Below are 283947 nucleotides of genomic sequence, written 5' to 3' on the forward strand. Positions count from 1 at the left end.
TCCACTGCCTTCCCGGGCCATAGCAGAGAGCTGGCCTGGAAGAGGGGCAACCGGGATAGAATCCAATGCCCTGACCGGGACTAGAACCCGGTGTGCCGGCGCCGCAAGGCGGAGGATTGGCCTAGTGAGCCGCAGCGCCGGCTAACATTCTTTCTTAAACCCCACTTTTCTCATCTGTAAAACAGACACAAGAATAGTTTCTAACCCATTGGGGTTTTGTGAGGATCAAATGAGGTGAAGTGTGTTTGGCACAATGCCTGGCAGATAGTTTAGTAAATAGTAACCCACAGTAACTCTAGGGCATAGGCTATTACTACTGAGGAAACAGAATCAGAGAGAGGATGAGTCACCTGTCCAATGCCACCTCACTAATAAGCAGTGAGCTGGGACTCAAACCAGGAACTCTGGCTTCAGAACCCACACCACTAAAATCTTGGCTGTTACTGATACCAGGACTACTACTGCTGCTGCTGAATGACATAGGGTAGCACTTATGGTAAAACAGTAAGTTAAAAAAGTAGAACACAGCATTATGTGTGTAGGGGCTGGCACTGTGGAGCAACAGGTGAAGCTGCAGCTTGTGATGCCAGCATCTCATATAGGAGCAATGGTTTGAGTCCTTGCTGCTCTGCTTCTGAACCAGTGGCTCACTGCTAACGCAGTTGGGAAGGTAGCAGAAGATGGTCCAAGTGCTTGTGTCCCTGCCATTCATGTGGGAGACCCGAATGGAGTTTTTGGCTCTTGGTCTTGGCCTGACCCTGCCCTGCCCCAGCTGTTGTGGCCATTTGGGGAATGAACCAGCAGATGGAAGATTCATATTCTCTCTCTTTCAAACAAATATTTTAAACTATATATATATATATATATATATATATATATATATATATAGTATTATTCGGATTTCAAATGTTTGTAACACATATAAACATGCATGGATAAAAGATTGAAAAAATAGGGGCCAGTGTTGTGGCATAGTCGGCAAGGCTGCTGCCTGTGATCCCATCATCCCATAGGAGTGCCAGTCTGAGCTTTAGCTGATCCAGCTCCCTGCTAATGTGTCTGGGAAAAGCAGCAGAAGATGGCCCAAGTACTTGGGCCCTTGCCACCCATGTGAAATACACAAAGGAAGCTCCTGGCTCCTGGCTTCCACCTGGCCCAGCCCCAGCTATTGTGCCCATTTGGGGAGTAAACTAGCAGGTGGAAGATCTTTGTCTCTTCTTCTCTCCTTCTCTCTCTCTCTGGGACACCACCTTTCAAATAAATAAATAAATCTTGAGAGAGAGAGAGAGAGAGAGAGAGAGAGAGAGATGGATTTTACATCCAGTGGTTTACTCCCCAAATGACTACAACAGCCAGGTCTGGGCCAGGCTGAAGCCAGGAACCAGAAACTGTATTTGGGTCTTCTACATGAATGGAAGGGGCCCAAGCACTTGGGCCATCTTCCACTGCCTTTCCAAGCACATTAGCAGGAAGCTGGATTGGAAGTGGAGTAGTTGGCTCTCCAACAGTGCTCTACCCAATATGGGATGTGGATGTCTCAGTGGTAGCTTAACCCACTGCACCACAATGGTTGCCCCAGTTTTGTAACTTTTTATTGTAAGTTCTGCTCAGTGAGATTTTACCTGTGGGGATCTTGTGAAGCATACATTTTCCTGGAGATGTTTTATGCCGCTTCTGCCAGGCAGTCCAAGAGACAGCCGAGGCTAGGCATCACTGTATGCTCCTTTTTGGCCCGGTCGGCTTCCGGACCCCGCAGCAGTATCCCAAACCCACGCAAAAGCACGCCTGAGGTTACAGGTCCTCACAGGGGAACATTTTTTCCTATCTTCCTGGAGCCCAGACTGTCTCTCTTAGGCTAGTGAATGCATTTTTGTGCAGTCCACTCTTCTTGAAGGCAGAGTCCTTTGAAAGCCCTAACTTTCTACAGATGTCTCAGGTCCAGCCCTCTGCTTCCCTTCAGCCCAAGGCTCTGTCTCCTGCCTCTGCCAGGCCATCAGAACCTAAGCAGCTTACACCTCAGCAGTGGAGCAACTGAGGTCTCCACTCCCACCCAATGCTCAAGTTTTCCATTGTCCACTGGGAGTTTTGATTCCTGAGATCTCCTTTACTCACTTGGAAGCTTAGCTGTCTGCTGATGAAAGAATTTTCGTTTTGACCTGGGATTTCTAAGTGTTTTGCAGTGTGGGAATACTTTCAGGTTATTTTGGCTACTATCTTAGCAGGAATGAACATCAACGACTATTTTAAAATAATTTTAGGATGACAGGGAGCATTGGCTTAGACGTTCATTCTTTTATTTAGAAGGACATCCACCTTTCTCTCATAGAAGAATGTAAATGCACCTTTTCTGCCTTATTTCATCACTGAAGACTTTCACTTGCCTGAAAAAGAAAACAAAATTGTCAGCTTCCATCAGTAACCTGAGGTCACTTGCCTCTTTTTTTTCTTTTTAATAGAAGCTTGTCGCACTTGGCAGAATACCAGATTTCTTTGTAGCTTACTGAAAAAAAAAAAAAGACTGTCTTGAACTGGAGGAGAGTGAGGTTGAGGAGAAAGAGGCACTTCACACATGCGCATGCGTACGTTATAGATGCCTGTGAGAAAATTCAGCCGATTAATGGTTCTCAACTTGTTTGGGTGAGCTCTGCTCCAAAAATAAAAGCTGATTGGCATGCTTCTTAGAAAGGCGAGAGTAATGAGTTTCCTGTCACACATTTCCGAAACGAACATGCCATCAAGTATGGGTAAAGAACACGCTGGACCTGGTGAGTCTGGGGTGGTTAGTCACCCTCATTTCCCTCTTACTGCTCACACAGTCATCAGAACCCAACCTGGCTATCTCAAATGGGCAAGGTCTCTATTTTCAGTCTTGTCCTTTTTCAGTCCTCAGCACTCAGGCAATTGTAACCTTCCTAAAACACGTGCTAAAAACACTTTAGAGGGGACGGTGCTGTGGCGTAGCGGGTAAAGCCGCTGCCTGCAACACTGGCAATCTCAAATGGGCGTCGGTTCAAGTCCCGGCTGCTCCACTTCCCATCTAGCACTCTGCTATGGCCTGGAAAGCAGTGGAAGATGGGCCAAGTCCTTGCACCCACGTGGGAGACCCAGAGGAAGACCTTGGCTCCTGGCTTCAGATGGGCCCATTTCCCTGTCTGTAACTCTGCCTTTCAAGCAAATAAATAAATCTTTTTAAAAAATTTCAAAGGCACAGAAAAAAAGATACATAGTTAAATGTCTCCCTCCCACACCTACCTCCAACCACTCAATTCCTTTCTCTAGACAAATGGTTTTAACAGTAACCTTCAAGAGATAAATATACAAAAAGAGATAAATATGCATATTTATGCAAATATGGGTACATATATCTTAATTCCCTCTTTTTTAAAAAAATATTTGTTTATTTGAAAGTCACAGTTACACGAGGGGAGGAGAGTGGGGGAGTAGGAAGAGAATCTTCCATCTGCTGGTTCACTCCCTAAGTGACTACAACAGACAGGGCTGGGCCAGGCCAAAGCCAGGAGCCAGGAACTTCTTTTGGATCTCCCATGTGAGTGCAGAGGCCCAAGGACTTGGACCATCTTCTGCTGCTCTCCCAGGGAGCTGAATTAGCAGGGAGCTGGATTGGAAGTGGAGCAGCCAGGACTTGAACCGAGCCCATATGGGATGCCGGCACTGCAGGCAGGGGCTTTACCTGCTACATCGCAGTACTTAACCTCTTTTTTGTACAAGAAAAGCATACTTATTTTTTTTAAAAGGGAAGTGTTCTTTTTATTATTTATTTTATTTGAGAGTCAGAGAGAGAAAGAGCTCCCATCTGCTGGCTCATGCCCCAATGCCCACAAAATGGCCAGGGCTGAAGCTGGAGGCCAGGAGAGCAATCCAGGTCTCCCATGTGGATGGCAGGAACCCAATTATCTGGGCCATCGCTGCTGTCTCCATCAGCAGGAAGTTGGAATCAGGAGATGGAGCTGAAGATAAAATCCAGGTATTCCGATGTGGGACATGGGTGTCTTAACTGCAAGGCTAAACACCTGCTCCTGCATACTATCGTGAATCCTTTTTTAAACGATTTTATTTATCTGAAGAGCAGAATGACAGAAAGAGAGGGAGAGACAGAGAGAAAATGAGATCTTCAATCTGCTCCTTCGCTCCCCAAATGGCTGCAATGGTGAGGGCTGGACCAGGTAGCAGCCAGGAGCAAGGAGCTTCCTCCAGGTTTCCCACATGAATGGCAGGGGTCCAAATGGTTGGGCCATCATTTGCTGCTTTCCCAAACACATTAGCAGGGAGCTGGATCAGAAGCAGAGCAGCTGGGACTTGAACTGACACTCTGATATGGGATGCCAGCATTGCAAGCAGTGGCTTAACCCTTTGTGCCACAATGCCAGCACCTTGAATGTGTACTGGAGCTCAGTCTATAATCATACATAAATAGATTGCTCATTCTATTTTATTTCTGTGTAGTTTTGTTTAACAAGTATCTTATTGAGTGACACTTGGATTATTTCCAGATCCTTTCTACTACAAATATTTAAAAAAAATTTTTTTAAATGTTTATTTATTTGACAGTCAGAGATACACAGAGAGAGAAGGAAAGGCAGAGAGAGAGAAAGAGAGAGAGCGAGGTCTTCCATCCATTGGTTCACTCTGCGATTGGCCTCAATAGCTGGAGCTGCGCCGATCCAAAGCCAGGAGCCAGGAGCTTCTCCCAGGTCCCCCACGCAGGTGCAGGGGCCCCAAGGACCTGGGCCATCCTCTACTGCTTTCCCAGGCCATAGCAGAGAGCTGGATTGAGAGTGGAGCAGCTGGGACTTGAACTGGCACCCACACGGGATGCCGGCACTGCAGGTGGCAGCTTTACCTGCTACGCCACAGCACCGGCCCCATGACGATTGTTTATATGTCATTTTGCACCTGTGTGATATTTTCACAGTATGAATTCTTAGAAGTCAGATATCTGGAATGGAAGGTTTGCACATTTATAAAGGTTAATTATATTGCTAAACTACTGTCTATGCAGGTGATACCGATTTACATTGCCACCAGTTTCTTTGCACCACATGCAACAGTATGTTTTTTTAAAAATATTTTATTTATTTATTTGAGGGGTAAAGTTACAGATAATGAGTGGGCAAGACAGAAAGTTCTTCCATCCACTGGTTCACTCCCCAAATGCTTGCAATGGCTGGAGCTGCACCGATCTGCAGCCAGGAGCCAGGAGCTTCTTCCAGGTCTCCCACGTTGAGTGCAGGGGCCCAAGTACTTGGGCCATCATCCACTGCTTTCCCAGGCCATAGCAGAGAGCTGGATGAGAAGTGGAGCACCCAGGACTCGAACCAGTGCCTATATGGGATGCTGGCACCGCAGAGGACTAACCTACTGAGTCACAGCACCGACCCTGTAACAGTATGTTACCAGACTTTCACCTTGCCAAATCAGTGAGAAACATCTCAGTAGAGGATTTTTTTATTCCTCTTAGATACACAGATGTCTTCACGTGTTCAAGAGCCATTTCTATTTCCAGTTCTTCAAATTGTCTCTTTATATCTATGATGGTCAATTTGCGTCAGCTTGACTGGGTAAAGGGATACCTAGATGGCTGGTAAAACATGATGTCTGGGTGTACCTATGACAGCGTTTCCAGAAGAGATGAGCCTGTGAACCAGTAGTCTGAGCAAAGCAGTTGTGCCCTCACCCATACGAACAGCAGCAGCCACTCCACTGAGGGCCCTGATAGAACGAAAGAGGCAGAGGACAGGCTGATTCCCTCTTCTCGCCCTGGACATGACAGTTTCTGGTTCTCAGGCTTTCCCACTCCGGGACTTATTCTTATGGCTTCTCTGCCTCTTAAGCCTTCACACTTGGACCACATGACACCAGGGGCTTCACAGGTTCTCTAGCTTACAGGGAAGAGATCGTGGGACTTGTTGGCCTCCCTAACTGTGTGCACCAAGTCCCATAATAAATGCCCTTATCTTATTGGCTCTGTTTCTCCAGAGAACTTTGACTAATATCCTTTGCTCATATTTCTATTGCGTTATTGATCTCTTATTATTGATTTCTAGGAGTCCTTTATATAATAAGGGAATTATTCCTTTATGACATACTTGTTCCCCATTTGTTGTATTTCTTTTAAATTTGCCTATAAATGTTTTTCATTTATTAATATTTTTTAAAAAGGTATGCATTTTTTGAAAGGCAGGGTGGCAGAGAGAGAGAAAGACAGGGAGAGAAAGATCTTCTATCTACTGGTTCACTCCCCACAAATGGCCACGCCCCAAAAGCTGGGAGCCAGGAACTCCATCTAGGTCTCCCATACGGGTGGCAGAGACACAAGTACTTGGGTCATCATCATTAACGGGGGTGGGGGTAGGGGGCTGGATTGGAAGCAGAGTAGCCAGGATCTGAGCCTGTGTTGCCAGTGATAGCTTAACCCACTGTGCCACAGCAGCCAGCCCCTTTAATTTATTATTTATTGTGATTTATTTGAAAAGGAGGGAGGGAGGGAGGGGGAGGGAGACAGAGACAGAGACAGACAGAGAAACAGAGAGAGAGAGAGAGAGAGAGAGAAAGGTCTTCCATCTGCTGGTTCACTCCCCAAATGGCCACAACAAGCAGGGCCAGGCCAAGCTGGTACCAGGAGCCTGGAATTCAATCTGGTCTCCCACATGGGTGGCAGGGATGTGAATATTTGGGCCCCCATCTGCTGCCTTCCAGGATGTTTATTAGTAGGAAGCTGGACTCAGGGGCTGAAGGGACTTAGAGGATGCGAGCATCCCAGGCAGTACCCTAACTGCTACACCAAATGCCCACTCCTGCTTATGGAAGTTTCTGCTCATGATCGTTTATGTGGATAAGATTCACTGCTTATTCTTTGGCTTCTGAGTTTTGAGTCAAGGAGGGGATGCTTGATGAAATCTCGCTCTAAAATGAAGACCAAGGGATGGGTGTTTGGTACAAACATGATGTTGCTGCTTGGGATGATCACTTCTCAAACCTGTGTGCCTGGTCTGTTTCCAACCCAGCTTCCTGCTGATGTGCACCCTGGGAGGCAGCAGGTGATGGTTCAAGTACTTGGGTCCCTGCCACCCACGTGGGAGACGCCGATTGAGTTTCTAGCTCCTGGCTTTGGCTTGGCCCAGCCCCAGCCATTACAGGCATTTAGGGAGTGGACCAGCGGAGAGATCTCTGTCCCTCTGTTCCTGTCTCTGTCTGCCTTTCAAGTAAATAAAAATAAATTTAAAAATTGAAGACCAAGAGGGATCTTGATAATCACCTTATCACTAAGGAACAGAATATGAATCAGAGTTGACTTGTTAGGAACCTATAAAATTTCATAAATTTGCACTTCCCTCGTATTTATTATTTGTGTTGTCCCATGGCTATTTCCCTATCATGAGTCAAAGGAAAACCTTTAAAACGCTAAAGGCCTCTGTGCTTGTCCAGGGTTGGGAGAACCAGGGATATTTGAGATCATAGTTAATCGTTTCGGAAACAAAAAATCCTAAAGTGCTGGCAGCTCTGAGGAAGAAAGTGCGCCTGGGGCTTGCCTGAGGGAAGGAAAAAGAAAGGGCTGGAAAAACGGGCATACACGCCTCAAACCTGCTACTGTAGCCTGCATCGATGAGGACGGATCGCTGTGCAGGAGAGAGGGAGGCGGTGTCGACAATGTTGGCTTTGCGGTGACAAGGTGCATCTAGCAGTAGCTCGATCACATTAGACTTTTAATTTAGCACATCAGATAAGTTACATTACGCAGTAAATGGTGGCAGCCTTCAGGAAATAACTCCAGGGCCGAAGTACAGCTGAACAAATACTGCTGACTCCCGTGCTCCCTACTGTTTCCTTCTTTCTCTTTTTTTGTGTTGCTACCCCTTCTTCCTTTCCTTATGTAAGTCCAGTGTTAAAAGTCAAATGGTGCGGCAGGTACTTGGTGCAGTGGCTCCAGCCCTGGCTACTTCCCTTCTCATCCAGCTTCCTGTTAACACACACCCCGGGAGGCAGCCCGTGGTGCTGCCACCCACGTGGGAGACCTGGACGGGGTTCCTGGCTCCTGGCTTTGGCCTGTCCTGGCTGTTGCAGCCATTTGGGGAGTGAGCCAGCTGATGGAAGATCTTTGTCTCTCTTTCTGTCTGCCTTTCGAATAAATACATACATTTTTTTTAAAAGATACTTTATCATTTTTTATTTGGCTTGTTTCTAAATTTTCCAGTTACATTGTGAGTAATCTTTTAACTATTTCTGCATGCTTATGTTCCTTAAATTGGAGAGAAGGCGCAATAATTCCAGACACTGGAGCTATGGAACGAAGGACAGCAATCCGTGTGGCTTCCTCTGCGCAGCCCAATTCCGTACCAGTCCTGTGACCATCCTCTCTTCCTAAGCATTTGTGCTGCCCTTTGAACTCCAAGACATCTTCACACTGGCACGTTATTCTCTACCCTACCTCCTTCCCTAGCATCATGCTTTCCTCCCTCTCTACCTCACTCCAGACTCCCTCCCCACAGCAGCTCCTCCTGTCTCCTCCTCCCCACCTCCACTTCCACTATTTCAATTCAATCCTCCAAAGTCTCTTCCCGGACTACTGATCTCCCTGCCATGCTCCAACCTCCACATAGCTGCTCAAGTGATCTATCTAGGGGCCAGAGGTTGTGCCTCAGTGAGTTAAGTCCCCACTTGGGACACCAGCATCCCTTATCAGAGTGCCTGGTTTTGAGTCCCAGTGACTCCATGCTTTGATCCAGCTCCCTGCAAAAGTGCCTTGGAGGCAGCGGAAGATGGCCCAAGTACTTGGGTCCCTGCCACTCACATGGGAGACAAGGATTGAGGTCCTGGTTCCTGGCTTCAGTCCGGCCCAGCCCTAGCTGTTGGCAGCCATTTGAGGAAGTGAACCAGTGGATGGAAGATTTCTCTCTTGTTCTGCCTTTCAAATAATCTTTAAAAAAAAAATCATCCAATAACTTCCTACTTATAGTGGTATATGTCCCATTGGCAGGGCCCATGCTGTGACGCAGTAAGCTAAGCCTCCACCTGCGGCACCGGCATCCCATATGGGCACCAGTTTGAGACCTGGCTGCTCCACTTCCAATCCAACTATCTGTTATGGCCTGGGAAAGTAGAAGATGGCCCAAGTGCTTGGGCCCCCGCACCCATGTGGGAGATCCAGAAGAAGCTCCTGGCTCCTGGTTTCCAATTGGTCATTTGGGGATGAACCAGTGGATGGAAGACTTTTCTCTCTGTCTCTGTCTGTAAGGCTACCGCTCAGATAAATAAATAAATAATTTTTAAAAAATCAATATATGTTCCATTGGATCAGCTACTTCATCAATTAATCAGCTTAATGAAGTGACTTCTTGTTTTTCTTTTGTTTGCCCAGACAATGACTCTAGCAGGGTTATAAAAAATGCTCAGTTCTGAATAAGAGTAGTAGTAATAGCTACCATTAAAGTCCAGCATGCCAAGTGCTTTACCTGATCTTGTTTTACAACCCTGTCAGGTAGGTATTATTGTTTCAGCTTTACAAAGAAACCGAGAAGCAGAGGGATTCAGCAATTTCCCGAGGTCACACAGGCACTGGCCAAGTCAGGATTTGAACCTAGCTCTGTCTCACCCTACAACTTGTGCTCTGGAGCAGATGTTGTGGCACAGCAGGTTAGGGTAGCACTTGGGACACTGCATTCCATCTCAGAGGGCCTGGTTCATGTGTTAGCTACTCCATGCTTCTGCTCCAGCTCCCTGCTAAATGCACCTGAAAAGGCAGTGGATGATGGCCCAAGTTTTTGGGCCCCTTGTTAGCCTCGTTGGAGATGTGGATAGAGTTCTGGGCTCCTGGCTTCGGCCTGGCCCACATGTGGCTGTTGCAGCCATTTGGGGAGTGAACCAACGGATGGAAGATCTCTCTTGTTTTGTCTTTCAAGTACACGATCTTTAAAAAAGTAAATAAAACTTGTGTTCTTTCCTTTGTACCATGTTATCTCTAGAACAGGTTTCAGTTACTTTGGGCCAGCCTTTAAAGAAACATTCCTTCCTATCTTTCAGTACATTAGGAAACAGTTCAGTGTAGTAGATCAGACCATGAGCTTTGGAATCCAAGTGCCTGGGTTCAAATTCCAGTCCTATAAATTATTAGCTGCGTAACCTTGAATAAGTTAATTTCTCCAGTCCTCAGCATCTCTGTCTGTCCAACAGGTATGGTAATAGTTGCCCTCTCATAAAGTTGTTGTAATTTTATTTTTTAAATCTTTTTTTAGAAGGGGTATGGGAGGGAGGGAGAATGTGAGAAGAGAGGGAGGGAAGGAAGGAGGGAGGGAGGATGAATATCTTTCATCTGCTGGTTCATTCTCCAAATGGTCCCAATGATTGGGCTTGGCTAGGCCAAAGCAGGAGCCAGGAGCCTTCTACATGGGTGCAGGAGCCCAAGCACTTGGGTTATCTTCCACTGCTTTCCCAGTCCATTAGCAGAGAGCTGGATCAGAAGTGGAGCAGCCGGGGGCCAGCACTGTGGTGCACTAGATTAATCCTTTGCCTGCAGCGCCAGCATCCCATATGGGCACTGGTTCTAGTCCTGGCTGCTCCTTTTCTGATCCAGTTCTCTGCTATGGCCTGGGAAAGCAGTAGAAGATGGCTCAAGCAGTTGGGGCCCAGAACCTGCTTGGGAGACCTGGAGGAAGCTCCTGGCTCCTGCCTTCAGATCAGCCCATCCCCAGCCGTTGTGGCCATTTGGGGAGTGAACCAGCGGATGGAAGACCTTTCTCTGTCTCTACTTCTTACTGTCTGTAACTCTACTTTTCAAATAAACAAATAAAATCTTATAAAAAAAAAAGGAATTTGTTAGAAAAGGAGCAGCCAGGACTTGAACCAGCTCCCATATGAGATGCCAGCACTGTATGCCAGGGTTTAACCTGCTGCACCACTGTGCCAGCCCCAGTCGTAATTTTAAGATAATCCATGTAAAACACACGGTACAAAGCATGGTGCTATATAACACATAGTATGCATACCCTCAATAAAGAATAGCTATTCTTATTATTACATTGCAGAAACCTCTCAAAATTCTGTTGATTCTTTTGTCATCTGGAGAGATTCTGATCAGATCCTATGTATTTGTGTGGCAGAAACTACCTTAATTATATTGCATAGGTTTTGTCTTTTGAAAAAGACATATTTATTTATTTATTTGAAAGGAAGAGTAGGGCCTGTGCCGTGGCGCAGCAGGTGAATCCTCCGCCTGGGTGCCAGCATTCCATATGGGTGCCGGTTCTAGTCCCGGTGCTTCACTTCCAATCCTGCTCTCTGCTGTGGCCTGGGAAAGCAGTAGATGGCCCAAGTCCTTGTGGCCCTGCACCTGCGTGGGAGATTGAGAAGAAGCGCCTGGCTCTAGGCTTCGGCCGTTGCAGCCATTTGGGGAATGAACCAGCAGATGGAAGACCTCTCTCTATGTCTCTCCCTCTCACTGTCTGTAACTCTACCTCTCAAACAAAATAAATAAAATCTTTAAAAAAAAAAAAAGGAAGAGTAACAGAGAGAAAGAGAGAGAGACATCCTCCATCTGCTGGTTCACTCTCCAAGTGCATTCAATAGCCAGTGCTGGACTTGCTAGGCCCTCTGGCACAGAAATCGTTAATGTCACACCTAGCAAATAGAGTTCCAGATAGGAGTGAGCCTGGGGCTGTCATGGTCTAAGATTCTGCGTCAGCCTCTCCCAGCTGATATTACATGTATACACGACCCCTGCCCAGGCCAGGGGTATAAAAAGACAACTGCCTTGTCACCCGTCATCAGCATCTGAGAGGGGATGAGCTGTCTCAGTCCCTGGCTGGCGCTCCTCTCCACCTCTGCTCTCTTCTGATATTGTTTGCCATCGAACTCTCCAGCCTCATCCAGTTGCCTCTTCACCTTACTGGGGCATAAAGTCCTGAGCACCTAACAGCCACGTCTGCCGCATGGGTGGCAGGAACCCAAGCACTTGGGCCATCCTCTGCTGCCTCCCAGGCTCGTTAGCAGGCAGCTGGATGGGAAGTACGGAGTAGCTGGGACATGAAACAGGCCCTCAGATAGGGCGCGTGGGCCTCTCAAGCAGCAGCTTAACACGCCGCACCACAGCCCAGGTCTTGCGTTGGGAGTGATTTTTTAACTCTTCTGTTGGCTCACTTTCTGTTAGGTGTCAAAGGTTTGGGCAGTGCCTTGAGGCAGCAGTTCTAGAGAGGCCAAACACAAACCCATCCCTGGTCTAGATCCTCTGGATTTTTTTAAAAAGATTTATTTATTTATTTGAAAGTCAGAGTTACATAGAGAAAGGAAAGTAGAGAGAGAGAGAGAGAGAGAGAGAGAGAGAGAGGTCTTCCATCTGATGGTTCACTTCCCAATTGGCCGCAACGGCTGGAACTGCCAATCCGAAGCCAGGAGTCAGGAGCTTCTTCTGGGTCTCCCACGTGGGTGCAGGGGCCCATGGACTTGGGCCATTTTCCACTGCTTTCCCAGGCCACAGCAGAGAGCTGGATCGGAAGCGGAGCAGCCAGGACTAGAACCGGCGCCCATATGGGATGCCAGTGCTTCAGGCCAGGGCGTTAACCCGCTGAGCCACAGCGCCAGCCCCAAGATCCCCTGGATTTGTTCTGTGATTCCTGTTAAGCATTCAACTTAAGTACCTGAACAGGGCCTTGGATCTTTTCAGCTCCTTGGTAGTCATTTCAATCACTGTAGCGGCACCAACTGTGCTCTCCTCACCAGAGTTCTTGGCCTTTTTTCGGCCCCTCCATACCTTTCGACATGTCCCCTTTGGTCCTTACCTGTGGCCCTTTGACTTGAGATCAGTAAATCTGAGCAACATCCTTACTCCTGCATAGAATGGAAATAAAGGATATCAGAACTTTTCCCTCAACTTCTTTGAGTTCAAAAGATGCCAATATGCGGTCAGTGTTGTGGCATAGTGGGTTAAGCTGCTGCCTGTGATGCCAGAATCCCATATGGGCACCAGTACGTGTTCCAACTGCTCCACTTCCGATCCAGCTCCCTGCTAATGGGCCTGGGAAGGCAGTGGAAGATGGCTCAGGTGGTTGGGTCCCTGCACACACATGGGAGATCCGAATGGAGTTCCTGGCTCTTATTTTTGGCCTGGCCCAGCCCTGGCTGTTGTGGCTATCTGGGGAGTGAACAGCAGATGGAATATCTCCATCTCTCTCTGTCTCTCCTTCTTACTCTGCCTTTCAAATAAACAAATCTTTAAAAACTTTCAATAGGGGCCGGCGCCATGGCTCACTTGGCTAATCCTCCGCCTGCAGCGCCGGCATCCCATATGGGCGCTGAGTTCTAGTCCCAGTTGCTCCTCTTCCAGTCCAGCTCTCTGCTGTGGCCCCAGAGGGCAGTGGAGGATGGCTCAAGTGCTTGGGCCCTGCACCTGCATGGGAGACCAGGAAGAAGCACCTGGCTCTTGGCTTCGGATCGGCGTAGCTCTGCCCATAGCGGCCATTTGAGGGGTGAACCAACGGAAGGAAGACCTTTCTCTGTCTCTCTTTCTCACTAACTCTGTCAAATAAAATAAAATAAAAAACAAAACTGTCAATAAAAATAAGGCTGACAGAGAATAATATAGTTTTATGAGAAGTGTTACTGAGCGGTCTTTGAAATAAAACCTCCCTAGGTTAGCAGTTTTAAAGACACTGATGTAGAGGGAAATTGATCTTTAAAAAAAAAGGCTATCAATTGCTTTTCATTATTCCAGATAAAGACTATTTTACATGGGGTTTACTGACTTGTTACATTTCAGAATTCAAGCCATTTATGGAGATCTGTTTGCTAGAAAAGAGGTCTTTAAAAAGTTCATGGAAAACATTTTATGAAAAAAGCTATGCGTAGATCTCAAAATTTTTGGTACCTAAATTGTGCTTTTTAATCCCATTTCCCAGTGAACTTTCCAAAGTACCGTCATATGAAGTTCTTGCCTAATTTCCTTGTATCTATGATCCCTAATGTCAGTTCCTGGACTCATGGTTCATTTTCACGCTATGCTTGCAAAAACCCCTAGAGGCTCTAAGACGACATCTTAGGCACCAGCAGGGATACACCAGCTAGCAAGCCTCCAGACACCCCTGTCCCCAGAGTGATTTGGCTTTTCTCGCTTACATGTTAGGCTCCTAAGTGAGACTGCACATCAGGAAAAGGGTATTAGAGCAGTTCTTTTATTTTACAGTTGAGCCTTGAATTTCCTGTCTTGAATATTTAGAGTAAGGGTTCTGAATGTCATCAGGGCTACCAAGGTTCCGAAAAGAAATGTCTGAGATTAATAAAACAAACAAGAATCCAAGTTGCTCTGCTACTACTAATCGGCTTGAGGGCAGGCGCACACGTTATACTTTTCTTTCTCACTATCTTGTGCCTAGTACTGTCAAACACCTACTTGGTGCTGAAATACATGAGGGTACTTCAAAAAGTTCATGGAACAGTGGATTTAATAGACAAGTGTACTTTGGTGCCAAAAGAAAAAAACTGAAATCCCTGAATATGAGGGAATTTCAAATAGTACATATAAAATGTGTATTATGAAAAAACTATGCATGGATCACAAGAGTTTAGTTTACCAAAATACACGTATCTTTTAATTCCATTTTCCATGGGTTTTGAAGTACCCTCATATTGTGGGAATCTGACAGACCTTCCTTTTCGTTAAATATTTTTTAAAGGATTTATTTATTTATTTGAAAAGCAGAGTTAGAGAGAGGCAGAAAGAGAGAGAGAGGTCTTGCATCTGCTGGTTCACTCCCCACATGGCCACAATGGCAGGAGCTGTGTTGATCCAAAGCCAGGCACTAGGAGCTTCTTCCTGGTCTCCCATACAGGTGCAGGGGCCCAAGGACTTGGGCCATCTTCTACTGCTTTCCCAGGCCATATCAGAGAGCTGGATCATAAGTGCAGCAGCCGGGACTAGAACCAGCGTCCATATGGGATGCTGGCACTTCAGGCAGCAGCTTTACCTGCTACACCACAGCGCCGGCCCCCCTTTTCGTTAAATAGTAACTGAACACACAGCAACACTGTATAACAAAGACACTTAAGTTTGTGTGTACATGTAGTCGAATATTAAATGAAAAAGGAAAAATGAGATAGTAATAACAATAAATCTAAAAATGTAAGCCAGAAGACTATAGACTCCTTCTCTGTGACTTCAGGCTTTATGTGAACACAGGGAAAACACCCAGGGGCAATAGATCCATGGTGTATGCCTGACTCGCCCTAGTCTTTAAAGTGCCATGATTGTAGTACTACTGCCACTGTGGCTACTTCTTCCGCATGTGCACGTTTCTAAAGAGCAGCCAGAGGCTCCTGAAATGTTGGCTCCTACCTTGCTTACTAAAAGCCCAAAGTCCTTAGAATAGCCTCCAAGTCCCTTTGACCAGTGCACAGCCTGCCCCCAGCCCCAATCCATCTCGTGCATTTTTCTCTGAGCTTATTTCTTATCCTTCTCCTTACTCTGCTCTAGCTGTCGTGACCTTCTGCCTGTTCTCCATGACCTCATGGCACGAAGTGACCGCTGCCTGTAATGTTCTCCCGGAGGGTCACAAGGCTTGGTCACTTAGTACTTCCAGGTCTGTGCTGGAATGCCACCTTCCCAAGAATGCCCTAACCATCGTTTTGAAAAACAACAGTGCCCTGCCAACACTCCCTAACGGCCCTCCTCTGCTTTTTCTTCATGCCACTTATGACAATGACATAGCTAGGTGTGTGCTTTCTCTAGCTAGAACATAAGCTCTTCAAGGGCAGGGATTTTGTTTTTCTGCACTGCTGAGTTCCTGTCACTAAAGACAGTCTCTGCCACAGAGTATGCACTTCACCTTTTGTTGAATTGTGGGTTTTTTTTAAGATTTATTTATTTATTTGAAAGGCAGAGTTACAGAGAGAGAGGGGGAGAGATAGAGATCTTCTATTCACTGGTTCACTCCCTAAATGACCATGGGAGCCTGCAATTCCAATTGGGTCTCTCAACTGCTGCCTTCCCAGGTGCATTAGCAGGGAGCTGGATCAGAAGTGAAGCAGCTGGGTTCAAATGGGTGCTCATATGAGGCAGCAGCTTAATCGGCTGTGCTCAGAACTGTTTTAATCGTGAGATTTGAAAACTTCTTGTAGAGCCTATAGAAGAGAAAACTAAACAGGAACTTGAGGCTTCTGGAAATGCATATTTACCCAAGTCTCTGTCAGTGCAGAATCCCTTCCTTTCCCACCTCATCTCATCTCATCTCAAGGTTCTCCTCGCCACCTCTGGAACCTCGTTTTGGACCACACAGAACAGGCACGCTGGCTATATTCCAGCCTTTGAACCAGCCTACACTAACGCTTTCCAGGATGCAAATGATAACCAGAATAGAAATCCTTCTCAGAGTTGAATCTTGTAGAAGCTTTTATTTCAGTGATTAAAAGAATAAACCAAATGGAATCTACACTGATTAACTCGTTAGGCATGCACCTCTACCTGAAACTGCTGTTGAGTTTTTGACACATCTTGGGTTTTTGGTACCCTAAAATACAGGGTAAGTCAACTTCTTCCTTGTGGCAATCACTAATGAGAATTCTGTTCTCTGGTTAGAGTCCTATACTGCCTTGAGACCATATTTTAATATAGATAGTTAAGTAAATCACTGTATAGGGGAGGGAGGGAGTCTCCAAATCTGTAGCTGTTTTTCCGGCATAAACAGTCAGATACCAGACAAGGAGGCCCACAGTGAAGTACCAGTGACTCCTCTCCCATTGCTGCCCTTCTGAGAGGCACAAAGATCTCCCCAGAAATCTGAAATGAATCCACACAAATGAGTGATTTTTACCTATGTGGTCCCACTATCAAAGGAAGCAGTGAAGGAGACCTTGAGAAATGTGTACTCCCATATACAGGAACACACATCTAATAGAGTTTCCCACTCATCTGTCAATTATTTTCACACGGTTAGATTAAAAAAACACAACCAAATACACATAAGACCTTCAAACCCCGCACACAAAAATGATTGGTCTTTGTTCATTTTCAGATGGCAGGATGTCCCAAGAGTGACTAAAGGTGGGAACCAATCCCCCCACAGCTGTTTTGTCAATCATCCCATCAACTGCTCTTCGTGTCTTGAACTACCTTCCTTTTCCAAAGAGGTACGCTGAGGTCAGTCAGAAAGGCTTTCGGAGAAGACTGGCTTGGATTTCTGGGTCTGTTCCAGTCGATTCAAGATGAACTGGCTTGTATCAATGAAGCGCTCAACGCAGTTCACAAAACAGGCCTCAGCCCTACTGTCCAACTTTGGCCCAGGCTTGTCCATGCACTTCTCCTGCTCAGGACAAGATACAGAATCACAAAGGGAACTCGGAGGAAAAAAGGGTATGGGGGGGGGTAACTTCTGGTTGCTTACAGGAAAAACTTCACCTAAAAATAGTATCTGATATGTTAACAGTTCATATTTGGCAAATCACCAAGTATGGAGCAATGGTCAACCCCCCTATGGAATAGGAACTATTTTAGGATTTTATAAAGAGGGAAACTGTGGCACAAGACATACTTTACCCAAAGTTTTAAGGCCAGAAAATGGAGGAACTGACATTACTACAGAAGAAAAATAGCAATACAACTGAAGTCACATTTTTGCTGACTTTGGTTATAGCTCCACAATGCTGTAGCTATTTAATGTCTTTCATTGCAGAATGAAGATAAAGCATTATAGCAAGACACCACAAAGCCTACCAAAGAAGAAAATCTATGACCTCTGATTCTGGAACTCTGTCTACTTAAGCCTAAGATTCCTGAATCCTCTCGCGATGAATGGAAACATACATGAATTATTGGAAAGGGCACAGAGCTTATGGATTCTTAAGGGAGTCTTTAACCACACCTGCTTCTGCCCAATGTAACGAATCAGATGTTTAAGAAAGAATCCGAGCACTCTGGTCCAAGGCAGTCCACAGGTAAGTAAGCATTTGGTAAGGGCCACAGTCCGGCAATAACACGAGTTTATGGGAAATGCACTATGGAAACGGATGACTGTATATAGTTCAAGTTAAGTGGTTCGGATGCATTTTGCTCCTTCTACTCTGCCTTCGACCCTTCAACTCCAAGGAAACTTATCCTTGGCTTCTGAATTCTGTGAATTTCATTCGTCAAGGGGGCCAGTATGCTGTCCTTGGCAACCAGAAAACCTTGATCTCAAGCTGCAAATGCCTTCCATGCTTTTACCAAAGTGTCCTCACAGGGCAGACTCAATTCCTCAACCTTCAGACCCAAAACAGCTTGGGATTACACAACAACCCAACAAGAGGGCACATGCGTGTGTATGTTGGAAGAGATTACGCCACTTTCCTAGTTAGTGGACTGAAGCCACTCATTTCTCACTGGGGAGGGTTTAGGAGAACTGAGCAATCAAGGTAAATTCCGCAGAGTCCAGGAATAGCAGATTCACTGACTCTGGGACTCAGGTTCCCAAAGACAAAGTCCCAGGAGCGGGGATTCTCCTTAGCTCTGGGGACCGACACTAGGCAGCTTCAACATCAGGTGCCTGCGAGTGCTGGGTGAGCCAGTGGCTTAAGACTTCTTTGAGCCCCAATTTTCTGGACCAACCAGAGTGACACTCCCTACAGAAGTGGGGTCACCTTCTCCCTTCTGGCTCGCTCCGAGAAACCCGAGAAAGCCCAAGGGTGCAGCTGGGTCCACCTTCCTCCCTAAATTCCATCGCAGCGAGCGCCGCGGGGCAAGGACAGAAGCAAAGTGGGTATTGCCCAGCTCCCAGCCCCAGGATCCTCACCCAACAAAGTTCAGTCATCTGGTGCACCAGCTGCTGGAAGCGCTGCTTCTGGGTCTCCACCTCGATGAAATGCTGCAGCTGCGGGTCCACCGCGCCCAAGCCCGCCGACGACGACGAAGACGAGGAGGAATCCATCCCAGCGCGACCACGCGTGCCGAGACGGACTCCGCACCAACTCTCCGACCTTCACGTGTCTCGGCGACGGAACCGGAACCACAACCCGCCGCCCTAGGCCCGCCCCCGTGAGCGCACTGCGTCGGCGCGAGGCGGGCGCCGCTCGGCGCTGCCGCCGCCCTCGCCTCCCGCGGCCTGGTCTGGGCGCTCGGTTCCCTGGGCCCGCTGGCTCCTCTCCCGCCCGCAGCTGCGCGGCGGCGCCCGGCGTGCGCCTTGAGGACTCAGGGCTTGCAGCCCAGCGCCGGGGCGCGATGGAGACGTTATTCCGAGAAGAAAAAGTAGCAAGGGGGAAAGGAAGGTCCTTCAGCGCCACGTGACCCGTTCCTGTGCAGCCCAGCAGCTCCGCCCCTGTCCGCTTCCAAATTGGCCCGCGCTTTCCCAGCGGCTGGGGTTGTGCTGGGTGCATTAAGTTGGCCTTCCTGGGCCCCGCTCTCTACTTCTTTGAACGGATTTTTCCTCTCCTGACGCGGGGAAATGAGGCTCTGGCACAGTTTGTCCCCAACTCTCAGATGCATTCAGATACTATGGTGCACCTGCTATGTGCCAGACACCGCTCCGGCTTCTGAATTCCTCTCTGATTCAGAGGCAGGGTTTAACTAGATCCAGTAGAATGAGAGAGGTTAAAAGCTGAGGATCCCGCTGCGTTCTCAGTGTAGCAGTATGTCCCGTCAATGCCACACAGCAGTTTTCTGGACTACCGAGACGGTTCTTTGAGGCAGGCTGCATGATTCATCGAGATACCAAAAACCTTCACACACCTTTCCAGTAACTTTATTGTATCAAAACGACCCCCTCCCATTTGATGACACAGCTTCATTCTCCGTAAATTCTGTGTGCCCCCCCCCAAGATCCAGTGTCTCTCCAAAGAGCTGTTGGACTCTTTGTGAGGCTGCGTTACCTCCCTCCCTCCCCTCAAATGTTTCCGTCCCAAATTCAGTCTGTCTTAAAACTCTTGGGGTGGGGGTGGGGGCAATATGGGCACAAAACTTCCTTGGCCTTTGCTCAGAAGGCCCTATCCCAGGGGGTCAAAGAAGAGCGGCATTCCTAGATGCAGAGAGGGGGCCTTTGTGTCGCGAGTGGGAGCACAAAGGCTCCCGAGCCTGTAAACCCGGGCTTTCCTCAGAGAAGGTGAAATGGGGGCTTGTAGAAGCGAGGAGTAGAACCAGGAAGCTTATTTGCGAGCTCAGGATTCTTCATCCATGACGTCTAGAATGTTGCTCAGGAGAATTTTGAAAGTGGGACGTTCATCTGCTTTCTAAAAGCAAAGAAAAGAGGGAGTGTTACAGTGGCTGGAATCCCGAACCCGAGGGAATGCAATGAGCGAGCAGCCGCTACCGACTCTGTGCCCGGTAGCATACCCCGGCGATGGATCACAAAAGAAAAGGAAAAAGCAGCTCTCCGGATAATCTGGGCACTTTCCATCTTTACTATCTCCGGTTATTTGTGTGATAAGAACAATTTGCAAAGTAAACTGGCAAACTTATCAACGAAAACTGAGGACAAGTTCGTTACATAATGACAAGGCATTGTCGTTTTAGAGCCTCCGAGGAAAAAGAGCTACCCAGTAAGTTTCAGTGGTTGGCAGAACAGGACTCCTGCAAGCTGTGATCATTTTTAGTTTGGTTTCAAATGCCGTTTCTTTCCTCCCGAAGCCAAAGTTAGCAAAACCACAGGGTGCACTGCTGGGCAGGGATCCTGAGCACTAGGGACCTTTTGCTAGCACAGTCTGGCCTCCAGACTAAGGCTCTTTCTGATAGCCATGATCCATAAGCCCCTGAGGAATTTCATGATTCAGGGAACATTCATGCCACAATGGCCTAAACGTGTCAGACCAAAAGGTCATCAATTTCTTAGTCCTTCGGATCTCAAACCTAGTTGAGTATCAGAATTTCCCGGGAAGTTAAAAAATAAACTTCTGGATGCCACTTTATATATACCTAATCATAATTTCAGGGAAAGAGACATAGTTTTTAAAAATGTCTATTTATTGAGGCCTACACTGTGGCGTAGTGGGTAAAGCTGCCACCAATATTGCCAGTATCCCAGATGGGCGCCAGTTCAACTCCCAGCTGCTCCACTTCCAATCCAGCTCTCTGCTATGGTCTGGGAAAGCAGTACAAGATGGCCCAAGTCCTTGGGCCCCTGCACCAGCGTGGGAGACCCAGAAGAAGCTCCTGGCTCCTGGCTTCACATCAGCTCAGCTCCAGCTATTGTGGCCATTTGGGGAGTGAACCAGCGGATAGAAAAACTTTCTCTCTGCCTCTGCCTCTCTGTAACTCTGCCTTTCAAATAAATAAATAAATCTTTTAAAAAAGTCTATTTATTTATGGGAGGGAGGGAGGTGGGGGGAGAGAGGGGAAGAAAGAGAGAGGGAAGGAGAGGAAAAAAGGGAAGGGAGGGAGAGAGGAAGAGGAGGGAGAGAGAAAAGAAGGGGGAGCGAGAGCCAGGCACCAAAAACTGGGAATGCAATCCACGTCTCCCAGATGCGTGGCATAAACCCATTTAATTGAGTCAGATCTCGCAGAGTCAGCACTGATGGGAAACCCATGTCAGGAGCCAGAACCAGGATATGGGACATGGAATCTTAACTGCTAGACTGAACACCTGTTTCCAAGTAATCTGTATTTTTAAAGAGTTCTTCAGGTATCCTGATGTCCATTCGAGAGAGAAAGGAAATGGCTCCAAGGGGCTCTCCCTTTCCCCATGCTTTTCTTTCTTTCCCACATTTGCTCAAGGGAAAGGAGCCAAGCTCTGGCCCAGATGCTCACTGTCACCTCACTAGGAGGGCTCCAGATTCATGAGTGTCTTTGTTAGGCACTCCCTTTCCCCATTTCTGGCGGGACAGAACAAAGAGCTGAGCATTTATCACCACTAGAGATTTAGGCTGCCAAGTTAAGGTTGCCAGGGAGCTACTGAGAAGTGGAGATGGCACCTTGGGTAATAGTAGTGGCACTGGCTCCTTATTTCTAAAATATCATATACACCTGCATAGGCACCATAGCGAGAAACAAAAACAAAATAAAGCTACCCATTTCAATTGCCTCTGAAGCCTTATAGGGCATATTAAAAAGAAATCTCATAGGCAAATATCATATGTTTTCCCTGATCCGATGCAACTAATAGAACACCTGAAATGTAATGTACTTGAGCAAAACAGACATTTGGAGACTGGATCATTGTCTCTTACAGTGAGGAACAATCTTTTGTTTAGCTTTGCTTTATATTGTTTTGTTTTCTTTCTCTTCATACGATTTGCTGAACTCCTCTACTTAGAGTAGGGCTAACTACATGATCACTAAGTAAACTGATAATAGATCACTGTAAAAATTAAGAATGGGAATCCGAAAGGGAGGGGGGAAGGTTGGAATATGGATGGGAGTGAGGGGAAGCCCCACTGTGTCCCTAAATCTGTACATGTGAAATATATGAAACTTGTAAAACTTAAATAAAAAAATAAAAATTACAGAAGAAGCAAGTTCATTTAGGACCTCAGCTGGAAAAGTTTGGCATCTAGTAAAGTGGAAGAAAGGGCCAGTGATTTCCAAAGAAGTGAATGCAAACTTCAATGAGTTTTCTTTCCTTTTGAAATGTGCAGGCACTTGTCTGTGGGCCTCTGGCTGCCTGCTTATGCACACACCCCTTTCCCTAAAGCTGAGTTGGTATTGGGGTCTGCTGGTGACACCCTGGTGACAACTGGGCTGTACCTGGGAGAGCCGCCTGCCTTCAGATGAGTGGAGTACAGGCCACGGTCAGAGAATGTGTTCAGGTATCTGTCTGGGCCCAGCGAGCAGGCAGCCATGGAAAGCGGCAATCAGATGGGAAAGTCAGTTCAAGGAAAATGTAGGAGGTCATGATAAGAAACCTACCTCGTGCCAGCAGCTGTACATAATGGTATACACCCTCTCTGAAGCCAGGTGAGGCCTGTAGAGACGCAGGCCTTGGGCGATGTGTTCAGCGGTCTCACTGTTGGTAAATCTTTCATAGGGCATCTTCCCCAGGGAGTAGATTTCCCACATCAAAACCCCTAGAAAATGGGGGGAAAAAGAAATTAAAACACTTTACAGTCTTTTGAGGGTAGTACAGGTCCTTGAATTCCTAGATCAACCACAGAAATTAGAATCCACTGATTCCCTGCTCTGTGCTTTTTACATTTGTCCAGACTTCTGCTATGCTCCCAAGTACACTGGATGGTAATCAGAGCTCTACTAGACTATTAACTCTTGTGGAAGAGAGAACGAATCTTATTTGTCTTCGTAGCTAAAGGATGTGGTACATAATCAGGATTCAGAAGCTGTTGGAAACTGAATGAATTGTCTGTTTCCCTCAGTATATCGTTAAGTTCCAAGAAAGTGGGGATCATGTCCCGTTGACTGTTTTTATCCTCAGAAACCCTTGGGCTGCCTGACACACAGCAAGAACGCCCTATAGGTTAGGTGAATGAAAGCAAGAACAACCTCTCTGTGCAGGTTGCAAAATGAGAAATTCCCCCCTTGAATTCCTCCTCCTTTGGCCTGTGTGATCTACAAAATCTTACCCACTTACCAAAAGCCCAAATGTCAGATTTGCTGCTGAACTTGCTATACATGAGGACTTCTGGTGGAGACCACCGGACTGGAAACTTAGAGCCTACTGAGCTTGTGTATTCATCATCCAGGACGTACCTGCAAAGAATGCAGGACTTCTTACCAGTAGGTTTTGGAGAGCTTGAGATTTGCTTATATTTTCTTGACACAGTTACAAGAGCTGCACACATATACACTTACAGGCTTTCTCAAAAGGCTCTGCTGGCCAAGCTGTGTCTTTTACAACATGTTACTTTTAACAAACTTCCTGCTTTTGTTTCTTTTTAAAGTTTGTATTGATTTTCATTTATTTGAAAGGCAGAGAAACAGACAGCAGAGATCTGGTTCACTCCCCAAATGCCTACGACAGCTAGGTCTGAGCCTGAACGAAACCAGGAGCCCAGAACCTGGGATCGGTAATGGAGCTGGGACTCAAACCCAGACACTCCAGTATGGGGTGCGGGCACCCCAAGTGGTGTCTTAACTGCACCCAACACCCCCTTGTTTTTTACTTCTGATTTAGTTTCCCTAACCCACAATACGGTTACGGAAAGGATGGAGTGAAATAAGGTCTAATGTGTCTTCCCTTCCTCTTGGGGATTAGACTAAGCAAGCAGCTTCAAAGAGGGCTGGAGTAAAGTCAGCAAGATTAACAGATGAAGATAATAGGATTGGAGAAATCGGTTCAAAGGGGGGTGGGGAAGGTAAGGAGAGGGAAATAATAAGCAGATGAGAGAAGTAGCTTAATTCAGTGGAAGAAAAGGAATGGGAAAATGGTGGACAACACTAGAATGAGAAAAGAAGAAAAGAAGTAGATGAAAAAGTATAGCAATGACAAAACTGTACCATGCCTCATGTTTGTAGTAGGCCGATTTTTACTTTTAAAGGGAAAGATGCCAAAAGGCAGTCGCACCTGGACAGGCCGAAGTCAGACACTTTCACCACTCCTTGATCGTTTACTAAACAGTTTCGAGCTGCCTGTTGGTGCAATAGATACTGGTGAGACTCTGTTCCTGACGCACATACACACACACACAGGTTAAATTAAGGCACAAAGCTCTGTCCACTGGCAGAATAAAGCCAGGGATTCCTCATGGCTTCAACTAGAGACAGACACCTTCCCACCTAACAGGGGTGGTGGACTGAGAAACTTTGTTGCATTTCCGCCCTGTGGAAAACAGCCTGCTCTGTAAATCCAAGTAAAGCACTGAGCAAAACGATTTGATTCACATGGGCAGTTCTTTCACTGTTCACTGAAAGGCTGGGAGAGTTAAGGGGCCGGGGTGAGTTTGTTTGGTTTTTTTTACTTTTCTGCCAGTGAGTTTTAGGCAATCTGAGCGTTGGCTTGGCTAAAAACAAAACCAAAAACCCAGGGGCACAAACTCCTGTGCCTGCAAGAGCCAGACAGGTAAAGTGAAAGTTAAGAGGGACAGGCGGAGATTGTCAGAAATGAGGGCCCACGCCTGCTCCTCAGCTCCTGCTGACCGTGAACGTGGCTTGGGATAATATGGAGCCTGGGTTCCAAGATGGTCTAGATTTTCACAAGGAGCTAGAAATGCCAGGGGATTTTTAAAATGTGAAATGTTTCATTTAAGTGTTTGCTTATTAGAAAGCATTAAAAAATAAGTGTGCCAGATATACCCACAGGCCCCCAGTTTGTGATGCCAGTGTAACTAAATGATGCTCTATGCCAGAGGCATTCCCATTGGGAAGCACAGGGTTGCCCTTCTGCTCCAAGTCCAGAATGGTCACAGAAGGACCCTGCCATTTCCTCAGGGGTGGCAGGGGCAGAGGTGAGTGACTGCTGTCACTCACACCCTGGAAGGCCTCACAGAGTTTAGGCTGTGGATACCTGACTGGCTCACTCCTGGGGCAAAGGCATGCTTAACTTGGTGTTTTCTAGAAAACCCAACAGGTTGGCACCAGCCACCTTCCTTGGTAGCATATGGCATATCCTCCACTGCCGCCTCCACCCCTCAGCCCCTGGGCCCCAGGCTAGTCCTCCTGAGATCCCACCAGGTCTCGGTGAAGGAACTGCTTTGACTCCAGGTATTCCATGGCTTCGCAGACATCCTTGCACATCTCCAACAGCTGCTGAGTCTGGAAGCGATGGCGCATCTCTCTCAGGTAGTTCAGGAGGCAGCCGTTGGCCATGTACTCAGTGATGATGAAGATGGGGCGCTGCTTGGTGCACACACCATACAACTGCACCAGCTTCTCATGGGAAAGGTTCCTACAGGAGAGGCAAGGAACTAGTCTTCCCTTTTAGTTCTGAACAGTAGCCATAAAGGAGTGGGGGAGGAAAGGGGTTGGCCTTGGCCTAGAGCACCAGAAAAGGGACCGTAACAGTGAGTTTACTTTCCTCCTTCCCACCCCAAGCCCCAAAATTGCCTAAGATGTGGGGTGATCCGGGATTTGGAGCCCATCAATGAAACAGGAAACAAGTCTGGGGGGTGAAAGAACACCAATGCTAAATTAGAATTAGTCTTTTTTTCTAACGTCTCATTGGCTACATTTGCCCCCAAATGCTATTGTGATCATACATTACCACGACCAACACTATTCTCAACCAATATCTAGGACAAATAAATGATTATTTCAGCAGTTAGGACACCCACCAATCAGAGGTTGACCCCAGTCCCTGCTCCCAAATCTCACTGTAAGTCACCATAAACCACCCTGGCTTGTCCTGGGCATTTTTAGAGTCCAACATCTGGATTGAGAGTTGAATTTGGCTGTAACTCACATCATAACTTTGGCTTCTTCAATGAACTCATCCTCAGACATAGAGCCTTCTCTGATCATCTTGATGGCCACGTCATATCGGCCTCTCCACTTTCCATACTTCACTACCCCAAATTGTCCAGTCCCCAGCTCCTTCAAGAAGGTCAGGTCCTTTGGATCGATTTCCCATGATCCTAACAACAAAGTCATAGTGTGATTCTTTGGGGTTCATATATATGCAGTTCTTATCATATGTGAGAATCCTTACTGAAGTAGAAATAGGAAAAGTAGTAAAAAGGAAATTCTCAGGAATATTAATTTATTTTTGCTGAAGTAAATCTCAGGGACAGGGTTACTGGTTGGAGGAATCTAGAAATTTTAGGTACAAGTTGGCCAGAAAGTAAGAAAATAGACAACTTCCACAAATCCATTTATGATTATTTTAATGCTGCTAGTTAATAAACTCAGGAATGGTCTTGAAACTTTCTACTAGAATTAAAAATAAAAGAGAAAAAGACCCTCACCATCAACAAACCCCTTTATGAAGCTACATTTTTTGCAGTGCCAGTAGGAGCCACTAGAGGGAGAAAATCATTAAATAACTCTTGCTTGGTTCTGTCTTAACCTTCCTTGAGGCAGCTGAGGTAGGACAGTGACCCTCAAGGTCACTTGCTAAGGCAAGGTCTGTAAAGGTAGGCCTTGCAACTGGCCAGTTTACTCTACTGCAGAGAGATAAGCGGTTACCGTAGCCCAGGCCTGCAGTGGAAGGTGCGTTCTTGTTTTGTTGAGACACCGGATATTTGAGCCTGGATATGAGTCCTGTAACATACAGAGAGATCATGCTGTTGGTGCAGCACAGAGGATGGGATGCTTCCCACATCCTCACTTAAAGCCTCTCACTTTCAGTATGCATCTCTCTAGCATATTTTAAATCCCAGGAGATCTTTACAAACCCACATTTTTCTGGAAGTTTCTTCTCTCACAAAAGAGCTTTCAGAGACAAGATAAGAAAATACTATTGAAATACACCCCATCCCAACTGAATATATTCATACCTCCCAGCCCAGGCTTAACTCACATCCTGTCTTCTCAATGAAGCCTATCCCATATATGCATGCCAGGCTTTAGAATTTCTACACTACTCAGAAATGATGCTAACATGTATGTTCTTTGTGGACAGGGATCTTGACTCAGAATTTTCCTGCATTCTCCTTTAGAACAGAGGAAATTGCTTAGTACATAGCAGGAACTCAAAAAAACACTGTCTGACTGGTTCATCACCAGTCTCCTCTGTGTCTTTCCTTGGCACTGAGTTTCAGTAAGAAGTCAGCACCAATTTGGGTGTAAGGTTGGCCTTTGACCATCTCTTGACAGGACCCCTACCTGACTTTACAAGGATTTTACTTTCACAGCTCGTTCAACTGCCCTGTGAGGTATACGCTCCCCCTGGCCATCTTGTCCAGAATTGCTTCTCCTGGTGTTGTAGCATCCTTCTTCTTGGCTGCCCCCGGTACTCACCCGCAGAGTTATGCTGATGATAGTTAATGAGCTCGGGGATGGTGCTGAAAAGGTGCTTCTCAGCCAGGTAATACTGGCTCTGAGGCGTGGAGCACACAACATAATGGCGTATCACTCCTTGTGGGTCCCTAAAGAAGTGACTGCTTAGTCAGTGCCTTGGGAACAAGGGGCAGCAGGACCCAAGAGGTGAAGGGGGGTGAGTTTTGGGTTCAGGGGCTAGAGGAAGTAGGAGGGGCACACCATTAAGGAGCTGTTGGGAGAGCACCCTGTCCACGAACAGTAGTAGCACTCACCCTGTAGATTTAGCAAACACAGACACGGTGTATTTTCCAGCTTTGCTGGAGTCTCTGACAATAAAACCTCCTTCTTTCCCCTGAAACGACAAAAAAGAAGCTGAACATAGGAGGAAGTAGCATCCACATGGGCGTCCCGCTTGCCCGATCCTGAGGCAGAATAGAAACGATTCATGATTTTACTGCCAAGTTCCACGCTTGAGCTGTAGCTGCACTGATTGGGATACCGCAAAGTGGAATTGGTACCGCAGATGATGGCGCCCTTGACACTGCCTCGCCTGAAGGTGGAGTACAGAGCAAGCCCTCCATCCAGGATCCTCACTCACCGTGCAAAGGGAATGCCCTTTGCTCGTGGTCATGCACTCACCTCTTGCTTGAGCAGTTGCTCGGCTTGACTCCGAGTCATGTGTTTGGAATACCACCTGTGGGAGGAGAGTTCTTGAGCGGCTCTGGGGCCCCACTGAAGGCAGCTCAGAGGTCCGAGTGCTCTCCAGGGTTGGTCCCTGCCAGGGGTTCAATCACTGCACTCAAACTCTTTCTTGAGTGCCTGACAAATGCACATCACATGTTGTCCCTTTCCCAAACCCAGGTTGGCACTGCAGACTCACGGGAATGGTGCATAGAGGGCAAAGGTAGATAGCAGGGGTTTCAGGGGAGAGTTCAGGGACTGGGGCACTCAAAGTGAGTGCCATCAGGTTATCAACCCTTTTCTTTGAGTGTTATTCTTCTGGATTTGAGGGCATGGTGCCCTCCCAGCTCTCATAAGCAGAGGATGTTCAGGGTGAAGGCAAGACAAAGGCACTAACTTGGGGTGGTGGCATCACTGGACCAGTCGGCACTAATTTGAACATGTATCTTGAAATGAAAACAATTTTGTCAAATGGGTAGAAAAGTATATATTTTGTTCCTCGTGGAAGATTGTGTGCTGGGAGCACAAGCATACTCACTCATACATTTCTATGGAGTCTTCTGCTTCGGTGACATAGTTACTAGGAATGTAGCCTTCCTGCCTGTAAAGGAGACAACGTAGCAGATCGTCCAACACTTCCCCATCCTGGAGGAAACAGATTCATATGCCCACACTTCTGAGCTCAGAACCAATTCCAAACGGAAGCCTGTAAGTCACTCTTCTCTCTCAGAGGACCCCTTTTACCATGCATGGTTAGGCCCGTGAAGTGTGCAGCTTCTGCACACGTGGTGTTGGTTATCTGTGCACTACAACGGAGACTCAGAAAGGGGACAGAGGCCATGTGTAGAACTGCATACTGGGAAGTGCTTGGAAGGAGAGCATATTCTCTCTGGTGTCAGAAAAACCCTCTCTGATCAGGAGAGCGAGCAGGACAATTATGCTGCAGCATTTGGCATGTGTGTGGAGTGGGCGGGTACAAGGCTCAGGAAGGGCTGGCATGAACTCACCCGTTTTTATCCCGTGCTCGCCACCACGGTAAGTTGCTCTCCTCCAAGATAAAATACTCATCACCCTTGCGCAGTTGTAGGTCATTGGCATTCATCGGCATGTAATCATAAAGGGCTACCACCTTTTTCAGCTCACTTGTGGTGACTGGTGCTGCTGTTGGCTCAGGGGGCAGTGGCTTTTTCAAGATCTGTGTAGTAGTTAGGAGAAAAAGTAAGGAAGGTGGCTACATGGTAAGCACTCTCCTAACTCTTCCACTTACTAGTGACACCATTCTAACCCAAATCAAACGTAATGCAAGATTTATTCTACATTCCTTTAACACCATCTTTGGGCACTAAAGCGGGTGTTCTTAACCTGGGATGCACATGAAGATCACCTGGAGAGAGTTTAACACTCCTGAAGCTCAGGAAATTTCCCACGTGCCAGCTGTGTTGAGATCTCTGGGAGTGGGACCAGGCATCAGTCTGTTCAAAGCTCTCTGGGCAAAACCCACATACAGCCATACTCAGGAAATCTGCTTAGCTCTCAACTGGTAGGTGGAGCTAATAACTGACTTAACCTTGGCTTACTTGTTTGTAAAATAAATAGAATAATACCTGCCCTACCTCCTTATGATATATGAGAAAGGTCAAGGAAAAAAAAAACTCAAGTATGAAAGTAAAATGTTAGCAGTAGAATCTAAGTTTCGGGTATATGAGTGTTCAGGGTTAAATTCTTTCAACTTTATGTTTGAAAATACTTTTCACTTAAAAAGTAGGCTTTGTTTGAAACAGGTGGTTGAATTAAATGGTCACCAAAAACTATCTAACAGCCCTCTATCTTTCCGTTGAAGAGAAAGTTCTAATTAGAAGGAGAAATCTGTCTTGGCAAGAATACTGATGAACACTGCCTAGTTGCAGTGGAATTCCAGGACTCTGGTGTGTTTCGTTTTCATGGTTTGGTTGTAAGTTTCCACTTAAATACTAGCAGCACCCTATATCCCGGCATACCTGGTCCTCCTCAGGCGTTGGAGGAAGAGGCTTTTTTGTCTTTCTGTGAGAACTCCCTGGTTTTAAGCCTGCAAAACAAGAAGCCAGTGATGACAAGGAATGAATTTTAGGAAAGGGCCCAGAGATAGACTTGCTCAAGGACTGTGCTGAAGTGCACAGTGCCTTTAGGCAAGATAGAAAAAAAAAAAGTCCAAGTAGATAGAGTCCCCCAGGTCACATGTCTTAGAGAACAGATTACCATCTAAGATTTCCATTCCCAGTAATCGCCTCTGCCAGGTCTATCTGTGCAGTGGCCAAAATGTACAACCTTATGCTTTGTCCCCGGGTTTGGCACAGCCCCTTATTGAGAGTGAGTCAAAGGAGGAAGAAGTTGTATTGATCAGAGCTCTTACTTCCATTCCTGTTCTCCAAAATTTGGCAGCCCATAGCATTTTTGGCTGTCTGAGAGCAGCAGAGATACTGCCCATCGATCCAGAAGCAAGGGTGGTATTTCTGAACCAGATCACTGTTGTACCGGATTACTGTAGCAGAAGAGAAGACGGAGACATCATGACTGACACAGGGAATCCACCGTTTGCATGTTTTCCTCTCTGATGTGCTGAGCTCCAAACAACTGCCCCTCCCCAGCCACCCTGAAGAAAAACAGACCACAGGGCCAGTTGGCTCACATGATGAGCCCGCCTGCCTGTGCCCTGGCACTGGACACTTCCTGTCTGGTTCTTGCTAGCGGTCTGTCATCTCTGACCAACATGATAAGACTATCTGATGGCTCCAGGGCCCAACAGAAATATTATCTATATTTTCCCAGTAGCCATTATCTTTTTTTCTGTAAGGCAGGTGTTGATGATGGTGCTCATTTTCTAGATAAGGGAAACAATGTGCCCAAGACAAACTCTCACTCCAACTTGTATTTTATTTTCATTTTACTTTATTTATCTTATTTGAAAGGCAGAGAAACAAACATAACCAGAGACACACAGAGAGACCTCCTATCTGCTGGTTCACTCCCCAAATGCTTGCATCAGCTGTGGCTGGGCCAAGTTGAAGCCAGGAGCCTGGAACTCAATCTAGGTGATCTAGGTGTCCCACATGAGTGGCAAAGATCAGCTACTTGAATCATCAGTTGCTGCCTCTCAGAGTGCACATAAGCAGAAGCCTAAATGGAGAGTGGAACCCGAACCCAAACTTGGGCACTTCATTACGGGATGCTGTGTCCTAAGCTGAGACTTAACCAGTGTTCTGAATGCCTGCCCCTTACTCCAGCTTTAAAAAAATATTATTTATTTTAATCTACTTGAAAGGCAGATACACACAGAGACAGAGAGAAGGGAGATATCTTACATCCATTGAATCACTTTCCGAATGCCTGCAAACAGCCAGGGCTGGGCCAGGCCAATGCCAGAAGCTCAGAACTTCATCTGTGTCTCCCATGTGGATGGCAGGGGCCCAAGCACTCGGGACCATCATATTCTGCCTCCCAGAATGCATTAGCTGGAAGCTGGACCGGAAAAGCACACAGTAGCCAGAACACAAACTGGGCTTCCAATATGTGATGCAGGTGCTCCAAGTGGCAGCTTAACTTGATGCACCACTATGCCTGCTCCTACCTCCAACTTTTTTTTTTTGACAGGCAGAGTGGATAGTGAGAGAGAGAGAGAGACAGAGAGAAGGGTCTTCCTTTTTGCCGTTGGTTCACCCTCCAATGGCCGCTGTGGCCAGCGCATCTCGCTGATCCGAAGCCAGGAGCCAGGTGCTTCTCCTGGTCTCCCATGCGGGTGCAGGGTCCAAGGACTTGGGCCATCCTCCACTGCCTTCCCAGGCCATAGCAGAGAGCTGGCCTGGAAGAGGGGCAACCAGGATAGAATCCGGCGCCCCAACTGGGACTAGAACCCAGTGTGCCGGCACCACAAGACGGAGGATTAGCCTGTTAAGCCACGGCGCCAGCCTCTACCTCCAACTTTTAACATAGCAATTTCCCAGTTCCCTGAGCGATCTTTTAGGAACATTTGCCTTAGTGAGAACTTCTGTATTGGGCTGTCTATATTCATAGAACAGTCAATAGAGCTGAGCCCAGGGGGAGAAATGAAAATAATTCTGTCCAGTCTTTCTAAGACTCCTGAGCTGGGCTGAGCCCATTGCCAGAGATAAAGGCAGCAGCTCCATTTCCCTCACAGAGTCATGACACTCAAAAGAGCTCCCAGAAGCCAAAGTATTTTTGCAAAGAGTAGATTGCAGCTAGGATGAATTAGTACCACTGTTACTAATACTATGGCATCTTGGGGCTGGCACTGTGGCACTTGGGCCCTGCCTGTGGTGCTGGCATCCCATACAGGCACTGGTTCAAGTCCTGGTTGTTCCTCTTCTGATCCAGCTCTCTGCTTGTAGCCTGGGAAAGCAGTGGAAGATGGCCCAAGTGTATGGGTCCCTGCACCTGCATGGAAGACCTGGAAGAATCTCCTGGCTCCTGGTTTTGGAAGCTCTGGCTGTTGCGTCATTTGGGGAGTGAACCAGTGGATGGAAGACTTTTCTCTCTGTGTCTCCCTCTCTCTGTAACTCTACCTCTCAAGAAAATAAATAAAATCTTTAAAAAAAAAACACTGTGGCATCTTGAGAATTTTATTAGGAAGTGAATGAGAAAAGTCATCCAGAGCTCATGGTGTCAGATACTAGGAGAAGGGGCCAGCATTGTGGCATAGCGGGTAATGCTACTGCCTGTGACACCAGCATCCCAAATGGGCAGAAGTTCGAGTTCTGGCTACTTCTGATCCAGCTCCCTGCTAATGTGCCTGGGAAAGCAGCAGATGGCCCATGTGATTGGGCCCCTGCACTCACGTGGGAGACTTTGATGAAGCTCCTGGCTCGTGGCTTCTGCCTGGCCCAGCCCCAGTCATTGTGGCCATCTGGGGAGTGAACCAGCGGATGGAAGATTTCTCTCTCTCTCTCTCTCTCTCTCTCTCTCTTTAGGTAACACTGGATTTCAAAATAAATTTTACAATCCTAGAAAGATACTGGGAGAAGCCAAGACAATGGAAACAACTGACTGTAGTGAGCACCAGGGCAAGAACAGGCACATTTGAGTACATACGTATGTCAGCAGTTATTGCAAAGAATCACGCATAACTTAAAAAAAAGAGAGACGAAAACAAAACCCCAAAAATTTCCACTGTAGAAACAGCTCAAGTCCTTCTCTCCAGTAGATAATTAGACGTGAGCAACAGGGGAGGGGCCCACAAGCCCAGCTCCAGGGGTCGATCCAGGGACCCTGTTCTCTGCTGGGCTCCACTCAAGACAGCTCATGCTGCGGTTTCACCTGTTAAAGTGTGCGAGCTGAGCCGAGGTGCAGCTATGATGGCCACCAGGACCTCAGACCCGGAGCTCTGGGCCAAACCCCCTGGCGCTCTCACCTACCAACCAGTGTTACAGGCCCTAGAATGCCACCCAGCCTGCTCTGCTGGGCAGACTCTCTCTTGGTGTATCTGTGTCTGTGTCTGTGTCTGTGTCTGTGTCTGTGTCTGTGTGGCTTTTACCCTCCACATGTGCAGACAGCCCAGAGGTATGCCACTCCCAGCTGTCAATCAAATGTCAGTCATGAGCCACAGGGCCCTGTTATCAGCAGTTAAAACCCCTCACACTGTAGGGACAAGGCCCCAACGCAGAGAAGAGTGCCACGTGCTCTCTCCACTGGCTTGCTGGTCATACTCCACTCACGTAAGATTGTTGGGGAAGGACTAGAAACTTCTGGTGGCCAGGTGCAGTTTGTACTAAGTGAATGAAATTGCTGTCTTTAAAAACTATTTGGGGGCCAGCACTGTGGTGCAGTAGGTTAAGCCTCCGCCTGCAGTGCCAGCATCCCATATGGGTGCCAGTTCTAGTCCAGGCTACTCCTCTTCCGATCCAGCTCTCTGTTATGTCCTGGAAAGGCAACAGAAGATGGCCCAGGCACTTGGGCCCCTGAACCCGCGTGGGAGACCCGGAAGAAGCTCCTGGCACATGGCTTCAGATTCGTGCAGTTCTGGCTGCTATGGCCAATTGGGGAGTGAACCAGCATATAGAAGACCTCTCTCTCTCTCTCTCTCTCTCTCTCTCTCTCTCTCTCCTCTCTGCTTCTTAATTCTGCCTTTCAAATAAATAAATAAATAAATCTTTAAAGAAAACCTACTACTTGATGCTTTTCTTAATGTGGATTTGGAGACTTGTAACCACTCTCCCCTGTTCCCCTCAGCCCTCTTCCCATTTCTCCAGTACTCTTCTTCACTATTACCAAGGGCAGGGTGGTGGGAGCTGTTCAGACCTAGTGAAGACTATAAGAGGCTGCATGGTCTATAGAGAAGTTCAGGTTTTCAGAATAAATTTATCTGAGAGGAAGAGAGATGGGGGTTGGTGGCGTGGTCACTCGCATGCGCAGGTTCACTCCCAAAGACTGGGTGAGGCCAAAGCTTGTACTGCAAACTCAATCTGGTCTCCCACATGGGTGGCAGGGACCCAACTACTTGAGACATCCCAACTGCCTCCCGGGGTGCAGATCAGCAGGAAGCTGGAGTCAAGAGCTAGGACTTGAACCCACATCTCTGATATGGAGTGTGGATGTTCCATCTATGGCTTAGCCTCTAGGCCAAGTGCCTGCCCCTGGAGAACTTTAAGGCAATAATAAAGTCCATCACAAGTGTGTCTGTCTCTTTTTATACCAGGCACTGATGATTCTAAACAATGTCACTACTACGCTTTCCTGCCAGGACTGCTTGCTCCCACTACTTCCACCTCTGCCACCTATCCCCCATGCCACGCCCCTTCACTCAGGGATTTAAAGACCCTTGGACGTCCTCTGGACACCAGTTGACAACTAGTGGCTCTGATAAACTGAGCTAATATACTAATGAAGGGGAAAAAACATTCCTGCCCTTCCCACCCCCAGCACACTCAGTAAGAACCCTCCCTGCATTCCAAAATATTGCCTGCCTTTAAGAGGTGCCTCCTTTTGTTGTCTCATCCAGAGCTGGTATTTCCAGCTAATTTAGAGAGGATTGCAAAAGCAGGGTATCCAAGTGGGAGGGCTAGGGGAGACCGCTTGCTTCACGAATGCACAGGGCCAGCCCTGTCTGGGAAGCGCGAATGGTTGGCTCACATTCTGCAAGCACTTTAGGGGTTGGTCTCTTCTGTCCAAGTTTATCAGGATAATGTCTCAAATTGTTTCAGACAGCCATGAGTCATTCCTTCCCACGTTGGTCGGTCATTGTTTTGTCAATGCCTTTCTTTCATTAATTCTGGTGGTGTGAGGCAATTTATTTGCTGATTTTTAAAGTGCAATTAGGATAGCTTCTTTTAGCTCGACCAAATTAAGAGTCAAGGATGCATATGGACAAAGATCCATGGTGCTGCAACACAGAAGTGCTCACTTCCATGTTCAAAGTAATGGAAGGGGAGAGCCTGTGGCTAAGTATATACTTCCTTTGCATGGAGAATGCCATTAAGAAAACTTGGCACCTAGATAAGAGGTACTTGAGACTCTATTTTAAAAATTGAGGTATAATTTACACCTAGTAAAGTGCACAGATCCAAGGTATACAGCGAATCCCATTTGTCTGTACTATTTAACCTACATTCAGATCCAGGACCTCAGAAGGCTCCCTCATGCCTCTTCATGGTCAATACCACCGGAGGTAGCCAGTATACTGATGAGTTCTCCTTTCCTTGTTAGTGATTTACAATTGATACATTTTACCCCAAAGCAGGATAACATCACTAAAATGGGATTTTATGGCTCCAGAATAGCTCACTACTGGCATTGCTAGCACCTGGGGCTGTCCTGGGCTTGTTAGGACTTGAATCTAAATCTCCCAGAAATCATGGAATTTTTTGGAAGGTGCCAACTTTTTGGCTCTTGTCATCTGCCCTGGGCAGGTTCAACAAGATATATACCCAGGTGGAATAAAGGGGCAAAAATGCCTTCCGTGAAACATAAGGGAAGAGAAGGCAAAATCGGACACAGCCACAGTCCTAACTCACGCTACTGACCCAGCAGAAGGGTGGTGTTTCTGTTTGTTTTTGCTTTACTTTTAGCTTGCTGTAATTTTACTCAGCTAATAAACTTCAATAGCGGCACATAAGCAACATGATAAGCTTAACGTCTGAGTTGACAAGTCAGGCTTAGAAGCTGGCTATCCCTATCCTCGGTCATGACTCACACCTTGAATCTAGTGGTGGGTCGAGCCAAATCTTTGTTGGACTACACCACAACTGGTTTTAAAGTTCATATTTGAAGCGTGAAGGAGCTACTAACAAACATCCCATACTCTTTTTCCCTCAGCCAGTTGGCCTCATTTTCCCCTATGTACAAATTCAACCCCAGCCATCCATCAGTGTGGAGCCCAAGTTGTCAGTGGTTGCTTACTCCCACAGAAAGATCACATCACAAAATGATGTACTGCTCCATTTCAACATGCAAAGCGTTGTATGAGACACCGTGGCAGGGCCGGTGCTGTGGCGCAGCGGGTTAACACCTTGGCCTGAAGTGTCGACACCCCATATGGGCGCAAGTTCAAGGCCTGGCTGCTCCAGCTTCTGATCCAGCTCTCTGCTATGGCCTGGGAAAGCAGTGGAAGATGGTCCAAGTTCTTGGGCCTCTGCACCCGCGTGGGAAACTCGGAAGAAGCTCCTGGCTCCTGGCTTCGGATCAGAACAGTGCTGGCTGTTGTGGCCATCCAGGGAGTGAACCAGCAGATGGAAGACCTCTCTCTCTCTCTCTCTCTCTCTCTGCCTCTCCTTCTCTCTCTCTTTAACTCTGCCTTTAAAATAAATAAGTCTTTAAAAAAAAAGAAAGGAAGGAGTATAAATATTTGAAGATATTTCAAAAAGTTTATGGAGATGGGCCAGCATTGTGATGCAGCAGGTTAAGCTGCCACTTGCAACAGGGGCACCCCACGTCAGAGTGCAGGTTTGCATCTCCGCTGCTCTGCTTCTGACCTAGCTCCCTGTTAATGTGCCTGGGAAGGTGATAGATAATGGCCCAAGTGCCTGGACCCCTGCCACCCATGTGGGAGACCATGATGGAGTTCCTGGCTCCTGGTTTTAGACTGGCCCAGCCCTGGGCTGTTGTGGTCATCTGGGGGAATGAACCAGTGGATGGAAGATCTCTCTCTTTCTCTCTCTCTGTAATTCTGCCTTGCAAATAAATAAATAAATAATTTTTTAAAAGTTGTTTGTTTTGGTACTAAGCATTTTTTTTTAAATCCATGCACAGGTTTGGTTTTTTTTTTTTTTTGCCAGGCAGAGTGGATAGTGAGAGAGAGAGAGACAGAGAAAGGTCTTCCTTTTTGGCGTTGGTTCACCCTCCAATGGCCGCTGCAGCCGGCGCATCTCGCTGATCCGAAGCCAGGAGCCAGGTGCTTCTCCTGGTCTCCCATGCGGGTGCAGGGCCCAAGCACTTGGACCATCCTCCACTGCCTTCCTGGGCCATAGCAGAGAGCTGGCCTGGAAGAGGGGCAACCGGGATAGAATCCGGTGCCCCAACCGGGACTAGAACCCTGTGTGCCGGCGCTGCAAGGTGGAGGATTAGCCTGTTAAGCCACGGCGCCAGCCACACAGGTTTTCATAATATCCATTCTCATGAAGTTTTTTATTATGCTCCACACAAAAGCATTTCAAAATGTTTTACATCAAAATAAACTTATTTTTAATTAAATTTTCCACAAACTTTTTAATGTATTCATGTATACACCCACCAGAGCTCAATCTCAGTCTCTGCAAATATTTACATGGCTTAAAAATGGCATATCATTTCAGGGCACGAGTCTTGAGTCTATGTTCAGAGCCTGACCCTGTCACTAACTGAGTGCCCTCAGACAAGGTACTTAACCTGTTTGTACCTCAGTGTTCTTATCTGTGATGTGGGAATGTTGAAAATAACTGCCATATATGGTTAATGTGAAGAATAAACATTCTATATATAGAATGTAGAGAAGGGCCTGGACCATAATAAGCACTATTGAACAGTTTGCTCACTTTGTACCCTCAGAGCTAAAGTAGACCCCTTACCTCAAAATATGTACCCTCAAAAGAACTGAACTGTGTGGTGCAGGATACCACCTATTTGTAATAGTCAACATGGCCTTACTCTAGAATGTTTTGCAATCAACATAATGTGAAATTTCTAGGCTTGGAAACCAAGTGCCATAAAACTGTGCAATGAGCTTGGGCTTTGGGGTCATACAGACTCAGGGATATGGTAAGAATCCAGGCTGTGAGGGCTGGCACTGTGGCATAGAGGGTAAAGCTGCAGCCTACAGCACCAGCATCCCATATGGACGCTGGATGGGTCTCACTTCTGGTCCAGCTCCATGCTAATGCATCTGGGAAAGCAGCAGAAGATGGCCCAAGGGGGAGACCCAGAGGAAGCTTCTGGCTCCTGGCCTTGGATCGGCCCAGCTCCAGCTGTTGCAGCCATTTGGGGAATGAACCAGCAGATGGAAGATCTCTCTCTCACTCTCTCTCTCACTCTCTCTCTCACTCTCTCTCTGTAATGCTGCCTTTCAAATACATAAATAAATCTTTTTAAAAAAATCTAGGCTGTGTTATGCAATTAGCAATGTGACTATGAGCAAACTATGTAATCTCTCTGATCCTCCATTGCCTCATGTATTAATAGGGGAATAATATACATTTCATAAGATTATTGTGAGGGCTAACTGAGGTAATACATTGCAGCACTTGGCATACAGCCTGGGGCATAGTAAGTGCTCATTAAGCATTTGCTATTATTATTGTTTTTAGCACAATGTTGTGAGAATTAAATGAAATAATGTACAGTATCTGTTCTGAGTCTGGCACTCACCATGAATTCAATAAATGACCTTCTCGTCCTTTCTCCCCTCCTGTTTCAGTTTGAAGGACTTGGTGATTATAATTTAGACCAATTATACTTGCATTAAAGGCTGTGACCAAGGCTGTTTTAACCTACCACTGACTATGAGAATCTAAATGTTTATTAAGACAAAGGGCTATTATGCAATAACCCAACCATACTGTTATCAGTCTGCCCTTCTTCCTGTTTCTCTAGGCAGCCTTTCCTGATGTCAACTCAACCAATTAATCTCTCAGTCACTTGACATGTGGCTATATATACACACAAATATGTGTGCATTCATCCAGTACTGCAAGCATTTACGGTCAGGTTTATCAGAACATACTATATGGTCTATGCGAGATGCTAAAAATATGTCCAAGTTTATATCCTCCGGAAGAAGGGAACACAAAATAGCTCCCTGGTAAATATTTATCCACGACGAAGGGATGTACAGTCTTTCCTGTACAGTACTTCACGGTTTGCTACATCCTTCACATGCATCATTACTTCATTTGATCCTTAGGACAGCTCCGGAGATAGATACAGCAGTCACCATTTCAGAGGAAGAAACTGAGCTTCGAAAGAGCTTGGTCGGCCTACTTGCCAGAAGTCACCCCGCTTGTAAATGAATGGTAGAAAAGGACTCAAAGGCTTCAAGCATGCTCGTATATCATCCATTTAATTTTTTTGTCATACTCAGGATTCTAAGTATTGCATAGCCATTGATGGGACTTTTTTTTAAGATTGATTTATTCATTTGAAAGTCAGAATTACACAAAGAGAAAGAGATGTAGAGAGAGAGAGAGGGCTTCCATCTGCTGGTTCACTCCCCAGATGGCTGCAACGGCTGGAGCTGCGCTGATCCGAAGCCTTGAGCTAGGAGCTTCTTCCAGGTGTCTCACTCGGGTGCAGGGGCCCAAGGACATGGGCCATCTTCTACTGCTTTCCCAGGCCATAGCAGAGAGCTGGATTGGAAGTGGAGCATCTAGGACTTGAACTGGTGCCCATATGGAATGCCGGCTCTGCAGGCGTCGGCCTCATCCACTAGGCCACAGTGCCAGCTCCAGGGGACTTTTTTTTATAAACATGGAAATGAGGGCACAAAATTGTAGCAGAGAGTGGTGGAAGTGAGTGGAAATTCTTAGTTTTGTGTGTTATCTGTTATTCACATAATGTATTATTAAGGGCCAGCGCTGTGGCATAGTGAGTAAAGCTGCAGTCTGCAGTGCCAGCATCCCATATGGGCATTGGTTTGAGTCCTGGCTGCTCCACTTCCAAAACAGCTCTCTGCTATGGCCTGGGAGAGCAGTAAAAGATGGCCCAAGTCCTTGGGCCCCTGCACCCGCATGGGAGACCAAGAAGAAGCTCCTGGCTCCTGGCTTTGGATCGGCACAGCTCCAGCCATTGCAGCCATTTGGGGAGTGAACCAACGGACGGAAGACCTTTTTCTCCATCTCTCCCTCTCTCCATCTGTAACTCTGCTTCTCAAATAAATAAATACAATCTTTAAAAATGTATTATTAAACTCAGTTGTATCATTGATGCTGAAGCAAAATACAATATTTTTGCCTCCCTTTCTCTGCCCTTCCTCTCCTCTTTTTTCTCCCCTGTTATCCATTCTTCCTCCTCTCTCTACCTTTCTGCTTCCTTGCTCCCCTCTCTCCTCCGTCTCTGACTCTGCTTCTTTCTCTGTCTCTCCCTCCCTCCCTTTCCCCTTGCTTCTTTCCTTGGAAGCTGCCTTATTTCCCCATAACTCTTACCATTTTTGAGCTGGTGAATCCAACGCTTCCTCAGTTCTTCAGTTGGGGAGAAGACGTAAAGAGGCCCTTCATCATACACAACCTAGGGCAATGGACATATAGACTTCAGCAGTTAGGACTCAGAAAGAAGGAATGAACTTGAAGGATCTACTCCTGAGGTACAACTTTGAATATTCGTGTGGACAACAAAAGCAAGGGCCTCAGTCAGCAGTCGTGCTGGGGCCATGTAAGTTGCCTGAAGAACTACTCATATCCAGCGATACAGGGCTTAGAGTCTCTTAGCTTTTGGAATACTCCTAGGTCCCCTTGACTTGCATTTTAGTTTGTGTATAAATTCACTTCATAACATTTCCCTCTGTACTGGGCAGAGGCAGGATTGTTTTTAGCTAGTGAAGGATACTTTATTACCTTTTTTTTTTTTTTGACAGGTAGAGTGGATAGTGAGAGAGAGAGACAGAGAGAAAGGTCTTCCTTTTTGCCGTTGGTTCACCTTCCAATGGCCGCCGCAGCCGGCGCATCGCGCTGATCCGAAGCCAGGAGCCAGGTGCTTCTCCTGGTCTCCCATGCGGGTGCAGGGCCCAAGCACTTGGGCCATCCTCCACTGCAATCCTGGGCCATAGCAGAGAGCTGGCCTGGAAGAGGGGCAACCGGGATAGAATCCGGTGCCCCAACCGGGACTAGAACCTGGTGTGCCGGCGCCGCAAGGCGGAGGATTAGCCTGTTAAGCCATGGCGCCGGCCCTTTATGACCTTATTATAAAACTTTGGCAGAGAAGAGAATTGAAGTGGTGATGATTCATACTCATATACCTTAAGTCTCGGTTATTCACTTGCATAAGATAGAGCAAAAATTTCATTCATGGCTAATTCACCCCTCCACTGCCTAGTGAGCTCCTCTCACTAATATTAGCCAAAATAATTCAAATTTGAAACATAAACCCACTGCAAAAAGAGCCTATGTGAAACACTATCATTGGAGCCGGCGCTGTGGCATCGTGGGTGAAGCTGCCGCCTGTGGTGCCAGCATCCCATATGGGCGCCGGTTCGAGTCCCGTCTGCTCAGCTTCTGGTCCAGCTCTCTGCTATGGCTTGGGAAAGCAGTAGAGGATGGCCCAAGTCATTGGGCCCCTGCGCCCGTGTGGGAAACCCGGAAGAAGCTCCTGGCTCCTGGCTTTGGATGGGCGCAGCTCCGGCCATTGTGGCCGTCTGGGGAGTGAACCATCGAATAGAAGACCTCTCTTTCTTTCTTTCTCTCTCTCTCTCTCTCTCTCTCTCTCTCTTGCCTCTCCTTTCTCTGTGTAACTCTGTCAAATAAATAAATAAATCTTAAAAAAAAAAGGAACACTATGATCAAGTCAGACAGCATTTTTAAAGACCTAGGATGTACAGGATATGCTAGATATTATGGAGATGTATGAAATATGTAAGATGTGACTTCAACCCTTGCAAGTTAATGGCCATCACATAATGAAATCGAAAGTCAAATATAAATTAATTTTAAATTCCCTGTTGTTTAGCATTATCCACTAGTAGGGCCAAGCCACATGATCTTGTTGAAAAACGACGACTGTAAAAACTGTGTTCCAAATGCCCCTCCTTCAGAGGTTTTGTAACTTTGATGCACACAGGGACATGAACAAGATCCTTCTACAATTTTCTTTTTGTTTGTTAGTCTTGCTGTGCTCATTAATCCATGACAGCAAGCCCCCTCCCCTGAGACTTTCCACTTCCTTTTCTGGCTTTCGCTGTGGCAGAGGTTGCTATGTTCACAGCATGGGGCCTACAGAGTTCTTGGGACATAAGTAGGCCCAACTGAAGACTGAATCTACAGATCTTGCTCTCCTTTGTGGCTTACACTGCGTCTACCAAACAGATGCTTATGTGGTTCCTCAGCAGTTCCAGGGATTTAGGTATATGAATGGGTCTAATAAGCCTTCCCCAATGCTGAACTTCCTAATACTACTCCTGCCCTCCCCTTTTCTGTCCCCCTTTCAACCCACATGACCACCATTAGACAGATAGGGAGAACCAGAAGGAAGTGAAATGCTCACTCAACAAACACCATCTTTCTCAATGTGTTTATCATAGTAGAGACACACGGTAATAGAGTATGGGCTGCTATGCATTCTCTTTGAGGTGGAGAGACTGGAAGACACTGCGTTAGATTGGAAAAATAGAAAAGCAAGCTCTCAGTCTTTGTCAGTCTCATTTCTTGGTCCAGCTTCCTTGTCCCCCTCAACTTCCGTTCACTGGGACCTATCCTTATTCTTCCCTGCACCCCATCCCTAACGATTGCATTACAGGGTCCTTTCAAGAGCTGATGAGACAAAACAACTTACCTGGAAGGGATAAGGGAACCTTTCAATGATGGAAATCTGTTCCATTTCACTGGACTCTTCACCCCTTCTCTATAATGAAAGGAGAAAGCATGGTTATTGGTTGATGCATTGCTCTTTTCTGGATTTCCTTAGGTATAAGGAGTTTTTTGTGCAGTAGTTTCAGAGGTCTCTCCTACATAGACAATACTGATTCTTGGTGATTACTTCCTGTAATCTGGTAGGAACACATTTCCATATGGCCATGCACATACTCACACAACAAAGCCTCAGGCATTTCACTTCACTGGGAAAAGGGGATCAGTCAATAATCGGCGCTGGGACAAACACTTAACCACTAATATTGGGGGAAAGTAGGGGTGAGGTAGCTATTTCGCACCATACACCCAAGTAAATTCCAGATAGATTCAACAGCTGGTGGACCAGCATTGTGGTGTAGCAGTTAAAGCCACCGCCTATGCCACCGGCATCCCATATGAGCCCTGGTTGCCCTATTTCTGATCCAGCTCCCTGCTGTGGCCTAGGAAAGCAGTAGAGGATGACCCAAGCATCTGGGCCCCTGCTACCCATGTGGGAGACCCAGAAGAAGCTCCTGGCTCCTGGCTTCAGCTGTTGTGACCATCTGGGGAACCGGTAGATGGAAGATCTCTCTTTCTCTCTCTCTCTCTAATTATGACTGTCAAATACATAAATAAATAAATCCTTAAAAAAAAAGACGGTTGGAGAGTTATGTCACAGTGGGTTGGGCTGACACTTGAGATGCCTGCATCCCATATTATAGTGCTTGTTTGAACCCCAGTTCCTCTGCTTCTGATCATGCTTCCGGCTAATGTCTCTGAGAAGGCAGCAGATGATAGCCAAAGTAGTTATGTCCCTGCCACCCACGTGGGTGATCCGGATGGAGTTCCTGACTCCTGGTTTTGAATGGGCCCAGTTTTGGCTGTTGTGATTATTTGGGAAGTAAACCAGGAGATGGAAGATCAATCTCTCTCTCTCCTCTCTCTCTCTTTCACTCTGTCTTGCAAATAAATAAATAAATAAATAAATCTTATATACATATATTTATATAATGGAAGCATGAATAAGAACAAATTGAAGTGATTTATTTATATAATCTGGTGAGAGACAAAGCCTTTCTAATACAATAATAAAGGTTAAAACCCTTAAAGAAAAGGTGGACTAATTTGATAACAGACTTAAGGACTCTATATGGAAAAAACACTATAAATAAAATTCATAAATAAGCAATAAACTGAAAAATATTTTCAATATATTTTACGATATTCATAATACTTTGCACTATTTCAACATATATTACTGTTAAATGATTAATATTCCTATACCAACATCTCTTTAAAAGCACTAGGAGTAAGGTAAATATCTCAAAGAAAATTGCACCAAAAATTAACAGGCAATTCACAAATGAAAAACTACAAATGAGCAGCAGATGTATAAACCATCAAACCTTGTAAGTAACAAATTCTTAAAATAAGTTAGCAATGAAAACTATTTTGCTTGGCTGTCAAATTAACTTAAGCTTAAAATATCAACTGTTGGAAAGAAAATAAGAAATAGCCTCATGCATAGCTTGTAGGAGTGTCTGAAATTCAAATTTCACTTTTACAAAATAAAGTAGAATAAAAAATTAAAATAACTAAAGTGCACAGATTTCATAAAGAGAAGAATGAAATTTTTTAAAGATTTATTTATGTATTTGAAAGTCAGAATTACAGAGAGAGGGAGAGAGACAGAGAGAGAGGGAGAATACAATTGAATATTTTTTTAAAGATTTATTTATTTGAAAGTCAGAGTTACACAGAGAGAGGAGAGGCAGAGAGAGAGAGAGAGAATGAGAGAGAGCGAGATCTTCCATCTGCTGGTTCACTCCCCAGGTGGATGCAATGGCCTGAACTGAGCTAGGCCAAAGCCAGGAGCTTCTTCCAGGTCTCCCACATGGGTGCAGGGGCCCAAGCTCTAGGGCCATCCTCCACTGCTTTTCCTAGGCCATGAGCAGGGATCTGGATGGAAAGTGGAGCAGCAGAGACATGAATTGGTGCCCATATGGGATGCTGGCATCACCGGCAGCAGCTTTACCTGCTTCGCCACAATACTGGTCCCAAAGAACAAAACTTTATTTCTAGTTTATTATAAGGAAAATAATAAGAGATAACGTGCAGGGATGTTCCTCTTAAAATGGTTTATGTATCAAGTAATTAGAATCAAACTAACTCTGTAATAATAGATTAACCAAATTACAGCATAGACATGATAGGGAATACCAACAGTCATCAAAGTCAAGTGATGAAAGCATATTGTCATGGGGAAAATTTTCTCATATGTTGTTAAATTGAAAAGGTAAATTATAAGGCAAGATGTACAGGATGATTCTGTCTTAAACATATAGCATTATATGATAGTTCATATGTATACATTGCTAGTGGAGAAAAACATCTATCAGTCTGTAAATAGCAACATATTAATTGTTGTTTTAGTTTGATAATGGGATTATGCATCATTTTATCTTATGTTTGTGCTTCTTAATATTTTCTTTTTTTGTTCTACTTTTTAAACTTTTATTTAATAAATATAAATTTCAAAAGTACAGCTTATGGATTACAATGGCTCCCCCCCCCATAACTTCCCTCCCACCTGCAACCCTCCCCTCTCCCGCTCCCTCTCCCATTCCATTCACATCAAGATTCATTTTCTTTCTTATTTTATTTTATTTTTAATTTTTTTTGACAGGCAGAGTGGACAGAGAGAGAGAGAGAGAAAGGTCTTCCTTCTCCGTTGGTTCACCCTCCAATGGCCACCGCGGCCGGTACACCGCGCTGATCCAAAGCCAGGAGCCAGGTGCTTCTCCTGGTCTCCCATGCGGGTGCAGAGCCCAAGGACTTGGGCCATCCTCCACTGCACTCCCGGGCCATAGCAGAGAGCTGGCCTGGAAGAGGGGCAACCGGGACAGAATCTGGCGCCCCGACGGGGACTAGAACCTGGTGTGCCGGCGCCGCAGGTGGAGGATTAGCCTATTGAGCCGCGGCACCAGCCGAGATTCATTTTCAATTATCTTTATATACAGAAGATCAATTTAGTATATATTAAGTAAAGATTTCAACAGTTTGCACCCACACAGAAACACAACGTGTAAAATACTGTTTGAGTACTAGTTACAGCATTAATTCACAATGTACGACTCATTAAGGACAGAGATCCCACATGAGGAGTAAGTTGTGCTTTTTAATATTTTCAAGTATCTATAACAAATACACATTACTTGTGTGATCAGGAAGAGATCAGAAATTATATTTAAGTGTTTTTATTTGACAGGCAGAGAGAGAGAGAGAGAGAGAGCGAGCGAGCGAGCCCATCTGCTGGTTCACTCCCCAAATGCCCATCACAGCCTTGGCTGAGCCAGGCTGAAGCTTGGAGCTGGGAAGTCAATACAACACTCCCACATGGGTGACAAGAACTCAATTACTTGGGGCATCATCACTCTCTGCACCTTCAGGAGGTTGGAGTCAGGAATGAGGGATAGCTATCATCAACCCCAGGCACCATGAAGTGTGACATGGGCATCTTAACCGCGAGGCTAAATGCCATCCTCAGAAATGATATATTTTAAAAAGTCAACTCAAAAGTCAGTAGAAAGGATGTCCTGGAGAGGCTCTGAGAAGTGAGAAGAAAACTGCGATATTAAATAATCTTGTGTGACTCACAGCCCTAGGATTCTGGCATTCAGATTTATTTAATCATCTAAATCTGATCCTGGTAACTGAGGGAATATAAAACCACTCATCACTGGTCAGTTTGGAAATTTGGCTTGGCATTATTTTAAAATTGCTGTTATAAGTTTTCCAGGTGAAGCTTTTCCCCATATGGGGGAAAGATGCTGACACTTAGTGTAACTAAGGCATGGTAGAGTGTGGAATTATATACGGGAGCTTGACTGTGTTCACATAGCACAGCATCACCAGTCTATTCACTGGGAATTTAAGTGTCTCAGGTTTCTTAAAAATCCACTGCTCCACTTTTTTAAAAAAATTGAGAGGTAGAGTTACAGACAGACAGAGGGAGAGACAGAGGGAATGGTCTTCCATACACTGGTTCACTCCCCAAATAGCCTCAACGGCTGGAGCTGTGCCGATCCTAAGCCAGGAGCCAGGAGCCTCTTCGGGTCTCCCATCTGGGTGCAGGGGCCCAAGGACTTGGGCCATCTTCCACTGCTTTCCCAGGCCATAGCAGAGAGCTGGATTGGAAGTGGAGCAGCCAGGACCCGAACCAGCACCTGTATGGGATGCCGGCACCGCAGGTGGAGGCTTAGCCTACTGTGCCACAGTGCCGGCCCCCCCCACTGCTCCACTTTTTTGACACTGGTTTCTACTTACCGGAATCTGTCTTTCAGGGGGAGGGTTTTTTTCAGGCACCACTGTTTCAACACAGGTGATCTTCTCAACATCTATTGAACCCTTCTTACTGCCTCTTCTCTGAGAAAGAGAAAGAAAATTTAGAAAGATTAAGAGCAATTTAAGCAAGCAGATAATTAGATTTTATTATCTAATCTTATTCAACATAATGACGTGGCTCCCACTCTATCAGGACATGTCATTTGGGGGGGAAACGATCCAGATCCATTAATCTATCCTTCTTTGGTTACCAAATAGAAGGCAAATAAATACTATGGAAGACTGAATGACTATGTGCTTTTGTCATAAGAAATAAGGAAGCAAGTTCCTACTCTTGGATTTCATTCTTACCAATTGCAAGACTCCACAGAAAGATTTTTCCCCGTGGTTTCTTAGCACTTTTGAACTTTTTCCCAGCACGACTGTAGCTAGTTCTAAGCTAGGAAGTATTTTTGCTGAGTTTACATGTACTTAGATCCACTCCAGCTCCCTCTTCCAACTAAGGAAAGTGTACCTTTTTTCCCAAGAAAAATTTAAAGTCAAGTCCTTGAAATCTTGAAACTTGGGTTTCATAGCTTGGAAACTTACCCCACGTTCAAAGTCATACTCATAGTAGGAAAGTTTCTGCACAGTCAAGAGAAAGAGGCGCTTCTTGAAGTTTAAGGGTGATGTTTTCTTTTTCTGCTGGGAACGCTTCAGAAAGATGCTCTCCAGTATCACTGCAGCCATAGCTTCTCCTTCCGGAGCTCACTTGCGTGCTGTTGATAATGAAAGGTCTTGAGGTCCTAGCACATTAATCCTCATCCCTGCATGCCTAGCTACCTAGTTTCAAATGAAACAAAATGTGCAATGCTAGCGAATAGCCTTCTTCCTACCTTGACATCTTCATCCCATGATCCCCAGCCCCATCAGTTTTTGAGTATAATGGATGCACACTGGATTGGGGAAATGGGATGGGTCTATGTTGTGAGTTTCCATAAACGGGGTTCTTGGGTAAGGCAATGGAATGCTTTAGAGGTCACGTGACAGATGTCTATGTGTTTCGTCATGTCTAGAGGCAGCTTTATCCATCTACCCTTTCAGGATAAGGTCTAGAATCTGTGAACAGCAGAAGTCTCTGCACAGCTGTTGACCTTGATCCCCCCCCAGAAGGGATAATGCAGGTGCCAGAACTCCACTGAGGCAGTTATGGTATTTTAAGTTCCCAGCGAATCAGACAGTGAATGTAGTTTTTCAAACATTGTCCCACTGGGCTCTGTAACCAAGGAGTCTAATTAAGGGTATGGAGGTTGCACCTGCAGTTAATGACACACATGAACTGTCGCCCAACTGCTTTTGCCCATCACCCACTGACCGAGCTACAAAGAATAGAGACTTTGTTCAGAAATTGAAGACACAATTTTTTTGAGGGGGTGGCTAGGTTTTGTTCTGTGGCCTTTTTGCCCTCTTTGCCTCAGATTAGTTCCTTTAGATGGCATCAGGCAAAAGTGACACAACTGTCCTACTATTATGGATGCCAGCTTTTTTAAAAAAAAAAGATTATCTATTTATTATTTATTTATTTATTTGAGAGGTAGAGTTACAGACAGCAAGAGGGAGAAACAGAGAGAAAGGTCTTCCACCACATCCATCACATCCCAAATGGCTGCAATGGCCGGAGCTGAGCCTATCCGAAACCAGGAGCCAGGAACTTCTTCTGGGTCTCCCACGTGGGTGCAAGTGCCCAAGGACTTGGACGATCTTTCACTGGTTTCCCAGGCCATAGCAGAGAGCTGGATCGGAAGAGGAGCAGCCAGGACTTGAACCGGCGCCCATATGGGATTCTGATGCCAAGGGCGGAGGATTAACCTACTGCGTCACAGTGCCGGCTCGCCAGCTCTTTTTATTTAAAAAGAGTTACCTACTTTTAGCCTCCCTGAACTTATCACACTCCAGAAGGATTCCATTTAGAGAACTAAATACAGAAAGGCCATTCACTAGTTCATTCCCCAAATGCCCACAACAGCTCCCAGCTTTGGTTCTGGCCTAGACCCAGCTGTCAGTAATACTCAGCACCTATTCTCACCCTTACAACTTACTGAGCTGTCTCCATGCTCTTCAAATGTCCCTCGTCCTTATGTCAATATGCAAGTGATCACACTCCCTTTTATGGGGTGGGGAATAATGGGTGGAGAGGAACGTAATTACTTGAACCATCACCACTGCTTCAGAGGGTCTGCACTGGCAGGAAGGTAGAATCAGGAGCCAGAGCCAGGAATCAAACTCAGATACTCCCATATGGGCTAAATGCTAGGCTAAATGCCCCCTCTTACCATCGCCTACTGCCTCCTAGTGTGCACATTAGTAAGAAGCTGGAATTGGGAGTGGAGCCAGGATTTGAACCCAGGCACTCTGATATGGGATACACATGTGTCAGACACTGTCTTAACTGCTTTGCCAAATTCCACCTCTGCCACTGGCTTTTTAAACAAGATTTTATTTTATTTATTCGAAATTCAGAGTAATGGGGGTAGGGGAGAGGGAGAGAATGATTCCATCCACTGGTTCACTTCCCAAATGCCTGCAATAGCCAAGGCTGGGTCATCCTGAAACCAGGAGCCTGGAACTCCATCTGGGTCTCCCATGTGGATGGCAAGGGCCCAAGTACTTGGGATATCTTCCACTGCCTTCTCAGGTGTATTAGCAGGAAACTGTATCAGAAGCGGAGCAACTAGGACTCGAAACTGGCACTCTGACACAGGATGTCGGTGTTGCAAGCAGCAGCTTAAGCCATTGCACCACAGCACCAACCCCTGCCATTTTTTTTTTCTTTAATTCAATACTTTATAGCAGCTATTCCCCTAAAGTTAATGCAAGATCTTATATTTCTACTAATTCCAAACTTTCATTAGAAGTGTGAAGTAACAAATACTGTTATAAAAATGGAGCAGTAAGTAACTACCCCCCAAAAAAATCACCAGCCCTCTTTTCAAATTTTGTTAGAGGTAGGTTTTTTCCCCTGAGGTGGGGGTGGGAGTGGCAGTGGTGGGATTTTTTAAACTAAACTTCTCATGTTTTTAGTGGCACCAAGGAAGCAGAAGCAATAAAGTTAGCAGGTTATTTTCTACTTGTCAATGCAGATTCTTGCTCAGAAGAGGAAAGCAAGGGGTGGTTTTCTATTGGTGCCTGGGCTATCCACATCGTTATTTTGCTCTTTCCTGTGGTGTAGAAGGTTCTATTATCATACGAGGGAGGCAAAAATAGATGAAAGGAACACCAGGGATGTTCAAAATTTCCACTTTGCTGCTGGTCTACGATGTGGATGCCATTGTCTTCTGGTGGTGAATTAGTTCAATCATTCATAAATGCTATTTTGAGAAAAAATGGGAAAAGGGGCAAACCATTTCCCACACCCTGACTCCCTGGCTCAGAACAGCACTCACAAGAGTGATGAAGTAATAAGAGCGGACAACCAATCGGTTCTTTCTAATAGTTGTAGCTCAAAGCCCAAAGAGGTTGCTTTTAACATAACCATTAGTCATTTACCCAGAAGCGATGATAAGAGCAATAATACTCTGTTCTCAGAAACTGCCAACTCAGTGAAATCCCTGGAATAATATCATGTGTGTCTCCGTGGTGAGTTACAATGCCCTCTTCACAATGAAAACTCAAATTACAGAAGGCAAAACCTTAAAAACCTTGAGCAGCATGCTCAGTAAATGGGGTCAGAAGCATCCCAACAAACCATGTCCTGTTGTGCTTTGTTTAGCTCAATAACCACCCCCACCCCCATCCAGCCTTTTACCTTTAGTTTCACTGTGAGCTCTTGTTGGATACGCTCCCTGCTCAGACTCAGCATCTGCTTCGGTCTTGGCCTCTGCTCTTATTTCCTATGAGACAGATCCTTTCTCTAAAGTGTCTGTCTTAGGGTAGGGTTTAGTGCCGGTCTAAGTATGAGGAAGTAGGTCTCCCACTGGCCATCACCTCTTCTGAGCAAGGAGTGAAATGGCCTCCACCTTTAGATCACTGAGCTGAAAGATCACCGGGATTCCCATGGCTTGGCATCCCCTTCTTTGACCTGTTCCATAGGATTCTTCTGATGCTGTAATGTTCCCATTTTTTTCAGATTCACACAGCCAGGAAATGTCAGAGTTCTTCCTTAGGTATCAACAGTCCATCAGCCAGCAATGAGAAAGGGGAGGCACCTGTCTTTATGCCTTCCAGGAGGTTGGTGTGTACTGGACAGCTCTGTGGCAGAGGGTGCTGTGGATGCTCATTGTGGACGCTCTCTCTTCTTTTCTAATGATTTTAGCAGCTAACAGAGTCAATTTGACCACAAAAGATGCACAACGAGAACTGAACCTGCACCCCACTTGGGGTCTGAGGGAAACGGAAGTGACATGAATGCCACACACACAAACACGCACACAGAGTTGTTTATGTAGACGAAAAAAGGAAAAAGAGAGGAGAAGTAATAGAAAGACACAGAGCTCTTCATTTAGAATGAAGAAATAGCGTTTCAGTGTCGCAATGTTCTCTTTATTAAACCACAAATGCAAGGATTTTTCCCATGGCCACATGTTGCAGCCTTCCAACTCCCTGTAGAGCAGCAGAATTCAGAAAGAGGAAGCTTATTAATAAGGGTTCGGCTATCGTACCAACTGCACTATGCCAAGGAATTAATAATAAGTAGTACTTGCAGAATCAGTAAACTAAATTGCCTTTGGCTCCTATCTTTTTTCATGGTAAGATAACACGGCGTTAAGGACAACAGCAGAGCAGGATTCAGAAAGATACAGAGCCTGCCTATGACTGGGAAGAGTCCATGAGATGCTAGAAAAAAATCAGTCATTTATACTTCAAATAACTGCTTAGCCAGAGATATCCAAGAAGCAGTGTTTTCTCTTTATTTCTTCTTTCAACCACTACTTAAGTGGCCAGCCAGATGCTAGCCATTCCCTTTCTCTATCTAGGGAGACGGAAGGGTGCTCTTGTTTCTCTCAGTCTTTAAACTGTTGGACATTTTACATGTATCAGTTCATTTATTCTGCACAGCAAATAGACGAGAAAGATGAGATTCACAGATGTTATGTGACTTGTTCAAGCTCATCCATGCCCGCTTGCTCTTTTGTCTGTAGCCCTTGCTGTTTCCATGGTACCTCGTTGCATCCTGGGAAGTATTTTATTTTGGCCTTTAATGAAGTGTGATATGAAACCATCTTCCTCAGCATCCTGTCATTCCCCATGGCTTCTGCAAAGAGCAGTTGGGGCAGGGAGGAAGAGAGAATTCAGGCTTTTGGGCTCTTCAGGCTGCTAAGGATGATCTGTCTTTGGTGACTGTCAACTTTTACTGGTTCCTAGAGGAGGACTCTTCTTAGTCTTGTCAGGTTCATTTACATTTGCTGTCTTTAAATTCCCCCACAGAGACCTGGAAGGAGCTCCAGGCTCCTGGCTTCAGATTGGCCCAGCTTCAGCCTTGTGGCCATGTAGGGAGTGAACCAGTGGATGGAAGATCTCTCTCACTCTCTCTGCCTCTGTAACTCTGCCTTTCGAATAAATAAATAAATCTTTTAAAAAATAAACTCCCCACAAGGAGATTTTGTCTAATTTGTGGATTCCTAAAGTCACTTGCTATTTCCTCTTTCATGATGTTTCATTCCTGAGGAATGCAAGTATAGTGTTTGGGTGGAACACCCACTCTTCCTTATCCCTAGGGTTATTATCGATTACCGTGAAAATAAAACTTTGAATATACTTTCTTTGTGTTATGAAATACTTCAAATGTGAACAGAAAGTATAGAGGGTAACATTACACTCATGGACTCACCACTTAGCTTTGTAGAATCCTAACATTGTGCCATAACTGCATCAGGTGTTCTTTTAGAAATAAAATACCATTGGGGGCTGGCGTTGTGGCATAGCTGGTAAAGCCACTGCCTATAATGCTGGCATCCCATATGGGCACTGGTTTGAATCTCGGCTGCTCCATTTCTGACCCAGCTCCCCAAAAATGTGCCTGGGAAAGCAGTAGAAGGTGACCCAAGTACTAGGGCCCCTGCACCCACATGAAAGACTCAGAAGAAGCTCCTGGCTCCTGGCTTCGACCTGGCCCAGTCCTGGCCATTGCGGCTATCTGGAGAGTGAAGCAGCGGATGGAAGATCTCTCTCTGTGTCTCTCCCTCTGACTTTCAAATAAATAAATCTCAAAACCCCCTTGTGTACTTCACAACCTTAGTCCTCTCCCTGCTAGGAGGTTAGCAATACCTTGAATGTGGCATTTATCATCCTTAGGCACATCTTAATATATTACTACATATGTCAGTACCCATAAAACGATACATACTACTGGTTTGTATATTTTCAGTTTTTATATCTAAGTGATATGAGTTCTTTAACCACTTGCCTTTTCTTTCTCAATGTAATATTTTATGATTTATTTATCTTGGCAGCTCTAGTTATAAGTTTTAATTCATTTCCTATTCATAAATTATTCTATATGATGAATACATCCCAACTTATTTATCCATTCTCCTGTCAGTGCACATTTAGGTTGTTTGTTTTCAGTGGTAAATAATGGTGCCAAGAATATTCTTGTTCATGTCGTCACAGTTTTTGCAATCAAATGAATTCTCAGTTACTCAAACCCAGGTCTAGCTTACACGTTAGACTATGTACTTTCCATTATTCCTTGTTTCCTTTTCAGCCTTATCTTCCTTTCTATCTTTCACCATGAAAGTTGGTAGAGGGGCCGGCGCTGTGGCACAGCGGGTTAATGCCCTGGCCCGAAGCGCTGGCTTCCCATATGGGTGCCAGTTCCAGACCCGGCTGCTCCACTTCTGATCCTGCTTTCTGCTATGGTCTGGGAAAGCAGTAGAAGATGGCCCAAGTCCTTGGGCCCCTGCACACAAGTGGGGGACCCAGAGGTAGCTCCTGGCTCCTGGCTTCAGATGAGTGCAACTCTGGCCGTTGTGGCCATTTGGGGAGTGAACCAGCAGATGGAAGACCTCTCTTTCTCTCTCTGCCTCTCCTCTCTCCATGTAAATCTGACTTTCAAATAAATAAATAAATCATTAAAAAGAGTTATTGTTATCTATTTTATTGTGTATGATGACTGATGAAGTATTCTGTCATGGTCTTGTATGTTTCTTAAATAAAACTCCCTTTTAACATATTAAAAAAAAAAAAAGAAAAAAGTTGGTAGAATTATCAACCGGCTCTAGAGGGAGAATGTAACTGTTGGGCTAGATTTGGTCTATCAGAAATCTCTTCTCAGTCACAAGAAGCAGCTTTCATTTTCTGAAAGAGATTTTGCAAAAGATTTTCTTTGTTTTTGATGAACAGTTGGTAGTCGTACATATTAGGGGGTACAGTGCGTTCAACACACAGTGTATACTGATACAATCAGCGGAATTAGCATTTCCATTTCCTTCTCATTTCTGAATGTTTGGATCCTTCAAGTTTCCCTGTTCGAGTTCTTTGTATATAAAATGTATAATATGTTATTGTGGGTTATAGTCACTTCTCTGAGAATTCCTTGGTCTCAGAATCAGAAGAGACATCTTCTTTAAAATACCATAACCATAGTAACAAAGCAACTTCATTTAATCTTGTTAAGTTCCTAATCAGTTCTGTTCCAGTTCTAGGGAAGCCTAATTATTTTTTGTTAATAAGCTCCACGGTCAGCACTACAGACGACAAATTTGTGGTGAAGACCTGCAGCCGAAATCAGTTTCCTGGCTAATTCTTGCTGTAGTCATTTCCAAGAGGTCTTGTGGCTTTGGTTTTTCCCTGAGATTTCGTGTTAACATTTTGAATTTTACATCAGAGATTTCAAAAACTTCTAGATCTCTGTGATTTGACATATCTGCCCTGCACTAGAGATAATAGATTGTGGCCAAGTGATGATGGAAGGAGAGTCAGGTAGCCAATCTGCAAGTTCACAGGCCAAAGCAGGTTGGTGATAATACTATCATTCCTCCACTGGGGTGGGGAGGGTGACTGCTGAGATGTTCACATTTCACTCTAGACTTGTGTGCCTCTTTGACTGCCTTTCTCAATTTAGGTTTGTTTTCCTTGGTTTAAACATTTTCTTTATTTTCTCCCAACATCAAGTTAACACATGCTCATTTTAGAAAGTGTTTCAAGCACAGGAAAATTTCAAAGGAAAAGTCACAAATCAATCACCCGGAAGCATCACTATTTTGGCATATTTCCTTCCACTCCCTCTGTATGTTTCTTCTCATGTTTGAGAAGAAATTGTACATACTACATACATACTATTTGTACGTACTGTTTGTAGCCCATTTGGGTTTCTGAACATCTATCCAAAATCCTTTTCCAAAAAAGATCTAAGTTTCTTTTTTTTAAACACTATTTCTTAGTATTTACTATTATTGAAATCTCTATATAAGCATCATTTACCAAGTCAAAAAGGATGTGCCTTTTGCATATTGAAACATATTGCCAAAACAGTCTCTAGAAACATCCTACCAATTTCTATTCCGACTAGCCCTCTTTCCCCACATCCTTATGCTCTATTTCCAAACATTTTTCTTAAACTCTGGTTTGATTGCATGTGAATCTGGTTTTTCTCAGAATCAGAAATCCTGAACTCCAGTATACCCCAACCTCCAACTTGTCTGCAATTTTTCTCTTGTCTCTCCACAATTTCCTCCCGCGAAGAGTGAGCTAATATAGTTTACTTTCATTTCTGAGAGGCAGGCCAGTGAGGTGAGCTGCACTTTGAGGTTCAAATAGCTATTATACCCTTAAGGGCATCTGGTGAGGGCTTTCAGAGTGGCCAAAAAAGCCTGGGAGTAATTAAGGCCTCTAGGTTTCCAATGCCTTCAGATCATTCGCAGTCACTGCGCATGAATCGCCACAGAAACTGAAAGTCACACGTGGCCCAATTGTTTCAAGGTCCTCAGAGGCGTTCTCCCTCCCCCCTTCCTTCCCCTGATGGCTTCATGCATAACCAAGCAGCCTTGGAGTGAAAGAGGTCAGGGTCTTTTTTTCTAGTCTCTTGTTGAGCGCTGCCTCACTGAAATGTCTACGTCCCCCTTATTCTCCGGACTTCATAATCACATTCTGCGTCAGTGAGGGAAAAGCAGCAGGTAACTGATGGGTGTTTTGTTTGGTTTTCAAAAGCCGTATCTTCCCCTTATACCTAAGTCACTTCCTGGTATGGGTCTAGTCCACTGAAAGGAAACTCTGTAGGAAATTTGCTCAAATGGAAATAACAGATCATCGTGATACTATAAAACTGTACCAATACCCTAGAACTGGATGGAAAATTATACTAGTTCTTGCCATAAGGAGTTTACAAAAGGATTCAAAACAAAAACATCAATCCCCGTAAGCAGCAGAAATTTGGATTTCAACACAAGCAAGCAGCATACACAGTCTATATAGGGGTGAGTGTTGTGGGACAGTACGTTAAGCTAGCGCTTAGAACTCCCACATCTCACTTGGAGCATCAATTCGAGTCTCAGTGACTCTGCTTCTGATCCAGCTTCCTGTTACTGTATCCTGGGAGAGGAGGCAGTAAGTGCTTGGGCCCCTGCCATCCACCTCAGAGACCCTGATGGAGTGCCTGGCTTCTGGTTTCAGCCTGACCCCGGGCCTGGCTGTTGTAGGCATTTGGGGAGTGAATCAGTGGATGACTCTGTGTCTCCCCGCCCTCCCCTCTCCTCCCCCTCCGCCGCCACCACCGTGTGTGTGTGTGTGTGTGTGTGTGTTGCTCTGCCTTTCAAGTAGATGAAAATGACTAAATATTTAAAAAAAAACACAGTCTAAATATAAGAGGTCAGAATGGAGCAGATAGGGCAACACCTAAGGGATACGGTTAGAGCATGATGCTTTAGGTTCCCGTGAGTATTTGCATTTTGTGGCCTATTTGGAGAGTAACACTGTTTTATCAAATAACTGAGGTTCCAGAGAGGCTGAAGCACTCTGTCTTCAGGGGCTTGATATGCAAAATGAGGGAAGGAGCAGAACCAACACACAACTAACAGTAAAGAGGACACCCCTTGAGCTGTGTGGCTCCCCACCCCGCCAGGCTCTGAGCTTTGCTACTGCGCCGCTGCCTCTGGAAATGACTGGCATGGGTGGCCAAGGAACTGGGATGCTATTTGGAGGTCCAGCAAGTCATCCAAGGGTGTCTTGATCAGAGTCGCCCATCCCCTGTATTCTAAATGCCACACCATTTTCTTTAGGTAGTTCCTCTAGAGACACTGGCATCGCTTCTCGGCCTTTTGGCTAAGAACAAGCATAGAGACACTGGCAGGTCTCGGGCAGAATAAACATAATAGCAAACACTGAGCTATAGCACTTGCTATTCCCACCAGGCCCTGTTGTTAACTGGTTTCTGTTTAGTTATACATTCACAGCTCACAACAACCCGATGGGGAAGGTGCTAGGCAAGCAAGGAGGGGGCAAGGGAAAAGGGCAGAGAAAGTTCAGGGGAATAAAGGTGCAAGAGAAATTCGGGCAATTCAATAGTCATCTATTAAGCGCTGACTGTCACGGGCTACGGGGATGAACAAAATAAAGGGCGGCATAATGAAGAGGGAAGACAGGTAGAGAAAGGCAGAGAAGGCAGAGATGGAGGGCGGAGAGGAGAAATAAGCAAGACGAGAGAAAAGTAGGCTGTGCACATGGCAGGCAATGGTAAGCAGAGAAACCTTCACCATGACCTCAGAGGTTGGCCGCACTGTCTGGGCTGAGGCACAGGCTGCTTTTTTCTGGCCCAGTCTTACCCACGCTTACCACGAGGTTGGCGCAGCCTCCATATAATCCTCTCAACAAGCCAGCTCTGATCACAGCCACATTTGGCCGGACGCAGCCCAAGGCAGCTGGCTTATACCCTAGGCTCCCCAGGGCCATTGCCCACCTCACAGAGGCCAACTGCCTATTTGGCGTGTGAGCTTTTATCCTTATCTCAGAGAAACCTATAGTTGAGAATTTCTTCTTCTAAGTGTCCCATTGACACAGGTACACATTTTGGGTCTTCCAACAATCTATTACTTTTCCACCAAATTTCCAACATTTGCTACCTGTTCGGAGGATCACCTCGTGTCCCTTTTTTCTCTTCCTAGCCCCTCCCCAAGCAGCCCTCCTCAGCAAGGACCCTTACAGCCCCTCAAATCACCGGAAGGGACCGCCAGGGCCTCGTGCTGAGGACACTCCCACTCTCCATCAGCCTCCTGTGCCAGCAGGTGTACGGCACCAGCCATGCTTTCTCTCCGGCCGCCTTCGGTGGTCCCAGGAAAAGGCCCCTGCTGCTGCTGCTGCCCAGCCCCTACCAGGCCCCAGACCCACCTCAGTCCTGTCTTAATGCAGGTAGCTTCCCAGATGCATTGAGGTGCCAGGACTTGGAAGGTGGTACTTGATCGCAGAAGACACTGGCCCTGGAGACATATTCTTACAGTCCAGAGAGGAAGGACAGTCTGAGCAAACCCCACCCTTTCACAGCCACTCAGTTCCCTTTTTTTGTTTCCTGACTTAAACCAATGTCTTTTTTTTTTCTCCTCTCAGCAGCGTGCTATCTGGCTCCCTGCTGCTGTCCTTATTCCCCCCAGCCCCCAACTGTCCCCGCCCTTCATTTGCTTGGGACCTCTGACACTACTATCTTGAGACCAGCTCTGAAAGAACCTTCCTCAACATTACAGGGGCCCCTGAGACCCGAGATGGGGCTGCACTGAGTGCTCCTCAGGCCGCCCGCTCTGGGTTAAAGGGTCAAGGTACCCAAAGTGCCACGGGGATGGCCAGCGCAGGGAGAGGAGGCTTACAAGAGAGACGAGAGGCCCAGGCTGGTGGAGATGGCTGCCCAGAGGACTGCCCAGGAAGAGTGTCCGCTGAGGCAGAGGAGACTCGGGGCCACTCAGTTAAACTTGATAGTGGGAGATGCAGAGTGCTCACGCAGGGACCCCCAAAGTGCAGAGCCTGCCAGAGGTAGGGGCAAGAACTCTCCCCCGCTGAGTCATTTTCTCAGAAAGCACTTTTGTCTACAGATGAAAGTGCCAGGATGTACATCCACACCAAGACTTGTGCCCTTCCCCATTTTCCGTGGATGTTGATTTTCTCCATTTAACAGTCAGACTCAAGGATTAACTCTTAATTTACACATTTTGGGCCGGCGCTGTGGTATAGCGGGTAAAGCCGCCGCCTGCGATGCCAGCATCCCATATGGATGCCAGTTCGAGTCCTGGCTGCTCCACTTCCGATCCAGCTCCCTGATAATGTGTCTGGGCCCCTGCACCCACATGGGAGACCCAGATGAAGCTCCTGGCTCCTGGCTTCGGATCGGTGCAGCCTTCTCTGTGGCGGCCATTTGGGAAGTGAACTACCAGATGGAAGACCTCTCTCTCTCTCTCTCTCTCTCTCTCTCTCTCTCTTTCTTTCTGTAACTCTACCTTTCAAATAAATATTTTTTAAATTACATATTTCATTTTAATCCTGTAAAACAATAAACCAAAGTAGGTGTGCTCCTTGAAGTCTGGATGTTTTCCCAGAAGCCTCCTAACTAACCTATGTTCTGGCTACAATCTTCACCCGGAAGCTCTTTGATGAGATACAGCTGGTATTGGCTGCAGGCTGTAATGGTTGACAGAGTTCCTGGCGACTTCTCTGTGTACCTTGACTCCTGGGGAACTCCTGTATCTGTTTTTTTTTTTTAATAAAAACATTATTTATTTGAAAGGAAGAGTACGGGGGGGGGGGGGGAGAGAAAGAGAATCTTTCATCTGTTGGTTCACTCCTCAAATGGCTGCAACCGCCAGGACTGAAGCAGGCCAAAGCCTGGAGCCAGGGGTCTGGAGCTTCTTCTGTGTCTCACACGTAGGTGGCAGGGGCCTAGATACTTGGGCCATCTTCTGCTGCTTTTCCCAGGTCATTAGCAGGGAGCTGGATTCGAAGTGAAGCAGCCAGAACTCTAACTGATGCCTATATAGGATGCTGACATTACAAATGGCGGCTTTACCTGCTACACCACAGCGCAGGCCCTAAGGCTCTGTATCCTAGTGTAGAAACGGATCCCCGATCTCGCTACAAATAATCCATCAGAATTTTTAAGGCAACAAGACTTAGTTGCTTTCTGTAAGTATCTGTAGGATGGTAAAGTGATTAATCCTCACGTCTTCACAAGATAGCTGGATAGCAAGTGCGGTATAAGTTCCCTACTTTATTCACAACTTAATACCCTCACTGGTCTTCCACAGCAGCTGCGGCAGTCACCTGCCTGAGAGCTGGCCACAGGCATTCGCCTTCCCTTCCCTTTGCTTCAGTCAGATGCTGCTTGTCAGGTGCCCTGTTCCTTCTCAAGGTCATCTTGGGATGAGGATGGGGGTTGACAGCCATACAACAGAGGAGCAAGGCACGAGGGAGGAGGTCAAACGAAAGGGAAAGCAAGCCTATACTCTTCACCACGGCCACTTCCCTAGCACACTTGTCTACATCGACAGAACTACACCCAAATAACGCGAACGAGTGGCTGCACTCAAAAGATTCTCCATGTCATAGAAGCCCCTGCTCTTGCTGTTAGCCCATTCCACATTTTTTAAGAAATGACCTTTGAGGAAGATATAGAAAGTAGTCTGGAAAAAAAATCTGTGACTGGGGCTGGTGCTGTGGTGCAGCAGGTTGAAGCAGTGGCCCGAAGCACAGGCATCCCATTTGGGCGCCGGTTCGAGACCCAGCTGCTCCTCTTCCGATCCATCTCTCTGCTATGGCCTTGGAAAGCAGCAGAAGATGGACCAAGTCCTTGGGTCCCTGCACCCACATGAGAGACCCGGAGGAAGCTCTTGGCTCCTGGCTTCGGATAGGTACAGCTCCAGCCGTTGCGACCATCTGGGGAGTGAACCAGCGGATGGAAGACCTCTCTCTCTCTCTGTCTCTGCCTCTCTCTGTAACTCTTTCAAATAAAATAAAAATGAATTAAAAAAAAACCTGTGACTGGCTCAAGGTTGTGTCAGCTAGATTTGATAACAGAAGCAGGTATGAGAAGCCAAACTCAACCAGGGCTCAAGGTGATGTCCCACAACTTAGAACTTCCAATGACTCCAGGGTAAAGTAGCGTAGCGGCAGCATTTATGAAAATGGTTCAGGAAGTTCTGCTGATAGTAATCAGGAGAAATGGCATGTCAGTAACATGGCTGCCAGAAAAGCCAAGGTGGCGTTAGGCTTCTGTGCAGAAGTAAAATATCTAGACAGAGGAAAGTGACTATTCCACCTGCTTTACAAGGCCAGGCCCCATCTAGAGTCTTGCATTCAGTTCTGAGCGCCTTGTTTTAGGAGAAATTAATGAGTAGGAGCGTGTCCAAAACAAAGACCAGGATTAGTGTACAAACTTATGAATACATTCTGAAGATGTAATGGCATGGTAACTATACTTGATAATACTATATTGTTTATTTGAAATTTGGCAAGAGGGCAGATTTTCAGTGTCCTCACCCCTTCCGGATTTACACACACAGTGGTAACTATAGGAGGCTAATTTGTGATAATCATTACACAATGTATATGCCTATCAAATGCTCATGTTATTCACCAAGTTTCGTCATTGAAATATTTTGAAATAAAAAACAAAGAACTCCAAAGCTGTGTCACGTGAGGAACAATAAGGGAAATGAAGGTTAATTAAATAGCGTTTACTGTCTTTAGATTGCCATGCTACTAACATGAAAAACCTGTAGAGGGGTCGGTGTTGTGGTGTAGTGGTTAAAGCCGCTGCCTACAGTGCTGGCATCCCATATGCACACCAGTTTAAGTCCCGGCTGCTCCACTTCTGATCCAGCTCCCTGCTAATGGCCTGGGAAAAGGGGCAGAACATTGCCCAAGTGTTTGGGCCCCTGCCACCCTTGAGGGGACCCAGATGAAGCTCCTGGCTTTGGCCTGGCCCAGTGCTGGCCGTTGCAGCAATCTGGGGTGTGAACCAGCAGATGGAAGATCTCTCTCTCTCTCTCTCTCTTCTCCTCTTTTCTTTGTAACTCTTTCAAATAAAGAAATCCTTTTAAAAAAATCTGTAGAAACTTCCCAAAGGTTAATGAGATTATTGAAAGGTCTGCACAGAAGAAAATGCTGTGAGACTATGGGCTGCCAGTTTGGTAAATAAACTTTTTTTTAAAAAAAAATATTTATTTATTTACTTGAAAGGCAGAGTTACAGAGAGGCAGAGGGAGAGAAAGAGGTCTTCCAATGGCTGGTTCACTTCCCAGATGGCTGCAACAGCCAGAGCTAAGCCAATCTGAAGCCAGGAGCTTGGAGCTTCTTCCAGGTCCCCCACACAGGTGCAGGGGCCCAAGCACTTGGGCCATCTACTACTGTTTTCCCAGGTTATAGCAGAGAGCTGGATTAGAAGTGGAGCAGCCAAGACTTGAACCAGAGCCCATATGGGATGCTGGCACTGCAGGCAGCGGCTTTACCCGCTCTGCCATAGCGCTGGCCCCTAAACTTTTAAAAAATATAACAAGCATGTTTATATTATCCTATTCTGAGAGACCACAAAAGGAGGGTGATCAAGGAGTTATCTCGGAACACATGGCTGTTCGTAGAGGGCATGTAAGCTGGGTACCCCAGGATTGCATCGCTTTTTAGCCCCTCACCCACTGCCACCTCTTCCCATGTCCCAGCCCAACTCTCTCTCCTCGCTATGCTCTTCTTTGCAGATCACCCTACTTTCCCCACAAGATGTAGTAGTTAAGTTCAAGGCTGAGCGTCAGACCATCTGTGTGACTCTGAGTAAGTGAATTGAATGCCTTTGTGCCTCAGGTGCCTCACCTGTTCAATGTTAATAAAGGTACATACCTCCTGGGGCTGTTGTCAGGATTAAGAGAGAGAGTATGTAGGGTCGTTAGGACAAAGCTTGGCCTATAGTCAGTGTTCAACAATTGTTAGCTATTATCATTAGCAGGTCACAACAGCAGTATCCAGTAATGGTTAAGGAAACCAGGTTCTGGAGTTAAGACCACCTAGATTCATAAATACCGTAGACATTGTGAAAATCACTTACCAGCCCATGGCCTCAATTTCCTCATCTGTAAAATGGGAATAATAGTACCACCTACCTTCTACAATTAGTCATAACAGTATCGTATACTGTATGAGGCAGTCTATTTGAAAGCCTAGCACCTGGATGTCTTTCACTGGAGCACTCTTGAAACTTACAGTAGTACATGCCTTCCGCCTGGTATGGGGCGGGGCAAAGCAGTGGAGACAAGAGATAGCAAAGCATTAAGTAAACATTTGTTGAGGGGTGGGCTTTTGTGGGCACTAAAGGCATCTGGGGACACCCACAGCCCATGAGCAACCTGGGTTTCCTTTCTTCAAAGCACTCAGCACCCTTTTACTGAGGGAGTAAATTGGCTGCTCACTTCCAGCTTGTTAATAGGCACCCTGGGAAGGGTAGACCAGATGGCTTCCCAGCTCCTGGCCCATGCCCCACTTTTGTGGGCATTTGGGAAGTGAACCAGCCGATAGAAGATCTGTGTGTATCTCTGTCGCTCTGCCTTTTTCAAATATACAACAACAATAAAAAACAAATTTGTGGAATGCATCAAGCCTTCCCCGAACTAGCAGTTCTCTGTAAAGGATGTTTCCAGCCTCTGTGAGGTGGACCTGGAATGGACCACGGGTGTGCAGGGCGCCTCGCTTCGACCCTAGCCCCGGCTTCCCTCGGGGACAGGGAGGCCAGAAGGCCTGGAAACAGCCCTACTCCCTTCACGTAACGCTACTACATAGCGGTGTCCAAAAGTGGTGAAGTAATACACAGTTGCAAACGTTGCAGGGAGGGAGGAAGTGTAAGAGAGCCAATCAGCTTTTAGGTCGCGCGAGCGTTTCCTTAAAACTCCCGCCCACCGCTGCCAATCGAGTCCTCTCAGCCGCTGGAGGGCGCTACGCATCCCAATCGTACACTCTATGGTCGCTCCCAGAGCCTCCCATGAGGAAGTGCGACCGGGAACCGCCTATATACTTCCGCTTCAGGCCGGTTCTCTTTCTTTCCGAGCCGATAGCGCTCCGGCAACATGGTAGGACTTTGGTGTGGGGCCTGAGACTATCCAGTTTAATCTTCCCACCCAGCGTCATCCATGCTGTCCCGGGATGGGTCCAAGCTCCTGTAGGGACTTAATGTACCAAATAAACCCAGTATTGCTGGGATCAACCTCGGAGGGAATGGGCTCCGGGGCTAGGAGTGGAAGGGATGGGCTCTAAGAAGACTGAGCCGGGCGTGGAGTAAGATCTCCGCGCTCTGGGGGGCTGGCGGAGGGCACTCTCCCGGAAGCCCGTGGGAGCTGGACCACCGCACTCAGCCGCAGGAGCGCCGTGTGCTGGAGCGCAGTTTAGAGTCGAGTGCTTGTGGGACTTCGGCTGCGTCTGCTGGGTCGGGTGCGGTGTTAACGCCTTGTGGTCTGATCTAACGCTGCACGTCCTGAACGGTTTGTTTACCAGGTGAACGTTCCGAAAACCCGCCGGACCTTCTGTAAGAAGTGTGGCAAGCACCAGCCCCACAAGGTGACACAGTACAAGAAGGGCAAAGACTCTCTGTATGCCCAGGGTAAGAGGCCTGCGTGTCATTGGTTTTAATACCGCATTGGTGAAGTGTGATATACGACTCTAGACTTTGTGTTTCTCGGGTTGGGCATTGGTATTTCTGCTGGCCAACCCAGATAAACCCGTGAAAAGACTTAAGTGAGACGACTGTGACTTAAGGTCTTCGAGATACCATAACCAGTAACTTCATTTTTCCAGGAAAGCGGCGTTATGATAGGAAGCAGAGTGGCTATGGGGGACAGACCAAGCCGATTTTCCGGAAAAAGGTTAGTGGAAATGACGTGTTTCCTACTTACTGTGGTCAGCACCTTGCATTCGTCCACTCTTCGCCCACATGCTTCACAGTATCCTAGGTGTAGTCCCAGGGAAATTGCTGTGCCTTTTTTTTTTTTTTTTAAACTGCAACTAATTACAGTGACAAGTAGTAGGCACTGGAGCTGGGAGTGCAACCCAGATTTGCTTCTGGTCTACAATCCTGTACAATGCTGGCATTTAACTTACTGGGAGGCAGGGCTCCTTTTTTGAGGAGGCAAAAAATCAAAGTCTGTTAAAGTAGCCAGTTAGGCCATACACTGGCCTCTTCAATTCTACAGGCTGATTAAGTTTTCTTACCCTAAGCGATTTGGCTGCCATTGAAAGTAACTAGCATGGCTCCTGGAGCATAACAGTCCAAATCGCCAGCATTGCATTGTTTTTGGCACTTAGCTCTGGTTCCAGAAAATACTAAGGAATGATTTTCGTGTTCGTTTGAGTGCAATGAATGGTTTGATCTCAGGTGGTGAAGGGATGCTCAGGGGCCTTTTTACATTTGGGTAACCTGTTAAGACAGTTCCAGTTGACTACTAGTTTGGAGTACAGCTTGAGATTAGTACAGTTGAATATATGTAATTCTAGACAATGATTGTAGATATTCATAGAATTAATTGATGATAAGTCTTAAGTAACAACCCTATTCAGTGAATTACACAATTTGACTATTTCACAGTTGTATGACTTATTAAACCTTTTATTTGAAAGGCACAGTACAGAGAGAGTCAGAGACTTAGAGATCATCCATCTGCTGACTCACTCCCCAATTGGCTGCAACGGCCAGACCTGGGTCTCTCACAAGGGTACAGGGGCCCAAGTACATGGGCCATCTCCTGCTTTCGCCTGGCTCATTAGCAGGGAGCTGGATCGGAAGTGGAGCAGCCAGACTCGAACCAGGGCCCATATAAGATGGTGGCTTAACCTGCTGTGCCACAATGCTGGCTCCAACAGGTTTTTGATTGTGTGAAATGCTGTGCTGAAAGGCCACAAGTTCAAGATTGCATAGTGAGTGCGTATTTGGGAGGAAGTGCTTTAGGATATTTGTTCTGAATGTAGATGAGTAGGATGTGATGGTAACTGGATAACCCCACCACCTTTGCTGTTGCTACAGATGATTATTTTCTAATAGCTAAAGGAAAATTGGTGGTGACTCATTAGCAAAACATTGCTCTAAGTAGTACACAGACGTTTTTGAAGAAACTGATTATCTGCAGTTATTTGTGAAGAGTTTGGTTTTGATTTTTTTTTCCAGGCTAAAACTACAAAGAAGATTGTGCTGAGGCTTGAGTGTGTGGAGCCCAACTGCAGATCCAAGAGAATGTTGGCTATTAAGAGATGTAAACACTTTGAATTGGGAGGAGATAAGAAGAGAAAGGTATGTATTATGTGTGGAAGGTGCAACCTTGTCTATATGGCTTTGTTGTCTTTGAAAAGGAAAACATTCTGCTCACTCATCATGGCTTAGAGATCAGGGGCAATTCATTGGGAAAAGAAACAGATCCGTAGCTGAAGGTTCAAGCCTTTTAGGTTTTGGTTTTACTAAGGACAGGAAGGAGATTTGCCTTAATATAGAATGAGTTCTTTAGGATATATGTTATGGATGGAGCAGGGGTTCTTTGCAAGAATTACAAAACTCAGGGCTTCTTTTGTTTTATTACAGGGGCAAGTGATCCAGTTCTAATCTTCATCTTCTGTTTTGTTACGAAGACAATAAAATCTAAAGGTTACCACTGTTCATTTGGTCTTTTGGAAGGGAATGAACCAGAGCCATCAATAAAACTCCTCTTGGAAATTTTTAAGCTTCATGGTTCTGCCGGGTAATACTTATTTCTGATAGAATTTGGTAGAACTCACATCAAATGTTGGGATTATGTAATGTGGCACTTGAATCGCTTGGGGCTTCATTGGTTCCCATTTGCTGTTGAGCAAAGGATACTGGTTACACATGCTGCATACATAGAGACTTAGGTTTCAGACTAATGGGGGAGGTCAGTAACATCCATAATCTCACATACCTTAGGTACTAACGTCAGTTGGTAAGGAATTTTTATTCCATTCTAAACAGTATATTATCTTTTTTTTTGAATTTTATGCATTAAGTTTTCAGTATTTTTTGCCTTATGGGTGCTTGCACATTCAAACACAAGAATATTCCTGCACTGCATGTTACTGCCATATACCAACGTTTGCTAAGAAATCAAGTTTGTTTGTTAGGTTGACCTTACAGAGTATCTTTTTTTTTCTTTTTTTAAATTTTTTTTTTTAATTTCATAAATGTGAATTTACTAAGTGCAACTTTTGTATTGTTGTGGCTTCCCCCCCCCCAACCTCCCTCCCTCCCGTGGCCCTCCCCTCTCCCATCCCGCCCTTTATTGAGTTTCATTTTCAATTACCTTCATATACTGAAGATCAACTTAGTATATACTAAGCAAGGATTTCAACAGGCTGCATTCACACAACCGCACAAGGTATAGGGTATTGTTCGGCTAGTAGTGTTTTTAAGTTTCATAGTAAAACACATTAAGGACAGAGATCCTACGTGGGGAGCATGTACCCAGTGACTCCCGTTGTTAACAATTGGCACTCTTATTTATGACGTCAGCAATCACCCAAGACTCTTGCTCTGAGCTGTCTAGGCTATGGAAGCCCCTTGAGTTCACAGACTCTGAACTTGTTTAGTCAAGGCTGTGTCACAGTGGAGGTTCCTTCCTCCCTTCAGAGAAAGGTGCCTCTCCTTGATGGCCTGTTCCTTCTGCTGGGGTCTTGTTCACCAGGATCTTTCATTTAGATTGTTTTTTTGCCACCGTAAACACAGTATATTAAGATTTCCATAGCCCTTTTAAATATATAGTAATTTGTATAAAATACAAATTATTTCTATCATGTTGAAATAACTGCAAGGAATATAATTTCTGATATAGTAAGCTTCCCAGTGGAATCAAGGCTATTGTGTCCATTTTTAATAGTGCTTATTTAGGGGCCTGGCACTGTAGGGTAGTAGGCTAAGCCTCTGCCTGTGGTATCCCATATGGGTGCCTGTTCGTGTCCCATTCAGCTGCTCCTCTTCCAATCCAGCTCTCTGCTATGGCCTGGGAAAGCAGTGGAAGATGGCCCAACTGCTTGGGCCCCTCCACCCACTTGAGAGACCCAGATGAAGCTCCTGGCTTTTATTGGCCATTTAGGGAGTGAACCAGTGAATGGAAAACCTCTCCCTCTGCCTATAACTCTCAAATAAATCTTTTTTTTTTAAAAGTGCCTATGTGACAGTTGCCGATTATATATTGTTTTCCTCTTTCTCTTCAGTCTTACTTAGCTCTTTGGAGATCTGCAGCAAAACTGTAGTTTGGTTATTGGGAGAGCATCTCAAGTGGAACAGTTTACTTTCAAATTAGTTTATGTATCCACAGATGAGCAAACCTAGGCTTCATAGTTCTATTCCAACTTCTATTAATTGGTGATACTAGCCTTCAAATTTTAGAAATAATTGGTAGTCACCCAACAGGCAAGGGTTATTAAAGATGATAGAATGATAATTTGCCATCTGCTGGTTAACTGCTCCATGTGCTGTCCCCCCAAGTACATGTAAGGATCTGGATTGCAAATGCAGAGTAGTGGGATTACCACTAGGCACTCTAATAAGGGATGTAGGCATCCCAAGAGGTCCCTTAACCCACTATGCCACAACACCTTCCCCTCAGCATGCACTTTGTATTCTAAGAATTTCTGTATGTCTGCATTGGCTAGGGCTGGGCCAGGTCAGATCTCCCATGCAAGTTCCAGGGACCTAATCTGCTTGAGCCTGCTGACCTTGCATGGTGTACATCAGCTGGGTTATAAACCCAGGAGCTGTAAGGGGATGGAAGACTTTTCCAGGGGTATCATATTACTGTGCCACTGTGTTTTGAATGGAATTCTTTAGCACTATTATGTACTTTTTTAAAGTTTATTTTCCTTTTGATTTTGTCTAAGGAATACAACTTCATGTGTATTGTGCATTTTTAAAAATATATTTGAAAGGCAGAGTTAGGGAGAGGCATCTTCATCCACTGGTTCACTCCGCAAGTGGCTGCAACAGTTGGGGCTGGGCCAGGCTGAAGCCAGGAGCATGGCATTCCATCCTGGTCTCCCTTGTGGGTGGCAGGGGCCCAAGAATTTGGGTCATGCACTGCTTTCACAGGCCCGTTGAGTACTGGAGGTGGAGCAGCCACTACAGTTAGGGGTGCTAGCTAGCGTAGCTGGCCACTTAGCTTGCTGCACTATGTGACAATGTGGCCCCAAGGTGGTTAATACCTCCTGTCTGCTGGTTGTATCCCCAAATACTTAAAATGCCCTGCCTGTCTCCTTCCACCCTTCTCCCCTCCACCTATGAGCTGAAGCCTGGTAGCAGGGAAGTCAACCCAGGTCTCCCATGTAGGTGGCAAGAACCTAGCTATCACCTCCTCTTGTCAGTATCTGCTTTAGCACAAAGTCAGGAGCCAGGACTTGAACACAGGCACTCTGATAGGGGATGCAAGCAAGCATCTTAAAACTGGTGTAACCACTATAGGCCAAACACTCTACCCCATGTTTGTGGACTTTTCATCATTCAATTGAGGCAGGTTTCCTTTTCTGTTTGCACTAAGATTATAAACAGCCATCCCAAGCACTTCAGTAGGCAGCAGTATAGTGCTTGGTGTTAAATCCTGGCTCTGAAATTACAGTGGGCACATAGCTGCCTTAGAGTTGGTAGTCAAGTAGATCAATACACCTTAAGCATCTCAGTGTCTAGCACCAAGTACACAGCAAATGACAGCTATTGTTTTCCAACTGGTTCAAGAACTTTTGCCCAACTTCCTCTAGAAAGTTCCAACTTAGGAAAATTTTACTCAAGGACATAGATTTATTTGAAAGAGTGACAGAGATGTTCTGCCCACTGGTTCTTTCAGAATCAGGCAGGGCTGGGCCAGGTGAAAGCCAGGAGCCAGAACTTCATCTGAGTCTTTTGCATTGATGGCAGGAACACAGTACTTAGGGCGTCACCGACTACCTCTCATTTGGAAAGAAGCTGGATCAGAAGTGTGGAATAGCTAGGACTCAGGTCAGGCACTCAAATAAGGGACGCAGGCCAAAATGTATCTTACCATAATGGCTGCCCCTGAGATGTGCAATGTTAAGGAGCTGGCCCTCTGAAGAATGAAAGGTCAAGGCAAAAAACAAAAGCTAGTGTCAAAGCCCTGAGGTAGCAGTATGCTCGTGATGTGTGAGGAACAGAAGGAAAACTGGTACAGTGAGGGAATAAGCCATCACTCTTGGAGCTTGGATGAAATAGTGGGCATGCAGGAAGTGATGGATGTAAACATCAGTGTGATGTAGTCTTACTTGTTCCACCTAGCTGGAGCAAAACGGTGCCTGTGGGATTTACTCGGGTTTTTATGGTTGAAGTCCATGTATAGAACCCAAGTTTCCTTTTCTCGGGGAGGAGCTGTGTGATGAGGCAGGCAGGATTACATGCTATTCCTCTTCCAAGGGAAGCAACTTGGATGGTATAATAACAGGGTCCACCAATTTCCTCCAGGTTCATAACGGCTACAGCCCAGGATAAGTTTGAGAGGGGTCGTTCCCACACCTCAATGCTGCTTTCCTGAAAAACAAGGGAATAGGTGTGACTGGTAACCAGTAATAAGTTGCCCTTTTAGTTTGTCATTTGGTCTTATTGTCAGAACTATCAAGCACTTACAGGAAAGGTTACAGTTAGCCTGTAGCAAGCATATTTTGGAAATAATGGTTCAAGCAAAAAGCCTGACTACCGATTATAGGATTGAAGTCAAAGGAAAAATCGTTCCCAAAAGATCAGTTCAGGGGCTGGCGTACACTGGTGCCCCATGTGAGAGGGCTGGTTTGAGTCCTGGCTGCTCCACTTACAAACCAGCTCCCTGCTAATGCGCCTGGGAAAGCAGTGGAGGATGGCCGAAGTGCTTGGGCCCCTGCCAGCCACCTGGGAGACCCAGATGAAGTTTTGGGCTCCTGACTTCTGCTTGGCTCAGCCCTAGTCACTGACCATTTGGGTAGTGAATCAGCAGATGGATGAGCTCTCTTTGTCAGTGCACTTCAAATAAATAAACCTTTAAAACCAGTTCATATCCTCATATGTAACAGAGTTAGACCCAGGACAAATGTGGTAGTTGGGACTAGAGCCATCTTAATAAAGTACACACCCAAACATTTGACTGAACTTTAGATAAAGCAAGAGAACATGTTCCTGGCCTGGGTTCTCCCCCAGAGCATTATTTACCTTTCTAAGCAGGTACCCCTGCTTGCCCAAGGGGTCCTGGTTGATGGCAATCACATCTTTATCCTGAAGTAAACTTTTGGCTTGAGGGCTGATGTGTCTGAGGTCATTAGACATGATTAAAGGAGCTGCCATGATAGCCCAGAGAGCCATCTGAGTTACTTGTTGATTCCAGCTGAGGCCAAAGTTGCCAATCACTAACTGAGACAAAGAAAGAAATAGTTCAAATGAAGAAAAGATGAACCAATCTGAAAGGTACCAGATGCCCCATAGAGGGGAATCACGTTAATAAGCATTCTGCTCCAAGCACTCTCCTGGAAAGCCTCCCAAGAATTTAATGTCTACTTACCTTGAATGGCAAACAGGAAACAGGCCGAGTTCAAGGTGATGGGCAAGGAGGGCTCAGGTTCTTACCATATCTGGGTCATTCCAGCCCCCTGGTCCAGCGACATCAACAATTTTCTCCTGGTTTGAAGATGTCCAGGCCAAGATACTCTTTATACTTTCCCAGGAATCATAAATGTCAGCAGAATTTCTCCAGTGATTGCAGTATGTCCGGATTTTTGTGTAATTGGGCTGTGAAAACAGAGGACGGATGCTTTACTTAGTTATCATCCTTGTGATATGAAGAGAGTCCAACTTATAGGCAGGCAATTGTAGCCTTTTCTTTAGTTTACAGAGAATATCTTAAGAAGTTTGCCTCTGAAGTAGGCCATGTAACTTAAAATCCTTAGTCGAAGGGATTTTAATACTGTTTACGCTGGGAATATGAGTTTGTGGGAAAATGGAATTTTTAAAAAAGATTATTTGAAAGGCAGAGTCACAGAGAGATCAATCGATCTTCCATCTGCTGGTTCACTCCCGAAATGGCCACAAATCCGGGGCTGGGCCAGGCTGAAGCTAGGATAGGAGCTTCTTCCAGGTCTCCCACGTGGATGCAGGGGCCCAAGCATTTGGGCCATCTTCCGCTGTTTCCCCCAGGCACATTAACAGGGAGCTGGATTGGAAGTGGAGCAGTCGGGATTCAAATTAGCGCCCAAATGGGATGCCAGCGCTGCAGGTGGAGGCTTTGCTTTCTACACCACAGCACTGGCCCTGGAAAATTGGAAGCATAAGTTTATTTTGGTACAAAAATAATTTTCAGGGGTGGGTATTTGGCTTAGCAATTAAGCTACCAGTTGGGATGCCTGTGTCCAACACAGGAGTGCCTCAGTTCAGTGCATGGTGTCAGATCCTAATTCCAGCTTCCTGCTAATTCAGACCCTTGAAAGAAGCAGTGATGGTGAGTGGTTGGGTTCCTGCCACCCATGTGGGAGACCTGGACTTTCTGGCTCCTGGCTTCAACTCCTACCCTACCCCAACCACACCACACCTATCCCCCCCCCCCCCCACACCATTGAAGGCATTTGGGTAGTGAACCAGCAGGTGAGAGTGTGTGCTCTGTTAAAAAAAAAAAGTATGGGCTGGTACTATGGTGTAGCCGGTAAAGCTGATGCCTGCTGACATCCCATATGGGCCCTGGCTGCTCCATTTCAGATCTAGCTCCCTGCTAATGCACCTGGGAAAGCAGCAAGAGGATGGCTCAAGTGCTTGGGCCCCTGCACCCACGTGGGAGACCTGGATGAAGCTCCTGGCTCCTGCCTTTGGATTGGCCCTGTTCTGGCTGTTGTGGCCATTTGGGGAGTGAACCAGCTGATGGAAGATTCTCTCTCTCTCTCTCTGCTTATCTCTCTGTGTAACTCTACCTTTCAAATAAAACAAAAATTTTCTGAATCCATGTATAGTTTTTTTATAATACATATTTTTCATGTGTCATGGAAAAAGTTCAAAATTTTATACCCAAATTCTTCTGTACCTTTGTATACCAAATGGCAAGTACATGCTGAGATTATAGAGATTATTTTCTTAACACTTCATTATGTTTTCCAACTTTTTTAAAAAAACATTTATTTACTTGAAAGGCAGTTACAAAGAGAGAGGGAGAGAGATCTATTTGTTCACTCCCCAAATGGCTGCAACAGCTGTGCTGGGCCAGAACAAACTGAAGCCAGGAGGCAGGAACTCCATCAGGGTTTCCCATATGGATGGCAGGGGCCCAACACTTGGGCCATCTTCTGGTGCCTTCCTAGGCACATCAGCAGGGAGCAGGATAGGAAGCGAAGCAGCTGGGATTCAAACTGGAACACTTGCTATGGGCTGCCAGTGTCACAGGTGGTGGCTTGACCTGCTGCACCACAATACTGGCCCCTCCAACTTTTCCAAAATAGATGTACATTAATTTTATAATTAGAAATAAGTAAAATGATTTTAATGAGTAAAAACAAAAGCTGCAAAAATTATACAGGGCTCCATTAAACATATATTAGAAAATCTGAATCTCAGTCACAAAATTGCTTAATGAAATGGATAAAAGTTTGTTGATAGACAGATGGGATATCTGAGGTTTAAGATGCCAAGAAAAAAATGAGATTACTTTGCAGAGAAAATAATAGGGATTTATCCCATAGTTGTTACTTATTGTGTTAGGGTTACAGTAATAAAGTCAGACAAGGTCCCTGCCCTCATGGAGTTTACATCCTAATAAGGAGATAGACAATAAACAAGTCAACAAATACTTGTATGAGGTGCTAAGATCTTAGAGGACAGATTACTGTGTTAATGGATAAAGTGTTGTTTTTTGAAGTAGTTAGAAAAGACCCATCTGAGTATGTGGCATTTAGTCTGACATTTCTTCCCTTTCTTTGAAAGATATATTTTCATCTACTTGAAAGGCAGAGGGAGGAAGGGAGGGGAGAGAGAGAGGGAGAGAAAGAGAATATGAATGATATGAATCATTGTTGGTTCACTCCTCAAATGCATGCAACAGCTAGGGCTAGACCAGGATGAAGCCAGGAGCCCAGAACTCCATCCAGGTCTCCATGGTGGCAGGAATCCAGGTACTTGGGCTAACGTCTGCTGCTTTGTAGGCACATTAGCAGGAAGTGGGACTGGGACTCGAACCAGGCACTCCAATATGAAGTGTGGGCATCCCAAGAGATGGTTTAGCCTGCTGTGCTACAGCCCCTGCCCCTGAGATTTCAGTGCTATGGAGCTGGTCCTTTAAAAAATCCTGGGGATGAATGGTTCAGGCAGACAATTAAAAGCAAGTATCAAAGTGCTGAGGCAGCAATATGCTTACGGTGTCGAGGGGCCCAAAGGAAACCAGTATAGTGAGGGAAGGACTCATCACTGTTTTGGAGGTTGGAGAGGCAGGCAAGGGCTAGGTGAGTGGAGTCTGACTCTACTCCAAGTGCAATGGGAAGCCAGTTAAGAGTTTTAAGCAAGGGAATCATATTTATATGCCAACAAGATAATTCTGGTGCAGCTTAGAAAATAGATGGGGGTTGGGAAAGAATGGAAGTCAAGATATCGGGCTGTCAGAGCAGTGTCAGGGAGAGATGCTAGTGTCTTGGAAGGCCAGGGTGGATGCAGTAGAGATGGGAAGATGTGGGCTGACTCAGGATAGATTTCAGAGATAGCACTGTCATGACTGCTGACGGATAGGACATGAATGATGAGATAAAGGGAAGACTCGCCTAGGATAACTTCCTAGGTTTTGGTAGCTTGGACTACCATCTGACAGTGGTGATAGTAAGAGGTGGTCAGATCCTGGGAGAGATGGTAGGATGATACTATTAAAGAAGGTTGGACTCTGAAGGAGACCCCCATTCCTTTGCTCTCAAGTTCTGAAAAATCTATCAGCCTGGCTCTATTGGATTCTGGGCTCACTAGCTCACCTTATGAAAGGGCCACATATAAAGAGGCCACTCACAGGAGTATACAATGCTTCTGCCAGTCCTGTTCAGAGCCAAGGACATGTACTGATAACCTGTGTGAGAAAACAATGGGTAGAATAAGGGCAAGAAGAGAATTTCCAGCTGGGGAGCTTTCTAGATATTTTACGAACCTGCTTGGAAGGTCCATGATGTATGTGTATGTGTGTGTACATATATATATATTTATGTAATATAAATTTATATATATATTAAAAATTATAATATACATAATTTTTTGAGAAACAATATTATCCCAGGCTTTGTGGTAAAGAGTCTGGTTTATTTATTTATAAGAGACACACACAACTCCCATCTGCTGGTTCACTCCCCAAATGCCTGCAACAGCTGAGGCTGGGCTGGACAAACGCCAGGAACCAGGAACTCAATCTAGGTCTCCCTGAGGGGTGGCAAGGACCCACCTACTTAAGCCATCATGGCTGCCTCCCAGCATTTGCATTAGCCAAGCTGGAGTCAGGAACTGGAGCTGGGTGTTAAAACCAGGTACTGTGTAGAAAACGGGTATGTTAACTGGCATCTCATGAGGCCAAATGCCCACCACCTATGTTTTTAACCAGCAGCAGGGACACATAGTGCTCTGTACTTAAATTATGTATAGTATCTTCCAGACTGCTGGGATTATTCTGAAAGGTAGTGTAGAGATGGTATATATATTTAGGAGAGGCAGGACTGCAGATGCTTCCTTCTTTGGGACAGTTTGACATCCTGAAATCTTCTCTAAATGATATTACAAAGAGACAAAAATATAAATTCTAATTAACACTTAGAGCCTTCTTGATTTAAAAGTGTATAAATAAGGGGCTAGTGCTGTGGCATAGCAGGTAAAGCTGCCGCCTGCAGTGCCGGCATCCCATATGGGCACCAGTTCAAGTGCCGGGTGCTCCACTTCCAATCCAGCTCGCTGCTGTGGCCTGGGAAAACAGTGGAAAATGGCCCAAGTCCTTGGGTCCCTGCACCCACGTGGGAGACCCAGGAGAAGCTCCTGGCTCCTGGCTTCAGATCGGCGCAGCTCCAGACATTGCGGCCAACTGGGGAGTGAACCAGCAGATGGAAGACCTTTCTCTCTGTCTCTCCTTCTCTCTTTGTGTAACACCGACTTTCAAATAAATAAATAAATCTTTTTTAAAAAGTGTATAATACTAGCCATGCGTAGCCATGCATGGATTTTACATATATGAATAAATGAATGGATGAGCAAACTGAAAGAAGAGGCAGGGACTATGGTGCATTGAGAATTAATATTTCCAGTAATGTGTCTGGGCATTTAAAATCTGAAGATTAGTCTTGTGCCTCAGCGTTTTTGCTTTTTGTCCATGACTCAATTTCTTGAATTAAACATACCTTCAATCAAATGCTTCACACTGTCACAATGACAACCGTCAAATTTTAGCAGATCTACTCCCCACTCAGCAAAGGTCTGGGCATCAATGTCATAGTGTCCGAAACTCCCAGGGTACCCTGCACAGGTTTTATTTCCAACATCTGCATAAATCCCTAGCTTTAGTCCTTTGCTGTGGACCTGAAATGAAAGGAAAAGAAGAGTCACCACAATAGGAGGGTAATCATGAAGCAGCAGAGAGAACCACTCCGGGCTAGGGGCAAAGACAAGTGCAGTTCAGCAGGTACTGAGGATGCTTTCCCCCACAACATCCTCAAAATTATCCAGATGACTTTGTTGGGAGACAAAGAACAGCTACCCCAATTCTGCTGAGGCAATTCAAACTATAGACATGGCCTACAGCACAGAACTGAGGAGAAAGCCATCAGCCACTCTCATTTTCCTGATGGGATCCCAAGTTACCTTATCGAGCAATCAATGATAGGCTTATCTTGACAAAGACTCTGTCCTTTTTTTTTTTTTTTTAAGAGGAAAGGTTTATTGTCGGTCGAGGGAAGCCCCGAAAGGAAGCCTCTGTCCTTGACCAAATTTTAGTTCAATTTCTCAGCCTTGTCCTTGGCTTTCCTTTTTCGTCCTAGAGGGTCTGTTTTTAGCAAGAATCCTGCTAAGTTACTCCTCCCCTTCATATTTGATCAAGTTCTTTCATCTTCTCCTCCTTGATGCCCAAGTCCATGCCATCCCTTTAGCAAAAATCCTCCTATCCTTGGTGTCTTTTAGTAATTTTCTATCTGCTAATCCCCTCAATCTGCTGCCTGCAAATCCCCACTTGTCTTTGTTGTATTGATTTGAGCTTGGCTCTTTCCCCTATTGTATTAGCCCTGAATAAATCCTGTCTTCATTGTGAACCTTAACTAGAGTTGAGCTCTATTTCTCTTCAACAATCTCAGAATAGTTTCCTTTTATTTTCTAAAATTTTAGTTCATGGAACAGTTACAATAGCTTCCCAAAGCTTATATGGAAATACATGCATACATATGTCAATGATCCAATTCCTTTTTTTAAAAGATTTATTTATTTATTTGAAAGAGTTACACAAAGAGAGGAGAGGTGCGGGTGGGGGGGGACTTCCATCTGCTGGTTCACTCCCCAATTTGCCACAATGGCTGGAGCTGCGCTGATCTGAAGCCAGGAGCCAGGAGCTTCTTCCGGGTCTCCCACGCAGGTGCAGGGGCCCAAGGACTTGGGCCATCTTCCACTGCTTTCACAGGTCATAGCAGAGATTGAAAGTGGAGCAGCCGAGACTAGAACCGGTGCCCATATGGGATGCCGGCGCTACAGGCCAAGGCGTTAACCCGCTGCGCCACAGCGCTGGCCCCCCAATTCCTTTTATTTCTTAGAAATTCAGTGCTTTCAGCAAAAGGAGAACTTCTTCAAGATAAGCTTCAAGAGCTACTGCAAGGGGCCAGCATTGTGATGCAGCAGGTAATCTGTTGCCCAAGATGCCGGCATTCCATATAGATGCTGGTTTGAGTCCCAGCTGCTCCACTTCTGATCCAGCTCCCTGCTAATGCACCTGAGAAAGCAGCAGAAGATGGCCCAAGTGCTTGGGCCCCTGCCACCCACATGGGAGACCTGAAAGAAGCTCCTGGCTTCAGCCTGGCCCAGCCTTGGCCATTGTGGCCACCTTGGGAGTGAACCCATAGATGGACAATCTCTCTCTCTCTCTCTCTCTCTCTCTCTCTCTCTGTCTCCCTCTCTCTCTGTAACTTTGACTTTCAAATCAATCAATAACTAAATCTTTTAAAAATGAAGCTTTAAAAAAAAGAGCTATTGCAAAACATACAGTAAATCTGCTGATGGGATGAAAATGACCTGATAAGCCTTACAATTCAAAGTTCGGATAACAGCAGTGACTCTATTTTCTGAGTGTCACAAAGGCTGTTTCTGAACAAGCTTCTGTACAGAAGTGCTGTTAATCCTGTGAATGAAAAAGGAAATTATCTACAAACTCACATAATCAGCAAGGCGGCGGATCCCCCCAGGAAAGCGCTGAGGGTCCGCCTGAAGCCTGCCTTCTGGATCTCTTTCGGGAGCCATCCAACAGTCGTCAATGCAGAGGTATTCATAACCGGCATCCTTCCAGCCATCTGAGACCATGAGCTCTGCCATCTGCATGAAGAGATGCTCACTGAAAGAAATTGCAGTACTTATTACAAGTCAGGAAATGAATGCTCAGGTATCTCCTATTTGTTAGGCACCTTGGAATTGCACATTTTTTTTTCAACCCAGTAATAGTGTATTAGTAATCACAACCAATACAGGGTAAAATGAACTGTCCTTCTTCCAATTTTCTCTCTGCACTACCCGTTTAATACTTCTACCCTTAAACCCCCAATTAAAATAGCAAAGAGAAATACATGATGGAATCAAAGTCATTAAAACTAAGTTCAGCAGAGCACAAAACTGCAGAGTGAAACACAGAGTTGCAATGAGGCAGAGGCAGAGCGAGGTCTTCCATCCGCTGGTTCACTCCCCAAATGGCCACAACAGCCAGAGCTGGGCCAATCTGAAGCCAGGAGCCAGGAGCTTCTTCCGGGTCTCCCATATGGGTGCTGGGGCCCAAGCACTTGGGCCATCTTCTGCTTTCCCAAGCCATAGCAGGGAGCTGGGTCAGAAGAGGAGCAGCTGTGACTTGAACTGACACTCTGATATGGGATGCCGGCACTGCAGGCAGTGGGATTTACCCACTACGCCACAGCGCCGGCTCCAGGAATGTGCATTTGTAAAATCTTTGGACAAGTATGTATCAAAATGAATTCACCTTTGGACCCAGTAATTAGTCTTGTGAGGAATGACTCAGTTAAGAATCAGGTGACATAAAAATTGAAGAGCCTGAATAGCTACCAACTGAGGATTGCTTAAGTGAATTATGGCATACACATATAATTTGCATTTATGAAACTCTTACTCTGTGCCAAACACTCTAGCCTGCTTATATTTAGATAGGATAACTACTCTGCTTGATGTCACAGGGATAAATAACAATGAGGTAGAATTGAACCCATGCAGGGCACCAGAGTCTTGCCATTAACTGTGCCTGACATAAACATGATCCATTTTCATAGGAACTAATGGGGAAAAAAATCCATTTCCATTTACACAGAAAAGAATCCAAGGTTATATATGAGGGTGCTTCAAAAAGTTCATAGATGTCGGGTGGGCACTGCAGTGCAGTGATTTGAGCCCCTGCATCCCTCATCAGAGTGCCTGGTTCCAGTCTCAGCTGTTCCATTTCTGATCCTCCTCCCTGCTACTGCGCCTGGGAAAGCAGTGGAGGAAGGCCCAGGTAAATGGGCCCCTGCACCCATGTGAAAGACCTGGATGGAGTTCCTGGCTCCTGGCTTCAGTCTGGCCCAGCCCCAACCATTGTGGCCGTTTGAGGAGTGAACCAGAGGTTGGAAGACCATTCTTGCTCTCTCTCCCTTTCTCTCAGTCACTCTTCCTTTCAAATAAGTGAAATAAATCTTAAAATAAACTTATCTTTTAATTTTGCACTTTTTAAAGTGCCCTTGTGTTTTTTTTAAAAGATTAATTTTATTTATGTGAAAGGCAGAGTTACAGAGAGAGGGAGGGGCAGAGAGAAAGAAATCTTCCATCTCCTGGTTCACTTCCCAGATGGCTACAACAGTCAGGGCTGTGCCAGGCTGAAACCAGGCGCCAGGAGCTTCTTTTGGGTCTCCCACATGGGTGCAGGGGTCTAAGCACTTGGGCCATCTTCAGGTACTTTCTCAGGCCATTATCAGGGAGCTAGATTGGAAGTGGAGCCATATCCACTAACATGGGATGCCAGTGTTGCAGGTGGTAGCTTAACCTGCCACACCACAACACAATGCCGGCCCTGGTATTAACTTTTTTTTTAATTTGAAAGGCAGAGTAATAGAAATAGAGAGGGAGAGAGCGAGCGAGCGCACTTCCATCTGCTGCTTCGCTCCCCAACTGGCCACGACAGCCAGGGGCCAGGAATTCCATCCAGATCTCCTATTTGGGTGGCAGGGGCCCAAGTACTTGGGACATCATCTGCTTCCTTCCATTAGCAGGGAGCTGGATGGGAAGCAGAGCAGCTTGGAGTCAAAGTGGCCAGCATCCCAGGCAGTGGCTTAACCTGTTGTACTTTGATATCGCCCCTCCTGACATTTTTTTTTAAAGATTTATTTGAAAGACAGAGTTACAGAGAGAGGTAGAGTGAGAGTGAGAGAGCGAGCGAGAGAGAGACAGAGACAGAGACAGAGAGGTCTTCCATCTGCTGGTTCACTTCCCAAATGGCTGCAATAGCCAGAGCTGCACCGATCTGGAGCCAGGAGCTTCTTCTGAGTCTCCCACGCTGGTGCAGGGGCCCAAGGACTTGGGTGATCTTCTACTGCTTTCCTAGGCCAGAGCAAAGAGCTGGATTGGAAGTAGAGCAGCCAGGACTTGAATGGGCACCCATATGGAATGCCGGCACCACAGGCTGGGGCTTTAACCTGCTGTGCCACAACGCTGGCTCCCCATTAACATTTTAACCATGACCATTTCTGGATGGTAGAGTTCCAGAAATTTTAATTTTCATTATACTCTTCTTTACCATGTACAGTTTCTGAAATGACCAAGCACTAGTGTTATAATCAGATACAAAAATAACACAGCCATTGTTTATAAAAAGAAGACAGGAAAAGAAAAAAAATACATTGGGGGCTCAATTGGCACACTTTGTACTCCTGGGTCACAATAGAATGAGTCTGACAATTAGAAGGCCAAGTTCTTCTATCATATGGAACCGACATCGTGACTTAATCTGTAAAGATAGTCGCAGGAAGAAGTTATGGACAGAGAAGTATTGCTACTACTGGCCTTTAGAGACCTCTGCACCATGGAGTGCTGTATTATGTTTTTAGCAGTACCTATTAGTGATTCTTTTAAAAAAGATTTATTTATTTGAAAGGCAGAGTAGCAGAGAGAGAGGCACAGACACAGAAAGAGATATCTGTACTTTGGAAATTTATATCCATTAAATAAAAGTTAAAAAAATAAAAGAAAAGAAAGAGATATCGTCCATTGGGCTGGTTCACTACCCAAATGGCTGCAATGGCCCAGGCTGAGCCAGGCCAAAGCCAGGAGCCTGGAACTCCATCTGGGTCTCCCACGTGGCTGGTAGGGACCAAAAACTTGGGCCATCTTCTGCTTTCCCAGGAGCATTAGCAGGGAACTGGATGGAAAGTGGAGCAGCCGGGACTTGAACCAGAGCTCATAGAGGATGCTGGCAACGCAGGTGGCAGCTTAGCCCACCGGGCCACAACCTTGGCTCCCAGCAGTAATTCTTAACTTTTTCTGGATCATAGATCCCTTTGAGAATCTGAAGAAAGCTAAACACCTTTTCTCTAGAGAAATATACACATGTTTACAGGTTACATTCCTTTCGGCATAGATTCTGACTAAGAACATTTGTTCTATATGCTTGAGGGATCAAACACTTCCAATAACTTATCTGATCGAAAGCTCACCTGTGTGAGATAAAAACTATTGTTAGCTTTCTGAGTGCGCTTCATGAAGTAAAAAAGTTGTTATCCCAATTTACAGACACGAATTGCAAGGGTCAGATAGGTTCAATATGTATCTAATCCAGCCTCAGCTCTCCTTTTACATGTGTAAAATGCCCCCAGGTCAACGTTCCGGCTTGAGGACACACTCAAAAGCAAGGGGGCAGAGGAGATCTCAGAAACCTCCATGTCTCTCTAACTTCCTTGATTTACAGCTAAGGAACCCGTGACCTCCAAAAAGAAAGGGCACGAGTCTTAGTTCCCCGTCGCTCCTTACCCACCCTAGGTGTCTTCAGGGCTAGTTCACGGCCAGCACCTGGCCGAGGCAGTGCCAAAGTTCACAAGAAGAATCGGAATGGAATCAGACGGCCAGTGGAGACAGTCTCTAGCTGCATTACTAGAAAGAAAGGAGGGGTGGGGAAATGGCAGGTAGTGGCCGCTGGGTGGACTCCCACGGCAGGAGCAAGTTTAGGGCTAGTCCTGATCCGGGAGCGATTGCTGGGGATAAAAAAGCAAAACAGCTGCAGTAGTATGAGAGCTCTCCCTTGGGCTCACGTGTTTTCGTTGAGACCCCTCCATTCCCCCAAACACACTGAGACAAACACACATGGCAAAGAGAAGGGAAGGAGACACCTAGTAGCTGATACCTGATGCAGGATTCCGGCTCTGCCTGGCAGTCAAGGTTACATAGGAAGCGCTCCCAGTGTAGCCAGCCCATGGTAGGCGTCCTCGCCAAGCCATTGTCCAATGCCCTGGCCCCAGGGACGCCCCAGAAAAATAGGAAGAGGAAGCGAAGTGCAAGCAAGCAGCCCCGCCACTGACGTCCGTGTCCCGACTTCATTGTCACGGTGATGGCACAGTGCAGATTTCTGTAGGTAAACTGGCTTTTAAGTTGAACCTTACGGGCGGACCAATCATCGAGAAGTTATTAAGGAGTGACGTTATTGTTTCTCAGGCAACTGGGACGGTTATCCCCGGAGGCGGGCCAATGAGCGGTCACGTAAAACGTACCTGTAACCAATCACACTCTTCCTTTCTTGATACTGGCCCGCCCTATTTCCATACCAGAAGGCAGTGCGCCACTTTAGTGATCCCGGGTTTGAGCCGAGAGTTGCTCACGTGACCGAGATCTCACATGACGTAGGTGCTCACGTGATCACTCGCTTACGTGAGCAGAAGTAGTTCTGGTCGTCGTCTATCGTCTCGCTATAGCCGTTTGAGGGAAGAAGAAGGAAAATTACCCGGTATCGTTTGAGGTTGGTGTGTAGGTGGGAACTGGGGACCCGGGGAGGTGGTGGTGATGATGAAGACCAGAGCGGGGTCCGCGGGCCGCCTCCGCCTTTTTCGTTCTCTTTCCCCTCCCCCTTCCCCCTCCCCCCTCCCCCTCATCTCAGTGCCGGGAAGCCGCCTTTGCTGCGCCTGTTGGGGAAATGGTGGACGATCATGACTGTGTCTGTGTTTTTGTATCTCTCTCTGGCTGGGCCGCTTTCAGGGAGCCCCTAAGAGGGACCGTAAGGGGAAAACCTTTGAAAACCACGGGCCCGAGTTAGGAGAAAGCTATTGAGAGCGGTGGTCTGAGGACGGGTCCATCCATCCCCGCGCTCCGGCGCCACTGCCTAATTGTCTGTGCCGGGGGGAGGCCCCAAGTGAATTCTGTCTGTAGAGTCACATCTAGGCAATGCTGCGTGCCTGGCAGAGGCGCCCGAGAAGTGCTTATCCCGAATTAAGTATTTGAACAGCGTTTATTTTTCTGCTTATACCAACAACCCACATGTTCAATTTCGAACGTTCTAAAAATAACAATATATTTTATACATTTTTTTTAAAAGACACGTAACTCACCACTCGGAGGTAACGACTCAACCTTGTGTCGTTATAGTTTTTTTTAAAAAGTATGTGTATAGCACACATATTAAATACACAGATTGTTAACTCACAAACGGAAGCCCGGTTCCTACTTTGGGCAAGAGAGTCCCGGTGGCCTTACCCACGAGATGTAGAAATGAAGCAGAATCTCCGTGCCGCTACCCAGGGGGCTGGCTCTGGAGCCGTGGGGCGCTGCAGGAACGTTAAATGGGACAGAGCGTCTCGGGGCTAAGGCAGGCGAAAAGCCAGTCCGTAAATCAGTCACCGAGACCTAAGGATGGTTTAGAGGAAGACTGTTAGCGCTAAAGATGCAGCCACATAATAAACGACTCGCGTCGGTGAGTCGCATCCCCATTGTAGTTTTATGGCAGTTACTACACTTTGCACTTTCTTTCCAAGAGGCCCACTGCGCCCAGGCGATTTCACATCAGGCAGCCTAGCTACAAAACGATAACGTTTTATGAAATGTGTTAGACCAAATCCCAGAAAAGCAAACATTTTAATTTGTTTTTGTTACTTTTTTTGGCTGAACGAAATGGTTATTTTCTGCAGAAAATTAGGAATGCACACGAAATTTAAAAATTAAAATGGGAAAAGCCATAAACTCAGAGTAACCTCTAGTAACATCTGACATAGTCCCCATGCATCTACGTTTCCTAAAAAATTTTTTAATTCCAATACAGTGAGTTTAAATGACTATAACTGTATAGAAGTATGTAACATAAAAGGTGAAAATCCTCTTTCATTTCCTCAACCCTCCAGTTCTCAAAAGCAAGTTTGTATTATGTGCTTTGGCATTTCTGCTATGTACTTACATACCTATATACATGCATACTTATATTTTAATGTAACTAGGATCGTGGTATGTAAATTCTTTTAAGTTTTGGGATCTTTTCTGGATCGGGGCAGATTTTTTTTTTTTAAAGGGCTGCATAGCATCCTGTCTTAAAGATAAAATATAATTAATTCAGCAATCCCCCTATTGATAACTGTTTAGATTTCTAATTTTCTGCCGTTACTAACAGTGCTTCAGTGATCATTTGTAAGTATTTCTGTTGACCAGATTCCTGGAAGGAATTCTAGCAGGGTCAAGGGGTATGTGAATGTTTGTTTATTTTTTACATAGTTGAGATTATCAAGTAGCTGTGATCTTGCATCATTTAAAGATAGTAGCATTAGTCATTTCTTTGGTTCTTATTTTCTAAGTTTTCAATTAAATGGGTGCTCCGCTTTTCTTACTAAAATACGTTTCAGTGAATATAGTTCTGTAAATCTTCGTCTGAATTTCAGGTCATTTGTTCGGGGCACATAACTTGAAGTGGATTTCCTGTCGCATTTGCTTTCCAGAGATAGTGTATCAGTTTTCACTCCTAGTAGAGTATTAGTTTGTGAACCCCGAATAGCACTGACTTACTATTACTATGTAATTTCTACTATCTTGATGGGTGAAAAATGTTGATCATTCTGGTTTTAGCTTGTGTTTCTGATGATTAATGACGTTTGAACATCACCCAGACTCCTTTCCTCTATCTTTTCCTATACTTTGATTCCCTCTATATTTAGTGTGTTATCCAGTCCCACAGATGCTACTTTTTTGATATGTGCAGAACATATCTTTCTTCCCTCTTTTACTGCTGCTGTGTTAGTGAATGCTTTAACATCGCTCCAAGAGATTGTTGGAACTAATCTTGCCTGTTTCACCTCAGTCCCCTTCTGATTGAGTGCCACACTGTTGCCAGGGTGATCTGTCTGGAAGGGTTATGATGACGTCACTCCCTCACTCCCCCGTTTAAGACCTGTAAAAAGCCCTTAACATTTGTATATCAGATAAGGCCTTCAGCATCTGATCTCTGCCTTGCCAGCCTCATCCCGTGCTTTGCCCTCTCCTATTTTATGTTCTGTCCGAATTTTTAAAATTTGTTTATGGATCCTTCAAGGGATTCATCTGTTTAGTTTAACTGTTCTGCCTCCAGCTGATAGAAATTGATCAACTAGTCCCTGCTATATACTTTCCTTATACCCTGCATCAAGTTCTGTTGTAACAGATACAATGTATATTTGCACTTTTATCTTTAGTGAAGACATACAGTGCCCCATAGGACCCAAAAGCCCTTTCTGGGTTTATTGATTCGTGTATGCCAGACCCAAGTACCGGACCTGGCAACAACAACAACAACAGAAATGTTGGTAAAATGAAAGCTTGGATTCCCGATAATGACTTCTGTCCATTTACCTCTTAGACCTTAACATTGCCCTGATTGACGCTGCATGAGTTCTTTATGTAGTAAGGATAGTAGTGTATTTGCTGCAGGTGTCTTCCCAGGTGTGTGTTGTTTGTGAAACAAAAATCTCCCATAATCCTGCCATCCGAAGTAACCACCATCAATAGTCCCCAGTATATAACAGGTATTAAATACATCATTTATGAGTGAGTGAATGGGATCAAAATCTGTTGTAGTCTTTTTACTTATACAGATGTCTTTTACGACGCTTGTCAGCGTCATTGAATTTTGTTTTAGTAGTTTGTTCTTTTGTCTTACTATGTTGTGAACATTTTTCCATGACAGTAGTCTTCCGGTTTATTTTGCAGTTACACTGAAATTGCATTGAGCCAAGCTTGCCACCAAGAGCCCAACAGTCACCATGATGCTGAGCACGGAAGGCAGGGAAGGGTTCGTGGTGAAGGTCAGGGGCCTACCCTGGTCCTGCTCAGCTGATGAAGTTATGCGCTTCTTCTCTGATTGCAAAATCCAGAATGGCACATCAGGTATTCGTTTCATCTACACCAGAGAAGGCAGACCAAGTGGAGAAGCATTTGTCGAACTTGAATCCGAAGATGAAGTGAAATTGGCTTTGAAGAAGGACAGAGAAACCATGGGACACAGATATGTTGAAGTATTCAAGTCCAACAGTGTTGAAATGGATTGGGTGTTGAAGCATACAGGTCCGAATAGTCCTGATACTGCCAACGATGGCTTCGTCCGGCTTAGAGGACTCCCATTTGGCTGTAGCAAGGAAGAGATTGTGCAGTTCTTTTCAGGGTTGGAAATTGTGCCAAATGGGATGACACTGCCGGTGGACTTTCAGGGGCGGAGCACAGGGGAGGCATTTGTGCAGTTTGCCTCGCAGGAGATAGCTGAAAAGGCCTTAAAGAAACACAAGGAAAGAATAGGACACAGGTACATTGAAATCTTCAAGAGTAGCCGAGCTGAAGTCCGAACCCACTATGATCCCCCTCGGAAGCTCATGGCTATGCAGCGGCCAGGTCCTTATGACAGGCCAGGGGCTGGCAGGGGGTATAATAGCATTGGCAGAGGAGCTGGCTTTGAAAGGATGAGGCGGGGTGCCTATGGTGGAGGCTATGGAGGCTATGATGACTATGGCGGTTATAATGATGGGTATGGCTTTGGATCTGATAGATTTGGAAGAGACCTCAATTATTGTTTCTCAGGAATGTCTGATCATAGATACGGAGACGGTGGGTCCAGTTTCCAGAGCACTACAGGGCACTGTGTACACATGAGGGGGTTACCTTACAGAGCCACTGAGAATGATATTTATAATTTTTTCTCGCCTCTTAATCCCATGAGAGTCCATATTGAAATTGGACCGGATGGCAGGGTTACTGGTGAGGCCGATGTTGAATTTGCTACTCATGAAGATGCAGTAGCAGCTATGGCAAAAGATAAAGCTAACATGCAACACAGATACGTGGAGCTCTTCTTGAATTCTACTGCAGGAACAAGTGGAGGAGCTTATGATCACAGCTATGTAGAACTCTTTCTGAATTCTACAGCAGGGGCAAGTGGTGGTGCTTACGGCAGCCAAATGATGGGAGGAATGGGCTTATCCAATCAGTCCAGTTACGGGGGCCCTGCTAGCCAGCAGCTGAGTGGCGGGTATGGGGGCGGTTATGGTGGTCAGAGCAGTATGAGTGGATATGACCAAGTTCTGCAGGAAAACTCCAGTGACTACCAGTCAAACCTCGCTTAGGTAGAGAAGAGGCATTTAGCAGCTACTGCTACGGAAATAAAAGCTGTGCATTTATGGGAGTGGAATAGAGTGGGAGGGATGTTTAGTATATCCAGTATGATTGGCAAGTGGGAACTACAATTGATTCTGACCGCTTTTGGTCAGCTTCCTCTCTTTCCTTTCTTTCTTTTTATCTTTCTCCTTTTTTTAAGAAAACAAAAGATTAAGTTTAACAGTTTTGCATTACAGGCTTGTGATTCCTGCTTACTGTAAAGTGGAAGTCAAGATTGTTTTAAAACTTTATGCTCAGTCATTTTAAACACTGAAACATTCAGCTGGGATGTAATAACAAAGTTCAGTATTGACCATAACTGTTAAAACAATTTTCAGCTTTCCTCAAGTTAGTTATGTTGTAGGAGTGTACCTAAAGCAGGAAGCATATTTAGGTTAAAGCAGTTTCGCTTATGTTAAATGTTGCTCTTATACCACAATACATTGAAAACTTCAGATGCATGTTGAGAAACATGCTTTTCTGTAAAACTCAAATATAGGAGCTATGTCTACGATTCAAAGTGAAAACATTTGGCATGTTTGTTAATTCTAGCTTTTTGGTTCAATATCCTGTAAGGCACGTGAGTGTACACTTTTTTTTTAAGATCTGGGACAATTTTGAGATGTAATACCAATACTTTAGGAGTTTGGTCGTGTTGTTTGTATGAAATTCTGAGGCTTTGATTTAAATCTTTCCTTGTATTGTGATTTCCATTTAGATGTATTGTACTAAGTGAAACTTGTTAAATAAATCTTCCTTTTAAAAACTGGAAAAATAATCTTGTACAGCTTGACCTTTATTCTCTTCGGGCACACTCTAATTGACTTTATGATCCCCTGCTGTTGAAATTGAAATTTTTAAATTATAAATGATACATTAGCATCTTCGTATATATACCATTGTGTGTATCATTAATTATTTCTAAGATATATTCATAGAAGTAGATTTGCTGACTCAAAGATACACACATTTTTAAGGCTGTTGAGTTGTCTTACCAGGAAGATTCTGGTACTTTGTCTTTCCACCAGGAGTGTGTGTTTTTATGTTTTCTCCCAAACCCTCCTTAAGGATACACAGAATTTTTTCCTAACTCAGTTTGTTGAAAAATGATGTCCCATTGCTATTTTAACTTGCATTTCTTTGATTGATTCAGAGGCTGACCATTTTCCTCTTTCCTTCTGCTCTTACTACCATGTCCACAGGACTCCTGAGCTGCACCGGAGACTTTGTATTTTATCCAGCCAGTATTCTCCAAAACCTGGAGAAGTACAAGCAAGTAATTTTAACCACAAATTAGACCTAAGGAGTATTTGTATGTTTAAAAAAATATACAGTAGGCCGGTGTTTTAGAAGGAATTTAGTCTTTTGAGTGCATTGACACAGCCTGTAAACACTGTTTCCTTTTCAGTTTTCCGGGGCATCCAAGGCGTGTTTGAAGTTAGTGGTGCTCTCACTTGCGTGTGTCTGCATCATTTGCAGCACCTGCTGAGTTTCTGATTCCGTAGTCCAGAGTGCTGCTGCAGAATGTGCTACTGCTGCTTGTCTCAGGACCCCATTTGGAGGCTCATTACGGGTCTCCGATGGCCAGAGGCCCATTTAACCCTGGAGCAGCAACTTATAGGAGCAGCAGCTTCCTTGATGATTGATTCTTGATCGCCTCCCCTTTGTTCCTATAACGAGCAATTTAAATTTTCTATAAAGTACAAATGATATGTAATTATTTAGTTACGAGCTCTTGCACCTCCATGAGGATTCTGAGTGCCTGTGGCATCTCTCTCTGGTAATGTCTTACATTTCTGTCTGCATCCCAGTGATCATTAACAGTTGTACCTCTTGATGACCATCAGGACTCCAGGCCCTCAGCTCGGGTAGCAGCCTCACCTGAACACCTACACGTCTCTTGGCCGCTCTGAACTGGATTGTTACCCTTGGGCTGTTGAGAAATCCCTTGAGATAGGAGGCAAATACCTAATTGATATTATCTGATTCCATTTTATTCAGGGAAACTTCATGGAGCACAATTTCTAGAAAAGCAGTTAAACCGAAGATGCAGTGGGAGTTGTGAGAGTCTTTGCTCATTTCTATTACAGCACCAGGAGAACAGGAAATCGTTGACTCTTAAGTAGATTGAGCCAGTCATTCTGTTGCCCTTCTGAGGTTTGAAGCCTTTCTCAAAGTAAGCAAGTAGATTTGTCTGCTTTCTACTGCTGCTCAGTTCATTTTCCAGAAGTTTCTTGAAGTAGGGATGAAGATTCTTCAGTTAGCCACTAGATGTCACCAAATCTCAGGACAGGGTAAGCTGAGTCCCGCGCTCATAGGCGTTGGCTGCTGCTGCTTTGCTGGTGTTAAGAATACTCAGAAGGGCTCTGTGTAGTTACAGGAGGGAGAACCTGGAGATCGGTGGTGAGCACAGAGGTGTGCACAGGGACAGCAGGACCTGCCGGGGCAGCAGCACAGGTGCACACGTGCACACACATGTCCCCCTCACCACCTGGGATCCACACCCTCAACTCTAACAACTGCCCAGGAGAGTTTGCTGGGAGGTGAAGTGGGCAGCCCAGACACACCCTCCAACCACCAGGTCAGGGGACTCCGTGTAGACTTCGTGCGAGAGCTATTTGGCAGGCTCAGGAAGATTACAGCCCCCAAATTGTGGCCTAAGGGGGTCTCCGCTGATGTCTCGTGCCGGCCGTTCTCAGAGTGTGGTTCCGTAGAAGTCCAGGTGCAGCTGGTATTGATCTGAGGGTGTGGCGATCTCATTGAGAGGAGGACTAGCAAATGAGCACTGTGGCCTGGACAGCAATGCAAGATACCGCTAGATGGGGATGCCGTGGGCACTGAGAATCCTCATGGGAGCTGAAATGGATTGCAAAGAGACCATTGCATGTGGCTTGCATTGTACTAGAACATTTGAAAGGCTGATTAAGGCCAGCCGCCTTAGCCTTAGCGGGAGCTGGGAATTGGTTAGCAATGCAGGTGCTCAGGGTGCACCCAGATCAGAAACTCTGGGGGTGGGGCCCAGCGGTGTGATCAGTGCTCAGGGGGCTCTGTGGCAGGGGACCCCTGGCTCTTGCATCCAGCCCCTTGCTGCACCCATGTGTTCATCCCACCCCAAAGGAGGCAAGCACAGCAGCCCCTCCCATGTGTAAGCGTGGAGCATCCTCTCTACCCCAGCATGTAGAGACAAAGCTGCATGGCAAGTCAATTTACCAATCAAGCTCCCTTTCCTTCAAGGAGAATTCCTAGCGCTGTCAGCCAAAATGAAGATTTTGCCAGGATGGGCCTTGGGGACTATTGTAAAACAGATGGCTGCCGAAGGCCAGGTGCCGGCCTGATACCATCTGGGAGAGTCACAAGAGCTGTTTTACAACACGCCCCACACTGACTGCAATTCAAGTCTTGAGAATGCAAAGCAGGCACGGCCATGGGGGTCACCTGGTTGGCGCCTGCGTAGGACCTCGCTGCCTTGGAGAAGGGTTAGAGTGTGCATGTGCCTGGAGCCTATGGATGGGTCACGCCCATGCCCGGTGCAGTGGTGAGCACAGACAGGTGCACACAGGGCTGTGACCCTCCGAGAGGGAAGGTTAGGCTTCCGGAGGAACAGATGGGTACTGAGCGACAGCCTCTAAGAAGCAATGGGATTTATTTAATCCTTTGATTCTAGTGCTCTGTCTGACCAATACACCTGTTAGGACATTGCCAACAGCCTTTTTCATTGTTTCCCCCATTCCCTCCTTTCCCGTCTGTTCCCGCTCCCCCTCCTTTGCACAGGGCCTGTTTCTTTTTACGTAAGATGTCACTGGACATCACTGCCGTTCTCACTTCAGAGATAAGGAAGCTGAGGCTCGGGCTGTGCCCTAGCCAACTTTGTGTTGAGGAAAAGAAGCATGCTGGAGGGCAGGAGCCCGGTTTGGTAAGCAGCCATGCCATCTCCTCCTCTCCCGCCTCCGGAGACCTTCAAATAGGGCCCCTCCCTACAGTCTTTTAAGGTTCCGGGAAGGGGACGCGAGCGGCTGCAGGGAAATGGCGGCGGCGGCGGCGGGCGCCGAGGGGGCGTGGTCAGCGTGGCGAATGGCGGCGGCTCGGGGGGACCCGCGCGAGTCCTGCAGCAGTCCGGGCCCGCGGGGCTCCCAGAGGGGAGACAGTCCCTTGGCCAGCTCTGGCCGGGGATCTGGGAAGCCCTCCGCTGCCCCTTTGCTCCTTTCGGACCCCTTGGGCGCCGGGAGGGGGGACGCCGGCTGAACGTGTGACAAGAGAACCGGGGCAAGGGTCGTGGGTCTCCCCTGCGCCCGGCCTGTGCCTGGCGCTCCGCTCCGTGGGTTGTCCCGGGCCAGTCCCCCAGAGCCCGGCGTTGCCAGGGACGCTCCCAGCTCCCGAGGGCTGCCCGGGAAGCTGGCGGGACGGGGCAGGGGAAGCCACGCCACGAGCCGCCACTTTTCCTTACTCAGAGCCCCTTGCCTGGCACACAGTAGGCGCTCAATACGTGTTTATTTTCTGTTGAGTGTTGACTCACTTTTATATCTTGTGATTAATCCACTTCCTTCTGTTCTGAAAACTCCTATTGCCGACTGGATTATGGACAGACAGCTCAGCAACTGTCACACCATATTGGAACTTTGAAAAGTTTTGAAAACATGTCGGTTCTTTTGTTTATTTCTCCACTCATATTCCTTTCCCTTTTCTTACTTTTAAATTTTACATTTTTATTTCTCTGCAACAGTGTCTTAAAATGTTCTACCTCTTCCTTGAACTTGCTCCTACTTCTTAGTTCACGTTGATTTGGCACCCCCAAATGTTTTAGAGTAACCAGAAATGCACAATTAATACTTGGTGGTCCTCAGATTATTTCCTGTGTGCTAGTTTTCAATTTCGCGTGTCCCATTAGGCTCTCCCTCTCATTCTTAGGCAAATATGACAGCCCTCAAAACTGCTTATGGGGTGGGAGCAAGGAATGACTGTAAATGAGCATGAAGCATCTTTCATTTATTTTCTTTCTTTAATTTATTTTTATTTATTTGAAAGAGTTACAGAGAGAGGTAGAGCCAGAGAGAGAGGTCTTCCATCCACTGGTTCACTTCCAAAATGGCCACAACGGCCAGAGCTGCACTGATCTGGAGCCAGGAGCCAGGAGCTTCTTCCAGGTCTTCCCACGTGGGTGCAGGGACCCAAGGACTTGGGCCATCTTCTGCTTTCCCAGGCCATAGCAGAGAGCGGGATCGGAAGTGGAGCAGCTGGGACTTGAACTGGCACCCATATGGGATGCCAGCGCTGCAGGCCAAGGCTTTAACCTGCTGCGCCACAGCGCTGGCCCCTCATTTATTTCCAAGATTTATGTATTTGTTTGAGAGGCAGAGTGACAGAGAATCTTCCATCCATTATTTCACTCCCCCGAATGGCCACAAGGGCTGGGACTAGGCCAGGCCAAAGCCAGAAGTCAGGAATTCTATCCAGGTCTCCCACATGGGTGGCAGAGGTCAAGCACTTGGACCATCTTCTGCTGCCTTCCAAAGCACACTAGCAGGAAGCTGGATCAGAAGCAGAGTAGCCGGAACTTGAACTGATACTCCGATATGAAATGCTACTAGAAATGTCCAAATAGGTAGTGATAATGGCTTCCACAACTCTGTAAATTTACTAAACACCACTGAACTTATTGTTCCCGGGGCAAAATTTATGAAATGTGAATTGTACCTCGAAGAAGCTGTTAAAAATGCCTGTTTAGTAACAAGTGAAGAATAGTAGGGCTATGATTTATTTTTATGGGGCACTTAGCAGGAAAGGTGGAAAATAAAGAAATATACACTCTGGGCAGGGGTTTGGTATAGCTGTTAAAATGCTGGTTGGGATGCCTGTGTCCCACCCGGCTCCACTCCCAATCCCAGCTTTGTGCTAATGCACACCCTGGGAGGCAGCAGGTGATGGGCCAAGTGCTTGGGTCCCTGCTATCCACGTGGGAGAGCTGGATGGAGTTCTGGGCTCCTGTCCTTCTCTTACCTAGCCCAGTTTTAGCAAGGATCCTGCTTAGGTCAGCCCCTTACCTTTGACATCTTATAATTTTGGCCTGCCTTTAGCAAGAATCCTGTTAGGTCAGCTTGATGTGTTCCCGTAGTCACTTTCCTTCTACTGACCCCCTCATTCTACTCCTTGTCTATAAAACCACACTTATCCCTGTATTTGGAATTGAGTTCAGTTCTTTTTTATGGTAAAAAAAAAAAGCCTATATATTTAGAATTAGCCAGCTGGACTCAGTTTAGGTGATCCCAATTTTGTTGGCAACATCCCAAGTACTATAATCAGGAATTAGTTGGACACATGCCACCTTCTCTCCGTCAGGTCTGATCAGGGTGTTGACTTTGGCCACATCAATGTCGTAGAGTTTCTTCACAGCTTGTTGGAGCTGGTGCTTGTTGGCCTTGACGTCCACAATGAACACCAGTGTGTTGTTGCCTTCTGTCTTCTTCATAGCAGACTCAGTGGTCAGGGGGAACTTGATAATGGCGAGTGGTCAAGCTTGTTTCTCCTAGGGGCGCGCTCTTCGGAGGATATTAGGGCTGCCACCGGAGGCATAGTGTCTTGGGCTGCCAGACTGTGGGTGAAGTGCAGATTTTTTTTTTTTTGTGACTGTGGATGCCTTTCAGCACTGCCTTCTTGGCCTTCAAAGCCTTTGGCTTTGGCTTTAGGGAGGGACAGGAGGTTCCTTCTTTGCTTTCGGCGGCATCTTGGTGAAAAGGCTTCAGTTCTCTGCTGAAGTCTCTTTTCCCTTATTACAACAGCACTCAGTAAAATACATCTTTACTGCTTCTAGCTGGTGTCTGGCTCTGTTTCTCTTTGGCAGAAGGCACTCTCTGGTGGTATGTGTTATTCTGGACTGCTGGGGACCGATTCTTTCTTTAGAAGCTCCATAACGTATTGCTGGGCTTTGTGCTAGGGGCTGAGGAAACATGAACAAAAGCAACCACAAAGTCCCTCCTGCAAGGAGCTCATAGTCTAATGGGGGAGCCAAATAGCACGCAATGGTCACACAAGTGTGTTAGTACTAGGGAGAAGAGTGTGCATTATGCTTGGAGGGCCTAGAAAATGGGAGGATTTGACTGGTCAGAGTGGTCAGATATGGTGTCCTAAGGAAATGATTATGAGCTAGCAGTCAGAGGAAGAGTAGAGGTTAATTAGGTTGCAGGTGGATGTTGAGGGACCAGGTTTCTTTCTTTTTTTTTCCTTTAAGATTTCTTTATTTGAAACGCAGCTTTACAGAAAGAGAGGGAGAGATAGCGAGAGGGAGAGAGAAGAAAAATCTTCCATCCACTGGTTCACTCTCCAAATGGTTGCAGTGACCAAGTGGTTGCAGGGCTGGGCCAGGCCAAAGCCAGGAACCCAAAACTCCATCTGGGTCTCCCACATGGGTGGCAGTAGCCCAAGCACTTGGGCCATCACCTGCTTCTTTTCCAGGTGTGTTATCAGGGAACTGGATCAGAAGCAGAGCAGCGAACCGGTGCTTCAATATGGGATGCTGGTGTTGCAGGCAGTGGTTTAACCTGCTACACTACAATGCTGGCCCCAGGGAGCAGCTTTAAGGCTATTTGTTCAGAGACAGCATGGCCAGTAAAAGGAAACGAAAGAAGGCCAGTATGGTTGGAGTTCAAGAGGTGGTTGGAAGAGCAATGTGGTGGGGGTTGAGGCTGTGCCAGTATATAGGGTCAGAACATCTAAGGACCTTAGAAACCAGCTTAAGCCATTTCATCCGTGTGTCCTAAGAGTCACTGGAAACCCAGTGGGGTGGGGATAATGTATCAGATTTGGCTTTTGAAAATGTCTCCCTGACTACTATTGTGTAGTAGAGGTGAGTAGAGGTGAGGGTAGCCTGAATAAGAGTTACCATGACTGGAGCTGGCGCTGTGGTGTAGCAGGTAAAGCCGCTGCCTGCAGAGCCAACATCCCATATGGGTGCTGGTTCAAGTCCCGGTTGCTTCACTTCTGGTCCCGCTCTCTGCTATGGCCTGGAAAAGCAGTAGAAGATGGCCCAAGTCCTTGGGACCCTACACCTACGTGGGAGACCTGGAAGAAGCTCCTGGCTTTGGATTGGCACAGCTCCGGCCATTATGGCCAATTGGGGAGTGAACCAGCGGATGGAAGACCTCTCTCTGCCTCTCCTCTCTCTGTGTAATTCTGACTTTCAAATAAATAAATAAATCTTAAAAAAAAAGAGTAACCATTACTTAGATGGAGGGGATTGGTACATTTTAGGTTACTTACGAGGTAAACCCCACAGGTGGTGGCAATGAATTAGAGGGAGTGAAGTGTCATGAAATACATATTTGGTCTTTATCTTGGTCTATTTTGTGTTGTAACAGAATACCTGAGACTGGGTAATGTATAAACAGAAATTTATTGGCTCACTGGAGGTTAAGGTATTGGTAGGTTTGGTAACTGGTGAGGCCTATCTTTTACTGCAATATGGTGCCTTGCATACTGAATTCTCTGGAGGGGAAGATAGCTGGATCCTCACGTCGTAGAAGATAGAACAGTTGCCATGGTGTAGAAGGTAAAGCCAAAGGCATCCATATGGGTGCCAGTTCGATTCTTGGCTGCTCCACTTCCTATCCAGCTCCCTGCTAATGCACCCGAGCAAACAGCAGAAGATAGTCCAAGTCCAAGTGCTTGGGCTTCTGCACCCACGTGGCAAACCTGGAAAAAGCTCCTGGCTTCAGCCTGGCCCAGCTCCAGCCATTGCAACCGTTTGGAGAGTGAGCCAGTAGATGGAAGACTCTCTCTCTCTCTCTCTCTCTCTCTCTGCCTTTCTTTTTTTGACAGAGTGGACAGTAGAGGGAGACAGAGAGAAAGGTCTTCCTTTTTGCCATTGGTTCACCCTCCAATGGCCGCCGCGGTAGGCGCGCTGCGGCCGGCGCACCGATGGCAGGAGCCAGGTGCTTCTCCTGGTCTCCCATGGGGTGCAGGGCCCAAGCACTTGGGCCATCCTCTACTGCACTCCCGGGCCACAGCAGAGAGCTGGCCTGGAAGAGGGGCAACCGGGACAGGATCGGTGCCCCGACTGGGACTAGAACCCGGTGTGCCGGCGCCGCAAGGTGGAGGATTAGCCTGTTAAGCCATGGCGCCGGCTGGTAACTCTGCCTTTCAAATAAATCTTTTAAAAAAAGAAGATGGAAGAGTCAGGAGAGATGGCAAGAGGGGGCCAAACTTGCCCTTTTATGTAGTATTAGTCTCGCTTCATACCGTTATAGTGGCAATTCAACTTCAACATGAGTTTGGGAGGGGACAAGCTTTGAAATCATAGCAGTCTTCATCCCCATTTCCTGAAATACAGTTGCTAAAGTCCTTGGAATCTCTGGAGTGATGAGAGTGTACTTAGCTCATGAGATGACTGGATACTCATGGTCCACTGGATACTTTCAAGATGAGGGCTGGTCACTGGGAAGCCTAAGGCATGATTAGGGGGTTGGGACATTCAGCCTCACTTCTCAACCTCTGGGGAAGGGAGAAGGGCCACAAGTTAATTTGATGACCAAAGTACAGTGATGTACCCAATCATGCCTATGGAATGGAGCCTCCATAAAAATGCAAAAGGATGGGGTTTAGGAGAGTTTCAAATAGCTGACAGGAACCAGAGAGGTCATGGACTCAAGCCTTTCCCCAGTGCCCCAAGCCTTTCCCCAGTGCCTCACCCATTTCCATCTATTCACCTGTATCCTTTTTTTCTTTTGAAGATTTGTCTAATTATTTGAGGGGCGGCGCTGTGGTGGAAGGTTAAAGCCTTGACCTGCATCCCACATGGGTGCTGGTTCAAATCCTGGCTGCTCCACTTCCTATCCAGTTTTCTGCTATGGCCTGGGAAAGCAGCAGAGGATGGCCCAAGTCCTTGGGCTCCTACACCCACGAGGGAGACCTGGAAGAAGCTCCTGGCTTTGGCCTGGTCTAGTCTCAGCTGTTACAGCCATTTAGGGAGTAAACCAGTGGATGGAAGACCTCTCTCTCTGTGTGTGTGTGTCTCTACTTCTCCCTGTAACTCTTTCAAATAAATAAAATAAGTCTTTTTTAAAAAGATTTATTTATTTGAAAGGTAGAGTTAGAGAGGGAGAGAGACAAAGAACTCTTCCACCTGCTGGTTCACTCCCCAAAGGGCTGCTGTGGCTGGGACTGGACCAGGCTGACGCCAGGAGCTAGGAGCTCCATCTGGGTCTCCCTCGTGGGTGGCAGGGGCCCAAGCACTTGGGCCATCTTCAGCTGCTTTTCTAGGCACATTAGCAGGGAGCTGGATCAGAAGTGGAGCAGCCGGGTCTTGTACCAGTGCTCATGTTCAATGCTTGTGTTGTAGGCAACAGCTTAAACTGCTATACCAAAACACTGTCCCTCATCAGTACCCTTTTAAAATATTCCTTATAATAAATCAGTAAATATATTTCACTGACTTCTGTGGACTGCTCTAGCAAGTTAATCAAACCCGAGGAGGGGGTTGTGGGAACCTTGCTTTTAGGAGCACAAATCACAACCTGGCATAGAAAGTGAGAGGCCGACTTGTGGGTAGGTAATATCAGAATTGAATGGAATTAGAGGATACCCTTCTGGTGTCCACTGAGTTACACAGAGAGAGGAGAGGCAGAGAGAGGTCTTCCATCCACTGGTTCACTCCCCAATTGGCTGCAACGGTAGGAGCTGCGCTGATCCTGATCCGAAGTCTAGAGTCAGGAGCTTCTTCCCAGTCTCCCACGTGGGTGCAGGGGCCCAAGCACTTGGGCCATCTTCTACTGCTTTCCCAGGCCATAGCAGAGAGCTGTATCGGAAGTGGGCCAGCCGGGACTTGAACCTGCACGGATATGGGATGCTGGCAGTGCAAGCTGTGGCTTTACCCGTCCCGCCACAGTGCCAGCCCTGCCCTGCTCATCTTGTGTCACAGATGTTTTGTGTTGAGTGGAGAGTAAGAGAGTAGGGAAAGCAGCACGTTGCATTTTCACCTCTATCTTACAGGGAGAGCCATACATCAAGGATGGCTTCCCAGTTTCCAGCTTGTACAACTAGGGATTTGGAGTGGTGTTCGGTCACCGTAAATACCACGTTCAGGGACAAAGATTGTGAGTTTGGTCTGAAGGCGTTCAGGATGTGCCATCTCAAATGTGCCGGATTAGTATATTGATTATTTCCAGCTGAAATCACTTGAGAAAATGTAACTTCAGATTGTGCTGTTTGGCTTGTCTTCTACATGCAACGAGTTATAAAGATTCTTTAGAGAGCACCATCCTTCACATAGCTAGGCTGGGAAATAGCCTTGATTATCAAAGACTGGTAATTGGGGCTACAGTGAACCTGAATAAACAAACTCTTTAAAAGATTTATTTATTTGAAAGTCAGAGTTACATAGAGACAGACAGAGATCTTCTGCCTGCTGGTTCACTCCCCAAATACCACAAAGGCCAGGGCCGGGCCAGGCTGAAGCCAAGAGCCATGAGCTTCTTCTGGGTCTCGCATGTGGGTGCAGGGGCTCAAGCACTTGGGCCATCCTCTGCTGCTTTCCCAGGTGCCTATAGGGGATGCCGGTGCTGCAGGTGGAAGCTTTATCCTCTATACCACAACGCTAGTCCCACAAACTCTTAAACAATCCTTATCTTCCACTATCTTCCAAACTACCCACACATCTCTCTTAGGAACATCGCTAGAATTTACTACCCTGGGGCCAGTGTTGTGGTGTGGTGGGTAAAGCTGTGGCTTGCCATGCTGGCATCCCATATGAGAGCCGGTTGAGTCCCAGCTGCTCCCCTTCTGATCCAGCAGCCTGCTAATAGTCTGAGAAAGCAGCAGAGGATGATGTAAGTGCTTGGGCCCCTGCACCCACGTAGAACACCCGGAAGAGGCTCCCAGATCCTGACTTTGTCCTGCCCCAGCCGTCGCCATTGCAGCCATTTGGAGAATGAACCAGTGGATGGAAGATTCTCTCTCTCTCTCTCTCTCTCTCTCTCTCTCATTCTGCCTCTCAAATAAATAAATAAATCTTAAAAGAAAAAAGAATTTACTACTCTAGTCCAGACAGCTTGTCATTTCTTTACAAATGTATTGTTCTGTGAGGGAAGTTATGGGGGGGAAGCCATTGTAATCCATAAGCTGTACTTTGGAAATTTATATTCATTAAATTAAAAAAATGTATTGTTCTTTGTCAAAAAGGTAGAAAAACATGCTTCGGTCATTTCTTCAGGCTTCATTCTCGTGAGGATCCTCATGTACAACTAAACTCAACAAAGCATCTGTATTTCTCTCCTGTTTTATTAATTGGAGCCTCAGTTCCAGGCAAAGAGCCCACACGAGAACTAAGCCAGTGGTGGTAGGGGTCTTAGATACGTTGGTGGAGGTGCTTTGAGAACACGCAAAGGAAACTGCAGCAAGAGTTGGATAGATTCAGAGTTCAGAAGGGGAGACTGAAGAGCCCATGAGAGTATTTCAGGCATGGAAAGCCAAGACACTCTGGAAAAAAAAAAAACCCTAAATGAAAGATCTCTGCAACTGAGATCCCAGTAGAAAGAATGGGCCATCAAAGAAGGAGGTACCTTTCTCTGAAGGGAGGAGAGAACTTCCACCTTGACTATGGCCTTGTCGAAATAAGATCAAAGTTGGCGAGCTCAGGGGGCTTCCATGGCCTTGGCAACTCACGACTAGAGCCTGGGGAGATTGCTGACGCCTTAAACAAGAGTGTCAATTTGTTAAGTCAACAACAGGAGTCACTGTGCACTTACTACCCATGTAGGATCTCTGTCCTTAATGTGTAGTTCAATGTGAATTAATGCTATGACTAGTGCTCAAATAGTATTTGGCACTTTGTGTTCTGTGTGGGGGCAAACTGATGAAATCTTTACTTAGTATATACTAAATTGATCTTCTGTATATAAGATAATTGAACATGAATCTTGATGTGAATGGAATGGGAGAGGGAGCGGGAGATGGGAGGGTTGTGGGTGGGAGGGAAGTTATGGGGGGGAAAAAGCCATTGTAATCCATAAAGTGTACCTTGGAAATTTATATCTACTAAATAAAAGTTAAAAAAAAAAGAAGGGAGATATAAAGTGTGAGTTATATGCATATAGGTGGTCACTGAAGCCCTGTGTGGAGATAAGGTTGTTTATGTCGGAGAGTATCAGAGTGAGAACACAGGTGAGCACAGCCAAGAGCCTTGAGAAACTCTGCTATTTCATGGGAAATAGAAGAGAATCAGCCTTCTAAGGAGACAAGGAGACAGGGCAAGAGCAGCCAGGGAGGTTTAAATGAGTGTTAAGAGGGACTTGGGTCATTGACGCCAAAGGAAGAGACTGTTTCAAGAGTAGAGCGTGCAGTGTCAACAAGGTCTATTGGTGCTAAGGGGTTGAATAAGATGTCGACTGGCAAATATGTGTTGCATTTAGAAATATGGAGGCCAGGTACATGTTAAGCTAATACTTGGGATGCCCACATCCTGTATCTGAATACCTGGGCTTGAGTTCCTGCTCTTCTCTCCATCCCACTTCCCACTAATGCACATGCGGGGAGACAGCAGGTGATGGCTCAAGTACTTGGGTCTCTGCCACCCACGTGGAAGACCCAGAATGAGTCCCCAGCTCCTGGCTTTGGCCTGGCTGTTGTGGACATTTGGGGAGGGAACCCCACTGTGTCTGTCTCTCTTTCCTTTAAATAAATATTGTTTTTGAAATAAAAGAAAAAGGAATACAGAACGCAGTGGGGACTTTTGCATTCTGGCTTGAATTGGAGTGTGTTAGCGGAGGGGAAGGCAAAGAGTATGGAAACAAAGAGCATAAGCAACTGAAGCAATTTGGCTGTATAGGGCATGGAAAAGTCAGGGCAGCAGTAGGAGTGATATTAGGGTTCAAAAGAGACTTTTTTTGTTCAGTAGAAAGAGATTTTGCGGATGTGTAAAGTCTATAAATAAGGATTTGTTGCGAGTGAGTGGTTGAAAATACCGCAGAGAGAAGGAATGAATTAGAATATCCTCAGCGCACAGACGGAGAAATCAGCGTTCACTAGGAGGCAAGCGCATCTCTTTAACGAGGGACTGCTGATGGGATTTGTGCAGGTGTCGCTGGTTTGTGTTTGGTGTTAGGAGGATCAGAGGGCGCTCCTTTCTGGAGGCTCCCCTCCCCACCTGTTATCCCCACCCCCCCATAAAAGGGAGTGTGATCACTTGCATATCGATATGAGGAGGAGGGAATGTTTGAAAAGCGTGGAGACCGCTAAGTTGTAAGGGTGAGAGTGGGTGCTGAGTAAAACTGACAGCCCAGATCAGGTTGTTGATGGCAAACTTCCACGAACCAAGCTTTGCTTTTGCTAAGTGTTTACTTAAGTGTTCCTGTGTTTCTTCTTATTTAATCCTCAAGGCAGCCTTATGAGGTAGGCGTTATTTTTTGTTAAAGATTTCTTTCTTTATTTGAACGGCAGACTTTCAGAGTGGGGGAGGGAGACACCAAGAGAGAAAGAGATCCTCCATCTACTGGTTCACTCCCCAAATGGCTACAGGGGCCTGGGCTGCGTCAGGCAGAAGCCAGGAGCCTGGAACTCCATTTGGGTCTCCCACATGGGTAGCAGGGGCTCAAGCGCTTGGGACCTCTTCTGCTGCTTTCCTAGGAGCATGAGCAGGGTGCTAGTCCACAAGTGGAGCAGCCGGGACTCAAATCAGTGCTCCTAGGGGTTGCAGGCATTGCATGCAGTAGCTTAACCCTCTATGCCGCAACACTGGCCCTGAGGTAGTTATTATTACCCCCGTTTCCAGAGATGACAAGATGAAGGTACAGCAGAGCTATGCCATTTGTTCAAGGTTGAAGAACTGGGTTTGGAATCAGCCATTGAATCCGGATAGGCTGATTCCAAAGCCTATGAAGTTAGCCATGACACTAAAATAGGTCCTAAAAACAAGGCCTGATTCTAGGCTACCATTTATAAATGTGGAGCTACATAATGACATTAGCGACTGCACTGTATTACATTGTATGGCTATAACACATTAGGATGTGATCTAACCATTTTCTCCAAATAAACACGAACTCGGTTGCCACAACAGAAACTGCTGCGCATTCCTTTGCCTCCTGTGTAGTAAGAAAGCTCAGGAAGGCTGCAGTGAGCATGGACTTGTTTGCCTTTCTCGGTCTGACTATATGTTCTGTCCAAACCTAGCCTCACAGTATACTGGATCGAAAGCATCTCCATGGGCTTGTAAATTTGTTTTCTGCTTGGCAGTCTGCTTAATTCCCCACATACTCTCTAGGTGGGATGCTGCGTACTTGAGTCAGCCACTCATCAACGACCGATTGAAAGAGCTTATTTGAGCCCTGTGTTACAGGAGTTTTCCTTCTTTCTGCTTTGCTGTATTTTCCAGTTTTCCATGGATAGTACATATAATTTCCACTTTTTTGGAGGAAAATATGGCTAACTTCTTTAAAATAACAAAAGCCAAGGGGGTAGGGGTTTGGCCTTGCAGCTAAAACGCAGGTTGGGACACCCTGCATCCCACATCAGAGCACCTGAGTTCAAGTCCCAGTTCTGTTCCTAATTGCAGTTTCTTGCTAATGCACACCCTGGGAGGCAGTAGATGATGGCTCAAGTACTGGGTCCCTGCCACCTACATGGGAGATCTGAATTTATTTGCCTGGCTCCCAGCTTTGGCCTGGCCCAGCCCTGGCTGTTGTGAGCATTTGAGGAGTGAACTAGTAGATACGAGCTCTCTCTTTCTCTCTCTCGTAAGTAAAAAATAAAGCCAGGTTAGGCTGGGGACAGGGATCTAAGACTCATTGCTTTTGAATTGACTCTAGCTAAATACACATGTATGTTTACTCTATGACCTAACCATTCTATCCCTAAATGTGTATCCAAGAGAGTGAAAGCTTATATGTATTCAAAGACTTGGACATGAATGTTCTCAGGAACTCTATTCATAATTACTCTCAAATGACAGCAATCCAAATGTTCATGAACAAATGAGTAAATAAATGGTGGCATGTAATGGAATACTACTTTGCAATAAAAAGCAGTAAATTCTTTGAAAAAATTTTTAAAAGATTTATTTATTTTGAAAGAGTTAGAGGGAGAGACAGAGAATCTTCCATCTGCTGGTTCACTCCTCAGATGGCCTCAGCAGCACTGGGCCAAGCCAAAGCCAGGAGCCAGGAGCTTCATCTGGGTCTTCCACATGAGTGGCAGGGGCCCAAACTCTTGTGCCATCTTCTGCTTTTCCCAGGCAACTGGCAGGGAGCTGGATCAGAAGTGGAATAGCTGGGACATGAACCCTGTATCATAGGTGGCAGCTTTACCCACTGTGCTACAATGCTGGACCCAGGGAAGAAATTCTTTTAAAATATTTATTTTTAGGCCGGCGCCGTGGCTCAACAGGCTAATCCTCTACCTTGCGGCGCTGGCACACCGGGTTCTAGTCCCGGTCAGGGCAACGGATTCTGTCCCGGTTGCCCCTCTTCTAGGCCGGCTCTCTGCTATGGCCCAGGAGTGCAGTGGAGGATGGCCCAAGTGCTTGGGGCCTGCACCCCATGGGAGACCAGGAGAAGCACCTGGTTCCTGCCTTCGGATCAGTGTGGTGCGCCAGCCGCAGTGCACCAGCCACGGCGGCCATTGGAGGGTGAACCAACGGCAAAGGAAGACCTTTCTCTTTGTCTCTCTCTCTCTCACTGTCCACTCTGCCTGTCAAAAATTAAAAAATAAATAAAATATTTATTTTTATTTGATTTGAAAGACACACACACAGACTGACAGAGATCTTCAACCTATTGGTTCGCCTCCCAGATGACTGCAACAGTTAGGGCTGGCTTGGCTAAGCTGAGGCCAGAAGATAGGAACTCAATCTACATCTCTCACATGGGTGGCAGGGACTCAAGTCCTTGAGCTATTATCTGCTGCCTCCCAGGGTACATATTAGTAGGAAGCCGGAATTGGAAGAGGAGCTGGGACTCAAACCTGGCGTCCCACCCAGCAACGTAACCACTCTGCTAAAGGCCCTCTACAGAAGTAATATATTTTTGATACTTGCGCCAACATGGACAAATCTCAATTACTCTGCTAAAATTGTTAAAAAATGTACATGCTGAATTATTCCATTTATATATATATATATATATAACATGCTAGGTGTGCAAATTAATGTATATTTACAGTACTCAGCTCTGTGGTTACCTCTAAGGGTGAAGAGTAACTGGGAGGGGGTATGTGGGAATCTTATGGGGTGATGGAAATGTTCTGTATCTTTTTTTAAAAAAGATTTATTTGAAAGACTGAGTTTACAGAGAGAGAGAGAGAGAGAGAGAGAGAGATCAATCTTCTATAGCTGTAAATGACTGGAGCTGGGCTGTTCTGAAGCCAGGAGCTAGAAGATTCTTCCAGGTCTCCTACGTGGATGCAGGGGCCCATACTCTTGGGCCATCTTCCGCTGCTTTCCCAGGCACATTAGCAGGGAGCTGGATCAGAAGCAGAACAGCCAGGATTCGAACTGGTGCCCACATGGGATGCCAGTATTGCGGGTGGCGGCTTTACCTCTATGCCACAACACTGGCCCAAAAAGTTCTATATCTTGATCTTATTATACCAGTGTGCACAAATGTCAAGCTCATCAAGCTGTATTTTTAAAAAGATTTATTTATTTGAAAGACAGAGTTAGAGAGAGCAGTAGAGACACAGAGAGAGGTCTTCCATCTGCTGGTTCACTCCCTAGATGGCCGCAATGGCTGGAGCTGTGCCAATCTGAAGCCAGGAGCTTCTTCTGGGTTTCCCACGTACGTGCAGGGGCCCAAGGACTTGGGCCGTCTTATACTGCTTTTCCAGGCTATAGCAGAGAGCTGGATTGCAAGAGGAGCAGCTGGGACCAGAACTGGCGCCCATATGAGATGCTGGCACTTCAGGCCAGGGCTTTAACCCACTGCACCAGAGTGCCAGCCCCCAAGCTATATGTTTAAGAATTGTGACATTGCTATATGAAAGTGCTACCTCAATAACAAGGTTCAGCTACCTTTTTTGGTCTTTCCTCCTTCCCTTGACCCTTTCATACATTTCCCCCTCTCTTCATGCTTATATCCTTTTGGGAGAGAGTTGATGGTTCTCCAGGCACTGATAAAGATTCTACCCCAGTACTGTGGTTCAAATGTTAACATTGCCCTGAAATGGAACATGCAGAGAACAGTTTATTCAGAAAAGTAGGATCAAACACTTATAAGTCTGTGGTTAGAGAGGGCTTCCTGACAGTGAACATTTCTTCCTTTCCCCTTGCATTAGGTGTATATCTTTGGACCTTCACTTTGTTGTGGTATTTCTCAACAAAAGTAGGTCTTTTGGAGTCAAATTTGGCCTTTGAATTTATGCCACTCTGCTTACTAGCCCAAGGAAATGACTTAGCCTCTATGATCCTCAGTTTTTTTTATTTATTTTCTTTTTTTGACAGGCAGAGTGGATAGTGAGAGAGAGAGAGAGACAAAGAGAAAGGTCTTCCTTTTTGCCATTGGTTCACCCTCCAATGGCTGCTGCGGATGGCGCATCGCGCTGATCCGAAGCCAGGAGCCAGGTGCTTCTCCTGGTCTCCCATGTGGGTACAAGTCCAAGCACTTGGGCCATCCTCCACTGCCTTCCCGGGCCATAGCAGAGAGCTGGCCTGGAAGAGGGGCAACCGGGATAGAATCCGGCACCCCGACCGGGACTAGAACCCGGTGTGCCGGCGCCACAAGGTGGAGGATTAGCCTGTTAAGCCACAGCGCTGGCCAGTTTTTTTTTTTTTTTTTTTTTTTTTTATCTAGAACATGGGTGTACCAATTCTGACCTCCTAGGCTGCTTTGGGAATTAAATAAGATACTACAGGGAAAGCACTTTGCCTGCTGTGGAGCAGCCACTTAAATTTGGCTGTCTTCTTTTCCTACGTGTTTTCAAACACGTGATCTTTGAATCTTGGGTGACATATGGTCCTGTGCTGTTGGGTATTTTTTAAAGATTGACTTACTTGAAAAGCAGATCATCAGGCAGAGGGTGAGACAGAAAAGTGAGAGGAAGATCTTGGATCCACTGGTTCACTGCCCACAAGGCCACCATGGCTAGGGCTGGGCAGGTCAAAGTCGGGAGCCAGGAGCTCCATCCAAGTCTCTCACAAGGGTGGCAGGGGCCCATGCACTTGAACCATCTTTCACTTTTTTCTCAGGCACATTAGCAGGGAGCTGGACTTAAACTCTGATATGGGATGCTGGTGTCACAAGCAGTGGCTTAACCTGCTGCACCACGGTGCTGGCCTCTGCTCCACTGGATATGAAATAACTTACTGTTACTACAACAACTAGGAGGGAGCCTCATACTTGCAATGTGACTCTTAAACCTGTCCTTGGGCTCACACAGCCTGTTCATTGCCAAGTAAGAACGAAAGGGAGCTTTTTCACCAGAAATGCAAGGTTGTGGAATTCTAGGGTGATCAGTTCAAGCCAGCTGGTCGTTGCTATCTTGCTACAGAAGTGAAGACAGGAGAGCCATCTTGACTTTCTTTGTCAAGAGCTGAGAGTTAGCAATAGGTCTGACACCAGTGTTCTGTATCTTGTCTTGTGCATGCTTAAGATATTGCAGACACTTACATAAATAAACATAGGGTTATGATTTTTCTTTCTACCTCATACTCTTCCAGACAACTCATTCCTACTACGTAGAACAGCCAACCATAACACAAATGCTATATTTGTTTCCCCTCTTTGATCCCTTTTTGACTATTTCAATGCTAGCAATGCAATTTGATCTCAATGTTGTCTCTTTTAAGGATGTTTCAATAGGAAGAACTGGTATTTGTTGAATGATTGCTCTGTGTTAAGCCTGGGGCAGATTGTTTTGTAGGGGGTCTAAACTGCTCTGTGAGATAATGACTGCAATTGGATTTTGGAGATGAGGAAACTTGATTTTGGAAAACAGAGCTAGTTTCTAGATGGTCATTCTACTAATATGTAGCAGAAGCAATTTCCCCTTTTCCCTGCTTATTGACTTTTTAAAAAAGATTTATATATTTAAAAGGCAGAGTTACACACACATACATACACACACATACACAGAGAGAGAGAGAGAGAGAGAGAGAGAGAGAGAGAGGTCTTCCATCTGCTGGCTCACTCCCCAAATGGCCACAACAGCCAGAGCTGGGCCCATCGAAGCCAGGAGCCAGGAGCTGCTCCAGGTCTCCCATACAAGTGCAGGGGCCCAAGAACTTGGTCCATCTTCCACTGCTTTCCTATGCCTTAGCAAAGAGCTAGATCAGAAGAGAAGCAGCCGGGACATGAACTGGCACCCATATGGGATGCCAGCACTGCAGGTGGTGGCTTTACCTGCTACACCACAATGCCAACCCCTGCTTATTGATTTTTTTTCCTTCATGTTTAAATAAAAAGCATGTGACAAATAGTCCAGCTTTTCTCTATCTCAGCCCTGTTGCATCCACCAACCAAAATGTCTGCCTGAAAGCAATTCAAATACCAATGGCCCATAATCTCCAGGCTTTGACCAAACACCAGTCTACCTATCATCCATTTTCTTTTTTAAATATTTATTTATTTATTTGAAATAATAAATACACAGGGGGAGAGAGAGAGAGAGAGAGAGAGAGAGAGAGAGATTCATTCATTCATCTTCTGGTTCACTTTCCAAATGGCCATAATGGCTGGGACTTGGCCAAGCCAAAGCCAGGTGCTTCATCTGGGTCTCCCATGTGGGTTCAGGGGCCCAAGGACTTGGGCCATCTTCTGCTGCTTTCCCAGGTGCATTAGCAGGGAGCTGACCATCACCCATTTTCTTCATTCAGTCAACAAATATTTACTGAGCACTGGGCCTGTGTGCTAGGCATCATGGGAAGTATGACTACTGGTCCTAGAGTGGATCCATTTACCTTCCACAGTGAGACATGGCTCCTCTAGGGATCTATGGTAGGAATGAGAGCTTTGGGGTTAGGGTAGGAAATGGCAATAGAATCTCAGAAGGAAGGCAAATAGTACTTATTGAGCATGAATTGTATCAGGTCTATGGCATCCTGGGAAGCTCATTAATTGCCAAGAGGATACCTGGTTCCCAGCCCCAGGCAGAAGCGTTCTGAAGGGCTTCCCTGAGGAGGAAACTTTGAAGGGATTGGGACCCAGATGTGTTCCTTTCAACTCTTATCCATTTATTCCCCTACTCCTGGATTTTGAATGGTCATGCATGTCTCTATACCCCAAATCTACTTCTTAGTGTGTATTTATTTCCTTCCATGCTGTAGGATATCTTGTTCACTTAGGAAACAAATGCCACTCAGAGGGGCTGTCAGCTTCCATACATAGTATATCTGGAAGAATGAAGTGGTTGGGTCTCCTTCCCCTGGTAAAGTAAACCAAAACAAGCACAGACAACTATCACTATGATCTGGGTTTGGATTAAAGATGAATTGTGCCTTGCACAGAGGTCTTTCTCAATACTTGTTTACTACATTCAGTCTTGAGTATCTTTTTTTTTTACTTTATTGCACTCTCTACTTTTCCCCAAAAGTTCCTACTGTTTTCTTTTTTTAAAAAGATTTATTTATTTATTTGAGAGGCATAGTTAAAGAGCGAGGGAGAGACAGAGAGCGAGATCTTCCATCTGCTGGTTCACTCCCCAAATGGCTGCAAAGGCTGGAGCTGTGCTGATCCAAAGCCAGGAGCTTCTTCCAGGTCTCCTACATGGGTGCAGGGGCCCAAGGATTTGGGTCATCTTCGCTGTTTCCCAGGCTGTCAGCAGGGAGCTGGATCAGAAGTGGAACAGCTGGGACTCAAACCGGTGCCCATATGGGATGCTAGTGCCATAAGCTGATGCTTAACCTACTATGCCACAGCACTGACCCCTGTTCTTACTATTTTCTAAACTGCTGACAGTTGAGGAACTACACACATTTGGTCTTATAAAAGTTGATGTACCAAATTCCCTAAAGGAAGAACTGGTACTGTGGCATAGTAGGCTAAGCCTCCTCCTGTGGCACCAGCATCCTATATGGGCACTGGTTTATGTTCCAGCTGCTCCTCTTCCGATCTAGCTCTCTGCTAATGGCCTGGGAAAGCAGTAGAAGGTGGGTCAAGTGCTTAAAGGCAAATATACTGGTCATTTTTTCCTCGTTTTTCTAGTAGCTTATATTTCACTAATCGTGTGGTAAGAATGTTCTCAGCAGCAATTGGTGAAAGTACAGAAGTACTATGAAAAAATATGCAAAAAATACATGAAACAGTGAGGCAGTGGAAATTATTGTTGACATTTTTGGCATATTTTCCTCCAGTTTTTCCAAAAATAAATCTTGAGTGTAGGGGCAAGCATTTGGTGCTGTGGTTAAGACACTGGTTTCGAAGCCTGCAATTCCCATTTCCTGCTAATGTTCACTCTGGGTGGGAGCAGGAGATAGCTCAAGTAAGTAATTGGGTCCCTGCCGCCTACTTGGGAGACTTAGATTGAGCTCCTGGACCCTGGCTTTGGCTTGGCCTATCTCAGGTTGTTGTAGTCATTAGTGGGATGAACCAGCAGATGGGAGATCTTTTTGTGTCTATCACTCTGCCTTTCAGCTAAATAAAGCAATTTTTAAAAATCTTTAGCATATAATTGCTCTTTTTAAAAATGTATTTATTTGAAAGGCAGAGTTACAGAGGGAGGGAGTGAGGGAGAAGGGGAGAAGGGGAGGGAGAGAGGAGGAGAGAGGGGGGAAGGGGGAGAGAGGGAGGGAGAGGGAGGGAAGAGGGGGGAGAGGGGGAGAGAGGGAGATCTGTCTTTCATTTACTTGTTCACTCCCCAAATGGCCAAAAATGGCTGAGACTGGGCTAGGCCAAAGCTAGGAGCCTGGAACTGCATCTGGGGCTCCCATGTGGGTGCAGGGGCTCAAGCGCTTGGGCCATCTTCTGCTTTTCTAGCTCTGGCAGTTTCAGCCATTTGGGGAGTGAACCAGCAGATGGAAGACTCTCTCGCTTGCTCTCTGCCTCTGCCTCTCTGTAACTCTGCCTTTCAAATAAATAAATCTTTTTTTTTAAAAAAAAAACAAACAAAAAAGTAATAGAGAGGGAGAAAGAGAGGTCTTCCATCTGCTGGTTCACTCCCCAACTGGACACAATGGCTGAAGCCAGGAGCTTCATCCAGGTCTCCCAAGCAGTTCAAGCACTTGGGCCGTCTTCCACTGCTTTCCCAGGCATATTAGCAGGGAGCTGGATTGGAAGTGGAGTAGCTGGGACCTGAATCAACACCCATATGGGAGTCTGGCACTGTGGACAGTGGCTTAACCTGCTGTGCCATAGCGTCTGTCTACCCCCCACCCCCTAGAGTCTTTGTAAAGAGCATCAGCGCGAGGGCATGGGAAGGAGCCCGAGAGGGGAATTGGTGCCTTCTGAATGCCCACTATGTGTCTGACTCCGTGTCCAGGGCTTCCCCCGGGGTTTCTCATTGCATGCTCTCAGCAGTATGATGACATAAGGATCAGAGGGTCCTACTCCTACCTTTACCAAGGATGAAGCTGAGCTTCAGAGAGGACTCAAAAGTCTTAGAAGGCCACGTAACTGCTAAGAGACAGAATCTGCATGCAAATCCCAGGAGTACTTGACTCTGAGCCCAGGATTCCACTTGATGCCCATTTCCACTTGATGAGGGACTTCCTGAAGGACGCAAGAAAGTGGGCAACCTACCGTTTCTTTCAGCTTGCACAAGCCCTGGGTTTAAGAAAGGCAAAGAAGGGAGAACCTGGAGATCGGTGGTGAGCACAGGGGTGTGCAAAGGGACAGCAGGACCTGCCGGGGCAGCAGCACAGATGCACACGTGCACACACATGTCCCCCTCACCACCTGGGATCCACACCCTCAACTCTAACAACTGCCCAGGAGAGTTTGCTGGGAGGTGAAGTGGGCAGCCCAGACACACCCTCCAACCACCAGGTCAGGGGACTCCGTGTAGACTGCGTGCGAGAGCTATTTGGCAGGCTCAGGAAGATTACAGCCCCCAAATCGTGGCCTAAGGGGGTCTCCGCTGATGTCTCGTGCCGGCCGTTCTCAGAGTGTGGTTCCGTAGAAGTCCAGGTGCAGCTGGTATTGATCTGAGGGTGTGGCGATCTCATTGAGAGGAGGACTAGCAAATGAGCACTGTGGCCTGGACAGCAATGCAAGATACCGCTAGATGGGGATGCCGTGGGCACTGAGAATCCTCATGGGAGCTGAAATGGATTGCAAAGAGACCATCGCATGTGGCTTGCATTGTACTAGAACATTTGATTTTTTTTTTGACAGGCAGAGTGGACAGTGAGAGAGACAGAGAGAAAGGTCTTCCTTTGCCGTTGGTTCACTCTCCATTGGCCGCCGTGGCTGGCGTGCTGCGGGCGGCGCACCGCGCTGATCTGATGGCAGGAGCCAGGTGCTTCTCCTGGTCTCCCATGTGGGTGCAGGGCCCAAGCACCTGGGCCATCCTCCACTGCATTCCCTGGCCACAGCAGAGAGCTGGCCTGTAAGAGGGGCAACCGGGATAGAATCCGTTGCCCCGACCGGGACTAGAACCCGGTGTGCCGGCGCCACAAGGTGGAGGATTAGCCTATTGAGCCGCGGCGCCAGCCAAACTAGAACATTTGAAAGGCTGGTTAAGGCCAGCCACCTTAGCGGGAGCTGGGAACTGGTTAGCAATGCAGGTGCTCAGGATGCACCCAGATCAGAAACTCTGGGGGTGGGGCCCAGCGGTGTGACCAGTGCTCAGGGGGCTCTGTGGCAGGGGACCCCTGGCTCGTGCATCCAGCCCCTTGCTGCACCCATGTGTTCATCCCACCCCAAAGGAGGCAAGCACAGCAGCCCCTCCCTATACTGTGCCATGAAGTGTTGAAACAGGCAGGAATAGGAATCCTAATTCCAATGCGATTGTTAGGTGAGCTCTATTTCCCTAATGACAAGGCTTTGTTTCTGAACTGAGTTCTCCATGCCTGGCTGTATTTGCCCTCAAGTTGAATTCTCTTGTAGCAGCCCTCTCCCCCTCCCCCGTGTGCCCTGAAAACAGTGTTAGGCCAGGTCGCTGGCCCGCTTCTCCAGATGTGCCCTGACTCGAGCACATCCAGGCCCGAGTGCTTTCCCAGAGGCTTCTCAGCCTCTGTTGCAAGTTGGCTTCTGTTGGTTCCATTACACCAGATGCTCCAGGGGTGTTGGACCACCAACACCCTCCTGGGCTCCCTCCAAGCAGAAAAATCACAAGTACCTTCCAAGGAGGCTCCTGTGATGGTTCACAAGTGGATTTTTAAAAGTTTTCTCTGCATTCTTTTAAATCTGTCTGGTTCCTATATGTTTCTGTACAGACATAAGAGTCAGCCCTTGAGGGGATATAGATTTCTGATGTTAATCATGGTGAAGACTTCGGTAGATCCAGCAAATGAATTACTCCCTGGGTGCAGGACTATTGGCCTTCTTCAGGCCATGCCCCATCTTTCTTTGTGTACCCTCTTCAACCACAGGCACACTGGTCGTCAGCCTCTTTGGTCCTGACTGTAAGAGCTTTGGCTTCTACGTAAAGCTCCTGAAACAGCAGCAAGGTGGCATCTTGGAAGTAGTGAGCAGCCCTCACCAAAAACCAATCCTGTCAGCATCTTGATCTTGGACTTCGCAGCCTCCAGAATTGTGAGAAACAAATTTACTTCTTTTTAAAATAAATTATGGAGGCTGGCACTGTGGCTCACTTGGTTAATCCTCTGCCTGCGGCAGCAGCATCCCATATGAACATCGGTTCTAGTCCCAGCTGCTCCTCTTCCAGTCCAGCTCTCTGCTGTGGCCTGGGAAAGCAGTAGAGAATGGCTCAAGTCCTTGGGCCCCTGACCCGCATAGGAAACCTGGAAGAGGTACCTGGCTCCTGGCTTTGGATCGGCGCAGCTCTGGCTGTTGCGGCCGTTTGGAGAGTGAACCGATGGATGCAAGATCTTTCTCTCTGTCTCCCCCTCTCACTGTCTGTAACTCTACCTGTCAAATAAATAAATACAATATTTCAAAAAAACAAATAATGCACTCTTAGATTTTTGTTACTGCGGCACAAATGGACTGTGATACTTTCCTTGACTAAACTTTAGTCAGGCTCAGCTGAGCCTTCTGCTCAGCTAGGCCATGACCTTGGACTACTGTCCTTGGTTTACCTTTAGCAAGAATTCTGCTAAGTCATTTTAGCAGGAATTACCCCCCCCTTTAAGTATTTATCTAGTTATTTGAGAGAGAGAGAGAGAGAGAACGAGAACCATCTTCTGGTTTACTTCCTAAATGCCCACAACAGTCAGGGCTGGACCATGCTGAAGCCAGCAGCCAGGAACTCTGTCTGGGTCTCCCACTTGGGTGGCAGGGACCCCAGTACTCAAGCCACTTATTGATGCTTCCAGGCACATTAGCAAGAAGCTGGATCAGAAGTATGGAGTAACTGACTCTCGAACTGGAGTTCTGATATGGGATGTAGATGTTCCAAGTGGTGGTTTAACCTACTGTACCACAATGCCCGTCAACCCCCAACTTTTTTTTTAAGATTTATTTATTTGAGTTTCACACACACACAGAGAGAGAGAGAGAGAGAGAGAGAGAGAGAGAGAAAGAGGGAGCGAGCTTCCATTTGCTAGTTCACTCCCCACATGTCCATAACAGATGGAGCTAGGCCACGGCACAGCCAGGAGCTAGAAATTTCTTCCAGGTATCCCGTGAGGGTAGCAGGGGGCCCAAGAAACTGGGCCATCTTCTGCTTTCCCAGGCCATTATCAGGGAGCTGGATCAGAAGTGGAGCAGCTGGGACATGAACTGGCGCCTATATGGGATGCTGGTACTGCAGGCGGTTGCTTAACCCACAACATAAGCCATTTACTCCCCGCCTTTTGTATCTCATCACCTTTGATGTCTGATCAAGTTCCTTTTCCCTCTTGAAGTCTAATTCCTTGGCCTGCCTTTCACAAGAATCCTGTTAGACCAGTTTAGTCAGAAACCCCCTTCTGTTGGTGTCCTTTCTTAGTAACTTTATTTTTAAATTTTTAAAAAAGATTTTAGTTATTTAAGAGGTAGTTACAGAAAGAGGGAGAGACACAGAGAGAGGTCTTCTATCCATTGGTTCCCTCCCTAAATGGCTACAACAGCCAGAGCTGGGCTGATCCAAAGCCAGCGGGGTACAGGGGGCCAAGCACTTGGGCCATATTCCACTGCTTTCCCAGGCCGTAGCAGAGAGCTGGATTGGAAGAGGAGCAGCTGGGACATGAACTGGTGCCTATATCAGATGCTGATGCTGCAGGTGTAGGCTTAGTCTAATACGCCACAATGTCAGTCTCTGTTAGTAACTTTCTATCCACTGATCCTCTCATTCTTTTTGACTATATGTCTCAGCTATCCTTGCTGAATTTGGAGCTAAGCTCGATCTCTCTCCCTCTCAAATTAGAGGCAGATAGGGAGAGAGTGAGAGCAAGAGAGAAATCTCCCATCTGCAGGTTCACTCCTCAAGTAGCTGCAAAAACCCAGCCTGAGTCAGGCCAAAGCCAGGAACATCTCCTACTTGAGTGGCAAGGACCCAAGTAATTGAGCCCTCACTTGTTGCCTCCCAGAGTGTGCATTAGCAGGAATCTGGAAATGGGAGTGGAGCCAGGACTTGAACCCAGGCACTCTGATATGGGTTACTGGAACCCCAAAACCCCAAAGTGATGGATTAACTATTATGCCAAATGCTCACTCCATCTCTCTTAAAATACTCTTGAATAAAGTTTTCCCTACAATTTTTAACAAATGTTAAAATAATTTCTCTTCCCCCCAAGCTTTATTGAAATAAAAATTGTATATAATCAACACATACAATGTGGTACTTCGATATATGTATGTATACATTGTGAAATGATTACTGTATTCAACACATCTGTCACCTCCCATAGGTACCATTTTGTGTGTATGTGTGAAGACTTAAGATATATGCTATTGGGGCTGGCACTTTGGCACAGCAGATTAAAGCTCTGGCCTGAAGTGCTGGCATCCCATATGGGTGCCGGTTTGAGACCCGGCTGCTCCACTTCCAATCCAGCTCTTTGCTGTGGCCTGGGAAAGCAGTAGAAGATGGCCCAAGTCCTTGGGCCCCTGCACCTGCGTGGGAGACCCAGAAGAAGCTCCTGGCTTTGGATTGGTGCAGCTCTGGCCATTGTGGCCAACTGGGGAGTAAACCATTGGATGGAAGCCCTCTCTCTCTGCCTCTCCTCTCTTTGTGTAACTCTTTCAAATAAATAAATAAATCTTTAAAAAAGATATATGCTATTTGCAAATTTCAAGAATGTAGTGCATCATTATTAACTATAGGCACCATGCTGTACGATAATCCCAGAACTCATTTATCTTACATAACTGAAACTTTGTACCCTTTGCCAACATCTCACCATTTCCTCTACACCCAATCCCCACAATAACCTTTTTGTTCTTTGTATGGGTTTCACTGTTTTACATTCCATATATAAGTGAGATCATGCAGTATTTGTCTTTTTTAAAGATTTATTTATTTGAAAGGGAGAGTTAGAGAATCTTCCATCTGCTGGTTCACTCCTCAAATGGCCACAGTGGCTAGCACTGGGCCAATCCAAAGTCGGGAGCTAGGAGCTTCATCTAATCTCCCATATGGGTGGCAGGGGCCCAAGCACTTGGGCCATCTTCTGCTGTTTTCCTAGACACATTAGTGGGGAGCTGGATTTGAACTGGCACCCATATATGGGATGTGATGTTGTGGGTGACTTTACCCACTATGCCACAGCACCTAGTGGTGCTCCCCCTTCCGTGGCCCTCGCCACATTTTTTGTCTTTCTGTACCAGACTCATTTCACTTTAGCATAAAGTCTCTCATGGTTTTCCAGTTGGTGTTATGGGTTTTTTGTTTTGTTTTGTTTTTGCAAATGATAGGATTTCTTTCTAAATAGTATTCTGGATAGTATTTACATATAAATATAAGATTTTAGGAGCATGTTCTATGGCATAGCAGGTAGAGCTGCTGCCTGCGGTGCCAGCATCCCATATGGGCCCCAGTTCAAGTCTCGGCTGCTCCACTTCTGATCCAGCTCTCTGCTATGACCTGGGAAAGCAGTAGAAGATGGCCCAAGTCCTTGGGCCTCTGCACCTGCGTGGGAGACCAGGAAGAAGCTCCAGGCTCCTGGCTCTGGACTAGCCCAGCTCTGGCCATTGTGGCCATTTGGGGAGTGAACCAGCAGATGGAAGACTTTCTCTTTCTCTCTCTCCCTCTCCCCCGCCCCCCACCCCCCGCCTCTGCCTTTCTGTATCTCTGCCTTTCAGATAATTATAAGACTTTCTTTAGCCATTCATCTGTTGTAGACACTTAGGTTCATTCCATATCTTGGCTATTGTGGGTAGTGCTGCCAAGAATAATTTCTCTTAAACAACCCACAGCTGCTCAAGTCAGTTTCTCTGAAGCTGGATCTGATCTTGTCACCCGGAAATACTCAAAGGCATCCTACTGCCTACTAACAGAAGGGCATACTGCTTGCCTTGGCTGTCCCCTCCTTCCATCTCTCGAGGTTTTGGAATATCGTTGATGTCAGATGTTAGTTGCTAGTAAAATGCGAATGTCATATATGTACTTAGGTTTATTTGAGATTATTTTAGGAGATAAGATTCTAGAAAATATCATCTTGGATGTATGTGGAGACTGTGGGAGGAAAGAGGAAAACATAGAAAAGAAGGTAAAGGAGCCTAGTGGGATGTCAGAAGAAGCTATGTATCATTGCTCCTGGCATATTTGGCTTCTTCATCCAACTTTATTAATTCAGATTTTTATGTGCTTCAGACACTTAGGAATACCAATCTGTCAGCCCTGATTCATGTGTCAGAGATAGAAGAGAAACCCCTGGTCTTATGAATGAACTGTTCAACTTTTTTTGGTACCCTGCCTTTTCTTTAATCTTACAAAACTGCTCCTTGCTGAAAAAAAAAAGTTAAAAATAAATTTTAGGGTTTGTAAACAAAATTATTCTAGAATACAAAATATAGTTATATTAGTCACAATAAGTTAAGGCTTTGCAATAAGTGGAAGGAGAAAAAAGGCAACATTTTCATGTCATTATCACTTGAAATAATATTGCTATTCTTAAAATTCTCATGCTAAAATTCCCCCACTCCTGCCCCACCAGCAAGAATGGTGTTTGATATTAAGAGGTTCTGTTAGTAACATTGGCAGGATTTTGCTCCCCCAGTTCTATTTCTAGAGTCCTTGTCCCACCCCTGTGTATTTTATGAAGGGAGAAAAAGAGAGGGCTGGCTCAGTTTGTAGATTCCTATCCCAAGAAAAGGCCTACTGGGATTTCATATTCTACAAATAATTGACATGTCATAATTTCCTCACTCCACCACCAAATCTCCTTTGTGCCTTTTATAGTCAAGCCTCTCTCCTCAACCTCAGCCCCTGAAAAGCGCTGGTCTCATTTCTGTCCCTACAACTTTGCTTTTCTCAAGCGGAACCAGCGCCATGTGCTGAGAAGCCTGTCCTTCTGCACTGAATTACTTTGACCCCTCTGCTGAGAAGTCAGCCGACCCAATGTGTGGCTCTGTCTCTGGACTCCATCCTGTTTCACTGCTGTGTGTGTCCGCACTCGTGCCCAGACTGCCCTCCAGCACTGCTCCTAACAGCAAGTCCCCAATCAGGAAGTGTGGCCCCTCATTGTGTTCTTTTTCCAAACTGGGATTGGCTCTCCAGGTCCTTTGTTCTTCCATACACATTGTAGAAGCGGTTCACACAGTTCTATCCCAGGAAAAGGCATGCTGGGATTTCATATTCCACAAATGTTCATATGCCATAATTTCATTATCATTCAGTTTAAAATCTTTTCTAATTTCCATTTTTCTTCTTCTCTGACCCATAGGTTATTTAGAAATGCATTTCTTTCTTTTTTTTTTTAAGATTTTATTTATTTATTTGAGAGGTAGAGTTACAGAGAGAGGGAGAGACAGAAAGGTCTTCCATCCACTGATTCACTCCCTAATTGACTGCAACGGCCAGGGCTGAGCTGATCCTGAGCCAGGAACCAGGAGCTTCTTCTGGGTCTCCCATGTGGGTACAGGGGCCCAAAGACTTGAGCCATCTGCCACTGCTTTTCCAGGCCATAGCAGAGAGCTGGACTGGAAGAGGAACAGCCAGGACTAGAATCGGAGCCCATATGGGATTCTTGTGCGGCAGGCGGAGGCTTAACCCACTATGCCACAGCACCGGCCCATCATTTCTTTATTTCAACACATGTAGCCATTTCTGACTTTTCCTCCATTAATTTCTAACTGCCTTGTGGAAGAGAAGTCTGTACTCAGGCCAGAGCTACCAAGTAGGGGGAAGTTGCAACTTTCCTTGTGCACTGCCCCTTGCTTGGCACAGACTAGGTGTCCAATGGGTGTTCATTTCCAGCTGACTTTGCCTTTATTGTTTATGGATGGTGATTACATTTTTTCCTTTTGTTCCAGAAGCTCACGGCTGACTGGATTGAGGACAAATGGTTCATCAACTGTTATGATATCATCTTCAGATTTACAGAAGTTTATGTGAGCTGGCTAGGAAACTTTGCAAGATATAATGTCGGCTGTTGCGTTTGTTTCCAATCTAGTATTTGTCAATTGATATTTATTGTTTTTTTGAATAGAAAAATGCTAGTCTCTGCAGAATATACTGAAAAAGTTTTCCCACCGCTTTTGAAGCTTTTTGTTTCTCTAGCCACCCCAATTTCATGGCTCTTGGTTCTTTTTGAGCAGATTTTCAATACTCCTTGGTTGTTCTCTCCTTGTTTTAGGTAAGATTTATTTACTTATTTGAAAGGCAGTGTTACCAGAGAGAGAGAGGGAGAGAGGGAGAGAGGGAGAGAGGGAGAGAGGAGAGAGAGTGAGATCTTCCATCCACTGATTCACTCCCCAAATGACCTCAACGACCAGGGCTGAGTCAGGCCAAAGTCAGGAGCCAAGAGCTTCCTCTAGGTCTCCCACATGGGTGCAAGGACCCAGAGACTTGGGCCATCCTTTGCTGCCTTCCCAGGTCATTAGCAGAGACCTGCATCAAAAATGGAGTAGTTGGGACTTGGACTGGCACCTGTATGGAATGCCGGCACTGCAGGCTATGGCTTTAACCTGCTGTGCCACATCACTGGCCCCTTATTTATTTTGAAAGAGTTGGAGGGGGAGGGAGGGAGGGAGAGAGAGAGAGAAGGAAATATTTTTCATTTATTTGTTCACTCCCCAGATAGCTACAATGGCCAGCATAGGACCAGACCAAAGACAGAAGCATCATCCGGGTCTCCCACGTGGGTGCAGGGGCCCAAACACTTGGGCCATCTACGGCTGCATTTCCCAGGCACATTAGCAGGGAGCTTGATTGGAAGTGGAGCAGCCAGAACTTGGACTTGAACAAGTGCCCATATGGAATGTTGGGTTGCAGGTGGCAGCTTTCCCTGCTATGGTACAAGGCCAGCCCCAAGATATGTGGATTTAAAAAATTAATTTTCCTTGTATTTGAATGGTAGGGAGACAGAAAGTCATAGAGGGGAAGATCTTCCATCCTCTGGTTCAATCCCCAGATGCCTGCAACAGCCAGGATTTGGCCAGGCCAAAGCTAGGAGCCTGGAATGCCATTTGGGTCTCCCAGCTAGGGGGCAGGGATCCAAGTATTTGGACATCATCTGCTGCTTCTCAGGGTGTGCATTAGCGTGAAGCAGATCCAAGACTTGAACCTAGGCACTCCAATATGTCATGGGAACATCCCAAGTGGTATTTTAACCACTGTGCCAAATGCCTGACCTGGATTTCAAACATTTTTTTGCACCAAGACAAACTTTTCTTTATAAAGAAGTTTTAACATTTTATTATTTTTATTTATTTATTTGAAAGGCAGAGTGAAAGAGAGGGAAAAACAGAGTTGTCTTCCATCTGTTGATTCACTCCCCAGATGTCTGCAATAGCTGGGGCTGTTCCAGGTCAAAACCAGGAGCCAAGAACTCTATCCAAGTCTCTCTCATGTGTAGCAGAAACCCAAGTCCTTGGGCTGTCATCTGCTGCCTCCCTGGTGCATTAGCAGGAAACTGAATGAGAAGTGAAGGTGGGCTGAACCCTGGGCACTCCAGTACAGGATGCAAACATTTCAAGTGGTGGCTTAACCTGTTGGGCCAAAATGTCTACCCCTGAAACTGTCTTTTAATTCTACTTTCCACAGACTTTTTGAAGTATCCTCATATTATTACCTGTTCATTCAACAAATGCTTATTGAACATTTCTACTTAGCCCTGGGAATGATGCTAAACTCAAAGGATCCAGCAGTGAGGTGACAATCACAGCAACAGCCAAACCTTGATGAACTTTCTCCTTGTGTTTATAATGTAGGGTAAGAGGTGAGGGGCTGGGCTCAGAGAGCAATCAAGTGACTAAAGAAATGTAGAGAGAAGAACCTTTAATGAGAGTGACCCTGACCTGGAAAGACTGAAAACTGGGCTGTCCACCCAGTAGTCAGTGTCTACCCTCTCCTGTCTCTGCACATGTCGGTGTTGACAGATGAAGACACAAGGCCAAAACGCGCTTCTCAGAGAGCATTGGTGAATACTGTATTCACTCCTGATAACTATGAATCGAGAGAGTCTGAGGAATGAGAGGAAATCCCACCAATTCACTTGAAAGGAATGTTATAATTTTTTCTTTTAAAAAACATATCTATTTGAGAGTGAGGGAGGGCGACAGAGAGAGACAGAGACAGAGAGAGAGAGACAGAGACAGAGACAGAGACAGACAGAAGCGCCTGTTCGTAGGTTCACTCTCCCAAAGCTCTGGCTTCAAGAGCCAAGACCTCAATCCAGGTCTCCCATGTAGGTGGCAGGAACTCAATTACTTGAGTCTTCACTGATGCCTCCCAGGGTCCACATTGCTAGGAAGTTGGAGCCAGGAGCCAGAGATTGTTATTGAACCCAGGTGCTCTGGTGTGGGACTCGAGCACCCTAACTGGTGTCTTAACCACGAGGCTGAATGCCTGCCCCTGCATTTCCCTTCGTCTCTAGTTCCGGCAGACCAACTCTGTGCCACACAAAATGGTATTGAAGTAATCACAAACAGTACAAAATAGGGTTTTTTTTCCCCTGTTAAATTACCAAAGGCTTTACATGATGTGGTCGGGCTGTTTGTATGAATTTGTTTCTTTTCAGAAAGGTGGTAGCAAAGACGGAAGGAACTTCCATTTGACGAGCAACTACCGTGTGCCACTTGACATGGATTTTTCTCCTATCGCTTTGCCCAGCACCCTGAGAGTACAGCACTACCGTCGTAACCACTTTACACATGAGGAAGCAGACATTTGGAAAGGGCAAGCGGTTCTTTCAGGATCAGCCACCCAGTGAGATTGGAACAGGTAGGACTCAAGGTCAGGCTCTGCTTAACTGCAGTTCCCGTCAGGGGGACTTCCTGCTCAGGTGGTGAACTTTCGAGCTTCAGGGTCATGTTGGCTTAAGCTTGCTGCAGCATAGAGTTCTTTTTTTGTTTGTTTGATGACAAAATGAATGCAGATCATTAGCACATTTTCATGGTACATAAATAGCATTTATTATTGTGAAGTGCCATTGACGTTAATACCCTAAAATCCACGGCTCTATGCCCCTAGAGGCTTCATTTCAGGAAATCTGATGTTCTGCTTCTCTGTGCCTCTCAAATGTGTGCACAGACTATCCAGGGGATTTGAATAAAAGGAAGGCTCTAATCCAATAGGTCTGGAAGTAGGATCTCCTATTCTGCATTTCTAACAAGCTTTTAGGTGCTGCTGGGGCTGCTTGTCCTCCGATCATACTCTGAGCAGCAAGACTATGGAGTATTCCTCCATAGATAGTCTTAGACTCCCCAAGGGATTTCCAGGAATTCACAGTCACGGGCAAGGATGGCGAGCTAAGCTAGAATTTCGAAATCTCTGGTCGTAGGTATTTACAGAGATGCTCTCCTCTATGCCAGACAGAGCTCTGCTTGTGGTGCTATTTCTATCTCCTGTAGATGAGCGCTTTTGGAAATCTGCTGTGCCAGGTGTGACTGGATCTTCAAGCTCTTGCAGTCCTTTGGTGTTAATCATAGAGGGTGGCTGATGAGCACTGGCAGCCTAGAAGATGAATCAGAGAGACAGGCACTATACACATCTGTGGCTGCTTGATTGTGGACGAGAGACAGGGAGTCCTTGGACCACAGACAGCATAATCCGCTCTGTAGGCAGAAAGATCTGCATCAAGTCACAGCTTGACGACACAGGCCATGGAAAGTATCCACATCACTTCCCTTGGTTCCACGCTTTCAGGCAGTGGGTGAGCACTGCAAATGGCAGCTGGGAACTTTGTATCTGCTATTGTTTCTCCGAAAGTTGACAAGCATTACAAGTTTGCACTCCAGTCACTCATTCAGAGGATCAGACTGTCAAGAAACACGAATTAGGGCCGGCGCCATGGCTCACTTGGTTAATCCTCTGCCTTTGTCGCCGGCATCCCATGTGGGCGCCAGGTTCTAGTCCTAGTTGCTCCTCTTCCAGTCCAGCTCTCTGCTGTGGCCTGGGAGTGCAGTGGAGGATGGCCGAAGTGCTTGGGGCCTGCACCCACATGGGAGACCAGGAGGAAGCACCTGGCTCCTGGCTTCAGATCGGTGCAGCGCGCCGGCCATAACGGCTATTTGGGGGGGTGAACCAACGGAAGGAGGACCTTTCTCTCTGTCTCTCTCTCTCTCACTGTCTAACTCTGCCTGTAAAAAAAAAACACACTAATTAGTAGCTTCTGTAATCCAGACACTCGGTAAGATTCTAAAGAAAGAATGTCTCTAACCTCAAGAAAATTTCAATCTACAGGGAGAGACAGACAAGTAAACCTACAGTGGATAGCAATGAATGTAAGCCCAGAAGTGTTATCAGAGCCATCTAATGCACACTCAGGACAGGGCTGAGACAGAGTAGGGTGGTGGTGTGCTGGTAAATGCTTAACAACCAGTTCTCTGAAAAAAAAAAAAATACAAGCTCCGATTTGTAGTGTTTGATGATTTCCACAGTATAAATATTTCCATCATGGCCAATTTCAAAGTACCAGTTTGATGCCACTAAACATGGAGTTGGGAAGCGATGTGCATCATCAGCTCTTGCAAGTCAGGGCCAAGTGGCCCTAGAGCACAATTAGGGTAGGGAAGGCTTCCCAAAGTAAATGATGTTTCTCTTTGTCAGTTCAGGCTACCATCACAAAGTTTCATAGGCTGGGTGGTTTGTAAAAAGAGATTTATTTCTCACAGTTCTGGAGTCCAAGGTCAGGATGCCAGCATGGTTGAGTTCTGGTGAGTTGAAGACTACTGACTTCTCACTGTATTCTTGCGTGGTGGCAAGAAGGCAGATTAGCTCTTTGGCTTCTTCCTGTGATGGCACGAATCCCACTCCTTTGAATGCTACCCTCTTGACCTGATTCCTTCCCAAAGATGGCAGCTTTGACTACCATCATCATATTGGGTAGACTTTCAACAAGTGATCTTTTTCTTTTTTGTTGGAGGAGGATGTGGTCACACAAACATTTAGTTCATTGCAAGGCTTAAAAAGAAACTTGAAAGACAAACAGCACTTTATCAACTTTATCCATCTAACATGGAGGGCCAGTAACATAAGAAGGGGATTCCAGGTAAAAGGATGTTATGGTTTGAACAAGATTTGGCTCCCCAAACTCATGTAGATGTTAACACTGTGAAGTTGTACGGTAATGGACTATTGTTAATGATGGATCAAGGGTGGAGGCTCAATGCAACTATGGCATCTTTAGGAAGAGGTTGGATTGCATTAGGTTGATAGGGTGGAGCCCATGATCGAAATCATGATGGCTTTGTAAAGAGAGACACGTGTACTTCGAGGATGAAGATGCTTCTTGTCTTTCTCTGCTTCCTGGTTTGCCATGTGATCATTCCTCTGCACATACTCCACCGCTGCCAGCTTCCACCCTCATCTTCCTTCTTAAGTGGCTTCCTCTCAGGTATTCTACTACTACACAGGAACAGCAGGTGCAAATGACCAAAAGTGAAAGGAAACATGGTACTTTGGTACTAAGTTCTTTTCACTCTGAATTTATTATTATTCATTTATGTATTCACTCAAGAGGGAGGGAGGGAGGGAAGGAGGAAGGAAGAGAGAGAGAGAGAGAGAGAGAGAGAGAGAGAGATTGAGAGAGATTTCCCATTCACTGTTTCACTCTTCCAATGCTCACAATAGCTAAGGCTAGGGCCAAAATGAAGCCAAGAGCCTGGAACTCCATCTAGGTCTCCCACGTGGGTGTAGGGACCCAAGAACTTGGGTCATCTTTCACTACTTTCCCAGGTTAATTAGCAGGGAGATGGATTGAAAGTGGAAATGCTGGGACTAGAACTGGTGCACATATGGGATGCGGCATTGCAGACAGTGACTTAACCTACTGAGTCAGAATGCCAGTCCCCAAAACCAACATTTTTTGAAGTCCTATTGTGTGCCAGGTATTTGTTGCAGATTTTCTTATAATTTCTCCTAAATTCATGTAGAAGATAAAAGAGGGCAAGAAAGCATGTTTATTTTTTTAAAGTTCACATAAGGATTCTCAAAGTTTTTTTTTTAAAAAAGATTTTATTTACTTGAAAGGTAGAATTACAGAGAGGGAAAGACAGAGAGAAAGGTCTTCCATCTGCTTGTCTACTTCCCAAATGGCCACAACGGCCAGAGCTGAGCCAATCTGAAGCCAGGAGCCAGGAGCTTCCTTTGAGTCTCCCACGTGGGTGCAGGGGCCCAAGGACTTGGGCCATTTTCTACTGCTTTCCCAGGCCATAGCAGAGAACTGGATTGGAAGAGGAGCAGCTGGGACATGAACTGTTGCCCATATGGGATGCTGGTGCCACAGGTGGAGGGAGGCCTAGCCCACTATGCCACAGAGCCAGGCCCAGAAATCTTTTTTTTTTTAAATAGATTTATTGGACTGGTACTGTGGCATAGTGGGAAAAGCCACCGTTGGCAGTTCACTCTCCAAATGTCTACAATGGCCAGAGCTGGGCCTATCTGAAGCCAGGAGCCAGGAGCTTCTTCTGGCTCTCCCCTATGAGTGCAGGGGCCCAAGCACTTGAGCTATCTTCCACTGTTTTCTCTGGCCATAGAAGAGAGCTGGATAGGAAGTGGAGCAGCTGGGACATGAACCATTGTCCATATGGGATGCCAGTGCTATAAGCCAAGGCTTAGCCCACTACACCACAGCACCAGCCCTTTTTCTCCCATTTCCGTAGGTTGTCTCTTTTCTTTTTTTAAATGTATATCAGGTTTTTTTTTTTTAAAGATTTATTTATTTATTTGAAAGTCAGAGTTACACAGAGGAGAGGCAGAGAGAGAGAGAGCCTCTATCCCCTGGCCCACTCCCCAATTGGAGCTGTGCTGATCTGAAGCCAGGAGCCAGGAACCTCCCCTAGGTCTCCCACATGGGCGCAGGGCCCCAAGGACCTGGGATATCCTCCACTGCTTTCCCAGGCCATGGTGGAGAACCAGATCAGAAGTGGAGCAGCCGGGACTTGAACCTGCGCCCATATGGGATGCCAGCACTGCAGGTGGCGGCCCCACCAGCCACGCCAGCTTCGGCCCCTGTAGGTTGTCTCTTAACTCTGTTGATTATTTGCTTTGGTGTGCACAAGTTTTTTTGTTTGATGTAATCCCATTTATCTAGTTTTGCCTTTATAGTCAATGTGTTTGAGATTTTATTAAAAAAAAAAATCTTTGCCTAAACCAATGTCATGAAGTATTTCCCTCATTTTCTTTGCATAGTTTCATGTCTTATTTTTAAGTCTTTAATCAAGGATATACATTCTTTCTTTCTTTCTTTTTTTTTTTTTTGACAGGCAGAGTAGATAGTGAGAGAGAGAAAGAGAGAAAGGTCTTCCTTTTTTGCCGTTGGTTCACCCTCCAATGACCGCTGCGGCCGGCGCATCTCGCTGATCCGAAGCCAGGAGCCAGATGCTTTTCCTGGTCTCCCATGTGGGTGCAGGGCCCAAGCACTTGGGCCATCCTCCACTGCACTCCCAGGCCATAGCAGAGAGCTGGCCTGGAAGAGGGGCAACCAGGATAGAATCCGGCGCCCCAAGTGGGACTAGAACCCGGTGTGCTGGCGCCGCAAGGCGGAGGATTAGCCTGTTAAGCCACAGAGCCAGCCTAAGGATATACAGTTCTAACAAGATCCCAGGTGATGCTGATGCTGATGATCCAGGCACCATAGTTTGAAAACCACTAATGTGATAATATACAAACAACACAAGGAAATGGAGCTTAGCTTTTCAGAGTGCCTGGGGAAATCACACGAAGCTGTTGGGACTGGGGGTGGTACCTAGCCTGTGGTATACTATCCCCAGGTCCATGACCGGTGCCACACATGATGTCACACTTCTGAAGTCACTGGGCCTCAGAGCAGCTCAAGTGGGCATTCACGATTTCATCTCATCCACCCTCAGGAGCCCTATTGGTGAGGGATTAAGCTCCAGGCTTCCCCTTGATCTTAACAGCTATTCAAGTTCTTATTAAGTCGATGATTCAGATCAGGAAATGGGAGGTTAAATAAATCAGGGAAATTGTCTTGTAATGCTTGCTTAGTAGTGAGCACTAGAACTCATCTAAAGCTTTCCTCATTGTGTCTGGAGGCCTCCAGGGTTCTGAGTGCTCCAATCTCCCTTGGCAGTTGATGCTGGCCAGGCTATTACCTACATTTTTGAAATAGTTACCCGTATTACTTTTAAACTATTATATCCCTGACAATTTTAAAGCAATATCTACGGGAAAAAAAAAAGGTAAGGCCTATCGGAAAAGATTGCTGTGAATATTTGTAAATGATACTAGTGTGTGGCATGATGCATGAAGCACGCCCAATAGCCAATGTGGAGAAAGAGGTAAATGAGGCAGGCAGCCTCTGAAACTGGGCCTTAACGAGCCATGCCTTCTAATATCCATGGACTTGGGTACTCATTACCCTGAGTACAGCTGGGAGTTCAGGCTGGAATTTCTCTGAAGTTTTTCCCTTTGTGTCCTGAAAGCTCTAGGGCTCTGAGTGCTCTGATCTCCCTGTGTGCTGGCCCTTGATGCTCCCAAGGGTGTTGCTCAATTTCTGCTATAGTAAACTGTGTTATTTATAAAATATACTTAACCTAGAATTGGCCACTTGAAGTGTACAGTTCAGTGGCATTACGTATACTCATATTGTTGTGCAGCCATCACTACTAGAATTCTTCATCTTACAGAATGGAAGATCTATACTAATAGCTTTTGCTTCTCCTTCTCCCAGCCCCTGGCAACAACCATCGCGTGTTTTCTTTTTAAGATTTTATTTTGGGGCCCAACATTGTGACGAGGCATTGACTTTGACACCAGCATCTCATAGCGGTGCTAGTTCGAGACCTGGCTGCTCCACTTCTGATCCAGCTTCCTACTAGTAGCCTGGGAAAAGCAGCAGAGGATGCCCAAGTGTTTGGGCTCCTGTACCCACGTGGGAGAACCAGATGAATCTCCTGGCTTTGGATCAGCCCAGCTCTGGCCATTGTGGCCATTTGGGGAGTGAACCAGCGGATAGAGGATCTTTCTCTCTGTCTCTTCCTCTCTCTCTCTGTAACTCTGACTTTCAACTAAATAGATGAATCTTAAGATTTTATTTATTTGAAAGAGTGACAAAGAAAGTAGAAGAGAGAGAAAAGCGATGGTAGGGGGTGTTATCTTCCATCCACTGGTTCACTCTACAAATAGCCAGGAGCCAGGAGCTCTATCCAGGTCTCCCATGTGGGTGGCAGGGCCCAAGCACTCAGGCCATCTTCCATTGCTTTTCCAGGCACATTAGCAGGGAGCTGAATGAGAATCAGAGCAGCAGGGACTCCAACTGGCATTCTGATTTGAAATGTCAGTGTCAGGTGTTGCAAGTGGTGGCTTAACATACTGGGCCACAATGCTGGGCCCACAATTTCACTTCCAAATCTATCAATTTGACTATTTCAGATAATTTGTGTAAGTGGAATCATACAGTTTTATCCTATTATGTCTGGCTTATTTCACCTAGCATACTGTTTTCAAGGCTCATGAAACTTTGACTATTGTAGCATACAGCAGATTTTTTTAAAAGATGTATTTATTTGAAAGTCAGAGTCAGAGTCAGTCAGAGTCAGAGAGAGAGAGAGAGAGAGAGAGAGAGAGACCTTTCACTCACTAGTTCACTGCCCAGGATTGGGCTAGGCCAAAGCCAGGAGCCAGGCACTTCATCTAGGTCTCTCACATGGGTGACAGGGGACCAAGTGCTTGGGCCATTTTCTGCTGCCTTCCCAGGTGCGTTAGCAGGGGACTGGATCAGAAGTGGAGCAGCCAAGACATGAACCAGAGCTCAGGTGGGATGCTGGTGTTTCAGGCAGCAGCTTTACCTGCTATGCCACAACACTAGTCCCTGACTTTCCTTTCTTGTTAAGGTTGAATAATATTGAATTGTGTGGCTATATCATATTTCTCTGTTCATCCAGCTCTAGATATCTGCATTGTTTCCACCATTTGCCTATTAGAAATACTGCTGCTGGGGCCGGCACTGTGGCTCACTTGGTTAATCCTCCGCCTGCAGCGCTGGCATTCCATATGGGCACCGGGTTCTAGTCCCGATTGCTCCTCTTCCAGGCCAGCTCTCTGCTGTGGCCCAGGAGTGCAGTGGAGGATGGCCCAAGTGCTTGGGTGCCTGCACCCACATGGGAGACCAGGAGAAGCACCTGGCTCCTGGCTTCAGATCATTGTAGCTCCGGCCATAGCGGCCATTTGGGGGGTGAACCAACGAAGGGAAGACCTTTCTCTCGGTCTCTCTCTCTCTCTCTCACTGTCTAACTCTGTCAAATAAAAAAAGAAAAAGAAAAAAGATATTACTGCTATGAGCATGGACAGGCAAATATTCATTTGAGACTATACATAGTTTTTATCATAATAGACATTTCTCCTTAGCTTTTTAAAGACTCTGTATTTGCATGGATTTCCAAATTTTTTGCACCAAAGTATACATGTTTTAATTGCATTTTGTTTGAGCTTTTTTGATGCACCTTTGTGTATGCAGAAGAGGAACTGCTTGATGATGTGGTTATGCTATGCATCATTGTTTCGAGGAACCACTGTATTCTCTTCTACAGAAACTGTACTATTTTACTTTCCCTCCAACAGCACACAGTGCTCAATTTCTCCTCATCCTTACCAGCACTTGGGATTTTCTGGATTTTAAAAAGATAACAGCCATTCTAATAGGTATTACTTATTATCATTATTTTTTAAAGATTTATGTATTTATTTGAAAGTCAGAATTACACAGAGAGAGGAGAGGCAGAGAGAGAGGTCTTCTATCCAATGGTTCACTTTCCAGATGGCCGCAATGGCCAGAGCTGTGCCGATCTGAAGCCAGGAGCCAGAACCTCCTCTGGGTCTCCCACCCGGGCGCAGGGGCCCAAGGAGTTGGGCCATCTCCTACTGCTTTCCCAGGCCATAGAAGAGAGCTGGATGGAAGTGGAGCAGCCGGGCCTCGAACTGGTGCCCATATGGGATGCCAGCACTTCAGGCCAGGACATTAACCCGCTGTGCCGCAGCACCGGCCCCAGTATTATTTACTATTAAAATAAACTTCATTTGGGAGCTGGCACTGTGGGATAGTAGGCTAAGCCTCCACCTGCAGCACTGGCATCCCATATGGGTGCCGGTTCATGTCCCAGCTGCTCCTCTTCTGATCCAGTTCTCTGCTGTGGCCTGGGAAACAGTGGAATATGGCCCAAGTCCTTGGGCTCCTTACCATGTGGGGGACCTGGAAGAAGCACCTGGCTCCTGGCTTTGGAAGCTCTGGCCATTGCAGTCATTTGGGGAATGAACCAGGGGATGGAAGACCTTTCTCTCTGTCTCTCCCTCTTTCCATAACTCTACCTCTCAAATAAATAAAATCTTCAAAAAATAAAAAATAAAAATAAACTTCATTTTATAGTAGTTTTAGATTTATAATTCTGTATAATTTTAATTATCAAAATTATTGAAAAAATTTAAAATACCATATGGCAAAAAGGTTAAAGTTATTTGCAAAGTGAAGTGAATATTTGCAAATCATGTAGGGTTCATATTTGTGATATGTTAGGCGGACTGACCAACAGATCAGTGGGTCAGTGATGTCAAGAAGAAGTCCACTTAAAGAGAATGTGTGTGCCCAGTAAACATTAGCTAATGAAATGTCAGTGAAAATTGGAGACAGCATGTTAAGTCAAAAAGACAAAGTGCCCAAGAATGGTTACAGTTTTGCAGAATATGTGCACTTTATATGTTAGGTAAATAGTTTTCTTCGCATGTAACTATGCATTTGTCAATTACATCCACAGAAACACATCTGCAGAACATGCACCTGTCTATTTTCAGGAAATTTGTGGGTCAGAGAGTGAGGGCCGGGCAGATGGGATAGGCAGCATAAAGTCGACTTACATATACACCTTTCAGTTTTCTTTGAAATTTTATAGTCAGAAAAGTTTATTAAGGTAAACATTTGTTAAAGGCAAAAATATGCACCCAAGCTGCCAAAAATTGCATGTTACATTTATTATGTTTTGAAAATATGTCCACAATATGCTGGTTTGTTGGAAAAGAGCAGAGTAAAATGATTGATTTGGCAGTGTAGCTGTTTATGTGTATATTTCTCTATCTCAAATTTATTCATCCTAAATAATCACATATACAGCTTTCTTTTCAACTCAGGCAGGAAGTGGAGATTTAGCTTTAAGGCTTAGAGACCACAGGGCCTTATATTCAGAAGATTGCTTCCACTGAGTGGCAAATTCCAGAAAGATCTGGTTGATGATACCCCAAGTCCCTCTTTGGTTTCCTCCTCCCCTTGCCAAGCCTCCGAACTGCAACTCTGCTTCTGATCACCAGGTGGCATCTGTCTCCATTTTTCTTCCTCTATTGGAAAGGGTTCTTTCTTTCTTAAGAAATGTATTTCAAGTGGTTTGTGCAACAGTATACATAGAATAATAAAAAATTGTGTTTTTAAATGTTTCTTACAAAGATTAAAAGGATATCTATTTAGTTTCATATAGGAGGGATCTTCAAAAAGTGCATGGAAAAATGGTCTTTTTATCCATACACAGTTTTTTCCCCTTTTTTTGGTCAGTTAGTCATTCATAATTTCTTTCAAGGAAATACTACCAATGACAATGTAACATCTAAATGTTTCTTGTGTGGTTACAAGATAATGATTAAGTTCATTTCCACTTTAAGCCATTTCCTCTCAACAGTTTATGCACAGGAATAATTTTATGCAGATTGCAATGCAAATAATTATGCATCACATTTTTTGTACTCTGTTATATGGCCATTTTCCCATTCAATTATTGTTTGTAGACATTGTCTATATTTCCACTAAACTAGGGTCTTTTGGCTTTTTACTTGCATATTTGGTGAAGTATTAAGCCTTTTTACTGTAATGCAAATTTAAAATATATTATCTCAAAAACTAAAGAAAAAAGGAAAGAAAGGTAGAAAGAAGGAGGATGGGCGGGAGGGAGGGAGGAAATGCCATTATGTTCTTAGATTTGCATCTACAAAGCATATTGAATCTGCTAAAATTAATTAAATTTAAAAATGAAATAAAGTACATGGGAAATGCATGTTGTGAAAAAACTATGCATGGATTTCAAATTTTTTTGCACCAAAATACATTTATCTTTTAATTCTATTTGTCATTCAGTTTTTGAAGTACCTCTTTACAACTTATCCCAGGCCCCCCTCCCCCCTTTATCAAGGTTGGTTGGCCTGTCCTTTCTGTAGAGGACTCCCTGGAGAGAGCAGGTGGTTCAAGCCCCCAGGCATCATACCTCTATAATGACTTTCCAAACTCAGTTCCATTCACCTCACTCCATGCCACTTTGCACACAGCTGCCCAGAACAGTGTCCCTGAAGCTGGCTCTGATAGCATCACACCCCCAGTGGCAGTCTATTACCTACCAAGAGGACTAACTACAAAACCACTTCTCTGGCTGGTGTTCAAGGCCACCTGTGGATTTAGACTGCTTTTATAGCCCTGTCTCCCAAGTACTCCATGCTCTTAGCTTCTTCCTTCAGGGGCTCTCATGATTCTTGTAGGGTTCCCTACCAGGTGGGGATCAATGTGCACAGACACTGGCCATTGCACTAACATGGTGACATTCATTCAGATCAACCCCTTGAGGGAGGATTGCTATTGTCCTTCCAATGATGTTGGAAACTGAGTGTCACACAGGGTAAGAGCCAGTCTTGTCTTTGGGAAAGACATTGGGGTTCTAGAAGTAAGAGACTGAGGGATAGCTTGGTAGTGATAATGAACTGTTATTTTGTTCTATAACAAAGTGGAATGGACAATGTACTCATCACTATGAAGTGCCTACTATGTGTAACATTTATTTTTTCTAGGATTTATCTTTAAAGATTTATTTTGTTTATTTGAAAGGCAGAATAACAGAGAGAGAGGAGAGGGAGAGATCATCTACCCACCAGTCCACTCCCTAAAAGGTTGCAATGGCCCAGGCTGGGCTAGGTCAAAACCAGGAGCCTGGAACTCCATCCCATGGGGGTCTCCCATGTGGGTGGCAGGGGACCAAGCACTTGGGCCATCTTCTGCTGCTTTCCCAAGGGTATTAGCAAGGAGCTGGGTCAGAAGAAAAGCAGCTGGGACTCGAGCTTGCGCTCTGATATGGGATGCCAGTGTTGCAGGTGGTGACTTAACTCACTGTGCCACAATGCCAGTCCCCTTTTTCTAGGATTTTCATGTCCTTTGTAGAACATTTGGAAAAATAACATTAAAACATTTGGTGCCCAGGTTAAGTTCCACTTTGGGATACCTGCATCCTGTATCAGAGTGCCTGCTTCTGATCCAGCTCTTTGTTTGTGTGCACCCTGTGAGGCAGAAGGTAATAGTTTATGTAGATGGGTCCTTGCCATCTACAAGGGAGACCTAGATTGAATTCTATGCTCCTGCTTTTAGCCTTGCCTGGCCCTGGCTGTTGCAGGCATTTGGGGAGAAAACTAGAAGACAGGAGATCTCTCTCACTCTGTCTCTGTCTCTGTCTCTCTGCCTTTCAAATAAAATGAAAACAAAGCAAAAACAGGAATGCAATGGGAATGAACGCCTATGGTACAACTGGAACAGCCCATCCCTTTCAGGGATTTACTGCCATCTTGTGGTAGATTCAAGAATGTCAAATTGTACCTACAAATAAAGACAGGTCAAGATAGCATAAAAACATTTCCAGGTTCCTTATTATCCTGGCTTCAATATGTACGACTTTGCAATTTTACAGCATCCTTTTCCCTTTTTAGTGATGGCTTCTAGGACTCAGGATATGGCTGTGTTACATTTGTTCTGAATAAAGTGCATACATATGGCACATGGTGCTCAGACTTGGGAGAGGGGGTACCAGGTCCTCAACTTATCTTGATGGAAATAAAATCCCTTTCTTGTGTTAAAGGGCCAAGGTTACTTATTTTATTTGAAAGGTAGGGTTAGTGGGAGGGAGAGGGAGGGATGGAGAGAGAGAGAGAGAGAGAGAGAGAGAGCGAGTGAGCACGTGCGCGCGCTTCCATCTGCTGGTTCACTCCCCAGTTGGCTGCCTAGGACCAACATCACTTCGTCTCCTAAGGCAGTGATACCTAGAAGAAAATACGCAGGCTTTGGATTCACAGATGAGAGTAGAAAATACAGGCAAGGGGCCTAATATTCATTTAAGAACACTCTATAGTCAGTACAGTGAAGTGATTTATATTTGGTTTGAGTATTGTCTAGGATTATTTTGTATCCATGGGGTAACCACTACATAAATAGTAATAGAATGTATAATTTACAAAGTGATAGGGAAATGGAATTATAAAAAATCATCAAGCACTTCAAAAGAGGGCAAGAGGAAAAGCAACATAGAACAGGCCTGTGTTGTGGTGCAGACAGCCAACTGCCACTTGCGATGCTGGCATCCCATATTGGAGAGTCAGATCAAATCCTGGCTGCTCTGCTTCCTGCTAATGTACCTGGGAAGGCAGTGGAAATGGCCCGAGGACTTTGACCACTGCCACCCACATAGGAGTACCTGGCTCCTGGCTTCAGCCTGGTCCAGACCTGGGGTTGTGGCCATTTGGGGAGAGACCCAGCAGAAGGAACATTTCTCTCGCTCTGTCTCCTTCACTCAATCTATCACTCTGCCTTTCAAATAAACAAACAAATAAATAAATAAATCTTAAAAATAAAGCAAATAGTAAATTGGTAGATTTAAGCCCAAATATACCAGCGATTGCATTATAGGTAACAGAGCCTACACATTCAAATTAAAAGACAAGAGTTGTCACACTGGATTAATAAATAGCTATCTGTTGCATAGAAGAGCTAGATCTACTTTTGACATACAGGGACAGAAGGCTGAAAGTAAAAGGAAGGAAAGGTGTGTGCCATGCAAATATTGACAAAGTAGAGCTGATGCAGCTGTATTCGTATCAGGGAAAGGAGATTTGAAAGCACAAAGCAGTGGTACAGGCAAAAAGGGACATTTCATAATGGTGAAAGAGTCCATTTGTCAGGAAGATAAAATAGTTCCAAATTTGCATGTATCTAATAATTCGGTTTCAAAGCATAATAAGTAAAATTTGATAGCATTTAAGGTGAAATAGGAAAACTCAGTCATAGTGGGTGAGTTTTAAAAGCTATTTTTATTATACAAGCATATGCAGAATAAAAATTGGAAAATAAAAGGAAATCAGAGGAAAATACTCTCACAAGTGGGACCCCTACTACTTATAGAAAGCTGTTGTTAACATTTTATTATATTTTTCAATACAAATAAATATTTCCTGTATATTTGTGTGAAGTCTATAGGTATATGCATATATTTGAACCAAATGTGTGTGTGTATATATATCTCTCTCTATATATATATCTTTGGATATATATATATATCTTTGAACCAAATGTATATATCTTTGTGCATTTGTCTTATATTTCCTTGGGATAGTTTCATAGAAATTCTTGAATTCAAAGGAATGCATTATTTTAAAATTTTTCTTATATATGTCTTGATGTTGACATTCAAAAATTTTACCACTTAATATTCCTAATAATCATGCAAAATACTTTTCATTTCTTTACCTCTACACAAATACTGAGAATGACAATTCTTGTGAGAAAGTATATTTCACCACTACTTGAATTTGTAGTTTTTTTTTTAAAGACTTATTTATTGGGGCTGGCACTGTGGTGTAGTAGGCTAAGCCTCCGCCAGTTCCTGTCCCGGCTGTTCCTCTTCCGGTCCAGCTCTCTGCTATGACCTGGGAAAGCAGTAGAGGATGGCCCAAGTCCTTGGGCCCCCGCACCTGTGTGGGAAACCTGGAAGAAGCTCCTGGCTCTAGGCTTTAGATCGGCTCAGCTCTGGCTGTTGCGGCCATTTGGGGAGTGAACCAGTAGATGAAAAACCTTTCTCTCTGTCTCTCCCTCTGTCTGCAACTGTGCCTCTCAAATAAATAAGAATTACAGAGAGAGAAGAGAGACACAGGGAGACAGATCTTCCATCCACTGATTCATTCCCCAAATAGCCACAACAGCCTGAGCTGGACCAGGCTGAAGCCTGTAGCCTGGAACTCCACCCAGGTTTCCATATGGGTGTGTTACCGGAGAAGCAAAGGGTGTTTGTCTTCGCCCAAGAAAGAATTCAGGCGTGAGACAGAGAGCAGGGGAAAACAACATAGCAAGGTTTATTAGGGCAGGGACATCCGTAAGAACGGGTGGGCACCTCTCCAGACAGGACCTGAGAGTGCGCAGTGCACATTTAGGCTGGGGCTTTTAAGGGGATGGGTCTTGCCTTCCCTCCCCCTCTCCTTCTTCTCCCAAACAAAGGACTTGTTGATGTAAATATGAAAAATTCCTTTCTGAATTTTTCCCCCTGAAGTTATGAGAGAGGGGAAGCCTGGCTGGCGTCACCAGCCTTAGAGGAAGGATGTTTTTCAGGCCAAGTAGAAGGGGCAGGACCTCCTGGAAGGTCATCAGTATCCGGGCAGGACTTAGAAGTGCAGATACTGGGCTTCTGGAGCTCCCACAGTGGGTGCTGGTCTTCAGGCCTTTCTCATACACACATAGGCTCAATTTCTGACTTCCTACCTAACAGGTGCAGGGTCCCAAGTAGTTAAGACACCTTCTGCTGCTTTCCCAGGCACATTAGCAGGGGGCTGGATTGTAAGTGGAACAGCTGGGTCTTGAACCAGTGCCCACATGGGATGCTGGCGTTGCAGGAGATGGCTGCACCTGCTGTGCCACAACGTGGACCCCATAAGGAGAGATTTTTAATGGTCTTTCCTCAGAATTGGTAAAATTATAAGACAAAAATCAGCGTGAGTATAAAATACTTGAATAGCACAATTAATAAACTTAATTATCATAATTAACAAATGTAGAGTCCATTAGTATAAAATTGCAGGATACTTTTTTGGGGGGGCTACAAACGGAACATCTAAACATTTGTTTACATGAAGGCCACAAATCAAGTCTGAAAACATTGTGAAGACTGGAATAACACAAATATTCTCTGACCATTTTGCAATAAAGCTAGAAATTAATGAAAGAAAAGTCAGAAATGGCTACATGTGTATAAATAAAGAAATGCATTTCTAAATAACCTCTGGGTCAGAGAAGAAGAAAGATGGAAATTAGAAAAGATTTTAAACTGAATGATAATGAAACTATGGCGTGTTTGTGGAATATGAAATCCCATCAGGCTTTTGTTACATTCTGAACAGTGAGTTGCACAAGACACAAGACGCTGGCCGAATTATGGAGCCTTTATTTGGGAAAGCCGGCAAAGCCAGCAGCAGCCCAGGTATGTGTTTTCTGAATTATGCAGCCCTGATTGAACTCAGGGATAAGCTTTTAAAGGCAAAACCCACATCCTGTTGGGAGTTATTTACAAAGCCAAGCATTACAGAAGCCAGAACCAGCAAGGTTTCGCTTATCGCAGAGGGCATTGAACCACATTTTCCCAGCACTCAATGTAAACAATCCTTACAGATAACATTCTTAGAAGGCTAGTTTTTGAGTCAGTTGTGCAACTGCTTAGAAAAATAGAGGACCAGCAGAGTGACTAGAGATTATCCAGAGACAAAACAGAGTGACTCAGGTCAGGACATAGCTCACTTCACCTTTTCCTGGGATAGAACTGTGTGAACCGCTTCTACAATGTGTATGGAAAAACAAAGGACCTGGAGAGCCAAACCCAGTTTGGAAAAAGAACACAATGAGGGGCCACACTTCCTGATTGGGGACTTGCTGTTAGGAGCAGTGATGGAGGGCAGTCTGGGCACGAGTGCGGACACACACAGCAGTGAAACAGGATGGAGTCCAGAGACAGAGCCACACATTGGGTCGGCTGACTTCTCAGCAGAGGGGTCAAAGTAATTCAGTGCAGAAGGACAGGCTTCTCAGCACATGGCGCTGGTTCCGCTTGAGAAAAGCAAAGTTGTAGGGACAGAAATGAGACCAGCGCTTTTCAGGGGCTGAGAGTTAACTATAAAAGGCACAAACAAGATTTGGTGGAGTGAGGAAAAAAGTATTTCTTGAATGTGCTGGTAGTTCCTCATAAAACCTTATATTTCAAAAAAGCCGGTTTTACTGTGTGTGAATTATACATCAGGGCGGGCGCTGTGGCATAGCAGATTAAGCTGCTGCCTGTGACTTTTTTTTTCTGAAGATGGGCCATCTTCTACTGCTTTCCCAGGCCATAGCAGAGAGCTGGATGGGAAGTGGAGCAGCCGGGACTCAAACCGGCGCCCATATGGGATGCGGGCACTACAGGCAGTGGCTTTACCTGCTATGCCACAGCACTGGCCCCATAAATAAATATCTTAAAAAAAAAAAACAGAGAAAAGAGTTCTCCAAAGTGATTGTAGCATTTTAGGCACCTGATGGCATGGCTGTTCTGGTTTGTCCACATTCTTACACACATTTGTTAATGTTAGTTTGGGGAAGGTGGTTAGCCATCCTAATAGATTGTGGTTTCTGTTTGCATTTCCCTGTTTACTAAAGTTGAAGACCCAGGAGCTTCCTCTGTGAAGTCTCCTTTTAAGTTTGTGTCTTTTTTTCCCACTGGATTCTTCTTTTCCTGGTTTATAAAAGTTCTTTGTATTTTTGGGTTCCAGTGCTTTGTCAGAAATATATACTGCCCAGATGTTTTTTCCAAGTCTGCAGCTTACCTATTCATTTTGTCAGTCATGCCTATGAATGAACAGAAAATTTAAATTTTGAGAAAGTCCAAGTTATTTTTCTTTTACTGCTCTCTCTGGTGCCTGTATAATGCAGGGTCATGAAGTTATTTCCTGTGCTTTATGTAGGAACAATGCAGCTGAGATAGTTGGTGTGCTGGGAACATGGAAGGAGCATGGGTCCCTCTGAAAGCAATGTTATGGAACAGGCTATCAGATTTACAGAGAATGGCTAGTGGAAATCAAGACTTCATGAGAGCTATCATCAAAGAAAAAAATCAGATCTGAGATGGAGGGTAAAATAAAAACAGAATGCATAGAAATAGACAAATACATAGAAATAAAAATAGAATGCATAACCTCTAGACTAAGGAAAGTAAATTAATACAGCACACAGCAGATGGGAAAAGGACTACAAAAGCACAATAAATAGAAAATATATAACTAAGTGGTGGGAACAAATCCAAACATACCATAGTTACCAAGGGGATTAATTAAATTGGCTTAAAACAGAGACTCTCAGACTGTGTTAAAAATAGAAGGAAAAATCCACCTCTATATTGTAGTAAATAAGAAAATAGAAAAAAAAATGAGTAAGGTAAAAACTAATAAAAAAGATGCCATCTTACCAATATAAGACAGATTAGAATTTCAGACAGCAAGTACTGAAACGGGGGCCAGTGTTTTGGTACAGCAGGTTAAGCCACAGCTGGTGACACTGGAATCCCTTATGTATGTATGTATGTATTTGAAAGGCAGAGTTACAGAGAGAGAGAGAGAGAGAGAGAGGGAGAGAGAGATGGGTCTTCCATCCTCTGGTTCACTATAGATGGCCACAACAGCTAGAGCTGAGCCCATCTGAGGCCAGGAGCTTCTTCCAATTTCCCACATGGGTGCAGGGGCCCAAGGACTTGGTCCATCCTCTACTGCTTTCCCAGGCCATAGCAGAGAGCTAGATGGGAAGCGGAGCAGCTGGGACTCGAACCAGCACTCATATGGCACTGTAGGCAGCAGCTTTACTTACTACGTCACAGCACTGGCCACTGGAATCCCTTATTACAGTGCCAGCTTCAGTCCCAGCTTCTCTGCTTCTGATCCAGCTCCCTGCTAATGCAACTGGGAAGGCAGTGGAACAAGACCCAAGTGCTTGGGTCTCTGCACCCACATGGAAGACCTGGAAGAAGCTCCTGGCTCCTGGCTTCAGCCTGGCCTAGCCCTGGCTGTTGTGGCCATTTAGGGAGTGAACCCATGGATGATTGCTGTCTCTCCCTCTCTCCCTCTGTCACTCTGCCTTTCAAATAAAAAACCTTTTTTTTTAAAGGTACTGAAAGGGACAAAGATTGAACATTAATAAGCATGGCTCTATTACCTACAAAATACAATCCTTGGTGTTTTTTTTTTTTTTTTACAGAGTGGATAGTGAGAGAGAGAGAGACAGAGAGAAAGGTCTTCCTTTTTGCCGTTGGTTCACCCTCCAATGGCCGCTGCGGCCGATGCATCTCGCTGATCCGAAGGCAGGAGCCAGGTGCTTCTCCTGGTCTCCCATGCGGGTGCAGGGCCCAAGGACTTGGGCCATCCTCCACTGCCTTCCCGGGCCATAGCAGAGAGCCGGCCTGGAAGAGGGGCAACTGGGATAGAATCCGGCGCCCCAACCGGGATTAGAACCCGGTATGCCGGCGCCGCAAGGCGGAGGATTAGCCTGTTAAGCCATGGCGCCAGCCTCTTTGTGTGTGTTTTATAGCATAACGTAAATATACAATGGAAAAATATGACATTTAGTCGTCTCTTCATATGTGCAGGGATGGTTTCAGCTTACTAAAATCTGGAGATACTCCAGTTCCTTAAAGTGACAGAACATTTGCATATGACCTATGCAATCCTCCCATATAATTTATGTCATATCTAGATTACTTATTATTATCTATAAACACATAATATAATGTAAATGCTATGTAAGTAGTTATTGTACTGTTTAGGGAATGATGACAAGAAAACAAAGACTGAACATAGTATGGGCGTAATTTTTCCTTTTTTTAATGCTCAGGAAGTATAAATTTTATTCAATTGTAAGATTCCGATTCACACCTAGGACAGCCGGTAAATACAAACACTTTGTACTTGCAAATATACACACTTAAAGTGTGCACTTACATGTGAAATATTCTTGTACTAAAATTACTGGAACACTAGCAGGGGCCTCTTTCCATGTTTATTCTTCCTCTTGGGAGGTCTGGTCCTCCCTCCCGGACACGGGCGGTTGCTAGGATTCATGGTAATCTGATCACCGTGGGGCCCAGAGGACCTGTGCTGCAGGGAGCTTTCCTGTTCAGGATGCTGCTTCCTCATCCTCCCTGTGGATCTTGACTGGTGAATTAAGATGGCATTGCAAGGCAGCGTGGGCTCCACTTTCCTGAGGTTGAATGCACACTTTGGTCGGTTCTGGTCTTGCAGGGATTTCCACTGATCTAAGGTGAATTCCTTAGTTGTTTTCGCCAGGCGCTCCTCAGACTCTACAGCTTTAACGCTGGAATGCCTTTCAAGCTTCCTTGGTGTATTGCCATGTCCGTCTTCAGCCTTAAAGACTGATGGTCCGCTGCCTGGGGACACATTCCCATTTTCTCTCCCAAATCCACTCTTCTGGACATAAAATAGGACATAGGCACTTTGATTCAGGACAGAAGTAATGTCACAGGCCGTTACCTTAGCATCATCCATTTTATACCAGTGACCATTCCCAGCTTTGACATAGCAGAAGTAATGTCCCTTTTGACACCTTAATCCAACGTGGACGAGAGCAGCATACAGAACATATTCAAGTGGCCTCCCGTTTTGCTGACACATGTAAGGTCTCATATCCAGGCACTCAGGATATTGCACTTGTCTAGCAATTTTCTCGCCTGTGAAATCAGAAAACCGCTTCAAGACGAAGATAAGAACATTGCCAGAAGATTGCAAGACGAGTGTCTTGGAAGCAGCTGTCTTCTTTAGGCAGATACCACACTGATAGGCGTTTTCTCCATCCAGCTCTTCAGGTTTCACCAATTGTTCCAAAGCCTGCTGAACACTGTCTGCTGTCTTGATATCCAGGGCGATGTCCAGGTAAGGGTCCAATGTGTCTGAAACGCCTTGGCACTGGAGACATTTGATTTGGGACTTCCAGTAGCCTCCAAATATCTGATGGCTTAGAGACTTGTCCTCTTTGGGCCCAACCATGTTCATGAGCCCAGGCAGACCTGCTGCCTTGAGGGCATCCACAGTGAACACCAGAAATTCATGGGCATCTTCCTGCCTGTTTCTATGAAAGGCAGCAGCCAACGCCTGACAGGGCTGGATCACGTCACCAGGACTGTGGAGGGCCCAAAGAAAGTGAGATTCCACAGCACACAGCATGCAGAAACCTGACGGACGACAGGTTTGAGAGTGCGCCTGAGACAGCATGTAGTTGGCAAGGGGTGGTGTGTATGTGAGACACTGCAGGGTTGCATTCAAGTAGCAGGTGTTCCCCATATTCTGCAGACCAGCCCCAATGCCATAAGGTCTCTTCCAGATCAGACCAGCTTCCCCACTGGGAGCCAGATCTGTTGCCGCAGAAGCCAGGTCATTTTTCAGTTGGAGCTCTTTCTGAGATGAGGGTGATGGCTTCCTTTGCTTGTGAAGGGAAGCAGCCACCATGTCTCCAGAAGCCATTGTGACGAGGCTTCCCTCCTTGGACTTCAAGCGACAGGAAGATGCTTTCTTGTCAGAGACTGTCTTCCAATGATTGGGCATAATTTTTCTCTCCAAATATTTTTTATTTGTTGTTGGTTGATTCCACACTTGCAGAACTCATCGATACTGAGGGCTGAGTATAAATACAATGAAAAATGGTTACATTTACAATCCTAGTTGGAAGGCTTAATACACCTTTTCAGTAAGCCATAGATTAGCAAGTATGGAGAGGATTTGAATTATGCAATTAGCGAACCTTCCTCTCTTTAACATAAACAACTTTTTAAGATTCTTTTCAGGAGCTGGCGATGTGGCGCAGCAGGTTAACGCCCTGGTCTGAAGCATCGGCATCCCATACGGGCGCTGCTTCAAGTCCCGGCTGCTCCACTTCAGATCCAGCTCTCTGCTATGGCCTGGGATAGCAGTGGAAGATGGTCCAAGTCCTTGGGCCCCTGCACACATGTGGAGGACCTAGACGAAGCTCCTGGTTCCTGGCTTCGGATTGGCGCAACTCTGGCCATTGTGGCCAGTTGGGGAGTGAACCATCGGATGGAAGACCTCTCTCTCTCTCTGCCTTTCCCCTCTCTGTGTAACTCTGATTTTCAAATAAATAACTAAATCTAAAAAAAAAAATTCTTTTCAAAGACACTTAGTTTAAAATATTTGCCTACATACTGGAACATGCTCATTCATGGGTTAAACCCCGCCAATTTCTTTCTTTCTTTCTTTTTTTTTTTTTTTTACAGGCAGAGTGGATAGTGAGAGAGAGAGACAGAGAGAAAGGTCTTCCTTTTTGCCATTGGTTCACCCTCCAATGGCCGCTGCGGCCGGCGCACCGCGCTGATCCGAAGCCAGGAGCCAGGTGCTTCTCCTGGTCTCCCATGCGGGTGCAGGGCCCAAGGACTTGGGCCATCCTCCACTGCACTCCCTGGCCACAGCAGAGAGCTGGCCTGGAAGAGGGGCAACCGGGATAGAATCCAGTGCCCCGACCGGGACTAGAACCCGGTGTGCCGGTGCCGCAAGGCGGAGGATTAGCCTGTTAAGCCACGGCACCGGCCAAACCCCACCATTTCTAAAGCAAAGTAGAAATTATAATCATACAGATATATTTATTATTCACAATTTATTCAGCAAGTATTTTTGAGTACATACTATGTTCTAGACTCTCTTTTAGGTACTGAAAATGTGGTGGCAGAGGCCGGTGCTGTGGCGTAGTAGGTTAAGCATTGGCCTGCAATGCCAACATCCCATATGGGTGCCGGTTCTAGTCCTGGCTGCTCCACTTCCGATCCAGCTCTCTGCTGTGGCCAGGGAAAGCAGTAGAAGATGGCCCAAGTCCTTGGGCCCCTGCACCTATGGGGGAGACCTGGAGGAGGCTCCTGGCTCCTGGCTTTGTATCTGCCCAGCTTCGGCTGTTGTGGCCATTTGGGGAGTGAACCAGCAGATGAACAACCCCCCCCCCCCCGTGTGTGTGTGTCTCAAGTAAATAAATACATCTTTTAAAAAATGTGGTAGCAACCAGGAGACAGTGTCCCTGTTCCCAAGGAGCTTCCATCCTAGAGAAAGGAATCAAATGAACACAAATAAACGAGTGATAAATCCTATAAGGAGAATCAAACTGGATGATGCCATAGAGATGGGAAGGAGATTTTAAATTGTATTATTAAGAAAGACCTTAAAGAGACGGTGTCAGGATATGATGAAATAAAATTAGACATTAATACAAAAACCCATCCAATTCAAAATGACACTTATGTTAAAGAGGAAATAAAAATCATCACTTCAAATTGTGTAGATGAGAATGAAAATGAGAACACTAGATATAAAATCTGGGCCAGCGCTGTGGTGCAGCGGGTTAACGCCCTGGCCTGAAGCGCCGACATCCCATATGGGCACCAGTTCAAGTCCCGGCTGCTCTACTTCCCATCCAGCTCTCTGCTATGGCCTGGGAAAGCAGTAGAAGATGGCCCAAGTCCTTGGGCCCCTGCACCTGCTTGGGAGACCTGGAAGAAGCTTCTGGCTCCTGGCTTCGGATTGGCACAACTCCAGCTGTTGCAGCCAATTGAAGAGTGAACCAGCAGATGGAAAACCTCTCTCTCTCTCTCTGCCTCTCCTCTCTCTGTGTAACTCTGACTTTCAAATAAATAAATCTTAAAAAAAATTATAAAATCTGTGGGATGAAGTTAGAGCTATCAACAGGGTCATTTATACACTCATATATGTATTTGAAAAAAAGAAAGATTTAAGAGAGACTAAGCACTCAATCCAAACCTTAAAACTGGTTCACTTCTCCAAATGGCTGCAATGGCCGGAGCTGAGCCGATCCAAAGCTAGGAGCCAGGAGCCTCTTCTGGATCTCTCAGGCAGGTGCAGGGGCCCAGGGACTTGGGCCATCTTCTACTGCTTTCCCAGGCCATAGCAGAGAGCTGAATCGGAAGTGGAGCAGCTGAGACTCGACCAGTGTCCAGACAGCAGCTTAATCTGCTGCGCCACAGCGCCGGTCCCTACTTTTTTTTCTAAAGATTTATTTACTTGAAAGGCAGAGTTGCAGACAGGGGTAGGGGAATGGGTGGCAGGGATTGAGAGAGAGAAAGAGAGGGAGCGTGAGAGAGAGGTCTTTCATTTGCTGGTTCACTCTCCAAATGCCTGCAATGGCCAGAGCTGCACTGATCCAAAGCCAGGAGCCAGAAGCTTCCTCGGGGTCTCTCATGTGGGTGCAAGGGCCCAAGGACTTGGAACATCTTCTACTGCTTTCCCAGGCCAACAGCAAGGATGCTGGATCAGAAGTGGAGCAGCCCGGACTCGAACCAGTACCCATATGGGATGCCAGCGCTGCAGGCTGATGCTTAACCTACTAGGCCACAGTGCTGGCCTTGGATCACATGTACTTGAGTCATCTCGTGCTGTCTCTCAGAATGTACATTAGCAGGAAGCTCGAATTGGAAGTGGAGGTGGAAATTGAACCCAGGCCCTCCAGTGTGGGAAGCAGGCATCCCAATTGGCATCTTAACCATTGTACCAAGTGCTTGCCCCCTCCATGAATTTTTTGATGCCCTCTTTTACAAGTTACACTTTTATATCAATTTGACATTTCAAATTAAATGGGTAATAGGAAAATATCAGTAATCAAATTGGCTTAATGAGGGTATAAAATCTAAATAGGATAATAGCAAAGAATGCCAAAACGTCTGTCAAAGATATATTACTTGAAAAGCAAACAAACGGGTGGAAGTTGTGGGGCAGAAGTTTAAACTGCTTGGGACACCCACATTCCATATAACAGTCCTTGACTATATTCCTGCTCAACTAGGGCCGTTTTACTTTTTATTTGTTCAGCTCTTTATGTACTAGAGCAGCAAATCTTTGACTATAATATAAATTAAAAATACGTCATCACAAAAATAACAAATATTAAGTTAAAAGTTCATTTATCTGTAAAAAAAATTTTAGCCAACTAAGCTTCAGATTACACCTAACAAGATCAAGTGCTGTCGTGATCATTATTGAAGTACAAAATAAAGCATGTGTATCAAAATTTGAAATGTGAATAAATCCATTCTACCTAAAAAAAAATGCCAAACAAAAGGAAAGAAAATGGCGATTACCATGCTCAGACTAATTGGGACCTTCTCCCATCCTTCAAAGAGTGGGAAATTCTCTTGCTATATAAACTATTTCCAGAACGTAGAAAACTTACCAATTTATTTTTACAAGTCTAGTATAATTTTAACACCCAAACTGGAAAAAGATGTTGCACAAAGAAAGAAATCTATGAACTGATGTCATCAACACACACCTGTCAGATATGTGAAATCAAATATTAGCAAATTGAAATCATTACCATGTGTGATTTATCCCAAGAATTCAAGTGTGGATCACTGTTTGAACATTTTCTTGTAATCCACATTAAAATCATATTAACATTATGAGAATCTCAGTAGGGACTATAAAATGTTTTGTTGAAATTAAACATCCATTCCTGAAAACAACTCTTAGAATTCTAGGTATAGAGAAAATTTTCTTAATTTGGCAAAGAGTTTGTTCAGGAGATATAAAGAAATGCTGTATTTAATGATGAACCATTAAAAAGCATTCCCAGGAGCAGGGACTCCTGCATCCCAGGTTGGAGTGTCTGGATTTGAGTCCCATCTCTACTTCCAATCCAGCTTCCTGGGAGGCAGCAGAGGATGGCTCAAGTAGTTGGCTCCCTGCCACCCACGTGGGATACCAGGATGGTGTTTTTGGCTCCTGGTTTCTGCCTAGCCCAGCCCTGGGTGTGGCAGGTATTTGGAGGGAGTGAACCAGAGGATGGAAGTTCTGTCTCCACTTGTGTCTCTTTCTGTTGTTTTGCCTTTCAAATGGATAGAAATAAGCAAGTGAACATTCAAAAAAAAAATCACTCCCATTATAATCAGGAGCTACATTGGCTATCAATGCCCATTATCACCTGTACTATTCAATATTATTCTGAAGTTCTTGTTCCATGCAATAAGACAAAGAGGAAAAGTAAAAACAGCATGAAATGTTAGAAAGATAAAACATTAAACTATCACTTACAGACAATAGGACAATTTGCTATTTCTCTCGAAAATTGAAAAAAAATCAGCTGACAGATTTTAGAACTAATGCTAAAGGTTCCTTAGAGGAACAGCCTGATGGCAGATCATTCTGAAAGTGTAGCTTGACCTTGCACCGGTAATGAACGAGGAGGAAATGGATTCGAAGCAGCTTTGTGTTAGAACAGAGGGAAGACTCTCTCCTAATACTTAACGAAGTGCAGGGGGAAAAAGTAAAAGTACTCAGCAGGAGTGGAGTAGAGATCATGATCCGCAACCAAGCACAGAAAGGGATGCAGTCCCATGAGGTAAACATCACAAACTCACAGTTGCGTAAGGAGCCCAGAAGATTCCAGGGCTGAGCATTGTGGCACAGTGTGGCTGGATCTTAACCTAGTCCCCACCTCTCTGAAGCCCTATATAAGATACAGTACACAAAAGATGAAGAATCTAAGAAGAAAGCGTGCTCTGAAGGACAGAAGGAAATTTCCAACAGGTACTTTAAGCTATAGGACGACTCAGTAAGAATATGGATTCAATAAAACAAGAGTTCAAAGAGAAGAAGAATAGCAGAATTAGATAAGAAGAAAGATTGCAAACTAAGGAATTCATTACGGCCAAACAACATCCTTGTAGAGGTAATAAATTACAGGGGTTCACGTTGCGGTGAAGCAGTTAAACTGCCGCCTGTGACTCTGGCATCACATATGAGTGCCGGTTTGAGTCCTGGCTGCTCTGCTTCCAATCCAGCTCCCTGTTAATGTGTCTGGGAAGGCAGCAGATGATGGCCCAAGTACTTGGGTCCCTGCCACCCATGTGGGACACCAGGATGGAGTTCCTGGCTCCTGGCTTTGGCCTAGTCCACCCTCTGCTGTTGCAGCCATTAGAAGAATGAACCAGTTGGATGGACGATCTCTCTTTCTCTCTGTCTCTAAAAAAATAAATAAACCTATCTTTAGAAAAAGAAGAATTAAATTACAAATGGCATGAAATAGAAAAAGGTGGCTAAAAATTAGATTATGAGTGGAGGAAGGGTTTGAGATAATCACACTGACTGTAGGTGAAAAAGAAGAAATTAAGGGAACTAATGATACACACCTACATATATAGTCATTCCTCAGCACCTGTGAGAGACTGGGTCTAGGATACCAAAATCCTCCGATGCTCAAGTCACTGATATAAAATGGTGTAGTATTGGCATAGAACCTGGGCACATCCTCCTGTATAGTTTAAATTACCTCTCGATTACTTATAATACCTATACAATGTAAATGCTATGTAAATAGTTATTATACTGTATTGTTTAGGTAACAGGACAAGAACAAAACATCTGTACGTGTTAGGTACAGAAATAAAATTTTTCCTAAGTATTTCTTTTTTTTTTTTTTGACAGGCAGAGTGGACAGTGAGAGAGAGAGAGAGAGAAAGGTCTTCTTTTTTGCCATTGGTTCACCCTCCAATGGCCGCCGCTGCCAGCGCGCTGTGGCCGGCACATCGCCGCTGATCTGAAGCCAGGAGCCAGGTGCTTCTCCTGGTCTCCCATGCGGGTGCAGGGCCCAAGGACTTGGACCATCCTCCACTGCCTTCCTGGGCCATAGCAGAGAGCTGGCCTGGAAGAGGGGCAACCGGGACAGAATCCGGCGCCCCGACCAGGACTAGAACCCAGTGTGCCAGCGCCGCAGGCGGAGGATTAACCTATTGAGCTGCGGCGCTGGCCCTAAGTATTTCTGATCTGCCGTTGGTTGAATCCAAGGATGCAGAACCTACAGACACACAAGACCAACTGTAGGAGTCTGTACCTTCTTAAGAAAGAATGAAGTGCTCAGATCTAAAGAACACATCATGTTCTAGGAGGTTTGATTGAAGGTTTGATTGTCATGTCACAGTGCTACAATATGAGTGATATTTTATCTTTCTTGGTACTTCATTGTACTGCACTGCTTCTTTGTAATAAGCATGCATAATTTTTTATAAAAACAGTGAAACTATTTTCCTAAAAGGTGAAAGAGCAATATTGTGTTTAAAAAGCCACTATTCACAATATTAACAAAGACTGAAATACCTGGGAATACAGCTAATAAGAAATGTGTAAAGTCTACTTGAAGAAAATGATACATTTTTCTTGAAGAGCACAACACAGTACATGAATACATTTTCAAAAATAATACATAACCCTGGATGAAAATTACCTGTTGCTAAGATATTAATTATCCCCCAAGTTAATCTATAAATTCAATTCAATCCTAATAAAAAAGTCCAACAGGATTTTTAAAAAATGAAACTTGGAACTTCACTTAAAATGCCCAAGCATATCCCCCCAAACAGTTTTTAAAAGCAGAGCAATGTGGCATTCTGAGAGAAATCAGGCTGGGTAAGTGACTTGCAGGCTGCTCTTACCTTTCCCGAACTGTGAGCATCTGCACTGTGATTGGACTGTTGCCAGGGCTCATTAGCATAATGTGCTGTGAACTGGAATAGAGAACAGTGTCTGCTCAGAGAATGACCAGAGCCTGCTGGGACCTGAACCAGAGAAGAGATTTTTATGACACAATATTGGCTTCAAGAGATCAGAAGAGTGGTACAGAGAGGGAGAGACAGAGAGAAAGAAATCTCCCATCTATTTATCCACTCTGCAAATGGCCACAAGAGCCAGGGCTCATCCAAGTAGAAGCCAGGAACCCGGAACTCCATGTAGGCCTCTCACATGAGTGGCAAGGGACCCAAGCACTTGAGTCATCATCTTCTACTTTCCCAGACACATTGGCAGGGTGTTGGATCAGAAGTGGTGCAGCGAGGACTTGAGCTGGCACCTGGCTACCAGCATCACAGGTGGCAGCTTAATATACTGCGCCACAGTGCCAAGATTTAAAAAAAAATCTATTCCAGTTAGTTACAACAAAATTGGGGCTATCAGAGATACTGTTGTTTCTGTTCAGAGAGCCCCAGAAAGCAGTCTGCTACTCCAAGCTGCTTGAATGAACGGATCCAACTATATTGACAACCTTTGCCTTTGTGAGCAAAAATTCTCAAGCACACCTGAGGGAGTCCAATGGAACCTCATGACTTTGAAGACAAAGAGATTTTGAGCTGAGATATTAACGATATTCAACTGCTGCCCAATGTGCAAAAGACTGACTTGTTCCAGGAGCTGCCCGGTTCCTGCGTGGAGCTCCAAGGACAAAAGTGCACAGTGGCACCTAAGCAGCTGGGCCACACACAATACCAACAACCACAACTCCTGTATCCTTAAGAAATCCTGCCTGGGCGTGGCGCTGTGTGGCCACAACTGCTCTACAGAGGAGTGGCGCAAGATCTACCTGAGTCCTGCCACTGTGCCAAAGCCAGGCAGAAATAGTAGCGGAAGCGCTGTCCCAACTGTGATGGGCCTCTCAAACTCATTCCTTGCCCAGGCCGTGGGGGCTTCCCGGTCATCAGTTTCTGGAGGCAAGATGGCTGCTTCGTCATTTTCCAGTCAAAGGGACAACATGATCATCCATAACCAGAAACCAAGATAGAAGCTGAAGCAAGAAGAACAATGAAGAAAATGTGCACGGAGTCTTCTTCTATGTCGTTAAAGCTGAAGGGGGGGGGGTGGCAGGTGGCGCTGTGGCATAGTGGGTAAAGCCGCCACCTCCAGTGCCGGCATCCCATATGGGTGCCAGTTTGAGTCCTGGCTGCTCCGCTTCCAACCCAGCTCTCTACTGTGGCCCGGGAAAGCAGTAGAAGATGGCCCAAGTCCTTGGGCCGCTGCACCCGCGTGGGAGACCTGGAAGAAGTTCCTGGCCTTGGATCAGCCCAGCTCTGGCTGTTGTAGCCATCTGGGGAGTGAAACAGTGGATGGAAGACCTCTCTGTCTCTCCATCTGCCTCCCTATAACTCTGCCTTTCGAATAAACAAATGAATCTTAGAAGAAAAAAAAAAAGCTGAAGAGGAGCCAAGACAAGGCCTCTTCCAGAGTCCAGGGAGGTTTGCCTTTAACTTGGTCTTTCCGGGAGGGTATCCAGTTGCCTGGTAGTTACAGTGGACATTTAACACTCCCAGCACACCTCCCTGTAACTTCTCCAAAAGTTACAGTCCCGGAGGAAACCGCCAATTTGCAGTCCTAGCTTCCATGCTGGACCCCACCAAGCTCTATGAAAAATGCAGATTTTCCAGCTTGTGAAGAGCCCTGGCAGCTCTGCCAAGAGTTGGATCACTGGAAATGGACCTGCCCTGGAGTTGAAGGACTTCAGGTCAGAGCCACAGATTTTATTGGCTCTAAGCTGAAAAGCCCTTCACTCAGCCCAGCTTCCAAAGTTACCACCGCAGTTGAGGAAATGGCCAAGTAGGGTCAGCAACATTACAGGCAGAGCTGTAAATTTCCTGTTAGAGATGCCACCTGCCTTCACCTGGCCAGTTCTCCTCCCAGGCCAGGTAGGTAATGGAAGTCAACAGGGTGCCTTTCCAAGGAGGTTCATACCTCCCTTAGGATGTACCCTATGTGAAGAGACAGACAGGTCTGGGCCTCTTAACTTACAAGACCTAAAGCCCACCAGATTATTATCAAGCCCCTTCTATCAGGTTCTATTTGCCTCTCAATCAGAAAACTTAATTGTAGCTTAGACAGCACCTTTCTTAGCTCCTCTAATAATGACTCTGTCCTTTGTTCTACACCCTGTCTAGCCCACTTGGGTCTCATTCCTTTGTAATCATAGCCTCTACTTTAACATCAATGACTCTACTCCCAACCTGTGTGTATTGATGGTCCTTTCCACCACATAATGTTGTATGATTATTCATAATTTCTCTACAGACAAACCCCACTACCTGCAAAAGTTGAGTGGCCTTTCTCCCAGTCTTGGCTGAGATCAGTTTTAAACCACATACATCCATCAAACAATCCTCACAAGGGTCCAGGGACCCCCCATTTCCTCTCCTCTATGAAATCCTTTCATTACCTGGCTAATGCCACTCTTAGGATCATTGGTTGCTATTCTCACCCTGACTTGTATACTACAGTGTCTGTTTAAGTGTTTACAGCAGGTGATAATGGAATGAACCGAGGCCTTCAGCAACCAGGCTGTCAACCAGATGCTTCTCCATCTACACATGCCTGTCCCTGCGGAGCCCCAAGATACCCCCAGCGGGCCCCTGTAGACAACGTCCCCAGTCAGCAGGAAGTAGCCAGAGAGACTCATCGTCGCCCCCTTTCCTATCATCAAAAGGTCGGGATGGTAGCTTTGGGATCCACGAGGAGGGAAGGCCTACACTTCCAGGGAAGAAAGTCCTTGTCAAGGTCCCTGCGGGTGCCTAAAGGTCAACCAATAAGGATCAGACCCGCCTCAACCTTTAACCCCCATGCCCTGAATCTATAAAAGGAGCTCTCCCAATCTCTGACGCATGACTTCCCGGCCCCCGCTCTGTTGTTCTGTTGGGACCGGGGAACCTGGCCCGGGAGCGGAACCCCAATAAAAGCCTGTGAATGAAAAAAAAAAAAAAAGAAAATGCAGATTTTCTACCCGTAGGATGTACAATAGTGGAGACCTGCTTCGGCCTTCTGCCTCTGGAGTCTACCCAGATTATGGTGCTCTGCAAAGATGGAGCAGGAATGCTGCTTTGGGGAAGAAGCCCTCTTAATGACAATTATTGTCCCAATGACCCTTTTCCTCTGACCAGCTGGCCTTGTGACTTCTTTCCTTCTCAGAATGCTTCTGAACCCATTTCCCAGCAGATTCCATTGGAACCATTTGCAGCCAACTCTGGCTGCTACCTGTTATGGCCAAATCCAGGAGATCTTTATGAAGAGAAAGCGCCTATGAATTTTAACAGCTATGTCCCTTCCTTCATGTACCATTCACCCTGTCCTCATTAGCAATATTCACTGGCAGTTAAGGGCAACAACTAGGATTTTTTCTAAAAAAAAGATTTATTTATTTATTTGAAAGAGTTACAGAGAAGCAGAGGCAGAGAGAGAGAGAGAGGCCTTTCATCCACTGTTTCACTCCCCAAATGTTTGCAACGTCCAGAGCTGTGCTGATCCAAAGCCAGGATCCAGGAACCTCTTCTGGGTCTCCCACGCGGGTGCAGGGGCCCAAGGACTTGGGCCATCTTCTACTGCTTTCTCAGGCCATGCAGAGAGCTGGATCAGAAGTGGAGCAGCCAGGACTCGAACCAGCACCCATATGGGATGCTGGCACTGCAGGCAGCGGCTTTACCCACTATGCAACAGTGCCACCCCCACAAATAATTTTTTTGACTCCTCCTTCTCTACCGTGGTACCTCCTTCCTTAGTAAGCATTGGAAACTTCTCCAATCAGGTTGAAATTCCCTTTGTTAAACACACACACACACAGGTGCTTGGGGACTCTCAGCACCTCGGTTATCCCTTGAGTTTTCGTTGTCACAGATGCATCTCAATCAGAACAGAGATGTGAAAATCCCACCTACCTAGGATCTTACCTGTGCCTTCTTAGGCACTGATTAGGAAGGAACAGAAGCTGAGTGGAAGAGCTGAAGATTCTGCTGCTGAGATATTCCATACTTTGTCTAGTCCTGGGATTAGCGTATAAAAGAAGTGTTTTCCTACTTGATTTCGAACACTCGTTAAACAGGAGCATGACCTAATCCCATTTCATAAAGATAAAGAGCAGCAAAATAAGTGGTCGCATGAAGACAAATTCCACTGGCCTCCTCTGTCTCTTCTTTCCTTCTCCTTGGTCAGTAGCTTCTTCCACAAGGGCTTGGATTCCGTCCTCTTTATCTTTAATCTTCGTGGCTCCAAACTCAGTGCCAGGTTCATAATATGGGCAGCAACGTGTGTTTAGAGAAGTCTTTGTGTAATCAACATGGTCATTGTAGGGCGGCAGTATTTCAAAGCCAGTTCCTCTTTTCTGCTGAAGGTGAGTCTAGGCATGAAATCTGGAAAGAACCATACAATAATAATATATGTTTTTTCAAAATTAGGGCAGTGAAGAATGAGTCCTTCCAGATAACAAAAGCTGCTATAAAGCTACACAAATTAAAAATGTGATATTGAAAAGTCAATCCATGAAACATACCCGAGTATAAACGAGAATTTAACATAAGTCAGCTTTTTATATTAATTGGGGGATAATGGACTGCTATATAAGTGACACTGATATTTGGCTATATATATGTGTGTGTATGTGTGCATTGTCACCAGATACATAAGGGAATTTCAAAAATTTCGTGGAAAACAGAATTTAAAAATAAATTTATTGGGGCTGGTGTTGTGGTGCAGAGGGTTAAGCCACTACTATCAACAGCAGCATCCCATATTGAAGCACTCGTTTGTATGCTGACTGCTCTGCTTCCAAACCAGCTCACTGCTAATCCACCTGGGAAAGCAGCAGAATATGGCTCAAGTACTTGGCTCTCTACCACCCATGTGTGGGAGACCCAGATGGAGTCCCAGGCTCCTGACTTTGGCCTGGCCCACCCCGGCTGTTATGGCTATTTGGGGGAGTGAACCAGTAGATGGAAGATCTGTTTTTCTCTCTCTGGCACTCTGTCTTTCAAGTAATTGAAAGAAATGTTTTTTCTTTTCTTTTTTTTTAAATACCAAATCACAAAATTCTTAGTTTTTTTTTTTTTTTATAAAATTCTCTTAATAAAAATAAGCTTATTTTTGTGGGCCGGCGCCGTGGCTCACTTGGCTAATCCTCCGCCTGCGGCGCCGGCATCCCATATGGGTGTCGGGTTCTAGTCCCGGTTGCTCCTCTTCCAGTCCAGCTCTCTGCTGTGGCCCGGGAAGGCAGTGGAGGATGGCCCAAGTGCTTGGGCCCTGCACCCACATGGGAGATCAGGAGGAAGCACCTGGCTCCTGGCTTCGGATCGGCGTAGCTCTGGCCGTGGAGGCCATTTGGAGAATGAACCAACAAAAGGAAGACCTTTCTCTCTGTCTCTCTCTCTCACTGGCTAACTATCTGTCAAATAAATTTTAAAAAAATAAGTTTATTTTGGCACAATAAAATTTTGAAAACCATGCATATGAGGCATCTTCAAAAATCCATGGAAAATACATATTATAAAGGAAATGCATGGATTTCAAAATTTTTTGTACCAAATAAACTTTTTAATTCTCCTTCCATGAACTTTTGGAACTATCTGTGTATATGTGTGTGTGTGTGTGATAACCCAGAAGTCACATAAGAAGTAGTTAATGGATTTTACCATATCAAAATATAAAAATTCTGAATCTCAAAAAAATACCATAAAATAAAGATGTTAGTGGCAGATTGGACAATACATATACTACCTATATAATAGAAAAATAATTGACATACAGAAAGTACAAATCAGTGAAAAAAAATACAATTGAGCAGAAAAATACTCAATGGATATGGACAACTAGTTCTCAGAGGAGAAATGCAAACAACCGATAAGCATTTGAAATGATGGTCAAGATAATATATATTTAGGAAAATGCATTTGAAAGGACAGTCAGATACTTTATTTGCCCCTTATTCTGGCACTAACTCCCAATACATTATGGGCATGACCAGGTGGGGAAATAAGTGCTGTCATGAGCTTTCTGGGGGTGTAAATTGGCCAAGCCTTGTGGGAGGGCAGTTTGGTGCCATATCCATTGACTGTAAAAAAATCTCACATCCTTCTTTTGGCAGTATCAAATGTATAAAGTCACATTTCCTTTAACTGAACAGTTTTGTTTATACTAGGATATCCTAGAAATTCTTCCTTCCACAGGTGTTCAAAGCTATGTGTACCAGGTTGTTCATTGCAGTCTTGTTTTTATTAGCCTCAGATCCAGAACAGTTGTATGTCATCAGTGAGGGAGGGATGTTTAAATACACAGTAGCATAACCAAACCATGGAATAGTTTGCAGTAGTTAAAAAGAAAGAAGTAGCATGTATAACTCTCTAAAATATAATCTTAAGTGGATAAAAATTGCAAAACACTATGTTAATTATGATTCCATTTATATATTTGAATAAGACATCTATGTGTATATAATGTGTAGAAAAGGATTTTACACACCAGCCTTATAAAAATGGGGAGAGCATTGTGATTTGGATGAGAACAGTGGAGCTGAAGTGGTGCTAGTGTTAGTGTTTTTTCTGGGTTTGAATCTTACACTAGAATTCGCATATAAGTATAGAATAAAAGCATCAAATAATGCAGTATCCCAATTGTCTTTCCATAAGGATAAATATCTAACTCTTCCTCTTTATCTGTAACACTGTATAAATCTTTTTTTTTTGACAGGCAGAGTTAGACAGAGAGAGAGAGAGAGAGAGAGAGAGAGAGAGAGAGAAAGGTCTTCCTTCTGTTGGTTCACCCCCCAAGTGGCTGCTACGGCCAGCGTGCTGTGCCGATCCGAAGCCAGGAGCCAGGTGCTTCCTCCTGGTCTCCCATGCGGGTGCAGGGCCCAAGGACCTGGACCATCCTCCAGTGCCTTCTCGGGCCATAGCAGAGAGCTGGACTGGAAGAGGGGCAACCGGGACAGAACCGGCACCCCAAACAGGACTAGAACCCGGGGTGCTGGCGCTGCAGGCGGAGGATTAGCCTAGTGAGCCGCGGCGCTGGCCAACACTGTATAAATCTAAGACAGTTTATTAACTCTCTCCCTTATTGATGACCACTTTGTGTAACTTCAGGTTTTTTTTTTTTTAACCTTTACAAGCACTGCAACAAATATCCTGAAAACTCTAAGTATATTCGTTGGTTAAATTCCAAGCAGGAGAATTTCTACGTCAAAGAATTGCCGTCCATGGAAAGATTATATCAGGATATCTGCCTCGAACAGAGTCCCCATTTCCCCATAAACCAGTCAATAATATCAAATTCCTAAATTTTGACAAACTCATGACTGAAACATAATGCGTAGTGGCTTTGACTTGCATTTCTTTGAAGTTGAGCATCTTTTCATATGTTTGGCCATCATTTTTATTCCTTTTCTGGGAACAAATCTATTCTTTGGCTCAGTTCTTCTTTTTTAAAAGGTTTATTTATTTATTTGAATGTCAAAGTTACACACAGAGAGAAGGAGAGGCAGACAAAGAGAGAGTGTGTGATCATCCATCTGCTGGTTCACTCCCCAAACGGCCACAACACCTGGAGCTGCGCCCATCTGAAGCCAGGAGACTCCTCCAGGTCTCCCACCCAGGCGCAGGGATCCAAGGACTTAGGCCATCTTCTGCTTTCCCAGGCCATAGCAGAGAGCTGGATCGGAAGTGGAGCAGCCAGGACACGAACTGGTGCCTATATGGGATGCTGGCACTGCAAGTGGTGTCTTTACCTGCCATGCCACAGCACTGGCCCTGGCACAGTTTTCTATTGTGTTGTTTATCATTTCATTAATGGTGAAATGATTACACGTTAGCCCAATGCTTTTTAAAAACTTTGAAAAAGCTCTATATTTTTGAGTCATCCATCTTTTCCTCTGATGGAGAAACTTTGCTTGTTGCTGGCAACTGAGTTGTGAAAAGTCATTAGTAAAGCAGGATGGCTCTAGGAGCTGCTGGCTCAGGCACTGAAGGGGCCTCCTCCACACAGCGGGGGGCTCCTCTCAGGGGCCCTCCAGCTGGGGTGTCACATTTCAGTGTTCTAAGAAGGAGGCTGCCTGGAGGGGCTATATTTAGAGTCTGACTTCCCCGCGGGGACAGGTGGATGTCTGGGGACTGACTTCAGCATACTTTGGCGCTGAGTGCTGGGCATTCTTCTGAGGGGCTTGGACAGCCAGCCGAGTGCAGTGCAGCTGTAACCAGAGGCACGGGATGAAAAGGTCCCTTTCTCCTGGCCACTGCTTGGGGTCCCGGCCCTCGTCCTCCCACTGGTGAAGAGAAAGTGACGCGGACGTCAGGGATGTTGCAGGAGGCGCAGTCACCCCCAGACCCTCAGCACCGTCTCCACGGAAGTGCTGAGCACTCCCCACCGCCTGGCTGACACAGGGCAGGGAGGGCAGACACTGGGGAGAGTGCCCCCCTCCGTGCCATCATGGAATGAACATTCCACCTGCTGAGCCTCCCTTTCAACCATACAACAGCAGTTGATGCTGTCATGGATGTGATGAGGTTCAGTTAACTACAGGCTGATGTAAAATCCAAATGTAGGTCCCTGGGTGGAAAACAGGTGTATCTGTAGTCCCTGGTTTCTAAGGCAGTGGGTTCATCAGGAGTTGGGTCTTCATTAAACATTCAGGAATGTTCTCTGAAGAAGCTCTCTGACACCTGACAGGAAACCCATATGTTCATCCAGAACTTCAAAAAGCTATAAATCCCCTGGGTCAAACGGTCAAGACGAGAAAACTGACTATATTTGCAAATACTCATTTATAGATCATGTTGGAAGCGTGCTGGTTTTGTTCAGGAACGTTTTGTATTTAAAATGTCAAGAATTACTAGTCTGGTTTGAAAGCTGGGAAGGAGTTTACAACAACTAGAAAACATGCTTTAAATGTGACCCAAAATGATGTAAACAAATGAATCTTCTGTTATTTCTACAATGTGAATGTTGTTGATGTTACATGCAAAGGGCTCTACTGTATTTCTCGATTACAAAAAACGTGTGATGCAAAAAAAAAAAAAAATCGAATCTATAGAAGAAAGTTAAAGCTCTTGTCGCCCTCTCTGTTTTCCTTCCTGACGCCCCCTTTGGAGCTATGCTCGGAGAGGACAGGTTGTAGAGTGACCGGGTAGGATGTGTTAAGCTTCAAGGCTAAGAAGGCAAGAAAGGATTCCTCAAAGAAAAAGCTGAAAAGGCCACAGTAAGGCCTGGGCGTGGGAGGGGGCTACAGACCTTCCCTAGTAACCAGAGCGAGGCACACTCCAACCGCAGGGCGGTGATGCCACTTGCGGGCCCTCAGATTGGAGAGGCCGGAGATGAGTGACAGGGCGGTGCGTGGCGCCGGGGCACAGAGCACCGACGGACGGAAGGGGCGGCCGTGGGCGCGGAGGGGGGGATCCTGTGGACCGCCCGCCGGCCGGCAGGGGGTGGGGAGGGGGCGAGCGCGGCGGTGACGCGCGGCCGTCACGTGACCCCGAGCTGCAGAGGGACGCAGCCTCGGGTGCAGTCGTCACTCGCGTCTGGCTACCAGCTCCCCGCTGCCCTGCGCTCGGCGGGCTGGCATCGGGCCCGGGCAGAGCGGAGCAGGTGAGGGCCCCGGCGGCCAGGGCGGCAGCGGCTCGCGGGCCCGGCGACGGGTGCGGGGTTCGGGGGGAGGTCTATGCTGGCTCAAGTTCGCCTCAGATTCTCCCATGCCCCCTGCCCCCGCCCACATCTGTGCTGGGGGAGCCATGGGCTTTGACAGGGCGGCTTGTGGGGAGAGTGTCTCCGGGAGGAAATACCGATTGAGATGCACATCCTCTGACCCCACATAGCCGCTCCCTTCCTGCTTGTTTCAGTGCAAGAGGCGCGCCACGGTGGCGTTTGCAGAGAAAATGGTGGGCCTGAGTGAGTGGACGGCGGGTTTGGCAGGGGTGGTGTGTTGAATGACAGGAGGGACGTTTGACAACCCGGGTCCTGAGTCCCAGAAGGCCAGCGAGTAGTGGGATGGGGTGGCCTGACGGCTGGCCGGTACTCAGCGCCTCTACTCTCTCTCCAGTCTGTTGGACAATAGTTCGGGGTGGCACTGCTTGTGGCTGAGGCGAGGGACGAAGGGGAGGAGAAAGCGGCACAGGATCCCTGGAGGTGAGTGGGAGCGCCGGCTGTGTGTGTGAACCCTCCAAGTCCTGTATGAATTCTCCCACAGGAACTTAGGCGCTCCCACTGCTGGATTGGGGTGGGGTGGGGGGTGGAGTGGCGTAGCTAGGAAACTTTCCCTAAACTGTGTTCACTTGCAAGGCTTAGGGCTTTTAAATTGTAGGCTGAAGATCAATAAAGACAGCAAACTTTCCTATAGATGCTTTTATTTGTACTTCACAATAATCCTGCTGAACTTTTGCGGAGGGAAGCCTTAGAACTCTGTATGGATGGTTTAAAAATAACTTGCCCTCTCTCTCACATTTTTCTTTTCCTGTCTCCCATTTCTGCCTTGCCTGGCTCAGTGCTGGGAAAGGCCTGGGTTCTGCCTGCCAGGAAATGGGTGTCTGAATCCAGACCGACATGTATGGGGACCCACGCCTTAGATTGTGGGGATGTCACAAGCACTCAACACTCACCTTCTCCTTTTCTCTCTCTGTTCCCAGGTCTTCCCATAGGCCTACAGCAGGGTTGTTTACTCCTGGAAGCAGTGGAAAAGAGGGGAGAGTGTCCTGGAACCATGGAGGCTGGTGTGAAGGTGGGCAGTGCCTGAGCATGACAAATGAGGGTGGGCATAGCAGGTGGATGAGACGGGAGGAGGTCTCATTGCAGGGCACACCTGCCTCTCACACTGCTGACTGTCCATAGTGCTGCCACACCCTCTATCCATTGTGGTGCGGGGAATTCGGAGAATACTGGGGTAAGTATGGGCCAGAGTGTGACTGACAGAAGACTTGAGAGGAGACACATTACTAAAGTGGTCCCAGGTTCTGGCAAGGCAGGCACTGGGGGTGCTTGTGTGTTCTACAAAGGACTTGGTCTCCATTATCGCCTCTTTGTTGTTTCATGTCCATAGAGCTGCCTGCACGTCTCCTGTAGTGCGTGAGATCATCGGAGGCAAAGAACCAAGGAGGACATTGCCCCTGATCAGTATAGACTGGTAAGAGGGTGGGGCCTGCCTGGGTAGACCTCCAAGGTGGTTTGACGGAGACCAGTCTGGATGCAGTAAGGGCCAGTGTTCAGTCTGTAGGATCCCTAACCTCTTCTTTTCTCAGTCACCTCTCTCCCCATGCCTACCACTTATCCCTCACTCTCATCTTCATTCTGGTCCAGGGAGAAGAGTGTGATAATGCCTGGGGGAGTCGGGTCAGCGGTGGGGAGACTAACTAGATGCTTGTCCCATCAAGAACAAAATCTACACTCCCACCTGTCCCTCCATCTGTCTGTCTGTCTGTCTCTAGGTCCACAGATCTCATGAGTTTATGTATCTACTTTAGAGTATATCACCAAGCAAGAGAAGGAAAGAGGAGGAATCATTGGATCATTAAAGGTTGGTATGAGGGTGGGGACCTATGGGAATGGTGGCCAGAGTAGGTCTAGGGCCAGTAAAAATCGACATCTGAGGCCTTCTCTCTCTCTCCCACTCATCACCAGCCCTCCCACCTTCCTTCCCACTGTTTATCTGGTGTATGGTAATGTGTATGGAAGCACCATGGGGGAAAATTGTTGAGCATTGGGGATGGTGGGGAAAGGATGAAATACAAAGGGTGGAAAGTTTGCTCATCATAGTCTTCTCCTACCAAGCACATAATAGCTACCCTTTGCCATCCCTCTGTGTATCTTTCTGTGTGATGCAATAGATTTAGAAGAGAAGTTTTAGTCCATTTCCTTCCTCCACTTCTAGGTCTACCTCCAGTGGCAGCTGTAGTGGCCTTTGAGTGGCTGAAGACCAGCACCCTCACAGGCCTACACCCAGACCTACCACCCTCTTTCCCCAGTCCGAGTGAGCCCCTCTGTACCTTGGTGTCTTCAGCAGGGGTGATTCCATGGGCCGCGTTCAGGAAGTGGGCTGGGTGACTGCAGGACTGGTGATCTGGGCTGGCACCTGCTACTACATTTACAAATTAACCAAGGGAAGAGCCCAGAGTGTCAGGAGACTTGCCAGAAATGGGTCTCGAGTCAAGATGGAGACTGTCGTTGGGGTACAGAACCAGACCTTGGCCGTGTGTGAAGCCATGGCTGGGACAGAGATTGAGACTAGACCGAAAGCCGAGAGCGGAGCAGAAACTGGAGCAGGAGGTGGATCTGGGACTGAAGTAGACACCAAGGCCACTGCTATACCAGGTCCCAAAGTCAACACTCAGGCCAAAGCAATGACTGGGGCAGAGGCAGAGACTCAGTGTGAGGCCGAAGTAGCGGCTGGAACACTGGTTCTCACAGAGGCAGAGACCCTGACCGAAGCCAAGGAGAAAGCCAGGGAAGTGGCCGTGAAAGAGGCAGTGACCCAAACGGATACTGAGGCTGGGAGAGCAGTCAGGAAAGAGGCAGTGACTCAGACCAAGGCTAAGGCTGTGGCACTGGCTGCCAGGGCAGAGGCCAAGAAAGAAACAATAATCCAGACCAAAGCTGAAATTCGTATGTTGGCTGACAAGGAGACAGAGACTCACAGAGTAATGATGACACAGAATGAGGCCTTGGCGGTGACCAGGGAATTGGCCAAGATGGGAGCCACGAACAAGACTGGAATTGTGGCTGAGACCAAGGCAACAGCCCTAGAAGAGACTGTGGGTGTGGCTAAGACTCAGTCTGAGGCCAGGTCTGGTGGCACAGCTGATGCTAGGGAAAAGTCCAATGGCATATCCAGGGAAGTGGCTGGAGTGGACATGCGGTCCTGTGCGCAGTCTCAGGCTGTGGCCGAGATCCAGGATGATGACACCCTTGGTGCTGGGGTTGAAGACAAGGGACATCTCAAAACCCTATCTAGGGGAGGGGCTGGGGCAGACGCTGGGGCTTGTGCTCAACCTCAGAGTGTTGCCAAGGCCCAGGCTGAGGTCTTGCCTGAGGCAAGGATTGATGCTGGGAGCAAGACCAGTGCGACATGGAAGGCAGGGGCAGGGGCAGAGATGAGAGCTTGTGTACAACCTCAGACTGGGTTCAAGAAACACGCTGAGCTGGGGATTGGCTCCAGGGTTGATGACAAGGGAAACAGCAGTGTTGAATCTAAGGCCATGCCTGCAGCTGACGTGAGGGCTACTGCTCAGCCTCAAGGTATAGCCAGTGCCCTGGCTGAGGCTGCGCCTGATGCCAAGGCTAAGAGTAGAAGTAACCCAAATGCCAGTGCTAAAGCAGGGGTCAGGAGCAACGTGAAGGCCAATTCCCACACTGAGGCCTTGCCTGATGCCAGGGAGAAGAATAGAGCTAATGCCAATGTCATGGATAAGGCCGGGGCTGCGCCAGTCATGGTATCTTGTACACAGCCGCAATCTGTGCCCAATGTCAGCACCATGTCTAAGGAAGGCACTCAGACTACGACTCCGAACCAGGGTGAAGCCTTACCCAGTACTAGAGGTAAGGGCAGTAGAGGAAAAGCCAAAACCAAAACCAGATGTAAGGCAGGGATTGAGACAGACGTGAAAAACTGTGCACAGCCTCAGGCTGGGATCCAGACCCAAGCTGAGGCCTTGCCTGACTCCAAGGTCGATGGTAGAGGGGATTCTCATGGCATTTCTAAAGCAGGGGCCAAGGCAGACCAGAGGGCGTGCAGTCAGTCTCAGGCTGTGGCCAGTTCCCAGGGTGAAGCATTGCTTGGTGCCAAGCATAGAGTCAGGGGCAACCCCAATGCTGTGCCTAAGGCAGGCACGGAGGAAGGTATAACAGGCTCTGCCCAGCCTCAGTCAGTGAGCAGTTCCCAGGGTGAGCCCTTGCCTGGTTCTAAGAATAAGGTCAAGGAAAATTCCAGTGTTACATCTAAGGCAGGGCCAGGGGCAGATGCCGCAGGTTCTGCCCAGCTGCAGGTTGTGGCTAATTCCCAGGGTGAGGCCTCACTTGGTGCCAGAAGTAAGGTCAAGGGCAATGTCAGTTTCAATGCTATGTCTAAGGTGGAGGTTGGGGCAAGTATAGTGGGCTCTTCCCAGCCACAGGCTATGGCCAGTTCCCAGAGTGAGGTCTTGCCTGGTGCCAGGAATAAGTTCAAAGGCAATCCCAACGCTGTGCCTAAGGCAGAGGCTGGGGTGGGTACCGTGGGTTCTGCCCAGCCCCAGGTTGTGCTTCATTCCCAAGGTGAGGCCTTGCCTGGTGCCAGGAGCAAGGTCAGGGGCAATTCCAGTGCTGTGTCTAACACAGGGGCTGGGCCAGATGCAGCGGGCTCTGCTCAGCCTCAGGCTGTGCCCAGTCCCCAGAATGAGGCTTTGCCTACTGTCAAGAATAAAGTCAGGAGCAATCGCAGTGCTGTACCTAAGGCAGGGGCTAGGCCAGATACCATGGGCTCCGCCCAGCCTCAGGCTACAGCTAATTCCCAGGCTAAGGCCTTACCTGGTGCCAAGAATAAGGTTAAAGACAATCCCAATTCTGTGTCCAAGGCAGAGGCTGGAAAAAGTACTACAAGCTCTGCTCAGCTTCAGGTTGCAGCCGGTTCTCAAGGTGAAGCCTTGGCTGGTGCCAGGAGTAAGGTCAAGAGCAACCCTATGTCCAAGCCAGAGGCTGGGGCAGGGACCACAGGCTTTTCCCAGTCCCAGGTCATGACCAATACCCAGAGTGAGGCCTTGCCTGGTGCCAGAAGTAAGGTCAGGGGCAATCCCAGTGCTGTGCCTAAGTCTGAGCCTGGGGCAGACACAATAGGCCCTGCCCAGCTCCATGGTGTGGTCAGTTCCAAGAGTGAGAACCTGCTTGGTGCCAGGAATAAGGTCAGGGGCAATCCCAATGCTGTGCCTAAGGCAGAGGCTGGGGCAGGTACAGCAGGTTCTGCCCAGACCCAGACTCTGGCTAATTCTCAGGGTGAGTCCTTGCTTGGTGCCAGGAATAAGATCAGGAGTCATTCCAATGCTGCACCTAAAGCAGGGGCCAGGGCAGGTACAAGGGGCTCTGCTCAGTTCCAGGCTATGGCCAGTTCCCAGGATGAGGCCATGCCTGGGGCAAGAGACAAGACTATGGCCAGTCCTGGGGCGGACGTCACAGCAGCTGATGAGCTTCATGCGAAACCCGAAGTGGAGGCCGTAGCTACTTCTGAGAGTGAGGGTGGGGCAGGCGCTCAGGCCTGCAGGAAGACTCAGCCTAGCGTTCACGACTACTATTGGAATGGCATTGGTGTTGAGGATTGGATTGCTGCTGAGCGGTGGATCAAGTTTAGGTTTCAGGCCATGGATGGAGACTGGGAGAATAGTGTGTCCTGGGCTGATGATGAGAATGAAGCCAGGATTGGGTCCTGGAGTGGGGCTGGTGATAAGGCCGGCATTATTAGGCCCTGGGCCGTGGCTTGTGATGAAGCTAGTGTTAAGTCCTGGGCTGGGGCTAGGGCTGAAAATGAAGTCAGTATTGGGTCCTGGGCGGGAGCTGGGGACCAGGCCAGTGGAGGGCTCTGGGTTGCAAGTCAGGCTAGTGAGGGGTCCTGGGCTGGGGTTGAGAACCAGGCCAGTGGGGGCACTTGGGTTGTCTCTGGGAACCAGGCCATTGCAGGGTCCTGGGCTGTGGGTCAGGCCAGTGAGGCGTCTTGGGCTGGGTGCCAGGCTACAGGGGTGTCCTGGGCTGGGGAAGTGGCCATTGGAGGATCCTGGACTGGGGTCGAGAACCAGGCCAGTGGAGGGACCTGGGCTGGGGCTAGCACTGGGAATATGGTTAGCGTTGGGTACTGGGCTGGGGCTGTGGACCAGTCTAGTGGAGGGTCCTGGGTTGGGACTGGGGATCAGTCTGTTGGAGGGTCCAAGCCCATGTTTGAGAATCAGGCCAGTGAAAAAGGGCCCTGGGCTGTGGTTGGTGGCCAGGCCAGTGGAGGGTCCAGGTTGGGGCCTGTAGACCAGACCAGTAGTGTGGTCTGGCCTGACACTGGGAACCAGGCTGGTGGAGGGGCCTGGGCTGAGACTAGTGAGCAGTCCGGTGCTGAGTCTAAGCCTGGATTTGAGAATCAGGCCAGTGAAGAAGGTTCTTGGTCTGGGGCTGGTGGCCAGGCTGCTGGAGGGTCTAAGTCGGGACCAGAGGATCAGTCCAGTGGAAAGTCCTGGGCAAACTCTGGGGACCAAATCAGTGGAGGGTTCTTGGCTGCGGCTGTAGACCAGGCCACTGGAGGGTCCCAGGCTGGGACTGAGGATTTGGCTGCTGGTGGGGCACAGCCTATGTTTGAGGATCAGGCCAATGGAGGAGGAGCCTGGCCTGATGCTAGAGACCAGACTGGTGTAGAATCTAGGCTTGGTCCCAACCCAGTGGACCAGCCCAGTGGAAATTCCTGGGCTGGCACTGGGGACCAGGCCAGTGGATGGTTCTGTGCTTACACTGGGAGTCAGACCAATGGAGGAGGGCCTTGGGGTGAGGCTGCTGGCCAGGATGCTGGAGGATCTAGGCTGGGGCCCACAAACCAGTCTAGTGGTGGGTCCTGGGCTGGTATTGGGGGTCAAGTCAGTGGAGGATCCTGGACTGCGAATCAGGCTGGTGGCTGTTCCAAATCTGAATTTGAGGATCAGGCCATTGCCGTAGGGTTCTGGGCTGGTACTGGGAATCAGGCTGGTGGAGGATCCAGGCCAGGGCCTGAGGATCAGTCCAGTGGAGGAGATCCCTGGGCTGGGGCTGGTGGCCAGGTCATTGGAGGGTCTAGGCCAGGGCCTGCAGATCAGTCTAATGGTGGATTCTGGATTGGTACTGGGGATCAGATCAGTGGGACATCTTGGGCCGGGGCTGGGGGCCAGGCCAATGGAGAATCCTGGGCTGGATCTAGGCCCGGGAATGAGACCAGTGGAGAGTCTAGGTTAGGAACTGAGGAGCAGGCCAGTGGAGGGTCCTGGGACAGATCTCAGGACCAGACGAGTGGAAGGTTCCTGGTCAGTGCTGAGGTGGAGGCCAATGAAGGATTCTGGTTTGGGCCCGGGAGTGAGGCTCTTATAGGAACTTGGTGCTGGACAGGAGAAGGGGCTATTATTGTGCCTAGATCTGATATTAAGGATGGGGCCAGTTCTGAATCTAGATCAGGCACTGGGGAAGAGGCCATCACCAGTTCTAGGTTTGACGCTGAGAATAAGGCCAGTCTTGGGTCCTGGATCAGCTCTGAGGGGGCAGCTTTTATCAGTTCCTGTGTGGAGGCTGAGGCCGGAGTTGAGCCTGCATCTGTGGCTGCAGCCGGAGTTGAGGCTGCGTCTGTGGCTGCAGCTGGGGCCGAGGCTGAGGCTGGGGCTGCACCCGGGCCTCTGGCTGCGTCTGTGGCTGTACCCGGGCCTGTGGCTGAGGCTGCGTCCCTAACTGTGGCTCCTGCTGTGACCGAAGCTGTGTCTGCAATTCCAGCTGAGGCTGCGGTTGGGGTTGGAGCTGAGGCTGCGGCTGCAGCTGTGGTTGCAGCTCCGGCTGTGGCCGCGGCTCCTGTCGTGGCTGTGGCTGTGGCTCCGGCTGTGGCTGAGGCTCCAGCTATAGCTGCAGGCCCAGTTGTGGCGGTGGCTCCAGTTGTTGCTGCAGCTCCGGTTGTGGCAATGGCTCCAGCTGTAGCTGTGGCTCCAGTTGTGGCTGCGGCTCCAACTATAGCTGCAGCTCCAGTTGTGGCTGTGGCTCCAGCTGTGGCCGTGGCTCCAGCTGTGGCTGCAGCTCCAGCTGTGGCCGTGGCTCCAGCTGTGGCTGTGGCTCCAGCTGTGGCTCCAGCTCCGGCTGTGGCTGTGGCTCCAGCTGTGGCTGTGGCTGCGGCTCCAGCTGTGTCTCCAGCTCCAGTTGTGGCTGCGACTCCAGCTGTGGCTCCAGCTGTGGCTGTGGCTCCGACTGTGGCTGCGGCTCCAGCTGTGGCTGTGGCTGCGGCTCCAGCTGTGGCTCCGGCTCCAGCTGTGGCTGCGGCTCCAGCTGTGGCTCCAGCTGTGGCTGTGGCTCCGGCTGTGGCTGCGACTCCAGCTGTGGCTGTGGCTCCGGCTGTGGCTGCGACTCCAGTTGTGGCTGCGGCTCTGTCTCCAGCTCCAGCTCCGGTTGTGGCTGTGGCTCCAGCTGTGGCTCCGGCTCGGACTATGGCTGCGGCTCCAGTTGCGGCTGCGGCACCAGCTATAGCTGTGGCTCCAGTTGTGCCTGCAGCTCCAGTTGGGGCTGCAGCTGAGGTTGGGACTGAGGCTGCGGCTGCAGCTGAGGTTGGGGCTGAAGCTGTGGCGGTGGCTGGGTTTGGGCCTGTTGTCTCAGAAGCATCTGGGCCTGGGGCTGGAGCTTCAGCTGGGGCTGGGGCTGAGGCTCAGGCTGGGGCTGCAGCTGGGGCTGGAGCTGTGGTTGGGGCTGCAGCTGGGGTTGGGGCTAGAGCTGAGGCTGGAGCTGTGGCTGGCGCTCTGTCTGGGGCTGCAGCTGGGGTTGGGGCTAGGGCTGAGGCTGGAGCTGTGGCTGGCGCTCTGTCTGGGGCTGCAGCTGGGGTTGGGGCTAGGGCTGAGGCTGGAGCTGTGGCTGGAGCAGAGGCCAGGATATGGTCTTGGTCTTGGGATAGAGATGTAACCACTAAAAGATCTAGCCTTGGGGCTGGGGAAGAGACTGGCACAGGGTCCTGGACTTGGGCTAGGCATTTAGATGAAGATGAGCTAAGTGGATCTTCCAGCCCTGATATTGAGGAGATCAGTTTAAGGTCTTTGTTTTGGGCTGAGAGTGAGAACAGTAATGAGTGCAGATCTAAGAGTGAGAAAGATGTCGATTTTGAGTCTGCAATTGAGGCTAAGGCCATCGTCGATGACAAGTTTGAAGTTGCTGACGGTGTTGATATAAGATCTTGGTTCTGTACTGGTGATGAAACTGGAAGTGAGGACAAATCCACATCTAAGGCTAAAGCCAAAAAGTCAGCTGAGTCAAGAGGCACGTATCCATCCATGGTCCCTGGGGCAGGAATGGGGTCATGGGATGGAGCTGTGATCTGGTCGGAAATGAAATTTTCACACCAATACGAGGCCAGCCTCCTAGCTGAAGATGAGTTCAGAAAGCAGAGCAAGCCTGGGGAGAAAATTCGGCCCTGGTCCTGCCGCTGTAAACGTGAAGCTAATATGGATCCACGAGACCTTGAAAAACTCATTTGCATGATTGAGATGACCGAAGACCCTTCCGTCCATGAAATAGCCAATAATGCTCTGTATAACAGTGCCGATTATCCATATTCCCACGAAGTTGTTCGTAATGTTGGTGGAATCTCAGTTATTGAAGGCTTGCTCAATAATCCATACCCCAGTGTTAGGCAGAAGGCTTTAAATGCATTGAATAATATCTCAGTGGCTGCTGAAAACCATAGGAAGGTTAAAACGTACTTAAACCAAGTATGTGAAGACACAGTCACCTATCCCTTGAACTCAAACGTGCAGCTGGCTGGACTAAGACTGATAAGGCACCTGACTATTACTAGTGAATATCAGCATATGGTTACAAATTATATTTCAGAATTTCTTCGTTTGTTAACTGTGGGAAGTGGAGAAACGAAAGACCATGTTTTGGGAATGCTTGTGAACTTCTCCAAAAATCCATCTATGACAAAGGACTTGCTCATTGCTAATGCACCAACAGCACTAATTAACATTTTTAGCAAGAAAGAGACAAAAGAGAATATCCTTAATGCTCTTTCATTATTTGAAAATATAAATTACCATTTTAAAAGAAGGTCAAAAGTGTTTACTCAAGACAAATTCAGTAAAAATTCCCTTTATTTCCTATTCCAACGACCCAAAGCATGTGCCAAGAAGCTTCGACTTTTAGCGGCAGAATGCAATGACCCCGAGGTGAAAGAAAGAGTTGAAATATTGATAAGTAAACTCTGATTGGCTTTGTGTGCTCAAATTTGAATGATATTTTGGTTTTACAGCCAGAAATGATGCACATTGTAAACTGCATTATAACTTCAAAACTGATGTTACCTATGATGGTCTATAGCCAGACCATTTTAATGAACACCAAATGAATTCAAACTTGTACTGAAAATACATGTGTTGATTTTTATCTTGTCTGGATTGAGATATTTTTAGTATGCTTCATGAGCAGAGCTGAACTGATTCTTTATAAATAAGGTAATCTTTGGTCCTTTGTGTGGACTTATGTTTATACATTTGAGATTTTATTTTTATGTCATCAATAAAGTTGTGTGTTTTAAGCAGCAGAAAACAGACACCGTCCTCGTCTTTGACTTTGTGTTCTGCTTGGAAAGGCCAGCTGTGTGCCAACGAGAAGACAGTAGTGGAGCTGGGAGCCTCCCATCATGGCAGATGCTCCCTATCAGTACTTCCCATCAGTGCCGCGTGCAGCAGTGCCAGGGCAAGTTGTGCAGAGCAGGGGGAGAGGAAAAGGTCAGGAGAGGATTCAGGAGGGCACTCGGGGAGGGAGGAGTGGGAAGAAAGGTTGTAGCCATGGGAATCCTTGTCCAGGGAGGCGGCTGGCCTGCCTGGAGTGCAGAGTGTGGGGGAGGGGAGTGACAGGAGACAGAGTCGGGCAGCAGGGTGAGTCCCATCCATGCAACACCCCTGCTTGCTGAACTGCGGTGTCTGGCTGTTGCCCACGCACCCCTGAGAGACACCACGGCCTTTTGTGATCAGAGGAATGACAGGATGAAAGGAAACCGAAGTGGCTGGTTTGTGAGCAGGATGGGTCCGAGTTGGGGTGGGGACTAGCCCACCCCACGTGACTAGAGATGGGGAAATCAGTTGCAAGTTAGCCCTGTCATCTGGCACTATATGACACAGGCATAAAATGTCACTGGTGGCCGTGGGCGTGGGAAGGAGAGGACAGAAGCGAGAGCCCCTTGGAACAGCTGGTGCTGGAACCTGCTCTGGGGACGCGTGGACAGGGCCAATTTGATTTCAGGGTCCTGGGGGGCATTTGACAGGAAGACCTCCTGTGTCTTGTCCAACTCTGGGGTGTGTGAGAGTGAATGGGTGGTTATCATCTTCAAATAATAGGAAAGTATAGTAGAAGAAACAGCAACTTGTAGCACTTGAATCATATTTGTTTGACAAGGCTGGTTGGAGGGAGACCTTTATGGAACCATCTAGGACGTTGGTACAAGGTCCACTGGCATACGCGTTTCAGAAGCCTTCAGGATGGACACATCCTTTGACCCAGTAATTGCCCTTGCAGACAGTTATCCTGAGGAAATGGCCAGATAATTGGCTGTGCAGAGCTGTGCATCTTCAGGAGGTTTGGAAGGGTGATGGAGAGTAAGCAATCCAAGTGTCTCAAAATAAGCAATTGGCTAAACAGTTTAAGAGATGTCTACACATCGAAATATTCTTCGACTATTGAAAATGCTAATGGATATCTGCATTTAATTTCCTAAAAGTTTAGCGTATACTCTTAAATGAGAAAAGTAGATTGGAAAATCCCATGTCATACTTTTTAATGAAGAAAAGGCATATATATATATATATATATATATATATATATATATATATAATGTATACATTCTCAGTGCATACTCTTAGATTGTTACAATTTCCTATGAATGTTGGACCAATGGGTTATTTTATCTTGTTTTCCTACTCATCTGTGTTTTACAATATTTGTATAATAACTAGGGACTTCTTGCATTATTTACCCAGAATGAAGATGATGTGTTCTAGCTAGGCAGACCTGTCAATAGTATTTGAGGGACTTGGAGCAAAAGCATAAATGGAAGTTTACATATTTGTAGCTCAATATTTGGAAGGTATAAATTGGGACTTTATTTAAATATAGCTGTGAAGTGTAAATATCACTTTAATGAAAATTCAAATCTTATTAAGTACTTTATCTTTATAGGAAAATTATTCTCAGTTTTAGCATCTGATGACCACCAGCTCTTTTGTAAGGAAAAGATACCACGTTGTGGTGGATTCTGCCATCTGCTGCCCTGATCCCCCTTCAGGATTAAAAAGCCTCTTATTTCAGTTGCTAAGAGTGCTACCAGGACACAGTGCTCAGCTGTCAGCTGAAGAGAGCCACCTCCCCCAAGGTCACACCCGATTCCTAGGGGTACTGCATATCCAGTGATTGATGGACATGACCTTCTTGCTCCAGGTTAGGACAGCTTAACTTCTCCCTCTGTCCAATCCTGCTTCCTTCTTTTCCCTTCCACAGGTGTTGATCCCAAGAGCATTCCCTAATAAAAGCCCTTCCTGCTGAACTCTGAGTGTCTCTGAGTGTGCTCCCCGGGAAGCCAACCTGCAACAGTTGGTATAAGAAGTGGTTCACGAAAGCAAACACTGTGATGACTTTTTGGCGATGGATCACCTGCTGGTCAGCTGGCAATGAGGACCCCATCAATGGTGGTAGGTGGAGTAGCTAGGTCCCTAGAACGAAGTGGCAGAGGAATTGTTAGAGCTCTCACTGGTGGTGAACTGGGATGGCCTACTGGCAGAAGGGCATGCATTAGCTGGTGCCAGGTATCAAGTCTTTTAGAAATAGGAAATGATAAATATAAGGAAGGCTAGAAAGGTGGGTTGCTACTGCTAAGCTTGATTGACCTTTAGGAAAATTAATGAAAAGTTGAGTTAAATTCAATCAACAATTAAAAGCTATGTTTGAACATCAGAGATTTTCATTCATAGCATATAAAGAGACTCTCATCTTTTCCAGGTAGAGGATAGAGGATTCTGAGGTTGGGCCCAGGAATTATTGACTTATTGAAAGAAAGCTTGTGGCCGGCGCCGTGGCTTAACAGGCTAATCCTCTGCCTTGTGGCGCCAGCACACCAGGTTCTAGTCCCGGTTGGGGCGCCGGATTCTGTCCCGGTTGCCCCTCTTCCAGGCCAGCTCTCTGCTATGGCCCAGGAAGGCAGTGGAGGATGGCCCAAGTCCTTGGGCCCTGCACCCGCATGGGAGACCAGGAGAAGCACCTGGCTCCTGGCTTCGGATCAGTGTGATGCGCCAGCCGCAGTGTGTCGGCCGCAGTGGCCATTGGAGGGTGGACCAACGGCAAAAGGGAAGACCTTTCTCTCTGTCTCTCTCTCTCTCACTATCCACTCTGCCTGTCAAAAAAAAAAAAAAAAAAACAGAAAAAAAAAAGAAAAAGAAAGAAAGAAAGCTTGTAAGAGAGTTAAGATCCCAACCAAGACAAGTATTCTATGCCAATACTGGGGCCCCTCGTTAGGAAGGAATGGGACCCTGACTCATGGGATGGGAACCTCTTGATTGATGACCCTAAAAAATCCTGTATCTCCAGTTTCCCCTAAGTCCTTCAGTGTTCATAAGTGACTTACTTCTCCCTGTTAAGGACTAGCACTCCACCATGCTTGAACATGCAGAGCCCTTTTCCCTGTAAGATGACATTGATTTCCCTGGAAATTCCCATCTGCCTCCATCTCCCATCCAGGTCACTGAACCTGTAACTAGGGTTAAGTTATGGCATAACCTAGCTGGAAACGTACCAGTCCACATAAGGAAAGGGAATGTTCCAACAAGAGGCTGCAGGATCTGCCCTAACCAATATGTACTAGTAGATGCAGAGGGAGTAAGCATGGAATTGAATTCTGAAGCATTAGATTAAGGGCAGCTGTAATATAAAATCAAATACAAAAGAATGAATCAATCTGAGAGTACACCCCCAGAATGCAGGATTTAATATCTTGGCAAGGATCCCAGGAGATGATGTGAAGTCAGTACTGGGTGGTTCCTGAAAGCATGAAAAAAAAAATAATGACTCACATTAAATGAGGTGCAAATGCTACAGTTGCTATAGCAGATGGTAGAAGAAAGGATTAATGACTCAGAGAAGTGGGAATTATAGAATAGATATATTACTCCAAAAGGTCTGTGGAAAATGGAATAAGAAAATAAGTTTATTTTGGTACAAATTTTTGAAGTTTTTTTAAAATGTTCATGGAAAATGTGTATTATGAAAAAATGCATGAATTTAATTTTTTGCACCCAAATAAACTTATTTTTAAATTACATTTCCATTAACTTAAAAAATATTTTTTTTGAATGGCAGATACACACACAGAGAGAGAGAGAGAGAGAGAGAGAGAGAGCAAGAGAGAAAGAGAGATCTCCCATCCATTGATTCACTCCACAAATGCCTAAGACAACTACAGGTGGGCCAGGAAGAAGCCAGAGTCCCAGAATTCAATCCAGGACTCCTACCTGGAATGGTAGAGACCCAACCACTTAAACAATTATCTGCTACCTCCCAGAGTGTGCATTTGCAGGAAGCTGGGATGAAGAGTAGAGCTGGGAGTCAAACCAGGTTCTTTCATATGGGGTGTGAGCATCCCAAGTGGTGGGTAAATGGCATGCCAAATTTCCGCCCCTTCACGAACTTTCTGAAGTGCCTTCATATGTCAGGCCAGAAAAACCTCCAGAGCACCCAAAGGATGCACTATTTACAAAGCTGTAAGAAGAGCATTGGTGCGAGGAGAACCAGCATCACCAAGTTCAGTGGTGGCTCTCCTGTGCAGGACATGGCCCAGTGTAGGAGAGGATGTTATGAAAGGAGGTTTAGTGATAGAAATGGTGATGACTCCAAGACAATAGAGGCAGGATGGCCTCCCTTAACTGATGAAAATCAGGTGTATGCAAATACCATGATGCATTGCAGGGATGGTTAATAGAACACAATCCTCCTGGTGGTTAAGAGATAGTTATAGGACAAAGACAGCCAGTATAACACAGTGGCCTGGGGAAAAGAGGCAGCTAACAATTTGCACTCCGTCTGTACAATCAAAAGAAATCAAAGGTGACTGGGACTCTGAGGGTCATTGTTTCAATAAGAAGTTGCAATTCCTCACTCAACTTCTGGTCATAAGCCAGTTTTTGATACAGACCACATCATTTGAAGGAGAGGCTGGGTCTCCTGGACCCTACAACACATGCATAATAATGATTCTTGCAGTCCTTCCATTTACTCAGATAACTATAGACTACAGTAAGAGGGACACTGAAACGTTTTGAGGACAGATGGACACTGGTTCTGAGTTGATTCTGATACCCAAAGACCCAAAGCGTCATCACAGCCCCCCTTTACCCTCTACCCCCCTCCCAGTTAGAATGGGGTTGTATGGGAGCCAGTTATTAACTGAGATCCTGGGTTAGGTATGGTTTACAGTGGATCCACTGGATCCACAGACCCACCCAGTGGCTACCTTCCTGATCACTGAATGTATAATTGGAATACACATAGTAGTTAATTGGTAGAAGTCCTTAGTGGTTCTTGGGCTGTGGAACCTAGTATACTTGTAGATGAGAAGGCCCATTGGATGCTTCTGAAGCTGTTCTCCCCTTCCTTGGTCAAGATAGTAAATGAAAACATATAGCACACTGAAGAGAGAGAAAGTGGCAGAAATTAGTGCTGCTTTTAAAGACCTAGAGAATGCAGGGTTGCGGTCTCCATCCTGTCTTCATTTAATATACTAGTTTGGTTCCTTGAAAAATGTGGACGGGGCCTGATGGGTGATAGACTATTAGAAACTCAACCAAGTAGTAAGATAATTGGAATGGCTATGCCAGATATCATATCTTTGCTAGGCCAGATTAACATGGCCTTAGGTACCTGGTATTCAGTCACTGATTTGGCAAATGTGTTTTTTTCTGTGTGTATCAAAATGGATCATCAGCCGGTGCTGCAGCTCACTAGGCTAATCCTCCACCTGTGGCACCAGTACTCCGGGTTCTAGTCCCGGTTGGGGCGCCAGTTCTGTTCCCGTAGCTCCTCTTCCAGTCCAGCTCTCTGCTGTGGCCCGGGAAGGCAGTGGAGGATGGCCCAAGTGCTTGGGCCCTGCACCCGCATGGGAGACCAGGAGAAGTACCTGGCTCCTGGCTTCGGATCAGCACAGCGTGCCGGCCGTAGCGGCCATTTGAGGGGTGAACCAACGGAAGAAAGACCTTTCTCTCCGTCTCTCTCTCACTAACTCTGCCTGTCAAAAAAAGTCATGAAAAATGGAATTAAAAGATAATTTTATAAAAAAACCAAAAATGTATCATCAGAAAAAGTTCATATTCATAGAATGGACAACGCTATGCATTTCCAGTTTTCCCTCAAGGCTCTACTGGATTGTCATGCCCTATGTCAAAAGATAGTCTAAAGAGATCTGGAACCATCTAGACTCCCTTCAGAATATAGTACGAATTCACTATGTGGATGACATCATGTTAATTGGAACCAAGTCAGCAAGAAGGAGTAGCATGTTGAAGAGCATGGTAAGACACGTGTACTACAGCAGATAGGTGACAAACCTTACAAAGACCCAGGGGGCCGGCCACATTGAGTGACATTTTCAGGAATTTAATGGTCTGAAGAATACCTTCAAGCAGTTTCTTCCAAAGTAAAGGACAAATGAAGGCATTTTCGCCTCTCACAATGCGGTGACTTCACCACCTGGTAGGCCTTTTTCAGATTCTGGAAGCATTTCACACCTGGAGTTACTGTTTCAACCGTATACTGGGTGACACACAAACTGTTAGCTTTGAGTGGTCCAGATGTAGTTTCAAGCAGTCCTGCCAGTCGGCCCATATAAAAGACCAACCCTATGATGTGAGAGATGCCTGCGTTGGCAAGAGATGCTATGAGGAGTTTTTGTGTGAAATCAGTAGTGAGCTAGAGTTCTGGAGCAAAGCCACGTCCCATGTAGTGGAGAATTAGATACCTTTTAAAAACAGTTCCCGACATGCGACTGCACCCTGCTAGAGATGAAATGCCTGGCTATGTAAGACACCAAGTGACTGCAGCGGTATGTGCCCAGCGTGTGCTGAGTTCCAGCAGATCCCCCTCGGTATAAGCAAGCTCAGCAACAAGATGGCAGTTGTATATACAGGATCAAGCACAGGCAGGACTGGCGGGCACAAGCATATTGCACAAGCAGATCCTCCATATCTGTCACTGTTGCACTAGCACCTTTCCCTTGCCCTTATACACGCAGCCTCGTGACTGACTGAGGAGGGGAGAAAGCAAGCATTGTTCATAGATTGATGGGCTTGGTACGTGGGTATCAGCTGAGAAGGTTATAATGACCAGGAATGAGATCTGGGTCCTATCATCAGGTAAATCACCAATCCCTTAAGAGTGGTAGGCATCTATAGTTGATGTGATGACCATTTGCAGCTTTGAGAGCAGCTGCAGTATTGGGGACTGTGGTTTGGCTCAAGTTTCTCCCAGGAAGAGAGGCCCAGATGCCTGGAGGAGCTATTCATTAATCCTGTATTAATTAATCCTATTAATTATATGTCCTGTTCAGCAACCCCCTTAGCAAAAAGGAACTGACTTCAGTTGTTAGGAATACTGCTGTCAGAGAGCCCTCGACTCTCAGCTCGCTGCGGGGACTGCCTGAGCCGTGGAGAGTGGCGTTGTTCCAAATCCCACCATGTTCCCAAGGCGGCTCATATCTGATGACTCTTAAGTGCAGCTCTGAATTTCATCTTATTTTCAGAATTCTCTACATATGCTGAAGCCTTCCACTGACCGTGAATTGAAATTCGTGTTTTCCCTCTGTTCATTCCTGCTTCCTTCCTCTCTTTCCTTCCACTGCTGTTAATTCCAGGAGCACTCACTAATAAACTTTTTTTTTGACAGGCAGAGTTAGACAGTGAGAGAGAGAGAGGCAGAGAGAAAGGTCTTCCTTTTCGTTGGTTCACTCCCCAAATGGCTGCTACAGCCAGCGCTGCGGCTGGCAAGCTGCGCCGATCTGAAGCCAGGAGCGCCAGGTGCTTCCTCCTGGTCTCCCATGCGGGTGCAGGGCCCAAGCACTTGAGCCATCCTCCACTGCCTTCCTGGGCCATAGCAGAGAGCTGGCCTGGAAGAGGGGCAACCGGGACAGAATCCGGCGCCCCAACCGGGACTAGAACCCGGGCTGCGGGCGCCGCAGGCGGAGGATTAGCCTAGTGAGCCACGGCGCTGGCCGTTAATAAACTTTTATCTCAGAATCTGCTTCCTGAGTTATGCAGTGCTTTCCACATGTTACATATTTGTCTGTCTATCTATCCCCAAATCAGGAATAACATGAGTTGTTTTGTACTGAAAATTGTTCTTCAGCCTCCAACTGTTAGAAATACTACACTAATTTTCATGACCCCTGGAACTAGAAAATACAGACAAGCAAGAGAGGACATTGGGAAACGGTAGTTTATTGAACAAAAATCTATTACATTCATGTATCTGAGAAGGCTATAACAAGTCTGCTGGTTTTTATATATATATAATTCCCAAAGTCTTACACTGTTCAGAGTGTTCTCAGCAGCTTGGGATCATGTCTGTCTCTTATGTGAGCAGTAACACAGTTCACAAATCTTCATGGCATTTGGACAAAGTTGCCTTTGTTTGGAGGACACGGAGAAACAGGTGGAAAGGCGTTTCCCTGGAGCCTGAGCAGTGTTAGTCCAAGCGCAGGTCTCTAGGGTCACCCAAGTTGCACTGTGCTGACAATGAGCACCAGATCCAATATGTCACACACACTGCTGTATCCTTAATGTATGTGTATGTGCGTGTGTGCGTGTGTGTGTGTGTGTGAGAGAGAGAGAGAGAGAGAGAGAGAGGACCCCCCCCCCATAGCATGGGACTTGGAGGGGGCCCTCAGGTTCAGTTCTAAGGGTAACACTGCAGCTAAGATGTCACTGGACAATATATTAAGTGTTCATCAGGAAGGTATTTGTCTAGGAGGGGTGTTGTAGCACAATGGGTTAAGCCACGCTTCTGACACCGGATGCCTGCATCCCGTATTTGGAGTGCTAGTTTAAGTCCTGGCTGCTTTGGTTCTCATCAAGCTCTCTGCTAATGCACCTGGGAAGGCAGTGGATGATGACCCAAATGCTTGTCCCCTGCCCCCCGTGTGGGAAATCTGGATGGAGTTCCTGGCTCCTGGCTTTGCCCTGGTCCAGCCCTGGCTGTTGCAGCCGTTTGGAGAGTGAACCAGTGGATGGAACATTCTCTCTCTCTCTCTCTTCGTGTGTGTGTGTGTGTGTGTGTCTTGCCCTCTCTCTGTTATTCTGCCTTCCAAATAAATCATAAATAAATGAATAAATATTTAAAAAGAAAGGTACTGTTTAGAGTACAGAAGAAGAATCTCGGCTGAAGGTACATATTGTACACAGTAACAGAAGCAGGGGAGTAAGGCAGATAGCCTCAGCAAGGGGTGCGGGGTGCAGGTGGAAAACAGAGGACAGAACACTGAGGAAGCTCCATGTGTGTGTGACTTTGGCAGAGCAGAATGCAGAACTCAAACAAAGGGTTCAGCCTCTCAGCAATATTACAATGTGTATCTCTCACATTGCTTCTCTCTTTGAAATAACTGTGGAGGCAGGCATTTGACACAATGGGTAAGACACCACTTGAAATCCCTGAATCCCATATCTGAGTGCCTGGGTTTGAGTCCCAGCATGTGTACTCTGGGATGCAGCAGGTGACGGCTTAAGAGTTTGGGTCCCTGTATCCCACTTGGGAGATCTGGATGGAGTCTCAGGCTCCCAGCTTTGGCCTGGCCCAGCTTGTGGGCATTTGGAGAGTCCATCAGCAGATACGGCTATCTTTCTGTCTCTCAAATGAAATAAATAAATTTTAAAGTTGTGGTAAACACACATAATACTTGCCCTCTACACCATTTTTAGGTGTACATTCATATTATTTTCAACCATTATCCACATCTATCTCCAGAACTCTTTCCATCTTTCCAAACTGATATGTGTACTCCCCATATTCTCTCCCCCCAGTCCCTAGAAACCATCATTCTACTTTCTGTGAATCTCAGTACTCAAGGGACCTCGTAGAAGTGGAAGCATGGCATTTGTCCTTTTGTGACTGACTCATTTCACCAGTATGATGTCCTTGTATTAGCTTACTCAGGCTGCTGTCACAAAACACCACAGCTTGGTGGCTTAAATAAATGACTTTTTTTCCCTGGAGGTTGGGAAGTCCAAGATGAAGATGCCAGCAGTTTCTGGCGCGAGCTCTCCTCATGGTTTGCAGGCAGCTGCTTTCTCACTGTGTACTCCTCACTGTGTACTCAGCGACCTGGAAGACCTGGATGAAGCTCCAGGCTCCTGGCTTCGGCCTGGCTCAGTCCCAGCTGTTGAAGTCATTTGGAGAGTGAACCAGCAGATGGGAGGTTCTCTCTCTCTATGGCTCTGTCTTTGTCTCTGTCACTCCCTCTCTGTCATGCTGCCTTTCAAATGAGTAAGTAAATAAAGCCTTTTTTAGAAGTAAAATAATTAAGGCCAATAGCATATTATTCTGCTTGAGTTGCCACAAAGTACCACAGAACGGGTGAATTAAGCAGCAGAAATTTATTTTCTCATAGCCTGGAGGCTAAAAGTCCACGATGAAGGTGCCATTGCAATTGGTTTCTTTTTTTTTTTAAGACTTATTTATTTATTTGAAAGGCAGAGCCACAGAGAGGCAGAGGGAGAGAGAGAGAGAGAGAGAGAGAGAGAGAGAAAGAGAGAGAGAGAGAGAGGTCTTCCATCTGCTGGTTCACTCCTCAAATAGCTGCAATGGCTGGAGCTGGGCCAATCCGGATCCAGGAGCCTAGAACTTCTTCCAAGTCTCCTACATGGGCGCAGGGGCCCAAGGACTTGGGCCATCCTCCACAGCTCTCCCCGGCCATAGTGAAGAGCTGGACCGAAAGTGGAGCATCTACGACTTGAACCAGCGCCCACATGGGATGCCAGCACCGCAGGTGGTGACTTTACCCACTATGCCACAGCGCCGGCCCCCTGCAATTGGTTTCTGATGTAACCTCTATGTCTTGGAGGCTGCCACCTTCTCACTGCATCCTCCCTTGGCCTATTCTCTGTGTGTCTCTAGAGAGCTCTTTGGTGTTTCTTCCTCTTATAAGGACTTCAATTCCATCAGATTAGGGCCCCACCCTTATGACATAATTTATCCTTAATGACCTCCCTAAAGACCATATCTCAGAATACAGTTACACTGAGAGTTAGGATTTCAATATGTTGACTTGGAGAGACATAATTGAGTCCATAACAGCTTGATATGAAAAATAGCAATATCCCCATATCTCACCTGTATTTTCTACTCCCAGAAACAATCAGTCCTGACTATTAACTGCTTATTTTGGTACTAACTACCTATGTCTAAATAACATGCTTATATTGCTTTTTATTTTCTTTTAAAAAATGCTAACTTATTTATTTGAAGGGCAGAGAGAGAGGGCGAGAGAGAGAGAGAGAGACAGAGAGAGAGAGAGAGAGAGAGAGAGAGAGAGAGAACCTTGCATCTGCTTGTACTCCCAAATGCCTGCAACAACCAGAGCTGGGTCAGGCCAAAGCCAGGAATCAGGACCCCTGTCTGGGTCTCCCATGTGGTTAGCAGGGATCCTAGTACTTGAATAATCACTTGTTGCCTTCTATGATGCACATTAGCAGGAAGCTGTATTAGAAACAGTGGCAAGACTTGAATTCAGGCCCTGCAGTATGGAATGCAGGTGTCCAACATAGCAGCTTAACATTCTATGCCACAACACCCTCTGATTTTTGAATTGTAGTCACTTACTTCCCACTATGGGAGATGAGAGTTTAGCTCTTGTTATTTTACCCATCCTGCCTATTTTCATCATATACTTCCATATTTTTATGCCCTTCCCTCCCAATTGTTATATTATGTTTTTAAGATTTATTTGTTTATTATTTGAAAGGCAGAGTTACAGAGAAGCAGAGGCAGAGAGAATGAGAGAGAGATCTTCCATCTGTTGGTTCACTCCTGAAATAGCTGAAATAGCCAGAGCTGCACCGATCCTGGCCAGGAGGCAGGAGCTTCTTCCAGGTCTCCCACGCGGGTGCAGGGGCCTAAGCCTTGGGCCATCCTCTACTGCTTTCCCAGGCCACAGCAGAGAGCTGGACTGGAAGTGGAGCAGCTGGGACTCGAACCAGTGCCCATATGGGATGCCGACGCTGCAGGTGGTGGCTTTACCCGCTATGTTACAGTGCCAGCCCCTATATTATTATTTTTAAAAAGATTTGCTTATTTATTTTAAAGTCAGTTGCACAAAGGGAGGGAGGGAGGGCAGGAGAGGGAGAATGAGAGGGAGAGGGAGAGGGAGAGAGAGAGAGAGAGAGAGGGAGGAGAGGGAGAGAGAGAGAGAGAGAGAGAGAGAGAGAGAGAGAGAGAGAATGAATCTTCCATCTGCTGGTACACTCGCCAACAATGGCCAGCACTGGGACAGGTTGAAGCCAGGAGCCAGGAACTCCATCTGGGTCTCCTACATCGGTGCAGGGGCCCAAGCACTTGGGCCATCTTCTGCTGATTTCCAAGACTCATTAGTAGGGAACTGCATCAGAAGTGGAGCAGCTGAGACACGAACCATCTCTCATAATGGATGCTGGTGTTGCAGAAGGCGGCTTAACCCACTATGCCACAACACCAGCTCCAATATATATTTTTTAAAAGATTTATTTGAAGGGCAGAATTATGGGGGAGGGGGAGATTTTCTATATGCTGGCTTGCTTCTTAAATGGTCTCAATGGTCTGAACTGGGCCAAGCTAAACTCAGGAGTCTGGAGCTCCATTGAACCAGCACTCATATACAGTGCTGGTTGCAGGCGATGGCTTAACCTGGTGCACCAGGAGGCTGGCCTCCCAATTGTTATGTTCTTATTTTGGTTATATTGACAGTACTGCTTTGACCTATTATTGACAGCTGAATCACATAGGACATTAGGATTTTTTCCCTGTCCTCTCCAACATCTTGTTTTCTCTTATTAATCTCTTCCTCATTTTTCAACTTGTTAATCTCTGCCTCTGTTTTCCTATGTATTTATCACCCAAATTTTGTCCCAATTATGTAAATATTATCCCATTATGTTAAAAGATAGGTATTCTATAAATTTCATCTTCTTGGCATAATTTCTCTTGGGAATATTCTCGCTCCAAATTGGACAGGTGGCACTCCAGGTGACCAACACAACTTTCATTTGGGGATCTCTTTTTGAGACAATAACCCAAGTGATTCTCTTTGCTCACTATTGTATTGGATTCAGTTTCCTGGCCCTCATGTCTCCCTCATTTTGATTTCTTTATGTCCTCTTTTGGCAGAGCAAATCTTCCTGTGGCTTCCTGGAAAAGTGTACATGCAAAGCATACCTTTGAGACCTTTCACATATGAAAATTTCATTGTCCTACTCCAACATTTGATTCATAACTTGATTGGGAATAGAATTTTGAATTGGAAATTCTATAAGAATTAGGAAGACTTGTCTTTTTTTTAAAAAAAATTATTTTATTTATTTGAAGGACAGAGTTACAGAGAAAGGTAGAGCCAGAGAGAGAGAAAGAGGTCTTCCATTCTGCTGGTTCACTCCCCAAATGACCACATGGCTAGAGCTGAGCTGATCCGAAGCCAGGAGCCAGGAGCTTATTCTGGATCTTCCATGCGGGTGCAGGGGCCCAAGGACTTGGGCCATCTTCTACTGCCTTCCCGGGCCATAGCAGAGAGCTGGAATGGAAATGGAGCAGCTGGGACTTGAACCAGTGCCCAAATGGGATGCCAGTGCTGCAGGCTGGGGCTTTAACCTGCTGCGCCACAGCGCCAGCCTCTGTTCTATTGTCTTTTAGCTGGTAGACCACAGTGATGTTTTGGTCTCCTGGAATTAGTGTTAATTAAGAGCCAGTATCCAGTATTCTCTGTAAGATCTGTTTATTTCCCTTAATCCAATGCACCATTACCTTGGGAAAAGGCCATAAGTGCCTTTGAGGAAGGCTGTAAAAAAAATAGGGTCTGGTGCTGTGGTGTGGCAGGTAAAGCCAACGCCTGTAGTGCTGGCATCCCATATGGGCGCCGGTTCTAGTCCCAGCTGCTCTACTTCTGATTCAGCTCTCTGCCATGGCCTGGGAAAGCAGTAGAAGATGGCCTAGGTCCTTGGGCCCCTGCACCCATGAGGAAGACCCGGAAGAAGCTCCTGGCTCCTGGCTTCAGATCAGTGCAGCTCTGGCCATTGCTGCCAATTGGGGAGTGAACCAGTGGATGGAAGACCCCCCCCCACCTCTCCTTCTCTTTCTGTGTAACTCTGACTTTCAAATAAATAAATAAAACTTTAAAAATATTGCAGTCTTTCTATACTACTTTTATTGTTTGATGATATGCTTGTATCACTTTAATGAAAATAGAAATAAATTCAAAGGTTATACAGGAATTTGGTATGTTCTCTGCATAATATAACACAGTACAAATGCACTCATCCACTAAGAGAATGAAGTAGAATGAGAACAATAATTGGAATGGAGTAACACCTTGACAGTAGGGACTCCATTTTGGAGAACCTGAGACTCCATTCTAGGAAGGTGTCCCCCCACACCGTGAGACTCTGGTCTGAAACTATGATCTAAAATAGTTGAACAATAGCTGTCCACTACATCACACTTGGCAGAGCATAGAAACCCCCAGCATGATCGCTCAAGCTTGGAAGTGAATAGGCTACACCTGGGTTAATGAGAAAAATGTAATTTGTCTATGTCCTACATATGATTAAAACCAATACCTGGATTAATGTCAAGATTGTAATTGGAATTGTTAAGATTGTAGCTGGTATTGTCAAGATTATAATTGATACTAGTTTCACATAGGCTTTAGGTCAACTTGACCCCAGTAACCATGTATTCCCCCTGATCCTAGCAACCATGTATCCCCCTCCCGATTTTGTGGTTTTTGCCTTTATAAACCCTGTTGCTTTGGGCTTCAGGGTCGACAGTTCTTTAGGGCATGAGCCCACTCTCCACCGCCAGCAATAAAGGACCATCAAATTGTATCAATGTGTGGTGCTCCTTTGTTTACACTCGCTCAGGTACAACAGGAACAATTCAGAAAATGTTAAGAAGAGAATAAAAAGTCCTACCTTTCCCTCATGTGCATTTCTCATTTATTTCTTTGCAGGGACTGCCCTACAGATGCAGGGAAAATGATGTGTGTTAATACTTCAGAAATGGAAAGTAAAGGAGAGTTGTAGTTCAGCAGAGTAGGGGAGAGAAATAGACCCGGAGAAGATGTAGAATGTCTTACAACTCTTTCCAAGCTTAGCAAATTGGCAGATTGGGGGGATTGTTCCCCATTAAAGACCTTATTCCACACGTGGATACATTTACACCTATACACCTCAACCAGAGAAAAAACTTTTCATGGAGTTCGGAAGTGATCCATCATATTTAAGGATGAGACTTAAAGGAGAAGATTGAATTTCATAACTGTTGTGGAAGACCACACTAGCCACCAATACTTACCAATAAGAACTTTAAGTATAAATATGGTCAAAACCCAAAGAACCTCTAAACATTAGAGGCACAAAATATTAGGGTATAAAAGATAGGCCCTAAGAAGAAAAAGTTCTTATCCTTTTGCTTTCTGATAGTAGCCAATTTTTTTTAAAGATTTTATTTATTTATTTGAGAGGTAGGGTTACAGACAGTGAGAGGGAGAGACAGAGAGAAAGGTCTGCTTTCTGTTGGTGCTTCCTCCTGGTCTCCCACGCGGGTACAGGGGCCCAAGCACTCTGCTTTCCCAGGCCACAGCAGAGAGCTAGATTGGAAGAGGAGCAGCCAAGACTAGAACCAGTGCCCCATATGGGATGCCAGCGCCGCAGGCAAAGGTTTAACCCACTGAGCCACAGCGCCGGCTCCGATAGTAGCCATCTTAACAGGTATGAGGTGATATCTAATTGTGGCTTTGGGGCCAGCACTGTGGCATAGCAGGTAAAGCTACCGCCTGCAGTGCCAGCAACCCATATGGGCGCCGGTTCAAGTCCCAGCTGCTCCACTTTTCATCCAGCTCTCTGCTATAGCCTGGGAAAGCAGTAGAAGATGGCCCAAGTCCTTGGGCCCCTGCACCCATGTGGGAGACCCGGAGGAAGCTCCTAGCTTCTGACTTCGGATCAGTGCAGCATTGTGGCCAATTGGGAAGTGAACCATCAATGGAAGATCTCTCTCTCTTCCTCTCCTTCTCTATCTGTGTAACTCTGACTTTCAAATAAATAAATAAATCTTTTAAAAACTTAATTGTGGCTTTGATTTGTATTTCCCCAATGATCAGTGATGTGGAGCACCTTTTCTTTTTTTTATTATTATCTTTATATACAGAAGATCGATTTAGTATATATTAAGTAAGGATTTCATCAGTTTGCACCCACACAGAAACACAGAGTGTAAAATACTGTTTCAGTACTAGTTATAGCATTACTTCACATTGGACAACACATTAAGGACAGATCCCACATGAGAAGTAAGTACACAGTGACTCCTGTTGTTGACTTAACAATTTGACACTCTTGTTTATGGTGTCAATAATCTCCCTAGGCTCTAGTCATGAGTTGCCAAGGCTATGGAAGCCTTTTGAGTTCGAGCACCTTTTCATATACCTGTTTTTCCATTTGTATGTCTTCTTTGAAGAAATGTCTATTAAGTTTTCTACCCATTTAAAATCAGGTTGTGTGTGTTTTTTCCTACTGAGTTGTAGGATCTCCTTATATATTTTGGAGATTAACTGCCCATCATATACGCATATGACACTGTTTTAAATGGAATTGTTTCCCTAATTCTATATTTTGATTGCTCATTGCTAGTCTATAGAATTATAGTTGATTTTTAAAAATATTTTATTTATTTATTTGAGAGGTAGAGTTACAGACAGTGAGAGGGAGAGACAAAGAGAGAGGTCTTCCATCTGCTGGTTTACTCCTCAAATGGCCGCAATGGCTGGAGCTGCACCGATCTGAAGCCAGGAGCTGGGAGCTTCTTCGGGTCTCTCACGCAGGTGCTGGGACCCAAGTGCATGGGCCATCTTCTACTGTTTTCCCAGGCCATAGCAGAGAGCTGGATAGGAAGCGGAACAGCCAGGACTCAAACCGGTGTCCATATGGGATGCACGCACTGCAGGCAGAGCCTTAACTTACTGCGCAACAGCGTCAGCCCCTATAATTGTTATACATTAATCCTAGCATCCTGTAACTTTGCTCAAGTTGTTTATTTGCTCTAATTGCTTTTTCTGGATTCTTTAGAATTTTCCACATATAAGATTACATTATCTGAAAATAGAGACCATTTGATTTTTTTCCCCCTTTCCAATCAGGATGGGTTTTATGAGTATTTCTTCCCCAGTTGTCCTGGATAGAACCTCTAGTAAACTAGTGAATGAAAGTAGTGAGGCCATACATCCTTGTTTTGTTCTTATCGTTCACTGTGAAGTTTATGTTAGCTGTGGGTTTTCCATAGATAGCCTTTATCAAGTTGAGGAAATTCACTTTCCTTCTTTGTTTATAAAGCATCTTTATCATGATGCTTTGTCAGATCTGTGTCTGTGAAGATGATGTATTATCTGATATTTATTTTTACAAATATGTTATATTAATTAATTTTCAGATGTTAAACCAACCTTATACTCCTGGGGTACTTGGCCATCGTGTATAATCCTTTTTACATGTGCAAGCCTTTTTTGAGAATTTCTGTGTCTGTATTTGTAAGTAATATTGATCAGTTGTTTTCCTTTCTTGTTGTGTCTTTTATCTGGCTTTGGTATCCAGCCTTGTAGAATGAATTTGGGAGTGTTTATTCCCTTCTCTTTAATGTTTTGAAAAAATTTATGACCATTGGTGAAAAAATAATTTCATGTGAACCAAAAATTTAGATATGAAACAAAACAGTAAAATTAGAAGAAACTATAAGCCAAAAAAGTAGAGAACAATATTGATAGATGTTGTGCCATAAAAATGAAAAAAAAACTATATAATAGAAGTCTAAAGAAAATTATAAAGTGGGAAAAATTTTATAATACTTATGACAATCAAAGGACTCATTTCCTTAAAGAATGTTCTTATGGGATTGGGTATTACGGCACAGTGGGTTAAGCCACCACTTGGAATGCCCACATATCTGGTTCACCTGCCAACTACTCAATGCTTCAGATCCAGCTTCCTGTTAATGTGCTTGGGAGGCAGTGGATGACGGCCCAAGTGCTTGGGTCGCTGTCACCCACATAGGAGAACCGGATGGAGTTCTGAGCTCATGGCTTTGGCCAGCCCTGGCTGTTGAGGGCATTTGGGGAATGAACTGGTGGATGGAAGATCTCTCTCTCTCTCTCTCTCTCTCTCTCTCTCTCTCTCATACACACACACAGGCACACACAAATACACTGCCTTTCAAATAAGATGTCAGTTCTCAGGTTAAAGTACAGATTTATTACAAATACGTCACTGAATGTCGTTTTTTTTCTGTATGCAGATACATCAAGAAGTTCTTGTCCCCTTATATGGTGTTGTTCAACAAGTAACTCGACAAGTTTGCATGTGTATACTTGTTACACTTGCATGAGGAAAACTGGAAATTGTTAAAAGTGGTTGGTGGTAGAACAGCCATTGCAGTGCACTTTCACATGCTATTTTATAAATTTTTCACATTGTTTGCACTGGTTTTCTCAAAAGAATGTGGAGGTGGAGAGAGAGAGAGAGAGAGAGAGAGAGAGAGAGAGAGAGATTCTACGGAAGGGATATATTTTTTTTCTATGAAAATAGTTCTTAGGGGCTGGCGCTGTGGCATAGTGGATTAAAGCCCCAGCCTGCAGTGCTGGAATCCCATATGTGTGCTGGTTTGAGTCCTGGCTGCTCCTCTTCCGATCCAGCTCTCTGCTATGGTCTGAGAAAGCAGTAGAAGATGGCTCAAGTCCTTGGGTCACTGAGCCCACGTTGGAAGACCTGGAGGAAGCTCCTGGCTTCGGATCAGCTCAGCTCTGGCTGTTGGGGAGTGAACCAACAGAATGGAAGATTCTCTCTCTCTCTCTCTCTCTCTGTCTGTCTTTCAAATAAATAAAATAAATTTTTTTAAAAGAAAGTAGTTCTTAGTTATTTTTTAAAGACATAAATGCCCATGAGAATCTGATGAGAGCTATGATTCCTCTCCCACTGAAACGAACATGTATTTGCACACAAGTTTGATGCAGTCTTAGGCGATCCACAGAGTTGGCCAAGTGAGAATGCCCACTCTAGGTTAAACAGTGTGGCCAGTAGGGATTGGCTGTTTGGCTGAGGGGCAACAAAGTGAATATGGAGTGGCAGATAGTGATAAGGCCAAAAGCTCAGTCTTCCTGGGGTCCCTGGAATTAAAGAACCAGGAGTTAGAAGCCCAGCAGGCTGTACAGGTCAGCCAAGTGGTAGCAGCAGACACTGTTCGGAGCAACGTGCATCCAGACACTGCTGGGTTAGCTTAGTGGGACTGAAGGAGGGAGGAAAGGAGCCGAGAGTATGTCCTTAGGTTGGCCGTCTGGGTAAAGGCGGCATTTATCATGTTGGTCACACATCTGTGCATGCTTCTGGAGGGCATAATGGGTAGGTGCTTGACTCCAGGGGATGGGAGGCTGTGGGAGGTGGGAGGGGTGGAAGGGCAGCCCTTTCTGCACGTCTCATTAGGGATCAGAACATCTTTGCATCCCTCCCTTCCTCAGCTGTGTGAGCCTTAGTAAAGTGGAATCTAACCCAGGACAAGTGTTCAGAGAAGCTATCAAATCACATGCAATTCACAGAGCAAGTAGTCAGCCATGCCTTTGGGACATTAAATACCAGGCGTCTTCAAAAAGTTCACATTTTATGAAAAGGCTATGCATGGATTTCAGTTTTGTGCACCCAAATTAACATCTTTTCGTTCAATTTCCATGAATTTGTAAAAGTGCTCTCATACATGTTTTTCTTTGAATGAACAAGACAGGATTCTGTTGTTTTTATTTTATCAAATTTCAAGTTGGTCCAAAGTAGAAAAGGTAATGGATCATTTGTGAAAAAAGGCAAAGATTAGACAATTGGCCGTCTCTTTGTGAACTAATTCATAGACCCTATAAAAAATTCCAGTTTTCAATTTTAAAAGAAGTTCATGAAAGCTGCTGTTTGGCTGTAACCTAGTAGAAATAGTTTCCTTGTTTTCACAAATAAATATAATGAAATGAATGAGACCTTTTGGGTTTCCCTTCCCTCTTAAATTCTTCCCAGTCAAATGAGAATAGCACCAGTTTTATTTTCCCATTATGAAAGTAATACATTGCTGATTTTTTCAAAAAGTGAACAGAAAAGTTTAAGGAAGTCAAACATCCTCACTGCTTGTCTCTTTTTCTGAGATCAACCCTCCCATTGGTATGGGGGTTCAGGGGAAATGTTGACCTTCTAGGGCTGGGAGTGAGGGGCTAGAGAAGTGAAGAGAGGCAGTTGGACTGGGAGTAGAGAAACAAAAAACAAACAAACAAACAAAAAGTATTCCTCTAAGAGGAAGGAAAGACTAAAGGAGGTGGGAGCAGATGCAGTCTGTCCCTGTCATGCAAAGAAAGGCAGATTGCAACCTCAAGAAGTGACTTCTGGGGGAAATGAGTGGCAGGACCTGGTGTGGCAGGGAAGGAAGGGGAGGGCTCCTGCCGCACTGCTGGTGGGAGTGGTAACTGGGGTCCTGATCTCATGGGTGACGTGGCCCTCACGTGAGCCCAAGACGACGAGTGCCGCCGCCTTCTGGTCCTGGTCCGGTTGCTGTCTCCCCATCGCCTGGAGGGCGGCCGGATTTGTGGCAAGGGGAAGGAAGAGGAGGTGGCTGCCTGGATCCCAGCAGGTCTGGTGTGTGGATGGGGCGCCGCCTGGGATCCCAGCGGTGCGGGCCACCGAGGGTGGAGACCGAAGGGGGACACAACGTGCTGTTGCTTCCTCCACACCTTTGCACTCTCCCCAGCCCTTCCTAGAATAAAAGTTGCGGCGTGCTTCGGGAGCTGGGTCCCAGCAGGAAGCCCATACTAGGAGGGGGGAAGCTTTGGCATTAAGGGCGTTGAATCGGGAAGGGCCAGCAGCGGGATGCGTGTCCTGCGTGCTGGTTCCTCTGCGACCCTCTGACTGGCATTCCCCCTTGTCTTTCAGTCGGGGGCTGTGCCGTTCAGGGCAAAGGAATAATCTACTTCGAGTCTCGCAGGTCAGTGCCCCGCGGTTTCCGGAGGGTCGGGCTGGCTGCGGGCCTTACCTTACCTTGAGTTCTCATTACTGACTCGCTAGCAACGTCCCGGCTGCACGAAAAAGGATGTGACAGTCCCTACAGGAAGGACCGTTGTCACGGGGGGTGCAGTTCCTCGGGCAGGGCGACTGAAGAGATCATTGGATCTTTCGCTCCTCGGGCTTTCCCTGCTCCCTCGCCCCGCCCCGCCTCTTTCCAGTGGTTCCAAGGGGGTGGGGTTTTTTTTGCTGGGAAAATGGCCGATCTCTGGAACTAGGGAAACGGGTCGGCGCGGGTAGACGCCCTGTAGCAGAAGGACTTGTGTCTGAGGAGTCTAGGCAAGTCGGGGTAGGGTGAGAGACAAAACGGCGAAATCCGTTTGACAACCGGGGTTTCCATTAGGAAAAGCTGGTACCGGGATTCTCCGAAGGGCTGTTTGGTCCAGCTGAACCGCTCGTCGCGGCGGCGTCCCCTGTGTCTGCATTCTTGTGCCTGAAGGCCAAAGCAGCCCCAGGAGACGGAAGGAGACAAACATTGTGCAGAACGAAGTAGGTCAGACTCAGGGCGGTGGCACGGTTTGGGGACCCCTGGGGTGGACGATGGGCTGCATCTCCCTCCTCTCCTCTCTACCCCGTTTCACAGCTTGCAAAGGAAAGTGCTGTGCAGGCACAAGACCAGGAAGGAAATAGTTGGGAGGGGGCGATTGTCAAGGACGTCTTGGGCTGTGGGGGGTAGGATGTTACTCCAGTTGTATAGCTTTAGTGCCAGGGGCCTTGGTCTGTCAGCCCAGCACTCAGTCCCAGAGTTTGTGAGTGTTTAGGTTTGGTGGAGCCGGGTGCCAGGATGAGAAAGGAAGGAAATTGCTTGCGAGCAGTGAAGTTGGTGTAATTGCTGGCGGGGAGGAAGCTGTCTTGGTACCTTTCGGAATGTGGGGGTGTCGGAGTTTGAGACTTTAATGTATTTCATGCCTGTGCGGTTTCTAGATACTGCTTTGCTCCACCACCATCCAGTTTGTTGTAAGGAAACAGGTGTGGCGTCACATTCCAAGGGGGTGGGGGTGGGAGGAGAGGCTCCTTCAAGGAGGAGAAGTTCTGTGGGGGAGAGGAGGATAACAGAAGGTAGGAAACATGATGCAACGCGGGGACAAAGGCCAGGGATTCAGAAAAAGGGATTGTGTGTCCCAGTCCTGGGTGAGGTCTATCTTTTCCTTGAGCTCAGCACTGCCTTGCAGTCCTCTTGTTTGCAGGTCTGCTGGACAACCGTGCACTTGGAGACACCAAAGAGAAGAAAGAAACCGCTGGGACCTTGCCAGTGTGTATGAGGGTATCACTGCCCCCAGGACATCTGGAAGACCTGCAGCGGTAAGGAACTGATCAGATGCTTTAAATGTAACATTCTGGGGTGGAGCAGTGGGGCATGAGGTTGGAGAATCTGAAGGTGGGGAAAATTTCCAAAATTAGCTTTTCATTGGAGGGAAGGAACCAGTGATCCAGATACCAAAGACACCCTGGGTCCCTGCCAGTATCCCCACATGTTTATAGGTCACTAGTTCAGTCTGTCTGCTTGTAAAGGCACAAAAGTAGCAGGAGCCTGAAGCCTGAAGTCTTTCCTTTATTCCTAGGTCCTGCTGTATCGCAACTGCAGTAGAGCCCGACAGCGGTAGCTGAGGACTCTGCCCTGCTCCCCACCCACCCCGTCCCCCAACGTGAGCTCACTCTTCTGGGCCAGAGCAAACGTGCTCTGTGCCAGCGTTAAGAGACTCACCCCAGCTCTACCATGGGCCGCACTCGGGAAGCTGGCTGCGTGGCCGCTGGTGTGGTCATCGGGGCTGGCGCCTGCTACTGTGTATACAAACTGACCTGGGGAAAAGATGAATATGAGAAAGCCTGGGATGAAGATGAGGAGTGTAGTGACACGTCAGAGACTGGGGTTGAGCCCGAGGTAGTAGCCAGCGATACCGTTGGGGAGGAGCCTGTAGCCAAACTTCAGGGTGAGTCAAAGGCCAAGGCCGAGGTGAGCCTTGAACTTGAGAGTGGCCCAGCTGTAAAGAAGGAGGCACAGTTGGGATCCCAGAGCGGAGGTGGCCTAGAAGCCAAAGCCAAGGCTCTTTTCAACACCCTGAAGGAACAGGCAAGTGCAAAGCTGGGCAAAGGGGCCAGGGTGGGTAGCATCTCTGGGAATAGGACCCTTGCACCGAGTTTGCCCTGTCCAGGTGGCAGGGGTGGAGGCTGCCACCCTCCCAGGAGTGGAGGTAGGTCTGGGAGCAGAGCAAGTGGAAAATCCAAAGGAAAGACCCGAAGTAAGAGCACCAAGGCTCCAGCTACAACTTGGCCTGTCCGTAGAGGCAAGTTCAACTTTCCCTATAAAATCGATGATATTCTGAGTACTCCTGACCTTCAAAAGGTCCTCAACATCCTGGAGAGAACAAATGATCCTTTTATTCAAGAAGTCGCCTTGGTCACTCTGGGTAACAATGCAGCATATTCATTCAACCAAAATGCAATCCGTGAATTAGGCGGTGTCCCGATTATTGCAAAGCTGATAAAAACGAAAGACCCCATCATTAGGGAAAAGACTTACAATGCCCTTAATAACCTGAGTGTGAATGCCGAAAATCAGGGCAAGATTAAGACGTATATCAGTCAAGTGTGCGATGACACCATGGTCTGTCGCTTGGACTCAGCTGTGCAGATGGCTGGATTAAGACTGCTAACCAATATGACTGTGACCAATCATTACCAACATTTACTTTCCTATTCCTTTCCTGACTTTTTTGCTTTGTTATTCCTGGGAAATCACTTCACCAAGATACAAATAATGAAACTAATTATAAACTTTACTGAAAATCCAGCCATGACAAGAGAGCTGGTCAGTTGTAAAGTTCCATCAGAACTGATTTCCCTCTTTAATAAGGAGTGGGATCGAGAGATTCTTCTTAATATCCTTACGCTTTTCGAGAATATAAATGACAATATAAAAAGTGAAGGGCTTGCATCATCCAGGAAGGAATTCAGCAGAAATTCACTTTTCTTCTTATTCAAAGAGTCTGGAGTGTGTGTGAAGAAAATCAGAGCCTTAGCAAATCACAGTGATCTTGTGGTGAAAGTCAAAGTCCTGAAAGTGTTAACCAAACTGTAATGGCGGTGCATCCCAGGCAGTGCTAGGGGAATTTCTTAGTTTGCACTTGGGCTATTTTGTACATGCTTTGCTTTTCACTGTGCTGATATGGCGAAGAGATGCTTTGAGCTGCTGTTTTGGAATAATGAATATCACACATCATCAACAGTGATTGATGCTGCTTCTGATGGTGGAGAGTTAGGCTGGACCCATTTTGAGGATGCTGAAAGACTATTATGGCTTGTAGAAATAAATCATTTAATGATGTTGATCTTGCTACCTAGATTGAGATATTTTTATTCTCTTCTGTACTTAACGTTTAACAGTGAACCAATTATACCTCTTGAATAAGCTACATTTTGTATTGGTTTAAGTTTGTTAATCTAAGGCTTGTGTGTCATCAATAAAGTTGTGTGTTTTAAGCAGCAGAAAACAGACACCGTCCTCGTCTTTGACTTTGTGTTCTGCTTGGAAAGGCCAGCTGTGTGCCAACGAGAAGACAGGAGTGGAGCTGGGAGCCTCCCATCACGGCAGATGCTCCCTATCAGTATTTCCCATCAGTGCTCAGAGGTGGCAGAAGCTGCTGCACGCGCAGCAGTGCCAGGGCAAGTTGTGCAGAGCAGGGGGAGAGGAAAAGGTCAGGAGATGATTCAGGAGGGCACTCGGGGAGGGAGGAGTGGGAAGAAAGGTTGTAGCCATGGGAATCCTTGTCCAGGGAGGCGGCTGGCCTGCCTGGAGTGCAGAGTGTGGGGGAGGGGAGTGACAGGAGACAGAGTCGGGCAGCAGGGTGAGTCCCATCCATGCAACACCCCTGCTTGCTGAACTGCGGTGTCTGGCTGTTGCCCACGCACCCCTTGAGAGACACCACGGCCTTTTGTGATCAGAGGAGTGACAGGATGAAAGGAAACCGAAGTGGCTGGTTTGTGAGCAGGATGGGTCCGAGTTGGGGTGGGGACTAGCCCATCCCACGTGACTAGAGATGGGGAAATCAGTTGCAAGTTAGCCCTGTCATCCGGCACTATATGATACAGGCATAAAATGTCACTGGTGGCCGTGGGCGTGGGAAGGAGAGGACAGAAGCGAGAGCCCCTTGGAACAGCTGGTGCTGGAACCTGCTCTGGGGACGCGTGGACAGGGCCAATTTGATTTCAGGGTCCTGGGGGGCGTTTGACAGGAAGACCTCCTGTGTCTTGTCCAACTCTGGGGTGTGTGAGAGTGAATGGGTGGTTATCATCTTCAAATAATAGGAAAGTATAGTAGAAGAAACAGCAACTTGTAGCACTTGAATCAGATTTGTTTTACAAGGCTGGTTGGAGGGAGACCTTTATGGAACCATCTAGGATGTTGATACAAGGTCCACTGGCATACGCGTTTCAGAAGCCTTCAGGATGGACACATCCTTTGACCCAGTAATTGTCCTTGCAGACAGTTCCTGAGGAAATGGCCAGAGAATTGGCTGTGCAGAGCTGTGCATCTTCAGGAGGTTTGGAAGGGTGATGGAGAGTAAGCAATCCAAGTGTCTCAAAATAAGCAATTGGCTAAACAATTTAAGAGATATCTACACATTGAAATATTGGTGAGCATCTACAAATATATACTTGGAAAATTTCAGCATATAATCTTAAGTGACAAAGCTGGTTAAAGGACTGTATACATAGTATATACCATTTTTTTAAGTATAAAATATTGGGGTCAGCAGTGTGGCAAAACAGATAAAGTCACTGCCTTTAGTGCCAGTATGCCATATGGTGCCAGTTTGACTCCCGGCTGCTCCACTTCCAATCCAGCTCCCTGTTAATGTGCCTGGGAAAACAGGGAAGGATGACCCAAGTGCTTGGATACCTGCACCCCTGTGGGAGACCCAGAAGAAGCTCCAGGCTTTGGACCGGCCCACCTCTGGCCGTTGCAGCGATTTGGGGAGTGAACCAGTGGATGAAGATCTCTCTCTCTCTGTCTCTCCCTTTCTCTCTCTATAACTCTGCCTTTCAAATAAAATAAATAAATATTTTCTAAAAAATAAATAAAAGTATAAAATATTTATTTGTATTACCACTTCTGAAAGACTGTATCTTAAAATGTGAAGCAAGGTATTTGTGAGTAAAATGATGATATATGAATTTAATATTTTAATCTTTTTTCTCAATTATGTTTTCTTATGTGCAATCTATGTGAATTTTTGTGTAATTGTTCAGAAAGAACAATGTTGAATACAGGTAAGTTTGGAAATGAGGGTTAGCATAGAATGGGAGAATAGGAGGTATTTATATGGATATATTTAAAGCACATAATGAGTGGAAAATATTTAAACCTAAATGGGAAATGTGTTAATGTGATAGAAACATTATGAAGCTGTGACTAATATCATATTAATGAATTAATGAGAAAATGTATACAAAAATACTAAAATAGTGTTGGAGCCTAGCAGTCAATTTCTAAAAGTGAACACCCTTAGTTCACTAAAACACAGTGTTGATAATATTTAGTTTATCTTTTTTAAGGTGTCATCATTTTCTCATTCACTAATGTTATTTAATAAATACATTTGAAAAATAATTCCTCTGAGTCCTAAGGTATTGGTTCCTTCGAAGAATTACAAAGTGGTTCCTTCATGTTCTTCAAGTTTTACAGCTTTCTTGGTGTCTAGGTGATGTTCCTGTGGTCTAGACTTGAAGTCTAAGTTGACGCTTCTCAAAGGAAAGTTGGTGGAGTTGTGGGAATACATGTACATGTTTCTGTGTCTCACAAATCACCTAGAAATGCATTTTAAATGTTGTGTGCTCATTTTAGTGGGATAAATGCATTTATTATAAATATGTGTTGTATTTTCATGTGTTACCTGGTGAGGCCCCATTTTGGGTTTATGTTAAATATTGTCATGGTACCAAGTAGAACTACTGTAACTAACTGATTGTAATAGGGACATCCCCCCCCACACACAATTTAATATCTCAAAAGTTGTGATGCACCTTACACTTGAAATCACCTTAGCATTGTGTCATAGTTAAATTTGAAGTATTTTTTTCTGGTGGTTGTATTAATCAGCTTTTTTTTTTTATAATTGAGTACACATGACAAAGTTTTTTATGAAGGAAAGGGGTTTATTTTTATGGTTTACAGGCAAAAATCAGGCAGCCCCATTAGTTTGACACCTGATGAGAGCAATGTATGGCAGAACACATGTAGAGGAAGAATCCCATGTCAATCCAGGGAGTAGAGAGAGCAGCTAGGCCTGATTCTCAGCTTTTATAACCGACACTCTCCCAAGAAGTGCCCTTTCGAGGCCTTGCTTCTGATGACCCAAGGACTTCCAATTGGGCCCACCTCCAAGACCCTGTAATTGGACAAAGTCCTCACCCTCTCAGCACCAATAACTTAGATCCTTGGGAATTCAGCATCTTCATGAGTTAGGGAGCCGAATTATGTTCAAACTGTAACAGTGGTGTATAAAATAATGATGTATTTAATAATAAAAGCATCATGGATCAACAAAATTCTGTTTCTGGTCAATGAGAAAAAACAGAAAACATATCTAATACACAAAGATTGCATTTGTTCAATAATACATCATTCTGTACATAGAGTTTTGAGTAAGGAAAGAAGCAGAGGGTTGAGATTGGGTCATTATGTTCTCCCTACTGAAGGGAATGTTTAAATCAAGAGATTCTGTATTATCATCAGTACCATATCTATGGCCCAAATCATGACTTAGGGCTACCAAAGTGACATGGTCAATGTCATGGAATTCATATTAATTTCAATTTGCTTGGCTTTGTAGCTTAGTTTATTTTTAATTTGTGAAGTTGGCTTGCTTCATACTTTGTATGAGAGCTACAAGAAAAGGCATTTATGCCTGCTTTTAGGTATATAAACATTTAAGTTACATTGCCATAAGAATGATTTCAAATAATGCTAGGGGACTTTGAGGAATTTTATCCTTTTTAGAATAATGTTACAATATTCAAATTTGATAAGTAATGCACGTATGTCAAAGACATGTATATCATAGAAGGGAAGAGGTGGGTGGTGTCTAATATTTGTCAGAATCTGTTAGGCCCTTTACATAATGTTCCCTCCACTAATCCCTTCAGTATTTCTGTGAAGCAAATATTATTGTATTTTCATTTCAGAAGAAATGAGACTTGGAGAAAGTGGGTAAAACTTCGAAGCTCCTGCTACTAGTAAGAGGCAGGGCTAGTGGCCTTCCACACTTGGGCGACACTTGGGTTGTTTTGAAATTGCCTCTTATGGAGCTGAACACTTGTAAAATGCCTCTACAGATACTCAACACAAAACCAGCCCTTGATTAAGATAGAGAGGCAGATGATATTCTGTAGGTTGAGCCTAATAACTTTGTGGATACCCACACAGTAAAGTGTACAGGAAAGAGCAAAGTCTGAGGGGTTCCTAAAACTGAGGCTTAGGTGAGGCATGGAGAAACTGTGCTTCCACATGGCTGGTAGGACCAGCAGTTTGGGCTTGACCAAATAATGGTATTAGTATATATTGAACTTGAGTTCTTAAGTAACTTTATTTCTGGGATGAAAATGAGGTTAACTTGAGGTGAAAGTGAGGTTAACTGGGGCTGGCATGGTGGCATGGTGGGTTAAGCAGCCATCTGCAGCACCAACATCTTATATGTGGGGTGGTTCAGAGTCTTGGCTGCTCTACTTCCGATTTAGCTCCCTGCTAAAAGTGCATGGCAAAGCAACGGAAGAGGACCCAAGTCCTTGGGTCCCTGCAGCCACGTGGGAGGCATACAAGAAGCTCCTGGCTTTGACCAGGGCTGCTACCATTTGGGGAGTGAACCAGTGGATGGAAGATCTCTCTCTGTCTCTCCTTCTCTGTAACTCTGCCTTTCAAATAAATAAAATAAATCCTAAAAAGACGAGGTTAACCTGGCACGGTGAAGCAGGCACAGCTCCTCTTCCCTGCCCCTTGTTCCTCCCTTTCTCCTCTCCCTCCCTCACCCTTCTGTCTTTATCTCCTTCTGGGAGAGGATCAGCATAGGTGTTCTGTCCCTCTGTGTCTTCCGGTGAGCATTTAATTCCCGTGACCACATGCTGTGCGCTTCATAGAAAATGGTGGTTGTCACCCCGGTGGTCAGAAGGAGACCCGGTGGTCACAAGGAGACCCGGGGTGTGGCAGGATGCACAGATGTTTCAGATCCCCTGTTGCGCAGAACCGGGACTGAGGGGCTCAGCTCAGCTCGGCGCAGCCTGGACTTCCGTGCACCACACCGGGCATCGCTTACACCAAACAACTCGGACTTGGGGACAGTGCCAGGTGAGACACGGCCAGGCCACACGCTGGTGTCCCGACGAGGTCACACAGGAGGTTGTCACTCTCAGTCCTCTGGGGAAGGGCAGAGTTCCAGGATGGTGGCCACGATTGAGCCCACTGGAGGCGACAGGGAAGAAGCTCCCTTCAGGGAGGACGGCGGCTCCTGGAAAACTGAGGAAATTGGAAATGCCGAGGATTTCCTGCTGATTTGGCTTTGTTCTCATCTAACAGCTTAAGAAATAGAAATGGCTTATGCCAGTCCAAATGTGTTTAAAGGCCATTTTATGATGATGGAGTGCAGTTGTGTTATAAAGCATCACATTTCAAGGCTTAGGAAACTGGTTTTCTTTCTTCTTAATTTGCATTTTACCAGCTTTGTTTCAAAAGAGATTCTTAGCCAAGTGTAGGTTTGGCAAACGGATGTAGGTCAGGCAAATTTTATGCTTATCACTTTCTTTCATTCATTGCTCTAACTTCCCTTGAGACCGGATATTTAAGGATATAACTATTTTCAGTGCTAGTTTTTAAAATATTGTTTATTTTATTTAATTGAAAGGGAGGAGGAGGAGGAGGGGGAGGAGGAGGGGGAGGGGAAGGGGAAAGGGAAGAGGAAGGGAGAAGGGGAGGGGGAGGGAGAAGGGGAGGGGAGGGAGAAGGGGAGGGGGAGGGAGAAGGGGAGGGGAGGGAGAAGGGGAGGGGAGGGAGAAGGGGAGGGGGAGGGAGAAGGGAGAGGGGGAGGGGGAGGGGGAGGAGAAGGAGAAGGGAGTTCCTATCTGCTGGTTCACTCCTTCAATGCCCACAGCATCCATGCTGTGCCAGGCTGAAGCCAGCAGCAGAGCTGGGACTCTCTTTGCCTTTGACCCAGAGCTGTTTCCCCACCATCCTGGGGCCTGCCCTGCGCCGAGGCTGTGGCGCTAAGCAGGAAGAGGAATGGTCCCTTTTCAGTGGTGCATCTCTGCACCCCGACCCTCTACATGGGCCCCTCTCTGGCTTCGTGTTAAGGGCCTGGGCCATGTGTGTGTTGGAGCATGTGTGTGAGAGGAGGGGAAAAGGAAGGAAAGGGATTGCAGTAGCTTTGCTTGGGCAAAGCTCCCCCTTTACTGAACACTTCTGAGTTAGCATGTTATCAAATGGGGTGAGATTTCCTTCTGGAAATGATTAAAAAAAAAAAAAAAAACAAAACCAGGATGGCAGTTTCTGTTACCGTAAGAAATGCAAGTATCAAGCAGACCAGATTCTTCTGTTTGCTGCTCAGAACATCCCCTCCCTAAGATCAGTCTACATCAGAAACAAAATTGTCATAGGTGGTTGTTTATTGAGTGCTCAGAGCTTAGCCAGCTTAGATACTGGTGCCATCAAAGTAGAGGAACCTGGTAGACAGCTCATCTAATTCATGTAGCTTTGCTCGTGTTTTTTCCTTTAGAGTTGAGTGCCTATCAATGATCAAATTTTACATATTTTTCCTGTATGGGTTGTGCTCATCTCATGCTGAGGAAATAGTTATAAAATAGACTCATATTCCCTTCAAGCTTTTTTTTAAGATTTATTTATTCATTTGAAAGGCAGAGTTACAGAGAGAGGCAGAGACAGAGAGGCCTTCCATCTGCTGGTTCACTCCCCAATTGGCCGCAACGGCCAGATCTGCACCAATCTGAAGCCAGGAGCTTCTTCTGGGTCTCCCACACGAGTGCAGGGGCCCCAAGGACTTGGGCCATCTTCTACTGTTATCCCAGGCCATAGCAGAGAGCTGGATCGGAAGTGGAGCAGCTGGGACTTGAACTGGCGTCCATATGGGATGCTGGCATTGTAAGCGACGGCTTTACCTGCTACGCCACAACACCAGCCCCTGTTTTTTAATTTTAATTATGAATTCTTTTTTGACTCATGGGTTATTTAAAACATATTTATTAGTTTTCAAAAATATGAAGATTTTTAGTTATACTTTTCTTGTTCACTTCTAGTTAATTGAACTATGCCTCTAGGGAATATTTGAGGAACATACACTATAAGATTTTAACCTGAAATTTGTTAAAGTTTGCTTTATGGCCCAGTATATGATCAACTTTATACCTATTCCTTATGTTTTTAAAAATAACACGTCTTGGAGCCAACGTGCGGTGCAGCAGGTTAAGCCTCTGCTTTTGGTCCTGGAACCCATAATCAGAAAGCCAGTTCAAGTCCTGCCACTCTACTTCCAATTTGTCTTCCTGTTAATGCTTCTGGGAAGGCAGCAGAAGATGGCCCACCTTGCATATAGGAGGCCAAGTTGGAGTTTTTGGCTTCTAGTTTTGGCCTGGCCAAGACCTGGCTATTGTGACAATTTGGGGAGTGAACCATCATATGGAAATGTCTGTTTTTTCCTTTCTCCCTCTGGTTTTCTAATAAATAAATAAGTAAATAAATAAAAAGTAAGTAAACAATTTAATAAGTAACAAAAATATAATAACACATCTTTTGTATTTGTTGATTATGGCATTGTAGCAATCAGAGGTTGAACTAATTAGGGTAGGTTTGCTAATTATGTTCATATCTTCTACATCCTGTCATTTTATCTGCTTGTTATCTGTCAACTACAAAATGAAGTATATTAAAATCTCCCACTATAATTGGGAGGCCTGTCTAGGTTTTTTGTAGTTTTGTCCATTTTCATTTTATATATTTTGGAGTTATATTGTTAGATGCATACAAATTGTATCTTTCTGGTAAATTATATTTATTTCTGGTAATGCTTTTTGACTTAAAGTCCATTTTATTTGATGTTACTATATTTTACAACTTTCTTTTAACTGGTGTTTTTATGCTATATTTATATTTCATCTTTATACTTTCAGTATTCAAGTTTTAGATACATATTTTGTGGAGAGTATATAGCTGGGTTTTGTTATTTTTATCCAATCTTGCAAACTTTATCTTTGTTTTATTGACATTTTATTTTAGAATAAGTTTAGTTTTATAGAACAAAAATTGTGAGATAGTAATACAAAGGGTTCTCAAATAACCGTCACCCAACTCTCCATTAATATCTCATATTAGTAACTTTGTTGCAATTAATGAACCACACCCAGACTCCCTCCCCCTTTTTTTCAAAGATTTATTTTTATTTATTTGAAAGAGTTACATGGAGAGAGAAGGAGAGGCAGAGAGAGAGAGAGAGGTCTTCCATCAGCTGGTTCACTCCCCAGTTGGCCACAACTGCTGGAGCTGCGCCCATCCAAAGCCAGGAGCCAGGAGCTTCTTCCAGGTGTCCCATGTGGGTTTAGGGGCTCAAGGACTTGTGCTATCCTCTACTGCTTTCCCAGGCCATAGCAGAAAGCTGGATAGGAAGTGGAGCAACCAAGACTCGAACCAGCGCCTATATGGGGATGTCAGCGCTGCAGTTGGTGGCTTTACCCACTATGCCAACAGCGATGGCTCCACCCCCCCCCTTTTATATCCAAAGTCCTTTTGAAAGAAGAAAAGAACTTTCTTGGAACAATACTATCTTTTTATTAATAACCAGAAAATTATTTTGAGCAAATATTTTGAGCAAAACAAATGAAATAGGTAGTATATAAAGATAAATAAGAAATGAAACCTGGAAACAAGGAGTTCAAAGACTATTTGGGGAAAACAAATGCATTCCAGGTAGGTAAAAACAGAAATTATATATTGACAAGTGATGAGATAGAAGCAGAGATAAAATACTTTGGAAGCCTAGAGTTGGGATTAGTAATTTCCACTGGTCGTGCCTGTGCAAGAGTTTACAAAGAAAATATCATTTTATGAGTGTGGATGAGGGGACAGCTGGATATTTAGACCTGGAGCTCAAGAGAGTGGTCAGATCCAAAGGCAAAGCTCTAAGACGACATCCAGAAAGGAGATAAAAGAAGCCCTGGCTATAGATAAAATTACTCAGAGAGATATTACAGAACAAGGACTAAATCCAGGTGTAATCTCTAATATGGGCTGTGAGTTTCTGAGTCTTCATTTCATGTAGAAGACCTGTATGTACAAATAATAGGCTCCATCTTGTTAGACGCCACTTTTGGGAATTGCAGAGTAGGCAAATTTTATCTTTGAATTGAAGCATTTAGTCCATTTTTTATTTCATGCAATTTCTGATTTACTTAGGATTAAATGTCTTACTCCTTAGTTAACCTTAAGTAGTTAACCTTCCTACTCTGTTCTATTTTTTTCCTCTCTTGTCTTCTTTTGGATTTATTGAATTTTTATATCATTCCTCTTTCGTCTCTTATTCTAATTTACTATTGTTTAGCGGTTATCCTGGAAGTTATAACATATATTCCTGATTCTTAAAAGTCTATTTTTCTTTTGGCCCCTTTACTCTCATTCATAGGACTTAAAATACTGATTCCATTTACTCTCATCTCAATTTTGTATGCCACTATTTTCATGTACTGCAACTCTTTTTTCAGTCTAATTCTGTTTGTATTTCCATGCTTTAAGATGATCTTTTTTACTGTCTTGTATAGTCAGTAATTACTCTTCCTTTTGCACTTCTTTTCTTTCTGTTTTGTAGGAAGATTATTTTTATCCTGCTTTTATTAGTTCTTATAGTAGGAGTTTGCTAGTTTTTCTTTTTTCCCTTTCCTCTTTTGCTTTTTCTTTCTTTTTGTTTTACCTGAGAATGTCTTTACTTCAACTTCTTTGTTAAGAGAGACATTGTCTATGGACATATAAATCTAAGTTCATGGCAATTTGCTTTCAGCTCCTTAAAGATATCCTTACATTGCTTGGCTTCCTTTTTTCCCGTGCTACTTAAGAAATCCGCTATCTGCCCAATAACTATTCCTTTGAAGGTAATCTGAAGCTTTTGCTTTATTGCTAAATTGAAGATATTCTCAGAGTGGGCATTCAGCCTAGCAGTTAAGACACGCACATCTCACATTAGAATGCCTGGGTTTCCAGCTGTGACTCCTGACTCCAGCTTCCTGTCAATGCTGACCAGAGGAGGCTCAGGTAATTGGATTCCTTTCATTCACGTGGGAGACTTGGATTGCATTCCTTGTTCCTGTCTCCAGCCTCAGTGCAGACCCAGCCCCAGGCATTGCAGGCATTTGGAGAGTGAACCTGGGGATGGGATAGCTCTCTCTCTATCTTCCTTCCTCTCTCCCTCCTGCTCTCCCTCTGGCTCTCAAATAAAAAAATAAATGAAAAAATTTTAAAAAGCTATTTTTTTTGCTTTTGGTGTTCAGCAGTTTTACTATAAGGTACATAAGTCATATTTACAATTCATCTTTCTTAAGGTTTGTAGGGCTTCTTGAATCTATGACTTGATGTTTTTAAACAGTTCAGAAAAATCTTGACTATTTATTTTTTTAAAAAAAAGATTTATTTATTTGAAGGGCAAAGAGGGAAGGGCGGGGAGAGAGAATCTTCTGTCCTTGGGTTCACTCTCCAAATACCTGTAACAGCCTGGGCTAGGCCAGCCTGCACCCAGGATCCAGCAACTCCATCTGGGTCTCCTGTGGAGGTGACAGGAACCCAGGTACTTGGCCCATCACCTGCTCCCTCCCAGATACTTTAGCAGGAAGCTCTGAGTAGCTGAGACTAGAACCAAGCACTCCCATATGGGATGCCAGCATCCCAGGCAGCAACTTAAACCTTCTGTGCTACAATGCCAGCCCCAGTTATTTCTTCTTTTCTTTTTTTTTTAAGATTTATTTATTTGTTTGAAAGGCAGAGGGAGAGAGAGAGAAAGAGAGAGAGGTCTTTGATCCACTGGCTCATTCCCCAGAGGGCCACAACAGCCGGAAATGCGCCAGGAAGCCAGGAGCCAGGAACTTCTTCAGAGTCTCCCACGTGGGTGCAGGGGCCCAAGGACTTGGGCCACCTGCTCCTACTTCCCCAGGCCATAGCAGAGAGCTGGATGGGAAGTGGAGCAGCATGGACTCAAACCGGTGCCCGTATGGGATACCACCACTGCAGGCGGTGGCTTTACCCGCTACACCACAGCGCTGGCTCTGTCGCCCCAGTTATTTCTTTTCTTTTTCTTTTTTGACAGGCAGAGTGGATAGTAAGAAAGAGAGACAGAGAGAAAGGTCTTCCGTTTTGCCGTTGGTTCACCCTCCAATGGCCGCTGCAGCCGGCGCATCACGCTGATCCAAAGCCAGGAGCCAGGTGCTTCTCCTGGTCTCCCATGTGGGTGCAGGGCCCAAGGACTTGGGCCATCCTCCACTGCCTTCCCGGGCCATAGCAGAGAGCTGGCCTGGAAGAGGGGCAACCGGGATAGAATCCGGTGCCCCAACCGGGACTAGAACCCGGTGTGCCGGCGCCGCAAGGCAGAGGATTAGCCTGTTAAGCCATGGCGCTAGCCGCCCAGTTATTTCTTTAGATATCACTTCTGTCTCATTCATTCTCTCCTCTCTTTCTGAATTCCAAGTACACATGTGTTACAATTCCCTCTGTGTTTTGTCTCTTATCTCACTCTTCAAATTCTTGTTTTCAGGATTTTGTGATTCATTCTGGATACTTTCTTCTGACCTGCCTTCCCATCGAATAATTTTCTCATCCCCTGTCTATACTTTGATGTTAAATCAATCCATTCATTTCTCAATTGGTTCTATATTCAGTTCTACAATTTCTATTTTATGCTTTTGTGATTTCCATTTATCGGCAGAAATTCTTAATGTTCTCTTTATTGCCTTGAACAGAGTAAGCATATTCATTTCTGTTCTGTGATAACTCTGCAGTTTCAATGAGTGTTTTTCTATTGTGTACCATTTTGATGGCTTTTTGTTAATTCTACTTTGTTCCCTTGTCTACTTGGTTGTGTAACACACGTGCATCTTGTAAAAGTTCAGAATTAATCTGAGGCTGACGTGATCTTTGTCCAAAGAGGATTTGTATTTGTGTCTGCTTAGGCACCTAGGAGCACTAGTACTCTGCAGTTACCTTAACCCAATTTTCAGTGATTGAGATTCTTCAACGTTAAACCAAAGGGGTCGTGAGGGTCTGAGTACCTGCAGCTCTTTCAATGTCATAACCCCAAGACACCGAGGTTCACTAGGCACTTCGCTCAGCAAGGTTTGGTTTCCGGTGTCTGCCTTCCCAGCCTCCAGAGGCTGTCCAAAATTCAACATAGCCTCTCACTAGTGCCCTCAGTAACTGCCCATGCTCCACTGGGATGAGTAGTCCTAGTATTAGGCTTGTTTCCCCCACCCACTCCTATTGTGAACTTGTTATTATTTACTAGCATGTTAGTCCTCCAATACTTTCAGGAAAATTTCAAAACTATATCTTGCCCAGCTTGCCTAGATCAGCAGGAGGATTGGTTTCATCCTCTGTTTCCCTAACTCACTATTGAGGGAGTTTTGTAAACTGTTGTTGAAGTGTGCCATATTTACAGAAAAGTGTGCGACTCCTAAATGGTCAGTGCGATAAGTTTTCACAAAGTGAGCAAGACACAGTGTGTTAACAACACACCGGAATCCACGCTGCTGTCTAGTCACTAACACATCTCCAGGGTAACCACTATTTTGACTTCTAACAACATAGATCAATTTTGTATGCTTCTTAAACTTCAAGTAAACAGAATCACACAGTATACGTTGTTTTGGGTCTGTTTTTGTTAACACTGTGAGATTTGTCCACACTGTTGTATGTATAGTATTTGTTCTCTTTTATAAATGTAAATCTCATTTATGAATATACTGTTTTATTTAGCCATTCTACTGTTGATGGGGGGGTTAGGTGTTTTTTCCCCAGTTTGAGGCTATAATGAATAGTGCTGCTATGAACATTCTTATGTGAGACTTTTGGGGGAACATATGCTTGCATTTCTCTTGAATGTAAGGCCATAAGTTGTGCATATTTTTAGTCTGAAAACAAAATCAGAGTTTAGAAACTGAAGTACAGTGAACTCAGCAAGGTGAAATGTTAATTAATGATGGCCTGTCTGGGAAGTCAGGTAGTCTTGTCCAAGAGACATCTGTATTCATCTCCATGTCCTGTTGATCCCAATATTTGACACTGCAGCTAGAATGAGTTTTTCCTTAAATTGCATTCTCAGAAATAATCTGTGCATTTTATCAAACACCACTCCAGGAAACAAGTATGCATATATGTATATATATATATATGTATATATATTACAAATATTTTTTGTATTTCTAAGAAAAGTGAACAAAGACAAGAAGTAAATAATTAAAATCTCTATTTTGCCACATGCCTTCTTTCATGAAATGTGCTATTTCATGGGTCCAAGAAAGATGATGGATATTAGTAGCCAAGGGGAGGGGTAGTAAAGAGATGTAGTGTTTCCTTGTGTTCCAGGACAAGAGAAAGAAGTAGAAATTGAAATGTATCTCCAGAAGAGGATATAGTCTCTTTTGGAAATCAGAAAGGCAAATTCCAACCAAATGGAAATTCATTTTCTTTCAGTTTCTAAGATTGGCAAAGAAATAAATGAGTGACAGATGTGGTAATGCTGGAGGGAAGAGAGAGAGAGGCAGGTACACTCTTGCATCACTTCTGGTGGGAGAGGAAGTTGAGGAACATGGCTCACTGGTGACATAGATCTCAGGTGACCAAGAGCTGTGGAGAAAATGATATCTTTTTGACCCAGTTATTGGCTTCCTGTTGACCTCAGAGAGATGCGTTTGTAGCTGAGTGAACAAGAAGGAAGAAACTGCTCTGGTTCTACGTAGATCGGTGTGGAAATAAAGGTTGCCTGGAAAGTGTCTGGATCAAGGTCGGAGCTGAGTCAGCTTCCCCTACATTTCTGTCCTATTCACCACCCCCTTTAGTTGTCTCAATGGAGCATGGGGTCAAGGGGAGAGCCGGTATTTGTGATCTGGGAGTGAACAGCGAGAAACACCTGCCAGAGTCCTCAGTGAGTAAAAGGCAGGGAGTGCAGCCCACCTGCCAGAACGAAACGTTCGTCCACCCTAAGATAGGTGTTGTTCTGTCTCTCTGCCTCCAGAGGGCAGCACAATCCAAGGGAAAGGAAAAGGAGGCCCGAGACAGGCTATTCGGGAAAGTCTGAAGCAGGCCTGAATGCTTTCAAGGAAATGTCAAGCTGGAACCAGTCACAGAGGGGTGGTAGAGGCAAGCACTAAATCAGAAATTCGTCCTCCCTTCTTGTCCCGTTTTAAGAACAATCCTTAATCCCAAGTGTTTTCTGGGAAAGCAGTGCCAGTATCTATAGGGCCAAAAGCAGGGTGGAGTGAGGTAGAGCAGAAAAGTGGACATTCCTGGAGGATGGGCTGGGTGACAAAGTGGCTGAAGGGTGGGGTTGGGGGTGTCCCAGACCTAAATGGAAGTCGCTTGGAAGGTAGATTGCTCACTGTGGGAGGATGCACCTGACGTGTACCTGTGCATCTCCAGTCTCCATTCCATCTGGTCTGTCTACCTGTTGAAGAAAATCTACATATGAGAGGAAGGAGATTGTCCCATAGAGTGTGATCTTCTAGAGAGAAGGTGTGGGGATGGGGCTGTCAGAGTACAAATATACAGTCCACAGGCATCTCACCTTCCTCCTCTGCTTTCTCCCAGTCTTTGTGCTCCGTAATTCTTATTTTTGCCCTTAAAAATAAAACACACAAGTGTTGGACCTTTAGGGAGATAGTGCAAATGAGCCGAAGTTATGTAAATACCAGAGGAATACTTGAAAATTTAGATTCTAAACCAGGGAAAGAGAGATGAAAGAAAGATAGGATACTTTTGTATCCTGAGTCTTGATGTGCCTCTGTGGGGAGACTCATAACAAATATCTATGCATTTGTATTTCCCCTATGGCTGTGACAGATAGCTTGTGATCCGGAAAAGAACAAAAAAAAAAATAATCCCCTTCCTAGAACACCACAACTAGTTGACTTCTTCAAGAGTGAGACCCATCTGTGAGTTGTCCTAGTTGTAGGATAAACTCAAATTGATGAATTCGTGAAAGATCTAGAGGTTGGATCTAAAACTGGCTACCGTGTTCACCCACTCATCAGTAGAGGGTACAACTAAATAAGCATAGAATACACGAGTAGGAGTGGCAGACAGCAGTGAGACAGGGAAGGGTTTTAATCTATGCTCAAGGGGCAGGAAGAAGCAAAGCCCTAGGGAGGAGACTAATGTGAATCACGGCCAGAAAGGGCCGAGGGGCTCACAAAGAAGACATCAACCCAAGAATAAGAATCACCTTGACCTCTATGAAAATAATGATAGTTCTGGGGCAGGCATTAGGAGACTGGCCAGACTCAGGCGTCTCCTCTCGGCTGCTTGGGTAGGGCAGGGACACAAGCTGGCACAGCGTTACATATGTCCAAAATGGTGCCTGTCCGCTCTTGGCTAGTTACAGGACGCTGGTGTCAGGTGGTTGGGGAGTTAGAAATGTGTCCCCCCTTTTTTCTGATAGGTTGGCAGGTACACTGTCCCCCACAGGGCTCCAAGCCAGACTCACACCAGGCTCTTCCTGCAGCTGTATCACCAGTGGCTTGGGCCGCTGGAGTCTGGTCTCACTCTCCAGAGCTGGCGCTGAGGCTCTCGGCTGCTGGGGTCCTGAGTTGTGCGCATCCACACCCTCCACAGAGATCCACCATGTCCCTCTAATTTGCATGGAGTTTCCTCTGGAGTTTTCTCCCTAACTCTTCCCTGAGATTACACTCTCCACATTTTTTTTAAAACTAACTTCCTCTAGACTAGAGCAATAAGTTCCCTTCCTATTGCGACATCTTGGTGTCTTTCTCTGATTCGCATGATGGTTACTAATGACATGCTTGCCAAGTCCATTACAGACTTGCAGTTTCCTTTGATACCAGAGGGAAGTGGACCGGTCGAGGTTCAGGCTTCGAAACCGCAGATGGGTTTGTCTGAAAAGCCAGCGCTGGCAGGAGAACGGCTGGGTTTCCACATGCTGTTCCCATTCATGGTCCTCTTAGCCCGCAGTGCAAACCCAGGGCTGCTCCTGCACACCCCTGCCCATTAAATGTCCGTCTCAGGTGCGATGAGACTGGATGCCGCCCCCCTCCAGCTGCCCAGAGCCCACGAGGTTTGCAGCTGTCAGAGAATCTGCAGTGGGTGCTTCAGAGGAGGCAGCCTCAGCTGGTCACCACATCACTTGGGTGAACGCTGCAGTGGCTTCATCGAGGACCACACTCTCACTGGCCAGGAAGGGCCAGTAGGTACCGCCTGCCCCACCAGCTCTCACAGCTCTCTCCAGCCTGCTTCCTGTCCCTGTGACTCAGGGGGCTGCTGCCCCAGCCCGCCCCCTCCAGGACAGAGCACACAACGGTGCAGACATGGAGCCTGCCAGCGGGCTCGCCCCGTCTCATCTCGAGGCTGCATCTTCAGCAGGGTCCTGCGTGTCACTCTCAAAGCCACCACTACGGCGTCACCCGCAGAGCGGCACAGCCCTTGCCAAGTCATGTCCAGCCTTAGCTCCACAGCTGGCAGGTGGGGTGGGCACTGGCTCCAGGCTCTCTCCCAGGAGCTCTTGCTGGGTGTCAGAGGCAGGTGGTCACCAGCCCTGGCTCCAGCACAGCCCGGTGGAGGGCAGCCCCTGCCCCGTCCCTGTCCAGGACACATGCTCTGTGCGTGTGCGTGTGCGTGTGCCTGTCTTCTGTCTGCTCACCCTCTCCACTTGTCTGCACACTAAGCTCGCGGCCTCCTTTCTACCCTGCAGGCTGCTTTCTGCTGGCCGCCTCTGCTCTAGTCCCGCCTTAGACACACCCTCCCCCCTCCCTGATACGCAGAGTCTACTGGACAACTTCCCGAGCCTTCTGCGACTTCCTTAGAACTGTGACGTCGGTGACCTACCTGGGCTTTACTCTTGGCCAGCTGCCAGCCCAGGATGGGACCGGACTTCTGCTCCCGGGTGGATAAGCAAGGAGCCCGCACCGCTGGCCGAGCGCCCCGTTCTCAGGCTACTGTGGGGCGCATGCTGAGATGCGCAGGCACTGTGCCCAGCATGCCACCCTCCGTGGCTTCTTGTGTTTAAGGCCCTTCTGTGGCTCAGCCCTTTCCCCCAGGACCCTCTGTCTGAGTTGGGGGAGCCTCAGTTCACTGGCTGGCCTAAGGCAGGTGGCGCAGGGTCGGTGGGGAGGGCCACACGGGTGCCTGTGAGCAGCCTTCAGTGCTAGATAGCTTCTTCCGGTGTCTTCCAGCCCACAGGGAGCTCAGGAACACTCACAGCTTTCCTTTCCCAAGGTTATAAGGAGCATTTAGGGGATCTGATCAGTAACACATGGTTTACATGTATTGAAGTTTCACACTGTACCACAGAAATATGCTCAATTATTGCATGTTCATCAAAAATGTTTAAAAACATTTAAGGAGATGGAAATGCCAACAGCTCCAATTTGATTCCAATTTGATCATTATACAATTTATATGTATCTTGATTTATCACACTCTACCACTCAAAAATGTCCATTTAGGGACTAGGATTGTAGCACAGTGTATTAAGCTTCTTCCTGGGAAGTCAGCATCCCACATGGGTGCCAGTTCAAGTCCCAGCTGATCCACTTCTGATCCAGCTCCCTGCTAATGTGCCTGGGAAAGCAGCGGAAGAGAGCCCAAGTGCTTGGGCCCTGCACCCACATGGGAAAGCCTAAGAAGCTCCTGGCTTCAGATCAGCTCAGTTCCAACCATTGTTGTCATTTGGGGAGTGAACCAGTGGGTGGAAGATCTCTCTCTCTCTCTCTCTCTGACTTTCAAATAAATATTTTTTTTTTCAAAAAGTACAGTTAAACCTGAATATAGACCTACCTTATGACCCAATCATCCCACTTCAGGGAATTTACCCAAAAGAACAGAAGTTAGCATGTGAAAGAGTTATCTGTACCCCCATGTTTATTGCAGCTCAGTTCACAATAGCTAAGATATGCAATAAACCCAGATGCCCATCAGCTGAAGACTGGATAAGAAATTATGGTATATGTACACTATGGAATACTACACAGTAGTTTAAAAAAATGAAATCCTGTCATTTGCAACAAAATAGATGCAACTGGAGACTATTATGCTCAGTGAAATAAGCCAGTGCCAAAAAGACAAATACCATATGTTTTCCCTGATCTGTGGTAACTAGAGTACCCAAAAAGGTAATCTATTGAAGTGAAATTGACACTTTGAGATGTGATGATTTTGAATGGCCTTTGTCTCAGTTGTTGAGGAACAGTGTTTTTGTTTTTTCCTTCATGCTATTTGTTGAACTCTACTTAGTGTAGCGTTAATTTTATGAATATAAAGTTAACTGAAAATAGATCTTTGTAAAAATTAAGAATGGGAGTAGAAGAGGAAGGAGGAAGAGGGGTGGGATTGTGGGCGGGATGGAGAATAGGGAGGAAAGTATTACTATGTTCCTGAGTCTGTGTATATGAAATACATAAAATTTGTATTCCTTAATACAATTTTAAAAAAATTAAAAGTACAAGTAAAGTTTTTTAAAACTTATTTCATCAGAAGTGATACAAATAAAATATCTTTTTCAGAGTTAACTTTTTTAAAGATTTATTTTATTTATTTGAAAGAAAGACTTACAGAGAGAGGTAGAGCCAGAGAGAGAGTGGTCTTCCATTCTGCTGGTTTACTCTCCAAATGATCGCAACAGCAAAAGCTGAGCTGATCTGAAGCCAGGAGCCAGGAGCTTCTTCTGCGTCTCTCACATGGGTGCAGGAGCCCAAGGAGTTGCATCATCTTCTACTGCTTACCCAGGCCATAGCAGAGAGCTGGATCAGAAGTAGAGCAGCTGGGACTCGAGCTGGTGCCCATATGGGATGCCGGCACTGCAGGCTGGGGCTTTAACCTGCTGTGTCACAGTGCCAGTCCCCCAGAGTTCTTTATTAATTTATTAGTATTGTGTGTGTGTTTCTTTTTTTTCTAAACATATAGGCTGCAGATGCTGTAAGCTGTGGTTTAACTTGCTGAGCAGCAGCATCAGCCCCGTGTATGTGGTGTGTGTTTGTGTGTGTGTATGTGTGTGTTGTGTGTGTGTGTTTCTGACTCTGTACATGTGGTTTTTTTATTATTATTTTTTATGTGACAGGTAGAGTTATAGACAGTGAGAGAGAGACAGAGAGAAAGGTCTTCCTTCCATTGGTTCACTCCCCTAATGGCCGCTACGGCCAGTGCTATGCCGATCTGAAGCCAGGAGCCAGGTGCTTCCTCCCGCTCTCCCATGTGGGTGAAGGGATCCAAGTACTTGGGCCATCCTTCGCTGCCTTCCCGGGCCACAGCAGAGAGCTGACTGGAAGAGGAGCACCTGGGACTAGTACTTGGTGCCCCAACTGGGACTAGAACCCCGGGGTGCCGGTGCTGCAGGCGGAGGATTAGCCAAGTGAGCCACGGGGCTGGCCAACATGTGGTTTCAAGTAGATTTTCTATTTAATTTTCCCTAAATGCCCACTTAATTACATTAATGTCATTTATTGCAGACCCAACCTGTGTATTTTAATTGAAACTGCATTAACTTTGTGGTTTAAAGTTTGAATTGGCATCCTTGGAATTTTCCCAAGTAGGAATAATCAATTAGACTTTTCTTGGTCATTTATGATTTCTACTTCACAAAGACATTTCATATTTCTTTTGGGGATTATACCTAAATATTTATCTGTTTTTGTGCATTGATACAGTCTTTACTTTTTCCTGCAATGCTATGGTACTTTGAATCCACTGACTTTATTCCCTGTACCATCACCCTGGACATATCTGTATTTTTCTGTTTTGACAACAGCAGTGAAAAAAGTGGACACTCAAGTGCCTTCCCACTGTGAGTTTCAAACTGATGGCAAAGGGAAAAGGACGAAGCATTTGGACCTATTGTTCCACCAATGCTCTTTCCTCAGATCTCTACCTAAAGAACTGTTCCCTTCTTTCATTCTACTTTCCTCCCCTTTTCCCCAAGTCACCTGGCAATGGAGTAGTCCAAGCTAGTTCTTCTGGTTTATTCAATCATGTTCCTTTCATCCCTGGCAAGGTCCCCATTAAGCGTAGCCATCAGTGTTCTATTGTTCTTTGTTCTTGGATGTCTGGCTATGGGATGATCTTGAAGAAAGGAAAGGCAATTTGATGGCTCAAGTTATTACCACAAATAAGCACTCTTAAATAACCTTGTCAAACAATCCCTCTTTGAAGAAATATTTGCATCTCACAAAGACCAATTGTCAATGTGTAAACCTACATCCAGAGTTCTGTGGGGTTTTTTTCCCCTATTCAGATCTTTAAATTGGATAATAGATGAAGTTGGTGACTCTCTCAACTGGGAGTGTGGGAGTAAAGGAAGTGGTGGGAATGTTGTCACCAGTCTTTTCTCTCCTCATTTTCTAGTCTACCACTTAAGCTGTTCCATATTGGACCTAATACTTTTACAGCGCGTGCATGTGGGTGTCAAAAACCAGTAACCCCAAAGTCTTTAAATTTCTCAGGAATTTCTCTGTATTTAATACCCGCTCCCCTATAGGATTTCAATCTGGGAATTAATTTGAAGCAGGAGACATGATGTTGGCTGTTTTGTCTTCCTCTACTCTCTTTCCTCTCAATAAAATTCCTCTCTACTGACTATTTCCTTTATGTCCTGGATTCTCACTCCCCATGGCTTGTAGGAAGATCTATGGTCAGAGTTTTTCAAACCTGGTTGCACATATGCAATGGGAGCTTTTGGAGTTTAGGAAAACTCCAAATTGATGGCTATAAATTTTAAAAATCAGCTTGGAGAACTCAAAGATACTTGTGCAAGGTATACAAAGTACCCTGTTTCTCTGCTAGTGAGGTTATCGTTCTGGTAGCTTAAACTTCATGATGAATAATGAGAATGAGAAGTGACAACAGGGGCCAAGTTGGCAACCAGAACATTGCCTGTATGTTTGCTTCAGTCCCCAGCGGGATAGAACAAAGAGAAATACACGCGGAATGAGGAAACTCTAAAAAGCACATTATCAGGCACCTCACATAACACATTATCCACAAGACTGGAAGAAAACAAGTCAACTAATTCTTCACATTTCTTCTTAAGATTGAGTTTAATTTATTATAGATGAACACACATCCTAGTCATTCAAAATTCAAATCATAACAATGAGTATACATTAAAAATCTCCCTTTAACCCCATTCTTTCACTAACTAGTCAGTTATCCCCCAACAAAAACGGTATTATCAGGTTCTTGCACATCATTGCAGAGATATTGTGTAAATAACCTTATCAATTCTCAGATATCACTACATAAAATATTTGCTTTTATTTCATAGCCAAATAGTATTTTATTGCATGAATATATTGAATTTTTTAGTCTATCTCTTATTTGTGGATATTTAGTGTTTTTCCATTTTCTTACTATTACAAATAATGCTTCAATTATCAACTTTATACAATTTCTTTTTCATCCCTTCTTCCTTTTCTATTTCCATCTATTCAATTTTAGCTGATTGGATTATGTTTTTTAGTGTTTATCTTTGTACTATCCAATATCTTTTACCTCCATTGCCATATTTGTCTACTTTAGATGGTGCTTTTTGACCCTAATTACCAAGGATAAGGAAATCAATACCTTTTGAAAATTTCCTCTCCCAATTGTTAGTTATATAACTCCTACCGGGCTGGATTTACTGCCATTACATTTATTCTGTAACCATAATCACAGCATTTGTTTTGGACTTAGTCCGAAATTTACATACATTTGCCACCCATTTGTCACCGATTAGTGTTTTTCTGTGCTGTGATCCTGCCAGCTTTGCCTTCATCCCTGTGACTGCTAAACTTCTTTCACCACATTCTTTCCTAAGGCCTGATATCTCACATTTCATCTCATTTTTATCTTGTCATCTCCTTCTTGAGTTCTTGCCTATTTGATTGCTTCATTAAAACATTCAAATTCATAGGAAATATTTGGTTAAAATTTTCATGTACTTTAAGTAACATTTTTCAGATGAGCTTTCTTCATCTGCCATCTATTTTCCACATTTATTTTCTCCCTTTTTTCATGTAGAGCCTGTGTTTACCTCTTATGCCAGTTCCATTTTGATTCCATACCTTTAAGGAATATTGAGTTTTCTTGAGCCAGTTATTTGCTGAAGATCCATTTAGAACTGGAGCCAGAGTTGCCTTCCTTGACACCAACAATTTTCCTTATGGTCCAAGCTGTTAGAGAGAAGTAGCTGCGAGACTGGTAGACGTGTAGTCTCTCCTCTCCCCTGATCTCAGGGCAGTCACCTCCAGTACTACCAAGGGTACAGATTGCTTCCTGTATACATGACCTGTCTCTGATTTCTTCTTTAGCCCAGTATTTGCTGCTTATAACACAATAGAGTCCACTGAGACTTCTGCTGTCAATTTGTGCATGCTTCTTATCGAAAATTTCAGAAATATATATACAGCCTCTCCCTTTTCTGGAATGTTGTGTTATCTAGTGACTGACTCAAGAATGCCACTATGGAGTTCCTGGAAAATTAACTGAACAGCCCGTCAAGCATAAAACCAATTTACAGGTCCATGGAGATGCTCTCTGTGAGAGAGCCAGAGCCCAGTAGACTGACAGGCTTGATTTGGACAGAGCCTCTAATATGGCCCAGAAAAGCAAACACCTCCACCTTCTCTGCCAGCCTTCCTGAGCATTCTCCCTATACTGCAGAGTGGAGCAAAGAAATTCACAGCAAACATAATTTTTTCCAGTCCTTACAACCGAGCTCAGGCCTACTAAGAGAAAATCCAGTTAACATCAAATAAGCTTAAATAACCCTCTACCCAGTGCATTTTCAGTTGAGGTGGCTTTCCATGATTAATTTTCATAGCATTCATCACACTAATTGTATTTCCTGTTTCCTTTGACTGTATTCCCCATTAGATGATAAGCACTATGAACACAGGAATAGTGCCTGTTTTGTTTACTGTTTGATCTCCAGCTACTTGGCACATAAATAGTACTCAGTATCTATTCAATTTGATTGTCCAGTGTTCAAGCTAAAATTCTGTTTCTGAGCAGTAGTTCATGCTGCACTACATATTTTGTAAATAGTTTCAACAGATGTGAATTATGGGGGTTGGTGTTGTGGCACAGCGGGTTAAGCTGCCACCTGCAATGCTGGCATCCCACATGGATACCAGTTTGAGTCAGTCTACTCCACTTCCAGTCCAGCTCCCTGATAATAGCCTGGGAAAGCAGCAGAAGATGGTCCAAGTGTTTGGGCCCCTGTACCCACACTGGAGACCCGGTTGAAGCTCCTGGCTCTTGGCTTCAGCCTGGCCCAGCCCTGGCCGTTGTGATCATTTGGAATGGATGAAAGAACTTGTGTCTTTAGTTCTCTCTCTGTAACTCTGTCTTTCAAATAAATTAATCTTTTTTAAAAATAAAACAAAATAGATGTGAATTATTTTATAAAGACAACATTTGTTTTTAAAAATGTGTTAAACATTATTTACAGCTCAATTAACTTAAAAATGTATATGTCTTAAGAAGACTGCAGTAGGGGCTGGCCCTGTGGCATAGCAGGTAAAGCCACAGCCTGCAGTGCGGGTATCCCATGTGGGTGCCTGTTCAAATCCCGGTTGTTCCACTTTTGATCCAGCTCTCTGCTATGGCCTGGGAAAGCAGTAGAAAATAGCCCAAGTCCTTGGGCCCCTGCACCCATGTGGGAGACCCAGAAGAAGCTCCTGGCTCCTGGCTCCTGGCTTCAGATCAGCCCAGCTCTGGCCATTGCAGCCATTTGGGGAGTGAACTAGCAGATGGAAGACCTCATTCTCTGTCTCTCCCTCTCTTTGTCTGTAACTCTGCTTCTTAAATAAATAAAATCTTTAAAAAAATTTAGTATTTATCAGTGCAATACATATATTTTATAACAAAACAATTAGTGTAGAATTCATGATGAAAATAAAGAATTTCTCCCTCTGTGCACTTCCCTAGCCTCAATCCGATTCTCTAGAGTGGTAACTTTTCTTAACTTTCCTGACTTTGACGCCTTCTGATACAGTAGTTGTCAGCAGGGGGCACTTTTGCCCCACAAGTGATATTTGTCATAGTTTGCAGACAGTTTTGGTTGGCATAAGTGAAATAACTTGTGTGTAGAGACCAGAGATTCTACAGTGCACAAGATCATCCCTGGCCCAAAGTTTTAATAGTTCTAAAGTTGAGAATCCATAGCCTTTTGGTTATCTTCAAAACTCCGAAAATACATTTATACCCCTAATGACTTTCTGATATGAAAATAGGACACTATTGCTCATTTATATAACCATCCTTCCTGCCCCTCTCTTATTCCAAGATTGATATTTTAGTTTAATCATACAGTCCACAAATTTTTATGAGCACTGTCGTATGTCAGGATGATCCAAAGCATTCGGAATTCAGGAGGGAGCGAGAAAGACAATCCTTTGTATTAGTCCCCTTCCTATAATTCTAGCAAAATCCCCAAGGCTGGGTAGCTTAAAAAGAAAAGAGGTCTATTTAGCTCACAGTTTTGGAAGCTGAAAGCCCAGTCAGCATTGTGTTTGGTCTGAAGAGGGCACCCTCTGACTGTATCACATCATCGCAGATGAGAGAGAGAGAGAGAGAGAGAGAGAGAGAGAGAGAGAGAGAGAGAGAAGTAACCAGAATGTGGGAAGGAGCCAAACTTGCTCTTTTCTAAGAAGTCACTCTCTTGAGGACAGCTAGGTTCCCATGAGAACAACTTAATCTCTTCCTAGCATAGCATCCTTAGTAAGACCTAACGACAACCTCTCCCTAGGCCCACAGCCTCTCACATCTTCACCCTGGGGATCAACCTTCCGGTGAATGAGCTCCTGGGAGAGGCACTTAACCATGTCCCAACCACAGCGGCCCTTATTAAGTCTGCTTTCTTGTGGAGGAAGTAGACAATAAAAGTCAATTAAATAAAGCAGCTGATTTTAACTTTAAATCGATACACAGAAAATTTTGATTTCAGAAACTTCTACCAGTTTACTTTGCCTTTTGTACAATGAGGGTAGCCAGCTCTGCTGTTCTTTCTTCTACCTTTTATCATCTTCTTCTATGTCCTGCATGCTGCCAGCTACACTTTTATTAAGACTCGTGCCTACTTGAAATCTCATTCCCACAAGTGCTAGGTGAATCATTTTCTAAAACTATACCAGATGGGTTCAAGCACTAGGACACTGCATGGCTCGGCCATGAGTGGCATTTAAATCACCATAATCATCTAAATGCTGTTCGTGATTTTTCTGTGTCTAGCCTTGAATGCAGGAAGTTCTAACGGGAGGCTTGGTCGTTAAAGAACAGAGTGTAAAAGTAAGTGGAACTTGGAGGCGTGAAGTGGAGACCTCAGTACATTTCTTCTATTAGAAGGGCAAACTTTCTTTGATTTCAAAAGTCCATGAAAAAAAGTTAATTTTTTTTAACTCCATGAAGGTACCTCTTGATAATGATATCCCCTCACTAGTGTTTGAATCCCTGATACTTTCACAGCCTAGGCCTGTCTTGGTAATGTTACATTTATATTCATTTGGTTACTTCAGACTGTTCTGGAAGCCAAGTAGCCATGGTCTTCATATATATATATATATTTTTTTTTTTTCTAGTGTGGTAGACCTAGGTGCAAGATATAAATCAACTACATCAGTTTGTATTTACCTGAATTCCTCTTACTAACTTGGGAGCGAGTTCTAGCCTGCTCCTTCCTATCTGGCATGGTCTGGTTCCAGGGACACTTGAGATTAGACTGTTATGGTTGCTTTAAAATGGTCTAGGACCCAAGGTCAAGGTTCTTCTGTCACTTATTACATTCAAGACTCAATAAGGGGGCTGACATTGCACCACTGCTTACAATATTGGCATCCCTTGAGGGAGCGCTGATTCCAGTCTGGTTGCTCCCCTTCTGATCCAGCTCCCTACTAATATGCCTAGAAAGCAGTGGAAGATGGCCTAAGTGCGTGGGACCCTGCCACCCACGTGGGAGACCCTGATGGAGTTCCAGGCTCCTGGCTTTGGCCTGATATTTGGGGAGTTAACCAGCAGATGGAAGATCTCCCCCCCCCCTCATCTCCCCTACTCTCTGTCACTCTGCTTTTCAAATAAATAAATAAATCTTTAAAAATAAATAAAAATTTTAAAAGACTCACTAGGTTTTTTTCCCTTGCATTCCATGAAATGATGGACTCCTTCTGTATCTTAATTTACTGAACTTTTGGAACAAGTATACCTTTTTGTTTTGTCTATTGTCTATTGCTGCATAAAAAAGCATTCCAAAACTTAGCAGCTTAGAGGGGACAGCCAAGCAGGGTCAGCAACATTGCAGGCAGAACTGTAAATGTCTTGTTAGAGATGCCACCTGCCTTTACCTGGCCAGCTCTCCTCCCAGGCCAGCCAAGTAATGAAAGTCAACAGAGTGCCTTCCCCTAGGAGCTTCACACCTCCCTTAGGATATACCCCATGTGAAGAGATAGATTGGTCTGGGCCTCTTCACTTACAAGGCCTAAAGCCCACCAGATTATTATCAAGCCCCTTCTGTCAGGTTCTATTTGCCTCTCAATCAGAAAACTTCATTGTAGCTTAGACAGCACCTTTCTTAGCTCCTCTAATAATAACTCTGTCCTTTGTTCTAGACCCTGTCTAGTGTACTTGGGCCTCATTCCTTTGTAATCATAACCTCTACTCTACCACCAATGGCTCTACTCCCAACCTGTGTGTACTGATGGTCCTCTTCCCCACTTAATGCTGTATAATTGTTCAAACCTGGTAAATGCCACTCTTAGGATCATTGGTTACTATCCTCACTCTGTCTTTTATGACCTTGTCTAAATATGATCAGAGTCGGCAAACTTGGAAGGCTTCCATAGCCTTGGCAACTCATGACGACAGCCTAGGGTGGTTACTGGCACCATAAACTAGAGTGTCAATTTGTTGGGTCAACAACAGGAGCCACTGTGCACTTGCTCCTCATGTGGGATCTCTGTCCCTAATGTGCTGTACATTGTGATTTAATGCTACAACTAGTACTCAAACAGTATGTTTCACTTTGTGTTTCTATGTGTGTGCAAACTGTTGAAATCTTTATACTAAATTGATCTTCTGTATATAAAGAGAATTGAAAATGAAAAAAAAACTTAGCAGCTTAAAAAAAGCCATCTTATTTGCCTGTTGTTTTGTGGATCAGCAATTTGTAGTAGGTTTACATGGTCTGTTTTTCTGCTATTCTTGCCTGAGGTCCCTTATGTAGCTACAAACAACTGGCAGATCAGCTGGGAACTGATTCTTCCTGTAGTTAGGGTTACCATGCACAGTAAAAGGAAGTTATAGGATGCCCAGTTAAATATGAATTCACTAAATAATTCGTTTTTTTAAAGTATAAGTTATGTCTCATGCCATATTGGGGACTATATACATATACATATAATTTTGTTTTATAGTCAGCTGAAATTCAAATATAAATGAGTCCTATATTTGACCTTTCAACCCTGTCTGGAGGTCCTCAGTTGGAACAGTTCACTTTTGTTCTACCTGGTCTCATCCTCCATAGATCAGCCTGAGCAGAAAAAGTGCCAGCTCGGGTCTCGTCTCTGGTCATGTTTGCTGTGTTTAAGCTGCCTGAGGCAGGTTGGAATGGGACTACACAATGGTATGGATACCAGGAGGCATGGTTCATTGAAGGCCATTACTATAGTATTTTCTTAGAGGTTCTTCTGTTAATTTTGCTTTCCTTATTTGCCTTTATCACATCTTCCGGTTTCTGTAACCTCTCAATTCAATGTATCAAGTCCCCTTTTATTGCTGATTTCACTCCCTACACTAAATCATCTGGCATCCTGCTCCACTTTGGTCTGCTCAGAGTCTGCTGTTTGTAATCTTGATTGCTTTCCCAAGTTGGTGTCACTATTTCCTGGATTTCAGATTTACCTTCGAACTGCGTGCTAACTCATTGTGTTAGAGTACATGCTTCAATAACTTCCAAAGAGCAAGGTAAAGCCGCTGCCTGCTGGCATCCCATATGGGCGCTGGTTCGAGTCCTGGCTGCTCCTCTTCTGATCCAGCTCTCTGCTGTGGCCTGGGAAAGCAGTGGAAGATGGCTCAAGTCCTTGGGCCCCTGCACCCGCGTGGGAGACCTGGAAGAAGTTCCTGGCTCCTGGCTTCGGATCGGTGCAGCTCTGGCCATTGCAGCCAATTGGGAAGTGAACCAGCAGATGGAAGACTTCTCTCTCTCTCTCTCTCTCTCTCTCTCTCTCTCTCTGCCTCTCCTTCTCTCTCTGTGTCACTCTGACTTTCAAATAAACAAATAAATCTTTAAAAAAAAAAAGAACAAGGTAAAATATATGAGTACTTTCAGTCCTGAAAACATCTTTATTGTCATTACACCACTGCTTGATTGTATGTTTGGGGATAGAACTCAAGAGCAAAACATGTTCTCTAAGGATTTCAGCATCTATACATTGACATTTAGCATAAAGTATTATGAATAACAAATCGGATGCCAATATGGTTTGCAAGTGATTTCCTCCTCTGGCAAATTTTTAAGGTCTCCTTTTAATTTTAATATTCTAAAATTTCTTGAGGGTACGGCTAGGTGAAGATGTTTTTTGTTGAATGTGTTGGGCACAGAACATGTCTTTAGTTACAAACGCATAATACAAACAAAAATAATTATAATCAATGTATACATCATCCATAATTAACAAACATTGCAACTTTGCTGTATTTGTTTATAATATTTTTCTTAATAGATAAAATTAAGCAACATGTCTTGTTCATATCATATTTTGCTGAAGTCCCTCCCCTGAGGCAATTGATTCTGCAAAATTAACGCACACCTTTCAGTGCCCATGTTTATTTTGCTACAAATATATGTATCCCAATAATATGCAATAGTGTTTCACCTGTTCAAAATTATATAAATGGCATTATACCTTATCTTTCTGTAAACTATTTTACTCTACATTAGGACTCTGAGAATTGTGTAGTTGATATAGTTCACTCATTTTTGTGGCTTTATAAATTCTATTATACAAATATATGACATTATTTATTTGGAAACCTCCAGCAAACCTCAACCTTACAGTGAAACATCGACCATTCAAATGAGAACCAAGACAAATACGCAGTGTATCCTCAGTACTGGTGCGCTGGAGGTCCTCGACACTGCAATGAGATAAGTAAAAGAAGTGATCTATGAATTACTGAATAGGAAGAGGTAAACTGTCATAATTTGCTAACTATGTCTACTTAAGTCAGAGAGAAAAAAAGAGGTAAAATAATGCAGTTAATAAGCGAGTTCACCAAAAGAAGATGACAATGCTGTATCAATAGCTTTTATACAAAACAATAAGAATTATTTCTTAATAAATTTATTTGTGAATGGGAAATGCATACGTGAGTACAAAATGAAAGAGGCACAAAGGACAGAAAGAGATAATTCATGCTTTTATTACCTTTCTTGTGCAAATCCAATAAAACCTGCCGGCGGGGGGGAAAAAGCTATGCTTTTCTTTGTGCATCTTTCAGGAAATATTCTGCACTATCTTAGGAAATGTATGATCACATATGCTGACAAATGATGCTACAAAATGTGTATAAAATACTAATAATATACAAAACACATTATTCCACAACTTGGCTTTGTCCTACACGCACATAGTAATTCGGGAGAGACAAGAGAACAGTGCAAATCTCTTATGGTGCTGAAGTCAGCAGAGTGAGGACTGCTGAGCTCCCTGTGGGCTGGAAGACACCGGAAGAAGCTATCTAGCACTGAAGGCTGCTCACAGGCACCCGTGTGGCCCTCCCCACTGACCCTGCGCCACCTGCCTTAGGCCAGCCAGTGAACTGAGGCTCCCCCAACTCAGACAGAGGGTCCTGGGGGAAAGGGCTGAGCCACAGAAGGGTCTTAAACACAAGAAGCCACGGAGGGTGGCATGCTGGGCACAGTGCCTGCGCATCTCAGCATGCGCCCCACAGTAGCCTGAGAATGGGGCGCTCGGCCAGCGGTGCGGGCTCCTTGCTTATCCACCCGGGAGCAGAAGTCCGGTCCCATCCTGGGCTGGCAGCTGGCCAAGAGTAAAGCCCAGGTAGGTCACCGACGTCACAGTTCTAAGGAAGTCGCAGAAGGCTCGGGAAGCTGTCCAGCAGACTCTGCGTATCAGGGAGGGGGGAGGGTGTGTCTAAGGCGGGACTAGAGCAGAGGCGGCCAGCAGAAAGCAGCCTGCAGGGTAGAAAGGAGGCCGCGAGCTTAGTGTGCAGACAAGTGGTAGAGGGCGAGCAGACAGAAGACAGGCACACGCACACGCACACGCACAGAGCATGTGTCCTGGACAGGGACGGGGCAGGGGCTGCCCTCCACCGGGCTGTGCTGGAGCCAGGGCTGGTGACCACCTGCCTCTGACACCCAGCAGGAGCTCCTGGGAGAGAGCCTGGAGCCAGTGCCCACCCCACCTGCCAGCTGTGGAGCTAAGGCTGGACATGACTTGGCAAGGGCTGTGCCGCTCTATGGGTGACACCGTAGTGGTGGCAACGGCTTTGAGAGTGACACGCAGGACCCTGCTGAAGATGCAGCCTCGAGATGAGACGGGGCGAGCCCGCTGGCAGGCTCCATGTCTGCACCGTTGTGTGCTCTGTCCTGGAGGGGGTGGGCTGGGGCAGCAGCCCCCTGAGTCACAGGGACAGGAAGCAGGCTGGAGAGAGCTGTGAGAGCTGGTGGGGCAGGCGGTACCTAGCGGCACCACCCATCATGGCAGCAGTGAGATGGGGAAGAACAAACCAGGGCCTGCAGTGCACGAAGCACACACAGCTCAGGCTGGAGTGGCGCCTCCCAGGCAGGGCAGCTCCCCTCAGACTGTGGCAGGCTCGCACTGACCTCCACGAGGAAGCCCAGGAAGGCTGGCTTGTTCTGTTCTGGGAGCGATGGCTCTGTGCTGTTTTCATTTGCCATCACCTCTGTGTGTTGGTTGGGGCAGGGGGAGGGGACCCGTAATCTCCCCAGTGCCCAAACACCTCCGTGTGTTGATGAGGGCCCAGGTGGCAGGCATGCTCCCAGAATCCAATGGGACTGGGGCTGGTGACCGGCACCAACCCAAGCAGGCAAGGGGTGAGGGCTAGGACCAAGGCTTCCACCGGTAGACACAGTGGTGCTTCAGGACGGCAGTGCTAGCAAGTGGAAGGGAGGGCTGTGACTTGAGCCCAGACGGCGAGTGGAGTCGCTTGGCTGCAGGCGGGCAGGCCTGGGTCAGAGCTGCTCAGGGGATGGGGAAGAACGCCTGTGATGCCCTCTCAGAGGCAGGAGTGTGCCAGGGTCTCTAGCATCAAGTGCTTGACAGGTGGAGCAGGGCAGGCCAAGGGCAACTGGGGAGTGTGCAGGGGCGTGGGGAGAGCATGTGAACTCCCTGGGGACCATAAGCTGGGAAGCAGAACAGCCTCAGCCTTGGTGTCTGGATCCCAGAGCCAGGAGGTGTCCCTTAGACAGCACTGGCCAAAGAGGCCCCCCTGGGAAAGCGGTGGCATGCAGGGAAGGCCTCCTGGAACAATGATGGCCCCGCCACACTGGCGCTGGCTCCCAAGAAACGGGTGGTCCCATCAACAGCTGTTAGGAACCAGGAGGAATTTCTGGGTCCAGCCAAGGAAGACCCAGCAGGTTTAACCTTGGGAAAGGCGGGTCTTAGTGTCCGCAGTCACCACTAGCCACTTGCAAGCCATGCGAAGTACAAGGGCCTGGGGAGAGGCAGCATCTCCCCACCCCCCATTCCTGGCTGGAGGGTTTCCCAGTGTTGGTCAGGCAGGGGACCTGGCAGGTGCATGGGCCGCTTTGGGTGCTGGATGGTAGGAGCAGGAGAGCTGGAACCCACCTGGAACCTAAGCTCAGGAAAGGGAGAAGACGAGAGAAGCCCAGAGAGGAGAGGTGAGCGAAAGCGAGGCGAGGCAAGGCTCTGTGTGGAGAGGAACAGGCACAAGGCGTCCTGCATCTTTTTGTTTCTCCTCATGCACACTGGAAGCTCAAAGACCAGGGCCACGGCTTTTTGTTTGTTTGGTTTTTGCCAGTGAAAGCACACTTTATTGATGATACACAGATGCAGACTTGGGTGGGGGAGGCTGGGGGCAATAAGGTAGCTAGAAGGGCAGCGTACTCTTGGGATGGCCAGGTTCGTCATCCCCGCGCTCCTGTAGAAGAGAGAGTCAAGGCAAACCCATTCACCCAAGCGGCAACAAACGCATTTTCAGCTCAAGCTCACGACTGCGTCTGGTCTCTGCAGAGCGGCTCTGCTTAGGCAGCGGCAGCACTCCTGATGCTGGAAGCAGATGTCCTTTATCCACAGCTGGCAACCAAAGTGATCCCTTTAGCACACCAGAGGGCTGCTAGGGAGGAACGGGCCGTGCACATTGCCTGCAGACTGCAAAACCAGGAAGTGACTGCAGGCTCTGTGGAGCCCCCACCTGGCCAGTGAGAGTGTGGTCCTCGATGAAGCCACTGCAGCGTTCACCCAAGTGATGTGGTGACCGGCTGAGGCTGCCTCCTCTGAAGCACCCACTGCAGATTCTCTGACAGCTGCAAACCTCGTGGGCTCTGGGCGGCTGGAGGGGGGCGGCATCCAGTCTCATCGCACCTGAGACGGACATTTAATGGGCAGGGGTGTGCAGGAGCAGCCCTGGGTTTGCACTGAGGGCTAAGAGGACCATGAATGGGAACAGCATGTGGAAACCCAGCCGTTCTCCCGCCAGCGCTGGCTTTTTAGACAAACCCATCTGCGGTTTCGAAGCCTGAACCTCGACCGGTCCACTTCCCTCTGGTATCAAAGGAAACTGCAAGTCTGTAATGGACTTGGCAAGCATGTCATGAATAACCGTCACACTTATGAACAAACTGAGTCCGGCCTGCTGCAGATACACTTTGGTGATGGACGTCTTAATCTGGCCCTGACTTTGAATGCTGGCACGGGAGCTTCCCAGGGCACACAAAGCCTGCTCCCTGAAGGTGCCCTGGGGAGTGGGAATCGGGTTTCCAGCCCTTGAGAGGCTGGCCAAATGACTATCGATACCGTGGCTAAGGGCAAAGCCAGCATCCTGGCGCTCCGTCAGTCCCTGAATGAACGGACACTTGTAGTGGCGAAGACTGACATGTTTACAGCTCTGAGCACTCCAGGTATTTTTATGTTCATAGGGGAAAGGTCGTTGTTTTGTTGGGTGTGCTCTGCTGGCCTTGCCCCCACCTGAGGGTCTGTCCTCGGTGCCACCTGGGGCCCCGGGGTCAGTCCATTCCCCATCCTCACTCCAAGGCCGAGCCATAGTCGTGAAATCAAACCAAATCTCGGGGTCTTCCTCATCCGGGTCCTGATCATCATCCCATTCCTCTTCCTCCTCCTCCTCTGAGTTGTCACTCTCATTTCTTCCTATGGTCAATTTGTAAACACAGTAGCAAGCACCAGCCCCAATCATCAATCCTGCGGCCATCCAACCCACTTCCCGGGCCCGTCCCATGCTCAGGTCCGTGCCAGCCTTGGGGCAGGACAGGAGAGTGTTTGGCTCCACCTGATTGAAGAGGACTTAGGGCCAGAATGTGTAACGTACGAGGGTAGCAGTCTTCAGCCTCTGCCAGGCTCCTGCAGCTCTCTTGAGAAGAATCTGTAGGCAAAAAAGAGGATTAGGGTTTTAGACTGTGCCTGGTTATATGGTTCACCAGAGAGACTGGGTGGAGTGCTAGTTTGGGGAAAAGGTGGATTATTAGGAAATTTTTTAAAATTATTTTTGGTTCTGCATTCCCCAATCTAAACTCAGGATCCACAATTTCTCTTTCAGTTCCCAGCGATGGGACTGCCTTACCATACCCAAAAGGGTGACAGTGAGATCAGAACCCTTAGGCAGACTTTCCCTTCACCTCACAAACCTCCACCCTCAAAGATCCCTGAGCAGTTTCTCCCACCAACCTCTACCGAAGTCAGGCCAGTGCCTTCTGTCCTCGCCTTCTGTTGTCAGTGTTTCCTCCACAGTGATATGGGGACAGAGTCTGGCAGAAGGACGAATGGAAAGACAGGTAGGCAGCCACGGAGAACTGAAAGTGTAGTGGATGGATGAGCACTGAGGCCGTTTAAGTCCCAATATCCGCTCTTGTGAATCTGAGGTCCTTGAGTTGAAAATATTTCTCACTGACTTTCCCAATGCGGGCTTCCCCCCGCCCCACTTGTCGTCCGCCATTTCCCCAGCAAAGGCCGCCACACCCCTTTCCCTGCACCGAAACGGGAGGGGGTGTGGAGAAAGAAAGGGCCAGGAGAGGGCGACTCGGACCCGGCCCGCACAGATCCCAGTCCCCCTTCCCCCACCACCTTCAGCCAGAGTCCCGAGCTAAGCCCACCTTCACACCGACCTGCACGGTTCCCACCGAAGCAGTCTGCTCCTTCTCTCGCCGAGACTTGTGCCGCGATCTACAGGCCAACAGACCTATACACCTGCAAACGCACAGGGGCCCGAGGGGCACACGGTGCTTGGTGGACGGATCAGTACCTGGGACATGGTGCCCCGATTGTAGAACCTTTATTTCCTGGGAGTCTCGGGAACCGCCATTCACTGCCCTTACCCCCACCTGAAGCCCGCCACTAATCTCTACTAAAAAGGAGCACGGGGTGGGGTGGGGTGGGGTTGGGGGACCCTATTTAGAAAGTACACGAGAAAGGAACACAGCTCCGATCCGCCCGAACTTGGATCCGCAACGCTCAGGGCCCTCTCCCATCCCACCCCACCCCCACTTCCCAGCAGCGCTCACCCTCGCACCTACCCGCGCGGTCCGGGGCTCCTTTCCTTCTCCCTTTACCCGCCTGCAGAGTAATAGGGGGCTGGTACCCAGACAGAGGCGACTAGCTGGACTTCTGCTCAAGGCGGCTCTTGGTCACGTGACGGACACGTCACCAGTGAGCTCTGGCCCCCAATCTCCACTCCCACAAGCTGTGCGGCAGGCGCCCGCCTGCCCTGTACCTCCCCCCAGCACGCTGGGCCCTGACACCCTTTCTCCCTCTGACAATACCAGAAAGTAGGAGGGGCCGTGTTTCGCTGGTGATTGAACTCGACTGTTTCTCATTACAGCAAATTGAGGCATCTTTTCCTGCGTCTACTCCTCGCTTACACTTCTGGGGGAATTCTCATCCTTTTCTGGGTCCCGAAACTCCTGCACCCCCTTCGTTAATTTCTGCAGCTTTCACATTCAATCTCTGCACCAAAATTCGAGGGTCGGAGAGCAGAAAAGAAAGCCTAGGTAGCAGTGAGATTTTTGTTCATACCTTTGTTATATGTATGGTCTCTTTTGTTCTTTCTTTTTGTTGATTCAAGCTGCAATATTTTGTAATCAGAATATACAATAAAACTATTTGCACTGCAAAAAAAAAATAAAATTTCTTCTAAGAAATGTGTAATGTTACAAAGATTTTCCACCTACTAAGGAAGCCTTGTTGATTTGCTAAAGTGAATTTGTACCACATTGAAAATATTTTCTTGTGCCTGAACAGGAAATAGCAGCTTTAAAAAGCTTATTAAAATTAAAATCTTAAAACATGTTCTTACAAACAAAACCGGTATGCTTTCAACATGATTTATAAACTGATGGCTAGATAAATGAATGTGTAGTGGGAAAGTGGATGTTCTAATTGTGACCATTTTAGATAACCCTAGTCCCTTTCCTCCTCCTGGCTCAACTCATAGAATTAGGTATTAGATGACAGAGCCCTTCGTAGAAGACTGCTTGATGGCTTCCACTCTTGCTTCAGCGGATCCCAACTACAGATGAAACTTGCATATTCAGAGAATTTCACAAATTACTAACCTCACAGATTACTCTGCTTTCCAGTCGAAGGACATTATTTAAAATCTTGTCTGCAGTTTCACGATGCGACCTATAAGTCACCCAGAAATTAGAGAATTTCCTGCTATCTCATGGAGGAAAATGAGACTTCCTAGAGGGGTTGTTCATTCCATGATGGCACGGAGGGGGGCACTCTCCCCTCTCCCCAGTGTCTGCCCTCCCTGCCCTGTGTCAGCCAGGCGGTGGGGAGTGCTCAGCACTTCCGTGGAGACGGTGCTGAGGGTCTGGGGGTGACTGCGCCTCCTGCAACATCCCTGACATCCGCGTCACTTTCTCTTCACCAGTGGGAGGACGAGGGCCGGGACCCCAAGCAGTGGCCAGGAGAAAGGGACCTTTTCATCCCGTGCCTCTGGTTACTGCTGCACTGCACTCGGCCCGGCTGTACAAGCCCCTCAGAAGAATGCCCAGCACTCAGCGCCAAAGTATGCTGAAGTCAGTCCCCAGACATCCACCTGTCCCCGCGGGGAAGTCAGACTCTAAATATAGCCCCTCCAGGCAGCCTCCTTCTTAGAACACTGAAATGTGACACCCCAGCTGGAGGGCCCCTGAGAGGAGCCCCCCGCTGTGTGGAGGAGGCCCCTTCAGTGCCTGGCTGGTGAATATTCAGAACCCAAGAACCTGGCACAGCTTTCTGGGCTTGCCCACAAGTGTATGGTCCACATTCCCACAAACATCGTACCTCCCAGCCTGCTACAGATCTACCTCATTTTTCTCACCATCAGCCCTGTATGCTGTTCTTTTCGTGGCCCTTTATCTCCCGATTTTAGACAATGAATTCTGTTCATGAAGCCTGACTCACAGACCGCTCAGACTCAACTGTCTCTTGTTCAGTTTGGGCTGTTAGGTACTTACACTTTGGTTCATATGTGAAGACACACATTAGGAAAAACTAAGGAGTGTGGAAAGCTTGCCAGAGACAGATGCTTTGGTGTCCTAGACATGGGTGCTTTGAAAACACAGATTTGTTTGCAGCACACTTAGCCAGACTTCAAGGATACTCCCATCTCTCTTCACCGCTGTAAAATACTTCCCCTTTGGCCGGCGCCGTGGCTTAACAGGCTAATCATCTGCCTTGCGGCGCCGGCACACCGGGTTCTAGTCCCGGTTGGGGCGCCGGATTCTATCCCAGTTGCCCCTCTTCCAGGCCAGTTCTCTGCTATGGCCTGGGAAGGCAGTGGAGGATGGCCCAAGTCCTTGGGCCCTGCACCCGCATGGGAGACCAGGAGAAGCACCTGGCTCCTGGCTTCGGATCAGTGTGGTACGCCAGCCACAGTGGCCATTGGAGGGTAAACCAACGGCAAAAAGGAAGACCTTTCTCGTTGTCTCTCTCTCTCACTGTCCACTCTGCCTGTCAAAAAATAAAAAAATAAATAAAAATAAAAAAAAAATACTTCCCCCTTTGATCTACCCTCCAATTCTTTCCATGTATACCCCCTGAGCACCATTCGCTCAGTTTGTCAGGGCTTTCTGGATTTGAATCCACTCCCTCTCCAAAGTGTTTTAAGTCCCCTGGGCATTACAATTCAGTTCTTTCGCCTTTTTGTCGCTCTGACCCACCATTCCTACCAAGGAACCTGAGGAGAATTTAACAGCTGCTTAGTTCTTCATCATACATCCACCAGTGAAGAAGAAGTCTGGCACTTATTTAAAGACATGTTACATGCCTGACATCCATTCTCAAAAGTGAAAAAGGAAAATGTTTAAGCAAGTCTCAGGCAACCTGTTAAAAGTTCCTGAGTCTGCTAAAGACTATGTGAAGCTGCTGCTCAAAGGAACCTCTTGGTTTAAAACAGCTTAAGTTGGGGCCAACTCTGTGGTGTAGTAGGTAAAGCCACTGCCTGCAGTGCCGGCATCCCATACAGGCGCCAGTTCAAGTCTGGGCTGCTCTACTTCCAATTCAGATCTCTGCTGTGGCCTGGGAAAGCAGTGGAAGATGGCCCAAGTCCTCGGGCCCCTGCACCCGTGTGGGAGACCTGGAAGAAGCTCCTGGCTCCTGGCTTCAGATCCGCCATTTGGGGAGTGAACCAGTGGATGGAAGACCTCTGTGTCTGCCTCTCTGTAACTCTGCCTTTCAAATAAATAAATAAATCTTTAAAAAAAAACAGCTTAAGTCACATGTGATATGCGACTTATATAGCATTCAGAAACAGAAAGCATTGACAGATGGTAACACTAATGGGATTGTGGCAGGTGAAAAAATAAAATATAGAAGATTGTTATCATGAAAAGATATATTACTTTTTGTATTGTGTGTGTGTGTAACTGTCTTGTTAAGGCTGTTGGGTTGCAAACAACAGAAAGGAAACCTACTTAGTGCAGGCAGGGAATGTTGAAGACCAGGAGCAGCTCAAAGGGGTCTAGGTAGGAAGACTTGATGGTCTTTTCAGGAGGCTGTCAGTCCACTGATTTTCAGGGATTTATTTCTGATCAAAATTCAAATTTTCTTGAGAGAGCTTTTGATTGGTCTGCTTGGACGCACAATGCCCAGCCTATTGCTGGGAAAATCGCAGGTTATGGAAAATGTAAATGCACTTTCTTTCTTTTCTCAGAAAGTAATGGAAACTGTTGCAGATGTTTTACTTGGGATGCTGAGCCCGTATGCAGCCGTCACGGAGGTTCTGGGAGCCTATGCGCCACAGCATGCCAGTGTAGTTTCCACAGGAGCTGAGCGTTGCAAAGGCACCCTGATGAAATGGGGATGCTCAAGGTAGTCCTTGGAGCCGAGGCCACCTGGCTTCCCTGACAAGACTCCATAAGGCTGCATCCGTATTGGGGGTCTCATCCTCAGTCTCGCGTGATTTTGTTTGTATGCTGAAAGCAGATGGCTCTCTGAAGGAGAGAGTGCCATTCATAGAGACTCAGACGTAAATCTGGTCATGGGTCTGAACGCTCAAACCGGTGGGTCTCTGCATTCTCTCTCTTTCAGTAGGGCACTGGAGAATGCTAAGTCTCACCAGGAGCAACAACTGAATCATTTACCCAGAGAAATACAACTGTCAGGGGAGCTGGAGTTTCTTGTCAGTCTTCCCTGTCCATTCTCTCCCCCATAGACAAGGGAGCCGCAACTTCAGGACGTTGCTTGGTGAACTTGGGACAAGAGCAAGGACATTTGTTCCCCTTGAGAAGTGGCTTTCAGTGCAGGAAGCCTGAAGTGCTCTTATACATCAGGGGCATGCCTCTGCCAGGGAACGCAGAATGTTCGTTCAGCTCAGCCCTTGTGTTCCATCCCCTCTGCAGAGTGTTTGGGTGGGCAGTCTGAACACTTTCCTCTCACTCTCCTTTTCATATATTCCTCTGCCCGAATAGGCCCCTTCATTGCACATGACTTTTGTTCAAACACAGAATTGTAGTGTGTGTTTGGTTTCTGTTCACTAAATTTCAATCATGTTCTCGTACTGCTTCCCAGAAGTGACACCGATGTGAATTTTCCTGGATGCTTGCCTGTTCCCAAACTCCCCCATCTCTTGGTTGACTCCCATAGTGCCCGTGGATTTTAACTCATACTCAGAAAACTGTTATGGAATATCTCACTGAAGAGCTCAGGTTCAGAAAAACTATTTTACTCTTATTTATCGTGTTGTTTTTGCATTGCGTATTAGTTATACGTTGTTCGTTTGCAAGCAACTGAAGCCAAATGTGCTTAATTTAAACAGTGAGAGATACAATTATTTTATTCCTTTTCTTACTTTAGAAAATTTACATGCTAGATGGCAGGTGAATTGTGGCATTCGTCAAACCATGCCCAGTTAAGTCCATCCTGGTCCTTACTATTCTTCTAACACCTATTTCATTTACAGAGAATATTCTCTATTTGTACCCAAGTATATTTGTTCACATCTTTGGTAGATCGCTCAGTCAGTGTGCGTGCCTTTCTATCGCATAGATTTCTATCACATAGATTTCTGCTCGCTCTTTTCTGTGTCACTGACTCCAGAGGTCTCAGCGCCTGCTTCAGGGTCGTGTGATGTGCTAGGCCCCAGAAGACATGAGGGCTGCTTTGAGTGAAGTGTTTAGCATTCTCTGCCAAGTGAGACTATGTGGGACTTTTGAAGGCCGCCATCCAACATCACTCCCCCACCTCCACGCCTGTTTTTTTCCTAAAATGAAAATAGCTTTTTGGGATTTTTTTTTTCTCATAAAAAGAAGGCTGGCTGGAGGTGGAGGAGCGCCAAACAAAAATAACAAAAAAGTAGTAAGAAAGTGAAAAAAACACACTCTCATTCCGGGTTTCCTTTTCTGATTGCTTGTTCGTTTCAGATGTGGGACTAGATTTCAGAGGAAATGGTAGACATTAATAGCTGGGAGGAGGGGAGGTGGAGGGAGACGCTGCTGTCCCAGGAACCTTAGGGAAGGGAGAGGCGATTTTTTCAAGAAAGTACAAGTGGCCGGCAGCCCCAGGGGAAGATGCTATCCCTTTCTGGTAATCCGAGGAAGGGAAACACAACCACAGGGAGATGGGATTATCGAAGAAGAAAGAGTAATAGGGCCTAGTGTGGGGGAGGGAAGAGAGGGGGGCGGGCCCTCTTCTGCCGCACTGCTGGTGGGAGGAGAAATTGGGGACCCGAGTTGGTGGATGACGTAGCTGTCACGTGACCCAGAGCTGACGTGTGCAGAAGTCCTTCTTGTCCTGGTCGTTGTTCCCGTCTGAGTACCAGCTTCCCTTTTGCCTTGAGGGCGGGCGGGCCTGCGGCAGAGGGAAGGAGGAGGAGAAGGAAATCGTCCCGGATCCCTGCAGGTCAGTGACTGGGAGATTCCATACAGAGCGGGTGACCGAGGGCGTAGGGCGGAGACCGTCGCGGGTCCGGAGGCGCCTCCGTCGTCTCTCCTGCTCGTTGCCCGCTTTCCAAGGCGTACGTCCTGCCCGCAGCTTATTTCGATGCTGCGGAACGGTGAGCAGGGGGTTGTTTGGGGAGGAGCCCAGAGAAAGCCGGAGAGGGGAATCTGCCGGGAGCCGAGGCCCGCAATCGGGAAAGGGAGCTGTGTGGCCTGGGTGTTGTCCCCGGTCTATCAGGACGGTGCCGGCGGGGAAAGGCTGCACATGGGGGTGCGGCAGGGGTGGTGGGGTACAACGTGATGTGTCAGCAGAACCCGGAGAGGGGTAACAGGGGTGGGAAACCCTTGGCAACCAGGCCTCCGTATTAGGAAGGAGTTTCGTGTTCTGGGGAGTGGTCCGTCCACCAAACACGCAGTAGCTGCTGTGTCCCGTCTTTGCCCGTGGCTGCGGCTTCCTGACCTGGTTCTGCCTCTAGAGGGTCCGAGGCTCTGCTCGGTGACCAGGCTTTCCTTAGGTTGCGGCACAACGCCAGGCAAGAGGAGAGGAAGGAAATTAACCCGGATCGGTGAAGGTCGATTTGAGGGTAAGATCTAGGGACCCTAGGAGGGCTGAGAGTGGGGGGTGGGAGAAGCTAGAGAAGGGAATAATCTAGGTTGAGCTCTGAGTGTGAGTGTGTTTCTCGCACTCCACAGACTGTGGAGAAATGGCGTGCGGTGTGTGTGTGTGTGTGTGTTGTGTGTGCGTGGGGGGGGGGGGGTCGGATGACAGCAGGGAAACCTATCAGAGAGTTTGTTCGTAATCCTCCTCTCTCAACAGCACTTAGTCCCTATGTTTTCGATCTGTCATCCTGCAGGTCTGCTGTAGCAGGTGGCACCGTTTGAAGCAAGGGAGGAACTTTCCGTGGATCAGAAGAGGTCGGTGTAGGCGTGGGGGCTGCCTGGGATGGGGGAGGGGTTGGCAATCAGCCGCCCTTTGCACAGGTTCACCCAATCCTGCTGATTTTCCTTACGTCCCTCCCATTTCAGGTTAGGGAGGGGGCAAGCATGTGCAGTGTTTTGGATGGCGCAGTGATGTTAAAAAAAAAAATCCGACAACCTGGGTGCTGAATCAGGCAAGCGACAGATGAACAGTCAGAATCCATCATGCCCTCTGTTCTCACTGGCTCCATTCTCTCTGCAGATCGGAGAGATTGCTGGGTGTGGCACACCTCCAGGGAAGGGCGAGCAAAGTGCCTGTCTTGAGGAGGTTAGTGCGAGGGCGCTGTTTCCTGGGAATGTCTTAGATCGTGGGGACTGATGCTCCAGCAGAGGCTGAGGCCCGCATTGCCAGCATCTCAGATCAGGGTGGGAATGGGCTGGGCGGGGGTAGGGAGAGGTTGAAATGAAAGGAATAGAGATTTGGCAACCATCTGCATTTTCTCCCCCAGCATTCACCTGCTCTTCTCCCAGCCCTCCCTGCATGGGGCAACGCAAACAAAAGAGAAACTCAAACTCTGTTTCCTTCCTTCACCACCAGGTCTCCCTCCAGAACAAGTCATTGAAGTGGCTGAAGACCCTCACCCTCCACAGGCCTGCACCCAGGCCCACAGCCCTCTCCCCCCACCCTGAGTGACTACCCTATTTGTTGGTCCCTGCTATCGCCAGGGACGATTGCATGGGCTACGCCAGGAAAGTAGGCTGGGTGACTGCAGGCCTAGTGATTGGAGCTGGTGCCTGCTATTGCATTTATAGACTGACCCGGGGAAGAAAACAGAACAAGGAGAAGATGGCTGAGGGGGGGCCTGGGGATGTCGATGATGCTGGGGACTGTATGGGGGCCAGGTACAATGACTGGTCCGACGATGATGATGACAGCAATGAGAGCAAGAGCATAGTGTGGTATCCACCCTGGGCCCGGATTGGGACTGAGGCTGGGACCAGAGCTAGGGCCAGAGCAAGGGCCAGGGCCACCCGAGCGCGGCGCGCTGTCCAGAAACGGGCCTCCCCTAATTCAGATGATACCATTCTGTCCCCCCAAGAGCTGCAGAAAGTTCTTTGCTTGGTTGAGATGTCTGAAAAGCCTTACATTCTTGAAGCGGCTTTAATTGCTCTGGGTAACAATGCCGCTTATGCATTTAACAGAGATATTATTCGTGATTTGGGTGGTCTCCCCATTGTTGCCAAGATCCTCAATACTCGGGACCCCATAGTTAAGGAAAAGGCTTTGATTGTCCTGAACAACTTGAGTGTGAATACTGAAAATCAGCGCAGGCTTAAGATATACATGAATCAAGTGTGTGACGACACAGTCACTTCTCGCTTGAACTCCTCTGTGCAGCTGGCTGGCCTAAGGTTGCTTACAAATATGACTGTTACTAACGAATATCAGCACATGCTTGCTAATTCCATTTCAGACTTCGTTCGTTTGTTCTCAGCGGGAAATGAAGAAACCAAACTGCAGGTTTTGAAACTCCTTCTGAATTTGGCTGAAAATCCAGCCATGGCTAGAGACCTTTTCAGGGCCCAAGTACCATCTTCACTGGGCTCCCTCTTTAATAAGAAGGAGAACAAAGAGATTATTCTGAAACTTCTGATCATATTTGAGAATATCATTGACAACTTTAAATGGGATGAAAACGAGCTTACTCAGAATCAGTTTGGGGAAGGTTCACTTTTTGTCTTTTTAAAAGAATTTCAGGTGTGTGCTGATAAGGTTCTGGGGATAGAAAGTCACCATGATTTTTTGGTGAAGGTAAAAGTTGGAAAATTCATGGCTAAACTGGCTGAGCATATGTTCCCAAAGGGTCAGGAATAAATAACTTCTGAATTTTGTAGTTTGGAAGCAGCACACATTGTAAACTATTCCTTTTCTCCACCTTGTTTATATGGTAAAGGAATCCTTTTGGCTGTCAATTTGGAATAACGAATATCATACCGTATCGTCAGTGCTGACATCTAACCTAGTTGGACTTCAGGTTTTAGCTGGATGAATGAATATCACTACTTGTTCTGAAAACATGTTTGTTGCTTTTTACTTCGCAGCCTAGATTGCAATATTTTTACTATTTCCTCTGCATAAGTGACAGTGAACCAATTCTTCATTAAGTAAGCTCCCTTCTGTCATTTGCATTGGTGTATCATTAATAAAGTTGTGTGTTAATGTTGGAATGGCAAAAAGAATGAAAGAAGAAAGAAACTCGCCTTGTCCTTCGGTTGATAATCTAGTTGGAGAGGTAAGAAATATAGCAAAACCAAAGATAGCCTAGGCTATCTAGAACCATAATCTTCACTGTCAGAGGTGCGTCCTCAGAGCACAGAGCAGGCCCAGGCTGTTGTGTAATACACTGCCTGGGGGAGGCAGCCACTGCAGATGAGTCCTGAGGGGTAGGGTGGCTGCGCATTCCGCAAGACAGGACTGAGGGAGGAATGGTAGGAGAAAGGCATTGCGGTAGGAACCTTCTTCCTGTGACAGTCAGCTTTGAACGGAGATTGTGGAAGAGTAAATGAGTTGGGAAAACTGGGAGAAACCAGTTGTGGAGGGCTGTTCGACTGTTACCCCATTGGACACCGAAAGCCACTGAGTGTTTTTGGCCAGAAAATAATTGGGAGCCATATAAAAGTTCCCACTTTCCCCTCAATACTCCACAGTGTCAATGAGAGTGTGGCGAAATGTGCCCTCTTAAACCCTGGTGGTGACTATTTGGTACTCCATATCATAAGCCTTAAAATATGGGAACACATTGTCCTGAGCAGTAATTGAATAATTGACCAAAGATGGCATGTCTCAGGCTCTTCATCCTGGCTCTGTCTCATGTAGTAAAAATTGGAAACTACTTCAGTGTCTAGCACACTGGATTAGTTGAATCCGTTTAAGGAATATTCACACAGTAGGGTATGGTAAATATGGCGGTGAAAATCTATATTGCCGGGAAAGATATCCATCATGCATTGTTAAGTGAGAAAGATGGGCTAGTTAGTACTGTTCATACAGGAGTCCAGGTTTTGAAAATAATAAAACAGGTTTAAAAGACACTAAAAACTCTGGAATTAAAAACACCAAAATAGTAGCAGTAGGTATCTGGGTGAAAAGATAATGACTGATCTTAACTTTTTTACTTTTTGTTCATCTATGTGTTCTTACTATCTAAAATGAATATACTATCTAAAAGGAAATTTTTGTAAAATGAAAATATTGAGAATGAAGCAGATTGATTAGAGCATAAACTGAGTGGAAAAAATATTTAGATTAAAAAAGAGGTGAGTTGAAGTTTTCCTCCTTGAAATGATAGACGAGTGGTGGAGGCTTAATATGAGTTATTGTGAGGACTAAATGAGATAATATACACAAGGTACTGACCATGTTCTGACACATAGCAGTTAATCAAGAAAGTGAGCAGTTTTAAGTACCTAGAATGCAGGATTGATAGTTTGTTGGCTGAACTTTGTTTTGCTGGGGGCATTCTGCCATGTTTTGGTGTCATTTAATAAATAATAACAATAAAGGTTAACATTTATTAAGTGACTACTGTGTAGAGTTCTGTCATTTATACAAGGCAGCTGTTAAAATAATTTCTCAAAGGAGTAGAGTTTTCTTTCTTTTTGGAGGACTTACACTGTTTCCTCAGAAATGATCTCACCAACCTCCACAGTATATTCCTTGTTGGTTTGGGATGTGAGGCCAGGAAAGGGTAAAACTCTCTGTGCAGTTATGACCTGGTTTTAGCCCCACGTTTCCATATTGTTCCCCTATTCCAGTGTTGTCTTGAGAGGAACAGGGATTGGTTGGTTTAAATTTGTTGGGTATGGTGAAGGAAAAAAGAATGAACATTTTGTTTGCTTCTATTGTGAAGTGAGAGAAAAAGGGGAGGATGTATCCATTTAAAATAAATTGAGTTTGAGGTACCCTATTATTTTTAAAGAGATTTCTTTTTTTGGAATGCAGAATGAGAGGGAAGAAGGGAAAAGAGAGGGAGACTGTGAGAGAAGAGAAAATCTTCCATCTTCTGGTTCTCTCCCTAAATGGCCTGGAACCTAGAAATCCATCCAGGACTCCCACGTGGGTGGTAGGGGCCCAAGCACTTGAGCCATCTTCCACTATCGTCCCAGGCACTGTAGCAGAGAGCTGGATTTTAGATGGAACAGCTGGGACTCAACTGGCCCTCCATACGGGACGGGGCCCAGATGTTCCAGTGGCTTAATCCACTATGCCAAAATGCTGACGACCCTATTGTCATTTGAATGTATTGCTCTGGCCCTCCAGAGAAGACCAGGCCATAAAGAAGGGTTTGAGAGCCAGGACAGGCTAGATAGTAACTGAGGACATGGGAGCAGATGTGACGGAAGGTACAGAATCAGAGCGGAGAGCTGCAAAAAGCAAGAAACAAAAACCTACAGAGACTAGCAGCCGAGGAGAGGCACACAAAATGGAAATCATATGTATACCCCTCCAGACACTTTCACTATCCTTATATTTATATATTCCTTGCATAAAATTCAATCATATCCCAGATAAATTTTCAGAGCCCAATTTAAAATTTTTCTCCTTAAAAACCAGTAAATTTTCAATGAAGCTATTTGGGAAAATAGAGACAATGAGCACACGCTTGTTCCCTAACTCAGATATGTAGCTTGAACACCTGAAAAAAAAAAGATTCAGATTAAACCATTGTTAACTTGGGGTGCTAAGTGACTGTTATACTTGGGGTAAAAATGAAGTTAACTGGTTAACCTGGCACGGTGAAGCAGGCACAGCTCCTCTTCGCTGCCCCTTGTTCCTCCCTTTCTCCTCTCCCTCCCTCACCCTTCTGTCTTTATCTCCTTCTGGGAGAGGATCAGCATAGGTGTTCTGTCCCTCTGTGTCTTCCGGTGAGCATTTAATTCCCGTGACCACATGCTGTGCGCTTCATAGAAAATGGTGGTTGTCACCCCGGTGGTCACAAGGAGACCCGGGATGTGACAGGATGCACAGATGTTTCAGATCCCCTGTTGCGCAGAACCGGGACTGAGGGGCTCAGCTCAGCGCAGCCTGGACTTCCGTGCACCACACCGGGCATCGCTTACACCAAACAACTCGGACTTGGGGACAGTGCCAGGTGAGACATGGCCAGGCCACACGCTGGTGTCCCGACGAGGTCACACAGGAGGTTGTCACTCTCAGTCCTCTGGGGAAGGGCAGAGTTCCAGGATGGTGGCCACGATTGAGCCCACTGGAGGCGACAGGGAAGAAGCAGTGTCCTCTCTTTAGGGAGGACGGCGGCTCCCGGAAAACTGAAGAAATTGGAAATGCCGAGGATTTCCTGCTGATTTGGCTTTGTTCTCATCTAACAGCTTAAGAAATAGAAATGGCTTACCCCAGCCCAAACGGTGATTTTATGATGATGGGATTCAATTCTGATAGAAGTGCCACCCAATGCATTGTATTTTAAGGTTCAGGGGAGGGGTTTTCCTTTTTTAAATCTGAAAGGCGCGCGCACACACACAAACACACACACACACACACGAGCGCGTGTGCGTGCACAGAGAGAGCTGCATACAGGAAGCTTCGATAGACTGGTTAGCTCCTCAAGTGTCCGCAAAAGTCAGGGCTGGGTCAGACTCAAGTGGGAGCTGGGAACTCAAACCAGGCCTCCCATTTGGGTGCAGAAACCCAAGTGCTGAGTCTTCTCACCTGCTGCCTCCCAGGGTGTGCACTAGCAGGAAACTGAAATCCGAACGGAGCTTGGATTGGAACCTAGGCACTCTGATACGGGATGCAGGGTCCCCACTGATAAGTTAACTGCTGGGCCAAATGCACACTCCAGGTTGTCTTTCTTTCATTCACATTTTACGGACCTTGTTTCAAAAGAGTTTCCAAGTATAGGTTTGGGAAACTGATGTGGTTCACGCAAATGTTATGCTTATGGCTCTCTTTGATTAATTTCTCAAAATTCCTGTGAGAATTTTTTACTACTGATATAAGTATTTTCAGTGCTAGCTTTTCACAGTACTTTTATATCACATCCTATGCTGAAGGTTCCCTCTGCTTTTCTCTCTTTTTTAAAAAAGGTTTATTTATTTTACTCGGAAGTCAGTTACAGAGAGAGGAGAGGCAGAGAGTGAGGGAGAAAGAGAGAGAGAGGTCTTCCATCCGATGGTTCATTCCCCAATTGGCTGCAATGGCCGGAGCTGCGCCAATCTGAAGGCAGGAACCAGGAGCTTCTTAAGGGTCTCCCACGTGGGTGCAGGGGCCCAAGGACTTGTGCCATCTTCTACTGCTTTCCCAGGCCATAGCAGAGAGCTGGGTTGGAAGAGGAGCAGCCGGGTCTTGAACAGGCACCCATATGGGATGCTGGCACTTCAGGCCAGGGCGTTAACCTGCTGTGCCACAGCGCCGGCCCCATATGATTGATTCTTTTTAAACATTTTTATTTTTAATTGAAAATGAGAGCAATGTATATTTATGGGGTTCAGTGTGATGTTATGATACATGTATACGTTGTGGAATGATTGAAACAGGATAATTACTATGTACATCACCTAACATGTGGCTTTTCTTTGTCATCAAAACATTTAAAATACATTCTTCTAGCGATTTTTTAATTTATTTGAAAGGCAGAGTTATAGAGAGGCAGAGGCAGAGAGAGAAAGAGAAAGAGAGAGAGAGAGAGAGAGAGAGAGAGAGAGAGAGAGAAAGATCTTCCATCCACTGGCTCACTCCCCAAATGGTCGCAATGACCAGAGCTGCGCTGATCTGAAGCCAAGAGCCAGGAGCTTCTTCCGGGTCTCCCACACAGGTGCAGGGACCCAAGCACTTGGGCCATCCTCTACTGCTTTCCAGGTTATAGCAGAGAGCTGGATTTGAAGTGGAGCAACTGGGACTCGAACTGGTGCTCATATGGGATGCCAGCTGTACAGGCAGCGGCTTTACCTACTACGCCACAGCACCGGCCCCTCTTCTAGCGATTTTGAAACCTACATTACTTATGACTATGGTTTCTATGCTGTGCAATGGAACACCAGAACTTATTCCTCCTTTCTGACTAAGCCTTTGTATTCTTTGATTAACATCTTCCCATTACCCTTCCATCCTTCTACTCCTCTGGTAACTACCTGGTAACTCTCTACTTCTATGTGTGCAACTTTTTAGGCCATAGCAGAGCTGGGTCAGAAGTGGAGCACCTGGGACTTGAACTGGCACCCATATGGGATGCTGGCACTGCAGGCAAAAAATTTTCTTTGCCCCAAGAAACTCTGAACCTGTTAAGACCATTTTTCTTAAAGTTGCATAGATATAATATGTGTACATTCTTTCCTTATATGATGCAAATTTCTACATATTGAAATAAAAATTGTGATTAATTATTTAGATACTCTATGTCTATTGTTTCATGGACTGGATTGGCCAAATTCTGATAGAGGGGGCCAGTGCTGTGGTGCAGCAGGTTAAGCCAGTTTGATTCCTGGCTGCTCCACTCCCAGTGCAGCTCCCTGTTAATGTACCTGGGAAATCAACAGAGTATGGCCCAAGTGTTTGGGCCCTTGCCACCCACGTGGAAGACCTGGAGGAACTTGCTGGCTCCTGGTTTCCACCTGGCCCAGCCCTGGCCCTTGGGGCCATTTAGAGAGTGAACCAGGGGATGGATCTTACTCTGTCTCTATGACTCTCTCTCTCTCTCTCTCTGTATCTCTGCCTTTCAAATAAATAAATAAATCTTTAAAAAATACACTTTTGATAGAGGTGAATTAAAGTTCTCCTTATAATTTCAATACTTTTTGCTTTATCTTTCTAGTTGCAATTTTGTTTGGTGCATAATAATCACAATAAGTTGTTTTTTTAAGTCTTTTATTATTCATACATATAATGATTTAAATTGTGTTTTTAAAGCCTCTTTTGTCCTGCTTAAGTTTAAATTCCACTTTGACTTACATTAACATTTTCAATCTTCTTTTTCTTTGCAAATACCTGATAGTCCTTTGTCCCTCATTTTTTACAATCTTTCTTTACTGTTTTATTGTAGATGTGTTTCTAGCAAACAACATATGATTGGATTTTATTTTTTTAAAGATTATTTATTCAAAGGTAGAGTGACAAAAAGATCTTCCATCAGCTGGTTCACTCCCCAAATGGCCTCAACAGCCAGGTCTGGGGCAGGCCAAGTTAGGAGCCAGGAGATTCATCTGGATCTCCTATATGGGTAGCAGGGGGCCCACATATTTGAGACCTTTTCTACTGCCTTCTCAGGCTCATTAGCAGGGAGCTGGATTGGAAGCAGAGCAGCTGGGACTCTAACCTTTGCTCCAATATGGAATGCCTGTGTTCCAAGCTGTGGCTTAACCCACTGAATCATGCCAGCCCCATAGTTTTGAAAATTCTTTCTTTTAAAAAATTTTTCTTGCCCAGTCTTCAAATCTACACAGCTACTCTTTTCTGTTAGAAATTATTTTAAAGATGAATTTATTTGAAAGGAAGAGTTACAGAGAAAGAGAATGAGAGAGAGAGAGAGAGAGAGAGAGAGAGAGATATCTTCCATCAGCTGCTGGTTCACTCCCCAAATGGCCAGATTAGCCAGAGCTGGGCCAGGCCAAAGCCAGGAGCCAGGAGCTTCATCCAGGTCTCCCTCATGGGTGGCAGGGGCCCAAGCACTCGAACCACCCTCTGCTGCTTTCCCATGCACATTAGCAGGAAGCTGGATCAAAAGTGGAGCAGCCAGGACTCAAACTGGTACCCACATATGATGCAGGCTCTGGTGGCCACAGCGCCAGTCAGTTTTTTTCCCTAATTTTTATTCTTACACAATTGTTATGTTTTTCATGTGGAAAACCTACTACACTTTTCTGCACATTTCCTTCCATGGGTGCTGACACTCAAAATCAAACAGTATTTCTTTACTGTTGAATCCGAATATGAGCATCAGACCTCCATCAAGGCACCTTGTTTCCTCACTGCTCCCTGACTGCAGCAAGAGGAAACCTTTAGGAACGTTTACAGAAAGTCTAAGTAGCATTTCCTACACAGTTCTTAAATCTGTGCTGTCAGAGTGGTAGTGGCTGAGTTAAAAGCGATTTTTTTAAAAAAGCTGTATGTTTTTTGGTGTTCTTTTCCCTCTTCATTTTCATTCATTGTTTTAATTTTCACTTGGTCTTCCTGAGCGCCTCCTTAATTCTCAATAGTGACACTTCCTCTTTCATTTAATTTAACTAATTTTTTAAATTTGAAAATCACGTTTTCCAATCCCAGCCATTATTGCTGTTGCTGTAAATGTATTTCTTTTTAGTGCTGTTATTTCTGTTTTGTTGTTGCCAAAGATCTTATCTGACCCTCCAATAGTTCTATTTAAGTATAACATAAGATAAATTTTGAAATCCACAGACAATGGATATAAATAGTCACCTATCAAAATAATACAAGGGACCAGGAAAATTTGGCAAATGGAAAACCCCAAGGGAGTTATTCTGGGAGAAATGTGGAGCTGGGATTTGATTAATATCAAATTCTTAATTCTGTGTTTATTCTTCCCTATATCACTGTTGTATTAGGCATACCAGAGAGGCCAGCCTAATCAGATTCAAGAATTTCAGAAAGTATCTTTAGACTGTTATCCATAATTTACCTGTTCTCTCAGTCTATCTTCCCCACCCCTTCCAAATCTTTCATGTTTCAGTTAGCACACACAAGCTACCACTGTTATATGTTGGTCACCTTAGTATTTACAGCTTGAAGGACCAATGCTCAGAGTTTAACGTCTAGGAGAAAGCAGGATGTAAGCAAATAAACTGAGTAGAGAGTGGGGCTTGACCAACAACTGATGCCATTCCCAATGGGCTCATTTAGTTTATTTCCCCAAGGGAAACCTTTGAATAGCTAGGAAGAAACAAATACACAATGATTTACTGAGGGGTGGGGTGACAGACACAGGAAACTAGTAAACATTGCCATTTATTCTGTGACTGAAATCCTGGAAAGAGAGAGTTTTTTCCTCCTCCCTGTGAAGATGTTTTCTTATTTATTCTTAAAATAGAAGTTTGATAGTGTACCACAGAATGTGCATATATACATATTTACAAGTGTACATGCATTACACAATACTATGTGCTTTTAAATTTTTTTTATTTTTATTTTTTTTTATTTTTGACAGGCAGAGTGGACAGTGAGAGAGAGACGAGACAGAGAGAAAGGTCTTCCTTTTGCCGTTGGTTCACCCTCCAATGGCCACCGCGGCTGGCGCGCTGCGGCCAGCACACCGCGTTGATCCGATGGCAGGAGCCAGGTGCTTCTCCTGGTCTCCCATGGGGTGCAGGGCCCAAGTACTTGGGCCATCCTCCACTGCACTCCCTGGCCACAGCAGAGAGCTGGCCTGGAAGAGGGGTAACCGGGACAGAATTCGGCTCCCCGACTGGGACTAGAACCTGGTGTGCCGGCGCTGCTAGGCGGAGGATTAGCCTATTGAGCTGCGGCGCCGGCCATGTGCTTTTAAATTTTAAAATGTTTATTTATTTATTTTCATTTTACTTGAAAGGCAGAGAGAAAAAGATAGAGATCTTCCATCTGCTGTTTGACTCCCCAAATACCTTCATCTGCCAGTGCTGGGCCAGGCCAAAGCCGGAAGCCCCCAACTCAATCCAGGTCTCCCATACAAGTGACAGGGACCCAAGTACCTGAGCCATCATCTCCTGCCTCCCAGGATGTGCATTAGCAGTAAGCTGGATCAGAGGTTGATCTGAGGTTGAAACCAGGCATTTCGATATGGGATGTAGTCATCCCAAGCAGTGTCCTAACCACTGAGCCAATGCTCATCCCAGAATACTCTGTGTTAGATATAAACTTACATTCCTGCTTTTCCCTCACTCAGTATTTCTTACTTTTTCATTTTCCCCATTCCTTGCTTTTTGAAAGCCTAAACACAGAAAATGTGATGCTGAGTACAGATGCTGCTCGGTGCTGTGTCTACTTATGGCTCTATTTTTATTTATACTGCTCAAGACTCACATGTTCAACATAAAGATTCCTATCTTGCTTCAGTCGTTGAAAATTCCATGCCACGATCTCTTCAAATATTGTCTCTTCCTCATGCTCTCGATTCTCTTCTCTTTATGGCATTCCTTACAGGCATATTTTGAAACTTTCCTTTTTCTGATGTGACTTCAAACTTCTCACTCATATTTTATACTGTTTTATCATTGTGTACTACATTCTGGACTATTGATTGTTCTTTTTAATATTTATTTATTTTCATTTCATTTTACTTATGAGAGAAAGAGAGATCTTTCCTATTCCGGTTCACTGCCCAAATGTCTCTAACAGCCAGAGCTAGCTTGGACCAAAGCCAGGGTCTCACATGGTGGCAAGGACCCAAGTACTTGAGCCATGATCTGCTGCATCCCAGAGTGTGTTTTAGTACAAGGTGCATCAGAAGCAGAGCTGAAACTCAAACCAGATACTTTCAAGTAGTTTCTTAACTTTTGTGACAAATGCCTGCCATTCAGGTGAATTCTTGAGATCTATATTTGAGTGACGTAATTCTCTTCTTTTATTGAGTTTGCCTCTGCTAGGGCTATACAAAGTTCATCATTTAAGATTACTTTTTTTAAAAAAATTATCTAGTTACTTTAAAGACAGAGTGACACAAAGAGAGGGGTGGGGGAGAGAAAGAACCTCCATCCTCTGGTTCATTTCTGGTTCACTCCCCAAGTGACTGCAACAGTCAGGACTGGGCCAGGCCAAAGCCAGGAGCCAAGAACTCCTTCCTAGTCTCCCACATGGGTGACAGAGACCCAAATACTTGGACCTTTCCAGTCGCATTAGCCAGGAGCTGGATTGGAAGCGGGAGTAGCTGGAACTTGAACTGGCACTCTGATATGGGATGCTGGTGTTGTAAGTTGACAGCTTAACCTGTTATACCACAACACGGGCCCCCAGATTAATTTTAATATTAGTTTCTGTCTTTTGGGTTCTTTAACCTGCAGGAATTAGAAATTCACTCCACACCTAGGGGTGGAGCTGGCCTGGGTTCTGATTACTCCCAAGGGGCTCCTTATTCACTCATCACCTTACATAAAAAGCAAGCTTTCTTGTCATGCGTCTTTGCTGTGTGTGGGAAAAAGCTTCGCAGTCAGTTCACATACTCGATTGTGCTTCTGTGCTGTCTGGATTTAGACAGAAGCTCTGTACTAGCGTCCCACCTTTCACTGCCCAGAAGCATTGCCTCTTGTCACCATATGAGATTAAACCCTTGCCCTCAACCCTTAAAGCCAACATCCATCTGTTTGTCTTTATATTGAGCTCATTGTTGCCAGCTCCTTCTTTGTGTCTTGGGGATTTCCACTCTGTGACTGTGAGTTTGAATACATTTCTGTTTTTAGAAAAAAATGTGTGTTCTATCATTGATGTATGCTTCAAGTGGGAAGGGGGAAGCTTTCCAAGTCAGTTTAGTGTTCTATTGACTGGAAGGTTCTTAGATTTTTTTTTGGCGTTGGGGGCAGGGAATTGGATTGTGTAGGTTATATGTCATGCTTCTTAAGGGGTACCTGGAAAGTGGCTGCTTCCAGATAGATATTGTATGGTTTTATCAAGTTTCTTGTATCCTACCATGGCAACAGCAGGGAAACAACAGGTAAATTCTTAATCAGTCAACTATTGCACCAAATCTGAAGGGGCCACAAGGAAGGGATGGGAATGATAAATTATTGTGGAACAATGATACTAGGACCATATGGACTTCTTTCTTCCAATAACTCGAAAGCACTCCATAAGCATTCTTGAACTGGGCACAAATAGATCTTTAATTGATTCCATTAAGTCACTCCTTTGGAATGGGAAGTTAAAGTGGAAATTGTAATTATTTCTATAGAAAATAAAAGTTAGGTGTTTTGAACCCTTGAGTTTGTGGACTGAGATTTATTCCAGTCACACATAAATACACCTATGTGCATACACATGTACACATTTGTGCATGCACAGTAAAACAGCAGGTAGTAAGTATAACAATGCATGTAGCCATGGAATTCTGTAAGATGTGCAATTTCAAGATGTTTTTATTGTCCTCTGCCTAGTTTACTACACTTTTTCTTGTTGCAGCTCTCAACTTTTACTTCCTTAGGCAAGTTTTCCTTGTCCCTCCACTGCCCACCTCAAAGTATGTCTTGATCTTCTGCTATATGCTGTTGCATATTTGTATCCCATTATTTCTTTGTACTCATTGAGAATTATAATTATTAATACACCTGTGTGGGGCTGGCGCTGTGGTATAGCAGGTAAAGCTGCCACCTGCAGTGCTGGCATCCCATATGGGCGCCGGTTCAAGACCCAGCTGCTCCACTTCCGATCCAGCTCTCCGCTATGGCCTGGGAAAGCAGTAGAAGATGGCCCAAATCCTTGGGCCCCTGCACCCGTGTGGGAGACCTGGAAGAAGCTCCTGGCTCCTGGCTTTGGATTGGTGCAGCTGTGGCCATTGTGACCAATTGGGGAGTGAACCAGCAGATGAAAGACCTCTCTCTCTCTCTCTCTCTTTCTCTCTCTCTGCCTCTGCCTCTCTGTAACTCTGCCTTTCAAATAAATAAATAAATCTTTTAAAAATACACTTGTGTGATTATTTGATTAATGTATATGCACCACTGGTCTTTGAATTTCATGAATGCAAATAGTCGGCTTTTCTTCCTGTTGTATTGTCAATATTTTGTATTGGTGATTAACAAAGAAGTATTAAATGAATGAAAACATTTTTGCATTAGAACTTGTATAATGACTATTAATTTCATTATTAAAAAAGTAAAATCATCTATTTAGAAAAAATATAAGCAAAGACCTTCTGGGTCAGTGGTTCTTACTATTTTGGGAGTCACACTTCCCATTAAGAGCATGTTGATAATTGTAGCCTCCCTCTCCTGGAAAACTCATGAATACCCTTCCCTCACTCCCAACACACAACCTCGTGTACAATTCCCAGGGATTTATTGACTTGTCCAGCTGAGAACACCTGGTCTAGGTCAATCATATAGTTAGTATGCCAGCATTCCTTAGACATGGGTCAAATCTGGTGGAGAGAGGGGACCAAAGGGGATGCAGTGTGGCAGGCAGAAACTGTGTAAGCATGGCCAGCCTCCTGGGAAACACCTCAGTTACAGGGTAGACAGAGGACAGAGGCCAAGGAGCCTTCTGCTCAGGCACTGTGAATAAGGGAAGACAGCAGCGAGATCCACGGGGCTACCCCCACCCCCACCCCCACCCCCACCCCGTAACCACCTCCAGGCTTCTCGGAAACCCTCAGCTCAGAGCTCTAGAGGGATTGTTCTGACTTCCAGTGGCATGAATACTGTTCCCCTCTCTGTTAGGGGACTTACCCCTTTGGGAATGTGGGGGAGGGAGCAGGAAAGGAGCTGAAGGCATTTACTCAGGTCACGCCCATGGTCACCTGTGCATGTAGGTTTTGGAGTGATCAACAGAGTGAGGTGCCTGAATGCAGGGGCTGAGAGGTTCTGGAATATTGGTAGGGGGCAGGGCAACAGCATCTTTCCCCTCTGTCTTGATAGTACAGGGAGGATGGTACCATTTCTTCATCCTTCACACCCTTGGCTGTCTCAGTCTCAAAGTTCTTCCTTTTACTGAGAGTTGAATCTCATTGTTTAGAACAATTCAGCCTAAAATCTTATCAAATGCCTCATCATGTTTATAACCACTTCTTGTGTGGAGAGAAACAAAACATTTGTAAAACTTAATTGGGCTAAGCACTTGAGTCAAGTGAGACCTCCCTTTTAAGTTGGAAATATTTTTTATAAGAGATTTTCCCCCAAATTGATTCCTTGTTAATTTAAGTGACAATCACTTCAATGATTTTCTTTTTGATTGTACAAATGATTGCACGCTGATGCTTATTTTTAAGGCTGCAATATTACTTGAAAATATTAAGAAGTAAAAGTAGGATATTCATTTCCAGCCTTTATTACTGACACCGTGCCCATTCTCTAATCCCAATCCCTACCTGCCTCCTTCTCTCTCCTCTTATATTTTGGTAAATGAATATGGATGCAGGGAAAATAGAAGATGTTATTGACCATGTACATTGAGGGTGCAGGGAGGGACCTGGAAACCAGGCTAGTCCCGAGGAAGATACCAATGGCTTTGAAAATCATTGCCCATTGGCTGGCACTGTGGTTTAACAGACCAATCCTCCGCCTTGTGGCACCGGCACACCGGGTTCTAGTCCCGGTTGGGGAGCCGGATTCTAACCCGGTTGCCCCTCTTCCAGGCCAGCTCTCTGCTATGGCCCGGGAAGGCAGTGGAGGATGGCCCAAGTCCTTGGGCCCTGCACCCGCATGGGAGACCAGGAGAAGCACCTGGCTCCTGGCTTCGGATCAGCGAGATGCGCCGGCCGCAGCGGCCATTGGAGGGTGAACCAACGGCAAAAAGGAAGACCTTTCTCTCTGCCTCTCTCTCTCACTATACACTCTGCCTGTCAAAAAAAAAAAAAAAATCATTGCCCAAAGTCAGGAAAAGAAGGCACCTAGAGCAGCATTCTGGATGATCTATGCCTCGTAATAACATTTTCTAATTCCCTCCATAAAGCTCTTATACATTATGTAAGAGGTTGCTGGTACTCCCAATATCCATGTTTTCTGCTTCCTCCTGGGAAGTCTGCTACATTATAGCGGTCAATGTCTCTTCTGACTGTGTGCAGCCATGAGACTGTGTTATGGCCAATGGATTATGGTACAAGTGATGTATTTCAGATTTTCCCTCATAAAATCTCCCCAAGCCTGATCTATGCACTCTCTTTTCTCATCTGCCAGCTGCATGGAGAGCACTCCTTTTTTTTATTTATTTTTTTATTTGACAGGTAGAGTTATAGACAGTGAGAGAGAGACAGAGTGAAAGGTCTTCCTTCCATTGGTTCACTCCCTAAATGGCCGCTATGGCCAGCGCTACACCGATCTGAAGCAGGAGCCAGGTGCTTCTCCTGGTCTCCCACATGGGTGCAGGGTCCCAAGCACTTGGGCCATCCTCCACTGCCCTCCTGGGCCACAGCAGAGAGCTGGACTGGAAGAGGAGCAACCGGGACTAAAACCCGGCGCCCATATGGGATGCCGGTGCCGCAGGCAGAGGATTAACCAAGTGAGCCACGGCGCCAGCCCATCATCTCAATTTTTTTTTTTTACTTCTGTCCTCCTCTCCAGAGGCATCTGTTCTAATATATTTGATGTGTATATTTTTGTTTGGGTTTTAAATAAAACATATTATTTTGTATGCATGGATTTAGAGGCTAGCATGATGCTGTGGATCTCATTGTTCTTTTTTCCACTCCTTAGTGTTTTTTTTTTTTACTTTTATTTAATAAATACAAATTTCCAAAGTACAACTTTTGAATTATAATGGCTTTTCCCCCCCATAACTCCCTCCCATCCACAACCATCCCATCTCCCACTCCTCTCTCATCCCATTCTTCATCATGATTCATTTTCAACTCTCTTTATATACAGAAGATCAACTTAGTATATACTAAGTAAAGATTTCAACAGACTGCACCCACAAAGACACACAAAGTATAGAGTACTGTTTGAGTAGTAGTTTTACCGTTAATTCACATAGTACAGCACATTAAGGACAGAGGTCTTACATGGGGAACAGGTGCGCAGTGACTCCCATTGTTGATTTAACAATTGACACTCTTATTTATGACGTCAATAACCACCAGAGGCTCTCGTCATGAGCTGCCAAGGCTATGGAAGCCTCTTGAGTTCACAAACTCCGACATTATAGACAAGGCCATAGTCAAAGTGGAAGTTCTCTCCTCCCTTCAGAGAAAGGCACTGCCTTCTTAGTTTTTTATAAAGCGCCACCCCTGTTATTCTGTGTACATCTAGTCTGCAGTTCCTAACTACCGCATTATGTGCCACAATGTTCATCCAACCTGATTTCCTTCACCTTTCAAAAAAATGGAAACTGGCCTGCTTCCAATTCCCTATTACCTCAGAGGCTGTGCTGAGTGTCTGCATGCATGTCTCCTTAAGGACTTGTGTAAGAAGTGTTCTGGATTATATATAACACAAGCGGAATTGTAGGGCCATAGAGTGTATGTATAATTAATGTGATTAAGTACTCCCAGATTGCTCTTTGGAATAGCTGCTGCAATCTAACCTCTAATCACTTATGTGCATCAGAGTTCCTCTATCCCTGCACCCCCACTTACAATTGGCATCCTTATGCTTTTTATTTCCCAACCAAATAAATATAATTAATTGATTTTTCATTAAAAATTATGTGATTAGTAGTGAGTTTGAATACCTCCTTACATGTTTCTAAGCATTTTAGTTCTCCTATTCTCTGAGTATACTTTTCATATATTTTTGTCAATTTTGGGCAGTGTCGTTCTCTTTTTCTTTAGGGTTTATAGGAGCACTTTTTAAACGCTATATATTATTTTTTTATAAAGATATTGCAAATTTTCTTTAACTGTCATAGTGTCCTTTATTGAATAGAAATTATTATTTTTATGTAATAAAATCTATTAATCTTTTGTATCTTGTGATACCTAGTTTGAAGTTTTGTTTAGAAATTGTCATCTAATTCCAGGCTCCAAAAGTATTTTCCTATTATTGTCATTAACTTCATAACTAAAGTTTTCATATTTTACATCTTTGGTTTTCTAGAGTTGAAGTTTATACTCACTGCTAAGAAGTGGCACAATTTTATTTTCCTTCAAATAGTGAGCCAATCTTCCCAATATTGTAAGCCAAACAACCCATTCTTTTTCATTGATTTGTGATGTCAGTTTTATTTTACGCTAAATTCTGTATTTACATGCCATTCTCAGCATTTCCATTTATTTATTTATCTCTTCCAAGGTACTTTCATTACTATGATATGACAGGGAGAGCTAATACTCGCCAAATGATCTTTGTGTTTGCCACTTCTATTGCCCTCATATAGTTAGACTGGAGCCATATTACTTGATTTGGACCAGGTAGTATAAGCAAAAGTAATGTTAATGACTTCTGGGCAAAGGTAGTTAAAAACCTGAATAAAAGACCAAGTGTTGATATGGAAGAGCTACAGGATAGGAAAAGCCTTGATCCCTAGTACCTGTACGGAAGATGGTAGAGCCTAATCACTAAAATGTGTGTGAGCAAGAGAGAAATCTTTATTTCACTGCAGTCTGGGGGTTTGTTACTTCTGTACAGCCTACTGTTGCCCTGACCAATACATCTAGTGTTACAATATATCTTACTATTTGGTAGAGTAAATTTCCTCTCTTTATCTTTCTTTTTCGGGATTTATGTAGCTGTTTTGGGGTCGTCTTTTCTTTTAAGATTTATTTATTTATTTGAAAGGCAGAGTTACAGACAGGCAGAGGCAGAGGGAGGGAGGGAGAGGCAGAGAGAGAGAGAGAGAGAGAGAGAGAGAGATCTTCCATCCACTGGTTCAATCCCCAGATGGTCATAACAGCTGGAGGGAGCTGCGCCAATCTGAAGCCAGGAGCCAGGAGCTTCTTCTGGGTCTCCCACGTGGGTGCAGGGGCCCAAGGACTTGTGCCATCCTCTACTGCTTTCCCAGGCCATAGCAGAGAGCTGGATCTGGAGAGGAGCAGCTGGACTGGAACCGGCACCCTTATGGGATGCCGGCGCCGCAGGCAGTGGCTTTACCCACAGTGCCGGCCCCAGATCTTCTTATTTTATTTTATTTTAATTTAATTTTAAAATTTTTTAGGATATTCTTATTTTAATATCATGTTGGAATGCCTCAATCAAGCTTTGGTAATTTTTTTTAAATGTTAATCCTACTCTATTACAACTTTGACCACAACTTTTAAAAATAAACACTACTGAATTTTATTTGCCACTTTTTAAAAACATTTTCACATCTATATTTATAACTGAGACTTGTTAGTAATTTTTCTTTTTCATATTGATCTTAAGTTTTTCTTTAAATTTTTTTTAATATTTTTATGTATTTGAAAGGCAGAGGGATAGAGAAAGAGAGAGAGAGAAAGAGAGAGAAATGTTCCATCCTCTGATTTACTTCTCATACACCCACAAGAACTAGGACTGGACCAGGCTGAAGCTGGGAGCTGAGCACTTGTTCTAGGCCTTTCATCTAGGTGGCTGGGACTTAAGAACCTGAGCCATCACTCACTGCCTTCCAGGGCGTGCATTAGCAGGAAGCTGGCAGATCCAGGCGCTCCAATAGCAATGCAGGTGTCCCAAGCAGTGCCTTAACTGTCCCACTGAACACCCGCCTCCGATCTTGCCAATTTTGATATAAAGGTTGCATTTGTCTTATCTTATAAGATTCATTAGAGGGTATTAATTCTTTTCATTCCATGGAAGAGTTTGTATAGGATTGGAATTGTCTGCTCTATCTGCTTTTGTTTTGTCTATCCCATCACTGCAGAAATCTCTTTTCTGCTACACCTTTGTAAACACGCATACTCCCTACCCGACCATTCCTAACCCTTGCCAACCTGTATCTTGTGCTCCCTTTCTGTATTTGCTTCACTTTAAGAATGTTATAAAAATGGACACATACAGGATAATACTCTGGAGATCCATGTACATCATTGCTTGTATCAATTGTTCATTCCTTTTTATTGCCAAATAGTATTCTATGGTATGGATGTAATGCAGTTTGACCATTCATCTATTCTTTATCTCTTCTGTTTCACATTCATTTGGCTATACTAGTTTCCCTTTGGTCATTGTTTGCATAGTATAGCTTCTATCTTATTTTGCTTTCAAAGTTTCTGCATGTTTATTGTTTAACCCATTTTCATTTGTTATGATTACTAATATGTTTGAACTCTGTGCTTTGATTTGTTTTGGTAGTTTAGAAAAGCTTCATTTTTCTTGTTTCTCACATTCTTTTGGATTAAAAATATTTTTCTAAGCATATATTTTCCTTTACTGCCTTAGACATTGTACATTCTATTTTTATTACTTTAGTGGCCACTCTTGAAATTTGTCATTCCTATGTAACTTAATTGTAGAGCAAGTCAACTTTCTGTACCAATGGTGGGTTTCAAAGAACTTCTCTGACGACTGAAGCTTCAAGATCAGATGATCAAGCAACATCAGACCAGATTAGATATATCTGAAGATACTGGTGAACTATAAATGAATCGAATGTAACTGGCAAAAATTTCCCAATACAAGATGAAGCCATTAATCTTTGTCATTGAAACTTACATGTCTTAATCAAACAGGAAATTCAAAGGAAGAGTGGTTATGCAATCCAGGCTGATGAGGAACAATTGCCACTTTAGCTGGATACAACCCAGTGTGAATTCAATGTAGCTACTCAGTTCAAGGACCAAATAAATGAACTAATAATGTCCTACATTAGGATGCAGAATCATTTTGGAGTAGTCAGCTCTGAAGAAAGATGTTACATAGATGCAGATATGCTATGAGGCATCAAGCAGCTTTTGAAACAACAACAGGAAGTCCTTAGCCACTTGTTTAGCATCGTAAGAGATGATCTAGAAAACCTCAAATTGATCCAACAGGGATTGAATGAATCCATCCATCTCAGAGGTGGTGTTCTTAGTTGACAGTTCACAAACTTGTGTTAGAGATCTGTGAAATGCATTCTCCTACAGCTTCAGGTCTTCCTTAGCTGATCATATGGGGGGGAAAGAAGAAAATAGTCTTCTCCTGGCTTCATGTTTTTGAGACGACTACTGACAATTTACTGTTAATCAAATCGGAAATAACATCAGTCATCTCAAAGCTGCTTGTTCAAAGATGACTTTTGAAAGGTTTATATCTAAAGCTGTATGTACTTTAAAAAAAAGAAATACATAGTTGTCAAAAGTATATTTTACAAAATTTTCTTAAACATAATCAATATTTAATGTTATTCTCCATTGAACCTCTACTTTGCTTTCCACAGCAGGTAAAAATGAAACCTCATTGCACATAATGAAATAAACTGAATAATTGCTTGGCTGTCAGAGATTTGTACTTCAGAGTATAAATGTACATCAGTTTCTATATTTGTGAATTCATCTATGGAAGGAAGAAAGAAAATGCAGAAGCTTAATGATTAATGTGGTTTTCTTTTTCTCTGTAAAGATTTGAAAGTTTTTAATATTATTTTACTTATTTGAAACTTCAAAAGAACACACTTAAGCAATTAGGATTTAGCAAAAGTACTATTTCTTTGTTTTTTAAACTTTTTTATTCCAAAAGATGAAAACTTTAAATAAATTTGTAATTACTTCTTAAATATGTAATGAATAGGTGAGTGCCTCAACTATGATTAATTTGGACTGATCTAAACTTATGTGCTTGGGGGCACTCAAAATCTGTATTGCTCTCTTTCTTTTGATATTGTAATATCACCTTAGAACTAAGGATTTCAAAATATGATTCTCGGTGAGGACACCTGAGGGAAATGGCTATTTTTCTCATCTGCAGGACATAGTGGGAGCTATTTTCAAAAATCCTGAAGAGGCTCAGGTTTCACAAATCACCTATTTCACTTACCAGTGTTTTCAGTTTCACAAAGGAAACCTGATAAGGCAGCAAATTCAACTGATATTACAATTAAGTAATTGACAAGACCAATTTCTAAACTCATTCTTTGAGTTTCTATCTGACAGCTTTAAGTGGAAAGGTATTCTTGCAGTAGGATTCCTTAACTGCTCTATTTTATGTTTCACACCGAATTTCATTTTCAGGGCTACTCACTGTTTTCATTGGAAGTTTCTCAGTGTCTCTAGAAACAAGTTTCTGATCTCACTCTTCCCGATGAAATGCTCTATTACAGCAACTACCTTGTTACTTAGAACTTACTGTCAGAGGGAAAGCATTGTTAGTTAGTTATAGGTTATTGGTTTTCAAGCCCAGATTGTGGAAGGAAGTCTAATTTGTACTTTACCCACCTCAATCCAAATATTCTATGCTTTCTTGAGACTCTATTACTTTATTACCCCATTTCTGGTCTTACTTTTAGTCTCTAGCCTTTGCTTAGGCTCACAAAGGGAATTTCAGGAAAGAAATTGTGATGTGTCTTACAAGGAATGGGAAAGTTGAATAACCTGGCTTGATAAAGGATGGAAACAAATGTAGCTCCAGGGATCTCAAGAGCAACAGTTTGTATCACTTCATCCTTGTGTTATGCCACTAAAATGACATCCCTGTATTCTCAGTCCTTGCATGAATCAGATAATTTTCTTTAAAAAAAAAAAGACTTGAATGTTCCCTGATCCAATTGTTTGCCCGGACTTGTACATTTAAGCAAAGGAAACAGGATTATTCAGTGCAAACAGAGTTGTGAGAACTATTCCACTGCATCTGTTCCCTGGATACCCAATATAAAGCTTTCACTCAAGGTAAGAGCTACAGTACAGAAAATCTACAGAATGTTTCAGGAATAATAGAATACCGAGGAGCTGATGCTCAATTCCTGGGACCTGTTATTATTAGTTTACTAAGTTAAATCTTTCAAAGAACTACTACTCTTTTAAGTCTCAGCTCCATCTGAGCTCTGCAGTTGATCTTTCACATGTGATGTGAAAGACACAAAAACCAAGACGTGAGTAAATGAAATATTTGCCTGTTGTGTGATTCTTAGCCTATTTGTAAGGTCAGGCTGTAGAAATCTGTGGCAGATGGATGTTTGCACTGTTAATCAGAGCAATGAAGCTGGTTGGATTACCTTAATAGCTGGGATCAAGCCAAAAGATGCTGATGTAGCCATCTTCAATACACACGCTCAAATGCTGCCTGGACATTACTGTTCCAGGACTAACATCTGTTCACGTTCTCCTTATTAAAGCTATAAAAATATTAGGTCTACCTCACCTACTGTTACCATAGCAATAGTATCCTTTATTAAATGACCATGGATTTAATGTTAAGCGAGTTACAATGATTAGAGTAAAGCTGAGTAAGATCAACATTAGGTCCTAGGGTCCTCTATCAATTCTCACCTAGAAGGAGAAAACGAAAGGCCATCACCTTCATTATTAACACTGCTAATTTCTTCAAAAACAGCTCCAAATATTACAAGCCTTCAAGCTTATGGTTATGGACGTAAGTTTTCCAAAATTCTGACTGTGTTGGAGTGCTCAAATTTATTGTTGGTGATAATTACTGTTAGTTGTTTTCCCCCAAAGGCTCATTTTATCATTTTCAAGAATATGTCTGTCAAATACCCAGGTCTGAAAAACCATAGTTTGAAAATGACTCTTCAAGTAAAAATGGTATTCCATGAAAACAGCAGCTAATTCAGTGAACAACTTCAACAATCGTGCAAACATTTTCCTTCAAGTCAGACATTGCAAAAAGATTTCATAAAATTTATAACTTTATACAAATAAAGATTTAATTACAGACATTTTAAAATGAAACTGGATTTTTATTTTTAAAAATTGAGCAGCATGTGGCTGTAAAGAATACAGTCACCTCATGTACAGTTTTGGCATATTGCTTTGACCCATCCTCTGCTTTTGTACCTTCAGTGCAAATGTTAACCCAGTGAACATAGCAAATAACATGCCAGTGTTATGTTGAAAACAGTTTTATTTACTTATTTTTAATTTTTTTTATTATTTGACAGGTAGAGTTATGGACAGTGAGAGAGAGACAGAAAGGTCTTCCTTCCATTGATTCACTCCCCAAATGGCCGCTACGGCCGGTGCTGCGCCGATCCGAAGCCAGGAGCCAGGTGCTTCTTCCTGGTCTCCCACGTGGGTGCAGGGCCCAAGCACTTGGGCCATCCTCCACTGCACTCCTGGGCCACAGCAGAGAGCTGGACTGGAAGAGGAGCAACCGGGACTAGAACTGGGATGTCGGCGCCACAGGTGGAGGATTAACCAAGTGAGCCAGGGTGCTGGCCTTTAATTTCTTTTTTTTTTTTTAATTTGAAAGGCAGAAAGACACAGATAGACAGAAGTCTTCCCTTCGCCGATTCACTCCCCAAAAGCCTTCCACAGCTGGGGTTTAGCCAGGTCATAGCTAGGATCCTGTAACTCAAACAGCACCCTGTGTGGGTGGCAGGGACCCAAGTATTCGAGCCATCACCTGCTGCTTCTGAGTGTGAGTCACCAGGAAGCTGGATTCAGGAGCAGAGCTGGGGCTCAAACCCAGACACTCCAATATGGGATGTGCACATAGCAACCAGTGGCTTAACTGTTGCAGCAAACGCCTGCCCCTTGAAAACAGTTTTGACCTTGTGGTGTCAGGGATGTGCAGTACTCTGTAGATGACATTTTGAGAACTACCGATGCACAATATGATTCCAGTTCTATGTAAGAAATACACAGTGATGCATATAGCAAATATCCAAATTCACAAAGTTTCAATTGTGTGAACTTTTAACTAATGCCACAAACATAATGCATGAGTGGGAAGCTGGAATCACGAGCCAGAGCCAGGCTTTTTTTTTTTTTAAGATTTTATTTATTTATTTATTTAATGGAGTCATCTTCCACTGCTTTCCCAGGCCATTAACAGGGGCTATAGTAGAGCAGCTGGGACTCGAACCGGTGCCCATATGGGATGCTGGCTCCACAGGCAATGGCTTTACCTGCTATGACCCATAACTTATTTTTTTGATAAAAATGTGTGTATTTATGAATTGCAATGTGATGTTGCAATATACATATATGTTGTGCGATAGCTAAATCAAGCTAATTAGCATGCAAATTACTTCACATAATTACTATTTTACTGTGGTTAGAGCACTTAAAATTTACTTTTAGCAAGTTTCCAGTATAAAATATACTGTTAACCATAGTCACCATGATGTACAATAGATCCTTTAGTTTTTTTTTTCTTTTTTTTTTTCTTTTTTTTTTTTATTTTTTTTTTAGACAGGCAGAGTGGACAGTGAGAGAGAGAGAGACAGAGAGAAAGGTCTTCCTATGCCGTTGGTTCACCCTCCAATGGCCGCCACGGTAGCGCGCTGCGGCCGGCACACCGCGCTGTTCCGATGGCAGGAGCCAGGTGCTTCTCCTGGTCTCCCATGGGGTGCAGAGCCCAAACACTTGGGCCATCCTCCACTGCACTCCCTGGCCACAGCAGAGAGCTGGCCTGGAAGAGGGGCAACCGGGACAGGATCGGTGCCCCGACCGGGACTAGAACCCGGTGTGCCGGCGCCGCAAGGCGGAGGATTAGCCTGTTGAGCCACGGCGCCGGCCGATCCTTTAGTTTTTAATAATTGAATACTATTTTACTGGGGCTGGCATTGTGGTGTAGAGGGTAAAGCCACTGCTTGTGACATCAGCATCCAATATGAACATTGGTTCGAGTCCTGGCTGCTCCACTTCTGATCCAGCTCCCTGCTAATGAGCCTGGGAAGGTAGTGGGAGATGGTCCAAGTACTTAGGCCCCTGCATCCACATGGGAGATCCAGAAGAAGCTCTTGGCTCCTGACTTTGGACAAGTCTACCTCTAGCCATTTGGGGAGCGAACCACCCTATTGAAGATCTCTCTCTCTCTCTCTCACTCTCTCTCTCTCCTCTATCTTTCTAATAAATAAAACAAATCTAAAAATTTTTACTGCTTGAACATATGATTTATTGTTTAGTCAATTCCACAACATTGGATGTTTCAGTTGCTTTTTGTTTTTAACTCTTAGGAACAGTGCTGAAATGAACAGCTTTGCATATTCCTCAGTGTATGACTATTTGATTATTTCCTTAGGGGGAAAAATCCTCTAAGGACAAGTACGTCTTTAAAGCTTCTTGCTCTCCAGGTAAGTTATAGCACTACGTATATCAGTCTATCCCTTTCCTGTATTCCAGGAGTCACTATTCCTATCCTGCCACAGCCTACCATACGCTGGCACAAAATGCACTTGTGAAGGGTGTCAGGAAAGCAGGCTGGGATTTGGTAAAATATCCGGGGCACCTCTTATTATCTTGTTTTTATCAGTTTTATCAGTTCAGTGAGCCAGGAAGGAAAAGAAAGATACATCTGCTCTTAGGTGAACTCAGGGGTGGGGGTAGGCTCCGATGCAGTCCTCACCACCGTCCCTCTTCCAAATAAAGGAAATAAACCAGTGATCTGGGCCCAGAATCCCTCTTTCTGTCATGTTGCTCTTCCTCATCATTTGAAATGGTAACTCACATTGTCATGATGTGATCCCCACGGTGGCTCAAGACAGATGGCCCTTCCTTGTCAAGACCTGTACCAGGTCATACAGCCCTCTCTCTTTGGAGATCTGCATCCAAGGGACAGGCAGTAGATCTTACTCCTTTTTTTATTTTTTGACAGGCAGAGTGGACAATGAGAGAAAGAGAGACAGAGAGAAAGGTCTTCCTTTTTTCCCCCCAATGGCAGCTGCGGCCGGCGCACCGTGCTGATCCAAAGCCAGGAGCCAGGTGCTTCTCCTGGTCTCCCGTGGGGTGCAGGGCCCAAGCACTTGGGCCATCCTCCACTGCACTCCCTGGCCACAGCAGAGAGCTGGACTGGAAGAGGAGCCACCGGGACAGAATCCAGCGTCCCGACCGGGACTAGAACCCGGTGTGCCAGCGCCGCAGGCAGAGGATTAGCCTAGTGAGCCGCGGCGCCGGCCCTTACTCCTTTTTTATTTTTACAAGTCTCTTATTACCACCATGTCCTAACAGTTCCTTTTGTAAAAAAAAGATTTTTTTTATGTATTTAAGTTACGGAGAGACAGAGGGAAAGACAGAAAGAGCGAGAGAGAGTCTTCCATCCATTGGTTCACTCCTCGAGTGGCCACAACAACTAAGCCTGGAGGCCTGGGCCAAGCCGATCAAAGCCAGGAACTACAAACTCCATCCTGGTCTCCCACAGGAGTGTCACAGGCCCAGGGACTTGGGTCATCTCCACTGCTTTCCCAGGCATATTAATGGGAAGCTAGATCAGAAGTGGAGCAGCTGGGATCCCATCTGGGGTGTCAGCATTGCAAGTGGTGGCTTAACCCTCTGTCCACAATTCTGGCCCCTCTAACAGTTCCTGTAGTCACCACGTCATTTCACCCTTCATCATTGCATACAAGCTTTATTATAACTTCCTAACAAATGTTCTCCTTTCTAGTCTCCACCCCTAACCCCATTCCAGCTCCAATCCATCTTTCACATTCCACTAGATTATTTTTCCTTCTGTCAAGAATGTCCAGTAACTCCCATGGTTTCCATGCTTTCCATTCCAGGCACATTGGCTGCCTATCACAGGAACAGATCTCCCCACCTCCACTGAACCTTTCCTCTCAGCTTTTCCCCTCCTAGAATGCCTTTCTTTTTTTTTTTAAGATTTATTTATGTATTTGAAAGTCAGAGTTACAGAGAGAGGAGAGGCAGAGAGAGAGAGAGAAAGAGAGAGAGAGAGAAGTCCTTCCATCCACTGGTTCACTCCCCAGATGGCTGGGTCTTCCCAGGTGGGTATAGGGGCCCAAGGACATGGACCATCTTCTACTGCTTTCCCAGGTCATAGCAGAGAGCTGGATGGGAAGTGGAGTAGCTGGGTCTCAAACCGGCGCCCATATGGGATGCCGGCACTTCAGGCCAGGGCGTTAACCCATTGCGCCACAGCGCCAGCCCCTAGAATGCCTTTCTGTGCTGTCCTTCAGGTCCAGCTCAGAAGTGCTCTTCCCCCTTGAAGCTTTCAAAGCAACCTCTGCTTTATTTAACCAGAGAGCATATATTTGACAGTGAACACATGCTGGATACTGTTAGTAATTCTTCCGTATTTATGTACCTTATCTCCCCAGCTGGCTTGTACATTTAAGCATGAGAAAAATCTTTTGTCAGGTAAAACATACAACTTTATTGATGATACACAAAAGAAATCTTTGGTGGCTAAATTCAAGTGAAAACAAATAACAGAATATTAGGCCATTCAGAAAGGACAGGATCACTGTCAATTCACATAGAGGAACCAGAAAAAACATTTCCATCCAAGCAGCACAATTAAAGTCACAAATGCATTTTCAGTACAAGAGGACTATTTATTTGGTATTCATAAAATGATTCAGCTTAAAGCTGGTGGCTGACACAGATAACATCACTATGGATGATACATTATTCAAAGCTGGCAGCTGAAGAGATTCCTTTACTATAAGGACAAATGGAAAAGCAGTAACTTTGCATTTTCAATGCTTCCAGACTGCAAAACCAAGACATTTCTTCAAGTCTTTTAAGAGCATATAACCAATCAGAATTTGTTCACTAGTTTGATCACTTTCACTTTCACCAAGAGGTCATGGTGATTTGCTAAGGCTCGAATTTTCTTCACACACACTCCAGATGTAGTGCACAGGTAAAAAAGGGAGCCTTTATTGAATTCTCTGTAGTTGAACACTTCTGCTCTGAGGTTGTCATAGATGATCTCAAAAAGAGTAAGGGCATTTATAAGAATTTCTGACTCCACGTAAGAATTATAAAGGGAACTAAATGATGATGGCACTTGGGTGCTCAGAAGTTTTTTTAGCATATCTGGATTTTCTGCAAAATTCGAAAGTATTTTCAAAATCTCAACCTTGATTTTTCCACCGCCCTGAGATAACAAACGGAAAAAGTTTGCAATGGAATTGACAAGCAGGTGCTGGTAGTCATTAGTAATAGTCATGTTTGTTAAAAATTTTAGTCCAACAACCTGTACCGCTGAGTTCAGGTTAGAGGCCATGATATCATCCATCACTTTATTCATGTAGACCTGAAGCCGGCCCTGATTTTCATAATTCTCACTCAGGTTATTCATGGCCATTAAGGCTTTTTCCTTAATGTGGGGATCAGTTTTGTTGATCATATTTGCAATAATCGGGAGGCCTCCCAATTTGCGAATTGTCTCTTGGTTGCATGAGTAATTGGCATTGTTGCTCAGGGTGAGCAAAGCTACCTGTTGGATGAAAGGATCATCCGATTTCTGAAGCAAGGCCAGGACTTTCCTGAGATCTCGGACGCCCAGAATCTCATCAATCTCATAGGGAAAGGGGCGCTTCTGCATGGCCACAGGTTTTTTTCCCTTCCCTCTGCGCTGGGTCTCGGGCTCCGAGTCTGAATCAGACTCTGTGTCAGTCCACCCAGACTCCCCTTCCTCAGAATCAGGGACCTCTGCCAGGAAAGCCTGGCCTCCATTAGCAGAGGCTGCAGCAGCTGCTGCAGCCCCATCTCCAGGGCGGAAGCCCAACCCCAGTTCGTCTACTTCCACCTTATTTCTTTTGCCCTTGCCCTTGCCTCCAGTCCGGGACCTAGTTCCACCCTTGGCTCCACCTTTGGGGACAGCTCCAGTGGCTGGCCCTGCCTTAGGGATAGCCCCAGTGTGAGCCCCGGGAGTTGCTTTCTTGGCAGCTGCTGCTGTTTTAGGAGATCCCGAAGTCCCAGGAGCTTCGGCAGCCCCAGCAGGGGCTGCCACCCCAGCAGGCACTGCGGGCACAGCAACCTCAGCCACCTCTGTAGGTGGTACCACCCTGGGAGCCTCAGCTGCCTCAGTAGGTGCTGCCATGCCAGGTGGCTCTGCTGCCTGGGTGGGTGCTGCCACTTGGGTAGGTGCAGCTGTCCCAGCAGGCGCTGCTGCCCTAGGTACCTCTGCTACACTGGGAACTTCTGCCACTTTGGGGGTCCCTGCCACTGGGGGGGCCTCTGCACCTGCAGGAGCCTCTGCCACCCCGGGAGGTGGTGTCACCGCAGAAGCTGCTGCAGCCCCAACCGCTGATTCTGCCTTAGGCATAACCCCACCCCCTTCTGCTTCTTGGACCTGAGTGCCGGCCTCACTGTGAGCCTCAGCGCTGGGTGCAGCTGGGGCCACTGCCTCGGCTTTAGCTGTGTCCATGGCAGAGGCTTCCTCCTGGGGCCCATCCTCTGCCCTAGCACGGACTGGGGTTGGGGGACCAAATCCTGGCCCAAGGTCGATTGTGAATCCGGCCCTTAGCCCAGTCCTAGCCCTGGCTCCACTCCCAGCTATAACTCGGTTCTTGGGCTTGGTCAGTCTCTTTTTCTTTTGGTCTCTTCCCCTGGTGTACTTATAGACACAGTACCAGGCGCCGGCCCCAATCACTATCCCTGCTGCTACACAGCCAGCATCCCGAACACGGCTCATGGTGCAGCTTGGGTGATCCTCTGATCCAGGGCGTGGAGCTGGCTTGCTCAGGTGAGATGTGCACTGGTCAGGTCAGGCCCACGACTTCTGCCAGCTGAGCAAGACCTAGAGGACAAGAACAGAAACAAAGCTTAGGGCTCCGGCTCACTTCCTGTCTAACCAGGCCTTCTTAGAGGAGACACAGTGCTTGGTGGCTAGCACCCAGACACAGGTGCCAAGGCCCCCACTTGCTGATTCAGAGAGAGCTGCTCGTTCAATGTGTTCTGCATTTCCAACCCCAGCTCACCTTGCCAATGTCAACACCTCCACTTTCCCAGCACCTAAATGGGCGGGGGTATGAGAGGCAGTACACAGAGCTGGTGGAAAGCAGAAAAACAGTGGAGAGTCAGATCGCACTGTGGTGCTCCCACGCCACCCCCACCCCCAGCGCCCTAGATGTGCTTAGGCACATACTGACCTCCCGGGACGAGGGCAAGTTTGCTCTTTTCCACTCTCCTCTAGTTGCACTGCCCCAAAGGCGGACACAGACCTGTGTGCAGATCACAGAAAGGGCACTTTTGAGCCTTTGGGGGACAACTTGTGCTTCCCTTCCTGAGTTCAACTGCAGTGGGTGGAAAGGGTCTCTTTCTCAGGGCTTCTCTTTTCCTACTTATCCTTTTCCTTCTCAACCTACTTAACTCTGAAGATGGATGCCACGCCCCTTGCCCTGGACCAAAAACCATGGGCCAGGAGCAAGGGTGTCTTTTAAAAGAGAAGATGCAGGAGATGCCCGCAGTCCCAGACTGTTCTGACTTCTGCCACACCCACACCAGGGGTCCATGTACTGGTCCCATCCCCAACACCGACCTGCAGAGTCAGCGCTGTTTCTCCTTCCTTCGGTTCAGTTGAGCTTCATCCTAAGGACAGACTGCAGGGCAGAAATATAGATTGCAAGCATTGGAGTCTCACGGCCTGCTGCCTCGATCAGCACCCAGGGCACGCGCTCCAGTCATTAACTGCCTTTTAGCGTTCCCATCCCAGAATGTCTGAGTATTCTATCTCTGAATTCCCTCCACTCTCCTCACCCCTCCCAGGCCACTCCAGTCCCCCATCCTGCGCAGGCTCTCCAGGCATTCAACCCCTCCTTTCACTTGGCCCCGCCCCGTCCGCCATTTCTCCGGGACACACCGCCACACCCCTTCTTCTGCACCGAGCTGGAGGGGGCGGGGCGAGGGTGCAGCGAAAGCTGGATGGGACACGGCTTAGGGGATTCCTGCCAAACAATCGAGCGTCCCCTTCCTAGGCTCACCAGTCCTTCACTCCCCAGCCCCCAGGCCCAGCATTAGCCGCAATGTCTGACTTCTCAGTTTCAGGGGCGTTTCTCTGCTCTGGGCTCCGCCTCCCACCCCCCACCCAAATCCCCCGATAACCGCCATGTCTCCCGTGTGCATACTCGAAATCCTTTTCCAGCACCGAAGACAGAGATGAAGGGCTGTGGGGGCCAGACGTGTCTGGAAAGCAGTCGGGGAATTAGCACGACAGTGTAATACCAGATTGTCTCAGCGTCTCCCTCCCGTGATGCCCAGGCAGCACCAAACCCGCCATCTCTCCTACAGAGGGTAGCACACCGATTTCCCAGCACCCCCCAAAAACAGGCGGCTGGCCTGGGGAGGGAAGGGTTGCGGGGGCGGTGGTGGGAAAGGGGGTCTGCAAAAAGGGGGTGGGAGAGAACTGTCCAGATTGTTTGCAAATTGCATGCCCCTCCGAGCACCGTTTCCCAACCTCCCCGCTGGCCTTATATGCGCTGCCACGTTTATTTCTCTTCGCTCCTCTTAGAACAGGACTTGATGCGGGGTGCGGGGCCTGAGTGTCAAAAACAAAAAGCAAGAAACACTGGCTGAGAGAGGAAGGAAGTGGATTCTCCGCAGTCTGTGAAAGTCTTTTCTTCCTCCGCCCCCCTCCCCGCCCCCCACCAAAATGAGCGGCGTCCCAGCGCCCGGAGTCTCTACTGCCCGCCAAGAGCTGGCGAGTCAGTCGGAGGTGCCCGCGGCCTCTGGCGCCCGCATCTCCAGGCCACCCCAGTTCAAGGGTGCCAGGCCGTGCCCACCCTCACACCCACCTGCCAGGATCGGGGTGGGGGGGTGGATTTTCTCCTCCTCCTCCTGCTCCTCCTCCTCCTCCACCTCCTCCTCCTCCTTCTCCTCCTCGCTTGGGTAAACCGCCCGGCAGTGCGCGGCGTAATAGAGTTGGTACCCAGAGGAGGACGGCGGACGGCGGTCAGGGCTTTAAGTACCTTTGCCCACGTCAGCTCCTGGTCACGTGGGGGCTGCATCACCAGTAAGCTTGGGTCCCTAATCTCCACTCCCACCAAGAGTAAGAGCCCTCTCCTGTACCCTACTCCCACCTCACCCCAGCACAGCAGGTGCTGTCACTCATTGTTTCGCCGCTGCAGTCCCGGAGGCCAGAAGGAGCCTCTTCTGCCTGGGAGATTTTGCCCTTCTTTGGTTATTCGGCAGGGGCTGCAAGTTCTGGGAGGGCTACTGACAGTGTTTACTTTTTTGTTGGGGAATTGTCTCATTCTTTCCTGGGCTACTGAACACCCTTCCTTCCCTCACCTCCAATGCCCCCAGCTCCTAGTCCCCATTTCCCCCACAACTGAGTTCCTGCTCTGGTATAGGTAAGGGGAAGCGTGTCACGAAGGAGACAAGGAATGGGACTAGGGTCCTCTTGTGCTTCCGGAATACCCATCTGCTTTGTTTTTAAAACCCACCACCATGCTCTTTCTTCTTATAGTAAAGAAATACAATAAAACAAGAACTCCGTGTAGGGCGAGCATATTTTGTGAAACAGATTTCCCACTTCCATGGGAAGCTATCATTAATTTTCACTAAATTTTACCGCTTGAAAAATGAATTACATTGGCCACACAGGCAGCTTCAAAAAGCTCATGGAGAGGTGGAACTAAAAGATAAGTTTATTTTCATGCAAAAATTGAAATTCAGGAATAGTTGGCTCACATATGGGTTTCCATGAATTTTTGATGACTTCTCTATGCATGAATTTTAATTCTTCTTGCGTTATAAAAATTCATCTTTTCATTTTGCATACGCTTATAGTTTTCAGAACATGCGAAGGTATTTGAACATATGAGAGTAAATTTTCCCACCAAGATCACCGTATCTCCACATGATCTGTAAATTGATCCATGGAGAATGCTTCATTTGTGCAATGCTATTTACTCTGGACAAATCCTTCTTCTGTTTCTCCTTCTGGGACAGCTTTTAAGTTGAATAAATAAATGATCCTGTCGTCCTGATAGAGAAACCCATTTACTTAATAGTCCCAAACCTTCGCTGACTGCTGTGTGAACCTCCTGACGGCTGTAACCACGGCAGTTTTGAACACCTGTCCTCATATTAGGTTCCAGTTTAGTGACTCAGCTCTGCAAAGGGAAGAGCTGTGAGGCCATGGAAACTAGGAGTGTGAAGGGTTCTGGGTGGTGACATCTTGCCTGCTCTATCAAGGGTGAGGTGTTGTGTCCTTACCACCTGTCACATTCCATTGCTCCCACCCCCTGCATTCAGAAACCTGACTCTGTTACTTTTTACTCCAAAAATATACATGCTACGGTGACCATGCGCCGGTGACCAAGGTGATGACCTCCGCCCTCCCTCAAAGACTCACAGGGGTAAGAGATTCCAGTTCTCACCTACACCTGTAGTTGAGGATTTCCAGGAAGCCTGAAGAAATGAGTGTTGGGGAAGTTCCCAGGTCCCCCTGTTGTCTACCCTGATTCAGTGCCCAGGTGAACATTGCTTCCAACACTGTCTGCTCCCATCACCTGGTCTGGCAGGTGCAGCTTGCTGGGCTTCTCACCTTGGCCCCCTTCACTCTAGGCACCCAGGGAGAATCTCATTTTGTCACTGCCTGCTCTTCTCCTGTACACTTTGGTGCCCCTCAGCCAAACATATGCTTGGGCCCAAGGAATAATTCCTTCTTGACCACACTGATTAGCCTAGAGTGAGAGCGTTCTCACCCCGTTCATCTCTGTACCACCTGAGATTGTATTCATTTGCAAGGTTTGCTTTGTGATTATACGTGTGATTGAGCGCATTTTTTCCCTAGGAATGGAGGTCATGGATTTAATCAGTTCTCTAGGGGTCTGTAACCCCTCCCCCCGATACAACGAGTCAGTATTGTGGCCTAGAAGATCTGTGATAGGTATAATAGTCCAGACTAGAAAGCTTGCTTTTTGTTTTATCAACAAATGTACGATAGACTAGTAATTTAAAAGTATTTAAAACAATAAGGAAATATATAAAGCATACAGGGTAAGAGCTCTGTTTTCTCTTTTACATCCCCAGATGCTGCTAATGATTTCCAACTTTGTTTTTATGCATATAAGAGCAAATGCATCCATGCTTACTATTCAAGTGTCAAATTTAGCAACAGCAACAAAAAATAAGCACTGGAATTTGTACTGCAATTGCGGTAAATCTGCAGATTACTCTGTGCATGAATTAACATTGTAAAACTGAGATTTCCCTCTCCACGAGCATGGTGTGTGCTCTCCATTTTGCTCTATTCCCTTCTTTGCATGTTTGTTAATCCAGTTCCATAAGTAATCTATATTACTTGTTAGGCTTTCCTTGGGTGTTCAGAAGTCTGTGTGATTGACATGCTATTCCCTTTTTTTTTTTGACTTATAATGTGTGATAAGAAATTTTCTGTTTAAGAGAAAATGTTCTATTGTCTAATTTTTTGTATCTGTCATTTTTTGTGATGTATCTTATTAATTCCAAAAGTTTTCTAGTGGTATATTTGGCTTGTCTATGTACAGTATATGTAATCATCTGCAAATGATGATTTTCATTTCTTCTTTTCTGATATTTATGCCTCTTTCTTGTTCCTGCTTATAGCACACCCATCAGGACCTGTCTGAGAATCTCCTGGTCCTTTTTTTAAAAGATTAATTTTTTATTTATTTTGAACCAGAGAGAGGAGGAGAGAGAGAAAGAGAGAGAGAGAGAGAAGGACGGAGGGAGGGATTGAGGGGGGTGGGGACAGAGGGAGGGATTGAGGAAGGGGGAGAGAGAGAGAGAGAATCTTCCATCCGCTGATTCACTCCCCAAATGGCTGAAATGGCTCAGGCTGTGCCGTGCTGAAGCCAGGAACCCAGAGCTTTTTCCAGGTCTCCCATGTGGTTATAGGGGCCCAAGAACTTGGGCCATCTTCTGCTGCTTTCCCAGGCACATCAGCAGGGAGCTGGAGTGGAAGTGGAGCAGCTGGGTCTTTAACCGGCACCAATATGGGACATTAGTGTCACAGACAGAGGTTTACCAACAAGCGTCGGACTTCTCCTGATCTTTCTTCCTTTTTTTTTTTTTAAAGATTATTTATTTATTTGAAAGGCAGTTACACAGAGGCAGAGGAAGAGAGAGAGAGGTCTTCCATCTGCTGGTTCACTCCCCAGATGGCCGCAATGGCTGGAGCTGCACTGATCCGAAGCCAGGAGTCAGGAGCTTCTTCCGGGTCTCCCACGTGGGTGCAGGGGCCCAAGGACTTGGGCCATCCTCTGTTGCTTTCCCAGGCCATTGCCAAGCTGGACCGGAAATGGAGCAACCGGGACTTGAACAAGCTCCCATATGGGATGCCGGCACTGCAAGTGGTGGCTTTACCCGCTACGCCACATCACCAGCCCCCTGATCTTTCTAAAATATATTTATTTAGTTATCTGAAAGGCAGAGAGGAGGCCGGCACTGTGGCATAGCGGGTAAGGCTGCTGCCTGCAGTGCCAGCATCCCATATGGGCGCCGGTTCGAGTCCCGGTTGTTCCACTTCCAGTTCAGCTCTGTGATATGGCCTGGGAAGGCAGTGGAGGATGGCCCAAGTCCTTGGGCCCCTGCACCCACGTGGGGTACCCGGAAGAAAGCTCCTGGCTTCTTGCTTTGGATTGACACAGTACAGGCCATTGCAGCTAACTGGGGGGTGAACCACCGGATGGAAGACCTCTCTCTCTCTGCCTCTGCTTCTCTTTCTATGTAACTCTTTCAAATAAATTAATAAAATATTAAAAAAAAACCACAAAAATAAAGGTAGGGGGGGAGAGAGAGAGAGAGAGAGAGAGAGAGATCTTTTCGCTAGCTTATTCCCCAAATGGCTACAATGGCCAGGGCTGGGCCAGGCCCAAGCCAGGAGCCCAGAACTCCATCTGTGTCTCCCACATGGATAGCAGGGTCCCAAGAACTTAGGCTATCATCTGTTTCTGTTACTTTCCCTGGCACATTAGCAGGGAGCCAACCAGCACTCAGATATGGGATGTGGGCATCCCAAACAACAGCTTATCCAGCTGCACCTCAAATTCCCGGTTTTATTCTTGAAGTCAAAAGGAAGAATGCCCTTTTTGTTTTGTCCTGTATGTAACTTTAGCTGTTTCCACTCTACTCTTTATTTTTATTCAAGGATAGTTTCATTTAGATCTATCAGTACCAGAAAAAAAAATACACGTAGTATGTAGAAACACTACCGTTGAGTGGAGGTTAAGTCATACATTCTGTGGTCTCAGCAGCCCACAAGGAGTGATGAATCTGCCTGGTCAGACGAGCCTTTGCTTGTATATTCTTCACCAGGTCAAGGCAATTTTCTTTTATATCTAATTTAACCAGGAATGCTCAAATTCCATATAATTCTTTACCACATAAACCAAGTTGCCTCCTATTCCTACTTCACTAACAGCTTTTAAAATGAGGACTGACTGGCGTATTCTGATCATTCAGTTTCTTCTCGTATTTCATTTGTTGTTGCAATGGGTGATACCCATAGATCAGTCCAGACACCGTGTTTGTTCAGTCTCCCAGCCACTTCCTCTGTAGTTTTCAGCAAACACTAACGTCTTAACTGCACCTGACAAGGACCTACCGTCATCAACATTCTTTCAACCTTTCTGCCTCAGCGTCTCCTGCTCTCCAGTCACCCTGGCTCCTTGATGCTTCTGGAACAAACTGAGCGTGTTCCCTTCACACAGCCTTGCTTGTGCCTCTGCCTGGGCTCTTCTTCTCCCAGACATCACCATACTTAGCTCTCTCACTGTCTTTAGGTCTCTACTCAAAGGTCACCTTTCTGGAGAGTCCTTTCCCGGTCCGCTATTCTAAAAGTTCAGCCCATCTCAACCTTCCACATCTTCTTTTCTTGCCTTTTTTTTCCCCTCTTGTCTACTTACCGCTAGCAATACAGTGCATATTTTGTTTATTTTATTTATTGCTCATCTTTTACCAGAATATAAGGGAGAGGAAATCTGGGATTAAGGTCTGTTTTTTTCATTGCTGTAACCATTGTATGGAAAATAACGGATGGCATGCAGTAGGTGCTCAGTGTGTTGAATAAATGAATAGCATTGAGCTACTCTTGCACCTCCAAATGAAGCCTCGCTAATTATGGTATATTAGCAGGTTTGCAAATTCTCAGGTAAGTGATTAGCTAAATCAAGGCATTGTCGAGTGACAAGAGGTGGAAGACAAGATGGCTTTGAGAGGCATGTCTAAAACTCTATGCAGTGAGAAATGTTTTTATAAAAAGTGAAATTTTTCTTAAATGAAAATCGCTTTAACATATTTTCCATAAAAAGAACGGATATCTGCACAACAAATAAAGGAACAGAAGAGCATTAGCAAGAAAGTAACAGAATCCTTCCGGTTTTTGACACCCCTCCCCCACCCCCATTTCCAGATATTTTCAGGACTGCACAGTAGCGACCTCAAAGACAAGAGGTGGAGAGAGTGCAGGGAGCAGAGGACAGGACGGGGCCCTTCCCCAGAGAAATGGCAATGGCCAGGTGCTCTGGAGAAGATTACTGGGGCTTCCAGTAATCAGAGAAAGGCAACACTATTGTTGTGTGCACAAGGTTAAAAAGACCAAGAGCCACAGAGCCAGGCGCGCTGGTGGGGGGAGGGAAGGCCAGGAGGGAGAGGCGGGTCGCACTCTGCTTTGCTAATTATGGGAGGGGAAATGGGGACCCGAATTTGCCAGTGACGTGGCTTCACGTGACCAGGAGCTGAGGCGCTCAAGTCTGGATCCAGATAGCGGTTTCTGCTCAGGTACCAGCTCCCTGTTTCTTTGGCGGCGGCGTGACTTTGGCCAAGGCAGAAGGAGGGGGAGAAAGGGTAGGGGAGGAGGCGGCGGCGGAGGCGGCAACCACTGGGCGCGATCCCTGTGGGTCGGCGTGGGTGGGTGTAGGTTGGAAACTCCTCGGGGTAGTGGATACTAGCACGATTTTTCAAGTTGGAAGGTGCTTGTTTTTCCCCACGGGGACACGCGAACGAACTCAGCCTGTTTCGCATTCGCGCCTTGTAAAAGGCAGGGCAGTGGCGGCAGCAGCAATGTGTGGCGTCCATGATTTGAGAAGGAGGCGGGGAGGAAGCGATGATGAGGGAGCCCTGGGGGGACTGTGAGATCCAGGCCTGGCAGTCAGGACGCTGAGCAGGAAAGGTCAGTTTGGAGCTCCACTCGGTTGCTGGCGCATCCACTGAGGGCTGCGGTGGCCGCGTTTCTTCCTACCTGGTTCTCAATTGGGTCTGTTGTGTCTGCCGCTCCGTCCATCACTGGTGGCTGGGCGATGCAGAAGGAGAAGCCCAAAGCCTCATTTCCTTCCTCCCTCCCGTGTCTCCCCCCACCCCCCCAGCACTCCCTCTCCTAGATCCAGCTTCACTTCAGCCTCAAACTCCCGCTCTCAGGGCGCTTGGAAGCCTAACGGAGCTCCCGGAGAGGGTCGCACCATCTGCAGCATGGGCTGTGCTCAGAATTTGGGCTTGATAGCAGCGGGTCTGGTGGTCGGTGCTGGCGCCTGCTACTACATATACCGGCTGACCTGTGGTGAAGAGAACAAGAAGAGACCATCTGATACGAAAAGCATCAATCCTGCCTACAGAAAGTTTAGAAAATACAGAAAATTATAAGAAGATAATAAAAACAAACCACCAGTAATAACCACTTCTTGTCTTTCTGTGTAAGAATGTGTGTGTGTGTGTGTGTTGAACATCATTGTGGTCATACTGTATATGTTGTCCTGGAATTATATAATTTTTTCACGTTACATTGCAGGGCATGGCTTTCATTAGTTAATGAAAATACTTTGCAACCATTCATAATGGAATGTTTGGTAGTAGTCAATGAAAAAGTAATAATAACCTTCATCATTTGCAGGCCTTCCTTGGAGCAGCTATGATATTTAGTTCTCAAGACCTGGGTGCCAAAGGAATTTTTAAAAACAAGCAAACAAAACCAAACAGAACTCAAAATTGTTTTAATCCCCGTGATTCGCAGATCGGGATAAGGTTCTGGAATTACACATTAGGAAAGTGTGGGGGAATAGCTTCCGACACTAGTTGGAGCTGTGATAGCCGTCATCCAAGTTTTCATGAGGTTTGCAATGGCCCCATTATGCAGCTTGTGTGCCATGTTGAGTGTAGGGGGGGTAGGAATTTGGTGATGCTGCAATCCTGGGTAGGATCCAGCTTCCCAGGTGTATTGTGTGGCCATGAGCAGTGAGGTCCTAATGTTTTCTCTGGGTTACCGGGGAGTAGACCAGAGGTCTTACATGCTCGAGGGATTCCAAGACCTCTCTCTTTTCTCTAGTGGGGGCATTTTCTTTTTAGTGCAAGGGAAATCCTTCACTCCCCAAATTCTGTTCTTCACAGTAGACTCGGGGTTTTTGCAGAAGCAAGCTCTAGGAAGTCCTGCCATAAACTTCTCTGAGGCCAGGAAGTATAGAGTTGGTGGGACTGAGAAAGGGAAGAAAGAAACCCCTGGTGTTCTCAGGGGTTCCTTAGAGGCAGGGCCTGATATGGGGATTCTCATGACAGTGGTTTATTGAGGAAGTGTTCCTAGAGAAAACCTGTCTGGAAGTGAGTGGAGCAGCACAAAAAAGGGAAAATATAGGCTTAGACACGGGTCAGCAGAAGGGCAGCCTCAGCTCAGAACCAGGGCAAATCTGGAACATCATGGCCACAGAGGAGCCGATCCACCTTGAGGCAGGGGAGCCAGGCATGTATACACATTGATTGCAAGTCAGGATGCACAGATCCAATGGTGTGACGGGAGAGAGGTTTTAACTCGCCCAGTTGCTTGTACAAAATGGATCTGACAAGGGTCCAACTATGAATCTTTAGCAGCCATCACTCATAGTTGCTAAGGATTGGATGCGTTGGCCCAGTAAATGGAATCTGGATGGGGCATCCATAGCATTTTACTATGTCTACAATAACTAACAAACCTGTATTTTTGGAGATAAAAATGTGCTTCCTGACCTGTGCCTTTAGCCTAGCAGTTAAACTGCTGGTTAGGATGCCCACATCTCACATGGCAGTGCCTGGGTTCCATTCTCGGCTCCACTCTGGATTCCAGCTTCTTGTTAATCTGCACCCTGTGAGGCAACAGTGGTGGCTCAAATAATTGGGTTCCCACTCACCCATGTGGGGAGACCTGGATTGAGTTTCTGGCTCCCCCAAGTTCAACCAGTCCAGTCCCAGCCATAGCAGGCATTTGAAGAGTTAATCAGTGGCTGAGAACAGTCTCCCCCCTCCCTCCCCTTCCCCTCCCTCTCTCCCCCTCCCCCTCCCTCCGTCTCTCCCTCTCTGCCTTTCAAATACATACATAATATTTTATGTGTGCCTCCTATCCCCATGCCCCCAGCTCCCACCAGGAAGACTTAATATCAGCATTATTGGCTGTGAAGTCTTCTTATGCATGTAGCCTGCCAGGAGATGACCAGCTTCTCCATAAACAAAAACAAAAGGGGAGAGTGCTTGTGCTTTTCTAATCGCCTGTGGCAGCCTCATTTGAAACATGTACTCTCAGAGGCTGGTCCCCTTTCTCCAACCTAGAACCAAATCTCCTCCTTCTGTGTATGAACTTCAGAGGGAGAGAGGTGACATGCAATTTAATACTGAGTGAAAAAGTGTTCTGCCTGTAGTATAAAGGTTGAGGTAAGGTTAGACATAGGATATGTGGCTGTGGCCCACTGAGAATAAGTTTTGTATGCAACTCGCCTCTGAATTTCTTGATACTTGTGGAAAAGTTGCTAAAGGAAAGGCAGGTGTCATTCATCTCTAAAAGGGTACTTCAAAATGTTCATGGAAAATGAAATCAAAAGCTAAGTTTAATGAGTGGCACTAAGACAGTGGAATAGGGAGGGAATTTACTGTTCTAGTCTAAGAGAACACAGTTTAAAAAAAAAAAAACACAGAGAGAGTGAAATCCCAGGGAAGAGTTAGGGAGAAAATGGCAGAAGAAACTCCACGCAGATTAGAGGGACACTGTGGACCTATGTTGGGGGTGTGGACACACAGAACTCAGGACCCCTGCAGCCGAGGGCCTCAGCACCAGATTTGGAGAGTGGTGATAAAGCTGCGGGAAGAGCCTGGCATGAATCCGGCTTGGAGCCCTGTGGGGGACCGTGTACCTGCCAAACTAGAGGCAAAGGGGAGGTCACGTTTCTCTCTCCCCGACAACCCGGCACTGGAGTCCTGTAATTAGCCAAGAGCGGGCAGGCGCCACTGTGGACATATGTAAGAGCTGCACCATTATGGACATATGTAAGAGCTGTACCTGCTCATGTCTGTGTTCCCTGCAACCAGCCCAGAGGAGATGTCTGAGTCTGGCTGAAAGAATTGACAGGGGCCTGGCTGCTTGTGACTGTGTGATTTCACTCTCTCTGTGCTGGGACAGTGAAAACACTGTGGCTGTGTGAGAGGGCTCAGGGTGTGGCTGGGTCTTTGGGCAGCCACGGTGGGCGGTTCCACATGCTCAGGTCATTGCTGCAGGATCTGTGCTCACACTGAGGACTGCACGGATCCTTTATATGGTTCTTGTGGCAGTGCGGATGAATATTGTACCCACTGGGGCTAGCACCCAGGAATTGGTCTCCTTGGAGGAGAGAAAGTGAGTGTGAGACTACACCAACAGAGCTGAATAAACCCCCCTTCTGATAAAAAAAAAAAGAGAGAGAGAGAGATTTACCATGTCCAACTTGGAAGTCACCTTGGACACTCCCCTCACCCTGGAGCACTGAACAGAGCTCCCTAGCCACACCCAGCACACATATAAGGGTATTCAATGAAAGAGCAGACACTCCACTAAGCCACAGAAGCACAGTCCAAAGATAAAAGCCGGGGCCGGCACTGTGGCATGGCAGGTAAAGCTGCCTCCTGGAGTGCTGGCATCCCATATGTGTGCCAGTTCGAGTCTCGGCTGCTCCATTTCCAATCCAGCTTCCTGCTGTGGCCTGGAAAAGCAGTAGAAGATGGCCCAACTCCTTGAGCCCGTGCCTTCGGATCGGCGCAGCTCTGGCCGTTGTGGCCATCTGGGGAGTGAACCAGTGGGTGGAAGACATCTCTCTCTCTCCCTTCTCCCTCTCCCCCCCCCTCTCTCTTCCTCTGCCTCTCTGTAACTCTGCCTTTAAAATAAATAAATAAATAATCTTTTTTAAAAATGTCCTATGATATGTGACTAATTAAACTCACTGTGCTAATTAAAAAATACTATTCAGTTATGAAAAGAAACAAATTCTTGATAACTGTAACAACTTGGGTAGATCTCAAGGTCATTGCCCTGTGTGGAAAAGCTACTTCAAAAGGCCACATAGCATATGAAGGCATTTATATAACATTTTCAAAATTACACATTTGTAGAGATGGCGAATAGACAAGCAGTTGTCAGGGGTTAAGGATGAGGTAGGCAGGTGTGCATATAAAGAGGTAGCCTGAGTGAGAACTTTATGGTGAAAAAACAATGCATATGTTGATTGTGATTATGCCCCCATGAACTCACTTATGTGGGCAAATGACAAACTAAACATCCTTTATACCAAGGTCAATGTTTCAAGTCTGATGTTGTAATATAATTACATAAGATGTAATCATTGGGAGAAACTGGGAGAAGAGTACAGGAGACTTCTCTGGACTGTATTTGAACCTTTTGTAAGTCCATAATTATTTTGAAATAAAAAGAAGAAAAAAAAGCTAAATTTATTTTGGTGCAAAAAATTTTGAAATCTATGCATACAAAGAGTCTTTAAACCATTCACGGAAATGAGTATTATGAAAAAACTGAATTTATGAAAACATTTTTTGCACCAAAATATAATCTTTCATACAATGCAAGATGAATCAAGCAGAATGCGGGGGGTGGGGGTGTCAAGGCAAGAAGACCTTGCTGCCCTGACGAATGTACTGCCCATTATTCTAACATCCCTGTGGTAACCCTTGACCCTTGCAGATAGAGGAAGCCTTGGAGGAATTGAAGTTTTGAGCTTCATATTGCTAATACAGAAGAAATATCAGCGTATATTTTTATGGTCCCCTCGCTCATTGAGTGTTGTCAACATTCGGGAACTAGGCTACTAGAAAGGCAGGTTCCTCCACCTCGGTTATTGCTCCAGACTGCAACCTCATTCCAGGCTTAATGCCTCTAGTGCTTCTGTTGCATGCTGGGGGAACAGTAACTTTTCTCAAAGCTGGATTTGTGGGGCTTAGGGTCCAGTCTCCCTGGCATATCTCATGTCTGTCCTCTCTGGGGGCTTGCTATACCTCTGAGACACAGTTGAAATAAGACACAGGGATCTCCCTGTTCAGAAGTCCCTGGTTCGTCATGCTTGCTAATCCTTTCCCAGATAAGAGGAATTTTTTTTTCTGACTACAGAGAAATACCCATATCTTTAAACACAAGTTATCTTTCTCAACTTGGCAAAGGAGGTCAGAAGAGGATTAAATAAATTAGCCGGGGCTGGCGCTGTAGTGCAGCGGGTTAAAGCCCCAGCTTGCAGTGCCAGCATCCCATATGGGCACGGTTTGAGTCCTGAATGCTCCTCTTCTGATCCAGCTCTCTGCTATGGCCTGGGATAGCAGTGGAAGATGGCGCAAGTCCTTGGCCCCTGCATCCGCGTGGTAGACCCGGAGGAAACTCCTGGCTTCAGATTGGCACAGCTCCAGCTGTTGCAGCCATCTGGGGAGTGAACCAGCATAAAGAAAGACCTCTCTCTCTCTCTCTCTCTCTCTCTCTCTCTGTAACTCTCTTTCAAATAAATAAAATAAATCTTAAAAAAAAGAAAGAAAACCCTTGCTCTTCATTATTAAATTATCCTGCTTCTTAATTCACATGGGCTCTGTGCAGACAAGGGTCCATACTTTCGCATGACAGCTTCTGACTCCACACATCACAAAACACCTTTCAAAAATAAACTCAATTGGGTATGACTTTTTTTTTCCACAACCACTAGAACATTCTTCAAAGGACTAGCACCTTTTTCATCATTTGGCCCTTTTTCTGAGAAACAAAATATTTGTCATTTAAGAAGTAGTAATTGGAGGATTTGAACTACTTATACTCTCCCAATGGCAAAAATAACTATGGACAGTATTGAGACATATTTCTATTGAAGAAAGCTTATCTTTTCACAAGTGTGGTATTTTCATTTTGACTTATAAAAGTGTAAATGGTTCAACCTAAAAGTTTTAGAATGTCAGTATAATTGAAAATATTTCTTTTGAATTACAATTTAGAGAAATTAGAGCTCAAATGGAGAGAATTATAGTCTTAGAATTTATTTATTTGAAAGGCAGAGTTACAAACAGAGGGAGAGACACACAGAGAAGAGATGTATCTGCTGGTTCACTCCCCAAATGGCTGAAAAGGAAGCCAGGAACCTGGAACTCCATCTGGATCTCCCATGTGGGTGGCAGGGGCCCAAGCACTGGGGCCATCTCCTGCTGCTTACCCAGGAGCATCACAAGGGAGCTGGTTTGGAAAGTGGAGTAGCCAGGACTCAAATTGGTGCTCATGTGGGATGAAGGCATTACAAGCAGCGGCTTAATCAGCTGGCCACAATATGGGCTCCAGACTTAGAATTTAAATAACTCAAAGCCCATTCACCTGAGAACAATACCCGCATTACACCTAGAAGCTAATAGGATAACTCCTTCTGAGTATGTCTGATATTCATTAGCTTGAGTGCATGTAGGTTAGTTTGACTTTTTAAAATTACTCATTATCAAGAAATTTTTGGTATGCTGAGGGTCTTATTATATTGTAAGTTAGAATAATTGTTATAAGCAATGGAAAATTTTAATTGCAAATATTAATATTAGGCCCATGGAGTCAGTTAATAAAAGTTTTATTATGAATTTAATTAATAACCTAGGATTGGCTGGTGCCATGGCTCACTTGGCTAATCCTCCGCCAGCGGTGCCAGCACCCTGGGTTCTAGTCCCGGTTGGGGTGCCGGATTCTGTCCCGGTTGCCCCTCTTCCTGTCCAGCTCTCTGCTGTGGCCTGGGAGTGCAGTAGAGGATGGCCCAAGTGCTTGGGCCCTACACCCCCATGGGAGACCAGGAGGAAGCACCTGGCTCCTGGCTTCAGATTGGCGCAGAGTGCCGGCAGCAGCGTGCCAGCCGTAGCAGCCATTTGGGGAGTGAACCAACGGAAGGAAGACCTTTCTCTCTGCCTCTCTCTCACTGTCTAACTCTGCCTGTCAAAAAAATAACATAGGATTGTGCTGCTGAATTTATTATGTGTGCACTTCATCATGAAAGATTTGATGTGGTGTGTTTTGGGTTATGACAATCCTGAAATTTACAAAATGCTGATTAGAACATTTGGTGAATATGTTGCTTACTTTAGTGAGAGTAATACCAATGTCTTCTAGCCTGTGGTGCCTGAGAATACTCCAAATTCTTCTCTCAGAATATTTAAATCTGCCGGATGACACTTTGTCAAAGGTTTCCAAAATGTTTTAGTTATGGGTTCCTACTGGCCAAAAAAATAAGCACATACTTCAGTGTATAAATATTTATCATTTCATAAATAATAAGCATAATATTACACCAATATATTATGTGCACTGTAAAACAGAATTTGATCAGATAAGAGGATGGGATTCAAAAATAAAAAGCATCTTATGCATCTGTTATAGCCTATGTACCCCAGCTGGAAGACCACTGGTTCTGAACAACAGGAGCAAGAGACAGGCTTTAGTTCATGTGGAAAAGACAGCTCAAAAAATAATGTCAAAACTACAAAATGGGGAAAATAAATATTGAAGACAAAGTAAGCAATCACTAAAGAAATCACACAATTTAATCAGAAATGAGAGTACTTATGTTAATGAGAACATCGACTAGCTTGTGAAACCAAAATACTCCATTTAGCACAATCTAAAACAGATGGGGATATAATTTCATAAAAAGAATGAGTTAACTAGGACTTGACCTGAAAAGGAATTAGGAGTATAATTTAACTGGTGCCAGGGTAAGGTAGCATCAAACTTGCTTTACAAATGTTAAAACTAAGGAAACAGAAAGGCAAATTTGTGCCTGATAGCATTTCCAACACAAACAAAATCAAATTGATAAATAATGCTACCTACATAGCAAGGAATTTAAGACAGGAGCCATTCCTTGTGCACCTATTGGGAAGCAAAACTAAGGGACTTCAGACATAAAAATAAAACACAAAGCTACTCAAAGATATGATAGCCCAAGGTTCTAAAGGTAAAGGTTGAAGAGATGACAGTGTGGAATTTTGAAAAAATGTCACATCAGCTGCAGAAAGTGGCATCTAGGCTGACATTGTTGATATGATGCAGGCATGAGTTATTAGATCATGACATACCCCAGAGTATCAATAATGATCAGTAATGAGAAAGCACACTGGATAATTAAAGGAATGCTTGCAATGAGACAATGAACTAAAATCATTTGCTTTTGGCAATAAATTAAGAAATCATTCTGTCACCCAGTTTGATGGGACAAATCATTCATCTCATCCATTTTCTCTTCTTCATACTATATGTTGGACTCTTTATTTAACATAGATTTAATCATATATAAATTCAATTGAAAATAGATCTCAGTAAAAAATAAGAGGGGGAATAAGAGAGGGAGGAGGAAGTTTGTAACTAAAGCTGTAAAATGCCATCTTAATTGTTAAAGTGATCATATTAAGTATTAAAGTAAACATATAGATAGGATTAAGTGTTTCTTTTTTTTTTTTTGACAGAGTGGACAGTGAGAGAGAGAGAGAGGGACGGACAGAGAGAAAGGTCTTCCTTTTTTCTGTTGGTTCACCTCCCCAGTGGCCGCTGCGGCCAGCACACCATGCTGATCTGAAGCCAGGAGCCAGATGCTTCTCCTGGTCTCCCATGTGGGTGCAGGGCCCAAGGACTTGGGCCATCCTCCACTGCACTCCCAGGCCACAGCAGAGAGCTGGACAGGAAGAGGGGCAACTGGGACAGAATCCGGCACCCCAACCGGGACTAGAACCCAGGGTGCTGGCTCCGCAGGCAGAGGATTAGCATATTGAGCCGTGGCGCTGGCCAGGATTAAGTGTTAAAGAAACCATATAAACATCATCAAGTGCCTGGTAATAACAATAGACAGAATTAAAAAGGGGGGAATGTCCAACATGGGAAGCAGTCCACACAGCAGACTCATAGAATGACAATAGCTTTAAGTAACATTCTGACCTCAGAATCAACCCTTAAGACATTCAGATGTGGCTGAAAAGCCCATGAGAGCAATACAGGCATGGAAAGCCAAAAGACTGTGGCAAAAATATCCTACATGAAGGATCTCTGTGAGTGAGACCCCAGTGGAAAGAAGGGGCCATTAAAGAAG

General features: G+C 45.8%; 11 protein-coding genes and 1 pseudogene across 32 annotated transcripts; 6 read left to right on the forward strand and 6 right to left on the reverse strand.

Annotated features, from left to right (window-relative positions):
* Positions 1–2330: 2330 nt before the first annotated feature.
* On the reverse strand, positions 2331–18972 carry TIMM8A (translocase of inner mitochondrial membrane 8A). Of its 3 annotated transcripts, XR_009865006.1 has the most exons (4): positions 18765–18972; positions 17111–17300; positions 12789–12837; positions 2331–2381 (listed from the first exon to the last, which is right to left on the reverse strand). XR_009865006.1 is itself a non-coding variant. In XM_062183268.1 (3 exons), exons 1-2 carry the CDS (start codon positions 18897–18899, stop codon positions 17139–17141), a joined length of 297 nt encoding a protein of 98 aa, XP_062039252.1. In that variant the 5' UTR covers positions 18900–18972; the 3' UTR covers positions 12283–12837; positions 17111–17138. The 3 variants fall into 3 exon arrangements, 2 of the variants coding, with proteins under 2 accessions (XP_062039252.1, XP_062039251.1); XM_062183268.1 differs by lacking the exon at positions 2331–2381 and having other exon boundaries at positions 12283–12837; XM_062183267.1 differs by lacking the exons at positions 2331–2381; positions 12789–12837 and having other exon boundaries at positions 16373–17300.
* Positions 18973–20051: 1079 nt separating this feature from the next.
* On the reverse strand, positions 20052–59173 carry BTK (Bruton tyrosine kinase). The gene is made up of 19 exons (XM_062183266.1): positions 59077–59173; positions 48367–48536; positions 47761–47859; positions 43379–43447; positions 41041–41122; positions 30834–30962; positions 30442–30509; positions 29452–29639; positions 28983–29045; positions 28403–28457; positions 28036–28115; positions 27743–27870; positions 26969–27043; positions 26247–26418; positions 25517–25733; positions 24414–24478; positions 23481–23599; positions 22805–22962; positions 20052–20193 (listed from the first exon to the last, which is right to left on the reverse strand). The coding sequence occupies exons 2-19, from the start codon at positions 48505–48507 to the stop codon at positions 20122–20124; spliced, it is 1980 nt and encodes a 659-aa protein (XP_062039250.1). The 5' UTR covers positions 48508–48536; positions 59077–59173; the 3' UTR covers positions 20052–20121.
* A 5516-nt stretch (positions 59174–64689) lies between these two features.
* RPL36A (ribosomal protein L36a) lies at positions 64690–67409 on the forward strand. The gene is made up of 5 exons (XM_062182966.1): positions 64690–64778; positions 65200–65305; positions 65500–65567; positions 66863–66985; positions 67271–67409. The coding sequence occupies exons 1-5, from the start codon at positions 64776–64778 to the stop codon at positions 67289–67291; spliced, it is 321 nt and encodes a 106-aa protein (XP_062038950.1). The 5' UTR covers positions 64690–64775; the 3' UTR covers positions 67292–67409.
* Positions 67410–67982: 573 nt separating this feature from the next.
* GLA (galactosidase alpha) lies at positions 67983–83535 on the reverse strand. The gene is made up of 7 exons (XM_062183820.1): positions 83271–83535; positions 79064–79238; positions 77053–77230; positions 75655–75746; positions 72293–72454; positions 71882–72079; positions 67983–71230 (listed from the first exon to the last, which is right to left on the reverse strand). Exons 1-7 carry the CDS (start codon positions 83462–83464, stop codon positions 70949–70951), a joined length of 1281 nt encoding a protein of 426 aa, XP_062039804.1. The 5' UTR covers positions 83465–83535; the 3' UTR covers positions 67983–70948.
* Positions 83536–83746: 211 nt separating this feature from the next.
* HNRNPH2 (heterogeneous nuclear ribonucleoprotein H2) lies at positions 83747–89291 on the forward strand. Its single transcript, XM_062182965.1, has 2 exons — positions 83747–83879; positions 87080–89291. The coding sequence occupies exon 2, from the start codon at positions 87133–87135 to the stop codon at positions 88480–88482; it is 1350 nt and encodes a 449-aa protein (XP_062038949.1). The 5' UTR covers positions 83747–83879; positions 87080–87132; the 3' UTR covers positions 88483–89291.
* Positions 89292–92487: 3196 nt separating this feature from the next.
* On the reverse strand, positions 92488–143401 carry LOC133752573 (ubiquitin carboxyl-terminal hydrolase 17-like protein 6). The gene is made up of 2 exons (XM_062183024.1): positions 141894–143401; positions 92488–92971 (listed from the first exon to the last, which is right to left on the reverse strand). The coding sequence occupies exons 1-2, from the start codon at positions 143399–143401 to the stop codon at positions 92488–92490; spliced, it is 1992 nt and encodes a 663-aa protein (XP_062039008.1).
* Positions 143402–151027: 7626 nt separating this feature from the next.
* LOC133752574 (chorion-specific transcription factor GCMa-like) lies at positions 151028–153829 on the forward strand (annotated as a pseudogene).
* A 7703-nt stretch (positions 153830–161532) lies between these two features.
* On the forward strand, positions 161533–195017 carry ARMCX1 (armadillo repeat containing X-linked 1). Of its 11 annotated transcripts, XM_062182953.1 has the most exons (6): positions 161533–161618; positions 172688–172878; positions 191401–191452; positions 191873–192018; positions 192717–192831; positions 193092–195017. In XM_062182953.1, exon 6 carries the CDS (start codon positions 193247–193249, stop codon positions 194606–194608), a length of 1362 nt encoding a protein of 453 aa, XP_062038937.1. In that variant the 5' UTR covers positions 161533–161618; positions 172688–172878; positions 191401–191452; positions 191873–192018; positions 192717–192831; positions 193092–193246; the 3' UTR covers positions 194609–195017. The 11 variants fall into 11 exon arrangements, with proteins under 11 accessions (XP_062038937.1, XP_062038943.1, XP_062038942.1 ...); XM_062182959.1 differs by lacking the exon at positions 191873–192018 and having other exon boundaries at positions 192702–192831; XM_062182958.1 differs by lacking the exon at positions 191873–192018.
* Positions 161534–170729, forward strand: ARMCX4 (armadillo repeat containing X-linked 4). The gene is made up of 3 exons (XM_062182963.1): positions 161534–161618; positions 162363–167751; positions 168922–170729. Exons 2-3 carry the CDS (start codon positions 162505–162507, stop codon positions 170398–170400), a joined length of 6726 nt encoding a protein of 2241 aa, XP_062038947.1. The 5' UTR covers positions 161534–161618; positions 162363–162504; the 3' UTR covers positions 170401–170729.
* Positions 195018–226763: 31746 nt separating the features above from the next.
* ARMCX6 (armadillo repeat containing X-linked 6) lies at positions 226764–229617 on the reverse strand. Of its 6 annotated transcripts, XR_009865010.1 has the most exons (5): positions 229503–229617; positions 229095–229176; positions 228658–228854; positions 227171–228355; positions 226764–226897 (listed from the first exon to the last, which is right to left on the reverse strand). XR_009865010.1 is itself a non-coding variant. In XM_062183286.1 (4 exons), the coding sequence occupies exon 4, from the start codon at positions 228209–228211 to the stop codon at positions 227354–227356; it is 858 nt and encodes a 285-aa protein (XP_062039270.1). In that variant the 5' UTR covers positions 228212–228355; positions 228658–228737; positions 229095–229176; positions 229503–229617; the 3' UTR covers positions 226764–227353. The 6 variants fall into 6 exon arrangements, 5 of the variants coding, with proteins under 5 accessions (XP_062039270.1, XP_062039267.1, XP_062039266.1 ...); XM_062183286.1 differs by having other exon boundaries at positions 226764–228355; positions 228658–228737; XM_062183283.1 differs by having other exon boundaries at positions 226764–228355; positions 228658–228782.
* A 5561-nt stretch (positions 229618–235178) lies between these two features.
* ARMCX3 (armadillo repeat containing X-linked 3) lies at positions 235179–239853 on the forward strand. 3 transcript variants are annotated; one of them, XM_062183925.1, is made up of 5 exons: positions 235179–235314; positions 235829–235936; positions 236207–236267; positions 236533–236598; positions 236869–239853. In XM_062183925.1, exon 5 carries the CDS (start codon positions 237007–237009, stop codon positions 238144–238146), a length of 1140 nt encoding a protein of 379 aa, XP_062039909.1. In that variant the 5' UTR covers positions 235179–235314; positions 235829–235936; positions 236207–236267; positions 236533–236598; positions 236869–237006; the 3' UTR covers positions 238147–239853. The 3 variants fall into 3 exon arrangements, with proteins under 3 accessions (XP_062039909.1, XP_062039908.1, XP_062039910.1); XM_062183924.1 differs by having other exon boundaries at positions 235868–235936; XM_062183926.1 differs by lacking the exon at positions 235829–235936.
* Positions 239854–264020: 24167 nt separating this feature from the next.
* ARMCX2 (armadillo repeat containing X-linked 2) lies at positions 264021–268515 on the reverse strand. Of its 3 annotated transcripts, none has more exons than XM_062184091.1 (7): positions 268405–268515; positions 268068–268148; positions 267739–267796; positions 267153–267213; positions 266764–266835; positions 266593–266662; positions 264021–266411 (listed from the first exon to the last, which is right to left on the reverse strand). In XM_062184091.1, exon 7 carries the CDS (start codon positions 266304–266306, stop codon positions 264423–264425), a length of 1884 nt encoding a protein of 627 aa, XP_062040075.1. In that variant the 5' UTR covers positions 266307–266411; positions 266593–266662; positions 266764–266835; positions 267153–267213; positions 267739–267796; positions 268068–268148; positions 268405–268515; the 3' UTR covers positions 264021–264422. The 3 variants fall into 3 exon arrangements, with proteins under 3 accessions (XP_062040075.1, XP_062040076.1, XP_062040077.1); XM_062184092.1 differs by having other exon boundaries at positions 268057–268148; XM_062184093.1 differs by lacking the exon at positions 266593–266662 and having other exon boundaries at positions 267739–268148.
* Positions 268516–283947: the final 15432 nt, after the last annotated feature.

The sequence above is a fragment of the Lepus europaeus genome, chromosome X (genome assembly GCF_033115175.1).
Source record: "Lepus europaeus isolate LE1 chromosome X, mLepTim1.pri, whole genome shotgun sequence".
Classification (NCBI taxonomy): domain Eukaryota; kingdom Metazoa; phylum Chordata; class Mammalia; order Lagomorpha; family Leporidae; genus Lepus; species Lepus europaeus.

Coding starts and splice junctions, on each gene's coding strand:
- TIMM8A (XM_062183268.1), bottom strand. CDS start 18,899: ATGGATTCCTCCTCGTCTTCGTCGTCGTCGGCGGGCTTGGGCGCGGTG. Junction 17,301..18,764: donor AGATGACTGAACTTTGTTGG/GTGAGGATCCTG, acceptor TGTCCTGAGCAG/GAGAAGTGCATGGACAAGCC.
- BTK (XM_062183266.1), bottom strand. CDS start 48,507: ATGGCTGCAGTGATACTGGAGAGCATCTTTCTGAAGCGTTCCCAGCAG. Junction 43,448..47,760: donor CCCCTGAAAGACAGATTCCG/GTAAGTAGAAAC, acceptor CTTTCATTATAG/AGAAGGGGTGAAGAGTCCAG. Junction 30,510..30,833: donor TTTGGAGAACAGGAATGGAA/GTAAGAGCTCTG, acceptor CTTGTTTTGCAG/GCTTAAAACCAGGGAGTTCT.
- RPL36A (XM_062182966.1), top strand. Junction 65,306..65,499: donor AGACTCTCTGTATGCCCAGG/GTAAGAGGCCTG, acceptor TCATTTTTCCAG/GAAAGCGGCGTTATGATAGG. Junction 65,568..66,862: donor AGCCGATTTTCCGGAAAAAG/GTTAGTGGAAAT, acceptor TTTTTTTTCCAG/GCTAAAACTACAAAGAAGAT.
- GLA (XM_062183820.1), bottom strand. CDS start 83,464: ATGAAGTCGGGACACGGACGTCAGTGGCGGGGCTGCTTGCTTGCACTT. Junction 77,231..79,063: donor TCCGCCGCCTTGCTGATTAT/GTGAGTTTGTAG, acceptor CTTTCATTTCAG/GTCCACAGCAAAGGACTAAA. Junction 75,747..77,052: donor TGTGAAGCATTTGATTGAAG/GTATGTTTAATT, acceptor TTTCTCACACAG/GTTATCAGTACATGTCCTTG.
- HNRNPH2 (XM_062182965.1), top strand. CDS start 87,133: ATGATGCTGAGCACGGAAGGCAGGGAAGGGTTCGTGGTGAAGGTCAGG.
- LOC133752573 (XM_062183024.1), bottom strand. CDS start 143,401: ATGGCTTCTGGAGACATGGTGGCTGCTTCCCTTCACAAGCAAAGGAAG. Junction 92,972..141,893: donor AGGCCCCTGCTAGTGTTCCA/GTAATTTTAGTA, acceptor ACTGTGTGCCAG/GCAAGGGGCTCTGAGTAAGG.
- ARMCX4 (XM_062182963.1), top strand. CDS start 162,505: ATGGGCCGCGTTCAGGAAGTGGGCTGGGTGACTGCAGGACTGGTGATC. Junction 167,752..168,921: donor GTGTGGAGGCTGAGGCCGGA/GTTGAGCCTGCA, acceptor GCTAGAGCTGAG/GCTGGAGCTGTGGCTGGCGC.
- ARMCX1 (XM_062182953.1), top strand. CDS start 193,247: ATGGGCCGCACTCGGGAAGCTGGCTGCGTGGCCGCTGGTGTGGTCATC.
- ARMCX6 (XM_062183286.1), bottom strand. CDS start 228,211: ATGGGACGGGCCCGGGAAGTGGGTTGGATGGCCGCAGGATTGATGATT.
- ARMCX3 (XM_062183925.1), top strand. CDS start 237,007: ATGGGCTACGCCAGGAAAGTAGGCTGGGTGACTGCAGGCCTAGTGATT.
- ARMCX2 (XM_062184091.1), bottom strand. CDS start 266,306: ATGAGCCGTGTTCGGGATGCTGGCTGTGTAGCAGCAGGGATAGTGATT.